General features: G+C 37.4%; 2 protein-coding genes, 1 non-coding gene and 1 pseudogene across 5 annotated transcripts; all 4 read right to left on the reverse strand.

Moving 5' to 3' along the window:
- Nucleotides 1-7325: 7325 nt before the first annotated feature.
- On the reverse strand, nucleotides 7326-240989 carry NLK (nemo like kinase). 3 transcript variants are annotated; one of them, XR_005212568.1, is made up of 12 exons: nucleotides 239397-240989; nucleotides 96501-96630; nucleotides 87689-87744; nucleotides 49362-49468; nucleotides 48118-48203; nucleotides 44587-44796; nucleotides 43610-43711; nucleotides 36661-36747; nucleotides 12211-12409; nucleotides 11217-11310; nucleotides 8984-9110; nucleotides 7326-7529 (listed from the first exon to the last, which is right to left on the reverse strand). XR_005212568.1 is itself a non-coding variant. In XM_037808135.1 (11 exons), exons 1-11 carry the CDS (start codon nucleotides 239849-239851, stop codon nucleotides 9056-9058), a joined length of 1581 nt encoding a protein of 526 aa, XP_037664063.1. In that variant the 5' UTR covers nucleotides 239852-240989; the 3' UTR covers nucleotides 7326-9055. The 3 variants fall into 3 exon arrangements, 1 of the variants encoding a protein (XP_037664063.1); XR_005212567.1 differs by having other exon boundaries at nucleotides 7326-7884; XM_037808135.1 differs by having other exon boundaries at nucleotides 7326-9110.
- LOC119513172 (ashwin-like) lies at nucleotides 21234-25132 on the reverse strand. Its single transcript, XM_037808136.1, is given in 1 exon segment — nucleotides 21234-25132. A coding segment is annotated over 1 exon segment (702 nt). The 5' UTR covers nucleotides 24998-25132; the 3' UTR covers nucleotides 21234-24295.
- On the reverse strand, nucleotides 202707-205019 carry LOC119513171 (annotated as a pseudogene).
- A 26196-nt stretch (nucleotides 240990-267185) lies between the features above and the next one.
- LOC119515084 lies at nucleotides 267186-267320 on the reverse strand. The gene has a single exon (XR_005212978.1). It is a non-coding gene; the product is annotated as a small nucleolar RNA SNORA70 (small nucleolar RNA).
- Nucleotides 267321-288358: the final 21038 nt, after the last annotated feature.

Genomic DNA, 288358 nt, shown 5'->3' on the forward strand with positions numbered 1-288358 from the left:
CCCAGTTCTGTGACCCAGACAGGGGTGTGGCACAGGCAGAGAGAGACCATTGAAATGCTAATGACCCCCCCAGGGAGTCTATCTTCTCTAAGAGGAAAGGGGTGGGGCCCAGCTCTACTACCTGCCTTTCATTCAGAACTTACACCAGTCAAGAATTATAGGCTAATCTTTGCATCAGGCAGAGAACGACCCTGCATGGCCTAGCGGCCCAGGGCTTCCCTTGAGGGACAATGTGCACTAGTGACGTAGCACAGCCTTCCCTCAGCAGAGGTCCTGGAAGATCACAGCTGAAAAGGGGTCCCACTCGGAAAACCCAGGGATGCTATGTCAATGCTGGTGGTTTGTGGGTCAGCAACAGAGAAAAGCTGGGGCAAAACTGAAATGAAAGCTTAGACTCTTGCAACAGCCTTGAATCTCCGGGAACAACTGGGAGGTCTGAATATTAAAGCGGCCCTGCCTCCCTGACCACCCAGAGACACGTACCACGTTCAGGGCGGATGGCTCCAACAACAAACCCAAACTGAGTTCACCAACTGAACCCCACAAAAGTCATTTCCCCACACACCACAGAGACAGAGTTGGGGAGAACTGACTTGAGGGGTATACGTGACTTGCAGATGCCATCTGCTGGTTAGCTGGAGAAAGTGTACGTCACCAACTTGTATTTCTGAAAAATTAGAATGGTATTTTTTTTTTTTTTACAACTTGAAAGAACCCTATAAAGCAAAGCAAATGCCAAGAGGCCAAAAAAAACAGAAAATCTTAATGCATATGATAAAACCAGATGATATGGAGAACCCGATCCCAAACACCCAATTTAAAATATCAGAAGAGACACAGTACTTGGCACAATTAATCAAACAATCACAACTGAGGAATGAAAACATGGCACAGGATATAAAAGACATGAAGAAGACCCTGGAGCAGGATAAAAGGGACATAAAGAAGACCCTAGAAGAGCATAAAGAATAAATTGCAAGATTAAATAAAAAAATAGAAGATTTTATGGAAATAAAAGAAATTGTTTGCCAAATTAAAAAGACTCTGGATACTCATAATACAAGATTAGAGGAAGCTGAACAATGACTCACTGTCCTAGAGGTCCACAGAACAGAAAATGGAAGAACAAAAGAAAGAATGGAGAAAAAATTCAAAAAAATCGAAAAGGATCTCAGGGATACAATAGATAAAATAAAACGTCCAAATTTAAGACTCATTGGTGTCCCAGAAGGGGAAGAGAAGGGTAAAGGTCTAGAAAGAGTATTCAAAGAAATTGTTGGGAAAAACTTCCCAAACCTTATACACAATATAAATACACAAAGCATAAATAGAACTCCAAATAGAATAAATCCAAATAAACCCACTCCAAGACATATTCTGATCAGACTGTCAAATACTAAAGGGAAGGAGCAAGTTCTGAAAGCAGCAAGAGAAAAGCAATTCACCACATACAAAGGAAACAACAAAAGACTAACTTGTGACTACTCAGTGGCCACCATGGAGGCGAGAAGGCAGTGGCATGACATATTTAAAACTCTGAGAGAGAAAAATTTCCAACCAAGAATACTTTATCCAGTAAAACTCTCCTTCAAATTTGAGGGAGAGCTTAAATTTTTCACAGACAAACAAATGCTGAGAGTTTGCCAATAAAAGACCTGCCCTACTTCAGATACTAAAGGGAGCCCTACCAACAGAGAAACAAAGAAAGGAGAAAGAGATATAGAGAATTTTAACAGACATATATAGAACCTTACATCCCAAATCACCAGGACACTCATTTTTCTCTAGTGATCATGGCTCTTTCTCCAGAATGGACCATATGCTGGAACATAAAACAAGCCTCAATAAATCAAACAAAACAAAACAGAACAAAACAACTGAACATATTCAAAGCATAATCTCTGACCACAATAGAATACAAATAGAAGTCAATAATTTTTGAATTGTAACTCCACTATTTACTTCCTACATGATATAAAATACACAAACTCTAATGACAAATCAGTGGTTTTGGACTCAATGTAAAATATGTAATTTTTGACAAGAACTATATAAAAGTGGGGGAATGGAGGAGTATAGGTACATAGTTTATGTATCCTATTGAAATTAAGTTGGTATCAAAGAAAAACAAGATTGTTACAGATTTGAGAGTTTAATTTTAAGCCCCACAGTAAACACAAAGAAATTATCAGAGAATGTGATCATAGAGATGAAAAGTAGAGTATGGGTTAAGAGAAATGGAGGAAGGGGCAATGGGGAGTTAAGAAATGAGTGTAGGGTTGCTGTCTGAGGTGAAGGGAAATTTCTAGTAATGGATGGTGGGAAGGTGATAGCATTGCAACATTCTAACGGTGATTAATCCCACTAATGGAATGCTAGGGAGGGGGTGGAATGGGAAGATTTAGGCTGTATATATGTTTCCACAATCGAGGAAAAAAAAAAAGACAGTCTAAATAGATGACAATTGAATGCCAAGATGACCCTGGATGGGATCTGAGGATGGAGGACAGGAGGCTCAAAGCAACACAGTTGAGACATAAGGGAAAGGAAATATAGAATGTAAGCTTTGTATCATTGTTGAATGTCTTGTACTTCTTAGCTGCGCTTAATGGGATTGCATAAAAGAATGTTCTTGTTCATGGGAATTGTATATGTGAATTATAGTGTTTCTTCAAGGATGTGTGCAGCTAGCTCTCGTATGTTCAGAAGACAGAGCAACAGATGATGGATGATAGACAGAGAGGGAAGAAGGGAGGGAAAGAAATAGCAGTGTGACAACATGTTAAAGTTAGTGGATCGGGGTATGGGGGGTTCAGGGAATGCTGGAGTTCTGTGTATGGGGTTTGTATTGTTTTTGCAACTGTTCCTATAACTTTGAATTTTTTTCAAAATAAAATGTAAAAAACAAACAAACAAACAAACAAAACTTATGGAACTCAGCAAAGGCAGTGCTCAGAAGGAAAATTATAGCCCTAAATGCTTATACTGAAAAGAGAGATCATGGATCAGAGACCTAGACTCATGTTTGGAGGAACTGGAAAAAGACTAGTGAACTAAACACAAAACAAACAGAAGGAAGGAAATAACAACAGAGCAGAAAGAAATGAAATAGAGAATAAAAACACAAAAGAACTAAACAAACCAAAAATTCGTTCTCTGATCAATAAAACTTACTAATAGAGAGGATGCAAATACCTAAAATCAGAAATGAAAGAGGAGGCTGTTATTACTGATGCTACAGAAACAAAAAGGATCATAAGAAGATACTATGAACAACTGTATGCCAACAAATTAGACAACCTAGACGCAATGGACAAGTTCCTAAAAACACACAAACAACCCATGCTGACTCAAGAAGAAATAAAAGATCTCAACAGACCAGTGACAAGTAAAGAGATTGAATCAGTAATAATAAACCTCCCAACTAAGAAAAGTCCAGGACCAGATGGCTTCACAGGGGAAATTCTACCAACCTTCCATGAAGAAATAACCCCAATCCTGCTCAAACTCTTCCCAAAAATAGAAAAGTCATTCTATGAGGCCAATACCAACCTCATACCAAAGCCAGATAAAGATTACCACAGGAAAATTATAGCCCAATACCTTTTATGAATATAGATGCAAAAATTCTCAACAAAATACTAGTAAACCAAATCTAAAAACATTAAAAGAATTATACAACACAATCAAGTAGAATTTATCTCAGGTATGCAAGGGTAGTGCAACATAAGAAAACCAGTTAATATAATATACCACATTAGCAGAATGAAGGAAAAAGACCAAATGAGCATCTCAATTGACACACAAAAAAAGGTATCTGAAAAAATCCAGCGCATTTCTTGATAAAAACTGATGCTACAGAAATAAAACTCAGAAAAGTAGGAATAGAAGGAAACTTCCTCAACATGATAAAGGACATATATGAAAAATCCACAACTGACATCATACTCAATGGTTAAATATTGAAAGCTGTCCCTCTCTAAGAACAGGAACAAGGCAAGGATGCCCACTGTCACCACTGTTATTCAACATTGTGCTGAAAGTGCTAGCAATTAGGCAAGAAAAAGAACTAAAAGACATGCAAATTGGAAAGGAACAAGTAAAACTTTCACTATCTGCAGGCAACATGATTTTATATATATAGAAAGACCCAAAAATCTACAAGAAAGTTGTTGAACTAATAAATTCAACAAAGTGGCAGGGTTCAAAATCAACATACAAAAATCAACAGTGGTTCTATACACTAGTAATGAACAATCTGAAGAGGAAATTAAGAAAAAAATACCATTTACAATAGCAACTAAAATAATCATATATTTAGGAGTAAATTTATCCAAGGATGTAAAGAACATGTATGCAGAAAACTAAAGAACATTGCTAAAGGAAATCAGAGCCCTAAATAGGACTCATAGAATGACTAAAAATTGTCAAAATCAATTCTATCCAAAGTGATAGGCAGATTCAATGCAATTCCAATCAAAATTCCAACAGCCTTCTTTGTAGAAATGGAAAAACCAATCATATTTATTTGGAAAGTTAAGAGACCCTGAGTACCCAAAACAATTTTAAAAAGAAGGAAGTTGGAAGACTCACACTTCCTGACTTTAAAACTTATTACAAAGCTATGATAGTCAGTACAGCATGGTACTAGCACCAAGACAGATATCTAGACCAATGGAATTGAATCAAGAGTTCAGAAACAGACCCTCATATCTATGACTGAATGATTTTTGACAAGGGTGCCAAGTTCACTCAATGGGGAAAGAGCAGTCTGTTTAACAATGGTGCTTAGAAAACTGGATATCAATATGCGTAAGAATGAAGGGGGACCCCTATTTCATACCATATATAAATGTAATTCAAAATGAATCAAAGTCCTAAATATAAGAACCAGAACTATATAACTCCTGGAAGAATATGTTCAGAAGCATCTTAAGGACCTTGTATTAGGCAATGGTTTCTTAGGCATTACACCAAAAGCACGAGCGATAAAAGTAAAAGCAGATGAGACCTCATCAAAATTACAAACTTTTGTGCATCAAAGGACTTCATCGTGAAAGTAAAAAGATAACCTATCAAATGGGATGAAAGATTGGAAACCATATATTTGATAAGGGTTTAATATCAGAATTTATAAAGAAATCCTATAACTCAAAAAGACAACCCAATCAAAAAATGAATTACTGTATGACCTAGCAATCGCACTTCTGTGTATGTACTCAAAAGAACTGAAAGGAAGGACTCAAATGATATTCGCACACCGGTGATCATAGTGGCATTATTCACAATTGCCCAAAGATGCAAGCAACCCCAGAGTCCATCAGTAGAAGAATGGATAAGCAAAATACACATACAATGGAGTATCAGCAGCTGTGAAAAGGAATGAAGTTCTGACACATATGACGACATGGATGCATCTGGAAGACATCATGATGAGTGAAATAAGACAGATGCAAAAGGACAAATAATGTATAATCTCACTGATATGAAATAGTTATAAGCAATTTCATAGTCAGAAACTAGACTACAGATTACCAGGGGCTGTGGAGGGTATAGGGAATGGGGAGTTAAAGCTTAATTGGCATGGAATTTCTGTTAGGGGTGATGGAAACAAGTTTTGGCAGTGAATGGTGGTGATAGTAGCATAACATTGTAAATGTAATTAACACAACTGAATTAATTTGAGTGGCTAAAGGGGGAAATTTTAGGTTGTATATATGTTACTGAAAGAAAAACTAAAAAAGATATAAAGTAAATACAATGCAAAAGTTGCATGAGTTGAAATTAAGTGGGAGTGAAGAAGATTCTGATTTCTGGCTTACATAACTGTGTGGATTGTAAAGCTGAGGCCCAGGATTTAAGGGGTGGGGAACAGATGGAGTATTGTAACCTGAGTCATTCTCTTCTGTTCCACCCACCAAAAAAAGAAAAACCTGGTGGTGTTTTCAAGAGTACCATCTTGGCATAGGTCCTAACTGAATGTGAACAAAGATGGCACTAGCTCACAACTCTCTGTCCCTCCCACGCCCTTCTCCCAGCACACTCACACTTGCCCCACTTCCACAGTTCCTTATGAAATCCTAAGGACAGCCTTGGCCACTTAATCCTCTACCATTCTGCTAGTTAAGTCTAGATGGGAAAGCGGGTGGGGTGGGACAGACAAAAGTAGGAATTGAGGAGAATCATTTAAAAATAAAGTTGGGGTAGGGAAAATACATTGATTTCATTGACATGTTTAAGATGCATATGAGATACCCCTGTGGAAATTTCTAGTTGGCACTTAGTAGAGAAATCTTGGTACAAAGATAAGAGATTTGGGGTCATTCTCTTATAGATATTAAGGCCATGGGGGTAGATGAGGTCACCTAAGAGAGTATACAACGATGGATCTCAATCTTAGCTGCATATTGGAATCAATTGGAGAACTTAAAAAACAAATGTATATTGAAGTCTGACTCTGTCTCCAGAGATTCTGATTTAACATATCTTCTCTAATATTAATCTGTGAAGAAATTTAGTTTCAAAGTGTTATATGTGCAATTCATAGTGCACTCCTGAAGGGGATGAAAACTGGTTTTCTTATTTAAGTACTTCCTTATTTAAGCAATTCTTTACTGACGTTAACTTGTACATAGTCGGTATTCAAATGTTTGTTGAATGAATAAGTGTATTATTAATCAACTTCCCCCATGCCAGGAAAAAAAATCCATCCATTTTGTTAAAACAAGAAAAGACAGGAAGAAGTACACATCACCTACAAACCCAAGAGTAAGGCTGCCTCACCCAGCTGCAGGGACAGTATTCTAAATTTAGGTAGTGTGGTTTCAGATCTTAGTTAAACCAACAACTAGCTGGAGCTTCTTTCTTAGCCAGAAATGCTTTTGGGCTGCTAGGGACAGGAGGCAGAAAGGAAGAGGAGGGAGGGGGTCAAGCCCATTCACAAGTCTGCTTCATCCAAAACAGTCCATTTTTATTTAATAAATTGGACTTCAGATTAAGACTTCATGTGAAAATAGGGTTCTTTCCTTCAAATAAAAAAAAAGTTTGAAAACCAATAGACTGGAGACTGTAAGACCTGGAAAGACCTCCAGCTTATATATAGTAAAATAAAAATGTCTTTGATATTGGTAGCTCAATAAATTTTTGGCAAACTAAAGTTTCTGGTAAGATTAAAAAAACAAAAACAAAAAACAAAAAACAAACAACTAATTTCCTTGAAGACCAAAATGGAAATATATGTAAAAAAAAGTCTCAAAACATTCCAAAGTCAGGATATAAAGCGTACTTTTGAAGAGAAAACAAAGGAAAGGAAAACAGACAACACATCTTTTTCAAATGTCACATTTAATGTTTTCACCACTGTACTTCAAATCTACATTGTACAAAGTGACCAGTAAGTGTGCCACGGTAATGGACCAACCTCTTGGATTGTACCTTTCACACCAGTGTCGTCTTGGGCTCTTTTGATACTAAACACGTTTCTCATTCAAGTGAATTGAAATGCTTCAGTTGGGTTGATTCTCAGGAGCCTCATAAAAAAAAAACAAAGATATTGCACCATCTTTGTTTAGTAATTCAATGTTTGTTTCTTTCATAGCAAATAATTACTTCATTGAAGTTAAAACTTCCAAACATAACTTATTAATAGTCTTCAAACTCAGCTCAGATCACTCAAGATGAAAATACTCTGCTAAATACAGATAACTTACAATAACTTTAACAGTTAATTGTCCATAACACACACCAAGGTTTTATCCTAGACCAATTTTAAGACGATCCATTAGTATTCCTTGTACAGGTGAAACGATCTTCAATTTTCTTGTCTTTTTTTTTTTTAATATAAAAATTGGAAGGGACATTCAAGTTTCAAGTCTCCACATTGAACTTAAAAAAAAAAAAATAATCATCATCAGTATGTGGAGGTAAACAAGCCAAGTTGTATAACTCCAGGAGGTAGAGGCCTTCAATTTGAATTCATATATACATATGCACAGAATTCAGTGTTCCAACAGAAAAAATTTGTCAAAAAGTAATAAGTTATTTACTACTGTGACATTTCAAGACTCCCACAGCTTTGCCTAAGGACACAAACACATTTGACATAATTCCCTATGTGCCTTTCTTTTTTTGACTTTAAAATTTTTTAAAATTTGTTTTGTCTTAATTTTTTTTTTAAACTGTCCAGTGCAGGAAAAGTCTCACAATTTCACAGAACTAAAATGTGCAAGCTAGTTTTCTCTCTATATACAGCAATGTTGGGATTCTTTTGAAATTAGCCCAGAAATGAATTATTTACACACATGAAAGATGCATGCTTGGGGGTTCTTTTATGTAAGAAAGAGCAGAAAAACTTCTAATAAAAATAGATTAAATATATATATATATTTATACGGGGTAAGGAAAACAAAAGTTTAGTCTCTCCTAGTCACAAACTCATTCTCTCTACCCACAACATGTGATTTTAGACAGCACACATCACCATCACGGCTCTAATGAGAAGCTAATTATAGGGCTTGATCATTAAGTGGCATGCCTCCCCCCACCCCCAGGTGCAGCCACGATCAGCTCACGTGGCTCCATGATTGGTCGCAGGCAAGGTCTCTAGATTCTGTAGTTTTAGAAAACTCCAAATCTTCAGGAATGGCTCAAATATAAAAACGTATGACTGTCCTTTTGTATGTGTGTGTGTGTGAACAATCTCACTTCATTTACAAAAAAGAAAAAAAAAAAATCAAAGAAACCCCAAATTCCCAAATTTGGTTCAATTCTCTTTTGTTCTGAGGTGAGCCATAACAGCTGCACTAAATTCATAAAACATGTGTAAAACATGTGCAACTCTGGGTAAAATATTTTTCTTCTAAAAGCACAACCACTTTACAAGATTAAAAGTCTAGTAACATTTCTAAATATTATTCATATCATACAAGTAGTGGTTGTTAATTTAAAACTTCATTAGTAAAATTACAGTACAAGCATGATTAACCTCCAGAATTGCAAATCCCAGACTCCAGTGGAAAGCTACATTACATCTTCAGTAGTACATTATCTTCCACCGTCACTCCCACACCAGAGGGGATGGGGGCATCTCAGACGGCTGAGCAACAGTGGAACTGGAAGAAAATGGAGAGACAGTGAAATTAATTGTAATGCCACTATGAGCAAAAGGGCAATTCACTACTGCCTGTTTTTCTCTCTTCTTTTAAAAAACATTGCAAGTCCACTTCTAGATTTCTGTTTCTTTTAACTTCTCTAAAGGGGAATTTGTTCCAAATTGTTAGTTTAAGGCTCTGTATCTATAGTGAGACTATACAGTATAAGGGCTTATAACTGGGCTTGAAAACCATGTCATTTACTAGTTGGCGACACAGAGCAAGTTTCTTAATCTTTAAACCTAATTTCCCTCACTTAAAAAGGGATAATGCAACCTAACTCATAGGATATTATGTTGAATAAATGAGACAACTGTATGATAAAAGTGTTTTGTACAGTGCCTACTAAAGAATATGATGTAAATAATAGCTATTAAAAATAACGTCTATAGTCAGGAAAATAACCTTAAGGGATGCAGAATTACCCATTTAAAATTAGCTCCTCAAAATATAGTAGACTAAGTGGGGACCTATTTTGAATGAACCTCATAAGCATTCTTCTCTCAAGTTCTGAGTAGTATGGATAATCATTTAGCATGTATTATCTACAGATCTGTATTATAAGTTACTTCTTGTGTTTGTCTAATGTTGCTAACCAGGTTATAAACTTCAGGGGGATGGTGTAACCCACTTTCCTTCCCCAGAGCTCACAATAATAAATGACTTGTGCCCCCAAGAGGTGGCTAAAAACACCTGTTTGGCTGGGTCACTGACTCTGAGGGGGAAAATATCAAAACAAAATAATTTAAAATCACAGGGAAGTAAAAATGCAACTTAATCCCTTGTTTCTACAGAAAAATACTTGGAAGAAATGAGTCATCAATTAAAATTCTACACAAAAATTCTTGATTTTTTACCATGTCCAAGGCTAAATTAAAAGGAAAGTGAGGGGACAGGAGAGAGAAGCAGGGAGAAGAGGGAAAACGGACAAGTAGAAAGGCAGAAGGGGAAGAAAGGAGGAAGGGCATAGCAGTTATCAACTTATTGGCTCTCAAATCCAAATCCATCCTCCTTTGCTCTGCTCTGTGATTCTGGAGCCAGACCCTGTACACATTTTTCCTTTGCTACCTGACTTGATGATTAGCATTTGTCAACACAGGGCGCTGGAAGGGCACTGCAAGGTAACAGCATCAGGAAGCAGATTTCCTTACTGGTTCAGGAGAGCCTCTTTTTTGCTGTGGAAGTTCCAGTAACGGGCCTTCTTCAAGGACTAGCTTTGGTTTGTTTACCTGTATCCTCTGGCAAGTTTCTCTGCAACCCAGAAGTACAGAGAAACTCACCAGTTTTGGCAATCTTCTTTACCACCCTCAGGCTGTGTGTTCCTGTGGCAGCCATGCCCTTTCCCAAGCGGTCTGAATCTTAGCGTTGACTGGGTGGGTATCTTTTAAATTCTTAATTTCAAGTTGTTTCCTCTCCAACTTGGAGGGAGTAGCTGCTTTCTGCATTTGCTACTTCAGGACCCCTCAGAATCCTCTTTTACCCCTCTTAGTAGTTAACCATCTTTTCCTAGTTAACAATTCTTGTTATTAAATTTTCCCTGTTTATATTTCTGTGTGGTTTCTTTCTCCCGGCTGGTTAGGGAAAAGGAGATCAAGAGAAGAAAGGACCAGGAGAGAAGAAGAGAATAAGGCCTGCTTGTTCCAAAGTAGGTTCACTGCTCTTTAACCAATAAACCTGTTGACTTCTAAACAGACCACACCAGCAGTCCATATGTAAAAAAAAAAAAATTCTTGCTTGCAGTTATTAAGGGGATAGGGATGATAGTGGAAACAAAGATTGCCACCTCTAACTCCAAAGCAGGTGGCTGGCTGCTCTACCCCTGCTATAAGAGGACCCCCATGTACATGACCAGGCAGCACAGTGGTCATCCAAAAAAAAAAAAAAATCACACCAACTACAAGTAAATTGGCACCAGTATGAAAACCGATGCTTAGATTTTAAAATACTTCCTGTTGGACATTTTTTCCATGCTATCTAATCTAAATAAAAACCAATTTGTTGAAATGAAATCACAATGGCATCCTTTTACTTCTAACAGGAATGTTAGAATTTCATACATTTAGTTACCTAATAAAGCTCTTAAAAGCAGCAGACTGAGGGTTGATGCAGAGAGGCACTCTGTTTCCTTTCTGCTGTTCCAAAATGAACTGATGAATAATTTCTGAGGAGAAAACAAACATACAATCCATGCTGATTTGCAGGCCTGGGAGCAGTGGAATCCAGCTAGCATCTTAACATTTCCAACTGGTTTAATTAAATAAAAAAGAAGTCATTTATTAGGCAGAATCCAGCTGAACTTTCCTGAAATGAACATGACAGCTGCTGCCAAACACAGGCAAAAAACCCAAATATGGCATTAAAAGATTGGAAACCCCATCAGTGGAAGGAGTAAATGGTCTATAAATTTGAGAGTGACTCCACAGTATTGGCATTATGGGTGAACTCTTCCAAACTGCTGATAATTATTGCCTTTTTGAAAATAACTTGTTTAAAAAAAATAACAAACCTTGGTATTTAGATATGGTTTTGGGTTAGTTGCTTTGGGAACTACCCTCTCTCCTAAAATGCCTTTCAGCAGATACTAAAATCATTCAGTATTTTGGCTGTCAGTACTTTTACCCCCAGCCCAATATGAGATTTGACAGGAAATTTTACATGAGTAAAATATCAGAAATTCCCTTCCCATCATTATCCAAGGAATGATACCCTTAAGTGGATTTTTATCCTTTTTAAAACTGCATATTAAAAAAAAAAACACCAACTCCATGTTTTAGTCAATGAAATCACAACGAGTAAATACATATTAAATATATTTTGAGTTCACACTAAAGTCAGCTTTGAAAACAAAACATTCATCCTTCTGCCTCACCATTCCCTAGATGTAGTATTAAACATGCATTTTTATAACATATATATGCCCTGGACAAATAGCTACATGCAACATTGTAAACTAAAAATCTGGAGGAGCTTTGGTCACCATCCAGATCTCAACTCTTCATGGCAACATAATGGAAATGCTACTGGTCATCCTGCCTGGCCAAAGGTTAATAAAGATTCTTACCTTTAACCTGTCGAACAGAACTGAGGTTCTTCTCAAAAGTGTCATCAAATTTGGGATTGGTGACCGGCTCAAAGTCACTGGTATAAACTCTTCCAGTAGAGGTGGAAAAGCAACATTTACACATACATGTGTGATATCGTAGTCGCCCTTCATCTAGGTAGGGGTGGGCTAAGGCATCCTTAGCAGATATTCTTTTGGACTGAAATCAAATTTAGAGACAAGCACGTCAACACTACAGAAAAACATGACTGTGCACAAAGAATCTTTCACAAGGCACAGTAGCTGCTTTACATACCGTATACTTAATTTACAGAACATCCTATATGAAGAGGGATAATTGAATTTAGAGGTGGGAGTATCTGATTTAGGATGGCAAACTACTGCTGTTATCTACTACTGTAAAGCCCTTAGAAGTGCCTTTCCACCAAAATTCTGAAATCTTCCTACCTTGAAATAGATATATGAAGGGTCAAAAATAACAAATATGATACTTAAAAACGTGATGCTTCAGGGACAAGTTTACATTTTACATAACAGGCTATATTTTCTAAATATATCCCAGCATTTAAAGAGATGTGATCATGGTGGCAATTTTAAAAAGCTGCTTGAAACTTTTATTCTTTTAGAATACCATACAGTGCAGAAGCATATCTAAAAGCTGCTTGAGTGTGTTAGGTAGCAGGTATTGATCTGAATGCCATTTATTGTGATGCAGCTCAGTCTGAATATCAAGAGTTTAGTCAGTGCCTGTGGTTTCCTGGCACTATAGAACAGAATTCAGTATTTTAGCTGTCAGTACTTCACCCTCAGCCCAATATGAGATGTCAGGAAATTTTATGTGAGTAAAATATCAGAAATTCATATTTACACAAACTATAACCTTTCTTGAATTCATTACTTCACTAAAAAAATAAAGAAAAAGATGTCCCACCTTTAGTTCAGTGGACATTTAATTACTACTAAGGGAAAGTGGATTTTAAAGGATTTAAGGATACACTCAGAAGACTGGAATAAAAACTGACACTTTGCCCTACTTTCAATATTAGCAAGCACTTCACATAATACCATGAAAAAAAAAAAGCACTCTTTGCAATCTTCAATATACCAGAAAAAGTGGGTCATCTTAACTGTTTCTAGTCCCCAAATAAAATAATGTTAAATATTTCTCATTAATCTAGATTCCTTAAAAATCATTTTATCTCTGGTTTTTGCTATGCTGACGTTAAAAAGCTTGTCATAACCTCTCAGGATACGATAATAAAGAAAGCTGATTTTATTCCATCATGAACAGATGAAGGTAAAACTTGATAGCCTTGTTTTTTATTTTTCCTTTCAACACTTGTTGTGATTTTTTTTTTAATTTTTTATTAACAAAGTAGTGGGTTTACAAAAAAATCATGCATAAAATACAGGGTTCCCCATAAACCACCCTATTATCCCCTAGCATTGGTTTGGTACATTTGTTACAATTGATGAAAGCATATTTTTATAATTGCACTATTAACTATAGTTGATGGTTTAACTTAGGGTTCACTGTGTTGTACAGTTCCATGGATTTTTTTAAAAAAATTTATTCTAGTAAAATATGTACAACCTAAAAATTCCCCTTTTAACCACATTCTAATGTATAACTCAGTGCTGTTAATTATGTTCACAATGTTGTGCTATCATCACCACCATACAGTACCAAAACTTTTTCATCAGTCCAAATAGAAACTCTGTACTTCTTAAGCATTAACTTCTTATTCCCTACATCCACTCCCTTCCCCTGGTAACCTATATTGTAGATTCTGACTCTGAGTTTGCTTATTCTAATTATTTTATGTTAGTGAGATCATACAATATTTGTGCTTTTGTTTCTAGCTTATTTCACTCAACATGATGTCTTCAAGGTTCATCCATGTTGTCGTATATATCAGAACATCATTTCTTTTTATGGAAGGAAAATATTCCATTTTATGGATATAACATTTTGTTTATCTGTTCATCTGTTGATGGACACTTGGGTTGCTTCTATCTTTTGGCAATTGTGAATAATGCTGTTAGGAACACTGGTGTGCAAATACCTGTTTGAGTCCCTGCTTTCAGTTCTTTTGGGTATATAACTAGAGGTGGGATTGCCAGGTCATATGGTAATTCTTTACTTAACTTTCTGAGGAGCTGCCAAACTGTCTTCCATAGCGGCTGCACCATTTTACATTCCCACCAGGAACGAGTGAGTGTTCCTATTTCTCTACATTCTCTCCAATAATGGCCAGTCTAGCGGGTGTGAAATGGTATCTCACTGAGGTTTTGATTTGCATTTCCCTAATGGCTAATGATATTGAGTATCTCTTCATGTGCTTTTAGGTCACTTGTATATTTTCTTTGGAGAAATGTCTATTGAAGTCTTTTGCCCATTTTTAAATTGGGTTGTTTGTCTTTTTTGTTGTTGAGTTGAAGGATTTCTTTTTATATTCTGGAGATTAAACTCTTGTTGGATATGTGGTTTCCAAATATTTTCTTCACTGTATAGGCTGTCATTTTACTTTCATGACAAAGTCCTTTGCTGCACATAAGTTATAGATTTTGATGGATCCCAGTTATTTATTTTTTCTTTTGTGGATTGTACTTTGAATGTAAAATCCAAAAAACCAATGCCTAACACAATGTCCTGAAGATGCTTCCCTACATTTTCCTCTAGGACTTTGACAGTTCTGGCTCTTATATTTAGGTCTTTGATCCATTTTGAATTGATTTTTGTATATGGTGTGAGGTACATTCTTTTGCATCTACATTCTTTTGCATACGGAGAGCCAGGTTTCCCAGCATCATTTGTTGAAGAGACTATTCTTTCCCAATTGAGTGGTCATTGCATCCTCGTCAAAAATCATTTGGCCATACATGTGAGGGTTTATTTCTGATCTCTCAGATTATGTTGGTTGATATGTCTGTCCCTGTGCCAGTACCATGCTTTTTTGATTATTATGGCCTTCTAACAAGTTTTAAGCTCAGGAAGTGTGAGTCCTCCAACTTCATTTTTCTTTTTCAAGATGGTTTTGGCTATTCGGGGTCCCTTACTCTTCCATATAACATTTGATGATTGGCCTTTCATTTCTTGCAAAGAAGGTTTTTGCAATTTTGATTGGCTTTGCGTTGAATCTGTAAATCACTTTAGGTAGGCAGAATTGACATCTTAGCAATATGTAGTCTCCCAATCCATGAACATGGAATGTCTTTCCATTTATTTAGGTCTTCTTTGATTTCTTTCAGCAAGACTTTGTGTTTTTTTTTTTTGTGTGTGTGTGTACAAGTACTTTACATCTTTGGTTAGATTTATTCCTAGATATTTGATTCTTTTAGTTGTTATTGTAAATGGAATTTTTTTTCTTGATTTCTTCTTTAGACTGTTCATTACCAGTATATAGAAACACTACTGTTTTTTGTGTGTTGATTTTATACCCTGCCACTTTATTGAATTCATTTAGTAGCTCTAGGAGCTTTTCTGTGGAATTTTCAGGATTTTCTGTATATAGGAACAATCATCTGCAAATACTTCCTTTCCAGTTTGGAAGCCTTTTATTTCTTTTTCTCTCCTAACTGCTCTATAAAACTTCCAGTAGAATACTGAATAACAGTAGTTGATAGTGGGTATCTTTGTCTTGTTCCTGATCTTAGAGGGAAAGCTTTCAATTTTTCACCATTAAATATGATGTTAGCTATGGGTTTTTCATATATGCCCTTTATCAGTGTTCCTGTTTGCTAATGCTGCCCTTATGCAAAACCCCAGAAATGAATTGGCTTTTTATAAAGGGGATTTATTAGGTTACAAATTTAAAGTTCTGTGGCCATAAAAGTGTACAAACTAAGGCATCAACAAGAGGATACTTTTGCTGAAGAAAGGCTGATGTCTTCCAGAACACCTCTGTTAGCTGGTTAGGCACATGGCTGGCATCTGCTGATCCTTTGCTTCTGGGTTCTGGTTTCAAAATGGCCTTCTCCCAAGATGTTTCTCTCTAAGCATCTGAGGGTGTTCCCTTAGCTTCTCCCAGGCAAACTCTGGGCTAGCATCTCCAAACATCTACTTTCAAAAGCCATCTCCAAAATGTCTCTTTCAGCTTCTCTTGGGGCATTTGCCCTCTCTGCTCTCTGTGTGAGCCCTCTTTAAAGGACTCCAGTGATCTAATTAAGACCCACCCTGAATGGGCGGGTTCCACATCTCCATGGCAATAATTTAATCAAATGTTTCCACTCTAATCAACAGACTAATCAGTCTGCCCCCACAAAATTGCATTAAATAATATGGCTTTTTGGAGAACACAATATATCTGGTCTAGCATAATCATGTTGAGGAAGTTTCCTTCTATTCCTACTTTTCTGAGTGCTTTTTTTTTTTAAATCAAGAAGGGTGCTGGATTTTGTCAAATGTCTTCTCTATATCAATTGAGATGATCATGTGGTTTTCCAGTTTCATTCTGTTAAAGTGGTGTATTACATTAATTGGTTTTCTTATATTGAACCACCCTTGCATACCTGGAATAAAACCCACTTGGTTATCGTGTATAATTCTTTTAATGTGCTGTTGGATTTGGTTTGCAAGTATTTTGCCAAGGATTTTTACATTTATATTCATAAGGGGTACTGGGCTATAATTTTCTTGTGGTATCTTTATCTGACTTTGGTATGAGGGTGATGCTGGCCTCAGGATAAGTTAGAACTTTTCCCTTCTCTTCAGAATTTAGGAAGAGTGTGGGCAGGATTGGTGTTAATTCTTCATTGGAGGTTTGGCAGATTCCCCCATGAAGTCATCTGGTATGGGCTTTTCTTTCTTGGGGAGGTTTCTGATTACTGATTCAGTCCCCTTACTAGTTATTAGTTTGTTGAGATCTTCAATCAGGGTAAGTAGTTTGTGTGTTTCTAAGAATTTGTCCATTTCATTTGGGTTATCTAATTTGGTGTACAGTGGTTCAGAGTAACCTCATAATTCTTTTTATTTCAGTGGGGATGGTAATAATGTTTCCCTTTTCATTTCTGATTTTAGTTGTGTCCCCTCTCTTTTTCCTTTGTCAGCTTAGTTAAAGGTTTGTCAATTTAACTGATCTTTTCAAAGAACCAACTTTTGATTTTGTTGACTCTATTGTTTTTTATTCTCTATTTCATTTATCGCTGCTCTAATCTTTACTTCCCTCCTCATTTTGAGTTTTTTTTTTGTTCTTTTTCTAATTCTTCCACTTCTGAGGTTAGGTCTCTATTTTGAAATCTTTCTTCTTTTTAATTTAAGCATTTAGAGCTATAAACTTGCCTTTCAGCCTGCCTTTGCTGCATCCCGTAAGTTTTGGCATGTTGTATTTTCATTTTCATTTTCCTCAAGATATTTCCTAATTTTTCCTGTGATTTTTTTTTCCTCTTCAACCCATTGGTTAAGAGTATGTTGTTTAATTTCTACTTTTCTTAGAGATATGGTGGGTTTGAACTGAACCCACCAGAATAAGGCAAATATCACAATAAAGAGAGGCACACACTTTTTTTGGTTTCTCAGTGCATATAAAAGTTATGTTTACACTATACTGTAGTCCATTAAGTGTGCAATAGCATTATGTCTATAAAAACAATATATATATCTTAATTAAAAATACTTTATTGTTGAAAAATGCTAACCATCATCTGAGCCTTCAGTGATTCATAATCTTTTTGCTGGTGGAAGGTCTTGCCTCAATGTTGATGGCTGCTGACTGATTGGAGTGGTTGTTGCTGGAGGTTGGGGTGGCTATGGCAATCTCTTCCTTTCACAAAAGATATCTCTGTAGAATGTGATGCTGTTTGATAGCATTTTACCCAAAGTAGAATTTTTTTCAAAACTAGAGTTAATCTACTCAAACTCTGCTACTGCTTTATCAATTAAGTTTATGTAATATTCCAAATCCCTTATCATCATTTCAACAATGTTCATAGCCATCTTCACCAGGAGTAGATTCCACCTCAAGAAACCATTTTCTTCGCTCATCCCTAAGGAGCAACTCCTCATTTGTTAAAGTTTTATCATGAGATTGCAGCAATTCAGTCACATCTTCAGGCTCCACTTCTAATTCTAGTTCTTTTGCTATTTTCACTGCATCTACAGTTATTTCCTCCACTGAAGTCTTAAACCCCTCAAAGTCATCCATGAGGGATGGGATCAACTTCTTCCAAACTCCTGTTAATGTTGATATTTTGTCCTCTTCCCATGAATCATGAATGTTCTTAATGGCATCTGGAATTGCGACTCTTCCAGAAGGTTTTCAATTTAACTTGCCCAGATCCATCATGCAAATCACTATCTATGGCAGCCATAACCTTAAGAAATATATTTCTTAAATAATAAGACTTGAAAGTAGAAATTACTCTTTGACTCACGGGCTGCAGAATCAAGGATGCGTTAGCAGGCATGAAAACAACATTAATCTTTCTGAATGTCTTCATCAGACCTCTTGAATAACCAGCTGCATTGTGACTGAGCAGCAATATTTTGAAAGGAATCTTTCTTTCTGAGCAGTAGGTCTCAACAGTGGGCTTAAAATATTCAGTAAACCATGTTGTAAACAGGTCTATTGTTATTCAGGCTTTGTTGTTCCATTTACAGAGCACAGGAAGAGTAGATTCACCATAATTCTTAAGGGCCCTCGGATTTTTGGAATGGTAAATGAGCACTGGATTCTACCTAAAGTCACCAGCTGCACTAGCCCTTAATAAGAGAGTCAGCCTGTCCATTGAAGCTGTGAGGCCAGGCATGACTTCTCCTCTCTAACTATGAAAGTCTTAGATGGCATCTTCTTCCAATATAAGGCTGTTTCATCTACACTGAAAATAAGTTGTTTAGTGTACCTACCTTTGTCAATTAACTTAGCTAGACCTTCTGGATAATTTGTTGCAGCTTCCACATCAGAACTTGCTGCTTCACCTTGCACTTTGATGTTATGGAGATGGTTTCTTTCCTTATACCTCATGAACCAACCTCTGCTAGCTTCAAACTTTTCTTCTGTAGCTTCCTCACCTCTCTCAGCCTTCACAGAATTGAAGTGAATAGGGCCTTGCTCTGGATTAGGTTTTGGCTTCACGGAATGTTGTGGCTGGTTTTGATCTTCTATGCAGACCATTAAAACTTTCCCCATATCAGAAATAAGGCTGTTTCACTTTCTATTCATTCGTATGTTCACTGGAGTATCTCTTTTAATTTTCTTCAAGAACTTTTCCCTTGCATTCACAACTTGGCTAACTATTTGATACAAGAGGCCTAGATTTTGGTCTATCTTGGCTTTCACTAAGCTTAATCATTTCTAGCTTTTGATTTAAAATGAGAGATGTGTGACTCTTCCTTTCTCTTGAACACTTAGAGGCCATTTAGGGTTATTAATTGGTCTAATTTCAACATTGTTGTATCACAGGGAATAGTGAAGCCTTAGAAGAGGGAGAAAGATGGGAGAACAGCTGGTTGGTGGAGCAGTCAGAACACTTGCAACATATATTGATTGTTTGCTGTTCTAAGAACCCAGTTCATGGTACCCCAATACAATTACAGTAGTAACATCAAAGATCACCAAAACAGATATAATAATAATGAACAAGTTAGAAATATTACAAGAATTACCAAATTGTGACACAGAGACACAAAATGAGCAAGTGCTGTTGGAAAAATGGTGCCAAAAGACTTGTTCCATGCAGGGTTGCCACAAACCTTCAACTTGCAACAAATGCAAGATCTGAGAATAAAATGAGGTATGCCTGTATCTGTGAATTTTCAATTTCTCCCTCTGCTTTTGACTTCCAGCTACATTCCTTTGTGGATGGAGAAGATACATTGTATGACTTCAACATTTTTGCATTTATTGAGACTTGTTTTGTAACCTAAGATACGGTCTACCTTGGAGAATGATCGATGTTCACTCAAGACTTATGTGTGTTTTGTAGCTGTTGGGTGATGTGTTCTATATATGCCTGTGAGGTCTAGTTGGTTTAGAGTATCATTAAGCCTTCTGTTTTCTTATTGATCTGTGTCTAGATGTTCTATCCATTATTGAAAGTGGTGTATTAAAGTCTCCTACTATTAATTTAGAACCTTCTATTTCTCCCTTCAAATCTGTCAGTATTTGCTTCATATATTTTGGGGCTCTGTTGTTAGTATGTATATATTTATAGTTGTAACATTTTCTTGTTGAATTGACCCCCTTATCAGTATATAATGACTGTCTTTTCCCCTCATAACAGTTTTTGCTTTAAAGTTTATTTTATCTGATATTAGTATAGCTATCCCAGCTGTCTTTTGTTTATTACTTGCATGGTATATTTTTTCCCCACATTTTCACTTTCAACCTACTTATGTCTTTGAATTTAAGGTGAGTCTCTAGTAAACAACATATAGTTGGGTCATTTTTTTTTTTTTAAATCCACTCTGCCATCTCTGCCTTTTTACTGGAGAGTTGAATCCATTCACATTTAAAGTAACTACTGATAATGTAGGATTTTCTTCTGCCATTTTGCTATTTAGTCTATACCCTTTTTGTCCCTCAATTCTTCAGTTAATGCCTACTACTTTCATATTCATATGATTTTTTATATTGTGCTGTATTGAATCCCTTCTCTTTTCTTGATATATTTTTTCATAAATTTTAACCCCATAGTAACCACAAGAAAAATACATCCTTAATATAATAATTGTATTTGATTTGATGTCAACTTGACTTCAACAGCATACATATATATACTGCTCCTATACCCCTCTGTCCCCCCACTTTAATACTTGTTACAAATTATATCTTTTTACATTTTATGTTGAAACCATAGATTTATCATTATGTTTATGTATTTGTATTTTAGCACCTGTAAAAAGCTGATTTACATACCAAAGAATCCAATAATTACTCATGTGGTTACCTTTACTGGAGGCCTTTATTTCTTTATGCCACTTTGAACCACTGTCTAGAATCCTTTCTTTTCAGTCTGAAGAAATCACTTTAGCATTGCTGTAGAGCACGTCTAGTGGAGATGAACTCCCTCACCTTTTTTTTTTTTTTTTCATTTTTATTTAGTTTATTTAAATAAGGATAAGGCTACTTAAAAGACTTTTTACATACAAAAAATGTACATTACAAGGTTAAACTTTTCTGTACGTAAGTACAAAACCTGCACAGGCATTGAATAAAAGAGCACACTTAAAAACATTTTGACCATTTTTTAGCCTCTAAAAATTACTGAAGTTCCACAGTAGTAAATAGAGGAAGCTCTTACATACATATGATTTAATCTATTGGCAGTTTTACTTAATGTAAGTTTTAAAAAGATCACTGCTACTGAACGAGTCTCTAGATCATTTTTAGAATCGTTCCCCAAACTTAAGTCAACCAAATATTATTTCAAATAATTACAATTCTGAAGAATTTTAAAACTAGCAAATACATTATGGTCTCATTATGGTATCGTGGTATTAGCTGCACCACCTTTCTTAAGTGCCTGGTAGCTCTCTAGATTAATAAAGCTATTTTGGAAAACTGTACTGCCTTTATAGCCATTGGGAAGCAATTTAGTGCTCTGGTGCTGCAGAGTCCTGAGACTTCCAGAATTCATGCAGCAGTCTATGATCCCCCAAACCTAAAAAATTAGGGGTCAGTCTGTCTTCATTCCTCAGTGAGTAGGACCAAGCAATATGACTCGCAAACCTAAGACTAAAGCTTAGTGTCTACAGAAAGGAGGAAGGAGACTGGAAGTAAAGAAATAAAAAATACGGGAAAGGAGGATAAGAAAAAGGAAAACAAGGAACAAAGAGGGAGAAAAAGAACGAAGACAACCTGCCAATGGCAGGAAGTAGTAAAGTGCCTGTCCCCAGAAGTCACCCCACTGGTTCTAATGCTATTAATTTGCCTATTCCAATAAGAATTATCTAGCTTTACTGGAACACAGAATGAGAGCAACAATAGTAACCACCTGTGTTAGGGGGTAAAGGGTATTCCAAAGTTATATGCCATTCAAATCAAGTCTTTCTAATCTTTTAACACAGTAAGGCAACATTTCAAAACATAAGATTTCCAACATTTCTGCCCCAGAATCCCATCATTCAGCATGCTTCCTTATGTGGAGAAAGACATTTCAAGACAAGATGCATCTATATACCTTCAGAAGGCACAGCTTCTATAAGATGATATGATATAATACATGGTACATGGTTTAGCACTTCTCCACATTTGAAACTCAAAATAGCCCCAAAATATGCTGCTATATGAGCACTGATCCTGAATATTCATAATATAAACTTCAATTTGAAGCAACAATGTTACACAGTTCAGCTGTTATTACCAACCTACTCTGTAAGTTAAATACACAAATTAAAAATTAATCTTATTGAGTAACTAAAAATAAGTTTCCACTGACTTAAAATTGTCAAATGGCTAACTCTCTCTTAACTAAGAGAGAAATGCAGGTGGAAGCAGAGGGGACAACTGAGTATAAAATGTATATTTGTCATTCTACCCTAAAATCTGCACTTTTACAAACTCCCTTAGTATCTATTTACGTATAGAAAAACAGTTGCCCATTAACGATATTACATGTATCAGCCCTGCAGATAACTATATATTTAAGATCAACAATTTATGCAACACTTAGGATGTGACAATTCTGTCTTATGTGTACAGATTTACAGTCTGGAATAAAGGCAGAATGGTTAAAAACTGTAGATTAAAGTTTTAGTACTTACCTGCAAGGCTGAATTAATTTTTTTAAGGCTGTTCAATAGCTGAACTCAAATGCCTGTTTTAACATCAGAAGAGGAATAAGACTCCTCTAAAAACTATTGAAAAAGGCAAACCCCAATCTGAAGATCAATCATGCAAAGGAAAAAGTATAAAGTATCCTTTGTTCTTGGATAGAAATATATAGCAGAAAAGTTCACACTAGAACTCATGAATATGAGATAAAGCCTATCTTCTCACAGACCTCCATTATACATTAAACCACTTTAACAACAACAACAACAAAAAAAAAAACCAAAAGGCTTTCACAGATAATCCTGTGTGTGACAGCCCTGTGGGAAGCCGTCTATATTAAACCCAGAGGGAACCCCATCTGGCAATGGGTATGTTTTTCCTATGCTGTACTCCGAAGTGATGTCCTGACTTTAGCATCTCCTCTACTGCCTACTACAGATCACAGCCATCAACACCCTCTGTAACTTCCTGGATTCTCCTAAGTCCTGGAATTCTACTCCTTTCTTCCTGTTCTCTAAACTTTCTGCCATCAGGTACCACCTCTAACATGATTACCTAGCCTGAAGATACTTAAATAACCTTAATTTTAAAAAGATGAGCTCCTAAGAGGGAGCGATACCTGAACACACAGTGAGATCACAGACTGCTCACGGAAGGAGTAGGTAGGACAACTGCATGACAAGAAAATTCAAAAAGATGGATCAAGTGTGAAACTGACCAAGCGATTCATAATGAATTTATTCTGCTACCAATGCAAGAGGAGGAGCAACAGCAAGCACTGAATTCCCTTTTGATTTTCTTGGGAAGAAGCAATGCAAGCACTTAAAGACTAGCAATTGATTTGTATATTCTGATTAGTTTTCCAGTGGCACTTAAAAAATGCTTTTCTTGGTGAATCCTTGAGGATGAGTTTGGCAATACTTATTAAAATATTGTGATGCACTGTTATATATGTTTGCTTGGGAAAAGAAATTAATTAAAATAGTGAATTGATACAGTTTGTTGTTTTTTTTTTAATCTCAAATTTCCCTAGACTCTGAAAGAAACTAACGAGAATAATTTCTAAAATTAACTGGATGTTCTATACCAGACTTGCAGCTAGTGATTTGACTAGGAACAATATAAAATGACTTATACTAAGTCATTAGTTCACAAAGAAATTCTTTCCTATTCAGGGAAGGAGAAGAAAGAATTTTCAAGAAAGAAAGGAAAAATGAAAGAAAGAAAAGGAAACAATATATTTTATGAACCTAATTTTAAACCTCTTAAGAAAATTCCACAATAATCAGGATCTCATTAAATACTGTCAATAAATGTGAACCTGTCTGAAAAACTACAGTTACAATTATATTTACATTTTTGGAAACTTTCCTTCATGGCCACGTAACATGTTGTATCTTCCTCTTTGCTTTTGGGGGCTTCAGATTATTCATGGTTTCTGCTTCTTCTTTAGGAGCAGCTCGCTTTAACTTCACGGGAGTAGTTCCAACAGGGGACAGTGGTGGTGACTTTACAGGGCCGGAAGGACTTTTCCTATGCGTTAAGTCATGGTTCTGTTTAGTGTCATTATTATTGTGTTCCATTTTATTATTCGCAAGCAAATTGGAAGACAAAATTAGGGGTGAAACATTTGAAAAGGAATTTTATAATTTTCGAAAGGCATTACTGGTAAAGCTTGCCTGGGGGGGGGGGGGCTTTAGTCGATCATTATCTCCATTTTCTGTCTTTTTCACTTTTATGCTTGTGCTTGTTGAACTGCCATCAAATACAATGAGAGGTCTTTTCCTTAACCCATCTACAGTGTTACTCCTTTTCATCTCATTTTTTATCTCATGTTGTTGTCTTTTCTTCTCCATCACTTTTCCCCATCTATTCTTTGGCAAATCCCTCTGAGGCAATGGTATCGCATGTTGAACATAAAGTTCAGTAAGATCATCTTTGTTTATTTTAACATCATTCTCAACAGCTATGTTCTTCTGCTCCAGAGTGAGAAGAAGGAACTCTTGGGACAGCAGCTCCGGGTGCAACAACAGCTCCGAATCAGGGCAGCTGCGACCGCCCACATCCCCCGCCATCGTCCTCGCCAGAAGACCCCGACTGGCCACCCACAAGGCTCCGCGAAAGAAGCGTCCCGGTCCCTCACCTTTTGATTATCTGGGAATGTCTTAATATCTTCCTCATTTTTGAAGGAAAGTCTTGCTAGATATAAAATTCTTGGTTGGCAATTGTTTTCTCTTAGCACTTCCTTCTTGCTTCCATGGTTTCTAATGAGAAATTGGCACTTAATCTAATTGAAACTTGCTTGTACATAACATGTTGCTTTTCTCTTGCAGTGTCCAGAACTCTCTCCTTGTCCTCTGCATTCAATAATTTGATCAGTATGTGATGGGGCATATTTATCTTCAAGTTTATCCTGTTTGATGTTCTCTGGGTTACTTGCATGTGCATGTTAATGTCTTTTGCTAAGTTTGGGAGGTTTTGTGTCATTATTTATTTGAATATTCCTTTTGTCCCTTTCTGTCAGTCTTCTCCTTCTGGAACTCCCATAATGCATGCTTTGGTATGCTTGATGGTGTTCCAGAGGTCACTTAGGCTATTTTTGCTTTTTAAAATTATTTTTTCTTTCTGATCCTCAGCCTCATTCATTTTAATTGTCTTGTCTTCAAGTTCTCTGATTCTTTATTCTGCCACCTCCAATCCCCTTCTGGGATTTTTTCATTTCAGTTATTGTGGTCATCAACCCCAGTAATTGTTTGGTTCCTTTTAAACATTTCTATCTCTTTACTGAGATTCTTATTGTTAATTCATTGTTTTCCTGATATCCTTCAGTTCTTTCTCTGTGTTTTCCTTCATCTCCTTGAGTGTCAGCAACCTATTGTGTTTTTCATTTGGTATTGTAGTCCTTTTGCAGCCTGACTTTCTCATATTCTTGGCAAGCAAACTTTTTCTTTCCTTTTCTAAATGAGCCTTGTCTTCCTTTGACAGTTATTTCTGGAGGTTCCACTGGGATAAAGTTCTACCATTAAGGCCAAAAGAAATGAATAGGATGACAGTGAACCCCTCTGAGTCCTCAGCTCCCCTTTCCATGGCTCCTCCAGTCAGTCTCATGTGTGGTGATTGAGTTCTTTGGCTTTTGCATACTAAATCTGATTCTTGGCCAAGTCTATTTCTGTTTCTGGTTGTGTATGGCTGATTGTGTCCACACTGGTGGCAGGAGTGATAGAATCTGGGTTTTAATTTTATCTCACCATTAAATCATTCTGTCAGGTGGGAAATGTCAGAAATTGGGTCCATGTCAGCTGGCACTTGCAGCTGAAATCTGGTTTCCCTGTTAGTCTGTTTTGATGGTGCTTCTGAGGATTCTGATATTTCCAGAAATTTGAGAATGCAGGGTTGGAAAGTTTTTGTTGTTTTCCCGACAACTGATAGCAGTATTTGTATGTTCTCTGTGTACCAATATGGGTTCCTTTAAAGTTCTTTAACTAGGGAAGCCTTTAAACAGAAAGTATACAAAATGCCTGGCAAGTAACTTATTTCTTTCATTCCTCTAAACAAATTAATGTCTCTTTAGAGTTTTTAAAGTAAGGCTAAAGAAAGGGCACTGTCATTTTAGAAGGGATGAGAACATTGAAAAAAAATGAAACTGTCCTGCCAAATTAAGAAAGGAATTAAACATTTCTCAGATTTTCAATAACAATGTTCTTTTTAAGAACTAAATGGTGCTTAATTTTATCTTACATATCTAATTACATACCATACATATGTTGTGTCTTTAACTGATCCACATTTGTAAGATATGGACACCTGTTCCTACCCTAGGTTTTGCTGCTTTATCAAAATCGGCACCACTAATTTTGAATAAGAATTGATAAAATTTTCCACTTTACATATCAAATATCTTTAAGTTAACAAGTTGATGTACTCTGTATACTTCTGGATGGAATTAAATATTATTAGAGATCTCTTAAAATCAAATGGTGGAGTCTGGATCTAGATGGTGGCATAGAGAGGAGTGGAAGGAAGTTAGTACCCCAAGAACAACTAATAAACAACCAGAAACAACTAGTAAATAATCTGGAATAACTGCAGGGGACAAACGTGACCATCCAGTCATCATACACCAACCTGAATTGGGAGGAATGCCCGAGATCACAGCATAAAATCTGTAAGTAAAAACTTCTGTTCCAAGCTGGGAGTCCCCTCCCCCCACGGCCCGAGCTGCAAAGCCTCATGGTGCTAGAGAGCAGCTATCTCCGAGCAAGTGAATACAGCTCAGTTGAGCTTCAACTGGGGTTTTAATTAACAAACGTGGACTGCTTGATACAAGCTACAAATCCCCAACAAGCAGACTGAAACTCTGGATGACGACTGGCCTTGGGGAGCTGAGGGGTAGCCGCGGACTAGCCCTGAAGGGGGCTTTCTGTCCCTGTTTTGGCACAGTGGAGAAAGTCTCAGCCATTTTCAATTCCCAGAGCTCTGATCCAGAGAAGGGTGGTGATAGCACAGGCAGAGAGAGACCATTCAAATGCTAATAACCTCTTCCCAGTGGGTCTATCTTCACTAAGAGGAAGGAGGGGGACCCAGCTCCACTATCTGCCTTCCATTCAGAAACACAACCCAGAGCCCGGGGGAAAACAGCCATGGGCCATACCTCCTGACACCAGTCTGACAGGCGCTACCAGCTGGGCAGAAAAGCACAGTGACCTGAGGCCTCACAGGGTTTACCAATTTTCTAAGACACCCTCAGGGAAACCAGATACTGAATAGTTCTTCCTTCTGGCACCAGAGCCCATTTTGCTCTGGGAAAACCTGATTGGGATAATCAAGGAAACCATGCCTAGACAACAGAAAACTACAACCTACACTAAGAAAAATGAAGTTATGGCCCAATCAAAGGAACAAACTTACACTTCAACAGAGATACAGTAATTTAAACAACTAATACTAAGTCAATTCAAAACATTTAGGGAAGATATGGCAAAAGAGATGAACTGTATAATGAAAACACTGGGCATACATAAGGTAGAAATTGAAAGTTCGAAAAACCAACTGGCAGAGTCTATGGAGGTGAAAGGCACAACACAAGATATGAAAGACACAATGGAAACATACAATAGCAGATCTCAAGAAGCAGAAGAAAACACTCAGGAACTGGAGAACAAAGCACCTGAAAGCCTACACACAAAAGAATAGATAGAGAAAAGAATGGAACAATACGAGCAACATCTCCAGGAACTTAGGGACAAAATGAAAAGCAGGAATGTACATGTCATTGGTGTCCCAGAAGAAGAAGAAAAGGGAAAAGGGGCAGAAACAATAATAGAGGAAATAATCAATGAAAATTTCACATCTCTTATAAAAAGACATAAAATTATGGACCCAAGTAGTGCAGTGTACCCCAAACAGAATAGATCTGAATAGGCCTACGCCAAGACATTTAATAATTAGATTATCAAATGTCAAAAACACAGAGAGAATCCTGAAAGCAGCAAGAGAAAAGTGATTCATCACATACAAAGGAAGCTTGATAAGACTATGTGTGGATTTCTGAATAGAAACCATAGAGGCAAGAAGGAAGTGGGGTGAAAAATTTAAGATACTGAAAGAGAAAAACCACCAACCAAGAATCCTGTATCTGGCAAAACTGTCCTTCAAATATGAGGGAGAGCTTAAAATATTCTCAGACAGAGAGACAATGACAGAGTTTGTGAACAAAATACCTGCTCTACAGGAAACACTAAAGGAAGCAGTGCAGACAGAAAGGAAAAGACAGGAGTGAGAGGTTTGGAAGACAATTTTGGGAGATAGTAGCACAGCAATATAAGTACACTGAACAAAGATACTGTGAGTATGGTTGAAAGAGGAAGGTTGGGACCATGTGGGACACCAGAACAAAAGACAAAGGATAAAGACTGGGACCATGTAACTCAGGGAAACCTAGGTTGCTCAACGATTGTAATAAAAGGTACACATATGTTTTTACATGAGGTAGAACAAATGAATGTCAACGTTGCAAGGTGTTAAAAATAAGGTGGGATTGGGGGGAAAATGCAATCAATGCAAACTAGAGACTATAATTAGCAGAAACATTTTATTATGCTTCCTTTAATATAGCAAGGGCAATACACCAAAGCTAAATGCATATGGGGGGGGCAAATAGGGGAAGGGTATGGGACCCCTGGCCTTGGTGATGTTGTCTGACTCTTTATTCCACTTTAGGTTAATGCTATCTTTTGTTTTGCTGCTTTCTAGCTGTCATGTTTTTTTTTTTTTTGTTTGTTTGTTTTTTTTTTTTGTCTCTCTGCCTTCTTTGACTCTTCTTTCTACTTTGTGGAAGAAATGCAGATGTCCTTATATAGATAGTGGCGATGGTGCTGAATACATAAATATGTGACTATACAGGGAACCAATGATTGTTTACTTAGGATGGAATGTATGGTGTGTGAACAAAACCATCTTAAAAAAAAGGGTTGGTGAAGAAAGCTTGAGGGCACTATATTGAGTGAAATAAGACAGACACATAAAGGCAAATATTGCAGGGTCTCACTGATATGAAGTAATTATAATATGTGAACTCATAGATATGAAATATAAGTTACCAGGATATAGAATGAGGCTAAAGAATGGGGAGCGGTTGCTTATTATGAGCAGAATGTTCAACTAGGGTGAACCTAAACATTTGAAAATGGACAGGGGTGATGGTAGCATGTTGTGAGAATAAGTAACAGGGCTGAAAGGTGTGTGAAGGTGGTGGAAAGGGTAATCTCAGAGTCACGTATATCACCAGAAGGAAAGTCGGAGGTTAAAAGATGGGAATGTACAAAACAGTGAATCTTGTGGTGGACAATGTCTGTGATTAACTATACAAATATTAGAAATCTCTCTCACAAACTAGAACAAGTGTATGACACTATAACTAGAAGTTAATAATAGAGAGGCATATAGGAAAAAAATATATACCCTCTGCAAACTATATACTACAGTTAGTAGTATTTTAACATTCTTTCATCAACAGTAACAAATGAACTATGCCAAAACTATGAATCAATAATGGGTGGTGGTGGTGGTGGTGGTTAGGGGTACGGGAGGATTTGAGTTTCTTTTTGTTTTTGTCTTTATTTCTTTTCTGGAGTAATGAAAATGTTCTAAAAATTGAAAAAAAAATTAATTGTGTTGATGGATGCACAGCTGTATGATGGTACCATGAGCAATTAACTGTACACTTTGGATCTTTGGATACTTGTATGGTATGTGAACAATCTCAATAAAAATATGTATATAAAAAAAATCAAATGGAACAAACTCCTATTCCAATTGGCTTTTAGAAACAATATTAATACATTAAAGACATGTAAAAAGAAATTCAAAGATTTAAAAAACATTACTCTTATTTATATAATAAATACACAGGCTCCTTAGAAATTTGTTCTGTAAAAGTTGTATCTAAAAGATTTAAAATAGCTTTAACTCTGAGTTACTTACAAGGTAAGTAAAATATCACTCAAACAAATTAAATATTTTTATATCTGGTATATATAATTGAAAAATAAAAGGTGGTCATGTGATTTTCCTATGCAAGATGACTTTTGGACAAATTAGTCTGACTTAGTAGTTGTGAATTTTAAAAAACATTTCCATGTCTTTTTCCTGATTTTATTGCCATGTAAAAATAATGCTAGCATGATATTCAGTTTATACGAGTTTTGGGTTTGTTTTCACACAAAAAGCCTAATTCTTCTTAATTTTTAAAATTTTTTCTACTGGTTTGTCTAAGATTATAAAATCGTAAATTATATTTCTAACTAAATTAGATAAGTGGTAATAGGTAGTGTGCTTCTAAAAAGAAATTAGTTTTTATAATGCTAGAAATCATAAGGACTTCTAATACTAATTTGAGTTAATAAACAGTCTTTGGACACTTGGACAATATACTTTTAATAGATGTAGGTTATGCATTAATATATTATATAAAGAGTGCCATTAATAACCAGTTAAAAAAGATGTTCAAATGCCTTCGGGTTATGAAAAGTACATACACATTTTTTTAAGAATATAAGAGAGTATGTGTGATAGTAGGAAGGTGTGTATGCAAGATAATGGATGCGTTTTTGTTTGCCAAGGGGAAAAAGTGAATTTTGTCTAAAAGTAAAACATTTGTGATTGTGCTAAAATATGAAAGAAGATAACTGAAACCAAATTTGAGGGTATACAATTAAGAGTAGAGGGTCAGAGGGAAGTGAGCTTTATTATACGTATAAATAATGAAATTGAAAGAAGCAACAATATGTGTTAAATTTTTCAAATTTAGCTCAACATTGATAGGTTTATTATTTAAAGGCTTATTAACCCTCTACCGCAAAATGTGACAGGGATGGTAGGAAAAAAAGTAAAGCTAGAATCTTAGTTTTCTTTCTAATAAAATGTCTAAGTTATTTTATGCCCAGATCAGAGAAGCCTCTTTTTAAAACCAAAATATTTTGTTAGCTCTATGGTTTCTGGCATGCTCAAATAAAAAATGAAAAGCTTTTGTTAAAATTCCTAACAACTGTTACTTATAGTTATGCTTTTAAAATATTGCCTTTTAACTATTTATTGCCTTTAAATACTTTTGACTTATATTCATATTTTATCTCCTCTGACAACTCTTTTTTGATATAGCCTTGTCCAAATTCAGAATAATTCAACTATGTTTGAGTTTCTTGGATGGCTACTATATAACAAAAAGCTTTATTCCTGGATCTTATAAAAGGAGAAATACTAAAAATAATTAGATGTTTGATATTCAGCATGTATTTGATTAGTTCAACAGTATAATGAGAGCTATCTTGTTTATTCTTGCTTATAAAAAAATTCAGACTTTCTAAGATATTTATAAATAAGGAAGATAGTATATTATCCAGGTTAAAAGAAAGAGACTCATGTTCAGGTTCACAGATTGCCACAAACTGTCAAAAAATTATAAAACATTCATTTCTAGGTTTAAATACAGTTGTCAATTGGTGACATTCATAGTTTTACAGGATAAATTAAGGGCTTTGGAGATTTGTTTAATGTGTTCACTGTTTCAAGGTAATAGTTGATTAAATCACTATAAATTATTATGCCTCATCCTTTCTAATATTTTTGATTATTATAATAAAAGAAAGAGAGCTCTTTATCTTATCATTCTCTGGTGGTTTCTGTTTTCTCCTTACATTTGCCTAAAGGATACTGCTACAAACTAAAGATCAGGAATTAATACTTCTGTAAGAAACATCACAACAACCCCAGTAAAGGACTGTATCTGGTTTTCCTGACTTGTCATTAGGGAATAAACTCATGGGTACAGTTGATAGCATAAGAGGGACTGAACCAAGTAAGTGACCTAAGATTTTCAGGAATTTTTAAGTTCAGAAGCAGATGACTTTGTAGCAGCAGAAGAGCAACAAAACAAGAACTAACTACCTCAGACTAAATGAACTAAGTAAATTGATTTAATTATGGTTACTGTTCTGTCTTTAATGAATATAAAAACATTCATTTATTTCTTCTTACTATAACGCCAATTCTCAATTTAACAGGCTAAAACCAGAACGAAACGCTTTTTTTTTTTTAATCTTCATTTTATTGAGATATATTCATATACCACGCAGTCATACAAAACAAATCGTACTTTCGATTGTTCACAGTACCATTACATAGTTGTACATTCATCACCCAAATCAATCCCTGACGCCTTCATTAGCACACACACAAGAATAACAAGAATAATAATTAGAGTGAAAAAGAGCAATTGAAGTAAAAAAGAACACTGGGTACCTTTGTCTGTTTGTTTCCTTCCCCTATTCTTCTACTCATCCATCCATAAACTAGACAAAGTGGAGTGTGGTCCTTATGGCTTTCCCAATCCCCTTGTCACCCCTCATAAGCTACATTTTTATACAACTGTCTTCGAGATTCATGGGTTCTGGGTTGTAGTTTGATAGTTTCAGGTATCCACCACCAGCTACCCCAATTCTTTAGAACCTAAAAAGGGTTGTCTAAAGTGTGCGTAAGAGTGCCCACCAGAGTGACCTCTCGGCTCCTTTTGGATTCTCTCTGCCACTGAAGCTTATTTCAATTCCTTTCACATCCCCCTTTTGGTCAAGAAGATGTTCTCCGTCCCACGATGCCAGGTCTACATTCCTCCCCGGGAGTCATATTCCACGTTGCCAGGGAGATTCACTACCCTGGGTGTCTGATCCCACGTAGAGGGGAGAGCAGTGATTTCACCTTTCAAGTTGGCTTAGCTAGAGAGACAGGGCCACATCTGAGCAACAAAGAGGCATTCGGGAGGAGGCTCTTAGGCACAACCATAGGGAGGCCTACCCTCTCCTTTGCAGCAACCGTCTTCCCAAGGGTAAAACCTGTGGTAGAGGGCCCAACCCATCAAACCACCAGTCCCCTATGTCTGTGGTCATGTTAGCAACCATGGAGGTGGGGTAGGCGAATACCCCTGCATTCTCCACAGGCTCCTCAAGGGGGCACTACATCTTTCTTTTTTTCCTTGTTTTTTTTTTTTTTTTAACTTTCCCTTCTTTTTTAAATCAACTGTATGAAAAAAAAGTTAAAAAGAAAACAAACATACAATAAAAGAACATTTCAAAGAGACCATAACAAGGGAGTAAGAAAAAGACAACTAACCTAAGATAACTGCTTAACTTCCAACATGTTCCTACTTTACCCCAAGAAAGTTACCTAATATAGCAACATTTCTGTGAACTCGCTCCTACTATATCCATCAGAAATTAACAGACCATAGTCATTCCTGGGCATCCCCAGAACGTTAAATAGCTTATCTGTTCTTCTTGGATTATTGTTCCCCCTTCCTTAATTGCTCTCTATTGCTAGTTCCCCTACATTCTACATTATAAGCCATTTGTTTTACATTTTTCAAAGTTCACATTAGTGGTAGCATATAATATTTCTCTTTTTGTGCCTGGCTTATTTCGCTCAGCATTATGTCCTCAAGGTTCATTCATGTTGTCATATGTTTCACGAGATCGTTCCTTCTTAGTGCCGCGTAGTATTCCATCGTGTGTATATACCACATTTTATTTATCCACTCATCTGTTGAAGGACATTTGGGTTGTTTCCATCTTTTGGCAATTGTGAATAATGCTGCTATGAACATTGGCGTGCAGATATCTGTTCGTGTCAATGCTTTCCAATCTTCCGGGTATATACCGAGAAGTGCAATCGCTGGATCGAATGGTAGCTCTATATCTAGTTTTCTAAGGAACTGCCAGACTGACTTCCAGAGTGGCTGAACCATTATACAGTCCCACCAACAGTGAATAAGAGTTCCAATTTCTCCACATCCCCTCCAGCATTTGTAGTTTCCTGTTTGTTTAATGGCAGCCATTCTAACCGGTGTTAGATGGTATCTCATTGTGGTCTTAATTTGCATCTCTCTAATAGCTAGTGAAGCTGAACATTTTTTCATGTGTTTCTTGGCCATTTGTATTTCCTCTTCAGAGAACTGTCTTTTCATATCTTTTGCCCATTTTATAATTGGGCCGACTGTACTACTGTCATTGAGTTGTAGGATTTCTTTATATATGCAAGATATCAGTCTTTTGTCAGATACATGGTTTCCAAAAATTTTTTCCCATTGAGTTGGCTGCCTCTTTACCTTTTTGAGAAATTCCTTTGAGGTGCAGAAACTTCTAAGCTTGAGGAGTTCCCATTTATCTATTTTCTCTTTTGTTGCTTGTGCTTTGGGTGTAAAGTCTAGGAAGTGGCCGCCTAATACAAGGTCTTGAAGATGCGAAACACTTTTAAAACGGTAAATTGTTCTAACTAAACCCTCAGAACTGGAACAGAAACCTTAATGTAGATCATAAACTAATAAAGCATCAGGCCAAATTAAAAATAATCTCAAAAAAAAAACATATATTGATAGGCCTTGTCTACAACAAAATGAGAAGGTTAAATATTATGTAAAGAACCTTTACTAAATTCCTGTATTATTACTACATACCTATTCACATAGGTTCAATAAGAATCTGCCTTCTTTCATTGAGCTAAATCTAATTTGGAACTACTGCCATACCTAAAATTTCATTTCATTAGGTAACCCCACTAATATGGAACAAGGATCATGTTTTACATGTAGAACTGATGTCTAAAAGGTCTGCCAGGAAAACATGCTTGGTACTTTCTTGTTCTCGGGCTTAAGAAATTTCAGCTTTAAAGGTAGTAAAGACTATGACTTCCTGGTAGGCCAGGAACATTAATAAACACGGGATCTCAGAGAATGAGGAAACTTTAGAGTTATAAAAGTGCTCCAGGAAAAACTTGGTAGAGATGAATTAGATAGTTCTTTATTCCTAATCTAAATAGAACTAATAAGAGAATAAAATATTTCTGACACATAAAAATAGAAAATCCTCTACAGGGAGAAAGAAATTAACTCTGAGGCCTGAATTTCATGTGGCTCTAGTTTTGTTGACTGTACCAAACAAGGTTTTTATTTATTATCATCTCCTGTTAGGTGTGTAAATACAATTTTCAAATAAAACAAAATATCAAACTAATGATAGATTTCAAATCACTAGTTTGCTAAGCAAGTTATATGGTCAACACTGCCCTTAATTAATGGCAGGAGCCTGACAATAAGGAGAGACTGTAGAAATAAGAACTGTTACTTTGTCTTGTTTCCAATATCACTAAGCACTTCACATACCACAGTAAAAACAAAAAAGAAAATAAAAAATAACCATCAAACAAACCAACCCACTTTGTGCCTTCAGCTAAAACAAAAATAACTCAGTCACTTTGATTGATTCTGGCTCCCCCAAAATAAAATCTTAACCATTTCTCATAAACCTGGATTTTCTAAAAAATCATTTTTGCTCCTAATCTTGGTCATACTGATCCTGAAAAATAGTTATGACCTTTGTGGATTTGATAATCATGTGAGTAAGTTATCTGGTCACCGTGAACAGACCAATGTAAACATAACTTGGCAATTTTCTGGGTTTTTTCTTCCTCTTAAATACCTGTTGTGTTTTTTGTTTTGTGAGCCAGCCTTTCTGAAGTCTGATGTCCTTGTACTTTTGGCAAGTAAAATTTTCTTTTCTTTTCTAAATGCTTCTAGGCTAGTGGCACAGACTTGAAAAATAAACATTCTTTGGAAGAATAAATAAATGAAATGAATTTAAGGTGAAATTTTTAGTATGTCCCAGAAGAGTCTAGTACAGAAATGACATTTGGAAAAGCTATTCTTTCTACAATCCAAAGCTTAAATATTTCCTTATGCAATATAATGAACACTTTTTTTTCAAATAATCTTACATTTTTTTCCCTTCTTAACACGGTGTCAAACTCCTTTCACAAATATCAAGATAAATAAGAAGAGTGGTACAGCTTCTTATCTCTCTCTACCAAGATTCTTATAACATCAAACTTCTGTGTGATGAATGAGCATGATACACATGTAGCTGGAGACTGAGGTTTATTTTTTGAAAACTCATTGTTTACACTGCCCGTCTATTCAAAACTAGGATGGTGCTTACAATACATAAGTTTTTTTCCTTTCATCTTTTCTTTTTATTAGAGAAGCTGTAGGTTTACAGAAAAATCATGCATACAATACAGAGTTCCCATATACCACCCTATTATTAACACCTTGCTTTAGTGTGGTACATTTGTTACAACTCAATTACATTATTTTTACTTCATTTTAAAAATTAAAAAAGAAACAAACACTACTTACTGGATCAAAGACCAACATCCTGCAAAGGAGATGAACAGCTTCATGTGTAGCCTGGCTAGACAGGGTATAAAGTACAGGAAGAGATGGCTATGGGAAAAAAAAAAAGAATGTCAAATATTTAACTGAGTCTTTGTGTAAGTAAATATGTAATACAGCCAAGTTAAGACAAGATAAGTACTCAGCTCAAAAGATGGATTTGTACACATAAGTCTAAACTCAAAATAAGTGGTTTTCCCCTCATTAACAAGTCTTAAAAGCAGCACCTGTCATTGACTTTTTCCACTAATGTTTTATATAGCTTGATTACCACTGGAGATCAACATTAAAAAGGCTCACAAAAATGAAAACTAATCCTGTAAATATGGTGCTTCTGTTACCCTTATACCTTAAATGCCTTTGGCAAAAAGGGAAGACCAAACGTGTATTTATGGGAGAAAAAAGATTTAAACACTTGGCCATGTTCAAAATAAGCACGTGAACAATGCCTTATGGCAACATTATCATAAAATTGCTAAAGTATCAAGCCGAAAGGAGACCACAATCATAGAACACTTCAGAAATTTAGTCTTCTAAGAAAGTCTGCTGCTGCTTTTGCTGGTTCCACCTGAATTGCCTTTAGCACTGATTTCTCAATAATTGTCCTTTGAAAGAGGCAGGCATATCCACATGGTCATATCCAACTCACTTGCACTGAGGCAGGGAGATGGCTTTGATACCTGAGACCTTATAAATCTTCTATTTCACTGGTTGAGGGTCAGGGAACAGAGCAGGTGGATAGCATTATTGCTCTGTCACACAACTATATTCTTTAACATAGGAAACAAAAGAGTAAGGAAGGTGACAAAAAATGTTTGGACACCGGCTTTCTTCTCATGGCTTTGGGAGTAAGGTTGATTCCCCAAGCTCAGAAAGTTCTAAATGTACAGCCAAATTATTTCTGGTTTGATTTTCATGACATTTTATTTTTAAAAAGAAATGAATCCCTTAACAGGGTAAATGATTTTCCCAATGGTTTTTAGAACTGGTTTCTACCCATAACCCTTCTGTGGGCATACTAGTTTGGTGGATAACAACTATGAAAAATCAGCTCAAAGTCAAAGCCTGGGTTTAAAGAAAATGACTTAACTTTAAGGGTACTGACATTTACGAGGCTCTTAAAGCATAGAGGCTGGCCACACACATTTTATCTGGGTCTAATCCCTTCCTATTAGTTCTAAATACTTCAGATGTCCTCTGCTTCCTCAGGGATTTCTTACAAAACTTCCAACTTTTAGGAAATAAATTCAGAGTAGAAAAGCATTTCACAGTTCTCTGGGACTTCCAGTTTGGTACTATTGCCCTAGCTGCTTTGTTATGATTATACTATAGCTCTAGGTTTGTTGGGGAAACTCACAAGAAGAGTTTTCAAAGCATATGTGAACATGGTGAGATCATTTTTACCTGGTCCTGAGCTCTTTTGTAGACAATACCCATCATATCATTTTAAAGTCGGGCATTTACATTTTGTTACTACATCAATATAGTCTATTAATGGGAGAGAAAAGTGTGGTGGTTTATGAGAAAAAGGGAGAGGGAGAGAGACTGATTCATGCTTGGGAGAATTTGACCGTTTGAACAAACACTGTTAAATCATTAATTCCGAAATAAAATTGGAGCAACCCTTATTTGGAAACTCATGTTTCTTGTGGGGACCTTGTATTTTTTAGGTTGCTAGTCTATGAAAATTCAAAATATCACAGAAAGAAAAGTTCCTGCTATATGAGCATTCAGAGGCCAGAAAGAGCAACACTACTGCAACACGAGCAGGTCTCATATTGGTGGGCTCTCAACGACATCTGAGACGAGAGAAGCAGAATACTGAAACTTCTCCTCATATCTCAGTCACAGTCTCAGAAACTTGCTATGACAAATAATAACATTAAGTATTTTATGTATCTGCCTCCTTCCAACAAAAGCCACATAGGAAAATCCAACAAAAACAATGAAAACAAAATACCTCAGAATCATCAGGAGGTAATTATTTACCATACAAAAGTTTTCTTTAAGATCAAGCAGTATAGAGTTAAGATTGGGGTACTAGTTTTTCCTTGCCACTAATTGGACAAATTAACATCTCTGGAGCTCAGTATCCTTAAGTATAAAATGAAGAGGTAGGAGACGGGAGGAGATTTATGGACAAGTCTTAATTCATAACTTAATTTACATGTATTTTCCCCCATAATTTTTTTTTATTGTGTAAGGTGAAATAACTTGATATTCTTGAAAGATTCTGATTCTTGGTTCAATTGTGAATTACTGTCCTCTTTCTCCCTGGCTTGTGCAGGTTGGCAGTCAAACTCTATCAAATGTCTCCCCATGAGCAATTCTTCCCTTTCAGCGCTCAAAATAAATCTATTCCTCGTCCTATTCTTATGTGGTGGTATATTATAGCTTAGAGAAGGGAATGCTGGTATTTGTATTAGAAGACTTGGGTTCAAACTCTAACACTGCCAATACTAGACTTGGGTAAGTTACTTGAACCTTGGCTTTTTCATGTATAAACAGCACCAATACTGACTTCCCTACCTACCATCATTAATAATCTTTTAACATCCACCAAATGTTAGGCCTTGGTCTAGGTGTTGGGCAAACAAAGATGAATAAGACCTGTCCAGTGGATAAGGAAGATATGTAAACAAGTATTTCCAGGGGACACTGAATGGAGGATAGAGAACAAATTAGTAGCCAAAACTTTTAAGACTTGAGGATGACTGGCCATGGGAGGGGGGCTTATGAAAATCAAATGAGTGGATATCAAGACTACTTGAGTTTTAAATATTTTTCTTTTTCCAAATTTCATCTTTCTTTATATAAGTGCACCTTAACACATGCACTAAAAATAAAGCTAGGTTTTATTTCAGCCTATAATGGTCATATTATATGTGTTCACTTTTTCTGCATTTATATGCATGAAAAAAAAATAGGCACAAAGAAAAAGAGGAGTCCATTCATTGAACCAATACCTCTTCGGAAAGGTAACCATTAATAATGTAGTTCCTAGTACTGGCTCCATAGGAAAGATGCAGTGCTAGAGATGCTGCATTTCTAATTCCATTTTCTTTCCCTCTAATTCACCAGTCATTATGGTTGAAACCAGTATGAGTCCAGGATATCCTGAACAGACAAGATGTTTATATTTCTCACCAAGTGCCATAAGATCAATGTACGAGAAAACGGGGATGCTTAGAAATATGACCTAATTATCTCATTTGGAAATAAGTTTTCACCTAATTCCCCCATCATTCACATACATTTCCCCTTTAAAATATACCAGTAATTTTCCATTTGTTCTGCAAGTCTAAGTCACTTAGCAATGTAGGAGTGAGTGGGTGCCAGTGCATTAAGTCAAAAAACAGGAAGGGTTATAAAGAATACTTCTATTAATGACTGTTCTGGTTTGCTAATGCTGCCATTATGCAAAATACCAGAAATGGATTGGCTTTTAGGTTGCAAAGTTGTAGTTCTAAGGCCATAAAAGTGTATAAACAAAGGCATCAACAATAGGCTATCTTCACTGAAGAACACTGATGGTGTCCTGAAAACCTCAGTTAGCTGGGAAGGCAAAGAAACATGGCTGGCATCTGCTCCAGGGTTCTGGCTCCAAGATGGCTTTCTCCCAGGACGTTTCTCTCTAGGCCTCTGGGGGTATTCTCTTAGTTTCTTCCAGGCAAACTCTGGACTAGCAAAAGTCTACTTTCAACGGCTGTCTCCAAAATGACTCTCGGCTGCAGCAGCACTGAGTTTCTTCTGTTTGTCAGCTCTTTTATATGGCGCCAGTGATTTAATTAAGACCCACCCTGAATGGGTGAGGTAACACCTCCATAGAAATTATCCAGTCACAACCAAGCACAATGGCTATGATTAATTTTAAACAAGGATGAGCTTCTGGACTTGGGAAAGAGGCTCTATATATGACATGACAGAGTGCTGGTCACCAGAGTCTACCAGGCCATGCAAGTGTCTTGAGCAGATGCTCCTGTTAGTTTTCATGTAGTGACATGAATATTACATCTTAGTTGGGGGTAAAGAAGTTGTGATCATCAGTCAGCAATATTAACTGGGTACGCACAATGTAAGTGTACTACAGTAAGCACTCTGGGGTGACATAAAAGAAATCCTCACCCCAAAATAAGTTTGGTCTGAATGAGCTCTCTAATACAGTTTTATTCTGTTACACATAAGATATGGTCTTTGTTTGCTAGAGAAGCTTCTGGGAAAGCTTTTGCTTCCCTAATAAAAATGACAGGCATTGCTAGTGTCCTCTCTTTCCTCCATTTTCTTGCTTTGAATGTGGATGTGATTTCTGGACAAGCTACAGCCATTGTGAAACCATGAGGTGATAAGTAAGAAGGCATGAGAGCAGACAAATAGAAAAACTTGGATCTTGAATAACATAATTCAGTTGCTTTACCACCTCCAGATTCCCTACCTCTGGGTTTCTTGATATGAGGACAAAAATGAATTTTTATTTCTTTAAACCAGTGTAAGCAAGATTTTCTATCACTTGTAAACCAAACACATTCCAAACGAATCAGAGATCCTCCAAATATTTGGGGGGGTTGCTGTTTGGGAAATCTCTTTCCAAAAAGATCACTATGCTAGTAGAATGTAGGCCTAGATTGCTGGTTCCAACTTTTCCAATACACAGGGAAACCCTGCCCCATGATGAAGACAACACACAGGAAAACAGAGAAGAGAAGGAAAATCAGATAATCTGGCCATACAATATCATTTGAATACCTGGATCCAGCAGGGCCTGAAGTGAGTTGTAGCTCAAGACTTTTCAGTTATATGAGCCAGTAAGTTCCTCTCTTTTGCTAAAGCCAGTCTGAACTGAGTTTCACTGGAAAGAGTTCTAATACACTACATGGAACTATGTGTACTAAGCAACCAGCCCAAGTAAATTAATTTAAGGCATAATCTGTGACTTTGAGAAGGTAGTAAATTAGGTTCTCCTTCTGAATGTGGATATTTGTATTTTTAAGAAAGTTCTAAATTTTCTTTTCTTCCTCCTTTGTTTTAGAAAGTAATGTAATATTTACTATTTTTAATTTAATTGAAAGTGCTAGGTGCTCACAACTAACACATTTTTAAAATTCAGTTTTATTGAGATATATTCACATACCATACAATCATCCATGGTGTACGATCATCTGTTCACAGTACCATTATATAGCTGTGCATTCATCACCCCAATCTATCTTTGAAAATTTTCCTTATACCAGAAAGAATAAGAATAAAAAATAAAAATAAAAAAGAACACCCAAATCATCATCCCACCCTATTTTTCATTTAGTTTTTGTCCCCACTTACCTACTCATCCATCCATACACTAGATAAAGGGAGTGTGATCCACAGGGTTTTCACAATCACACTGTCACCCCTTGTAATCTACATTGTTATACAATCATTTTCAAGAGTCAAGGCTACTGGACAACTAACACAATTTTAAATTTCTGGGAGAAAAAGGACTCACTTGTCAAGCATGCCCAGAGGAATGTACAGTGACTCTGGTGCAGTAAGTTACATTTTCGAGCAGTGCAGGCAACTCCTCAGGAAGTCTTACTCTTTAGGCCCCTGTTTAGCAACCCCTTGACGCAAAGTATTAATTAACTGGAAACCATTAGCAATAGTTAAAGTTCCTTTAGAGATGGAAGGGTAGCACCAGGGTGTTGGTCTTCATCACTTTTCGTTATTTGCTACCTTTATCCAGGCCAGATTTACTGACCTAAAAATTTTAAAAAAGGAAAATTTATTTTGCTATTTCCTAGAACACATTTTCCATGTGGTATTGTCAATGTTCCTGATGCTGGCATATTAATAGAACATAATAGATCCTGTTAGTTCCTTTTACCATATAAACCTTTCCCTAGGTTAAGACTTACTGAAATTATTTTACAGCTCAAAATTAAATGCAACAGAAAGATTTAACTGTCAGAGAACTATTTAAAATATAAGCATTTCCATCTCTAATTACTAGTTCTGGCTGGTTTCAGAATTTAACACATTTTACCTCATTGCCCTTTACACTCATGAAAACTGAAGCTCTGGAGTCACGTTAGAATTATAAGAGAGGGAACTGCAAGGGAACGCAAGACCTTACCCAAATGTTCTGGTTGGCAACTGGAGAGGAGGAGTGTTAAACTCAAGTCATTTGGGACCATCAATCATATCATTTAAATGCCCAATTTAAAAGGAACCAGGTAAACCCCGAGATAATTAGTTGCCAGGTCTTCCTGTAGAAGCCTTATCTGTTCTCTTAGCTGTTCAATTTGTTTTTAGGAAAATGAATCCCTTTACTTACTCTTCACATCAAGTTGTTTTGTCCATTGGAGATTAGGAAAGTGCTGGTAAGAAAATGCTGCTAAACCAACAGGGTGGAGACAAAAACATTTTGTCTTTCTCAGCAGTGACTGGGCTGGCTGCAAGTAATATTTATCAGTATAAAACTGGCAGTCTCTCTTCATACTTCCTTTACTAATAAGCACATCTGATTCTTTATTAGTGGCGAGAGTGCAATAGCAACAACTTTACATTGCTGACTGGAATAAGAGATACCACATATTTGGGAGGGATATTCTTGATGTACATGTACTAGGTTACAGCACGAAGGTCAAAGTTCCACTCCAGTAATTTTTTTCCATATACATCAGTAAAACAGGAGACACAGAGCCAGGAGTTACTCATTAGCAAAGGTTCTACAAAAATATGTACTTTCTCCTATGGCATTCCGAGTGACCACATTTTATTTGCTTTGATAAATACTTAACATTTTCTTAAGGCCATGACATAAAAAAATAAAACCTACAAGTAATGTTGTTGTTTAAAAATTTTCAATACATTATTCTCTTGGAAGGAAAATCCTATCCAAACAGGTGGTCACCAGATACAGATACCTCCCTTCCCTCACCTGTTTATGAGGACCCCTGAGTATGTGTGCCTTAGCGCCTTCACAAGCCGTCCTCATTGCTTCCAGTGATGGTGTGCCCAACAGATCTGTGATCAAATCCAACTACAAGGAAACACAAAATATAGATGGACGGTAGTCTAATGGTAACAATCTTTTATTACTTCTACATCACAGGCTTAGAGACAAGGACCAAATTTGGGGAAAAAAAAAAAAACAACCAAAAAAACAAAAAAACTTAGGGCAAGTTCCAGATTAACTGAAAGGAGCCCCTACTCTCACTTTCTGGCCTAAAGTTAAAAAAAAATAGAAATTCATATGATAGAAATATAGAAAATAGGTTTTAGCAAGCAGAGCATTTTAAGGCTAGAGTAATTTAGGTGTCTGTATCTGCCTGCCCTGTCTTGATACCACAGCTTCTACAACCCTTGCAGAGGTGAAATGCTCTTCTGCTGATAGCTAATGACTGTTCTTTACCAACAATGAACAGATTCTGTGAATAGATTCTGATGTTTCAAATGGATCCAGGCTCATAAAGAAGCTAATCCATAAATTAGGCAGCTGTGATTTAATAAATACTCAGAACATTAATACCTGAAATAAATTTATATTCTAAGCACAAAATGTAAGTACATTAAGTCACAAAACACATTTTCAAGCCAGAGCCATTGAATTAGACAGAATGTGGACCCTCTAAACAACTGAAGAGTATATCTATACAAACTTTTATAGCAGAATCTGCTGCTAAGTGTCAGTGCATGTAATAAGGCTAACGCTCCCTTTAATATGCTTGCAAGTTACAAAATGAATCTCTCTGTAATCTTCAACTTCATAACTTTCTGAATTTCAAGTGAACCTGAATTTACTAAAAGCAAATTGGGCATAATAATGAATAAGCCAAGGACAAGTGTGCAAAATAGGTTTTTCCCTCAAATACGTATTAGAATTGAAAGCTACTAAAGTCTAAAGTGACATCATACCTGCTGAATGGGACTCTGTGCCTGAAACAATATTCTTCGTCCCAGTAGCTCTGCAAAGATACAGCCGACAGACCAGATGTCAATAGCATTGCTGTAATGACGGCTGCCCATCAGGATTTCCGGAGCCCGATAATACTGAGTAACAACTTCCTGAGTCATGTGACGGGATTCATCTAGTTCTTCCACTCTGGCCAATCCAAAATCACAAATCTAAATAGAAAAGATTATCAAAATACTGTCAAACAGATAAATACATTTACTAATGCAGGAGTAAAGAAAAACAACCTTGACAGACTAAACTTTAAGAAGTTTTCAATCACACAGGTACAGTATATGGGTGTCAATATATGATCTGGTCTTATTTGGAGGAAAGGGAAGAAAAGTCTTCAAACTTCCACGTTTCAATATAAAATGCATATTAAAGGTATTCTTTTAACCTTTAATCTGTTTTCAATTGATAACTAAACCAAGAAACAGCTGGATGCATATTTCTAGGTTTAATGTAGAAACACCCAAGCTATGTGTTTTCAAGGCTACCTCATAGAGGAAAATGTAAGAGAGATATACCTTGGGCACCTCCTGAGCTCAGACTACGTCCATCATCTTTATGGAATATTTGTAGTAAAAGTTCTTAAAGCTGTGGGTTTCAAATTGAGTCCTGCAGAATCCATTTCTGAGGAGGTACTTTAGGGATTCCATAAACATTTTATTCAAACTTCACAGGTATGTATCTATTTAAAATACTAATTCACTCTCAGATGCGTTATATTAAAAATGTAGCACATTGTAGAATGCCTATGTTACTAGATTCATTAATTTCTCCACTTCATAAATATTTCATTGAGCACCTGTGAGTTTCAGACAGTATGCTAGAATCTGGAGACATTAGCAATAAATAAGACTGGTCAATTTCCATGCAGATCTAGGACTAAATCTTTTCTTGCTATTTCTGTTTAATTGAGAAGTATTCTGAGGTTACAAGGTGAGCTGTTAGTAAACACCACCACTACCACCACCAGCAACACTACTTATTATCTCCAGGAGTTAAGATTTTCCCGATAATGGAGAACTAAAACAAAACACAAAAACTGGGCATCCTGAGGATGAGACAAGAATGCTCATATAACCCCTAATTTCAAATTTCATTCATAAAAGCCCAAGTGTTCTCACTGACTAACTTTACAAGTCAATATTATAAATGATGAAGTACCACTTTTTATCTATTTTCTAACCTGAGGGCTCAGTGTAAGATTTTATTTGAAACAAGGGTTTTGGCAGCTTGAAGTTTGAAAACCACTGCTTTAAAGGAAACAAATTTAACCCTAATTTCTGGCAGCCCCCTATTTCTGTCTGAATCTACTTAAAAATGAAGGAAAAATTTATAGACCACACATACTCCCCCCACCCAAAGAAAACCAAAAACACAAACTGTTTACCAAATCCTCCCAAAGGCTGGTGTTCAAATACATAAAACTTAAAAAATTATATTAGTTGGCCATGACTTTTTAGGATGGCTTTTCAAACTAAACCAAACCAAAGGAAAGAACTTAAATTCACTCTCCTATCTCTTTTTTGTATTTATATTAAAGAATCAACCAACAACCCAAAAAACAATATTATAAAGTGAGTACCCTGTTAAACAGATTAGTCTGGCCTGGAGTCATTTTTGACAACATACCACCTGGAAGACAAGCTGAACCCACAATAAGAAGCTTATAGGATTAGATAATAAAAAGATACTGAGATTTCAAGCAAAATTATGCATCCTGTGCTTAATAGGAAAAAAATATTCACAATATGAAAGGACACTAATTTAAAAGAAATGTTTCATCACAATTATCTTTGATGAATCTGCATATTCAAGAAGAGAGAATTAGTGTCCGCAGCCTGGTGGTCAACTCTGGCTTTTTAAATGTAGGCTTGTAAGACAAGTCAAAGGAACAGAGCAAAATTTCAATTTGTTCTGATCTGTATGTTGTTTATTTATAAATGACATTTTTCTTTAGTCACCCATTATGTAGTCAGTGGTTACAATAATACCATAATAGGTTCTACTACAGAAAATCCTTTGTGAACTCTTCCAATCAAAAGCCAAAATAAATTAATTGGCTTAAACTGACATAAGATTGACTTGGTATGATTAAGACAAAGAATTTCTGACTATAAAGGTTCAATTTTTTTTTTTTAGTTTTTAAAAATTAAAATGGTTTATTGAGATAGGTTACAAGTTTTCTTTAAATGGTGAAAAGGCGGTAGGAGGATGAACCTTTAGTGGATCTTAGTGACAGTTTCTCTGTGGAAACAAAATCTGAACCATAACATCATTTGTTTTCCAGGAAACCTAAAAACAGGTTTTTATTTCTCTCGAGTTAAAAAAACAGGACCAGGGCTCTTCAAAGCCATAATGTAGGGAGAATTTTCATTCACAAGCAATACAACCCACCAGCTTTTAAAGAGACTTGGCTCATGGTTTAAAGAAAGCATTTAAAATAAAAAAGAAAATTCATTTATACACTTGACTTCAATGCTTGGTTTAACTGCCAACAAGCTAAGTAATAATGACAGTCTTGATTACTTTTAAAGTAGGCAACATTTATAAAATAGTTCTTTTCCTTTTCAAATATATCAGTTGAAATGTTAAGAATATTTACTGTAGACTGAAGCACAATATAATATTGAAGCCACTCATGAAGTGGAATTTTTAGTTGGTTACACAGAGATAACACAGGTCTAGGAAGACCTTATCTCTAATTTCTTTGGGGAAAAATATTATAAATATCTTTTAATTTAGAGCTTCAGCTAATACATACCTTTGTTGGAAAGAGGTGGGGAAATAGGACTTATGTGGACTTTGCTATTTATGAGCCATTTTTAACAAAAGACTAGATGGGGAGTGAAAGGGAAGAAGTAAAGTGGAAACTGATGACCTGAGATTTTGGGTCAGCTAATTATAATTAATCCTGTAGTAAGCTTCCATTTAGGGGAATAATTGAAGATTGGCTGCTATGTATTGTGAGGAAACACACTTCATAGGTGCTAACAGCCGTTTCTGGCTTATTTTTGATTATGTTTCAGCCTCCCTACTTTGCTATCTCATTGAAACAACAAAAAGAAATGTTGGCTGTACAAAAACACAGTGTTCCTAAAAACTGTAATTCATTCTCATATAAATAGAGCTTGCTGGTCTTGCAATATTTCTCCTGATACACACTTCCCTTAATAATGGAGCAATCTATAAAGAAGTCACCTTCTCTGTTCTTTCTAGTTACACTGTCATTCCAATCTCAATGTTTTTAAAACATATGCAAACTATCATGAAGAAACCAGGAGCCAAGAATACAAATTAGTTCCTATAGCCATGACCAGTGATATTTCTAAAGAAAACGAGGTTCTTTAATTTCATATAATGTCATGCAAATAAATTTAAATATTTCCTTCAAAAAACATGTTGTTCTTAAAACTTGCCTCGAATAATACTAAAAAAAGAAAATAAAAAATTTTTTCAGGTATTTAAATAAACTCAAAATCTACCTTTAGAACACAGTTGCTGTTCACAAGGAGATTCCCTGGCTTAATGTCTCGATGTAAAATGCCAGCTGAATGGAGATATTTCAAACCTGAAATAACAAACAGATTTAATTGCAGATATTCCTTTTTTACTCAACTAATTATTCAGGAAAAACTTTAGAAGGAAACAGAGTAGGTGTTTAAAATTGTTCCCTTATTAATTACATAATGACCATTATTAAAAGCTTGACTTGGTCCCGTCTCAAAAAAATATAATTTTGCTACAGTAAAACAAAATGTCATCAAAATTTTGCACACTCTATAGATAATATCTGTAATTCAAAAGATTATTTAGGTTTAAGTATAGAAACGTTTCTTAAGAGACTGGAGTTACCACTGACCGTACCAACATCTTTGAACTGCTCAACAGTGTAGCTATTGGAGGCCTGCTATTGATTCTCTCAACCCGTGAATCCAAACCTGCTCCAACAAAATAGTTCCCATCAACCAACAGGGAGTCTTTCCCAGGAGACATTTCTAATGACATGACAAAGTTCAGGAGCTTGTCCAGGTTTGTTCATTGTATTCTCCACCAACTGAGAATCAAGAGGGTAATTAATCACTATTTAAACATTTTTGACATCTTAAAAGACTGGGGGTTTTAACACTGCTAGATAAAGGTCACAGCCTCAAGGTTGAATCTTCTTGGAATAAAAAGTAGCAAATGACACTTTTCACAAGTTAGTATTCTTTAATGAGCCATTTTGGAGGATTATTTAGCTGGCCATTTCTATCAGTCTCCTCCAACTGCTTTGGTTTTAAGGGTCATTTTGTTCCTCTCAAGTTGGACTCGGGTATGCCAGCCAAATACTCTAAAAAAGCCCATTTACTGCTGGCTTGCAGGATAGATGTCATTCTATAGGAGATATAGCTATGTTTCAATTTAGCCACATGCTGCTACCCTTTCAAGAACTAGAGGCTGTTTAGTGAACCTTGGTGATAAACTAGCCTTGCTTATTTACCTCCCTAAATTAACCTACTCTACTGCCTAATAAATTAGACGGGGACTTTTCTTGCATCACTGCAAGTAAGAACTATTTGGCCACCCTTAAAAGCATTTAAAATCAAATTTAACAATTATTAAATATTTTGGTCAAAAGAAAAAAGTTTTTAGGGAAGAAAAAAGCCCTGGAAGGAGAGATTAAATCAAAGCAAAACATTTAATTTATACAGTGACACTGCCTTTTTCTTCATAAAGAAAATCTTACCTCGTAAAATCTGATAAAGAAAAACTTTGACATGATCTGAGCTGAGTGGTTGAGGAGAGACGATAATTTTATGTAGGTCACTCTGCATCAATTCTGTGACAACATATCTTAAGGTTTTATGTTAAGGAGAGTTCAGAGAATTTGGTCCCCAATTCCCTCAAAGTAGTTATCGAGTCTAAATAAGTTCTACTCTCAAGGCTGTAAAAGCTTAGGGAAAGAAAGCGTCTACACAGCATGGCAGAGGGTAAGAATTCCAGCTCTCACAAGATAAAACATCGCCAAAATTAAAAGTACTTACGTTTGAAAGTTAGCAGAATTAAACAACCAAATGACTTCCCCATAACAAGCATTATGAAAAACAGGGTAAACATTTTAAAACCGTCTATGAGGAACAGGGTCTCAAGGTCTACTAAGACATGTTACTGGAGTGTCCTTTGAATCCAAATAAGAGGCAGTTGGTGGTCTACCTTAGGCTACCACGGCACCAAGGAAAAGATAACAACCTACCCATGAACTGTGGCTTAAGTTCTTTTATAAATCATGATGTCCTAAAAACATGTAAAGCGGTCAATTCAAATCCAAGACTCTATAATCACAACAATTTAATTCTTTTATTTAACTTTTTATACTTTTATGATATCTGCCTTACTGAATTTCAAGAGTCCAGAAACGCTTTGTACTCTGATGTATCCTTAGGGTTTTGCTCAGTCAACATATGGCAGATGGTTAAAGACTGGGGTTTGGGGAGCCACAGAGATCTGGAATTCAGAATTCTTACATAGCACGAGTGTTAAAAGACATTAAGAAATAATCTTTTTCTGTAACTATAATAGCATAGATTCACATCTTACCCTGCTGCAGTTAGTAACTCAGTAAAAGTTTGAGTGAATTTTATGATTTACATATAGCCTTCCTTAAGACAAGGGAATGGGGATCTTGACTTTAGAAAATTCCTGCCTTAAAATTCTTTTGACACTTTGTAAGAGGTTAGCTTTACTTTCTAAGTAAAAGAAAAAGGGAATGCAGAGGAAGGCAAGACAAAAAATGGTAGAGCTTGTCACCTGGGCTGCAAACTTACTTTGCTTTCTTACATAGTTCCTCAGCTCTTAATTTTCTTCTTCCAGAGAGCTATTACGGAATCTTTTAAAAAGACATGCTGTATAACATGCTGTATAACACCTCTTGTGACAGTTTTGTTCCACAACTAGTCCTGGAAGAAAATAAGGCCATCTCAAGGGGTAACTACAGTCCTGAGAGGTTTAGAATTAAGAAGATTCTGGGACTCTTGTTTCAGCATTTATATGCTCATTTAAAGGGTATATGGTAGGCATACAGAAATAAAGATGAAAAGGAATTTGCCCTCAACTTACAATAAATTTTTAAAAAGTAGTGTTAGGTTTTTTTTTTTTGTATGTTTGTGTGATTTTGGTGTCTTTTTAAAAAATAGTTTTATTGAGATATATTCACATACCCTACAATCATCCATTGTTAGGTTTTGGACCTTACCTTTATAAGCTTTAAAAAGACTCTCACTTTACAGGAAGTGATGATTTTTTGGGGGAGAAGGGCTTTAAAAACACTTATGTTTTACTTGTCAAAAACAAGTGGGAAATGGGACAACTTGGCAGTAGAGAGGATAATTAATAGCATTTGACTCAAACGTTGAAAACTCCCTCCTTGAGACACATTTGTTTTCACATGGCTTCTAAGGCATCAAACTGTTGGCTTTGTTCTCCGTCACTGGCTGCTGCTTTTCAGTCTCCCTAGTTGGCTCTTCTCTATTCCTCTCCAACCACTTAATGTTGAAATGCCCCAAGATTTGGTCTTTGGTTCTCTTCTCAATCCTGCTCTTTCTCTTGGATAACCTCATCCAGTCTTCATCCATATCTTTAAGTAAACAGCTATGATGATGCCTCCCAAATTTATACATACAGTCAGTCTTTCTTCCTTAAGACCAGACTTGTATATCCATTTGTCTACTCATCATCTCTACTTGGATGTCTAAATGACTTCTCAAACAAACACGTCCAAAACTGAATTCTTGATCTTTCACCCACCAAACTCTTTCTAATCTGTCTCTATAAATGTGTTATTTTTAGATATTTCACATAAGTGAAATCATAGAGTATTTGTCCTAATGTGCCTCATTCATTTTACACAGCACAATGTTGTCAAAGTTCACTCATGTTGCAGCATGTCTCAGAACTTCATTCCTTCTTATGACAAAATAATATTGCATTGTATGTATGTGTTCCAGTTTGCTAAAGCTGCCAAAATGCAGAAACAGAAACGGGTTGGTTTTTATAAGGGGGGTTATTAGTTCAAAAAAAAAAACTAAGGCATCAACAAGAGGACACCTTTACTGAAGAAAGGCTGATGGTGTCCGGAAAACCTCTGACAACCTGGGAAGGCATGTGGTTGGCATCTGCTGGTCCTTTGCTCCTGGTTGCATTGTTTTCAGCTTCTGATTCTGGTGGTTTTCTCCTCAGGCATCTGTGGTTCTAACTTAGCTTCTCTGAGGCAAACTCTGGGCTTCATCTCTTAGCTTAGCATCTCCAAATGTCTAGGTCTGTGTTGGCTCTGAGCTTCTTTCTCTCTCTGAGTTCTCTTAAAGGACTCCAGTAAACTAATTACCACCCACCCTGAATGGGTGAGGCTACATCTCCATGGAAATAATCTAATCAAAAGGTCCCACCCACAAATGGGTGGGTCACATCTCCATGGAAACAACCTAATCAAAAGATCCTACCCTCAATGTGTCTGCGCCCGCAAGATTGGATTAAAATCACTTGGCTTTGCAGGGGTACATAATAGATTCAAACCAGCATAGTATGTATTTACTACATTTTGTTTATCTGTTGATGGACTGTTTTGGCTGTTGTGAATGATGCTGCTACGAACATTAGTGTATAATCATCTGTTTGAGTCCCAGTTTTCAATTTCTTTGAGTATATACCCAGAAGTGGAATAGCCAGGTCATATGGTAATTCTATATTTACCTTTTTGAGGAAGTACCAAACTGTTTTCCACAGCAGCTTCACCATTTTACATTCCCTCCAACAATGCATGAGTGTTCCAGTTTCTCCACATCCTCTCCAACAACTACTTCTTATCGAATACAGTTACCACCCTAGTCCAAGACTCCACCGTCTCTTGCTTAGATTTCTACAACATAATTATTTTACTGTTATATTTTTATTTTGTCTATATACTGACATTCACTTTGTTACACAGAAAATGTAAATTTTAAGGTTTTCACATTCTTAGATATGATTTTATCTTAGATTTTATTTTTCAGACTCTTTCCAAGGAAATATATTCTAATTTCATAATGAAAGATAGTGAGTAAATGAGATTTGGCAAATGGAATTTCCTTATAGGACAGTTTTCAGTGACATGTTGGAATTATTCTATAATGTGATACACATCAGTTAAATTATGGCCTTCAGGGTTATAATTTTTATTCTTAATGATTTTTAATTCAACTTTCTCTTATAAAAATTCTCAACACATAGAAAAACTGAAAGAATTAGACCATGACCACCCATATACCTATCACCTAGATTCTACCTGTAACATTTTACCATTATCTGCATTATCACATATCCATCTATCATCCTTTTTCCATCTTATCAATTCATCTTATTGCATGCATTTTACAAGTGATCTTTTAGAATAAAAGCCATGTTCAGAGAGATTCCAAAACGAGCCGAGAGATCACTCTGGTGGGCACTCTTACGCACACTTTAGACAACCTTTTTTAGGTTCTAAAGAATTGGGGTAGCTGGTGGTGGATACCTGAAACTATTAAACTACAACCCAGAACCCATGAATCTCGAAGACAGTTGTATAAAAATGTAGCTTATGAGGGGTGACAGTGGGATTGGGAATGCCATAAGGACCAAACTCCACTTTGTCTAGTTTATGGATCGATGTGTAGAAAAGTAGGGGAAGCAAACAAACAAAGGTACCTAGTGTTCTTTTTTACTTCAATTGCTCTTTTTCACTCTAATTATTATTCTTGTTATTTTTGTGTGTGTGCTAATGAAGGTGTCAGGGATTGATTTAGGTGATGAATGTACAACTATGTAATGGTACTGTAAACAATCGAAAGTACAATTTGTTTTGTATGACTGCGTGGTATGTGAATGTATCTCAATAAAATGATGATTAAAAAAAAAATGATGCAAGGACAAAAGATATCAAATTTCAAAACAATTCAAAAACCTAAAAAAAAATTAAAAAATAAATTTTGCGTAATACAAAACTTATGGAAGAATCTACTTCCTGAATACCTGGAGGTGAGCCAGGTGGAAGGTTACCTCCTTAGCATATTTTTAACATGAATGGAATCATTTGTTTTAGAAGCGGCTATTTTCTAAAAGTGTTATTTACTGTGGTTTTATTTTCAATTATATACTAAATGTCATTTATACTGTTTATTCTTCTTTAAAGTGATTAAAAGGACCCTTGATTTATAAAAAAAAAAAAAAAAAAAAATAAAAGCCATGTTATGTCACTTTTCTGCAAAGGCTTCATATTTCATTTAGAGTAAAAGCCAATGTCTTTAGAGGGCTGTAAATGATCTGGCATAGTCTCTACTGTGATCACCTCTCCTACCACTTTCTTTCTTGCTCACTTCCAGTTTTATGCTATTCTCTGAATATGCTAGACACACTCCCACCTTAAGTCTTTGCTCTAGCTGTTCCCTCTGCCTGGATTGTGCTTCCCCAGACACCTACTTAGCAAATTGCTCTCAACTTCCTTTGTGCTTCTGCTTGAATCTTATCTTTCCAATGAGACCCATCTGGACCACTTTAATACTGTATTCTGCACTGCTCCACTCAGTTGCTAACCTCCTCCCAGTTCTACTTCTTTTTTCCCTTAAGACTTACCATCCCACAGAATTTATGATGTTTTTTGTCTCTCTGCCATTCCAACCCTTTTCTATGACGGCAAGGTTTTTGTCTGTTTTGTTCACAAGTCTATCCCAAACTGCCAACAATGCCTATATATAATAGTTACCTATAAATATTTGTCAAATGAACGAACTCATCTATACTGAGCAACTACTAGGTACCAAACACTCTACTAAGTATTTAAAATATACCATCTCAAATAATTTTCATGGCAACCTAAAGGTAGGTGGTGGTATCCCCAATATATAGATGAGGAAGCTGAGACTAAGAGGGCAAGCAACCTACCTAAGGTTACATAGTAGTAAAGCTTGGATTTTACATTTAAAATTGCTTCAATGGCCCTACATGATTTTGGATTTTATCTTCTTTTCTTCTTCTTCCTCCTCCTCTTTTTTTTTTTTTGTTTAACATTTAAATTTTTTTAAAGAAAATACATTAAATGCTCACTGTGTTCATTATAAAAGAATTCAAGCTAATAAATGCAGAAACAATGACAGAATTGGGGTGGGGGGGCACTGTTTATAACTCCTATGAAATCATGAATTTAGACACCAATTATCAATGGCTGCCAGAATCACCTGAAAGGGATTAGACTGACACCACCTCAGTCCACCATTCAATCTTAGCATTACCAAAAGTATGACAACAAAATATTATATGCCATGTGATAGGCATACCATTGCTAGAAAGTATTAATGTCTAAAAAAATTTAACTTGAATATAACGAATCCTATAACTCTAATGACCAGTTTACTAGAAATATGCAAGAGAAAAAAACAAGTTAAAAGATACTATGAAAAAGCAATCAGCCAAACTCTCAATGTGGATCATTCTTCATGACAAATTTCTCCAGAAATCAGTATCAAAAAAGTGGGCGTGGTTGCGGAAGGCAGGAATGTTCAGGATTGAAAAAAGATTCAAGGGATATAATAACCAAATATGATGTGTGGATTTTGTTTAGATACTGATTGAAACAAATCTGATTCTGAGATATTCTTGACTCAATCAGGGAATAGATATTAAGGACTTAGCTAATTTTATTAGGTGTGAAAATGGCATGGTGGCTATTTTTAGTTTTTAAAGGTCCTTATAAATTAGAAATGCATACTTAAGTATTTACAGGTAAAATAATGTGATGTCTGGGATCTACTTTAAAATGGTCCAGTCTTCCCTTCCCTGCCCTCCAATAAAAAGGGATAGAGGGAACAGGATTGGCAAAATAATTACTAATTGTTGAAGCTGGGTACTGGGAATATGTACACACTCATACATATGTACACACAAATATACACACTATATATTATACTATAAAAATGCTTGTATATTTTTGAAAATTTCTGTAGTAGTTAAAGAAAACAGTATTGTAGAAAATTGGGGAAATACAAAGAAGCAAAACATAAAAACTACCCAGAATCTTCTTTAAATTAACCTATACCATTTTGATGAAAATGTTGGGCATGCATACATATGTGTATATTTAAAACAAAATTGGGATTATAATATACACATGGCTTTGTTGCCTGTTTTCTTTAAAAATTATCTACATTTCCCCACGTCATTATATATTCTAATGAAGCAAGATTTTTATGACTATATAGTGTTCTAATGTATAGATGTATTATAATTCATTTAATTATATTAAAAAAACCAAAGCTCCTTTTTTTATTATTTTTAAATAACACTGAGATAAACATCCTGTACATATAATTTTATGTGAATCTGATTATTTTGTAATGTAGATTCACTAAAGTGGAATTATGGTGTCAACGGATATGAGTATATTTAAAGTTTTGATACATCTTTTGGCTATATTGTAGAAACAACAAAAATAATGTATAGTTTTTGGAATCAGACACGGGTTTAATCTCAGCGTGGTCACTTATTGGCTGTGTTATCTTGAGCATTACTGAATTTTTCTGAGCCTCTGATCCATAAAAATAGATTTAATACCACCACCACCTACACCTCACAGGGTTATTGTGAGGAGTAAATGAGAAGGTATATAATGTCCCTAGCAGTGCTTAACACTGCTAATTAATACTAAAAGTGAGGTTCAACAAATTTTTCTAGTTCATTGAATTGCTGCAAGCGTCTTTATGAACTTTTTCCATTTTAAATAACTTTTAATTTTTTTCTTATTATAAAAGCCATCTATGATCACTGTAGGAAATTTAGAAAGTACAGATAAATAAAAAAGAAAAGTAAAACCATTCACAAACATATTATCCATTGTTAATCTGGCATATCTCTTCTAATCTTTTTCTCCATGTATTCACGAAATATACTCTTTTAAATATACAAGTGGATCATATTTTACATACTTTTTTTTCATTTACAGTATCTGTGGACAAATTTTCATGAATTATATATTATTTTATATCAATTTAAATGTTTAAATAGTATTGCATTTTATGTAATTTGTCATGATTTAAGCAATTTCCTATCATTTGATATTTAGGTTACTACTGTTTCACTACAATATAGCTTTGTGGGAATGCTTAGAGCTTTAAGGTAGGGTGCCCTAGAAGGTCTGTTAGATGAGGGAACCTCCATTAGGTATAAATGCTCTTTCTTGGGTTAATCCATTTTTCCAGAGAAAAGCACTCCAATCTTCTGTCTTGGAAGGTATAGGCCAGGTTGCCAGGGTTCTGGAGTGGGAGAGGTGGTCAGAAGGTATCAAAGCTCAGCATACAGTCTCCAGGGGATAAACTGTTGGCCTTCCTCATGGTAGGGGAAGAAGATATGGGCATCTTTCTACTTAGATCTGCAACTAATCCTGTGTTTAGGTCCACCAGCATCCCTATTTTCTGAGGAACATGATGCTTCTAATTCCTGGGCCTTTCTGATGTTCTGTAGCAAAAACCAACCTGTTTGAGGGTTCCCATTAGTGCCAGCTCAAGTTTCTGCTTCTTCTAGTTCTCATTTGTAACCTTTACTGACACTTTAGGGGATTGCAGGATGGAGTGGCAGTAAAGATTTTTATTCAGTCAATTGTGTTTTCAGGTTGAAAATTGTTTACATGTTTACTGGCCACACACATGTCTGAGGATGAGACAGAGAGAGAAAGAGAGAGAGAGAATATAAGAATTTTTACTGTTCTTTGCTCGATTTTCTTTTGGGATGATAATTATTAGTTGTAAGGGTTCTTCATATATTAAGGATGCTAAACCTCTCCTACACACCAAAAAAAATTTTCCCATTAGAAAATTTTAATCATAGGAAAGAGACAGGAAAAACTACTATCTGCACCATTGAGCTTCAATCAGAAGTCCCAACATTCTTGAACTGTGCTCGTTCCAGAAATTTTGAAGGAACAAATCACAGAGGAAAAAAAAAATCCAACAAAACAAAAACATAAAAACTTCACAGCATTCATCACTGTATTATGTGCTATAAACTTGAGGTTTTACTCAGGAGAAAAAAAACCCTAAAGAAAGGACACGAAGCACTTATCTGTATGGGATGTCAGTCATGTCTGCAGAGTTTACTGACAGTGTTTTGCTCCTGCCAGGATTTGAAAAGTTCTTGCATAGATATGAAGAGCAGGTTATATTCTATTCTGCTTCACATATCCACAAAATTGCCAGACAACTGTGATGCCAGAACCTTTATTGTTAGTAATGACGATATGTATGCAAGTAGCAGAGAGAAAACATCTTAATTTTCAAGTTATCAGGTTGAATTTATAGTGCTGACACTTAGAAAATTTTGCTTTGCCTCTTATAGGAACAAATTAATATAAAAGTCAAAAAAATTATGAAATAATGTCATAAGCTTTCTTTTAAAAGTGACTATATTTTCAAAGAAAGGGGAAAAGTAAAACATTGGCTGGAATGGGTACCATTCTGACCAGACATTTTATGATCAATTACTCATTTCAGAAAAAATTCTGCCATTTCATTTGGCATTACAAAACACTTATTTCCATAGGATGTTGTTCACCCTAAATCTGGTGGGATGCCACTGGAGCTGACAATATTGGACCATTTTTGACCAACAAAAATAATTTCATATGGTTTCAATCAAACACACAGAGCAATGCCTCACCAGGTATTTAAAAATAGAGAATCTGATCCACAAAGTAAGGCTTTCAAAATGAATATAAAGAATAATTTCAAATAGTGAGGCAGTTCCTCCATGTTAAGAATACATATGCATGTGTACAATTTCTCAAAAAAATATTAAATCAGAGTTAGGTACTACCTCTGCTAAACACAAATGACTAAATCAGTATATCACTGCCTTCAGGATCTGTGAAATTGAAACATATTTCATTCAACCTATTATAATATTTAAGAAAGAAGAGTTAAAGGAGTGTTACTTTCAAATCTGTGCTTCTTGAGATGCTGACAGGGTAGGCTGAAAAAGAATGGGGGAAGGTTTATAAACTCAAATTTAACAAGAAAGTTCAGCGCAAAGACACAGAGCTCCTGTTTCCCTTTACTATTTTCTGTGGTTGGGATACGTCTGTTACATTTTACCTTTGCTCAGAGATGCTTTCCCTTCCTCTTGATATATTTTAAAAATAAAAGGCTGAAAAAATTAGAAACAGCCACTTTGAAGAGAGTAAGTTTTGTTAAGCTTTAGTTTAGCAAAGTAAAATCTTGGAAGAAATACCTTTTTCACTCCAGAAATAAAGCAGTTTTTTTCTTCACAGAAAATAAGCCAACATCTGGGCCAACTTTTAAAAATTTTATTTCTTTGGAAGATACAGCTCCTGAATTTGAAGATTTAACAATATAGGGCAAAAATTTAGAAGCAACACACATCACTTTATAAGGTTTCTACTTTGCTCTAACTCAAATCTTCTTGAGTCTCAATCCCCAGCATAATGTCTCCCAGATGTCTCAACTAGTTGCTATGCCAACCAAAGCAGCTTAAATTAAATGAGGGCCTGAAAAGACACGTGCATCACTCCAGGTCTGTTGCGCCTTAAATAAAGCTCTCTTGACAGGGACTCAGAGGTGCCATTAACTTGAACAGCAGCTATCTGATCATTGTTTCTGAGTAATTTAATGAGGGTCTCCAAACAAGAGTAAAAACAGGACACTCTTCCCTCTTCTTGTCCTTCTAAATGAGACAGCCTCTTCAACAGCTGGTGCACCCACTGGGTCAATGATTTTGCCATGGCCTTTTAAGTTACCATTGGGCAAAGACAAAATATACCACCAAAGTTAAGGCATTCAGGAGAATATTAAAAGATCAACCATTTTCTCCTATTAAAACTTGTCATTAAAAACACACTGTGCACAGTATACCAACCTCCAAGTGATTTGAACAGCCCTGCTATAAAATAAATTGATGCTGATTGCAGCAATTAGTTAAGTAGCTCCAGGAAATATGGATTTGAAAATGTTCTGATTTGCTTCAGAAAGGTGAATGATTCAAATGAACAATTATAAATGCATAGAGGGGCACAGAGTTTCTGATGTCTTGGGTGCCCAAGAGAAGTAAGTGTCTCTGTGCTGTTTTTAAGAGTTAATCATCTTCTTCATTTTTAAAAAATATTAACATTTCAGGAGCTTCTTTACAAGAGAGTAGAAAATGGTCCTTTTTGCTGTTTTCTCAAATATTATTAGTCACTGGAGAATATTACTTAATAGAAAAAATACTCAGGGCTCAGAGAGATTATGTGATTTGCCCAAGGACACATTCTTAGTCAGCAAAAAGCCAGGGATAGCGGAGGTTTCCTGATTTGTACTTCAGTGCTCCCTCTGCCTCTCCAAGCTGCTTCCTATAAAATCTTCCCTTTACGAGTCTACTATTCCTGTTTCTTAACCAAATATCATAGTAGTACGGAGATTACTATGAAATTAAAAAAGGTGAATCACTTTTTATTATGAGCTATGAGGAGGAGAAGTGAGAAAGGGAACTAACTTTTTCTTGAGGCTCCTTGTGCCAGTTTGAATATATTGCATCCCCCAAACGCCATTATCTCTGATGTAATCTTGTGTGGGCAGACATTATCAGTGTTGATTAGATTGTAATTCTTTGAGTGTTTCTTTGGAATGCGCCCCACCCAGATGTGGGTGATGACTCTGATTGGATTATTTCCATGGAGGTGTTGTTCTGCCCGTTCAGGGTGGGTCTAAGTTGATCAGTGGAGCCATATAAATGAGCTGACATAACAGAAGGAACTCAGTGTAGCTGTGAGTGATGTTTTGAAGAGGAGTTACAGCCAAGAGGGACACTTTGAAGAAAGCACAGGAGCTGCAGATGACAGACAGTTTGAAGACAGCCATTGAAAGCAGACTCTTGCTCTGGAGAAGCTGAGAGAGGACAAATATCCCAAGTGGAACTAAGAGTGACATTTTTGAGGAACTGCAGCCTAGAGAGGAACGTCCTGGGAGAAAGCCATTTTGAAACCAGAACTTTGGAGCAGATGCCAGCCACATGCCTTCCCAGCTAACAGAGGTTTTCTAGACACCATTGGCCATCCTCCAGGGAAGGTACCCGATTGCTGATGTGTTACCTTGGACACTTTATGGCCTTAAGACTGTAACTGTGTAACCAAGTAAACCCCCTTTTATAAAAGCCAATCCATCTCTGGTGTTTTGCATTCTGGCAGCATTAACAAACTAGAACACTCCTATATTCCACTTTATATGTCACCTCATTTAATCCTCACAATATCTCATTTGTAACTATTGCTTTTTCAGAGATGAGAATACTTAGGCTCGGTGAGGTTAAACTACTTGACTCAGAGTTTGGATTCAAACCTAAGTTGTAAAGCTTCTAAAATCTGACCCTTTCCATGAAATCATGTTGCCTCACTTTGGATACTATTAAAAGAAAAAAAAAAACACAATTTATCAGACTGCCATTACTCACATTGCAAAAACCAGGTTTTGAGCAAAAATCAGAAATATAATGCTGCATTACATGATGTAGCTTTTAGAATCCCTCTCTAGTTATGTGGTTTCAAATGAATTCACTCTCTTTAATTCTTCCACCAACATTCTGAATACCAGTATGTATCAGCCACCATTCCAGGCACTGGAAATGCAATGGTTTACAAGATAGTCACTGCCCTCACCGAGTTTATAGCCTAACAAGGGAAGACAATTAAAGAAGCAATTACAAGATTCACTCAAAGATCAAACAACATTATGTCTGTTCATTTCATAAAGATCATTAGGAATTGAATATGTCCGACTTGCCAATAGAAATAAGAGAAACAAAGTAGCAAGCCAAGATATTTTTCTCTACAGAGATAAATTCTGAATTATTAGACTTGCTAAATTCCAATAACTGCAGAGATTTAAACCTTTAATTAAACATGTGAGATAACATTAAGAGAAAGGACTACTTCAGCTCCTTCTGAATTTCTAATTTGGATGCACACACTAATTGGCAATATATCTTGATCTGTAAAAACACTTATATACATACATTTGGTTTCCTAAAGTGATTCAATTTTTTTAAAAACTACGTTAGAAATAAGAAAAATAAACGCAGCTAACATTTGGGTGCTCATGATGTTCCAGGTAGTTTTCTAAGCACGGAATCTGAATAACCTCAATGAATCCTCACAATACAAGTGGCAGGCTATGCTACACAACTAATTTTTTTGCTTTTTGAGTTTATGTCTTTCCTTTAGGAATGGAAATGGCAAGGAACTGAATTCTGAGATATCTAAAGTATTTGCCAAATCCAGGCAGGTACTCTTACTCATTTCTTTTAGCTTCTGAATTTTAGCCTTACTTCTGTCACTGGTAGGCCACAACTTCAAAAAAGAGATAATCCAATAGTTTGCTGAGGGATTATTCTCAGTTTGTTGAAAAGTATTTATGAGCCTACTATGTGTCACTTTAACATAGGTCACCTTATTTAATCTTTATAACAACTTGTAACTATTCTCACAAAACAGAGATACTATATACCAGGGGTAAAGGAAAGTCAGGTTGACAGTCCAAATAATGATACTCCATTTTGTCAATAGTTAAAAAATAATATAAAGGTTAAAAAAATCATAAGAGGCCAGTTTTTCTACTGCACTATCTTTTCCTTTCTTTCCACATTGCCAGTATTCACTTCATTCAAGTCTTGTTCCTTTCTCTCTCTTTCAAATTACAAAATCCAATTTGACAATTCAATCAACATTTTCCCTGCATCTATGAATCATATATGCTTACTTTATTATTTGTCATGCTTCTTGAATAGCTTCATATTCTCTATTATTGTTTTAAATGGATTAGGGGAATTTTCTTTAAAAAAAACCAAACCCATATTTATTTGTATATTTATTAATAGGGATCTCCAGCTCATTTTTTTTGTGTGTATGGAAGACTTTTTGTCTACATAGTGGTCCTTGGCAGGACAATGAGGTCAAAGTTGAAAATACAAGTTTAATAATCATTCAACGTGGTAAAAAAGAAATAGTCTCTACTTTCTATTAAACAAAATCTGCCACAAATGAGTTATTAATTTTCCTTTTGTTTCAATCTTCTTTTTCTTTGCATAAAGAAGTTTCTATTTTTTCCATTCTTTTAAAAATCTGAATATTTAAATAATCAAGTGCCTCACCATTTCTGGGTTATAAATTCAAAACCTTAACTACATGATATTCTTTAGAATAATATACACCAATGCCAACGGCTGAGTTTTCAGTGCATAGTGCCCAAAATATAATAAGCTGGACATCTTGCTGGACTCTCACAGAAGTTACTGAGACAGAAAATGTTTTTGTGAAGGACAAAGTTTGAAACAGAGAAAATCGAGAAATAAGGAATCTGAGGATCAAGGAAAAGAGGTGGGGATATACTAGAGCTACCAGAAAGGCAGAAAAAAGAAAGAGGCATTTAGAACTGAAAACAAGTTTGTATAATTTTCTGTGATGCAAAAAGGATCATGGAAAAGAAGACTAGGCAACTTATCTAGAGCCTGGAAACTGACTACACCTCAATGGTTAGTCTCCCCTGACCTCTTGTTCTAATTAATACAAATCTGTAGTACGATCAATATTTGTTTAACCCACCTCTGTGATGCTGCTTCTATTTCAGGATATAATTTAAGAACTCAGGATAATTAGCCTCATGCTAGAAAGCCTGTCTACCCCAACTGTCAAGGTAATTCTGCAGAAAAAGCTACACAATCACCACAGAAACAAACGCTGACATCAAATTCTGACCTTTGATTATGAATAACATGATTGAGTCTTTTTCTGTTTTTAAGAAGTCATGATTACTCAAGCAGTCTCAGAGGCTGCAGGACTGGTGCCAACAGCATCTTTGTTTAACCATCATCATTAGCATCAATAAATACTGACTGGGTACCAAGTGGGTATAAAGAGCATGCTAACTCAATGACAAGGCAGAGAGAAAAGACAGATGAATGCAGGGTAACAGTCAAGAGGTTAGAAAAAGACTGAGACTGATATATAAAAGTCAAATAGGACAAGAAGGAAGCAAAAAGATTTTAACGTACATGGACAGAGAGGCTTGACTGAAAAAAAAAAAACAGAAACAGCTGATATTCATTTAAAGTTTTCTAATGTTAAACACCCAGCTTTAAATTTATTTTGTCTCATCTGCTCCCTATTACTCTAAGACATAAGTCCTATTGTGATTCCCATTTAACAAATGAGCTGAGAGGTTTGAAGAGATGAAGCAACTAGCCAAAGACTGCAGCTAGTATGAGGCAGAGCTGGAGCTAGATCCCAGACCTTGTTCTTAACCTGTAATCCAACCTCTAAAAGATGAAGTAAATCTCAGAGGTATATAAACACAGAAAGATTAAGAATGAAATAATTCTACTTTAGAAGGGAGAAGGCCAGAAAGCTGATTTTTAAAATGAAAGAGTTAAATGGATTTAGGCAGTGGGAGGCAGGGTGGCACAGGCTTTCGAATTGTACACTTAAAAGTGGTTAAAATGGGAGACTTTGAGTTGCATCTGTTACTAACAATAAAAATTAAAAAAACAACCGGAGTTAGAATCAAAATATTACTAGTTTGATAATATTAGGCCAGTGAAATAACTTCTCTGAGTTTGTTTCTGCGTTTATAAAATAGGTACAATGATACCTACTTTACAGGGTTGTTGCCAGGAGTTAGATAATGTACATGAATCACATATAAATGCCTGGCACACAGGAACAGGGAATACATGGTAGGTGTCATTAACATCATCATCATTGTTATGGGAGGGAGGAAAGGTACTGAGTTTATTAAACATCAATATGCTAGGCATGGCGACAAATGTCCTACGTACACTAATTAATGTATTCCTTGCAACAGCCCGGTGCGGAAGATATCTCCATTTTATGACTGAGGAAATTGACACTCAAGGAGTAGTATCAAATAATCTTTCCAAAGTTAAACAGCAAGTAAATGGGGAGAAAATATCAGGATTTCAACTCAGGATTGCCTGATATCAAAGTTCAAAATATCTGCCAAAATGTATGACTGTGCTCTGATTTATCCCCAACATTTTTCTGCCAACAGGAATCAAAAAATAAAATAAAACAGAAACAAAAAAAACAAGCAACCAATAAAAAAAGCTCCCTTAAACCACTGTGATCTTAAAAGGAAAGATCAGGCAATCTCAAAAAGGACCTCACCACTGAAGGAAGAACTGTTTTATTCACTTCTTATTGATGAGGTCTCTTGAGGTTTTTTGGCACCAAACCATGAAACAAAACAAAAACAGCATGTCCACAATAGTTACATTCCTTCAAATTTCATTGGTATGAGGACACAAGAAAAAGCCTTTTTTCTTAAATCAGGAAAAGTTTACTACAGGGCCAATTATTTTTAAGGAGACCTGGGGTTGGTTTTGGAAGAATGGATTCTCAAGGGAGCAATTAAAAGTGCTAATCTCTGTGAGACCTCTGGGAAATTCCATACAGGGAACTCCAGGTTTTGGTAAAGGGCTTCTAGTAGCCTGAAGGGTTTTTCGGTTTTGAGCTCACAGTGACAAAAATTAGCTATTACACCGGTATCCCAAAACTGATTAATATTCCAGAAACCTGCACATATCTAAAACACCACAAACAAAATTACTTTGCTTGGCTCATGCAAATCAAATTTCCTTTGGAAAAATGCCATTTTGACCTGCTCCTATTTCTACCATCTAATTCTCTTGCCACCTTTAAGTGATGTATTAACACTATGAAAAGACTGTCAGTTAAACACACAACTATTAAACTCATCTCCAATTGGACAATGTAGTGCTCTTGATTAAATATTTATAATGATATGAATATAGTATGCAGACAGAAAACTGATATATAAGTAGTACATAAATAAATTGTACTCTGGCTAAAATACAGATTTGTGCCAGTATGCTGTAAGTCTATTAAGTTCCCTGAGGTACTGCTCTCAAATAAATTGAGTTGGTAGCAGGAGACTCAGCTGGTCTATGAAGTGGCTAAAAGCCCCACTGCCTTTCCATATCCTCTAATTAAGGCAAGTCTGATACATTTACTGGCTTCTGAAACTCTAGGTCTCCACGTAACACACGCAACCTTAAAAAATATAAAGTCGCAACAGTGGGATATGACAAAAAGATCAAATATGAGTTTCCCTAAACTCTCATACCTGAATTAAGTATGTCAAGAGGCTAATAATCAGAAGGTTAACTAGAAGCTTAAGCAGTTTGGCAGAAGGATAATGGGGTTATGAGGCTTTTCAAAAGCTCAAATTAGGTGTGCTTTGTTGTTTCTCAATATTACTCTCTAACAGTTAGGAAGCCTGAGAACATTTCATTCCTACCAGCTGGGAAGTGTTAGAGATATATTTATTTTTTAATGGAGAGGTGAAAAGACTAGATTCAAGCTTTAGATATTTTTTTCCTTCACCTGGAATTGAGGTGTTTCAAAGAGCTGGCACGAATAAGTTGCCCCAACTCTAGTGACTCTTCAAAGAACAGGGAAAAAATCCAACAGTGTATTGGAACTTTATATGGTTCTTTAAAACCACCTCAGGATTTGCTGTACACCAAAGTGTAGGTAATCATTATGAGACCAGGAAGGGCTTTTAAAGAAAGAAAAAAGGTCAAATGACTACTGCGACAGGCATAGTAAGGAGAGTATAGGAAGGAGGGTAGTTCTTGGGATATCAGGTTGAAGAAGGGAGGAGGAAATTATTTCTTATCTTTCTAACTAATAAGAAACATTTGTTAAAGGCAATGGAAATAGCAACAGAAAAGAAAAAATGTGGATGTAGTCTGTATAGAAGACTTGTAGATGCTAGTGAGTTGTACCCTAAATATATATGGGAAGAAGAGGAGGAAAAAAGGTAAGAGAATATGAGGTATAGAAGTTAACAAACCATTCCTCATCACTAGTTCATATCTTATTTAAAAAAATCTTCTTTATAAACAAGTTAGGTTTGGTTCTGATAGACCATTATAAAACTTGGCACCAGAAAGTTCATAGGAGTTTCTACTTCCTTTAAACTTCATTTAAGTTCTATCTCCTCTATAAGGTATTCCTTTACTACTTTTATAGCACTTACCAAGTGCCAGGCACTGTTCTAAGTATGTTTGTATGTGAGTGTGTATCCATATAGTATCTCTACGAGGTGGGTACCATTATTATTCCCATTTCATTAACCAGGAAATTGAAGTAGAAAAAGGTTAAGTAACTTGCCCAAGATCACAACGGTAGCAAGAGGCAAAGCTGGGGTTCAAATTTAGGCAGTCTGGTTCCAGACTCCATGATCTTTACCACTACAGAGTGTTGGCTAGGTTGGCACCAAACCAATCATAAAGATTTCAGAACAAACAAAGGCTGAGGATCTTGTTCCTGATTCATACTGGTGATAAAAAGTCACTAAGCTCAAGACTGTTCCTGTCAGGCAAGCAGATCTAAGGGGTGATGAGAGTGTGGCAGACAAAAGGAATGGAGAAGGGGACTGACTTTAGAGAATGATGTTACTGAGGCTCCAATACCCAGAACATGTATGGGAGAGCCACCAAAGCTTTGTAGGTAGAAGAAAGGGAGGCACTTGCTTGAGAGTTTCCTGATATAAAATTCTCTGGGGATATAATATGAAGGTCAATTTTCCCTGCTCCCATGTTCAAGACTGCTAATCCAGTCTATAATTCAAACTTTTCCCACCTCTCAGACAAAAGAGAAAGAATAAAACCGATCCATTACATAACATTTAGAGCATCAATAAGAAAAACAGGGGTGGGGGGTTATAATAGTTATAAACTATTAGAAATAAATGCTTACTGTTAACAAGGTGCTGTGAAACTATGTTATAATATAGCAGTGCTGAATAAGCACTAGTAATGGAGATTCAACCATTCTGGACAGCCGTGTTGTGTGTATGTGTGAAAATTTGTAACATGATTTTTTTTTTTTTTTTTTAATTATCAATCAAGTTCAAAAACTCTCACCATCTATAGCTCAGAACTACAGCAGGCTGGCCTGTCTGCTCAACTCAGCTGCAGTCTAAGAACACATTCAGTATTCTATATGCAATGAGCTACTGATAATGTACAGAAAACTATTAATGGTGTGTTAAAAGCTTTCAGATAGCAAAATAAAGGTTTAACTAGTTTAGCTGGATTGGGGAAGAAACTGGAGAATGTGTTGTATCAAATTATTTCCTACAGAATGGACATGGACAAAAAGCTTTGAAAACCCAATTTTAACTCCCTAAACAGTGTACATCGATTTCAGATAATGGAAACTTGATTATTCTTTTGTTTAAATTTCATATTGAATAGAAACCAACAAGTAGACCCTAGTTCTTTCTCTTTCTCTCTTTCTCTCCCTTTTCTTTCTTTCTCTCTCTCTCTCTGTCTCTCTTTCTTTCTTTCTTTCTTGTCTTTATCTTTGTGTGATACATGTTGTAACATGAGAGTTAGGTCACTTTTCCATAGCGACAGAGTGAATCTGTAGTCTAATAAACTGAAATACACTGATACCTCAAGGCATGGATTCTCTTATATGAAAAGTCCAAAATGCCATTCAAAACATGTTTAAGTCCACCTTAAGCACTAATTCTGAAATTCTGCTATTACTGATTAAAAGAAGAAAATTCCACAACCATAAATATGTAAGACTTAATATACTTAACATACCTCTTTTCTCATAATTTTTTCCTTCCAAAATCAAATCCATAAAGGAAGGAAACTTAAACCTAGATCTCAAATATGTAACTGCCTGATCTGAAATAAAAATTAGAGCATTAAAAAGCATGAATAATGAAAATCCGGCTTATGGATATCACTGATTTCAAACAATGCTTTCCATGTGAAAGAAAAATAGGAGTGTATTGCAGAGAGAATTGCTTTCTCTTGTAACAAATGGTCAGCCCTAATCTCATCATCTTCTTTGTAACAAAAAACATGGGCACTTATGCAACTAGAAAAAAATCAGTATTGTGCTTCAGTTAGAATCACTGACCTTTTCTGAAGCATGGCTGCATGTCTCTATAGAAATCAATAGAATAAAAAGGTCACGTTGTCAAAATGTTTGAATACAACAGTCTTTTCCCAAGCAAAGGCAAATTCCTTTTCTTTTAAAAGTAACTAATTTGTGTATGGCTTGTCAAATATTAAAACCACCTCCAATTGCAATTTAAAACTGGCTAAAAAAAAAAAAAAAAAAAAAAATCAATTATGCCACCATGGAAAAAAGGAAAAAAAGCTGTAAAACTGCCATTCTATATACTGACATAGCCCAGAAGTTTCTGTTGGCCGAATCCTTGTCACTAAGCCTATAAACATGCATGTAATAAAACAGGAAAGGTATCTAGAGAAAATTATGTTATTTGAAGCTTCAGCTCTGTTCTTCCCAAAGTGCCCTGGAGAAGGTAGAGGCAAGCTCTGTGTCTGTGAAATGTAGATGGGAGAGCCTGGCTATTACTAATCTTTCACCATCCTAACCCTCCAAAGCAAACACATATATACATGAACTCAGAGTTTAGGAGCCAAAGAATAGAAGCTGAATGAAATGACTGAATAGTAACTACTTTTCTGAATATAAAAAAAGATATTTGAAAGAGAAGAGTCTCTAGCTAGATTAAGAACATTTTACTTCTCCAATTTTTTTTTGATTCATGAAGTAAGGGAGCAGATTCTTCAATCACTTCTTAATCCATTCAGAGGGTAAGGATACACAAATTATATAAACTGTATCACACTCCTTAATGCCAACGCAAGAAATTTTAACACTTTCTCCAAAAGATAAGGAGTCCTTAAATTAGACACCCCCCAATCTTCCTTAACTGGTGTGAAAACCTTACTTTTTCGACAAGGCAATCTGGTTTCAAAATGTCCTTCTGCCCAACAGAATTGAGAGCAATTTATTCCTCTCTGGTCTATTGTAAAACTTTCTACAAATGATGTCATTATAATCTCAATATCAGATTGCTATCAGGGTTTAAACAGCCACAACAGCATTCTGAAGGAAGAGCAAGCCTCTCAACATGCCAAACTACAGGTGCTTCCTACCTACCCAGTGTTATTCATCACACTGCTATACAGTGTAGTCTGTTTTTGGCTGGAGATTTTAAAAGATAAACTTATTAGAAGGAACAGATGTTCTAAGGGCAGAGAATATTCAGAAAACAAAAACTAGAGGAAGAACAGAGGAAAAGTACATCAGAGAAGTCTGTTACTGACTGCATGACAGTTGAGAAGAGATGAAGTAAAATGGTCCATTAAAGGGGATCTGACGCTGACCAGATAAAACATTATTCATTTGTTCACCGAATCTTTTTTTTCTTAACAATTATGTAATAAAGATTCTACTATGCACTTGGACACACTACCTATTAAAATTGTTTCATGTTGCCATTTAATTAGAACAGTTATGCAAAAAAGGTGGCATGGACACATGAAAAGAAATCAGATACGGCCTAAAACTTTATGAAAAGATATTACAAATGGAAATAATGAACATATACTCATCCTACTATCATACATTATCTCTCCTGTATGACTGATACAGGAAAGACAAGTGAAACTATTTAAGTTTCGGATAAGTCTTCCAAGTTCTTCTTTTGGTGGGGAGAAAAGGACAGGGAGGTTTTTCATACATAAGAAAATGTGGTTAATGTCTATTATAAAACTGATTAGTCTGTTACTGTAATTATTTGAAAATTGTCTTTCATTCCTATTAAACCATGAACCCCTTAAGGGTAATGGCAATGGCTGTTATACTCTTTACTTCTTACTGGTACATCTTCCAAGAAGGTAACGTTCTAAAGCTAGGCATAAAATGAACATTGAATATCACAAAAAATCACCTGGCAAAATGTCAAGCTGGAGACCAATATATCAAACTCTCATTAAATTCAACAGTATCACATTCTCTGGTATTGGAACAGATTGCTGTTTTCTTTGGTTGAACCCCACGTAAAACAGTTCGCTTTGTTAATGGGACATGCTATATAAAAACTCTCTCTCAGTGCCAGCATACACTCAGTTTAAGGAAATTCTCTCACTATGGGAAATCTATGGGAGCTGAAACCACCAGAGGGAATGGCAGATTCTTGTCTCCTATCTCCGGCTCACTCTGGAATATAAGCTAAATGAATGGAGTTGTATCTAAACTGTTTAAACTCTCTTTTTCTGATCATGCATATATTGCTGCATATACTTCAGCTAAATGCATGACTGATTCCACTATAAGGTAAAAAATTCATTTTTGAAAGAATGAATGAAGCAGAGAAACTGGGTGATTACCTCAAGGCTCCAAAGACACTTAAAGCCTTAAACTTATACCTCCCTTGAGTCCTACACTTTCCACTGTTGATCATGTGTCAGAATGAGAAAAATGTTGGAATTTTTGACCTAGAAAATTCTATATGCCAATTAAAAAAAACATTAGGCAGAAGACATATTAGGTCTTGAAGTTTTTAAACATTTGTAAATCAATAAATTTAGTCATCAAAAAGCATTTATGATGGCCTACATGAAGAACATGAACTAAGATTTCTGGGAAACATAGTCTCTATTTAAGCAGCTAGCAAGTGGAAGAGGCGTATGCTTCCTTCTCTCCCTACCCCTTCCAGGATATGGCTGGTACCACTACTATAGCTCAACAACCTTTCCTTTAAAAAAATAGGTATTAGATACTAATTTCACATTCTCTTCCTTGTCTTTTCTAGCAGACTTTACAACAATCCTGGATGACACAAACAGCTGGTATATATTTGCATATTTAAAGTCCCTTAGATGGGTGGCCTAAGGATATGAATGGAATGGTGAACTGTGATGTATGCATACAATAGAATATTGAGCAGCTGCAAGAAGGAAGGAAGCTGTGACAGGGAACTAGGTGAATGGATCTTGAGGACTGCCTTACTAATATGGACTAACTACAATGTGTAAACTCTGAGAATTGAATCTTAGAGCACACCTAATCAGGGGAAGGTTTACTGTAAAGGTTCCTAGATTGTAAGCTCTTACAACAGCCATATCTATTCCTGAGATGTAATGGTTATCCCCAAATTCTGAGATACTGAGCTCTCTGTGTATAACCTGGCCGGTATCTGGAACTTTGGGTATCTGTGTGACACCTGAAACTCAGAGCCAGAGCTCGGCAGCTATGAATGTCAGTAGTACCCCATACAGCAACTGTTGAAAGAGCTGAAAAAAGCTTCAGACTTCAATGAGAGACATGAATGAAGTGGATCTGGTTAGGACTAAGGCAAATCAGGCCAAAGGGTAAAGGATGATATTGACTGTGTTTTAAAACTTCAACTTTTGTGTGAGACCAAGGGAAGAGTGTTTATTTAGTGCAGGATCTATATTTTCTGTAGCACACTAAATAATTTAACTTGTATGGTCAGTTTATTCAAACACCATAATTACAAGGAACTTTGAATAAGAAGTGAGATCTAGTAGGTTTGTACAGGTTAGTGTGAAATACTGATACATCTCAAAGTAATTTGTGCAGAGAATAAAAATATATCTGCAGGGTTTCCCTGAGAACTGGGGAAAAATGTGGAAACACTGGACTTCTCCACCTGGGTTATTACTGATATTCTCACAAACACTGAGGACTAACAATTTAGTAAGCCGAGCCCTCTATCTTGGGGCTTGCCCTTATAAAGCCTGTTACTGCAAAAGGGAGGCTAAGTCTACCTGTAAGTGCATAAGAGTCTCCCCTAGGGGAACCTGTTTGCTGCTCAGATGTGGCCTCTCTAAGCCCACACGGCAGGTGAACTCACTGCTCTCCCCCTTACATGGGACAGGACTCCCAGGGGTGTAATTCTCCCTGGCAACGTGGGACATGACTCCTGGGGATGAGCCTGGACCCAGCATCGTGGGATTGAGAAAATCTTCTTGACCAAAAGGGGAAAGTGAAATGAAGCAAAGTTTCAGTGGTTGAGAAATTTCAAATGGAGTCAAAAAGGTCACTCTGGAGGGCATTCTTATGCACTACATAGGGATCCCTTTTTAGTTTTTAGTGTATTGGAATAGCAAGAAGGAAATACCTGAAACTGCTGAACCCAGTAGCCTTGATTCTTAAAGACGATTATGTAACTATGTAGCTCACATGGTGTGACTGTGTAATTGTGAAAACCTTGTGGCTCACACTCCCTTTATCCAGTGTATGGACAAATGAGTAGAAAACTGGGGACAAAAACCAAACGAAAAATGAGGTTGGATGGGGAGATGGAATGCTTTGGGTGTTCTTTTTCACTTTTATTCTTATTTTCGTTCTTTTTGGAGTAAGGAAAATGTTCAAAAATTGATTGGGGTGATGAATGCACAACTACATGACGGTACTGTGAACGCTGGTTGTGCACCGTGGATGAGTGTATGGTATGTAAATATATCTCAATAAAACTGAATTTACAAAGAGAAAAAAAAAGAACATCAAGCATTTGGAAGGCCTATGGTGAAACTGGTTTAGAATCCAAAGCTAGACAGTCTGAAAAGTGAAATACTGTACATGGATTACATTAAAAATGTGTCCGTGTTCAAAGATCACTGCCATTCTCAATGTAGAAACTGTGAAGATGAAACACTTTTTGTATAATTTAGAGTTAATAAAATGATAGTCTAAAACAGAATAAACACAATATTCAGACAAAAAAAAACCACAAAAAAGTCCCTCATGGTCACTGGGAACTCATCATTTATGCTGATAATCATTCCAATGCTTTAGCCCACTAGTTCCCAATGCTAAGGGCCACATTAAGATCACTTGGGGGAGCTTTTTTTTTTTTTTTTTTTTTTAAATCATCATTTTATTGAGATATATTCACATACCACGCAGTCATACAAAACAAATCGTACTTTCGATTGTTTACAGTACCATTACATAGTTGTACATTCATCACCTAAATCAATCCCTGACACCTTCATTAGCACACACACAAAAATAACAAGAATAATAATTAGAGTGAAAAAGAGCAATTGAAGTAAAAAAGAACACTGGGTACCTTTGTCTGTTTGTTTCCTTCCCCTACTTTTCTACACATCCATCCATAAACTAGACAAAGTGGAGTTTGGTCCTTATGGCTTTCCCAATCCCATTGTCACCCCTCATAAGCTACATTTTTATACAACTGTCTTCGAGATTCATGGGTTCTGGGTTGTAGTTTAATAGTTTCAGGTATCCACCACCAGCTACCCCAATTCTTTAGAACCTAAAAAGGGTTGTCTAAAGTGTGCTAAGAGTGCCCACCAGAGTGATCTCTCGGCTCGTTTTGGAATCTCTCTGCCACTGAAGCTTATTTCATTTCCTTTCACATCCCCCTTTTGGTCAAGAAGATGTTCTCCGTCCCACGATGCCGGGTCTACATTCCTCCCCGGGAGTCATATTCCACGTTCCCAGGGAGATTCACTCCCCTGGGTGTCTGATCCCACGTAGGGGGGAGGGCAGTGATTTCACCTTTCAAGTTGGCTTAGCCAGAGAGAGAGGGCCACATCTGAGCAACAAAGAGGCATTCAGGAGGAGACTCTTAGGCACAAATATAGGGAGGCCTAGCCTCTCCTTTGCAGCAATCATCTTCCCAAGGGTAAAACTTATGGTAGAGGGCTCAACCCATCAAACCACCAGTCCCCTATGTCTGTGGTCATGTTAGCAACCATGGAGGTGGGGTAGGTGAATACCCCTGCATTCTCCACAGGCTCCTCAAGGGGGCACTACATCTTTTTTTTTTTTTCCTTGTTTTTCTTTTTCTTTTTTTTTTTTTTTTAACTTTCCCTTCTTTTTTAAATCAACTGTATGAAAAAAAAAAGTTAAAAAGAAAACAAACATACAATAAAAGAACATTTCAAAGAGACCATAACAAAGGGGTAAGAAAAAGACAACTAACCTAAGATAACTGCTTAACTTCCAACATGTTCCTACTTTACCCCAAGAAAGTTACCTAATATAGCAACATTTCTGTGAACTTGTTCCTACTATATCCATCAGAAATTAACAGACCATAGTCATTTCTGGGCATCCCCAGAACGTTAGATAGCTTATCTGTTCTTCTTGGATTATTGTTCCCCCTTCCTTAATTGCTCTCTACTGCTAGTTCCCCTACATTCTACATTATAAACCATTTGTTTTACATTTTTCAAAGTTCACATTAGTGGTAGCATATAATATTTCTCTTTTTGTGCCTGGCGTATTTCGCTCAGCATTATGTCTTCAAGGTTCATCCATGTTGTCATGTTTCACCAGATCGTTCCTTCTTACTGCCGCGTAGTATTCCATCGTGTGTATATACCACATTTTATTTATCCACTCATCTGTTGAAGGACATTTGGGTTGTTTCCATCTCTTGGCAATTGTGAATAATGCTGCTATGAACATTGGCGTGCAGATATCTGTTCGTGTCACTGCTTTCTGATCTTCCGGGTATATACCGAGAAGCGCAATCGCTGGATCGAATGGTAGCTCTATATCTAGTTTTCTAAGGAACTGCCAGACTGACTTCCAGAGTGGCTGAACCATTATACAGTCCCACCAACAGTGAATAAGAGTTCCAATTTCTCCACATCCCCTCCAGCATTTGTAGTTTCCTGTTTGTTTAATGGCAGCCATTCTAACCGGTGTTAGATGGTATCTCATTGTGGTCTTAATTTGCATCTCTCTAATAGCTAGTGAAGCTGAACATTTTTTCATGTGTTTCTTGGCCATTTGTATTTCCTCTTCAGAGAACTGTCTTTTTTTTTTTAATCATCATTTTATTGAGATATATTCACATACCACGCAGTCATACAAAACAAATTGTACTTTCGATTGTTTACAGTACCATTACATAGTTGTACATTCATCACCTAAATCAATCCCTGACACCTTCATTAGCACACACACAAAAATAACAAGAATAATAATTAGAGTGAAAAAGAGCAATTGAAGTAAAAAAGAACACTGGGTACCTTTGTCTGTTTGTTTGCTTCCCCTACTTTTCTACACATCCATCCATAAACTAGACAAAGTGGAGTTTGGTCCTTATGGCATTCCCAATCCCACTGTCACCCCTCATAAGCTACATTTTATACAACTGTCTTTGAGATTCATGGGTTCTGGGTTGTAGTTTAATAGTTTCAGGTATCCACCACCAGCTACCCCAATTCTTTAGAACCTAAAAAAGGTTGTCTAAAGTGTGCGTAAGAGTGCCCACCAGAGTGATCTCTCGGCTCGTTTTGGAGTCTCTCTGCCACTGAAGCTTATTTCATTTCCTTTCACATCCCCCTTTTGGTCAAGAAGATGTTCTCCATCCCACGATGCCGGGTCTACATTCCTCCCCGGGAGTCATATTCCACGTTGCCAGGGAGATTCACTTCCCTGGGTGTCTGATCCCACGTAGGGGGGAGGGCAGTGATTTCACCTTTCAAGTTGGCTTAGCCAGAGAGAGAGGGCCACATCTGGGCAACAAAGAGGCATTCAGGAGGAGACTCTTAGGCACAAATACAGGGCGGCCTAGCCTCTCCTTTGCAGCAACCGTCTTCCCAAGGGTAAAACTTATGGTAGAGGGCTCAACCCATCAAACCACCAGTCCCCTATGTCTGTGGTCATGTTAGCAACCATGGAGGTGGGGTAGGCGAATACCCCTGCATTCTCCACAGGCTCCTCAAGGGGGCACTACATCTTTTTTTTTTTTTCCTTGTTTGTCTTCTTTTTTTTTTTTTTTTTAACTTTCCCTTCTTTTTTAAATCAACTGTATGAAAAAAAAAGTTAAAAAGAAAACAAACATACAATAAAAGAACATTTCAAAGAGACCATAACAAGGGAGTAAGAAAAAGACAACTAACCTAAGATAACTGCTTAACTTCCAACATGTTCCTACTTTACCCCAAGAAAGTTACATAATATAGCAACATTTCAGTGAACTTGTTCCTACTACATCCATCAGAAATTAACAGACCATAGTCATTTCTGGGCATCCCCAGAACGTTAAATAGCTTATCTGTTCTTCTTGGATTATTGTTCCCCCTTCCTTAATTGCTCTCTACTGCTAGTTCCCCTACATTCTACATTAGAAACCATTTGTTTTACATTTTTCAAAGTTCACATTAGTGGTAGCATATAATATTTCTCTTTTTGTGCCTGGCTTATTTCGCTCAGCATTATGTCTTCAAGGTTCATCCATGTTGTCATATGTTTCACCAGATCGTTCCTTCTTACTGCCGCGTAGTATTCCATCGTGTGTATATACCACATTTTATTTATCCACTCATCTGTTGAAGGACATTTGGGTTGTTTCCATCTCTTGGCAATTGTGAATAATGCTGCTATGAACATTGGCGTGCAGATATCTGTTCGTGTCACTGCTTTCTGATCTTCCGGGTATATACCGAGAAGTGCAATCGCTGGATCGAATGGTAGCTCTATATCTAGTTTTCTAAGGAACTGCCAGACTGACTTCCAGAGTGGCTGAACCATTATACAGTCCCACCAACAATGAATAAGAGTTCCAATTTCTCCACATCCCCTCCAGCATTTGTAGTTTCCTGTTTGTTTAATGGCAGCCATTCTAACCGGTGTTAGATGGTATCTCATTGTGGTCTTAATTTGCATCTCTCTAATAGCTAGTGAAGCTGAACATTTTTTCATGTGTTTCTTGGCCATTTGTATTTCCTCTTCAGAGAACTGTCTTTTCATATCTTTTGCCCATTTTATAATTGGGCTGTCTGTACTATTGTCATTGAGTTGTAGGATTTCTTTGTATATGCAAGATATCAGTCTTTTGTCAGATACATGGTTTCCAAAAATTTTTTCCCATTGAGTTGGCTGCCTCTTTACCTTTTTGAGAAATTCCTTTGAGGTGCAGAAACTTCTAAGCTTGAGGAGTTCCCATTTATCTATTTTCTCTTTTGTTGCTTGTGCTTTGGGTGTAAAGTCTAGGAAGTGGCCGCCTAATACAAGGTCTTGAAGATGTTTTCCTACATTATCTTCTAGGAGTTTTATGGTACTTTCTTTTATATTGAGATCTTTGGTCCATTTTGAGTTAATTTTTGTGTAGGGGGTGAGGTAGGGGTCCTCTTTCATTCTTTTGGATATGGATATCCAACTCTCCCAGCCCCATTTGTTGAAAAGACCATTATGGCTCAGTTCAGTGACTTTGGGGGCCTTATCAAAGATCAGTCGGCCATAGATCTGAGGGTCTATCTCTGAATTCTCAATTCGATTCCATTGATCTGTATGTCTATCTTTGTGCCAGTACCATGCTGTTTTGGCAACTGTGGCTTTATAATAAGCTTCAAAGTCAGGGAGTGTAAGTCCTCCCACTTCGTTTTTCTTTTTTAGAGTGTCTTTAGCAATTCGAGGCATCTTCCCTTTCCAAATAAATTTGATAACTAGCTTTTCCAAGTCTGCAAAGTAGGTTGTTGGAATTTTGATTGGGATTGCATTGAATCTGTAGATGAGTTTGGGTAGAATTGACATCTTAATGACATTTAGCCTTCCTATCCATGAACATGGAATATTTTTCCATCTTTTAAGGTCCCCTTCTATTTCTTTTAGTAGAGTTATGTAGTTTTCTTTGTATAGGTCTTTTACATCTTTGGTTAAGTTTATTCCTAGGTACTTGATTTTTTTAGTTGCTATTGAAAATGGTATCTTTTTCTTGAGTGTCTCTTCAGTTTGTTCATTTCTAGCATATAGAAACATTACTGACTTATGTGCATTAATCTTGTATCCCGCTACTTTGCTAAATTTGTTTATTAGCTCTAGTAGCTGTATCGTCGATTTCTCAGGGTTTTCTAGATATAAGATCATATCATCTGCAAACAATGACAGTTTTACTTCTTCTTTTCCAATTTGGATGCCTTTTATTTCTTTGTCTTGCCGGATTGCCCTGGCTAGCACTTCCAGCACAATGTTGAATAACAGTGGTGACAGTGGGCATCCTTGTCTTGTTCCTGATCTTAGAGGGAAGGCTTTCAGTCTCTCACCATTGAGTACTATGATGGCTGTGGGTTTTTCATATATGCTCTTTATCATGTTGAGGAAGTTTCCTTCAATTCCTACCTTTTGAAGTGTTTTTATCAAAAACGGATGTTGGATTTTGTCAAATGCTTTGTCAGCATCTATTGAGATGATCAATTGATTTTTCCCTTTCGAGTTTTTAATGTGTTGTAATACATTGATTGTTTTTCTTATGTTGAACCATCCTTGCATGCCTGGAATGAACCCCACTTGGTCATGGTGTATGATGTTTTTAATGTGTCTTTGGATTCGATTTGCAAGTATTTTGTTGAGGATTTTTGCATCTATATTCATTAGGGAGACTGGCCGGTAGTTTTCCTTTTTTGTAGCATCTTTGCCTGGTTTTGGTATTAGATTGATGTTAGCTTCATAAAATGAGTTAGGTAGTGTTCCATTTTCTTCAATGTTTTGAAAGAGTTTGAGTAAGATTGGTGTCAGTTCTTTCTGGAAAGTTTGGTAGAATTCCCCTGTGAAGCCATCTGGCCCTGGGCATTTATTTGTGGGAATATTTTTGATGACTGATTGGATCTCTTTGCTTGTGATGGGTTGGTTGAGGTCTTCTATTTCTTCTCTGGTCAGTCTAGGTTGTTCATATGTTTCCAGGAAATTGTCCATTTCTTCTACATTATCCAGTTTGTTGCCATACAGTTGTTCATAGTATCCTCTTATAATTTTGTTAATTTCTTCAGGATCTGCAGTTATGTCACCTTTTTCATTCATTATTTTGTTTATATGGGTCTTCTCTCTTTTTGATTTTGTCAGTCTAGCTAGGGGCTTGTCAATCTTGTTGATCTTCTGAAAGAACCAACTTTTGGTGATATTTATCCTCTCTATTGTTTTTTTGTTCTCTATGTCATTTATTTCTGCTTTAATCCTTGTTATTTCTTTTCTTTTACTTGGTTTAGGATTGGTTTGCTGTTCATTTTCTAGCTTCTTCAGTTGATCCATTAGTTCTTTGATTTTGGCTCTTTCTTCCTTTTTAATATATGCGTTTAGTGCTATAAATTTCCCCCTTAGCACTGCTTTTGCTGCATCCCATAGGTTTTGGTATGTTGTGTTCTCATTTTCATTCGTCTCTATATATTTAGCAATTTCTCTTGCTATTTCTTCTTTAACCCACTGATTGTTTAGGAGTGTGTTGTTTAACCTCCAGGTATTTGTGAATTTTCTAAGTCTCTGATGGTTACTGACTTCTAATTGTATTCCATTGTGGTCAGAGAATGTGCTTTGAATAATTTCAATCTTTTTAAATTTATTGAGGCTTGTTTTATGTCCCAGCATATGATCTATTCTGGAGAAAGTTCCATGAGCACTAGAAAAGTATGTGTATCCTGGTGATTTGGGATGTAATGTCCTGTATATGTCTGTTAAATCTAATTCATTTATCAGATTGTTCAGGTTTTCAGTTTCCTTATTGGTCTTCTGTCTGGTTGATCTATCTATAGGAGAGAGTGATGTGTTGAAGTCTCCCACAATTATTGTGGAAACATCAATTGCTTCCTTTAGTTTTGCCAGTGTTTCTCTCATGTATTTTGTGGCACCTTGATTGGGTGCATAGACATTTACGATTGTTATTTCTTCTTGCTGAATTGCCCCTTTTATTAGTATGTAGTGGCCTTCTTTGTCTCTCAAAACATCCCTGCATTTGAAGTCTATTTTATCTGAGATTAATATTGCTACACCTGCTTTCTTTTGGCTGTAGCTTGCATGAAATATTTTTTTCCATCCTTTCACTTTCAGTTTCTTTGTGTCCCTGTGTCTAAGATGAGTCCCTTGTATGCAACATATTGATGGTTCATTTTTTTTGATCCATTCTGCGAATCTATATCTTTTAATTGGGGAGTTTAATCCATTTACATTCAACGTTAAAACCGGGGGGGGGGGCTTTTTATAAATACTGATTGATGCTTAGGATCCAAATCAAGCCAATTAAATCAGAATCTCTGGGATGTAGGAGTTGGGCACCTATATTAAAAAAAAAGCTCCCCAGGTGATTTTAATGTGCTGGCAGGGTAGAAACTCCCCATCCCTCAGTTTTTCAACCACCTTAACTTGAAGGACTTTCATTGTTATCCCACTTTATCCACCCCAAAGCCTGGCTCTATTTTAGACCTTGAAGCTACTGTAACTTGCCCTAATGATAATTTTCCCTCCTGGAACAGAATCTCCGTATTCTAACCACACTACTACTCCTGCTGAACCTGATGGTTGCTTTCATTCTAACATTTCTGTCTTTTGATCTCACCTCTTCCTTTTCTCAAGAAAAAGAGTCCTCTTCTGATTTCAACTACTTTTCTCTCAGCATGGTCAGCCATTCTGGTAATGTTGCAGGTAATCCCTCTGATTTCATTTCCTTGTCCTGCTTCTGTAAATACCTGGCCAGTCATCAACATCAAACCTCATGTTTGTTGAGCACATGGCTAAAAAAGTCATATAACCATGTTTATTAAGTTTACTAAAAATTCATGCTATTTAATGTCAATTGGGTATATAATATTGCTTGGCAACTCTTATTCATTTTACTGACTACTCAACACACCATCCACAAAAATGATTACTTGCTACCATCTCCTCCCATTTCCACTAGCAAAGAAACCAGCAATTTATTTCTTCTGTCATATATATTAGAGAAGTTATGTGTTTATCTTCTGTGTTGTATTTTTAATCTTTCCCTTTCTACTGACTTCTGGGGCTGCCTTAAAATCAGCTCATAAGTACAACATATTTAAATAGTGGTTTGTGGTTGACAAAGTGTTTTTATAGTATCATCTCAGAGAATCACAACAATCCTGTAAATGAAATGAAACCAGTATTATTAGTACCAGTTGTACATGTAGACCCCAAGTTAAATGATTTGTCATGGTCTTATAGCTTTTAAACAGTAAAGCTGTGATTTAAATGTAGGTATCCTCATTACAAGTGTCTCCTAACCTAAAAACAAAGCAAAAACAAACAAGACTACTGTTCTTAAAAATGATCTCTATCTAATCTTTCTTCTTTCCTTTCAACACCAAACTTTTTGAAGTACCAGTTTTCATTTGCTATTTCCACTTTCACACTCATTCATTCAACGCATATTTATTGAATACCTATGATTTGTAAGACAAATGTTATGAGTATTTGGAAATGCAAAGATAAATAAGACTCTGCCTTCAAGAAAAACTTCTTAACCTGTTGTAGACTCACTTCTGAAGAAACCAACACTTTCATAAACTTTCAAAATCACCAATTTATTTCTAATTACCAAATTCAACAATGATTTCTCACTTCTCATTCACAGTTCTTTGTAGTTTCATCTACCTATCCCATTCACCCTTTTATTCAATAAATAATTATTGAGAATCTATTATGTGCCAGGAATTGTATCAAAGCTTGGGACTGATACAGTGGGGAATGAGACAGTTAAGATTTGTACAAGTGTGGAACACCAAATATTGCTGATCACCTAAATGTTCCTTTTTTTGTCCACAACTTCTATCTCAAATACTTTTGGGGGATCCTCATTGTCTTTGTCATTTTCTCCCCAGATCCGATTGATTGCCAAGTATTTTCTGTTCTCCTTTTACAACTGTCTATGCACTTTTCACTGCCTCTCAGCTTCCAGTTAGGACCTTGTTAATTTTTAAAATACACTTCTGATTCTGACATTTCTTTCAATAAAAATACTTCACTGGGGCCCCAATATCTACAGAATAAAGACCTATTTCCTTAGTTCAGCACTCAAGGCCTTCCATGACTTGGCCCCAACAAGCTTAATTTCTCATTATACATGCACGTTAGACTCCAGTTAACTAGATGATTTGCCATTCCCTTAAGATGCTCCTGATACTTACTCCCTCCATCTGGAATGCCCGTCCTCTTCAGTGCCACTGTTTAAATCCTTCTGATCCTTCAAGGGTCATCTGAATGTTTAATTCCACACTTCCCTTATTATGTTTTCTGCATGAAGCAATCACTCCCTCTTTCAAAGTCCCATGCCACCTGTTTTATATTTTGGGGGCACATTCTACCTTATATGATAGTTATTTCTATAAATCTTACCCCTCCAACACATTGTATTCTCCTTGAGGGAAAGGATTAAGAGGCAGAGGGGCACAGTAGGTTAAGAGCCCTCCTGGCCCACTGGACCAGAAAATCTTGGTTCAAATCCTAGCTACCATTTCTAACTAAGTGACCCTGGACAAGTTATATACCTCTCTGAACTACAGGTTCCTCATCTTAAAATGGAGATAAGAGTAAGTATTTAGAACAGCGCCTGGCATGTTCAATTTTTAAAAAAGTAATAAGTAAATGAATAATTCATCTTTTTAGCTACCACAGAGATTAGTACAATGCCAAATACATAGCTCAGCTACATGTTTGGATGAATGACCAGATATCAATTAAGTGGCTGAGGTCAGGAATTTAGCTGCTTCTGGACTGTTATGCCAACTATTCCTTGGTATTGCTTTTCTCTGCATTTCTGTCCTAGGCTTCTATGGTAAAGAGGGTTATTGAGCTGTTTCATATCATCAGGCAATCATGTATTGTGTATTCTTACTTCAAATTATAAAATGTTGGTATAAAATATAGTGTACAGACACTATCAATTAAAATACTGCTTCTGGGGATGCCAGAAACTACATTACTGCCTATCAAGGACTCAAATTGGCAAAACTAACATGTAGGTTACCCTACTGCCTTTATGACTAGAGATTCCTGTTTAATCATTTCCTGCACAAACCAACTGTCATCCAAACAGGGACACTTCTGAGAGTGAAAGGAGGCACTTAATAATTATATCAGGACATGAGGTAAAATCCAGTTCTGTCCCAGTGAACTGGCACATATGGTCACCTCATTAGACTTCTCTTTTCCAGTGGGTTTAGGTTTGTAATTGCTTCTAGCACAGAAAACTTGCACTTTATAAAATTCTTTTTTATAAAATGCTAAAATTATGCTTCAAGTTAAAAATAAATGTTTCCCAAAGCAAGCAAAATATTTATTTCCACTCTAACAGGCATCCAGGGCTTTCTGGGGAGTGGCCTGTTCTTGTGCAATGTGCAGAGTCCCAGAATCCTGACTGGAACATAATAAATACTATTTTCCAATCAAACAATTAGAACTGGTTTCTCTTGGACTAAAATTCAGTAGACTCAAAGTAATTAAGTGTCAAACTGTTTTCCTACAGATTTCCAAACAGAAACTCAAAGTGCAACATGAAAAATGCAATCTTTTAACATGTTAAACCTTCAGCTGAGAAAGGTACATAAAGCTTTTTTAAAATTATTAAAGAATATACTTTTCTAGGTTGATATATTAGATTAAAAAATATGAAAACACAAAAGCTAGATAGACGATATGAGGCCATGGTAGAATTTATTGCTCCCTGACTTGCCCTAAATCTACTGTATCCTGTAGGCAGATTTGTAAACATTAACTATAATCAAGACGTTGTATTTTTTCAGTTGCTTGAAGGAATTATCTAAAGATGCATGGTCTTTCAAAACCCAAGCTAAATTTCTGGTGGACACTGATATAATCATATTACAGTTTTAGTTTCTTCTGAGAAAAAACATAATTAATTGCATGATATTATATGCTGGTACTCTTCTTATACATTTGATTACATTAAACTGCTCATAGACAGATTTTCTAGAGGGATATTAACTATTCAGCTAGTTTTTAAGAATTCTTCTGACTTAAAATATTCACCTACTAAAACTTAATTATGCTATATAAGATCCCAATTTTCTAAACTTAGAAAAAAGTAATGATGTGGTACTATATGTACAATGGAGAATCATTTAAGATTATTTCTTTTCCTTTACAACAAACTGATCTCTTCATCAACAAAACAAAACATCTATTACATACACAGTAATATACTCAAAAACTTAACGTAAAACAACAGAGCACCCTAGGCCCCTAAGACCTCAAAACTGGTTTCTTCAAAGCACAATTCCATGATCATATATTTAAGACTCAAAATATTATCCAGTCTAAAATCAGCAAAGACACAACAATCCTCCAATTAAAAAAAAAATCATTCTCTAAAACCATGTGTAATGCATGTGCCATGTTTTCCAGGTACAGAGGAGCTGCTGAAAGTAGACAGACAGCAAATTATGGTGAATTCAAATAGTAACTTGAGATCCTATTAACCTTAAATGTTTTTGTGTTTTAGGTAATAAGCTTCATTTGCCGGAGAGGGAAACTGAAGAATAATGAAACTGAGGAAAATTTATTTTGCCTAGGCTACAACAGATTTATCTGTATTCAAGGCACAGGACAGAGAAAACATCCTATTAAGGATACTATTATGAATAAGCAAAGGCAGAGCATATATGCAATTAAAGCATTTCTTATATCTGTAGTCAACTTCTCATTGAAAAAACAACAGGTGTCAATTTTTTAATCTGAAGTTAAAAAATTAAATGATATGAGCCAATTAAGTAAATGGTGTACCAGAGGGTTCCACACGCCTATGTGACTGACCTCCAATAAAAATTGTGAACACCAAGGCTTGAGTGAGCGTCCCTGGTTGGCACCCTTAAGTGCTGTCCCTGCAACTCTACTAGGAAAGGACAACGGGAAACTCACATTTTTCCTAGACTCCACCTGGTGCACCCTTTTCTTTTACTGATTTCAATCTGTACTTGTTTGCTATGTATAACAGGTTTTCTGAGTTGTGTGAGTCCTTCTAGCTAATCACTGAACTTGAGGGTGATTATCAGCACAGCCTCTAACACAGTAAAATTCTTAGTTAATAAATGAGATTTCTTTCAATTTCAAAGTTTAGTGTTAGCAATTTCATTTCCAAAGAGGCAGCAATTACTAGTACTACTACTCACTCACAGGAATGCTATCTGATATGTGGAATTCCTTCAAACCAGCTAAAAGAATAAAGAGGGTAGCTCCTGACCAGGTGTAGGAAAGTACTTCCACTGAAAAAGACAAGTGCCACCCCCTTCCCACCAGCTCCCTCCTCTTCTTTAGGGAGGGAAGTCTGTGAAATGGAATCATCGATGCCTTCTCCTTAGTGGCCACTACTGACCCACAGTTAAGAAGAAAAGAACTTTCTCAATTCTCCTGTCCTTAAGTTAATTTTGTACTTTTTTTTAAAGGGTGTGTGTCAAGGGTCCCAAAGACCACCCTCGGGTTTAAAAATTCATTAGGACTCACAGGAGCCAGAAAACCTGTTCTTGGGAGGGCTGGCTATATACTCACAGTTATAGTTAATTTCAGCAAAAGGATACAGGTTAAAATCAGGAAAGGAAAACAGCACAGGAAGGAGTCTAGGAGAAACCAGGTGTGAACTTCCAGTTGTCCTCTCCCACTGTAGTCACATGGACGGCACTTCATTCTTCTAGCAATGATATGTGACATGTGCGAGTGTTGACAACCATAGAAACTTATCTGAGACTTGGTATCCAGGGTTTTTATTGGGGGTCAGTCACACAAGCATAGAGCGTGCCCAAATGACTAACCTTAGCTACTCAGTCTCCAGACCTTCGAGGTCAAACTGACATATAGTGTGGCCCCTGGCCACTCGCAAACAAAGACAGGCATTCACTGTAAATCATACTGTTACCGTAAACTCTCTGGCCTGGCCCAAGGTCTCATACAAAGACACTCTTATCAGCCAGAAGCAGGCCAAGGACCAGTCCTTTCTTTGGAATGTGCAAGGTTTCAGTAGCCCAAGTCTGAGTTAACTCTTTCTACTGCACAAAGGGTTTAATTCCATAAAAGATTTTTGGGTTAAATTATCACCAAGGATTATTGCAGTCAAGAGCTATTGTTATCAAATCAAAACATTCCAGCAGTGCTGGTCAGTGACATATTCATTATCTTATAAGGTCTTCCAATTCCCTGGACAACCTATTCTTTCTCTTTCCCTTTGGGAAACTCCTAATTCCTAGTTTCTAAGGGAATTAGCAGAGGTGATTGTCTAGTATGGAATTACCGATCACCATGTAGGAATGAGATTTTCATTTATCTCACGACTGAATCAGTAAAAGCATCCCTCTATTATATGGGCTTCCATTCTGAGTCACAGGCCTAAAGTGTTAATAAAAAGCCTCGAGTGAATAAATTGTACTATAATAAGCTCACCAAATTCAAAGACTTAGGATTTCCTGTCTTTCACTTAAAGCTTTACCAAGTTAAATGCAGAATGGTAAATGGTGACACTTTGCTTAAGAACGTCAGATGGTCAAACCTATGTCCCAATTTTTTTCATGCACAGTCTCAGGAGCTAGTATCAGGCATTATTTTACAGTTCTTTACTAAACACAATGCCTAACATACTATTTTTAGACATTAACAGAGTAACAGGAGCATGTTAAAGCCTCTACACTGAGAATCACATGGGTAGTGGTTGAAAGAAATATTATATAGTCAGACTGCCTGGAATTGAACCTCAGTCTCAACACTTACTGGCTCTGTGACACTGGGCAAGTTTCTTACCTTTGGTGTCTCAATTTCCTCTTCTGTAAAATGGGAATAATCACAACACCTTCCACAGAGGGTTGTTGTAGGGATTAAACAAACTCATATGCGTGAAGAACTTAGACTCACGCCTCACAAATGATAGAAACTATATAGGAGATGGTTATTATCATCACCACCACCACCACCATTATTCCAAGAAATACTTGGGACATTTAACTGAGGTTAGCTTACTAATTTTCATCTTACCCCAAGGAAGGGCAGTATTATCCTCTTAACTCACAGGCAGTTGTATAGTGGCATGAGCACTTCATCGGATTCTACTACAACATAGCTGCCTCATTGGTTTTCATCTGCAAAATGCAGATGATAATAACCTATCTCAAAAGCCTGCACAGGGATTAAAAAAAGATATCTGTTCAGAGGTCCTGTTTGTGGTATCACTACCCAGGACATATCAATAGTATCAAGCACTGCCAGAACACTTGGGATTTCAAAATTACCTGGCTTCAGTTATTCAACCACTGCTGCAAGGTTAGGATTTAATACGTTTCAAGGCATGAACCCCAAAAGGTGCTAGAAGAGAAATTAATTAAACAATTGTCCCCTTCTTTCACACTCCCTGGTTAGGATACATTTCTTCAAAATAGTCAATGTGTGGAGGTTGGAGTATGTCAAGGGCAGAGAGTACCTGAGAAAAGGAAAAAAAAGTCAAATTTAGAGAACTAAAAAGGAAACAAAATACATTATAAATGCAAGTAAATACTATTAACTCTTTAATGACTTCAGGCTTAGTGACAATTGCCTTCTGAGATTAACTACATTTATCAGTCAAGAAACTCACAGTTCTCAGCATGAAGATGGGTTTGTAAACTTACTATTTAAAATTCTACCTAACCCAAAATAAGAGTGGCAACTAGGTTACATATACCACATGATACCAGGATCCCTGCACAGGTCCTGGTAAATGCTGGAAAGAAATGTGCTGGAAAGAAATGCTCTGTTTTAAACAACCTGTGTTGCTATTAAAAAACAAAAAAAAATGAGGAGCCATACCTACTATTTATTTATTCCTCTGTTCAACAAATGTTTACTACGTACTTTCTACCTGGCAGGGATTTGGTAGGCTCTGCAGTTACAACGATGAAAAAAACAGATATCATCGCTGCTCTCATGTCTGGTGGAGAGGCAGTAAATAAACAAATAGTTACACAAATACATAATTATGGTATCTGTTATTATGAAAAGAAAAAGTAAAGAGGGGTGGGGAGAGAAAGCTTCTCTGAAGTAACACTACTTTAGGACTTGAAGGCTAAGTAGGAGTTGGTCAGGCAAGAAGCGAGCACTGTTAAGGCCCTGAGGTAAGAAAAGAACCAGGTAGATTCTAGAAACAGAAAAGCAAGTGCCTATAGAACATAGTGGGTGGGAAGTAAATAGCCTGGGATAAAATAGAAGAGGAAGGCAGGGGATATATCACACAAAATCCCTTTAAAGCATGTTAAGCTTTTTGGATTTTATTACAAGTACAAAAAAAGAAGTCAAAAGAATGGGAAAAAAAGACTTTAAGGCACCTGAAATTCAAGGCCTTTATAAAAAGCAGAATACTATCAACGCAACTTCTGCCATTAAAACATAATAGACCTACTCCCCTACCAAGTGTCTAGCTACTCTTTTAAGTCCCATCTATTATGTCACACCTAAGAATCTGAATCTATTGCTAATGAGAAATACCAGGCTCAAAGGAGATGGGAGAAGCTATAATAGGAAATAAACTGTATGGTACAAGTTCAAATTTTCTGATCTTTAGCCACTCACACCTTTTTCAGGATTTTTTTTTTTTTTAATGATGGAGAACTTCAAACATACAAGAGTGAGCAGAATAGTCTAAACAATACCCACACACTCAATACTTGGCTTTAGCAATTATCTACACATGGCCATTCTTGTCTCTTCTATACTATCCATTCTCCCTATATAATTTTAAAGCAAATATCAGACTTATTATTTCATCCATACATATTACAATAAGTATCTCTAAAAGATTAAAACTTAAAATATATATACAATTATCAAGTCTAAAAATTTAATGTAATCTTTAATGTCACCAAATATCCAGTGCTCAAATTTCCAATTTTTAAAAAAAGTTTGTTTGAATAAGGAATTAAAGATCCACAAATTGTGACTGATTCATGTCTTATAAGTTTTAACTATAGATTTCTCCTCCACCTCTCTCTAAGGTTATTCTTTTTTCAGTCAAGCATTTCTCACTTTAAATTTTAAATCAACCTAAAACCTCCTGTAATGAAAAAGGCTTCACTCACATTAAAACTGGTTAAACATAAAGATTTTTAAATAGATAAGACGTTTTATAAGAAATATCTATCTTTTCTTTCTGAATTAAAATGTTTATACTTAGAATTTTGGTATAAACAGAAAATAACAGACTTTCCAGATTATTCAAAGAATAATTTTTATCATATGAAAGATAAATTATTTCATTTCTACATTTTAAAAAAGCTGTAATTAGCCAGTGTCATGGATTTACATACATTCATTTCTCATTATAATGTAGAACAATTTTTAACATGAATATTTGATGCTTGAGGAAGGCAGCTAGAAATCAGTGTTTTACTTGACATCTTTTGGACTCTCGACTCTGTATTTGAACAACATACATCCTGTCTTGCAGGGGGAAACAGAATGCAGTGAGTGACAGCGTCCATTAGACAAAGCTCTTTTACACTTCAAATCTATTGGCTATAATTAGAGGTTATCTAGAGGAAAGTGACAACCATACATTTTAAACCTTGAGAGAGAAGAATGAGGCTTTCTTACTCCATATTTGATGAGGCTTTTTGTAGAAAAGCCATATAAAACAGGGTTAGACATCTGCACTACAGCATTTAGCTGTGATTGTTAGCTTCAAAGATAAAATATTTTAAAACTTTGCCTGGAATTTTTCTAATACCTGTCATTTTATACTCTTGCTTTATCCATTCCAAAATGTTTATCAGAGGATGGCATTCTACAGTGTTTCTAACTGGCAAAAACAGTATTCGGACCAGTAGGAACGATCTGGGAATCTTAGAAGTGATGGAACTGAGTGAGAGTAGCAGAATTTCAAACTTCAGACTTCATACCTGACTTTTCACTTAATAGCACAAGTCTCTCTATAACCCCATTATTATTTTGGGGAATAAAAGTATGTGAAATTAGCCTTATGATATAGAAGGATGACTGTAAAGACTTCTAAAGAGTCCAAGTATCCCAAGTATCACCAACTTTTCAAGGGATCCCAAATACAAAAAAATGTAAGCAGACTTGTCTAATTAAAATATGGCTAAAACTATGTCCTTAAATGATGGTCATTACCAAACAGTGTCTCAGCACATTTCTCACATCTTTTAATTGGACAAAAGCTCGTTATTGAAGCTGGTTTTGTTTTGTTTTGTTTTTTACAATTTTAACCTTTGTAATGTTAAAAGATTCATTATAAACAGTTACAAGATTACAAATGGTTTAGCTTCAGTTAGGTCTTTATCAACAAAACAGCTTACTACTGTGAATAATCTCAATCATAAATATAACAAGATATTCAAATGTTCATTTTACGGCTTTTCTACAAAAAGCTTCACATGTTAGTTCTATGAATGAGTTCAAATCCTAAAGACCAGATTCAAAGATAAGAATAAGGCACTTACAAGGAATCCAGTTAAGTTCCACTTTTAGCAAAGGAGCTAGCACCTACCCCTGCCCCCACCATTCTCTCACCCTCAATAGATTCTAAGTTCTTTAAGGTACAGATTATGTTATTACTATTATTTTTATAGAGTTGTAGCATAAAGTACACAAATCCTAAGTGTACCATTTGATTAATTTTTACATACACACAACACACACACATGTGTAACCACAACCCAGATCAAGAAACGGAACATTTACTATACCCCAGAAGGTCTTCTCAGAGCTACCTCTATTCTCACTTCTGTCACCATAGATTAGTTTTGCCTGTCCTGGAACTTCATACAAATCGAACCATAAGGCATGAAGTCTTTTGTGTATGACTTTTTTCATTTACTATAATGCCTGTGAGATTCACCCAGGTTGCTGTGTGGGCCAGCGGTTCATCCTTTTCGTTGATGTGTAGCATGCCATTATATGAATGGAATAAGACCACAATGTACCTATCCTGGGTACTGTTGGCAGACATTTGGGTTGTTCTCAATTTTAGCTATTACAACAAAACTGCTTTAAACATTCTTGTACATGTCTTTCGGTGGATATATGCATTCATTTCTCTTAAACGTATACCAATGAGTAGAACTGCTGGGTCATTAGATAGGTATATATTTGGCTTCAGTAGTAGACACTGCCAGTTATGCTCCAACCAGCAATGGATAAGTTTCAACTGCTCCATATCCTTGCCTACACTTGGTATTATCAGTATTTTAAATTTCAGACATTTTGGTGGGCATATAGTAGTATATTGTAGTTTTAATTTACAATATAATGACTAATGATTTTTAGCACTTTTTCATATGCTTATTAGCCACTTGTTTAACCTCTTTTGTGAAATTCTTGATTAAGTCTTTTCCTGATAGGTAGTCTTATTTAGTAGAAGTTCTTTATAGGATGTATAAGGTTTAGATACAGAATTCGCAGTCTAAAAATTTCAAGTAAAACACTGATTTCTAATTGTCTTCCTGAAATATCAAATACATATTTTAAAATTATTCTATCACATAATATATTCTGGAAACAAATTTTTTATGAATATATGTCTGAGGTCTGCCTTTTCACTCTCTTAATGGTATCTCTTGATGATAGAAGTTCTTAATGTTAATGGTGTCCAATTTAACAATTTTTTAATGATTAATGCTTTACTTGTCCAGTTAAGAAATCTTTGCTTATCTAAAAGTCATGAAGTTATTTTCCTTAGTTTTATTCTAGCAGCTTTATCATTCTACCTTTCACATTTAGGCCTATGATTCATTTTGAATTAATCTGTGGGCATCTAGGTAGAGGTTAAGATTCAGTTTTTTTTCATATGGATATGAAACTGTTTATTGAACGGCCATCCATTCTCCACTGAATTGCAGTGGTGCCTCTCTTGTAAATCAGGTGAACACATATGTATATGCCAGTTTATAGGCTCTCTAGGCTGTTCCATTGAATCTATTTTGCTGCCTTGATTACTGTAGCATCATATGTCAATACTTGGCGTGTGAATTTCCAACTTTGTTCAACTTTTTCAAGACTGTCTTAGCTATCTCAGGTCTTTTGCATTTCAATATAAATTTCAAAATAATTTTGTCAATTTTTACACTCACAAAAACACAAAACATGACTGGGAGGGATTTTGATTGGGATTACATTGAACCCCAATCAAGGAACAGCTTAAATTGGGGAGAAACAGGCATATTAACAATATAAAAGTTTTCTAATCCATAAACATGAAAACTCTTACTATTTTAAATACATCAAGAATCTGCCCAGTACTACAAACTTTAGGCACACAGCAAAACAAACAACAGCAAAAACCCCAAATCCACTGAAAAGTAACTTGCCTCTACAATATCCTTTGACATTAATATTAATGACGTCTGCAGCAGAATATTAAGTCTGCATTCAGAAAAAGGTCCTATTGCTGCCATAATGGTATGATTATCTACCTTGCTTCTCTAAAGAGGCTTCATTTGTGATAGGTCAGACTACAAAAATGAAAATGAATGATCCTTCTTTGCCTCCATTGCCATTGCACTGCCTCATTTTACCCCTCTTTTAGCATCCGAGAGCTAAAAAATTGGGAAAAAAGTAACATTTTTCATTTCAGACCCTGAGAATTCTTTTTTCTGTTACCTTTATTCATTCACTCACTCACTCTTCAAATAGACTGCCTACTTTGTGCTTATTGCTGTTGGCTAAATATAAGGAAAAAGCCCAAGATCTGTATTGCAGGCACTCTTAAGCAAGAATCCAAGGACACTAACAGGGTTTTGAATGGACTTTAGGGGATTACTGAAAGCCTAAAATGACACAGAAATTGTGTGTATGTACATTTTCCCAAGGCTTCCACCAGAATGTTAAAGGAATACACAATAAAAAAACCTCCATCATTGCTTTTTCATCCTGATCATATGACAGTTACGTGTACGCATGCATGCATGCACAAATGCACAGATGGGGGATGTAGACAGAGCAATATGCCAGATTTTACAATAACTCAGATTCTAACTAGATACTTGTGATAAACGACCTCAATCTTTAGACATTTAAACCCATTTCTGTTTCCTTAAGTTACTGCACCAAGGTGAACCTATCCATTAAGACGATGCAGTAGCTACTCAGATATATGTATCTGAAACCAGCAAGTTTGATAGAATGACTCTGAAGGTCCTGTTCAGAAGAAATGTCAAAGCCTCCCAGGGTTTTGTAGTTATTCTCTGATACATAAAAGCCATCCAAATTAAAATCCAACCTTCCTACAATGACCAGATTTCTAAATGCCATTTGTATGACATTCCTTTCTTCTCTCTATTCAGTCAACTCTTAATCTCAAAAGGCTCATCTTAGATTTTACCTTCTCCAAGTTAAGCAGTCTTGGGCTTCCAAGTCTACCACACTTTCTCTCTTTTCCTAAATATTATGGTACCTGGTCACCAGCAATCCCCTGAAAAGCTTAAAAAAAAAAAAAAAAGAAAAAAAAATACAAATGCCTTGGCCTCAGCCCCAGAGATTTCAAGTTAGTAGGTCTGGGGTGAGACCTATGAATCTGTGTTTTTAAGGCTCTCCCGGTTATTCAAACAGGCTTCTAGGTTTGATTGTCCTGCTCTTTCCTATACATACAACAAGACTGTCCTGAACCATAACAGTCAGTCCACCATTAGCACCTTTATCATACTATTTATCACACTGATAAAACCATTTAAGCTCCTCGAGGGAAGAGACCTCTGTAGAAGCTAGTGTAGTTTGTGCATCGGATGTGTGCAATAAATGTCTACTGAATTAATTAATATGGCTCTGGAGCCAGAGAGATTTAGGCTTCAATCTTGATCCACCTTGACCTTGGACAAGTTACTTAAAACTAAGCTCTGGTTTCCTCCTCTGTAAAATAGGGATAACAAGCTTTATCTGAGAAGATTTTTAAGGATTAAGTGAATTAATGTATGTAAAGCATCTAGGTTACTTCCTGACACATAGCAACAAATGTTACATACCTGGTTCACCTTCTCAAAAAGGACAATGTTTTAAATTTTTGCATCCTCCACATGACCATAGCACTGTGCTCTGTACAGAAAACATTTGCTGACAAACATTTGTTGCCTTAATTACACCCAATACCAGCTGCCTCTCAGACTGGCATTCCACACACACCAGATATGCTGGCCATGAAATGCTTTTGAAGATTGATCTCAGAACGTAGCAGAAATCCATTACTTATAAAATAGTGGAGCCTGTCATCTTCAGCTCCAACTATCTGCCTCCCACAAAGGTCACAGGTACTCTTTTATGAGAGAGTTCAGGAACTCCAAACAATGGTTGCTGTGTGTTGACTGGTATGATTTTCAAGAATTCAGTTTGTCTCTTTTGTTATACACACACTCTGACACTCTCTTTGTAACTTTATTAGTTACTCCATAGTAACGAGTCGTGAGCAAAGATACCAACATAGACAAACAGCAGTCTTTTACACGACCCTTCCTTTATATAAGAAGCCAAAATTGGCCTGATTATAATAAACTATTGAAGCCCTTAGTAAGTGAATTCCTCATGCCACCTTTGAAATAGTTCTTCACCACGAACACCTTTACTTGAGTCTCTGATAATGAATATGAGATTTGCATTCTTTGAAGTGGGGTCAGTACTCCAGCAAATTCAAGAAATAACTAGGCAAACACCAGGTAACATTCTAAATCACTTCCAAAATCTGAGGAATTAAGTCATAAAATAGCAACCTGGGTGGCATTCTGAAAGTTATTAAAACAAACACATTGCTAGGTAGTTCCATTTGACTAAAAGATACCGATATCTTTTTTAAAAAGTTCAAGAAAAGGGATCTCAAGAAGTAACCAGTAAAATGAAATATGTCAAATCAAGAAGCTTCAAGTGAAACATGTTATAACTTTGATATTCCTAGTTTTACCAAATAATTCAAACTTTTACGAATTTCTCTCAAAGTGATACCCAAACTTTGGCCAAAGTTCTAAAAGGCTCTCGTGTAAACAAGCAATCAGACTCACAGGAAATTGTTATTATTTTAAATAAAGTTTTATTAAAATAGCATAAGTTGGGTACTATGTTCAGGATTTAAGGCAGTTTTTCTTTTCACATTAAATTAAAAACTGAGAGCCCAAAGCTAACAACCATGGGAAAATTTTACACATATCAAACTTTTAATTCAGGATTAACTGAGGAGAAGCTATCTTTCAAACTACAATGAGTCTCTTCACTTATAAGACCTGACATCTCTAAACATAGTCATAAATAAGAGAACCTATATTACCCTTAAGGGCTGAACTGTTTTTTTTTTTTTTTTTTTTTTAAGGAGAAAGTATTTTCCCATATTTCTAACTTAACCTCTGATTTAAAATATTAAAGGAAAAAAAAAATGAGGCATTTAATATTAGGAGTCAATTACTCCCACTTAAACCACTCAAACTACATATTACACTCTATGTGTTGGATATTAATATAGTCTGTCAGATAAATATTAACATTTGCTTTGCATCAACCAATATTTACCTGTCAATCAATAAATCTTTGAATTAACTTAAATTCCCTCATTATTCAATCACAAAAAGGGTCTAATTTGCCTTGGGTTTCCAAATACCTTAATAACAACCTTGGTTATGGTTCCTTTCTAACTTACTTTCCTTACAAATGTATGTTCCTTTTTTAAAGGGCTTTAAAAATATTTAGTAGCTTATATTCTTAGAATTAAAGACATTCAGACTGACAAATGCAGAGCACACACCACAATTCAGAAGCCAATCTGAAACTTAATAGGTTCAATGTTTCCTAATTTGGAGGTTAGCCTTGTACAATTCATAGCTTAATTTTCAAACCTCCAAATAAAATTTTGATAAAATGGACCTCCTGGGTGATTCTAATATGCTGCCAGAATTGAAAACCACTGACCCCAAGAGTGAACATTTAAGACTGTCATAAAGACATAAAGGGTATATATAAAGGGGAAGAAAAGTACTGAGATAATACAGCTGAAAAAACTGTGTGCTTGTGTGCATGTTTCTTTCGATCAAAATGTGTGAACTGAAAGCCTATCAATAAGTATTCTCCTATAACCTCACTGGTGTGCTTACAACTTTTTATAGAGTAGCTGATTTCCAAATTTTACTTGCATGTAGCCCTTTAATCCTTTCTTGCTCTTTATTAATACAATTAAGTAGGTTTAGGAAGCAGTTTTCCCCAAACGTCAATTTCACTTACATTATCATGTTTAAAAAAACACAACATCTTCAATTCCCGGAAGACCCTTTTGCAAGAGACCAGATTCTGGAAGACGTTGGGCATCTTTTTGAGTGCTACTCTCTTTCCATCTCTTGGATCTGTTACTGACCTAAAGAAGCAATATTTGGGGGGAGAGGAAAGGAAAAAAAGACAGAAAAATCAATTCCAAATCCTGCTTCAATGTTTCAAATCACAACAAACATCTTTATCTTACAACACTCAATATTAAGTCCATTTAATAATGCCTAAGGTGTCAGCAAGAAAGAAGAAAAAAAATCAAAGAGAATATTTAGTCCAATTCATCTGCCATGACTTAAAAAAATTAGTCTAAATTTCTTTAAATGCTTTTTTTGAAAGTTCACTTTGCACTACACCTGAAGTAGGAAAGCAATTGGTGGTAAAGCCATTTTAAAGATGGGTATAAAAAGGAAGCACAGAACATTAAGTAACATGATCAAGCTCAAATTAGTTTTATGCTTTATTTTCAGAACCATATTCAAAATGGAAGAGACATTCAGAGGTTTGCACACTTAGTCAAACATAGAGAACACAATTTAAATATTTTGATTTCTTATATAAACGATCTTTTAGTAATATGAACTTCACTACCACCAGTAGCTGAATGGTGTCCCTTCCTCAGAAGTCTGGGTACTAGCTCCACAGAGATCCCTCTGGCTCCAAGGTTATGATAACCTCTTCCCCTTTGTTTCCCAGCCTTTGGTTTGGTTGCTACTTCTTGTAATTACTATCTCTTTAACAGCTCAGGGTCCCCTTTTATCTGTTTGATTCCTTGTATTACATTTCCCTTTGTTTGAAATATTAGTGTGTTTTCCATTTTCCTGACTGAATCTGATCATAAATATTAATCAAATAGTTAAAAGAAACAAATCAATACATTTGGTAAATATGCCAATTGGTGAACTGATTTTCCATGAATTAACCTCAAGCTTTTATTCTTCTACCCATCATACAAAGACGGATTGTCCTTATAGAATTTATTCCTGTCAGTTTATTTTGCTAGATTACTGCCTATCATTTCCAGCTGCCATTTTTATTCAGTTCCTGTTTTAGTCATTCAATGCTTTGGCTATTCCTCCCAGATTTGCGTCATTTATAAATTTGATACATGTGTCATTAATGCTTTCATCAGAATTGTTAAAGTTTTTAACAGAACTGAGAATACACCTCTGCAACAGATATAGCACCAGAAGCCACCTATGACACTGGTATGGTTATCTATTAATTACTCATTCAGTTAACTACAATCACTCAGGTTATTTTTTTCATCTCTTCCACAGGAAATCAGACACCCATCAAATTGCCTTCCTGAAAATAAAGCAGTCCTGTTATCTGCCCATCTGCCTGAGAACCAGACCAAAGTTCTTTATGAACACCAAGACTTCTTTGTGAATTCATTTCAGTGATCACCATACTTCCTTTTCTTAGTGTTCACAAAACTTTTAATGAAGCAGTCTAGTATTTTTAAATAGCATAAAGGACTTCACTTTCTTCCATTTATTGAAAACTTGGTAAAACAATTAAGGATTATCAATAGCTTGCAATAACTAGGCCAGAAGACCTAAAATTCTTGGTTGTTGCTTAAAACAAAACAAAACAAAACAAAAACCAAAATCCACAACACTGCATAAAATCCACAGAAATCAAGAAAGTAAAATGGGGGGGGAGGGAAATGTCTATAATATTATATTCATATTATTCAATTTAAAATATTTTTCTATTTAATTATGCCACTCTATACCCAGATACAAGAAGAGAAAAATGTCAATGAAATAGCAAGGAAGGAAATTTCCAAATCACACATTGTATTCAGTTGTCATGTCTCTTTAGTCTTCTATAATTGGGAACTGTTATTTAGCATTTCTTTGTCTTTCATGAAATTGTTATTTTTGAAGAGTATAGGGCAGTTATTTTGTAGAAGGTTCCTCAATTTGAGTTTGTCTGGTGCTTCCTCGTGATTAAATTCAGGTTATACATTTTGAGCAGGAAAAATACCACAGAAGTGATGTCTTCTCAGTGCATCATATTAGGAGGCAACATGATGTCAGTTTGTCCTATTACTGATGATAACAGTGATCACTTTGATGGGGTATGCCAGCTTTCTCTTCTGTAAAGGTACTATTTTTTTTTCCCTTTGTGGGATCCTTTGAGACTCCTTTTGTATTTATCCACTGACGATTTTTGCCGGAATCAACTATTACTGTGATGGCTGCCCAATGGTACTTTTAGTAATTCTTATATCTCTAACACCAGTCAGGCAAATATATATTACTTTTTAAAAAGTGAGTAAATTGATTAACACAATGCCCTCTCCAAAGGCTTCATATAGCAATACATCTTCCCTACTTCTGAACTCTTACTGGTCTTGACTATTGTGGTGAAGAAAGCTGCTCTAAGATTAACCTACTCTGGGAAATACTTGACACAGGCTCAAGGTTAGTACTGTGCCTTGTAATGCTTTAAGGTGAAATTCACAAAGCAGTGTTTTACTTTATTATTCATGCAAAAGCCAGTCATGCCTGTGGCTGTAACAATATACCTTTAATGAATGTGAATGGCACTGCAGTAATTTCACACCATGTTAAGTTGGGGTAGCTGATGTTTTACTTCAGCATAAACAGTACCTCAGAACAGATAAGTGTGGAAGCATGTTACACGGGAATGCTTTTATTTTCTTTGTGATTGAAAGATTTTCTGTGCTTAGTTTTCTACTGCTTGCAATACCCTGGTTATTCCAACTGCACTTGTGAATGGAGCTACCGCTGTAGAGATAATGAACAACACCCAGGGCAACTTTCCTTATTTCAAAAAAGCCACCTTCTTTTCACCTACTATTCACTTACTGGTCAGTTACTTTCCCTGCCATAAATACTAGATGCCGTATATAAAACAGTGCATCTGTCATTTTACCTGATTACTTTCATAAGCGATCAAGCTGTACTCACAAGTGTTTACTTCCTAAATTTTAAATTAATGTTTGATTCTGAAAATACCATGTTAAAAATCAAGTTTTAAGGGTTGTGAGAAAGAATCTTTTCACATCTGTCTGGAGTACATCAATCCTTCTCTGCACTTAGAACACAGGTTCAACTGTTTTTTAAAAAGCCAGAAGAACCCACAACCATTCTTCAGAGACAAATAGAGTCAGTCAAAAGAATACAATACCAAAAAAGGAAGCTTTTCGGATTTGGTGTGTCATTTTGTTGTAGTTGTCTTTATCCCAGGAAACTGTGACCATTGCCACAAATCTGTTTAATTACCTACTGACAAGCAGAAGAGTTGTAATGAAATATGAATGAAACTTCTTATTGGGGATACTTTCCCAGGAGCTAGAATGTCACACTAAACCATCTTAAAATTAGTTTAAAAAAAAAAAAAAAAAAAAAAGTATAACTATTCAGTAAGGAATCTCCAAGAAATCGAAGACACTTTTCCCCATAACATGTTTTAGTAATCCTAAAGTTAGTGGATCTGATACAGGTTTTTAGTTACTGAAAGCAAAAATACAATTTATAATGAGAATGCTTGATCTTAGATTAAGAAAATCAGGTTCTTTAAGTTCTATTCATGTAAAGTTGTAATCAGCAATCTTTTTTTTTTGCTATTCACACTACAATTACAATGTCAACTGTGCCAATACAGTAAACATCTCAATAATAGAATCTTTTAGGCTCTAATTTAGATTATTGCCTTCATATTCATTTTGGAAATCATTTCCTTAAAAGTTATTTTTACTCGTATTTAGGTAAAACTGCTTGAGAAACAATAGCAAACTATGAAGCAAAATTTTTATAACAAACAAGTCTAGGAAATGTATTCTATTTGTACTTTAGTCCTTGTATGTTCAAGGAAACTATAGGTTTGGGAATAAGGATTTTATTTCTATGTGTCTCAGGTCTTTCCAACCCAGAATTTTAACAGTTTGTACTTTGATTCATTATGTCATAATTTACAGAGCTATAGACTATTTAGAACAAACCTTCTGGGTCTCCCTGTGCCCTCACCCAAATACATAAATAAAAAAGGATTCTCAACTTTCATATTTGGATAATTTGGTTCTACCTGTTCAAGTTATTTTTGTTTGTTCTTTTATGTTTATCCAAATTTGGTATTTGCAGAGTTAGCTCTATACATAAGAAAGAGATCCTTTTTTTTTTCAAGATACTTAGAAAATGATCACCAAATTTGTTTAGCTGGTATTATTAAAAAAAAAAAACAAACAAAAAAAAAAACCTTGGACAACAGCTAAACCAAAGCAATGAAATATTTAATTCCTTTTCCTATCCTCCCAACATAACACCACTGATCAGAAGAAGCAAAACATCTATATTTACCTGAAAGAGTTAAGTATGAACTTAAATATCCTCTATCTCTGTGTTTAAATAAGTATAAATATTTAAAAAGTGAGAATACACAGTCTGGTCTGTGCACTGATGCAAAAAAGTGTATGGGTGCAAAAATCCCCACAGATGAGACAGCACTGGTCCATTCCAATCTGTAGTAAGAAACCCAGGGGTGCTGATAAGGGAGAAGGGAAAGGAACAGGCAATCATTCAATATCAAAAGACTTATTACCAGTAAGACCTAACTTTTAAGACCTACCCCACCCAATCCACCAATAATTATTAGATACTTAAAATAAAGCAGAAAAGTCATTTTATGCTAATTCCTGTGGTCCAGGGGATTGTTTGTTCTCTAGACCATGAATTAATTTGTTCCAACTTTACTGCTTTACTGCAGATGCCAGGGAGATATAGTGACTCTTCCTTTTCAGTCACGGTCACAAGAGTCGACCTGCCTGCAGGAAAGTTGCCAAGCTGCTTTTTCAATGGGAATTTTCTCATGTTAGAGGGTGAATATGACATAGCCCAGCCTGCCAGGTCTAGGAAGTTTTCATGGCTCACTAGCCAACGTCCTCTTCTAGAAGGACTCACGGATATTGCATGGGGAGGAAAACCAGTTGCAGTGAAGGAAAGATTTCTGTGCAAAGCAACAAAGAAGGATAATTCACAGCTACATCTGTCTTGCCTTTTAACAATTTAGACTAGGCAAGAAGAGGTTACAAAGGGTAACCAAGGTTAAAACTGTCACACAAAATTGCCCTTGATTTTAATCCCACTGATCACTTCCTGAAAGATACGTGTTCACTAATAGGAACACTGAGAAGTATAAAGATAAAAACAAAACAAACAAAATTAAAAATGGCAATTTTGTTGCCATTAAGTTTATAAAGATAAAAAACACCAAAGGAAAGAAATGGACAGTTTTATTCACATAGCAGGTATAAAACAGTATGGCTTGGCAGATGTCACAAATCTTAATGAATTTAGAAACAGAAAGTCCACATCAGAAAAAAACTAAATTTTTTTTCTTAATTTCCATATTGAATACTTTATTTAATATTTGGTGGCTAATCTAATATTCTAATAATTTCTAAATACAAAATGGAAGTTCCAATATGCTATCAGTTAAAAGTAAACTGAACATACCAACAGTAAACAGACATTTTTGAGACTGAATACGGCTTGGAATTGTGGCTATAAATAAAATGTCCATATTTAAAATATCTATATTTATTTAAAATATATATATATTAAGCATATATAGGTGAACAGACAAGTGATCAGAGACTTGTTTTAAAATGCCTTAGCAACAACAATATAAAAAGGATAGATGAAGCAAAACTTGTTAATTATTGAACCTGGGTGGTGGGTATAATGGGGTATTTTCTTCACGCTACTCAAAAGTAAAGAAAATAATGCATTTTTGAAAATTTTCAAAATAAAAAAATTAAACCAAAATTTATAAAAGATACTATTTACGATAATAACAAAAATATCCAACATTTAGGTCAAGTAACAAAAGCTGTGCAAGTCTTCTATAAAAAGACAAAAAAAAATTTTTTTTTGAGAAAGCTGAAAACTTAAATAAATGGAGAAATATTATATTCAAGGATTGGAAAACTCAATAGGTAAAATTTCAATTCTTCCCAAACAGATTTATAGATTCAGTGCAGTTTCAATCAAAATCCCAAAAGTTGTTCTTTTTGTGGAACTAGACAAACTAGTTCTATAATTTATATGGAAATACATACGTGCCAAGAACAGCTAAGACACTCTTGAAGAAGAACAAGTTGGGAGAAAGTGCTCTATTAGATATGAAAACTTCTTCTAAAGCTACAGTAATTAAGACAGTGTAATTCTGGGGCAAGGATAGACAAACCAGTGAAGTGGAAATGTGACCCAAAAATAGACCCTTGTGTATACATACTTTTGTTTTACCATGAAGGTGGCTCTGCAGGACAATGCAGATAAGAAGGTTGTGCCACTTATGAAGCCACTGTCTATCAGTTTCAAATCCATCCATCTATATGCTGCTCTGTGATGCTGGAGCTAGGACTCAGCAAATCCCATTTCAATTTGCCAGCTTGCTCCATGTTAGGCTCTGCAGTAGGGGAGGCTAGAGGAAGGCTGTACAGCTGGAGGATGAAGGGATCTGTTCTTTCCTCTGAGCTTTCTGTCTGTTTCTGTGTCACCCTAGCAACCCTTCTTCATTCCCAGCAGCAGTCGTAGGACCTTCCTACAGCAGTAGAATCCAGTTTACAGTTTTCCCAACTGCAGAATCAGCCTCACTGCACCCCCAGCCATGAAACTAACACCTGTGAGCCAGTACCTTCTCCTTAGAGGTCTAAATTTCAGCTGCATGGGTTCTAAGTTTCAATAATTTCAACCTCTTCCCTTTATTCCCCCAGACTTCGGAGTGGTAGCTGCTACTTCAGTGATACTTTTGTGTTCTCTTCCTGCCTTTTTAGTTACCTAGTAGAAAACTGTATACCTAATTCTTAATCTTTTCCATTTTAAACTCTGTTTAAATGATTGGTGTGATTTCTTTCTCCTGATTGGACCTTGAAAGATACAACAGTCTTTCCAAGGTATGCTACCGGGAAAAGCAAAATAAACCTTCACACCTACTTCACCACCATGTACAAATATAACTTCGAGGTGAACTGTAGATATAAATGTAAAAACCAAAATCATACAGTTTTTAGAAGATAACATAGGAAGTACCTTCATGATCTTGAGGTAAGAAATGATTTCTTAAATAGAACACAAAAAGCACTAATCACAATGAACAAGATGGATATATTTAACTACTTTAAAATCAAGAACTTCTTTTCATATCTTTACATTGCTAAGAGAGTAAAAATTTAAGTCACAGAGTACGAGAACTTGTATGCAACACATAGCAGAAATAAAAGGCTCTTATCCAGATGTATCCAGAACTCCAACAAATAATTTTTTTAAAAAAAGGCTTAAATAGGCACTTCATGAAAGAAGATAATCCAAATGGCCAAGAAATACATGAAAACACGTTCAACCTCATAAGTCATTTGGGAAATAAAAAGATTAAACTACAGACAGAAAACAGTAGTAGATAGATAGTAGTACTACATAATCAGCAGAATGGCTACTGTTTAAAAGTCTGATAATACCAAATGTTTTGTGAAGATGTAGTACAATGACAATTCCTACAGATTGATGGTAGGTGTGTAAATTGTAAAAATCACTTTGGAAAACAGGTCAGCATTTATCTTCTAATAGAAGATATGTATACCCCATGACCCAGCAATCTGACTCCTAGGTATATGTACCCCACAGGAATGTGCACACCTATACACTAAGACCCATATAATTATGTCCTAAACAGCAATATTTGTAATATCCCCCAAATTGAAAACAATCCAAATATCAATAGTTAAGATAAAATTATTGTATATTCATACTATGGAATACTTTACAGCAATTAAAATGAACTGCTATAATCAACGACATCAGTTAATCTTACAAACATACTTTTGAACAAAAGAAACCAGACACAAATGAATACATACTCCCTTCATTTCTATAATATTAAAAATATAAGGAAAGTCAAACTCTCCTTTTTAGGGCAGCACACTTAAGAGAAGGAAGTGGTTACCTTAAAAGTTAGGAGGGTGGTTATCTCTTTTGAGAAATAATGATGGGAGTGGAAATAGAAGAATTTGGATGCTGGCTACACAGGCTTGCACTGTGATAAATCACATTTTGTGTACGTTTCTACACTTGTGTTATATAATTAAAAAGGTTTTTAAAAAGGCAAACTGCTCAGTTTAATTTTCTAGCATAAAAAAGCATTTTAGCTCAAAATCTGTATAACGTATAATTTTTAAAGAGGATGATTCTTTCCATTATTTTTCACATAGATATACACTTACAATAGCCCAATACATTTTGTCATTTCTTTCCCTGTGCCACCGGTTCATTCTGTACAGAAGAGTGCACTATAACATCTTTGGCAGAATTCCAAAAGAATTTGCTTGCTTTAAAAAAAAAAATGTCTTTTTTCATCATTACATAAGAATATGCTATTAAGAAACATTCTATAGGAGAGAGATCTGTCAGCAGGATTTAGGACTACGGCCCTACCTGGAATTGAATCACTACGCCACATCTCCCAACTTCTTCCACTGTGAAGCAAAATGCTGAAACAGTTATAATACACAGAAGTGCTTCAGCCTTTTAGTTAGTTAGCTCTTTAAAAATAACCCAAACCAAAAATATTGCAAAAACAAAATAGGAGGCAAGATCTCCAGCTGTGGCAAACAGAAGAGGTCAGCAAACCCTCTCCTCGTAAAACAAGGATTGAACTGAACAAAACTAGCAAAATGACAAAAGTCAAACAACAAATTCAAAAGTGTTTATTTATGAAAAACTGCTGAACTTTGGGTAACAATAGTGGGAGTCAGCGGTATTATTTTGGGGCTTCTCCTTAACACCCCCCCCCCCCTCCCCAGGAGGCTCCAGCACAGTAGATGCAGTAGTTCCACCTGGTTAGGGCTGGCCATGAAAGCCAGCAGCTTCACTGACCTAGGAAGCTGAAGCGATTTGAAGTGGAGGGCAAAAACCCCACACCCAGTGGCAATGAGAGCAAGAACATCAAAGTCATCTGGAAAAGAACAGGGAGAGCCTGCAGCTCTGCTAGCCTGAACTAGGGAGAGGGGCAGACTAACAGGAATCGAGTAATTGAACAAGGAGATCCTGGAAATGAGGGAACCATTGATGGACTACATAAACTCTTCATACATCCCCGGCTGACTGGGGGCTATGTAAATCCTTAGGGGAGAATTGAGAAGGCCCAACAGAAAGTAAAAGCTGGGGCACACCCAAAATTAAGTGATTTCCCCAACACACACAAAGATTAATCAGCAGAGGCTAGAAGCCTTATTGGTTCAAAGTATTTGCACACCACACCTTTGAACAATCGTTGAATGATCACTAAGCTCTACAGACACAAGCTAAGAATGCTAGGCTAAAATTAAAATAACAATTATGAAAAAAACTGAGCAGAGACTTAGTGGCCCCAGACTACAGAAAACAAAGATTCTATACATTCAGTCTAGACAAGTTACTTAAAAACAAACAAACACAAAATAACTGCAACAACAATCCTCAGGGATGGGAGAAATCAGATCCAGAGCTGCTAGAATTTATAATCTATTATGGCTAGTTTTTAACAAAAAATTACAAGACATGTAAAGAAAAAAGAAATTGTGACCCACACTCTGGGAAAAAGGTCAACAGAAATTGTTTCTGAGTGAATGGACTCAGTTGTTGGATTCAAAGATTTCAAAAGCAGTTATTATTATATATGTTCATAGAATTAAGGAAACTATATTTACAGAATTAAATAAAAACAAGGTGACAATGACTCAAAATTTTCTCTTAATTTCTTTAAAAGAAATGAAACTGTATGAAGCAATAATTATAACAATATATTATTGGGTTAATAACAAAGGTAATACATTTGACAATAATAGCACAAGAAGGAGAAGTAATTGAGTTATAGAGCAAAGTTGCTATAATTTGACCAGAATTTATATTAACCTGAAATATTGTATTCCCTAGGGCAATCAATTAAAAAAATCTCAACACCAAAAAAGGACTAAAAATCAACAGCTGAGTTAAAATGATTAACAAAAGAAACATGAGACACAGAAAACAAACAGAAAAATGACATATGTAAATTCAATCATATCAATAATCACATTAAATATAAATGTACTAAAATAAACATTTGAATCAAAAGGCAAATATTGATTCAAAACAAGATTCAACTATATGTTATCTACAAAAAACACACTCTAGATTCAAAGTTAAGATTAGGTTGTAGTAAAAGTATGAGTTGTGGTGATGATTACACAACACTATAAATTTGCTAAAAATAACTGAATCACACACTTAGTGAATTTTAGGGTATGCAAGTTATGCCTTAATAAAACTGTTAAAACAAAAATGAATACAGAGTACTCCTTCACCACAGAACATAGAATAGCAACTGTTTATAATATTCTAGGTCCTATTCTGATTTTGTTTTGTTTAGTTTTGACACCTGATATTCTATATAATTTTTCCATTTATCTTCATAGGTCACATACTAATCACTCAAAATAGTACAGAAAAATTTTCACTTCTTTCTTGCTTTCTGTTTTTTCTTTAAATATCAGTGTTTTTACTCCAATTTGTTTGGAAATTCCTATAATGTATGGAATGAGGTGCTGATCTATATTTACTTTTCTTACCATTAATCAATACCCCTGTGTTTCAGTTTGCTAATGCTGCCATTATGCAAAATACCACAAATGGATTGGCTTTTATAAAGGGGGTTTATTTGGTTACAAAGTTACAGTCGGAGGCCATAAAAGTGTCCAAGCTAAGGTGACAACAGGGTACCTCCACAGAAGAATGGCCAATGGCATCCAGAACACCTCTGCTGTCCGGGAAGGCATGTGGCTGGTGTCTTCTTCCTTTGCTCCCAGGTTGCATTTCAAAATGGTGTTCTCCTAAATGTTGCTCTTGGGATGTTTTGTCCTCTCTTAGCTGCAGCTCCTCTTCAAAATGTCACTCTCAGGTGCTCTCCAAAATGTCACTCTTAGCTGCTCTGAGCTCCTTCTGTTTGTCAGCTCGTTTATATGGCTCCAGTGATTTCAGACCCGCCCTGAATGGGTGGGGTAACACCTTCACTGAAATTATCCAATCAAACGTTTCACTCACAGTTGACTGAGTCACATCTCCATGGATACACTCAATCAAAAGATTCCAATCTAATCAACACTAATATGTCTGCCTCCACAAGACTGCACCAAAGATAATGGCATTTGGGGGGCCATAATATATCCAAACCAGCACACCCCACAAGTATTTATTAAATAATAGACCATTATTTATTTCACCTAGTTTATAACAAGATAAACCATGATTCAATTTTTGGAACTACTTTTGTTCTTTGGTTTACTGGCTTGTTTTTCAACCAAATCTATTCTGACAATTATCATGTTATATGTCTTCTACGTTTACAATCTTTCTGTATACACTTTACTGACATTTTATCAAGTTCTTTAAAGAAGCAATTACCAAATTTAGTATATGAGAACCAATTGGTGGGCTTTAGAAATAGAAACACAAAAAGGGAAACAATGCTATTTCATTAAGTTTGCAACAGGGCCTAGGAATTTGTATTTTTAAGAGCTCCCATCCTTTCACTTTCAATCTACTTGTGTTTCTTGTAAGTAGCATAGGTTGGACTACACTTCTTATCCAACCTGCCAATGTCTTTTAATTGGTGAGTTTAATCCATCTACATAGAATGTTCTTACTGATAATGAAGTAATTATTACTTAATTACTTCTGTCGTGTTATTTGTTTTATATGTCATATCTTCTTGTTTCTCAATTCACCCAACACTGTGTTCGACTTTTTCTAGTTTTAACATTTTGATACCCACTTTGTTCTTCTTCCATAAATTCTTAGTTATTTTCTTATTGGTTTCTTAGCTGCTTCTATAAATTTCTTAGTTATTTTTTTGTTGGTTATCATGGGGATTACAGATAACATCCTAAATTTAAAACAATCGAGTTTGAATTGACACCAACTAAGCTTCAATAGCATTCATTATATACTATGTTCCAACCTAGCTTTGTTCAATGCTCTTAAAGTTTTCATGGTCACAAATTACATCTTTATGCATTATATGTCCATTAACAGATTTGTAATTATTGTTTTACATGCTTATCTTTAAAATCATATAAGAAACAAAGAGAATTTAGTTACCAAAAACACAGTAATGTGAGCTTTCATATTTACTTAGGTAGTTACCTTAATCAGTAACCTTTATTTCTTCATATGGCTCTAGTGTCCTTTCACTTCAGTGTAAAGAACTCTCTTTAGCATTTTTTTGTGGGGCAGGTCTACTAGTGATAGACTCCCTGGGACAGCTGGAGTACTGGGTCAGCTGAGGGAGTACCTGCCACAGGTGTAACCCCACATCAAGCCAGATTTTGGCAGGCAAAGTGAGGGCACAGGAATCCCAGTTTCAGCTCAGCTCACCTGTGTAGATGCAGCCTGTGCTCGGAGGCAAAGCAGGCTCTGAGGATGATTAAGTTACCAAACAGTGCTATCTGCTGGTCAGTCCAGGAAGTGCAAGGGAATAGAAATACTTTTTTTTTTTCTTAAAAAGATGCTCCAGACCCTTTATTAGGACCACAGGAGATGGTATACAGGCCCTGCACAAGAACCCAGCCCAGTTTTGGCTGTGAAATACAGATTAACCAACTGTCAAAGCAGGGCTCTAAAACAAACCCAGGTCTTGCAGACTGGTGGAAAACAGAGACCACTGGAAGCTAGCATATCTATGTTATCACATACAGTGAACTTGCTGGGGTGCCCACTGCCTACCTCCCATCCCTGTGGCAGGCTGAGGTGGCTGCCTGATTTGGGGGGACGACTCGGGGTCAGAGCCCATCTGACAACTGGCCAGCAAGAAATACAGAGATCAAAGAAAACCAACAAGAAAACCTGAGGCAAAAGAGAGAAACAACCTCCAGGATAAACTAATCAAGAAAATCAGATGCCTAGACAGCAAAAAAAACATGAGCCACACCAGGAAACTTGAAGCTATGGCCCGGTCAAAGGAGTAAACTAACACCTCAACTGAGATTCAAGAGTTGAAACAACTAATTAAAGATTTTCAAACAAATCTTCTAAATCAAAACAACAAGTTGAAGAAAATGTGACAAAAGAGATAAAGGATATAAAGAAGACAAGGATGACCAGAAGGAAGAATTCATAAACTTGAAAAACAAATGCCAGAACTTATGGCAATGAAAGGCACAATAGAAGAGATGAAAAACACAGTGGAGACATACAACAGCAGATCTGGAGAGGCAGAAGACAGGATTAGTGAACTACAGGACAGAACACCTGAAATCCTACACACAAAAGAACAGATAGGGAAAAGTATCGAAAAACATGAACAGGGGCTCAGGGAACTGAATGACAAAATGAAGTACACGAATATATGTGTTATAGGTGTCCCAGAAGGAGAAGAGAAGGGAAAAGGGACAGAAAGAATAGTGGAAATAAACAATGAAAATTTCCCAAGGGTACATCAACTGATGAACAGAATGGTGTACTGTGATGTATGCATACAACAGAATATTGAGCAGCTGCAAGAAGGAATGAATTTGTGAGACATGCAATTAGGTGAACGGACATTGAGGACAGACAATATGTTGAGTAAAATAAACCAGAAATGAAATGTCTTTTCATTACAATGCCTCACAAATACGGACTAACTATAATGTGTAAACTCTGAGAATTGAATCTTAGAGCACAGCTTATCAGGGGAAGGCTTATTGTAAAGGTTCCTAGATTGTAAGCTCTTACATCAGCTACAACTATTCCTGAGTTGTAATGGCTATTTCTAAATTCTGAGATGCTGAGCTCTTTGTGTATAAGCTGGTTGGTCCCTGGAACTCTGGGTATTTGTGTGGCACCTGAAACTCAGAGCCAGTGTCCGGCAGCTACGAATGTCAGCCTTACCCCATACTGCAGATGTTAAAGAGTCTGAAAAAGTAATCAGACTGTGCTGGTTTGTATATATTATGCTCCTCAGAAAAAGCCGTATTCTTTGGTGCAATCATGTGGGGGCAAACCTATTAGTGTTGATTAGGTTGTAATCTTTTGACTGAGTGTTTCCATGGAGATGTGACTCAACCAACCGTGGGTGAAAGGTTTGATTAAATTATTTCCATGGAGGTATGGACCCCACCCATGCAGGGTGGGTCTTGATTTAATCACTGGAGTCCTATAAAAGAGCTCACAATACCATGAGGGAGGCGGGGCAAGATGGCAGACTGGTGAGCTGTAAGTTTTAGCTACTCCTCCAGGAAAGTAGGTAAAAAACCAGGAACTGCGTGGACTGGACACCACAGAGCAATCTGACTTTGGGCATACTTCATACAACACTCATGAAAACGTGGAACTGCTGAGATCAGCGAAATCTGTAAGTTTTTGCAGCCAGGGGACCCGCGCGCCTCCCTGCCAGGCTCAGTCCCGGGGGAGGAGGGGCTGTCAGCTCCGGGAAGGAGAAGGGAGAATTGCAGTGCCTGCTCTTATCGGAAACTCATTCTACTGATTCAAACTCCAACCATAGATAGACTGAGACCAGACACCAGAGACTCTGAGAGCAGCCAGCCCAGCAGAGAGGAGACAGGCATAGAAAAAAAACAACACGAAAAACTCCAAAATAAAAGCGGAGGATTTTTGGAGTTCTGGTGAACGCAGAGGGGGGAAGGGCGGAGCTCAGGCCTTGAGGCGCATATGCAAATCCCGAAGCAAAGCTGATCTCTCTGCCCTGTGCACCTTTCCTTAATGGCCCTGGTTGCTTTGTCTATTAGCATTTCAATAACCCATTAGATCTCTGAGGAGGGCCGTTTTTTTTTTTTTTTTTTTTTTAAATCCTTTTTGCTTTTTCTAAAACAATTACTCTAAGAAGCTCAATACAGAAAGCTTCAAAGAATTGCAATTTGGGCACGGCAAGTCAAGAGCAGAACTAAGAGAGCTCTGAGACAAAAGGCAATAATCCAGTGGCTGAGAAAATTCACTAAACAACACAACTTCCCAAGAAAAGGGGGGTGTCCGCTCACAGCCACCATCCTGGTGGACAGGAAACACTCCTGCCCATCGCCAGCCCCATAGCCCAGAGCTGCCCCAGACAACCCAGTGAGACGGAAGTGCTTCAAATAACAGGCACACACCACAAAACTGGGCGTGGACATTAGCCTTCCCTGCAACCTCAGCTGAATGTCCCAGAGCTGGGAAGGGGGAGCAGTGTGAATTAACAGAGCCCCATTCAGCCATCATTTGAGCAGACTGGGAGCCTCCATACACAGCCCAGCAGCCCAGAACTGCCCTGGGGGGACGGCACTCACCTGTGACATAGCACAGTCATCCCTCAACAGAGGACCCGGGGTGCACGGCCTGGAAGAGGGGCTCACTTGCAAGTCTCAGGAGCCATACGCCAATACCAAAGACTTGTGGGTCAGTGGCAGAGACAAACTGTGGCAGGACTGAACTGAAGGATTAGACTATTGCAGCAGCTTTAAAACTCTAGGATCATCAGGGAGATTTGATTGTTAGGGCCACCCCCCCTCCCCGACTGCCCAGAAACACGCCCCACATACAGGGCAGGCAACACCAACTACACACGCAAGCTTGGGACACCAATTGGGCCCCACAAGACTCACTCCCCCACTCACCAAAAAGGCTAAGCAGGGGAGATCTGGCTTGTGGAGAACAGGTGGCTCGTGGACGCCACCTGCTGGTTAGTTAGAGAAAGTGTACTCCACGAAGCTCTAGATCTGATAAATTAGAGATAAGGACTTCAACTGGTCTACAAACCCTAAAAGAACCCTATCAAGTTCAGCAAATGCCACGAGGCCAAAAACAACAGAAAATTATAAAGCATATGAAAAAACCAGACGATATGGATAACCCAAGCCCAAGCACCCAAATCAAAAGACCAGAAGAGACACAGAACCTAGAGCAGCTACTCAAAGAACTAAAGATGAACAATGAGACCATAGTACGGGATATGAAGGAAATCAAGAAGACCCTAGAAGAGCATAAAGAAGACATTGCAAGACTAAATAAAAAAATGGATGATCTTATGGAAATTAAAGAAACTGTTGACCAAATTAAAAAGATTCTGGACACTCATAGTACAAGACTAGAGGAAGTTGAACAACGAATCAGTGACCTGGAAGATGACAGAATGGAAAATGAAAGCATAAAAGAAAGAATGGGGAAAAAAATTGAAAAACTCGAAATGGACCTCAGGGATATGATAGATAATATGAAACGTCCGAATATAAGACTCATTGGTGTCCCAGAAGGGGAAGAAAAGGGTAAAGGTCTAGGAAGAGTATTCAAAGAAATTGTTGGGGAAAACTTCCCAAATCTTCTAAACAACATAAATACACAAATCATAAATGCTCAGCAAACTCCAAATAGAATAAATCCAAAAAAACCCACTCCGAGACATATACTGATCACACTGTCAAACATAGAAGAGAAGGAGCAAGTTCTGAAAGCAGCAAGAGAAAAGCAATTCACCACATACAAAGGAAACAGCATAAGACTAAGTAGTGACTACTCAGCAGCCACCATGGAGGCGAGAAGGCAGTGGCACGATATATTTAAAATTCTGAGTGAGGGGAATTTCCAGCCAAGAATACTTTATCCAGCAAAGCTCTCCTTCAAATTTGAGGGAGAGCTTAAATTTTTCACAGACAAAGAAATGCTGAGAGAATTTGCTAACAAGAGACCTGCCCTACTGGAGATACTAAAGGGAGCCCTACAGACAGAGAAACAAAGACAGGACAGAGAGACTTGGAGAAAGGTTCAGTACTAAAGAGATTCGGTATGGGTACAATAAAGGATATTAATAGAGAGAGGGAAAAATATGGCAAACATAATCCAAAGGATAAGATGGCCGATTCAAGAAATGCCTTCACGGTTTTAACGTTGAATGTAAATGGATTAAACTCCCCAATTAAAAGATATAGATTCGCAGAATGGATCAAAAAAAATGAACCATCAATATGTTGCATACAAGAGACTCATCTTAGACACAGGGACACAAAGAAACTGAAAGTGAAAGGATGGAAAAAAATATTTCATGCAAGCTACAGCCAAAAGAAAGCAGGTGTAGCAATATTAATCTCAGATAAAATAGACTTCAAATGCAGGGATGTTTTGAGAGACAAAGAAGGCCACTACATACTAATAAAAGGGGCAATTCAGCAAGAAGAAATAACAATCGTAAATGTCTATGCACCCAATCAAGGTGCCACAAAATACATGAGAGAAACACTGGCAAAACTAAAGGAAGCAATTGATGTTTCCACAATAATTGTGGGAGACTTCAACACATCACTCTCTCCTATAGATAGATCAACCAGACAGAAGACCAATAAGGAAACTGAAAACCTAAACAATCTGATAAATGAATTAGATTTAACAGACATCTACAGGACATTACATCCCAAATCACCAGGATACACATACTTTTCTAGTGCTCACGGAACTTTCTCCAGAATAGATCATATGCTGGGACATAAAACAAGCCTCAATAAATTTAAAAAGATTGAAATTATTCAAAGCACATTCTCTGACCACAATGGAATACAATTAGAAGTCAATAACCATCAGAGACTTAGAAAATTCACAAATACCTGGAGGTTAAACAACACACTCCTAAACAATCAGTGGGTTAAAGAAGAAATAGCAAGAGAAATTGCTAAATATATAGAGACGAATGAAAATGAGAACACAACATACCAAAACCTATGGGATGCAGCAAAAGCAGTGCTAAGGGGGAAATTTATAGCACTAAACGCATATATTAAAAAGGAAGAAAGAGCCAAAATCAAAGAACTAATGGATCAACTGAAGAAGCTAGAAAATGAACAGCAAACCAATCCTAAACCAAGTAGAAGAAAAGAAATAACAAGGATTAAAGCAGAAATAAATGACATAGAGAACAAAAAAACAATAGAAAGGATAAATATCACCAAAAGTTGGTTCTTTGAGAAGATCAACAAGATTGACAAGCCCCTAGCTAGACTGACAAAATCAAAAAGAGAGAAGACCCATATAAACAAAATAATGAATGAAAAAGGTGACATAACTGCAGATCCTGAAGAAATTAAAAAAATTATAAGAGGATATTATGAACAACTGTATGGCAACAAACTGGATAATGTAGAAGAAATGGACAATTTCCTGGAAACATATGAACAACCTAGACTGACCAGAGAAGAAATAGAAGACCTCAACCAACCCATCACAAGCAAAGAGATCCAATCAGTCATCAAAAATCTTCCCACAAATAAATGCCCAGGGCCAGATGGCTTCACAGGGGAATTCTACCAAACTTTCCAGAAAGAACTGACACCAATCTTACTCAAACTCTTTCAAAACATTGAAAAAAATGGAACACTACCTAACTCATTTTATGAAGCTAACATCAATCTAATACCAAAACCAGGCAAAGATGCTACAAAAAAGGAAAACTACCGGCCAATCTCCCTAATGAATATAGATGCAAAAATCCTCAACAAAATACTTGCAAATCGAATCCAAAGACACATTAAAAAAATCATACGCCATGACCAAGTGGGGTTCATTCCAGGCATGCAAGGATGGTTCAACATAAGAAAAACAATCAGTGTATTACAACACATTAAAAACTCGAAAGGGAAAAATCAATTGATCATCTCAATCGATGCTGAAAAAGCATTTGACAAAATCCAACATCCCTTTTTGATAAAAACACTTCAAAAGGTAGGAATTGAAGGAAACTTCCTCAACATGATAAAGAGCATATATGAAAAACCCACAGCCAGCATAGTACTCAATGGTGAGAGACTGAAAGCCTTCCCTCTAAGATCAGGAACAAGACAAGGATGCCCGCTGTCACCACTGTTATTCAACATTGTGCTGGAAGTGCTAGCCAGGGCAATCCGGCAAGACAAAGAAATAAAAGGCATCCAAATTGGAAAAGAAGAAGTAAAACTGTCATTGTTTGCAGATGATATGATCTTATATCTAGAAAACCCTGAGAAATCAACGATACACCTACTAGAGCTAATAAACAAATTTAGCAAAGTAGCGGGATACAAGATTAATGCACATAAGTCAGTAATGTTTCTATATGCTAGAAATGAACAAACTGAAGAGACACTCAAGAAAAAGATACCATTTTCAATAGCAACTAAAAAAATCAAGTACCTAGGAATAAACTTAACCAAAGATGTAAAAGACCTATACAAAGAAAACTACATAACTCTACTAAAAGAAATAGAAGGGGACCTTAAAAGATGGAAAAATATTCCATGTTCATGGATAGAAGGCTAAATGTCATTAAGATGTCAATTCTACCCAAACTCATCTACAGATTCAATGCAATCCCAATCAAAATTCCAACAACCTACTTTGCAGACTTGGAAAAGCTAGTTATCAAATTTATTTGGAAAGGGAAGATGCCTCGAATTGCTAAAGACACTCTAAAAAAGAAAAACGAAGTGGGAGGACTTACACTCCCTGACTTTGAAGCTTATTATAAAGCCACAGTTGCCAAAACAGCATGGTACTGGCACAAAGATAGACATATAGATCAATGGAATCGAATTGAGAATTCAGAGATAGACCCTCAGATCTATGGCCGACTGATCTTTGATAAGGCCCCCAAAGTCACTGAACTGAGTCATAATGGTCTTTTCAACAAATGGGGCTGGGAGAGTTGGATATCCATATCCAAAAGAATGAAAGAGGACCCCTACCTCACCCCCTACACAAAAATTAACTCAAAATGGACCAAAGATCTCAATATAAAAGAAAGTACCATAAAACTCCTAGAAGATAATGTAGGAAAACATCTTCAAGACCTTGTATTAGGAGGCCACTTCCTAGACTTTACACCCAAAGCACAAGCAACAAAAGAGAAAATAGATAAATGGGAACTCCTCAAGCTTAGAAGTTTCTGCACCTCAAAGGAATTTCTCAAAAAGGTAAAGAGGCAGCCAACTCAATGGGAAAAAATTTTTGGAAACCATGTATCTGACAAAAGACTGATATCTTGCATATACAAAGAAATCCTACAACTCAATGACAATAGTACAGACAGCCCAATTATAAAATGGGCAAAAGATATGAAAAGACAGTTCTCTGAAGAGGAAATACAAATGGCCAAGAAACACATGAAAAAATGTTCAGCTTCACTAGCTATTAGAGAGATGCAAATTAAGACCACAATGAGATACCATCTAACACCGGTTAGAATGGCTGCCATTAAACAAACAGGAAACTACAAATGCTGGAGGGGATGTGGAGAAATTGGAACTCTTATTCATTGTTGGTGGGACTGTATAATGGTTCAGCCACTCTGGAAGTCAGTCTGGCAGTTCCTTAGAAAACTAGATATAGAGTTACCACTCGATCCAGCGATTGCACTTCTCGGCATATACCCGGAAGATCGGAAAGCAGTGACACGAACAGATATCTGCACGCCAATGTTCATAGCAGCATTATTCACAATTGCCAAGAGATGGAAACAACCCAAATGTCCTTCAACAGATGAGTGGATAAATAAAATGTGGTATATACACACGATGGAATACTACGCGGCAGTAAGAAGGAACGATCTGGTGAAACATATGACAACATGGATGAACCTTGAAGACATAATGCTGAGCGAAATAAGCCAGGCACAAAAAGAGAAATATTATATGCTACCACTAATGTGAACTTTGAAAAATGTAAAACAAATGGTTTATAATGTAGAATGTAGGGGAACTAGCAGTAGAGAGCAATTAAGGAAGGGGGAACAATAATCCAAGAAGAACAGATAAGCTATTTAACGTTCTGGGGATGCCCAGAAATGACTATGGTCTGTTAATTTCTGATGGATGTAGTAGGAACAAGTTCACTGAAATGTTGCTATATTATGTAACTTTCTTGGGGTAAAGTAGGAACATGTTGGAAGTTAAGCAGTTATCTTAGGTTAGTTGTCTTTTTCTTACTCCCTTGTTATGGTCTCATTGAAATGTCCTTTTATTGTATGTTTGTTTTCTTTTTAACTTTTTTTTTCATACAGTTGATTTAAAAAAGAAGGGAAAGTTAAAAAAAAAAAAAAAAGAAAAAAGACAAACAAGGAAAAAAAAGAAAAAAAAGATGTAGTGCCCCCTTGAGGAGCCTGTGGAGAATGCAGGGGTATTCGCCTACCCCACCTCCATGGTTGCTAACATGACCACAGACATAGGGGACTGGTGGTTTGATGGGTTGAGCCCTCTACCATAAGTTTTACCCTTGGGAAGACGGTTGCTGCAAAGGAGAGGCTAGGCCTCCCTGTATTTGTGCCTAAGAGTCTCCTCCTGAATGCCTCTTTGTTGCTCAGATGTGGCCCTGTCTCTCTGGCTAAGCCAACTTGAAAGGTGAAATCACTGCCCTCCCCCCTACGTGGGATCAGACACCCAGGGAAGTGAATCTCCCGGGCAACGTGGAATATGACTCCCGGGGAGGAATGTAGACCCGGCATCGTGGGATGGAGAACATCTTCTTGACCAAAAGGGGGATGTGAAAGGAAATGAAATAAGCTTCAGTGGCAGAGAGATTCCAAAACGAGCCGAGAGATCACTCTGGTGGGCACTCTTACGCACACTTTAGACAACCTTTTTTAGGTTCTAAAGAATTGGGGTAGCTGGTGGTGGATACCTGAAACTATTAAACTACAACCCAGAACCCATGAATCTCAAAGACAGTTGTATAAAAATGTAGCTTATGAGGGGTGACAGTGGGATTGGGAATGCCATAAGGACCAAACTCCACTTTGTCTAGTTTATGGATGGATGTGTAGAAAAGTAGGGGAAGCAAACAAACAGATAAAGGTACCCAGTGTTCTTTTTTACTTCAATTGCTCTTTTTCACTCTAATTATTATTCTTGTTATTTTTGTGTGTGTGCTAATGAAGGTGTCAGGGATTGATTTAGGTGATGAATGTACAACTATGTAATGGTACTGTAAACAATCAAAAGTACAATTTGTTTTGTATGACTGCGTGGTATGTGAATATATCTCAATAAAATGATGATTAAAAAAGAAAAAAAAAATAAAAGAGATTAATTCAAAAAAAAAAAAACCATAAAAAAAAAAAAAAAAAAAGAGCTCACAACAGAAGGAACAGAGAGAGCAGCTGAGAGAGACATTTTGGAGATGGCCGTTAAAAGCAGATGATCAAAGATGCTTGGAGTTGCAGAGAGAAGGATGCTTGGAGATACTAAGCTAAGGACACGCCAGAGATGAGAGAGGAGCTGAAACACAATAGGGACCAGCAGATTCCAGCCACATGCCTTCCCAGCTGACAGAGTTGCTCCAGATGCCATTGGCCATTCTTCAGTGAAAGTATCATCTTGCTGATGCCTTACTTTGGACACTTTTTATGGCCTTAGGACTGTAAACTTGTAACCAAATAAACCCCCTTTATAAAAGCCAATTCATTTCTGGTAGTTTGCATAACAGCAGCATTAGCAAACCAGAACAGACTTCAATTAGAGATACAAACAAAATGGACTTCGTTAGGACTAACACAAATCAGAATAAAGGGTAAAGGATGATACTGTGTTTTAAAATTTCAACTTCTGTGTGAGACCAAAGGAAGAGAGGTTTATTTGGTGCAAAATGTATATTTTTTGCAACACACTATATAATTTAACTTGTATGGTCAGTTTATTCAAACACCATAACTACATGGAACTTTGAATAGGGAGTGAAATCTTGTTGGCTTCTACAGGTTAGTGTGAAGCCCTGCTACAAACCAGAGTAATTTGGGCAGAGAATAAAAATGCAGCCGCAAAGCCCCTTTGAGGGACTGGGGGAAAATGTAGAAATATTAAACTTCCCCACCTCAGGAATTAACGATATTCTCAAAAGCATTGGGGACTACCAATTTAGAAGGTCAAGCCCTCAATCTTGGGACTTGCCCTCAAGCCTACTTAAAATTTTGCCTATGAGTCACCCCCAGAGAACCTTTTTTGTTGCTCAGATGTGGACTGTCTCTCTCTAAGCCAACTCAGCTGGTAGACTCACTGCCCTCTCCCCGATGTGGGACATGACTCCCAGGGGTGTAAATCTCCCTGGTCATGTGGGACATGACTCACAGGGATGAATTTGGTCCTGGCATCATAGGATTGAGAAAGGCTTCTTGGACCAAAAGGGCGAAGAGAAATGAAACAAAATAAAGATTCGGTGGCTGAGAGATTTCAAATGGAGTCAAGAGGTCATTCTGGAGGTTATTCTTATGCATTACACGGATATCCCTTTTTAGTGTTTAGTGTATTAGAATAGCTAGAACAAAACCGTAGAACTGCAACCCAGTAGCCTTGATTATTGAAAACGACTGTATAACTCTATAGCTTAGACTGTGTGACCACGTGATTGTGAAAACCTTGTGGCTCCCACTCCCTTTATCCAGTGTATGGACAGATGAGTAGAAAAATGGGGACAAAAATTAAATGAAAACTAGGGTGCAATGGGGGGAGGAGTATTTTAGATGTTCTTTTTTTACTTTTATTTTTATTTTTGGAGTAAAGAAAATATTCAAAAATTGATTTTTGTGACAAATGTACAACTATATGATGGTACTGTGAATAACTGTACACTGTGGATGTTTGTAGGGTATGTGGCTATATCTCAATAAAACTGTATTTTTAAAAAATGACATTATTCAGAATGTGATAAGACAACCTATAGAATGGAGAAAATAGTTGCAAATCATATCTGATAAGGGCCTAGTATACAAAATATATAAAGAACTCTTTATAATACAACAACAAAAAAGACAAATAACTGAATTTAAAAATGCAAAGGGCTTGAACATTTTTCCAAAGAGGATATACAAATGGCCAATAAGCATATGAAAAGATGCTTAATATCATTAGCCATTAGGGAAGTGCAAATCAAAACCACAATGAAATACCACTTCATACCCACAAGGATGAATTTTATAAACAAGCAAACAAAAACAGGAAATAGCAAGTATTTGAGAGGATGAAGGGAAATTTGAACTCAAGCGCATGGTTGGTGGGGATATAAAATGGTATAGCCACTGTGGAAAACAGTTTGGGGGAGGGTCCCTCAAAAAGTTAACCATAGAATTATCATGTGACTCAGTAATTCCACCCCTAAATATACACCCAAAAGAAATGAAAACACATATCTACATAGAAACTTGTACATGAATGTTTAAAGCAGCATTATGCCTAACAGCCAAAAGGAGGAAACAACTTAAGTGTCCATCAGCAGAAAAATGGATTAACAAAATGTGTTATATCCATACAATGGATTATTATTCTGCCATAAAAAAAGAAATATTCATTCATGATATAATGTGGATGAGTTTCAAAACACTATGCTAAGTGAAAAGTCAGACACAAAACCACATATTGTAGGATTCCTTGCACATGAAATATACAGAATAGGCAAAGCCATAGAGGTTACCAGGAGATAGGCGGAAAGGGAGTTTTTGCCTGGTAGGTGTAGAGTGTTTGTAAAAAAAAGATTAAAAAAAGATTAAAAAAAGATTGCAACTTTCCTAAATTCAATTATTGAATTTATATTGAATTCTTAGATTTTCTCAGTATTATAACTGCCATTTGCATTGTGATAGTTTTAATTTCTTTCCTGAATACATCTGAACCTGGTTAAGCTTTTTTTTTTTTAAACATTTCTACATTAGCTGATGTTTGTAACAGATGGCCTTGTTTTATTTATTTTTAATGGAAGATGCTTCTACGTTTCCATTAAGGCTAATGCTGACTTTTAGTTACAAATGTATAGGGAAAACCCTTATATTTCCTTTTTAACTCTTAGGGTTATTTAGGAATGGATGTCGGTTTTTATAAAATATTTTTAAAATATTTTCAAATATTTGGGTGACATCACGATTTTCAATAATTTTCTTTTTGATTTACTAGATTATAAATCATTGAGAGCAAAGACTCATATCCTATAGATGTCTTTGTATCCTCCCAGTTACTAGAAGAATATCTTCCTCATCTTAGGTCAATAAATGTTGACTGAATAGATTTTACTACTTCTCTTAGTATATTAGTTTTTCCTTACACTGAACCAAGCTTGAATTTCTAGACTAAATCCCACCTGATCATGGTGAACATGTTTTTTTAATGTGAAATACATTTTAATATGTATTCTGTCTACATAATTTGGAGTTTTTTCACCTATGTTCCTTCAGAAGATTGGCCTTCAATTTTATGTTCTGGCCTTATCAGGCATCAAATCTGTCTGCTTCACCAAACAAAGTGAGTAGCCTTCAACTGGCTTCCATGTTTGGTAGCTATTTATATGTTGAAAAATATTCCCCAGTTAACTCCAGCAAAGTTTCTCATGTTTCCTGTTGTAACTGGTTTATTTAAAGTATTTAAAGTAATTTTTGTAGTGCTTCTAAATTTTTGTAATCTAGTTTCCAACTTTTTATAAAAGTTATCCATTTCAATAGTTCTCATCTTAATTTTGTCTCATTTATCACTCTGTTCTTAGATCCTTTTGAGGTTAACCAGTCCCATATATACATTTCTTGATGAAATAGGCACGTAGAATTGAATAAAATTCTAAGTATACCTTTGGCAGCCCTATGATATGGATAAATAGTTAAGGGGTTTTCATGTCTTTCAAGTAGTATAGTTTTTTGTTACTATTTCGTTTTTTACCTGGTTGAAATCCTGTTATGTTTTTGTTATTCATTTCTAATCTTGTGCCATTATCTGAGGATGCTGTCTATAAAACTTATGCTGAATGTATTTACTGAAGTTGCATGTATTCAAATCTGTAAAGCACATATGCCTATGATTTCCATTTCATTCTCTCAAAAATTTACCTTATATTATGAGGGCAATCAATTTTTGGTTTATTTGAACTGAAATTCTGATAGATACTACCTACTACTAGAGTGTTCTGGTATATAGCCCTTGTGTTTATTAGTTTTCATTTCATGTTTTCCTGTTACGTTACCTGGAACACAGCTGCTGGAATGTAAGAAGCAGCACAGTGTGCACACATATCCCAATTTTACATAGGAAGTTTTGAGATAAATACTTTAATATTTTCACTACATATAAATTGAAAATTATTTTAGAATGGTAATATACAGGAAAACACTGTTTTGTTCATATAAATAAAGCACATATAATAGAATTTGGTTAAGGGTAATAAGTTCTGAATGTGCAAAAATATTCCAAAAACTTTAAAAAGTTTAAGAAATGAATCTTGTTTGATTTATGTTTCCAATGATATAGGTTTAGTGGAGTATATGAATCATTGTTTTATGTATTCCAAGCTAGGTTCTCCATCCAATGGATGCTTTAGATGCTGGATAAGTTTTGGGAAACATATTTCATAATAAAGCATCGGCAAATATTATAATTTACTCCTGATTTTTAATTTTTAAAACAGAGCAATAAAGGAAATTAAGTAAATCAACCACAATAGGAACATACAACCTGGCAACATTTTTTTTTTTTTTTTTTTTTTTTTAACATGTTGGTGTTCTGGCATGGGCTGAGGCTTTGGCTACAGGCACTAAACATGCGGGCATGACTCAGGGAGAAGACTGTCTCTAAATGAGCAGAGTGATAAAAACTAGCTAACAAACTCTACTCCTGACCCACCTGTGGAAATGGGGGTGGGCTCAAAAGCTGCTAGCAAGAGATAGCAAGGGCTTTCTTCTGTGGCCTATGCGTGAATCACCAAATGCTCTTTATGGCTCACTTAGAAGTGGTGTAGAGGATCTAGCTGCTGAAACACCTGGTAGGGTTTTATCTACTGAGACTTTACTTTTCTCCAAATCCATTCCTCACTAGCAAATGACACCTACAACCCTTTGAAGAGGAATGGATATTTTCTCCCATTTCTAAAGCCAGTTACCTAAAGGAAAGGAGATGAAAACACCCTTCTAGGTTTAGACCCAAAACATAACAGTCTTTTGATAAGACAATAATTTAAACAATTTATATTACCAGTTTAAAATACATATAGATTAATAAACTACAAACTATACAATCTGAGGTAAAGAGGAATACATTTGCTTCAGCCACAGCCCATTAACCACATTAGACAAGCCATCTGGTTTTACCACAGCTAGAATTTCAGGTGTTTATTACATGTTTGGAGGATTCTCAATCCTCCTTAGGGATATGAATTTGCAAGACTTTGTTAGATGAAATGAGATGCCTGTTTCTTTCCCTTTAGCTTTGAGAGAAACCATCAACAAAGGTAAAGATTGAAGGTAGCAATCAGAGACAGTCATGCATAATATAGGTGAATACAGGAGAATGGTCTGCTGCCTGGCATTTTAGAGAGGAACTGAATATTTAATGGAAAACTACCTGCAGAATGGAAAGTTTCTAAGTCAAGCGGAACTAAAGTGAGATTTAGTGGTACAATAGTTTTAATAGTGGGGGTTGGAGAGAAGATGGCCATAAGAAAACCATAAGACATATTCAGAACTAGAATATCATTGTTTTTTTTTTTAAATAGTTCCTTTCTTTTGCTACTTATATCCAAAATACCATCCCAGGGAAAAAGAAAGGCTCTCCTGAACCCACAGAGCTCCATAAGAGCTCACAAAACCTACTATTACCACCTACTACCAAATAACTGCAAATTACTTCCACAGGGATCCTGATCTGTGAGTCTCTCCTTGAGAGCCCTGCTCAGGAAGAAGAATGAAACTAATCATCAAAGTCATGAGGATAAGCAATGTCAAGTTTGCTTGCCAAAAAAAGTTACAGCATCCAATAAAGATAACTAAAGCTAGCCCCTACTTCCACTGGCTGGTCCTACTGTGATAAAGACAAAATGATTGTTTATATAAGGCAATTTGTTATCAAGTTACAAATCCCCAGGAGAAGCAAACCAGAGAATGAAAAATTGCCAAGGTCTAATTGAGAAAGAGGCTAGAAAAGATTTATTTACTTCTATTCCAAGACCTTACCTCAAAATCCCTGCTCTGTTCTTAGAGAATATAGTGGTTTAGGTGAATAATGTGATAAACTGAGCATCAGGCAGGAAACATATTCATCACCAGACAAAAGGTCAACAGAAGGTTTCTTTCAATGAGAATTCTGAAATGTTTTACTTCTTTAATAGCAACTACAAACACTAGAAATAGAGTGAGCATATGCAACAAAATGATAATTATATGAGTCAAAAAATTAGCAGGTAGAGTCACTTTCAAGTAAGTTCTTGAAAGATCTTATCAATCTTAAAACTATTTCCCTTGGAGCTGTAGTCTAAATGGTCTAAATGGGCAACATCTTTTACATTTTCAAATTAAAACCCTCAATCAGATTGCAAGCAATATAGATTAATGAGAGAGCACCTGCTAAGTTTAATGTTTTAGTTTTTTGCCTGTTTTCAAAAGTATTTATTCAGAACTTGGTTTTGAAAATTCATCACTGACATATTAATTTCCCACCACCGTGAGAACCAAATAAAATTTAAACTCTTAAGAATATTTACAAATCTAATATCACATCAGTAAATAAACAAATTAATTCCCTTAATTGGACCTTTAAGATTTTAAATATTTAGTGACTATCTGAAGCAGCTCTTAAATATTTTATTTGATATATGGCTGAATAAATTTTTGAACACAAATTTCCACATTGCAAAACTTCCCAAGTTCAGAAAAAAAGGGTGAAGCATAATCTTTAAGTAAGAAGTGAGAGTAAAAAGATATTAAATCCTGAGTTCTGGGAAGATGGCAGAAGAACAGGGAGTTGAAGGGCTCACTCCTCTTCCAAAAACAGCTAATGGACAGGCAGAAACTGTACTGAACAACTGTTCTGAGGTTCTGGAGACCAGGGGAGCACTGCACAGCAACCAGGGAAGACTGGGACAAAGAAACTGAGAAACTGCGGAGAAAAATTACAAATAAAGTGCTCAGGCGTGGCTCCTGATGCCCACTCCCCACCCTTGAGGCAAGCAGCTTCGGGTCTTCTGAGTCCCTGCCTGGTGGGCTGCTGTGGACTGGGAGGGCCACGGAAGTCCTCTTCTTCAAGAACAGAGGGAGACATGGCCCAGTACTGACCTAGCCATTTGCCAGCAAATTCAGACCACTGGGTCCCACTGCTTTAACCCATCCAAGATATTGTTTCCATCAGTCTCAGAAGCAGAGCTACCAGAGGGCTAAAAGTAACCTTTCTTCTTAGATCTTGGGGAATAGGTTGCCAAAAAATGCCACCTGCTGGGCAGGTCAGGGAAATACACTCTTGGGGAGCTGAAATAAAGGCTTTATATTTGGCACTTTTCCTGACCCCTCTCCTCAAGGATTTTTGGAACAGGTCTGCACCCCCAGTGTTAGTCCCTGGTCCTGTTTTGTTTGGGAAATACTGATGAACCAAGGGTCAGAGAAGAGCCTTAAAACAAATTCAATCAACAACAAAATCCTGGGCAAGAGAGAGAGAAACTGATCTTCAGAAAAATCTTGTCAAGATAAATCAGGGCGGGGAGGCGGGGCAAGATGGCAGACTGGTGAGCTGTATGTTTTAGTTACTCCTCCAGGAAAGTAGGTAAAAAGCCAGGAACTGCGTGGACTGGACACCACAGAGCAATCTGTCTTTGGGCATACTTCATACAGCACTCATGAAAGCGTGGAGCTGCTGAGATCAGCGAAGTCTGTGGGTTTTTGCGGCCGGGCGACCCGCGCCCCTCCCTGCCGGGCTCGGTCCCGGGGGAGGAGGGGCCGTCAGCTCCAGGAAGGAGAAGGGAGAATTGCAGTGGCTGCTCTTATCGGAAACTCATTCTACTGATTCAAACTCCAACCATAGATAGACTGAGACCAGACACCAGAGACTCTGAGAGCAGCCAGCCCAGCAGAGAGGAGACAGGCATAGAAAAAAAACAACACGAAAAACTCCAAAATAAAAGCAGAGGATTTTTGGAGTTCTGGTGAACACAGAAAGGGGAAGGGCGGAGATCAGGCCTTGAGGCGCATATGCAAATCCCGAAGCAAGGCTGATCTCTCTGCCCTGTGCACCTTTCCTTAATGGCCCTGGTTGCTTTGTCTATTAGCATTTCAATAACCCATTAGATCGCTGAGGAGGGCCGTTTTTTTTTTTTTTTTTTTTAAATCCTTTTTGCTTTTTCTAAAACAATTACTCTAAGAAGCTCAATACAGAAAGCTTCAAAGAATTGAAATTTGGGCACGTCAAGTCAAGAGCAGAACTAAGAGAGCTCTGAGACAAAAGGCAAAAATCCAGTGGCTGAGAAAATTCACTAAACAACACAACTTCCCAAGAAAAGGGGGGTGTCCGCTCACAGCCATCATCCTGGTGGACAGGAAACACTCCTGCCCATCGCCAGCCCCATAGCCCAGAGCTGCCCCAGACAACCCAGTGAGACGGAAGTGCTTCAAATAACAGGCACACACCACAAAACTGGGCGTGGACATTAGCCTTCCCTGCAACCTCAGCTGAATGTCCCAGAGCTGGGAAGGGGGAGCAGTGTGAATTAACAGAGCCCCATTCAGCCATCATTTGAGCAGACTGGGAGCCTCCCAACACAGCCCAGCAGCCCAGAACTGCCCTGGGGGGACGGCACTCACCTGTGACATAGCACAGTCATCCCTCAACAGAGGACCCGGGGTGCACAGCCTGGAAGAGGGGCCCACTTGCAAGTCTCAGGAGCCATACGCCAATACCAAAGACTTGTGGGTCAGTGGCAGAGACAAACTGTGGCAGGACTGAACTGAAGGATTAGACTATTGCAGTAGCTTTAAAACTCTAGGATCATCAGGGAGATTTGATTGTTAGGGCCACCCCCCCTCCCCGACTGCCCAGAAACACGCCCCACATACAGGGCAGGCAACACCAACTACACACGCAAGCTTGGGACACCAATTGGGCCCCACAAGACTCACTCCCCCACTCACCAAAAAGGCTAAGCAGGGGAGATCTGGCTTGTGGAGAACAGGTGGCTCGTGGACGCCACCTGCTGGTTAGTTAGAGAAAGTGTACTCCACGAAGCTGTAGATCTGATAAATTAGAGATAAGGACTTCAACTGGTCTACAAACCCTAAAAGAACCCTATCAAGGTCAGCAAATGCCACGAGGCCAAAAACAACAGAAAATTATAAAGCATATGAAAAAACCAGACGATATGGATAACCCAAGCCCAGGCACCCAAATCAAAAGACCAGAAGAGACGCAGCACCTAGAGCAGCTACTCAAAGAACTAAAGATGAACAATGAGACCATAGTACGGGATATGAAGGAAATCAAGAAGACCCTAGAAGAGCATAAAGAAGACATTGCAAGACTAAATAAAAAAATGGATGATCTTATGGAAATTAAAGAAACTGTTGACCAAATTAAAAAGATTCTGGACACTCATAGTACAAGACTAGAGGAAGTTGAACAACGAATCAGTGACCTGGAAGATGACAGAATGGAAAATGAAAGCATAAAAGAAAGAATGGGGAAAAAAAATTGAAAAACTCGAAATGGACCTCAGGGATATGATAGATAATATGAAACGTCCGAATATAAGACTCATTGGTGTCCCAGAAGGGGAAGAAAAGGGTAAAGGTCTAGGAAGAGTATTCAAAGAAATTGTTGGGGAAAACTTCCCAAATCTTCTAAACAACATAAATACACAAATCATAAATGCTCAGCGAACTCCAAATAGAATAAATCCAAAAAAACCCACTCCGAGACATATACTGATCACACTGTCAAACATAGAAGAGAAGGAGCAAGTTCTGAAAGCAGCAAGAGAAAAGCAATTCACCACATACAAAGGAAACAGCATAAGACTAAGTAGTGACTACTCAGCAGCCACCATGGAGGCGAGAAGGCAGTGGCATGATATATTTAAAATTCTGAGTGAGAGGAATTTCCAGCCAAGAATACTTTATCCAGCAAAGCTCTCCTTCAAATTTGAGGGAGAGCTTAAATTTTTCACAGACAAAGAAATGCTGAGAGAATTTGCTAACAAGAGACCTGCCCTACTGGAGATACTAAAGGGAGCCCTACAGACAGAGAAACAAAGACAGGACAGAGAGACTTGGAGAAAGGTTCAGTACTAAAGAGATTCGGTATGGGTACAATAAAGGATATTAATAGAGAGAGGGAAAAATATGGCAAACATAATCCAAAGGATAAGATGGCCGATTCAAGAAATGCCTTCACGGTTTTAACGTTGAATGTAAATGGATTAAACTCCCCAATTAAAAGATATAGATTCGCAGAATGGATCAAAAAAAATGAACCATCAATATGTTGCATACAAGAGACTCATCTTAGACACAGGGACACAAAGAAACTGAAAGTGAAAGGATGGAAAAAAATATTTCATGCAAGCTACAGCCAAAAGAAAGCAGGTGTAGCAATATTAATCTCAGATAAAATAGACTTCAAATGCAGGGATGTTTTGAGAGACAAAGAAGGCCACTACATACTAATAAAAGGGGCAATTCAGCAAGAAGAAATAACAATCGTAAATGTCTATGCACCCAATCAAGGTGCCACAAAATACATGAGAGAAACATTGGCAAAACTAAAGGAAGCAATTGATGTTTCCACAATAATTGTGGGAGACTTCAACACATCACTCTCTCCTATAGATAGATCAACCAGACAGAAGACCAATAAGGAAATTGAAAACCTAAACAATCTGATAAATGAATTAGATTTAACAGACATCTACAGGACATTACATCCCAAATCACCAGGATACACATACTTTTCTAGTGCTCACGGAACTTTCTCCAGAATAGATCATATGCTGGGACATAAAACAAGCCTCAATAAATTTAAAAAGATTGAAATTATTCAAAGCACATTCTCTGACCACAATGGAATACAATTAGAAGTCAATAACCATCAGAGACTTAGAAAATTCACAAATACCTGGAGGTTAAACAACACACTCCTAAACAATCAGTGGGTTAAAGAAGAAATAGCAAGAGAAATTGCTAAATATATAGAGACGAATGAAAATGAGAACACAACATACCAAAACCTATGGGATGCAGCAAAAGCAGTGCTAAGGGGGAAATTTATAGCACTAAACGCATATATTAAAAAGGAAGAAAGAGCCAAAATCAAAGAACTAATGGATCAACTGAAGAAGCTAGAAAATGAACAGCAAACCAATCCTAAACCAAGTACAAGAAAAGAAATAACAAGGATTAAAGCAGAAATAAATGACATAGAGAACAAAAAAACAATAGAAAGGATAAATATCACCAAAAGTTGGTTCTTTGAGAAGATCAACAAGATTAACAAGCCCCTAGCTAGACTGACAAAATCAAAAAGAGAGAAGACCCATATAAACAAAATAATGAATGAAAAAGGTGACATAACTGCAGATCCTGAAGAAATTAAAAAAATTATAAGAGGATATTATGAACAACTGTATGGTAACAAACTGGATAATGTAGAAGAAATGGACAATTTCCTGGAAACATATGAACAACCTAGACTGACCAGAGAAGAAATAGAAGACCTCAACCAACCCATCACAAGCAAAGAGATCCAATCAGTCATCAAAAATCTTCCCACAAATAAATGCCCAGGGCCAGATGGCTTCACAGGGGAATTCTACCAAACTTTCCAGAAAGAACTGACACCAATCTTACTCAAACTCTTTCAAAACATTGAAGAAAATGGAACACTACCTAACTCATTTTATGAAGCTAACATCAATCTAATACCAAAACCAGGCAAAGATGCTACAAAAAAGGAAAACTACCGGCCAATCTCCCTAATGAATATAGATGCAAAAATCCTCAACAAAATACTTGCAAATCGAATCCAAAGACACATTAAAAACATCATACACCATGACCAAGTGGGGTTCATTCCAGGCATGCAAGGATGGTTCAACATAAGAAAAACAATCAATGTAGTACAACACATTAAAAACTCGAAAGGGAAAAATCAATTGATCATCTCAATAGATGCTGAAAAAGCATTTGACAAAATCCAACATCCCTTTTTGATAAAAACACTTCAAAAGGTAGGAATTGAAGGAAACTTCCTCAACATGATAAAGAGCATATATGAAAAACCCACAGCCAGCATAGTACTCAATGGTGAGAGACTGAAAGCCTTCCCTCTAAGATCAGGAACAAGACAAGGATGCCCGCTGTCACCACTGTTATTCAACATTGTGCTGGAAGTGCTAGCCAGGGCAATCCGGCAAGACAAAGAAATAAAAGGCATCCAAATTGGAAAAGAAGAAGTAAAACTGTCATTGTTTGCAGATGATATGATCTTATATCTAGAAAACCCTGAGAAATCAACGATACACCTACTAGAGCTAATAAACAAATTTAGCAAAGTAGCGGGATACAAGATTAATGCACATAAGTCAGTAATGTTTCTATATGCTAGAAATGAACAAACTGAAGAGACACTCAAGAAAAAGATACCATTTTCAATAGCAACTAAAAAAATCAAGTACCTAGGAATAAACTTAACCAAAGATGTAAAAGACCTATACAAAGAAAACTACATAACTCTACTAAAAGAAATAGAAGGGGACCTTAAAAGATGGAAAAATATTCCATGTTCATGGATAGGAAGGCTAAATGTCATTAAGATGTCAATTCTACCCAAACTCATCTACAGATTCAATGCAATCCCAATCAAAATTCCAACAACCTACTTTGCAGACTTGGAAAAGCTAGTTATCAAATTTATTTGGAAAGGGAAGATGCCTCGAATTGCTAAAGACACTCTAAAAAAGAAAAACGAAGTGGGAGGACTTACACTCCCTGACTTTGAAGCTTATTATAAAGCCACAGTTGCCAAAACAGCATGGTACTGGCACAAAGATAGACATATAGATCAATGGAATCGAATTGAGAATTCAGAGATAGACCCTCAGATCTATGGCCGACTGATCTTTGATAAGGCCCCCAAAGTCACCGAACTGAGCCATAATGGTCTTTTCAACAAATGGGGCTGGGAGAGTTGGATATCCATATCCAAAAGAATGAAAGAGGACCCCTACCTCACCCCCTACACAAAAATTAACTCAAAATGGACCAAAGATCTCAATATAAAAGAAAGTACCATAAAACTCCTAGAAGATAATGTAGGAAAACATCTTCAAGACCTTGTATTAGGAGGCCACTTCCTAGACTTTACACCCAAAGCACAAGCAACAAAAGAGAAAATAGATAAATGGGAACTCCTCAAGCTTAGAAGTTTCTGCACCTCAAAGGAATTTCTCAAAAAGGTAAAGAGGCAGCCAACTCAATGGGAAAAAATTTTTGGAAACCATGTATCTGACAAAAGACTGATATCTTGCATATACAAAGAAATCCTACAACTCAATGACAATAGTACAGACAGCCCAATTATAAAATGGGCAAAAGATATGAAAAGACAGTTCTCTGAAGAGGAAATACAAATGGCCAAGAAACACATGAAAAAATGTTCAGCTTCACTAGCTATTAGAGAGATGCAAATTAAGACCACAATGAGATACCATCTAACACCGGTTAGAATGGCTGCCATTAAACAAACAGGAAACTACAAATGCTGGAGGGGATGTGGAGAAATTGGAACTCTTATTCATTGTTGGTGGGACTGTATAATGGTTCAGCCACTCTGGAAGTCAGTCTGGCAGTTCCTTAGAAAACTAGATATAGAGTTACCACTCGATCCAGCGATTGCACTTCTCGGCATATACCCGGAAGATCGGAAAGCAGTGACACGAACAGATATCTGCACGCCAATGTTCATAGCAGCATTATTCACAATTGCCAAGAGATGGAAACAACCCAAATGTCCTTCAACAGATGAGTGGATAAATAAAATGTGGTATATACACACGATGGAATACTATGCGGCAGTAAGAAGGAACGATCTGGTGAAACATATGACAACATGGATGAACCTTGAAGACATAATGCTGAGCGAAATAAGCCAGGCACAAAAAGAGAAATATTATATGCTACCACTAATGTGAACTTTGAAAAATGTAAAACAAATGGTTTCTAATGTAGAATGTAGGGGAAATAGCAGTAGAGAGCAATTAAGGAAGGGGGAACAATAATCCAAGAAGAACAGATAAGCTATTTAACGTTCTGGGGATGCCCAGAAATGACTATGGTCTGTTAATTTCTGATGGATGTAGTAGGAACAAGTTCACTGAAATGTTGCTATATTATGTAACTTTCTTGGGGTAAAGTAGGAACATGTTGGAAGTTAAGCAGTTATCTTAGGTTAGTTGTCTTTTTCTTACTCCCTTGCTATGGTCTCTTTGAAATGTTCTTTTATTGTATGTTTGTTTTCTTTTTAACTTTTTTTTTCATACAGTTGATTTGAAAAAAGAAGGGAAAGTTAAAAAAAAAAAGAAAGAAAGAAAAAAGACAAACAAGGAAAAAAAAAAAAAAGATGCAGTGCCCCCTTGAGGAGACTGTGGAGAATGCAGGGGTATTCGCCTACCCCACCTCCATGGTTGCTAACATGACCACAGACATAGGGGACTGGTGGTTTGATGGGTTGAGCCCTCTACCATAAGTTTTACCCTTGGGAAGACGGTTGCTGCAAAGGAGAGGCTAGGCCTCCCTGTATTTGTGCCTAAGAGTCTCCTCCTGAATGCCTCTTTGTTGCTCAGATGTGGCCCTCTCTCTCTGGCTAAGCCAACTTGAAAGGTGAAATCACTGCCCTCCCCCCTACGTGGGATCAGACACCCAGGGAAGTGAATCTCCCTGGCAACGTGGAATATGACTCCCGGGGAGGAATGTAGACCCGGCATCGTGGGATGGAGAACATCTTCTTGACCAAAAGGGGGATGTGAAAGGAAATGAAATAAGCTTCAGTGGCAGAGAGATTCCAAAACGAGCCGAGAGATCACTCTGGTGGGCACTCTTACGCACACTTTAGACAACCTTTTTTAGGTTCTAAAGAATTGGGGTAGCTGGTGGTGGATACCTGAAACTATTAAACTACAACCCAGAACCCATGAATCTCGAAGACAGTTGTATAAAAATGTAGCTTATGAGGGGTGACAGTGGGATTGGGAATGCCATAAGGACCAAACTCCACTTTGTCTAGTTTATGGATGGATGTGTAGAAAAGTAGGGGAAGCAAACAAACAGACAAAGGTACCTAGTGTTCTTTTTTACTTCAATTGCTCTTTTTCACTCTAATTATTATTCTTGTTATTTTTGTGTGTGTGCTAATGAAGGTGTCAGGGATTGAATTAGGTGATGAATGTACAACTATGTAATGGTACTGTAAACAATCGAAAGTACAATTTGTTTTGTATGACTGCGTGGTATGTGAATATATCTCAATAAAATGATGATTAAAAAAAAAAAAAAAAAAAGATAAATCAGATGCCAGGTATCAGCAAAAATTTAAAAGCCTCACTGAGAAACAGTAAGATATGGCATAGTCAAAGCAACAAATTAAAAAGATGGAGGAAATACTGAATTTGGAATAACTAATCAAAGATGTTCAAACAGAGTAAATAGCCAGGGACAACTAGTAAATAGTCTGGAACAACTGGTGGGGGACATCTGTGACCAGATACACATCATACACCAGTCTGGAATGGGTAGAACAGCTGAGATCGCAGCAGAGAACTGTAAGAGAAGCCCCCAAAATGGCAGAGCTGGCACCCCTACTCCACTGGCATGGCAGGCTGAGTTAGAACACCACCCTGTGGGAAAAAGAAGCAGTCTACTTGGAGTAAGGGAGAGTAACTCAACTAAGCTCTAACTGCGGTTTCAGTTGACAAATTTGAACTGCTGAACACAAGCTAGGAGCACAGATAAACCCAAAGTAAGTAGGAAAGGAACTGAGGTCTCTCCTAGCAGAGAGGAGGTGGAAATGACAGAAAAAAAAATAATAATAAATAAAACAGAGGCTTCTGGAGATGGCTAAGTTCAGAATACTGGAAAACGACTGTGTCCCAAGAAGAGGGGCACACAGAACCAGGTACCAACTCCAGCTGACCGGTGAAACTGGGGACTGGGCACTGGCTCTGAAAAGGGGATTTCTTTCTTTTTAATTTTTCTTCTCCCATCCTAAGTAGCTCATTAGAGAAAGCCTCAGGCATTTTCATTTGGCAGCACTGACCCAAGCAAGGGTGGAATTAAGAAAGTCAGAGAGACAAAGGGAAAAATCAAGTTTAGGAGATAATCCCCTAAAAGGTATATATCTTCCCTAAGAAAAGGGGGGATGAGGCCCAACACAAGTGGTGGCCCTCCCTCAGAGAATTCAGACCCCAGGGCCTGCAGGAAAAAACAAACAAACAAACAAACCAGAAACAACTTAAGCTTGGCGCCAATTCTGACTCCTCAGTGCCTGGGCAGGACAGGGTCTGAGAACTGGGACCATCTGGTCTGGGAAAATCTGATTAGGGTAATCAAGGAAACCAGAAGCCTAGACAACAAAAAATTATGAATCACACTAGGAAAAACAAAGATATGGCCCAGTCAAAGGAACAAACTTACACTTCAAATGAGATATAGGAGTTAAACAACTAATTAAAGATGTTCAAACAAATTTTCTAAATCAAATCAATGAGCTGAAGGAAATGTAGCAAAAGTGATGAAGAATATAAAGAAGACACAGGGTGACCCATAAAGAAGAATTCGTAAGCTTGAAAAAATGAATGGCAGAACTTATGGGAAAGAAAGGCACAAGAGAAGAGATGAAAAACACAATGGAGACATACAACAGCAGATTTGAAGAGGCAGAAAAAAGGATTCACAAACTGGAGGACAGCACATCTGAAATCCTACACACACAAGAACAGATAGGGAAAAGAATGGAAAAATATGAGCAGCATCTCAGGACACTGAATGACAACATGAAGGGCATGAATATATGCATCATGGGTCTCCCAGAAGAGGATGGAAAAGGGGCAGAAAATAATGGAGGAAATAATCACTGAAAATTTCCCAAGTCTTATGAAAGACATAAAATTACAGATCCAAGAAGGACAGTGTACCCCAAATAGAATAATCTTAATAATCAGATTATCAAATGTCAAGAGAATTCTGAAAACAGCAAGATAAAAGCGATCCATTGCATACAAGGGAAGCTTGATAGACTATGTGCAGATTTCTCAGTAGAAACCACAGAGGCAAGAAGACAGTGGTATGATATATTTAAGATACTGAAAGAGAAAAACTGCCAAGCAGGAATTCTATATCTGGCAAAACTGTCCTTTGAAAATGAGGGAGCGTTTAAAATATTTTCAGACAAACAGGCACTGAGAGAGATAGTGAACAAGATACCTGCTCTACAGGAAATACTAAAGGGAGCACTACAGGCAGACAGGAAAAGACAGGAGAGAGAGGTGGGGAGAAGAGTGTAAAAATGAAGATTATCATTTACCCTTATCAGTAAGGGTAAAAAGAAAGACAGAAAACATAAAATAAGATATGCTATATAAAATCCAAAAGACAAAATGGTAGACAGTAGACATCACATTGAGTGAAATTAGCCAGAAACAAAAGGACAAATACTGTATGGTCTCACTAATATGAACCAACATTAATGAGAAAACATTGAAAGTTAAAGTTGAGAACACAGGTTATCAGGAGACAGACAGAGGGCAGAAATCAGGCATTTGATGCTGAAGGACTACAGAATATTCAACAGGATTGACTGTATAGATCCAGAAATGGATAGCACAATATACCGTGATGGTAGCACGATATTGTAAGTACTCCGAACAAAGAGGAGTGTGAGTACAGGTAAAAGAGGAAGGCTAGGGGCATGTATGATACCAGAAAGAAAGATAGAGGACAAAGACTGGGACTGCAAAACTTAGTGAAACCTAGAGTGGTCAATGATAGTGATTAAGTGTCTAATATGAGAATCTTTTTACATGAGGGAGAATAAATGAATGTCAACATCACAAGGGGTTGAAAACTGGATGGTATGGGGAAAAATACAACCAATTGTAACAAAGGCAATATACCAAAAAATACAAACAATTGTAACAAAGGCAATATACCAAAGCTAAATATCTATAAGAGAGGGATACAAGGGAGGGGTATGAGATTCTTGCTGCTGTTGTTGTATGACCTTTTCATTGTATTTTATTTTTTTCTTCTGTCTTTTTTCTTCTTCATTTTTGTTTTCTCCTCTTCCTCTTTCATTGTGGAAGAAATGAAAATATGCTCATATAGATTGTGGTGGTAAATACGTAACTACGTGATTATACCAGGAATCACTGATTGTTTACTTATGATGGAATGTATGGTGTGTGAATAAAACTGTCCAAAAAAATAAATAAACAGAGGGATACAAGTGGTAGAGAAAATGTGGAGAGAGGGATGTATCTATTCACTATTGGTAGGGAAGTAGAATGGTGCAGCCCATCTGGAGGGCAGTGTGGTAGTTCCATAGGAAGCTAAGTATGGGGTTGCCACATGGTATTGCAATCCTGTTATTGGTTGTATACTTGGAGGAGCAGGGACACGAGTGAACATTTGTACACTCATGTTTGTGGCAGCAGTATTCAAGATTTGTAATGCATGTAGGGGGACTAAAAAAAGGTACATCGACTGATAAACTGAATGGTGAACTGTAGGGTACGCACAGAATGGAATATTGAGCAGCAGCAAGAAGGAATGAAGTTGTGAGGTATGCAACTAGGTGAACGGACCTTGAGGACCATAAGTTGAGTGAAATGAGCCAGAAATGAATAGACAAATATTATAATGCCTCACTAATATGGACTAACAATAATGTGCAAACTCTGAGGCATTACTTACTTCAACCATTTTATCCTTTGGCTTTTATATGTCAGATCTTGTTTTTGGCCCTCTTTTTACTCTTTTAGTTACCCTTACTGATAATCCTCATTTCTGCACTCTCCTCCAAGCCTCTGTCTCATCTTTTCTTTTCAGACTGGAGAACTCCTTTTAGTATTTCTTTTAGGCCAAGTCTCTTGTTAATGAACTCTCTCAGCTTCTGTTTATGTGTGAATATATGAATATCTCCCTTGTTTTTGAAGGACAGTTTTGCTGTCACACACAGTTCAGCACTGTTAATTATATTCCCAATAATGTGCTACCATCACCTCTATCCATTTCCAAACATTTAATTTCAACCTAGTTAAAAATTCTGCATATACTAAGCAAACATTCCCTATTCTCTGGACTCATTCTTTCTCCTGGTAACCTATATTCTAGATTCTATGGCTATGAGTTTACATATTATAATTAGTTCATATTAGCGCAATCACACAATATTTGTCCTTTTGTGTCTGATGTTTCACTCAACATAATGTCCTCAAAGTTCACACACGTTGTCACATGCTTCAGGACTTCACTCCTTCTTACTGTTGAATAATATTCCTTTGTATGTATATACCACATTTTGTTTATCCATTCATCAGTTGATGGACATTTGGGTTTTTTCCATCTGTTGGCAATTGTGAATAATGCAGCTGTGGTCATCCGTGTGCAAATGTCTCTTCGAGTCCCTGCTTTCTGTTCTTCTGGGTATATATGGAGTAGAGGGATTGCCGGATCATAGGGCAATGCTACACTTAGCTTTCTGAAAACCTGCCAAACTGTATTCCACAGCAGATGTACCATTTTACATTCCCACTAGCAGTGAGTAGGTGTTCCTATTCTCTACATCCTCTCCAACACTTGCAGTTTCCTGTTTGCTTGTAAGTGAACCTCTAACACATGTGCAATGATATCTCACTGTGGCTTCAATTTGCAGTTCTCTAATAGCTAGTGAAAATGATCATCTTTTCATGTGCTTTTTAACCATTTGTTATGTCCTCTTTGGAAAAATGTCTATTCTTGTCTTTTGCCCATTTTAAAAACTGGGTTGTTTGTCTTTTTATTGTTGAGTTGTAAGATTTCTTTGTATGTTCTGGATATCAAACCCTTATCAGATATGTGGTTTCCAAATATTTTCTCCCAATGAGTCAGCTGTTTTTCACCCTTCTAACAAAGTCCCTTGAAGCACAGAGGTATTCGATTTTGAGGAGATCCCATTTATCTCATTTTTATTTCATTGCTTGTGCTTTGGGTGTAAGGTCTAGGAAACTACTGCCTATCACTAGATCTTGAAGATGTTTCCCTACATTTTCTTCTAGGAGTTTTATGGTACTGTCTCTTATATTTAGGTCATTGATTGTTCTAGTTTGCTAATGATGCCAGAATGCAAAACACCAGTGATGGATTGGCTTTTATAAAAGGGGTTTATTTGGTTACACAGTTACAGTCTTAAGGCCATAAAGTGTCCAAGGTAACACATCAGCAATCGAGTACCTTCACTGGAGGATGGCCAATGGTGTCCGAAAACCTCTATTAGCTGGGAAGGCACTTGGCTGTCGTCTGCTCCAAAGTTCTGGTATCAAAATGGCTTTCTCCCAGGACATTCTTCTCTAGGCTGCAGTTCCTCAAAAATGTCACTCTTAGTTGCACTTGGGATATCTGTCCTCTCTCGGCTTCTCCGGAGCAAGAGTCTGCTTTCAATGGCCGTCTTCAAACTGTCTCTCATCTGCAGCTCCTGTGCTTTCTTCAAAGTGTCTCTCTTGGCTGTAGCTCCTCTTCAGAACGTCACTCACAGCTGCACTGCACTGCACTGTCTCTTCAAAGCAGGTTAGGCCTTTTCTATCAAGCTCCTCACAATTCTTCCAGAATCTTCCCTTTATCCATTTAAAAAGCCGTTCCAACATGTTTGGTATTTGCAAACTCAACAGCACCAGCACCCCACTCTCGGTACCATAATCTGTTCTAGTTTGTTAATGATGCCAGAATGCAAAACACCAGAGATGGATTGGCTTTTATAAAAGGGGGTTTACTTGGTTACACAGTTACAGTCTTAAGGCCATAAAGTGTCCAAGGTAACACATCAGCAATCGGGTACCTTCACTGGAGGATGGCCAATGATGTCCGGAAAACCTCTGTTAGCTGGGAAGGCATGTGGCTGTCGTCTGCTCCAAAGTTCTGGTATCAAAATGGCTTTCTCCCAGGACATTCTTCTCTAGGCTGCAGTTCCTCAAAAATGTCACTCTTAGTTGCACTTGGGATATTTGTCCTCTCTCGGCTTCTCCGGAGCAAGAGTCTGCTTTCAATGGCTGTCTTCAAACTGTCTCTCATCTGCAGCTCCTGTGCTTTCTTCAAAGTGTCTCTCTTGGCTGTAGCTCCTCTTCAGAACGTCACTCACAGCTGCACTGCACTGCACTGTCTCTTCAAAGCAGGTTAGGCCTTTTCTATCAAGCTCCTCACAATTCTTCCAGAATCTTCCCTTTATCCATTTAAAAAGCCGTTCCAACATGTTTGGTATTTGCAAACTCAACAGCACCAGCACCCCACTCTCGGTACCATAATCTGTTCTAGTTTGTTAATGATGCCAGAATGCAAAACACCAGAGATGGATTGGCTTTTATAAAAGGGGGTTTACTTGGTTACACAGTTACAGTCTTAAGGCCATAAAGTGTCCAAGGTAACACATCAGCAATCGGGTACCTTCACTGGAGGATGGCCAATGATGTCCGGAAAACCTCTGTTAGCTGGGAAGGCATGTGGCTGTCGTCTGCTCCAAAGTTCTGGTTTCAAAATGGCTTTCTCCCAGGATGTTCCTCTCTAGGCTGCAGTTCCTCAAAAATGTCACTCTTAGTTGCACTTGGGATATTTGTCTTCCCTCGGCTTCTCCAGAGCAAGAGTCTGCTTTCAATGGCTGTCTCCAAACTGTCTCTCATCTGTAGCTCCTGTGCTTTCTTCAAAGTCTCCCTCTTGGCTGTAACTCCTCTTCAAAATGTCACTCACAGCTGCAATGAATTCCCTCTGCCTGTCAGCTCATTTATATGGCTTCACTGATCAAGGCCCACTCTGAATGGGTGGGGCCACGTCTCCATGGAAATATCTCATCAGAGTTATCACCTACAGTTGGATGGGGCACATTTCCATGCAAATCTAATCAGCATCAAAACGTCTGCCTCACAAGACTGCATCAAAGAATATGGCTTTTTCTGGGGGACATAATACATTCAAACCAGCACACTGATCCCTTTTGAATTAATTTTTGTATAGGGAGTGAGACAGATGTCCTCCTTCATTCTTTTGGATATGAATATCCAGTTCTCAGTACCATTTATTGAAGAAACTGTTCTGTTCCATCCTTGGACTTGGCAGCTTTGTCAAAAACCAACTGATCATAGATCTGAGGGTCTATTTCTGAACTCTCAATTTGATTCCATTGATCAATATATCTATCTTTATGCCAGAACCATGCTGTACCACTGTGGCTTTATAGTATCCTTTAAAATCAGGAAGCATGAGTCTCCCACTTCATTCTTCTTTTCCAAGATGTTTTTGGCTATTTGAGGGTCTTTTCCCTCCAAAATAAATTTGATAATTAGCTTTTCCATTTCTGCAAATCGGCTGTTGGAATCTTGATTGGTACTGCATTGAAGCTGCAGATCAACTTGGGGAGAATTGACATCTTAATGACATTCAGCCTTCTAATTCATGAACAGAATGTCTTTCCATTTATTTTGGTCTTCTTTGATTTCTGTTAGTAATGTTTTGTAGTTTTACGTGTACAGGTCCTTTATATATCCTTGGTTAAGTTTATTCCTAGATATTTGATTCTTTTAGTTGCTATCAAACTAATTTTTGTAAATTAAATTTTTAAAGATAATTATAGAGTCACATGTAGTTGTTAAGAAATAATACAGAGATCCCATGTACTGTTTACCTATTTCTCCAAAGATATCATCTTGTAAAATTATAGTACAATATCATAACCAGGATATTGACACTGAGAGTATCAATGTTATATGGAACATTTCCATTACAACAAGAATCCTTCGTGTTGCCCTGTTATACCTACACCTACCTCCCTCAACTCCAAACTAACTTTTCAAAAGTCATTTTTCCCAATTTAGATAATGTCTTTGCTTAGATATTTTTAAGTTTCTGGGGTCTCTAGGTTCTTTGGACTCTTATTTTAATAGCTTTATAAAATTAAACCATAGAAAAGCAAGAGAGAGGTTTGCTATTCCCTTTTCACATGGCTATTCTTAAGCACAAAGCTTAAAAGTCACACAAAGAATAGAGTAAAGCACATAATCAAAGTGGAATAGATTTATAATTAAAAGAACAGTAAGATTCCACTACACACCCACTAGAATGGTTCAAGTTAAAAAAGACTGACAACAACAATTGCTAGTGAGGCTGTGGAGCAAACTGAATTCTCATTTTACCTATACTCTGAAAAGATATAAATACTTTGGAAAGCAGTATGTCAGTATCTTATAATAAACATAAACTTACCATGTGACCTAGTAATTCTACTTCTAGGTTTTTACCCAAGAGCAATGGAAATATATATCCACACAAAGACTTGTACACAAATATTCATAGCAGCATATTCTTAATAGCTAAAAACTGGTGAAACCCAAATATTCATCAATTGATGAATGGATAATAAGCAACTTTTAGTATATACATATTACAGAATATGACTCAATAATACAAAGTGAAATATTAATAAACACAACATGGATGAATCTCAAATATATTACGTTTAGTGAAAGAAGTAAAACATAATAGACTATGTACTATTTGATTCCCATCTACTAAAACTCTAGAATAAAGACCAAACAAGAGTTACAGAAAATACAACTATGATTGCTTGGGTTTACAGGTGAGGAGACGGGATAAACCGAAAAGAAGTACGGCAGAACTTTTTAGGGTGAGAGAACCGTTCTATGTCTTGATTGTGGTGGTTGCAAATTATATATAATTACCCAAATTCATCAAACTATACTCTTAAAATGGGTGAATTTCATTGTATCTAAATAAAACCTCAATTTTAAAAACACACAATCAGAAAACAAAAGAAAGTGTACCACCTCACTAATAAAAGAAGTAAAAAACATGAGCTGTTATTTTTTTCTCCAATAGACAAGGCAAAAATTACACTACTGATGAAAGGTTAGTACATTTCTGGAGAGCAATTTAGCATTGAATATCTAAATCCTTAAAAAATGAGTGGACTTTTTGATTCAACAATTCTATTTCCAGGAATTCACACTACAAAAATAATCAGACAACTTAAATAAGACTGTGTACAAGAATGGTATTGGAGAGCTTTACATAATACATTTATCCCTTCCACATTGCGACTCTCCCCATCAAGGTTTTGATATGCTGCTGGTTGGCACAAGAAATTAAAAGGGAACTTTTGAGTTTTACGGAAGCTTCAGACCATACACAAAGGCCAGCAGACAACACACAAAGGCTAGAAATATAGAGGTATCTTAAAAAGTTTGCTAACTCATAAATGCATAAAATGTATGTACTGTTAGGTATAACATTACCTGTATAGTATGTATTTTACTGTTTAATAACAAATGAACAGCTAGACAATTTTTTTTCCTTAAAATTAAATTTTTAGTAAAAGAACTGCAGTTCTGTGCACTGGTTTGGGGATCTAAGCATGTTTATGGCAATCTCTCATGTGACATCTCACAGTGATCTCCCAGTGATCTTTGCATTTCGAGTTTCTCCTATCTTGTGTCATTTAAACACTATAAACCCTATTGAAATCATGGGTCCCAAGTGTAGTGCTCCTAGTGGTTCAGAAAGTACTCCCAAGAAACAGAGGAAACTGATGAACTTGAAAGATAAAGCAGAATTCTTAGATATGCTTTGTTCAGACCAAACGGCTGCTGGGTTGCTGCAGTTGGCCGCCATTATGGCATTAATGAGTCAACTGTAAGGCGTATCAAAAAAACAAAGAGAAGGAAATCCCTGAAGCTGTCCCTGAAGCCACACCAACAACTGCAAAGTATTTGCATAAACCACAAGATCCACATCTCTCTCACACAGAAAGTGGAAAATCCTTTTGGGTGCAGGATCTTTATAAAAAAAGGCATTTCGGTAGACTCGAGCATCATAGGAGAAAAGGCTAAATCCTTTTTATGATTCCCTAAATGAAGGTAAAGGGTCTAACCCTATGGATTTGCTGGTTTGAAAATTTAAAAAAGGAGGGAGGGAGGTTTTAGCCTACGCAATGTAAAAGTAACTGGAGAGGCAGCATCTGTCCATGAAGAGGGAGTTAGGGAGTTTCCTGAAACCCTGAAAAAAAATTTTTTTACACAGATTTTCCAGATTGCAGGGGCACTGGGCCCTAACCTCCAAGACGTGGAAAGGATAACTGCAGTGAAAAATCATTGAAATAAAAGACCTCATATGTCCAATAATCCAACTGACTCTTATGTAGCCAACGATATACATATGTCCTTCCTGATGCATGATGCAGTACTGGATGATGGTTTCTTCTCCTTTCCTGAAGTCTATGCTGGTGCCTTTCACAAAAATGTTTACTGTCTGCAAGTGGAGTTGTGGTAAACATAAGTGACCACTAAGTTTATTAAGAGGCATATTCCTAATATTAAAAGAAAAATATTTCATCATTCCTACCCTCATTTACCCCACCTTGAGCATATGAGGTTATATTTCTGAATAATTCTTATGATGATTAATGAATGAAAGAACATCTGGACTTCACTCAATGTAATCACAACAGACCTGACCACTAGAAAACATGGGCAACTATTTCATTTCAAGAGATCTCTGACCCACAAAATGAATTAGTTATTTTAATAATTCACTTACAGTTTGCCCTGTGGTAGATAAAAGAGTCACAGAAGGTTATAGCATATGCTTTTTAAGTTGTATTATCTGGGCCTCAGTTCCTTATCTATAAAAGAAAAATGACTGGTTCAAGAACAGGTTATTTCTAGTTCTAAGGAAAATAAAAAATCTATTAAAAATCAATCAACACTTTAAAAATTAAACAACTGGTAAATGTCAAGTTGCAAGAAACAAACCACTGTTAACTAGTATAGTGCACCTTGCACACATTCACTTGAAAAAAATGGAATTTGAGATCCTGGCAAAATTAAACTTAGGAAACATTCACAGTAATATAAAATGGAAATTAAATCTGTCTCTAAGACTAACAAAAGCAGGAATCACAAATGAAAAAATGATACATCCTCACTGGTTTCCTACTTGCTAAATTTAAAGTTAATTATCTTACTTCAAAACAATGAAAATGTACAAGTATCTGCCATTATAACCATATCAGTTTCAGGTAAAATGCCTAATACTCCCACAACTATAAGTACTTTCAAACAGAAAAAAAGCAATATACTAGTAGTTATTCAAGGCAAATACATTAATTGTGCCTGCTTTAAAAAACATTTCCCAAGTCAACTATGTTCAGATATTCAGATCAAGCAAGGAAACAAACAAACAAAAAAATCAAGTAAAGATAATTCAATTATGAAACTGAAATACAGCTTGCATTTTACCTAACATATAGTACCATGTCTAACAAATTAGCCCTGCAAGTCAGTGCATCTTAATTCAAAGAGTAAATAACCTATGCAGAAGTTTGATTGTAGAGAGGAGAACTGAGTTTTACTTGTTTAATGCCAAATCAAAGAAATGAAGTTCAATGCACACATGAGAAAGAAAACACATTTATTAAACTTTTTTAACAAAGGAACAATTACATTTACAAGTTCTGAAAAAACATAAATGCGATTAGTATAATTTTAAAAGTTTTATAAACATGATATCTGAACATTTTTTGTGCAGTTGCCTTCAGAGGTTACCAATTAAAAAAACTTGTAATGCAGACCCTGAACCTTGGTGCTTCACTTTTAAGTTAAATCACATTCCAAACCAAAGTAAAATACAACTACAGGCTCAAGCAAAGTTCCATTAGATGGAAGAAGAATAAAACTATCATTAAGTCTGGCTGGAGATGGTGGTGATGGGGTTGTGGTGCTGCAACTTACATGACATAGCCAGACAAAACAAAACATGAAAAGCCTTTCCCATCCTATCATTCTTGAGACCTGACAATGTCTTACTTATGTATTCCACAAGGCAACTGCTGGGAGAAGAATGCACCTCTTATTTTCTAGCAGAAAAGGAAAAGATTCTTTATCTACCAATACTTAAGGGATTTCATAAACTGTTTCCCTGGCCATGAGTGACTTGCAAAAGCAGATTTTTATTAGGCCCTCATTTCTTTATCGGAGAAAATGAAGATTTATCAATATTCTCTTTTTCATTTCTCACTGCTGTTTGGAAGTACAGATGGGAATGGGGAAATAGATGTCTTCAAGATCTACATGGGCTTTTGACTGATTTATATCAATGGTCTATTGAAAGTTTCTCTTTTGATACCCAGATGTCAGGTTTCTAAAATTAAAGTTCCTAGAATCTTCTCAGTCCAAAAGCAAATGACTGACAAGAATCTTGTCCTTTTTCAATACTCTTTGATTACATCACCTTAGGTCTTGAGATCTAAGGCTATACTGAAGGAGAATTTAAAAAGAAATACAAGAGGAGAACCTAAGATGGCGGCTAGGTGAGACAGGGCAAGAGAACAGCTCCGTGAAAAATACTAGATAAAAACCAGAAAGTGACTGAGAACACCACTTTCACTGATGCACTAGCTGGACAAGGTCTGCTAAAACCACAGGGACCATGCACTTGGTGAAACTGGGAGTCTGCATTCTGAAACGAGTGTGTAAGCCGGCTGAAAGTCCTGTGGCCGTGCTGCGGTGTGGGGAAACTGTGGGTTGGCGCTTGGAGATGGACTAGTTCTTTTTGAAAAAAAAAAAAAAGACCCGGGAACGGCTACAGATGCAGCAGTGAGAACCACACAGTGAAGCACTGCAGGAGCGGGCTGTAGCTGACACCTCGGTGTCTGGCGTGGAGGACAGCCCTCCCCACACCTGCTGCTGACTGTCCTGGGGACAGATGGGAGACCCAGGGGGAGAGGGAAACCGCACCCCTTGCAGATGGCTTCCCGGTGGGCTGGCGACACTCCTGCCCAGGGACCACAGCCCAGAGCCATGCCAGGAAACCCAGTCTGACAGGGAGTGTATCCCGCAGCACTGCGCACACACCACATTATCAGCCGTGGACAGTGGCCTTGGGTGCACCCACAGCTGGCTGTCCTAGAGCTGGGAAGGCGGAGCTGTGCGAAAAGTGGGGGGGGGGGGGGGTTTGAGACGCCCCATTCAGCCATTTTTGCATCAGGCTGGGAGCGCCCCTGCGTGGCCTGGCAGCCCGGGGCTTCCCTTGAGGGAAGGCGCGCACTTGGGATGTAGCACAGCCTTCCCTCAGCAGAGGTCCTGGAAGATCACAGCTATCAAGCAAAGCAAATGCCAAGAGGCCAAAAACAACAGAAAATCTTAAAGAATTTGCTAAAACCAGACGATATGGAGAACCCAATCCCAAACACCTAAATCAAACAATCAGAAGAGACACAGTACTTGGCGCAATTAACCAAAGGACTACAATCAAAGAACGACAGCATGGCACAGGATATAGAGCACATGAAGAAGAACATGGCACAGGATATAAAGAACATAAAGAAGACCCTAGAAGAGCATAAAGAAGACATTGCAAGAGTAAATAAAAAAATAGAAGATCTTATGGAAATAAAAGAAACTGTTGGCCAAATTCAAAAGACTCTGGATACTCATAATACAAGATTAGAGGAAGCTGAACAACATCTCAGTATCCTAGAGGGCCACAGAACAGAAAATGAAAGAACAAAAGAAAGAATGGAGAAAAAAATCGAAAAGGATCTCAGGGATATGATAGATAAAATAAAACATTCAAATTTAAGACTCATTGGTGTCCCAGAAGGGGAAGAGAAGGGTGAAGGTCTAGAAAGAGTATTCAAAGAAATTATTGGAGAAAACTTCCCAAACCTTCTACACAATATAAATACACAAAGCATAAATGCCCAGCAAACTCCAAATAGAATAAATCCAAATAAACCCACTCCAAGACATATTCTGATCAGACTGTCAAATACTGAAGAGAAGAAGCAAGTTTTGAAAGCAGCAAGAGAAAAGCAATTCACCACATACAAAGGGAACAACATAAGACTAGTGACTACTCAGCGACTACCATGGAGGTGAGAAGGCAGTGGCATGACATATTTAAAATTCTCAGAGAAAAATTTCCAACCAAGAATACTTTATCCAGCAAAACTCTCCTTCCGATTTGAGAGAGAGCTTAAATTTTTCACAAACAAATGCTGAGAGATTTTGCCAATAAAAGACCTGCCTACTTCAGATACTAAAGGGAGCCCCACCAACAGAGAAACAGAGAAAGGAGAGAGAGATATAGAGAATTTTAACAGACATACATAGAACCTTACATCCCAAATCACCAGGACACTCATTTTTCTCTAGTGATCATGGATCTTTCTCCAGAATAGACCATATACTGGGACATAAAACAAGCCTCAATAAATGAAAAAAAAAAAAAAACAAAACAATTGAACATATTCAAAGCACATTCTCCGACCACAATGGAATACAAATAGAAGTAAAAAATTTTTGATTTGTAACTCCACTATTTACTTCCTACAGGATACAAAATACATAAACTCTAATGACAAATCAGTGGTTTTGGACTCAATGTAAAATATGTAATTTTTGACAAGAACTATATAAAGGCGGGGGAATGGAGGAGCATAGGAACATAGTTTGCAGGTCCTATTGAAGTTAAGTTGGTATCAAAGAAAACCAAGACTGTTATGGATTTAAGAGGTTAAATTTAAGGCCCACAGTAAACACAAAGAAATTATCAGAGAATATGACCATAGAAATGAAAAGTAGAGTATGGGTTATGAGAAGCGGGGGACCGGGCAATGGGGAGTTAAGAAATGAGTGTAGGGTTGCTGTTTGAGGTGAAGAGAAATTTCTAGTAATCGATGGTGGGAAGGTGGTAGCATTACAACATTCTAAATGTGATTAATACCACTAACGGAATGCTAGGGAGGGAGTGGAATGGAAAGATTTAGGCTGTATATATGTTTCCACAATTGGAAAAAAAAAAAAAAAAAGTCTAAATAGATGACAATTCAATGCCAAAGATGATCCTGGATGGGATCTGAGGATGGAGGACAGGAGGCTCAAAGGGACACAGTTGGGACATAAGAAAAAAAAAAAAAAAGGAAATACAGAATGTAAGCTTTGTATCAATGTTGAATTTCTTGAACTTAGCTGCGCTTAATGGGATTGCATAAAAGAATATTCTTGTTCATGGGAATTGTATATGTGAATTATAGTGTTTCTTCAAGAATGTGTGCAGCTTCTCTCATATGTTCAGAAGACAGAGCAATAGATGATGGATGATAGATAGGGAGGGAGGGAAAGAAAGAAATGGCAGTGTGACAGCATGTTCAAGTTGATGGATCGGGGTATCAGGGGAGGGGGGTCCAGGTATACTGTGTATGGGGTTTGTATTGTTTTTGCAACTGTTCCTGTAACTTTGAATTTATTTCAAAATAAAATTAAAAAAAAAAAAAAAAGAAATACAAAAAAAATTGTGGGAAGATGGCAGAGTAAGAAGCTCCAGGAATCAGTCCCTCCACTGAAAGATACTACTGAACTGGCAGGAACTGTCTGAATCATCTATTTTGGAACTCTGGAGTCTAGTTCACTGTGCAGCATCCAGGGAAGAGCAGGAGGAAAAGGCTGATAAATTACGGTAAATACCAGTGAATTTCACCCTCTCTGCAGTGGCTACCAAACCCCTCCCCATAATCTCATGGCAGGCAGAAGTAGGGACTACAGCATGTCCTCTGGTACAGTCTGCTTATGCCAGCGTGGGCTATAAAGACCTAGTCCTCCATAATCCAGAGGAGTGTAGCCTTATTGCTGATCATGGCTTTGGATCAACTACTTCAGATTGCTGGGGGGTCCAGCTCTGAGGGTGGCCAATGTTCCAAACCCCACAGGGAAAAGCTGCAGAAGAGTCTTAAAAAGCAGTAACTTTTTCTCCTTCTGACACTTTCCATTCCCTATTTGGGAGCAAAAATAGTTTGGAAAAGTCACAACTTGATGGCTCCAGCCAACAAGAACAAAACCTCTGCAATTCAAGAGCGGAGCGAGAGAACTAGATTTCCACAGTCACAACAGCATAATACTAAGAATGTCCAGTTATCAAAAAAAAAAAAAAATTACAAAAACTTTAAACCAACCATCTTAACTATGTTCAATGAGCTAAAGGAATCCACACACAAAGAACGAAAGAAAATTAGGAAACTGTTGACTGAACAAAATAAAGAGATTGAAGGTATTAAAAAAAAAGAACCAAACAGAAGCTTGACGAACTACAAGCATGACAGGCTCTAAGACGCAGTAGAGCAAATCTGTCAAAACCAGAAGACAAAGAGAAGATTTTGAAAACAGCAAGAGAGAAGCAACTTGTCACATACAAGAGATCCACAATAAGATTAACAGTGGATTTCTCATCAGAAAGTATGGAGGCCAGAAAACAGTGGAATGGTATAGTTAAGGATCTCAGAGAAGAAAAAATGTCAATCAAGATTTCTACAGCCAGCAAAATCTTCTTTCAAAAATGAAGGAGAGTATGACTGCATGGTATGTGAATATATCTCAATAAAATGAAGATAAAAAAAAATGAAGGAGAAATTAAGACAGTTATAGATAAACAAAAGCTCAAACAGTTCATTACCAGAAGACTTGCCCTACAAGAAATGCTGCTGAGCCCTGTAAGTTAAAATAAAAGAACATGAGACAGTAATTTGAAGTCATAAAAAGAAATAAAGAACATTGGTAAAGGCAACTACATAGGTACATATACAATCCTGTATTATTGTACTTTTGGTTTGTGACTGCTACCCTCCCCCCCATTTGATGTAACAGGCAAATGTGTAAAATAATATTATAAACCTATGTTAACAAGTAGACAATCTATAAAGATGTAATCTGAGACAATAACAATATAATGGGGAAGGGACAAAGATAATTAGGAGTTGAGAGTTTGTATAGTACTGAAAAGAGGTTGGTACTAGTCAAACTAGGTTGTTTTAGTTTAAGAAGTATTTGCAAAGGTAACCACTAAGAAAATAACTGAAAAATATATAGAAAAGGAAAGTAGAAAGGAATAAAAAAGGTATGCTATAAGAAAGCAACTAAATACACACGAAAAAGGCAGTAATGGAATAATTGAGGAACAAATAACATGCAAGACATACAGAAAACAAGGAGCTAAATGGCAAAAGTAAATTCTTTCTTCTCAGTTATTACCTTAAATATCAGTGGATGAAAGTCACCGATTAAAAGCCAGAGGTTGACAGATTGGATGAAAGAGCATGATCCATCCACATGCCACCTACAAAAGATTCACTTTAGGAACAAAGACACAAAAAGGTCAGAAAAAAAAAAGATGGAAAAAGATATGCCATGCAAACAGCAATCAAAAGAGAGTTGGAATGGCTATATTACTCTGAAACAAAATATAATTTAAGTCAAAGATTACAAGAGACAAAGAAGGATATTATACATTGATGAAAGGTTCAACCCAGCAAGAAGATATAACAAATATAAACATATATGCACCTAACAAAAGAGCCCCAAAATACATGAAGCAAAAATTGACAGAATGGAAGGGAGAAATAGACAGTTCCACCATAATAGTTGAAGACTTCCATATAGCACTTTCAATAACTGACAGAACATCCAAACAGAAGATTGATAAGAAAACAGAAAACCTGAACAACACTATTAGACCTATTATATATATACAGAATACTCCACCCAACAACAACAAAATACACATTCTTCCCTGGAGCACATGAAACATTTTCCACGATAGACCATACGCAGAAGCCAATTGGGTTTCTATACACTAGTAATAAACAATCTGAAAAGGAATGTAAATTCTATTTACAATAGCATCTAAAAGAATAAAATGCCTATGAATAAATTTAAGCAAGGAGCTGAAAGACTTGTTCACTGAAAACTACAAAACATCACTGAATGAAATTCAAGACAATGTAAATAAATAAAAAGATATCCCGTGTCCATCAATTGGAAGACTTAATATTATTAAGATGTCAATTCTGCCTAAAGTGATCTACAAATTTAATGCAATCCCTATCAAAATTCCAGCCATCTATTTGCAGAACTGGAAAAGCTGATCCTCAAATTCATATAGAATTGCAAGGGGCCCTGAAAACCAAAATTATCATGAAAAAGAACAAAGTTGGAGGAGTCACATTTCCTGATTTCAAAACTTACTACAAAGCTACAGCAATTAAAACAGTGTGGTACTGGCATAAGGATAGGCACACAGACCAGTGGAATAGTATTGAGTAACCATAGTTAAATCCACACATCTATGACCAGTTGATTTTTTTTTAATTCAGTTTTACTGAAATATATTCACATACCATACAATTATCCATGGTCTACAATCAACTGCTCACAATACAATCATATAGTTATGCATTCATCACCACAATCTATTTCTGAACATTTTCCTTACATCAGAAAGAATCAGAATCAGAATAAAAAATAAAAGTAAAAAAAGAACACCCAAACCATCCCCCCCTTCGCACTCTATTTGTCATTTAGTTTTTGTCCCCACTTTTCTAACCATTCATCCACACACCAGACAAAAGGAGTGTGATCCACAAGGCCTTCACAATCACACTGTCACCCCTTGTAATCTACATTATTATACAATTGTCTTCAGGAGTCCAGACTACTGGGTTGGAGTTTGGTAATTTCAGGTATTTACTTCTAGCTATTCCAATACATTAAAACCTAAGAGGTGTTATCTATATAGTGCATAAGAATGTCCACCAGAGTGACCTCTCGACTCCAATTGATATCTCTCAGCAGCTGAAAGTATTTCGTCTCATTTTGCATCCCCCGTTTTACGACCAGCTGATTTTTGATAAGGGTGCCAAGTCCACTTCAATGGGGAAAGAATAGTCTAAACAAATGGAGTTGGGACATAAGGAAATCAACATGCAAAAGAATAAATGTGGACACCTTCTTTCACCTGATACAAAAATTAAATTTAAAAGACTTAAATGTAAGAGCTAACAATATAAAATTCTGATAAGAAAACATAGGGAAAGATCTTCAGAACCTTGTAATAGGTAATGGATTTTTAGATTTTATACCAAAAGCACAAGCAACAAAAGAAAAAATATAAATGACACTTCATCAAAATTAAAAACTTTTGTGCATCAAAGGACCTTAGCGAGAAAGTGAAAAGATAACCTATAGAATGGGAGAAAATATTTGGAAATCATTTGTGCCAGTCTGGATGTATTATGTCCCCCAAAACACCACATTCTTTGACGCATTCTTGTGGGGGCAGACGTATTAGTGGTGATTAGATTGGAATCCTTTGACTGAGTGTTTCCATGGAGATGTGACTCAATCAACTGTGAGTGAAATGTTTGGATAATTTCTATGGAGGTGTCATTCCACCCATTCAGGGAGGGTGTTAATTGGATCACTGGAGTCGTATAAAGGAGTTCACAGACAGAAGGACTTCAGAGCAACTGAGAATGACATTTTGAAGAGGAGCTGCAGCTAAGAGAGGACAAAATGCCCCAAGAGCAACATTTTGGAGAACACCATTTTGAAAACACAACCTGGAAGCAAGCAGATGCCAGCCACATGCATTCTGAGCTAACAGAGGTTTTCTGGATGCCAATGGCCATCCTTCAGTGAAGGTAACCTACTGCTGATCCCTTACCTTGGACACTTCAAGGCTTTAAGACTGTAACAGTGTAACCAAATAAACCCCCTTTATAAAAGCCAATCCATTTCCAGTGTTTTGTATAATGGCAGTATTAGCAAACCGGAATACCATATATCTGAAAAGGGCTTAATATCCAAAATATATAATGAACTCTTACAACTCAACAACAAAAAGACAACACTCAATTAAAAAGTGGGCCAAGGTTTTGAACAGACATTTCTCCAAAGATGCTATTCAAACAGACAAAAAAATAAATGAAAAGATGCTCAATATCATTAGCCATTAAAGAAATACAAATGAAAACAACGAGATTACCATTTCATACCCACTAAAATGGCTGTTATTTTAAACATTGAAAATAATAGGTGCTGATGAGGATGCAGAGAAATAAGAACTCTTGTACATTGTTGGTGGGAATGTAAAATGCTGCAGTCACTGTAGAAAATGGTTTGGCACTTGCTCAGAAAATTAAACACAGAATTATCATGTGACTTGCAGTTCCACTCATAAGTATATCTAAAAGAACTGAAAGCAGGGACTTGAACAGACATTCGTACACCAATGTTCACCACAGCATTACTCACAACAGCCGAAAGGTGAAAGCAACCCAAGTGTCCATCAACAGATTAATGGATAACAAAATATGGTATTATACATACAATGGATTATTATTTAGCTGTAAAAAGAAGTGCTATACATGCTACAACATGGATGTACCCTGAAGACATCATGTTGAGTGAAATAAGCCAGTCACCAAAGAACAACTATTGTTGGTTTCTCTTAGATGAAATACTTAGAAGAAACAAATTCATAGACACACAAAGAACAGCAGTTACCAGGGGTGGCAAGAAGGGGGACTGGGGAACCGTTAATTGAGAATGAGCTTCCATTCTTGAGCAGTGGGTTGTGTTTCAGGAAGTGAGACTTGAGTGAAGAAAAGCATGGGAAGTTTTGTAATGGTTAAAATTCTCCATTCTGATTCTAGAATTTTAAGATAAAAAATTCAACTGTCAAAACATATATATTCAAGAGAAAAAGATAGGAACATATCTGGGAAAAGATGACTTTTCTATGTGAGCCAGTTATTTTAGAAAAATCCTAGAAATTACTTACAGTGATGTCAGAATGCCATCTGGCTATAACACTGGCTCAATGTATAAATGTAACTTTAAGGATTGATACAATTTTTTCTTTATAAAATCAGGCACATTAAAAGTTACAACAGAGCAAGGGTTACTGGAATCCTGGGGGTGGGGATGGTGGGTGCACAATGGAATAATCACTTCAACTATATTCATTGAAATAGCAGAAATCTTGATCAAAAAGTTAACTTTACTAATATCTTACTTTGTAATAACTCTCCTGGAGGTCACAATGTACAACTACACTTCCATCCTTAGCAGTAGGATCCTTGCCTCTACAAGTGAGACTTGGATAGAGACACATCTTTTCAAAAGAGCCCTAAATTTCTTCCACAATTTTGTGGGTTACAGTCTGAAAGTTAAAAAAAAAAAAAAAAAAAAAAAAAAGTAATATAATTCCATCATATGTGGAAGCTGTTAATCCAAGTTAAGAATGTAATGAATCTGATATACTGCCATGTAGAATTTTCAGCAAACTCTTCCCTAGGATCCAGGCCACTATCCAAGTTGCTATCCTCCCAGTTTGAGGCGTACTGCACTTCTCAGGAAAAGACATGGAGATAGAACTGGAAGACTAGGACAGGGAGGCAGCAACAATACCACGTCTGGTGTTAACATCTGACGGCACCATATATAACTCACAATCTCTTCTTCTCTGAAGATAGTCCTTTCCTAGCACCCACAGCATCAGCTTCTGATTGAGGCAGCTATCGTTAATGCATTCTCAGTGTTCCCTCCCATCTTACTTTGGTAAGCAGACTACATCCCTCACCACCCCAAGAGACTCGTTAGGAATTTTAAAAATTAGAGCTGGAGGAGGTTCCCCTTCCTCTTCTGTTAAAGAATAGCTATAAAGATATGGACTGAGAGGTGCTTCTACCATGTCCTCTGCCATATGGAGAAAATAATTCAAGAAAATAAAGATAATTGGCACAGAAACACAAGAGGTCTGAGAATATTCAAGTCTTGCATTTCAGATATATCTAGGCTAGTTCTACTTCCATCCATCTTGAAGTCTGGCTATGTGAGCCAACAAATCCTTTTAAAGTTACTTTGAGTTGAGCTTTTGTAATCTGATAGTCCCAACCGACACCCACCTTTACTTGATGCTTACTTTCACCTGAATAAAATATTAGCTATTGTCTATCCTTCCCCTCACCTCATAGATTTTAAACATGGTAATTTGCCCCTCTAGCAAAGCTCTAGGAGATGGCGCTGCTTAAAATAATCTTTTTCAGATATTTAATCTTTTGATGACGGACCTTACATTATATACCACGGATGCATCTCCCCTATCAAGAATTCTCCTCATCTCTCCCAATTCAACTTCCCTTTCTGACATGCAAGGCTTGGACTGAGTCAGCAGAAAACAAGTGGTTAGAGCCAGGTTAATAAAGTGCTACTGATAAATCTATCCATTAAAGTCTTTTCAAAGTTGCAAAAAGAGAAAGGCAGCCCTATTGAAATGTGTTCTTGCTTTTAGGTTCCTAGAACAGAAACAATCGACATCAGCTTTGAAACTACGTGGGTAGTTTGGTTTTGTTTTGGGAGTGTTTTTGCCCAAAAATTGAAGAGTCTAATCATTCCCTATATAGTAAATTCTAGGAATTTCTGAAAAATTATAGCCTTCTCAGAGCTTAATCTCACCTTACATAAACAAAAACAAATCATTTTATTTGTTCAGAACTTATCATCATCTGATTAGAATATAACTGCTACTGGCAAAACCTGGGAATCCATCATATTCTAGCAAAAATACCACAGCTTGTTTTTGCTACTCTTACTATTAAGGAAGAGCAATCTTTCTATCATTCTCTTTTTAGAGATGTTGGGTTGAAATTCTAATGTTATTTAATGCAGACCATACTTGGCTTAGGCAGTCTGAAAGCTGACTAAGGTCTGACACAATGTTTATCAATTATTAACACTAATAAAAACATTAATGTCCTGTACAATGACAAAATTAGATGCATGAATGGAATAAATGAATAGCGAGGGCCTTTGATGTGCAATTTTCATGGGCAGGATTGTTAGCTTCATTTTTTAAATAGGAAAACTGATACGCAGAGGTGTTAACAAACTTATCCTGGATCACAAAAAGTAAGTAAAAGTGGGACTGGATTCAAGTCTGTTGGACTCTATGATATGTATTCTTTTTACTTTACCCAAGCTGCCTGTTTCTGAACTCTGAAGTTCTATGAAGCAGCAAATAAAAAGCTTTCCCTCCATCCCTTCCAACAAGGGCTCCTGTGGTCACAATCATATTTCACAGAATTCTCCTTTTTATTAAAAATAGCTCATCTTGGTATGCCTATGGAGTAAGGGGAATATGCAGTAAGGACATGAAGGGAGAATTAATGGAGACAGCCCACCAAAGCTCTACTTTTGGAAATGCTATTTTATATAGGTCAGCCTACTTAGGAGTGCTCAATTTTGGTTTCATTAAGTATGAATGCATTTCAGAGCCAGAACTATGTTTAAGAAACCCACTGTACATTTTTCCAGCATCTGGTCACAAGAATATTTCAAAGAAACCAGAACCCTTTGTTTCATTAATATATGTCCCCTCATTCATCCAATCCTGCTCTTGGCCCAGTTATTCATTAGTTGGTAGAGAGCATTCCTCAGAAATCTGGTTTATGAAAACTTTAAAAACCATAATAAAAATAAACCATTAGCTGTTTCTTATGAGGGCACGATGCATACTCTGTTTTGTTTCACCATCTCCCCACTGCTTGTTACATAGGTTTTTCTGAATGGGAGGGGTTTATTAACATAACTTTGTTCACAAAAATTGAGTTTTTAAAAAATACAGTTCACTGAACTTTAGGATGGAAGAGACTTAAAAGGAGAAAGAGGAAAATATTGTTCCAAAATATTTACGTGGTTAGAACAAGAAAATTTCCCAAACTATGACTTCTTCCGAAGAGAAAAATATCACCTTATATGGAAGAATTACCACATATTGCATAAATGTTCTAGGTCCATGTTTGTTGTAAAGAAACATTGTATCCACAAGTTTTCTTGTGGAAGCTGCTAACATATTAAATGTTACATTTCAGTCATCTAAATTCTTTTTTGGAAGAGGAACAAATATGTTGACTAGCCTTACCCTCCCTTCCCCCCCTTTCCTTATTCATTCATTCATTCATTCTATGAGCAAAGTACCAACATTAATGCATCAAGACTTGGAAGCATGAGACCAGAGACAAGCAGGGTCTAGGTCCAGGCAGAGAGAAATTCAACTTCTTACCATTAGAAATGGGAAGAAAAAAACTGCTGTGCAGGTGCTACATGTCACCAATTCAAAGAGGATGTGCCCTTTGGCAGCACATTTAAGAAAAACTTGTACACGTTATAATGATTTCTATGTCTTTTTTGTTCAATGAGCGGAGGCCACCCTGCAACATTTCAAAATATGATAAAATGAAATTCTGGAGATAGAAGACAGAATGGTTGCCAAAAAAAGAAATCAAATGCCAGCATGATAAAGGCTTTTTATTTTGGGAGATATTTAACAAGTGTGTTACTAAAAAAAAAAATCGCTAAGAAGGGGACATTTCCCAGTATGATCAGTTTTGCCTGGATTAAATGCCATGAAATTTGCAATGTATCTTCTGGGATACCTCAAAGTGAAATTAACGAACTCTCCAAAAGAAAAGGGAATGATCCCACAGAACAGACAGACTTACTAAAGTTTCATTTTAAAGAGTAAAGAATTTTGGGCACTATATTTTAAGGAGAGTATTAGGAAACAAATTTTACACCTATGCGAATAACTTTTATTTGGTAAATATTAAAAATGCTACTGAAATGTAACTAACCATGTGGTTGAGATTTATGAGGGAGGAGTTGTTTTATATTTAATAAAAGGAAGCAGTAGAAGCTGTAAGAACTATATTGATGTTTTTTCAAATAAGTGATATATTTCAGACACATAAAAACATAGAAATTAGACCCTCACGTATGCACTGCCCAGATAAAATGTTTGTCACATGTGCTTCAGATATTTTATTAAATGTCAGAAATACATTTAAAGACTTCCTGTCTCTCAATCTCTCCTTCCCAGAAGTTAATCATTACTCTGACTTTGGTGTGAACTTCATATTCACACTTTACACTTTTGATACATTCAAAATCAACTTGCTTAAAACCTTAGACAGAGAACATCTTAAAAGCAGTTACAGAAAGAAAAGATATCACATACAAAGGAACAAAGACTAAGGATGAGTCCATATTTCTCATAAAACAACAACAATACAATCTAGAAGACAAGACAGCAACAACTTTAAAGTTCTTAAAAGAAAAAAACTGTCACCCTGGAATTCTATACATAGCAAAAATAACTCTCAAAAATTAAGATGAAATAAAGACTTTTTCAGATATATGAAAGCTGAAAGAATTAATCACCAACAGACTTGCACTGTAAGAATACAAAAAGAAGTCCTATAAACAGAAGGATAATGATACTAGCTGAAACCCCGGACCTACAAAAAGGAATAAAGAGCACAGGAAATTAAATATTAAAATTTTTCCTTTAAATCTTTAAAAGATAATCTGTTTAAAGTAAAGGAAAATGGCAATAACGTACTGTGGATTTTTAACATATGTAGAAGTAAAATGCATGACATTAATAGCACAATGGCTGGAGGGGGAGAAATGGATGTAAACTTTTGCAAAGATCTTAAACTGTACCAAAGTAGCATAATATCAACTGAAGATACACTGTGATAAGTTAAAAATAAAAACTGTAAACCCTAAAGTAACCCTTAAATAACGCAGCAAAGAGTTAATAGCTAAAAAGCCAACAAGAAAGATAAGATGGAATCAGAAAACATATTCATGGTCCACAGAAGAAAAAAATAGACAAGTTGGACTTAATCAAAATTAAGAACTTCTGTTCTTCGAAAGACGTTAAGACAATAAAAAGATAAGCTACAGACTGTGATAAATTATTTGTAATTTATCACAAAAAAAGAAATTGCATTCAGAATAAAAAACCTCTTAAAGCTCATTTAAAGAAAACGAACACACTAAAAAAACAGCAAAAGATTTGAACAGGTACTTCATCAAAGAAGACACACAGATAGCAAATAAGCACATGGAAAGATGCCTGATGTCATTAGCATATTTCTCATAAAAAGCAATACAATCTAGAAGACAAAAGAGCATCAACTTTAATGTACTTAAAAGAAAAAAGTGTCACCCTGGAATTTCATACACAGTGAAAATAACTTTAGTTATTTTTTAAAAATAACTGTGGCTATTATTTAAAAAAACAAAAAGGAAAATATAAAGTGTTGGTGAGAATGTGGAAAAATTGGAACACTTCTGCATTGTATGGGAATGTAAAACGGTGCAGCCACTTTGGAAAACAGTCCTGCAGTTCCTCACATATTAAACAGAGCTACCATATGACCTGGCGTTTCCACTCCAAGGCATATAACCAAAAGAACTGGAAATGGACTCAAACAAATACTTACATGCCAATGTTCACAGCAGCATTATTCATGATAGCCAAAAACTGGAAACAACCCAGGTGCCTATCAACAGATGAATGGATAAACAAAATGTGGTATATATGTATATATGTACAACCGAATTTTCAGGCATGAAAAGGAATGAAGTTCCTCCAACATGGATGAACCTAGAAAACATTATGCTAAATGAAAGAAGCCAGACATAAAAGGACAAAAATTGCACAGTTCCACTTTTACGAAATACCTAAAATAAGCAAATTCAGAGACAGAAAATAGATTAGAGGTTACCAGGCACTGGGAGAGGGAAATGGAGAGTTATTGCTTAATGGGCATCAAGTTTCTATTTGGAGGGACTAAAAAGAAAAACAAAAATAGTGTGGAAATGGATGGTGGTGGTGGTAGTACAATAATGTAAATGTAATTAATGCCATTGAATTGTACACTTAAAAATGGTTAAAATGGCAAACCTTATGTTTACATATGTTATCACAATTTTATAAAAAACAAGCACAGTTAAGTTACTACACACTTATTAAAATATCTAAAATTAAAAAGACTGCCCATAATAAGTATCAGTGAGGATACAGAGGAATTGGAACTCACATGCTACTGATGGGAATGTAAAATGGTAAAACTACTTTGGAAAACAGTTTTGTAATTTCTTTAAAAATTATACATACACTACCATAATATCCAGCCATTTTGTTCCTGGATATTTACCCAAGAGAAATGAAACCATATGTCTATGCAAAGATTTATATGTGAATGCCCAGAGCAGCTATATTTGTAAAAAAAAAAAAACAAAAACAAAACCTAGAAACAGCCCCAACGTCTGTCAAATAGGTGAATGAATGATATGAGATATGGTATGTCCCTACAAAAGATGATGTGCTGGTTTGGATGTATTATGTCCCCCAAAACACCATGTTCTTTAATGCAATCTTGTAGGGGCAGACGTATTACTGTTGATTAGGCTGGAGCCCTTTGATTGTTTCCATGGAGATGTGACTTAATCAACTGTGAGTGAAACATTTGATTGGATTATTCCTGTGGCGATATGGGCCCCATCCATACAGGGCAGGTCTTGATTTAATCACTGGAGTCCTATAAAAGAGCTCACTACAGAAGGACCTCAGAGAGCAGCTTGGAGAGACATTTTGGAGATGGCCGCTGAAAGCAGACTTTTGATGACACTTCAGGGATGCTAGCCCAGTGTTTGCTCCAGAGAAGCTACGAGAAGATAAAATGCCCCAAGAGAAACTTTTTGAAGAAAGCACAGGAGCTGAGAGAGGAGCTGGAACACAACCTGCAATCAGCAGATGCCAGCCACGTGCCTTCCCACCTAACAGAGGTTTTCTGGACATCATTGGCCTTCCTTCAGTGAAGGTATACTTGTGATGATGCCTTAATTTGGACATTTTTATGGCCTTCAGAATGTAAATTTGTAACCAAATAAACCCCCTTTATAAAAGCCAATCCATTTCTGGTATATTGCATTATGGCAACATTAGCATACCAGAACAGATGACTACTGAGCAATAAAAAGGAATGAACTGTTGATTCCTGACGCAACATGGATAAATCTCAAAATAATTATGCTAAGTGAAAGAAGCCAGATGAAAAAGAGTACATTTTGTATGATTCCATATATAAAAAATTCTAGAAAATGCAAACTAATCCATAGTGACAAAAAGCCTGAAGATGGGGGGGTAGGGCAATGAAGCATTAAAGTATGGAAGCAAAAGATTACAAGAGGGTCAGGGAATCTTTTTTGTGGTGATGAACATGGTTAATATCTTGACTGAAGTGACTGTTTCATGGGGTATACATACATATATCAAATGTATGAAATTGTATACTTTAAATATGTGCAGTTGGTTATACGTTAATTATACTTTAATAAAGCTGTTTAAATATAATCTTAACCTGTTTTCATTAATCACACGTTGGTGTTGGAACTCTTATTCTGAGTGCTGTGTATGCACTGTGGGATGAAAAAAATGAGTATTTATGTGACGTTCTATCATTCCTGATGCTACTGAAAACCAGGATTCTCAATGTGAGAAAGGAAATACAAGTGTAAGACCAGAGTTTAAATAATTAATCTGAATTCAAAGTATGAGTATAAACTCCTAGTGTCATTTAATATTAAAAAGATCTGTTCACTGGAAAAGTAAAGAAATAATGACCAAACGAAAAGCAACTGATGTACCTCTAATGCTTGGGGGCCTTGGAGAAATTGCTGTTTCCAGATCTGGGTCAGGAAATGTACAGGTTAAGCCTGGAACATTTTGTCACACAGAGACTACTAGACAACTAGTGTTCTGTCAAAAAGTACTCAGGAGCTCACTGGCCAAACATAGTATAATTTGCAGATCAATAAGTCAGTAAGTATAATGATATCAAATGTTTAAACCCATAAATTAGCAATAAATCCTGTTGGAGGATGCTAATGAAGCAACTTATTTTGAAAACAAAGGGAACAAATCATTCATTTATCCTGCCTTTCCTACTAACTGTACCTCCCTCCCACCAGGTAATCAAAAAGAAGATGAAGTAAAGTTTCACTTTACAGAAGTATTTCAACTAATAAACGAAGTGTGATCAAATTACAATATCACCATTTTGCAAACCTTAATGAATTAATGGATCTAGGCACTAATCATCAATATCTGCTAATATCACAAAAAGAGGGACAACCCAATATCATGTGCCTCCTTGATTAGGTATACACCATTACTTTAATGAGGTAGTCATGTCCCTCCACAAAAAAAAAAAAAAAAAAGAGAAAGAGATATATAGAGAGAAATCAAATACGAATATGATCAAGATCTAGATCCAACTACCAATCAACACAAGAGGGGATGGAATAACATGCTACAGCCACAGGAGGTGCAACCAGTAATATCCAGACTGTAGTAAACTCTAAAAAGCAAACTGTAAAAGAAAGAAAAAAGTATGATATGAGACAACTGGAAATTTGAATATGACTGGATATTTGACATTAAGGAATTATTCTTAGTTTTTAAGGTGTTATAATGATTGCAACCATGTTTTTAAAACAAATCCTTATATTTTAGAGAGCCATACTGAAATATTTACAGATGAAATGATTCACAGTCTAGGATTTGCTTCAAAAAAATACAAGAAGGATGGGGGGGAGTGGGAAAGATACTGCTGAAACAAGATTGGCCATGAGTTGGTATCTGCTGAAACCGAGTTATGGTACATGGGTGGGGAGTTCATTATTCTATTTCATTTTGCATATGTTAAAATTTTTCCACAATAAAAAGTTAAATAACATGAAAAGATGCTCAACTTCATTAGCCATCGGAGAAATGCAAATGAAAACCACAAAGAAAAATTACTTCACACAGGCTGGAACAGCTACATGACAATAATAAAAAATTCAGACAACAGGTGTTTGCAAGGATATGGAGAAATCAAACCCCACCCCACCCCCCCGCACCCCCCCCCCACGCTCCCGGTGGCAAGGTAAAATAGTGTAACCACTCTGGAAAACAGCTTGGCAGTTCATCAAAAGGTTACACAGAGTTATATTTGACCCAGCAATTCTACTCCTATCTGTATATCCAAGTGAAAACACATGTCCACAAAAAACTTGTATATAAATATTCACAGCATCATTATTCATAAAAGCCAAAGGGTGGAAACAACCCAAATGCCCACCAACTGATCAAGAGATAAAAAATGTGGTATATCCACGCAATGGAATATTATTCAGCAATAAAAAAGAATAAAAAGGAATGAAGTACTGATATATGCTACAACATGGATGAACTTTGAAAACATTATACTAAGTGAAAGAAGTCCGTCACAAAAGACCACATATTGCATGATTCCATTTATATGAAAGGTCCAGAATAGGCAATTCTATAGCGATGGAAAGTGGATTAGTGGTTACCTAGGGCTGGGGTAGGCTGGAGAAGGGAGAAATGGGTACAGGGTTATGAAAATGTTCTAAAATTAAATTGTGGAAATGGTTGCAAAACTTTGTAAACATATTTAAAACCACTGAACCGTACACTTTAAATGGTTGACTCTTACGGTATATCTCAAAGCTGATAAGAAGTTATAAAAATTCAGGTTGCTTAATTTCAACAAGCTCTTCACTACTACTTGGTAAATCCTTGATTCATCTTTTGCTAACTTTCTAAATCACCTAGGACTGAGTAGCTATATTAAACTTTTTAGAAGCTTTTATCCCAATCTCTATTGCTCTTCCCTCTCAAATAACCCTAGCTGCCTCAAACTGAGAAATGTGACGCCAGCCAACACTGCCGAGCTTCTTCAATTTCTCTTTTGAACTTCAAGAGTTTTTATCATCTTCACCTATTCTTTCCTACTTTCTTAAATATCTTCCACCAGTGCTTTTGCTTTCCTCTCTCCCAGCTTCTTTAAGCCCTGCATAGATTATCACCTTTCTTTCTACTTCGACATCTCCTTATGCTTCAAACTTCTTTTCAACTTTCAAACATGCTCAAATCACATGTTTTAGCTTGGATTCAACCAAAATAGCATCTAATAAATGTCTCTCAACAACTGTGAGATTGGATGTTCATCTTCATTAACAGAAAAAGAAACAGAGAGGTTAAGTGACTTGCCTAAGGTCACATAAATTAGTTGAGATGTGGACCCAGGTCATTTGACTATAAATCTCATGTCTTTATTTTTCTCAACTACACAACAGCAACCTCAGATGTAATAAATTGCTATTATGACACTTTATTATCACCCTCAAGTCTGGTAATAAGATGTTCACATACATTTTCTCACTTGACACTCATTTTATCAATTTTTTTTCTTCACCACACACATGCTGGTATACCTGGCTTTTCACCAGCCTTCTACACTGCTTTCTCCATAGGTCACTACATCCAATGGTCTCTCTCTCCTCAGTCATCAATTTCATTAACCGTGGTTTTATCTTGTTTTTTTCCCCCCTATCTCTCCGATCACTTTTTATCTATCCCACACGCTCTTACCTCATCTGTTTCCCTTCCGTAGCCCTATCTACCACCTCCATTAGCTGAAATATGCTCACTGATGGGATCATGAAAGATTTTCTTTTCTGATTTATATTCCTCTATACAACAAAAATAGTGAATGATTATCTATGGTATCTCTGATATTGGGGATAAGGTATAAAAAGCACCTATCTTTCCAAGTTCAATTCAAAGACCCCTTGTTAATGCCTAGATAGCTCTAATTCAGCTTTGACTTACATTTGCCAAACTATCTCTCATTTGGTCCATAGAGGCAGCCTATATAGAGGTTTAAAATTAATCATAACTTTTTAAAGTTATAAACTCTAAGTGTGCTAGGAATGGAGTAGTAACTTTCACATAACTATAAGGTGGTTAACTCTTCCGTCTCTGTGAAAACTCTCACTTATTCTGCCTACCTAAAAGCAAAAGACTCACCCATAATCCTTATAAAAATTATTTTGCTAGCAGTTTATTCAATCAAGTTAACTCTCACTTTTAAATGAGATATAACTGCAACCAGGTTCATTCTAACTTCATTAAAGGCACACTTTATGCTAGAGTCAGACTCTAAAGTTAAAGTATAAAGCAAAAGATTTTTAACTTATATAAATTCAGTTGTGCATGCTTGGTAAAAAGTAATGAAAATAGTGTAAAACTGTACTTGTTCCCTTTATTATATCCACACACACAAAACTCACATGAATAATTTACAATCTTTAAGTGGAGTTTAAACACTCATATATTTAACTCACTCAAATTAATCTACAGATGAAGTTAAAAAAAAAAAAGGAACAAACGGGGGGAAGCATAAGAATAACTAAGGAGTTGAGGTCTGCCCGATGTTATACTTAATGATCACATGCTCGAGTGCCTACAGGTGAATTCTAAATCTGTTTAGAAGAAGAAAATCTGTTTTTACTTTAGTCAGTCTCAGTATCTATAAGCCTCCCAGAGCAAGAGCATCTCACCATGCTTAATGTGATTCCAATGTTTGAAGATGCATTTCTTTTTAAACAACCCAACACTTAAATTCAAGTTGTCTATTCCATGTGGTGCTCAATAGAAGAAACAGCAAGCCCTAGTGAGGTGGTTTTCAAAATATTCCACAAATTTCTGATACTCCTCCCTTTGTATAATCCACCTTCTCTTGAGTGTATGTGGGCTAGATAAAATGATTTGCTTCTAATCAACAGAATAAAACAGAAGAAGCAGTGTGCAACTTCGGAAACTAGTTTATAAAAAACCACTATGGCTTCCATTTTGGTGTCTGTGTCTCTCTTCTGTTTCTTCATCTTTCTTTTAGATCATTAGTTTTTGTGTAAACCAGTTGTGAGCAGCTCTATGGAGCGGAATGATGACAAGGAACTGAAGGGTGTAGTTACAGCTAAAAGGTACAGGGTTTCTTTCTGGGGTGATGAAAATGTTCTAAAATTGATTGTGGTGATAGTTGCATAATTCTGTGAATATACTAAAAACTTTTCAACTGCATAATTTAAATGGGTGAACTCCATGGTATATGAATATATCTCAATAAAGTTGTTAGCCACCTCCCAGAAAAACCTATATAGGCGTACCATTTTTCATTTATCAAACTGGGAAAAATTTAGAAAAATTTAGAAGTGTGATAATATCATTCGGGAATGAATGGGAAAATGAGTACTCAAACATTATTGGTTAGTATAAATCAGAGCAACCTTAGACAAAGACTTCTAGTTGCCACTCAATAGCAGTTCTCCCCCTTTACCTCAGAAACAGAACTGCAATTTTTTTCAAAGCAGCAACGCATTCAGCTAGAAGACTATAGTTTCCTTCTCTTCCGCAGTTAGTGTGGCCATGCGATTTAATTTTGGCCAATGAAATATAAATACAATTGTTATGTGCAATTTCCAGGAAGGATTCTTAAAAGGGAACTAGTAACTTTTTTTTTTTTTTGCCTCTAAGAGTAATTGGGTGACTGGGGAAACAGATAACAGATGAAAGAAGAAATCTTTATAAGCCCTTCTGTATCTTCTAAATTTTGAACCAAGTAAGTGTCTGATTAAAAACAAACAAATGAACATTAAATTTTTAAAAGGCTATAGTGACTTTTTAAAACCATTACACATTTTGTAAAGAAAAAATGGCAATTTCAGAACATATAAAACCTCAGAAGAGATATCTGCTGTGGGTGACAGGTAAACTATCCCAACTATCCAATTAGTACAAACACCCCACAAGAAAGAAACAGTAATTGTTTTTAAGGCAACACAACACCCAGGTAAACACTCCATACTCTGCATCTTATATGCTGTAACACTATACTTGGAATTAGTGGATGAGTCCAGAACATGATATAAAACAAACTCATTTTTTCAGAACAAACCTAGCAAAAGGAAATATACACTTTCCTCCCTTGTGTAAGTTAAAATTTAATCACTTATTTGTGTATGCTGCTGTGAAAAATGTCATTCCAGGGAAAAAGTACTAGAAACTTCCTTTTTGCAGGTAGGGTAAACATATAGCCCTGTTGACAAGTCATACTCCAAACAATTCAGAAGCCTGGAAGTCTTTATCCCCATCACTGACTCTTTCTGGGTTGGCAGTTAGGAGGTTGCGTTTGTTCTATTCCTAGTCCTATCATTCACTAGCTTTCAGACTCTGGGCTAGACACTAACAAAACAGTATTTTCTAACTCAAGAAACATATTTTATCCTTATAAGCCAGAGAAGAGTCTACCAATAAGTGTGTACTACAATAGTTACTGACTTACTAAATATTAAACCTTTTCAAATACACTATCTCATTTAATCCTTATCATAACCATGTAAGGCATGTTCCTTTACTTGCATTTTACAGATGAAAAAACAATACTCAGAGGGGTATAAAGACGGTGTTATTAGTCACAACTACTAAATGCAGAACTTAGATGAGAAGACAGGTTGCTGACTCTGAATCCGGTGCTAAATCACTATACTTAACCCCAGCAGGCCTTCATTTTCTCAAATACTGTTGTCCTAACTACCTATATCATGATATGGTTCATTCCTTCCACATTTGTTATATGGTAGGCATTGCACTAGGGATATAAGCAGTTCTCTGAGAAGCTTGCTATCTAGTGAGGGAAAAATCTGGGGACCACTCAACATTTCTTAAACCTCCTTTCTGTGGCTACTTCTATACATATTCTCTTCTTATCTGTATATGCTAATTAAAATTCATACAAAGCATTTTCAAGGTTATATGAAAATCCTACCTCCAAAAGAAAGGTAAAACAATGTCGACTGAATGGCCAGTGAGATTTACGACAATGAATGTGCTCATTAACTTGTGGACATTTTGTTCAAAACCCCGAATATGTTAAAAATCCATGTTACACAAGGAAATGACTAATTGCTACAAAACTACCAAAAATGTACCCTCAAATAATAATACATATCAGAGTCATTGGTAGAGCGTTTTTAAACTGAATGTCTCTACTTCCAAAGATACAGATTTAGCAAACATGGTCTGGGAACTAGACATCTGATACACGCCCTTGGTAAGTAATAATTACAAAGGCTTAGACTTGAGATTTTAAATATATGTAATAATCTAGTATAAGCAGCCTTTTTCTTTCTGAATGTGAAACAAAGACAACTTCCTGTCAATATCACTTAAAATCATATTCATCTCTATTCCAAAAACATGTTCGGTTAAAAATTAATCAAAATTTTCACGTGAAAATTCATGTGTTATACAAAGGATAAATACATTAATTGATTAATTCAACAAATATTTACTAGTCACCAACAAGGTGCTATGTATTAGGCACTGTGGCATACACAAAGGGGATGGATACTCATTCTGCTATCAAGAAACTTTATATCTAGAAAGTAAAGTAAATAAATAAAACTAGATTCTAGAAATCAAGTCTCTTCGCTGAGGCACATACTTCTGAGAAAGAAATGGAATACTTAATACAAGACAATTTCCTACTTGTCCAAAGTGCAAGGAATGGTATAGTAATGATCGTGTAGGAAAAGGCAAATTTTAAATGACAACATAAGGATGTCCTTTTTCTCTGATTATTTCTAAACCACATGACTATTATGCCAAAGACAGTCCCCTGCATACACAGTTTTTATGATCTTAGGAAACTTCTTAGGAAGGACCATAATAGAAACCTTGGCATTAAACTATACAATATAACACATTTAATGGCTAAATATTTCCTCCTAAATGACTACTTAGGTATAGCTTTTAGGGTAAATGAGAAAATTCTAAGATGTGCACCTGCATATATTAAATTACTTAGTCATTACAAACATGTTCTTTCCTCAGTGTTTACATTTCAAGGCTTTCACAGCCAAAAGCACTCTACTCAATTAAAAAACTGATAGGTTTTAGTAATGACAAATAAACCCTTTTTGACCATCAACTTTGGAGGTCAACATTAAATTCTGCTCTTTGATTTCAGCTCACAATCCAGACTGATCCTGCAATAGGAAAAGCTGCAAGAAACACAGGGCTTTGTGCTTCCTTCTAAGCCACCTACCCTTTTTAACCAGCCTCCTACTGACAAAAGCTGGGAAGGATTCTGGTTGCATACAAAAGAAACTGACAAAAGTTGGATGAACATTAGTGAAAACTCATAATTAGGTATCTGGGACTTGCGAAGACGAATTTTATCAAATATTTCCTTACAATTTAGGTAACGCAAATGAATTTTATATGCTATGCTAGCATTTTTTTCCCCCTTCTTTTTAATAGCTAATAAAGTTTAAAGAAACAAGGTTACATAGAAAACCATTTTCTTTGGCAGGGCCTATCAGAAGAAGCCAGTCTTAATATGTTGCACATGCAACATTTCTATTAAAACAGTTACTTTAAAAAATGAATTTCAGGAGGAAAAAAGCTTCCTCTTGCTCAGTTGACAAGCTTTCAGGGATGAGGGGTATATGTCCCAACACATGCTCCCGAAGGACAAAGAATTTGCTTGGCTACATTGGTATCACATGCAACCCTGATAAAAAGTAACTTTCAAATTAACATAAAACCTGATTACATTGCCTCCCTTAATATACACATCATCCATCCATCTGAAAAGGCAGCAGAGGCTTAAGCTCAAAGATAAGCTTTATTCAATCATACACGCAGTGGAAGAGACTCTCCTCAAGTTCTTTTTGGTTTGTTTCTGTTACTGTTTTGGTGTGGGTTTGTCTTTTTTTGTTGTTGTTGGGGGGGGGGTGGACATTCTAATTAAAAAAAATTCATTTAATATTGTATTATACTTACCTCCCCAAGAAGGTATAACTATTATTACTTATTCTCTAAAACTCTGGTCTAAAAGCCAAATAGATTATATTTCAAGGAACCAAGCATAAAATTAAAACACTTAATTAAAAACATTACTTAAACCAGATAAACCTTTTAGAGACAGCTAGTCCCAACATTTTAGGTGTTTGGTTTTCTGTTTTCAACAAACTTCCAAACTGTTTTACAAGGCCGAGCACTATGCTGATCTGCCAACGTGGTCCATATTTGTCTGTTCCAACCTGGCAGACAAATCAAAGAATTAAAGTACCTGTAAATGCTATACAAAATACTGGTCCCATCCTGCTTTTCACCAAGGTTCTCCATCTCATTATAGGCATGCACTTACCTTTCAATCATAAGTGTCCTGTGTTCCAATAATAACCACAATGTTTGATAGCCAGGCTTAGTAATTAATTTAAATAATGATAAATTTAAAGGTCATAGTCCTAGAGGCGGGGCAAGATGGCAGACTGGTGAGCTGTATGTTTTAGTTACTCCTCCAGGAAAGTAGGTAGAAAGCCAGGAACTGCGTGGACTGGACACCACAGAGCAATCTGTCTTTGGGCATACTTCATACAACACTCATGAAAACGTGGAACTGCTGAGATCAGCGAAATCTGTAAGTTTTTGCGGCCAGGGGACCCGCGCCCCTCCCTGCCAGGCTCAGTCCCGTGGGAGGAGGGGCTGTCAGCTCCAGGAAGGAGAAGGGAGAACTGCAGTGGCAGCCCTTATCGGAAACTCATTCTGCTGATCCAAACTCCAACCATAGATAGACGGAGACAAGACACCAGAGAATCTGAGAGCAGCCAGCCCAGCAGGGAGGAGACAGGCATAGAAACAAAACAACACGAAAAACTCCAAAATAAAAGTGGAGGATTTTTGGAGTTCTGGTGAACATAGAAAGGGGAAGGGCAAAGCTCAGGCCCGAGCTCAGGCCCTGAGGCGCATATGCAAATCCCGAAGAAAAGCTGATCTCTCTGCCCTGTGGACCTTTCCTTAATGGCCCTGGTTGCTTTGTCTCTTAGCATTTCAACAACCCATTAGATCTCTGAGGAGGGCCCTTTTTTTTTTTTTTTTTATCCTTTTTTCTTTTTCTAAAACAATTACTCTAAGAAGCCCAATACAGAAAGCTTCAAAGACTTGCTATTTGGGCAGGTCAAGTCAAGAGCAGAACTAGGAGACCTCTGAGACAAAACGCAATAATCCAGTGGCTGAGAAAATTCACTAAACACCACAACTTCCCAAGAAAAGGGGGGTGTCCGCGCACAGCCATCATCCTGGTGGACAGAAACACTCCTGCCCATCGCCAGCCCCATAGCCCAGAACTGCCCCACACAACCCAGTGTGACGGAAGTGCTTCAAATAACAGGCACACACCACAAAACTGGGCATGGACATTAGCCTTCCCTGCAACCTCAGCTGATTGTCCCAGAGTTGGGAAGGTAGAGCAGTGTGAATTAACAAAGCCCCATTCAGCCATCATTTCAGCAGACTGGGAGCCTCTCTACACAGCCCAGCAGCCCAGAACTGCCCTGGGGGGACGGCACTCACCTGTGACATAGCACAGTCATCCCTCAACAGAGGACTCGGGGTGCACAGCCTGGAAGAGGGGCCCACTTGCAAGTCTCAGGAGCCATACGCCAATACCAAGGACTTGTGGGTCAGTGGCAGAGACAAACTGTGGCAGGACTGAACTGAAGGATTAGACTATTGCAGCAGCTTTAAAACTCTAGGATTACCAGGGAGATTTGATTCTTAGAGCCACCCCCCTCTCCCTGACTGCCCAGAAACACGCCCCATATACAGGGCAGGCAACACCAACTACACACGCAAGCTTGGTACACCAATTGGACCCCACAAGACTCACTCCCCCACTCACCAAAAAGGCTAAGCAGGGGAGAACTGGCTTGTGGAGAACAGGTGGCTCGTGGACGCCACCTGCTGGTTAGTTAGAGAAAGTGTACTCCATGAAGCTGTAGATCTGATAAATTAGAGATAAGGACTTCAATTGGTCTACAAATCCTAAAAGAACCCTATCAAGTTCAGCAAATGCCACGAGGCCAAAAACAACAGAAAATTATAAAGCATATGAAAAAACCAGACGATATGGATAACCCAAGCCCAAGCACCCAAATGAAAAGATCAGAAGAGACACAGCACCTAGAGCAGCTACTCAAAGAACTAAAGATGAACAATGAGACCATAGCACGGGAGACAAAGGAAATCAAGAAGACTCTAGAAGAGCATAAAGAAGACATTGCAAGACTAAATAAAAAAATGGATGATCTTATGGAAATTAAAGAAACTGTTGACCAAATTAAAAAGATTCTGGACACTCATAGTACAAGACTAGAGGAAGTTGAACAACGAATCAGTGACCTCGAAGATGACAGAATGGAAAATGAAAGCATAAAAGAAAGAATGGGGAAAAAAATTGAAAAAATCGAAATGGACCTCAGGGATATGATAGATAATATGAAACGTCCAAATATAAGACTCATTGGTGTCCCAGAAGGGGAAGAAAAGGGTAAAGGTCTAGGAAGAGTATTCAAAGAAATTGTTGGGGAAAACTTCCCAAATCTTCTAAACAACATAAATACACAAATCATAAATGCTCAGCGAACCCCAAATAGAATAAATCCAAATAAACCCACTCCGAGACATATACTGATCACACTATCAAACACAGAAGAGACGGAGCAAGTTCTGAAAGCAGCAAGAGAAAAGCAATTCACCACATACAAAGGAAACAGCATAAGACTAAGTAGTGACTACTCAGCAGCCACCATGGAGGCAAGAAGGCAGTGGCACGATATATTTAAAATTCTGAGTGAGAAAAATTTCCAGCCAAGAATACTTTATCCAGCAAAGCTCTCCTTCAAATTTGAGGGAGAGCTTAAATTTTTCACAGACAAACAGATGCTGAGAGAATTTGCTAACAAGAGACCTGCCCTACTGGAGATACTAAATGGGAGCCCTACAGACAGAGAAACAAAGAAAGGACAGAGAGACTTGGAGAAAGGTTCAGTACTAAAGAGATTCGGTATGGGTACAATAAAGGATATTAATAGACAGAAGGGAAAAATATGACAAACATAAACCAAAGGATAAGATGGCTGATTCAAGAAATGCCTTCACGGTTATAACGTTGAATGTAAATGGATTAAACTCCCCAATTAAAAGATATAGATTCGCAGAATGGATCAAAAAAAATGAACCATCAATATGTTGCATACAAGAGACTCATCTTAGACACAGAGACACAAAGAAACTGAAAGTGAAAGGATGGAAAAAAATATTTCATGCAAGCTACAGCCAAAAGAAAGCAGGTGTAGCAATATTAATCTCAGATAAAATAGACTTCAAATGCAGGGATGTTTTGAGAGACAAAGAAGGCCACTACATACTAATAAAAGGGGCAATTCAGCAAGAAGAAATAACAATCGTAAATGTCTATGCACCCAATCAAGGTGCCACAAAATACATGAGAGAAACACTGGCAAAACTACAGGAAGCAATTGATGTTTCCACAATAATTGTGGGAGACTTCAACACATCACTCCCTCCTATAGATAGATCAACCAGACAGAAGACCAATAAGGAAATTGAAAACCTAAACAATCTGATAAATGAATTAGATTTAACAGACACATACAGGACATTACATCCCAAATCACCAGGATACACATACTTTTCTAGTGCTCATGGAACTTTCTCCAGAATAGATCATATGCTGGGACATAAAACAAGCCTCAATAAATTTAAAAAGATTGAAATTATTCAAAGCACATTCTCTGACCACAATGGAATACAATTAGAAGTCAATAACCATCAGAGACTTAGAAAATTCACAAATACCTGGAGGTTAAACAACACACTCCTAAACAATCAGTGGGTTAAAGAAGAAATAGCAAGAGAAATTGCTAAATATATAGAGACGAATGAAAATGAGAACACAACATACCAAAACCTATGGGATGCAGCAAAAGCAGTGCTAAGGAGGAAATTTATAGCACTAAACGCATATATTAAAAAGGAAGAAAGAGCCAAAATCAAAGAACTAATGGATCAACTGAAGAAGCTAGAAAATGAACAGCAAACCAATCCTAAACCAAGTAGAAGAAAAGAAATAACAAGGATTAAAGCACAAATAAATGACATAGAGAACAAAAAAACAATAGAGAGGATAAATATCACCAAAAGTTGGTTCTTTGAGAAGATCAACAAGATTGACAAGCCCCTAGCTAGACTGACAAAATCAAAAAGAGAGAAGACCCATATAAACAAAATAATGAATGAAAAAGGTGACATAACTGCAGATCCTGAAGAAATTAAAAAAATTATAAGAGGATACTATGAACAACTGTATGGCAACAAACTGGATAATGTAGAGGAAATGGACAATTTCCTGGAAACATATGAACAACCTAGACTGACCAGAGAAGAAATAGAAGACCTCAACCAACCCATCACAAGCAAAGAGATCCAATCAGTCATCAAAAATCTTCCCACAAATAAATGCCCAGGGCCAGATGGCTTCACAGGGGAATTCTACCAAACTTTCCAGAAAGAACTGACACCAGTCTTACTCAAACTCTTTCAAAACACTGAAGAAAATGGAACACTACCTAACTCATTTTATGAAGCTAACATCAATCTAATACCAAAACCAGGCAAAGATGCTACAAAAAAGGAAAACTACCGGCCAATCTCCCTAATGAATATAGATGCAAAAATCCTCAACAAAATACTTGCAAATCAAATCCAAAGACACATTAAAAAAATCATACACCATGACCAAGTGGGATTTATTCCAGGCATGCAAGGATGGTTCAACATAAGAAAATCAATCAATGTATTACAACACATTAACAAGTCAAAAGGGAAGAATCAATTGATCATCTCAATAGATGCTGAAAAAGCATTTGACAAAATCCAACATCCGTTTTTGATAAAAACACTTCAAAAGGTAGGAATTGAAGGAAACTTCCTCAACATGATAAAGAGCATATATGAAAAACCCACAGCCAGCATAGTACTCAATGGTGAGAGACTGAAAGCCTTCCCTCTAAGATCAGGAACAAGACAAGGATGCCCGCTGTCACCACTGTTATTCAACATTGTGCTGGAAGCGCTAGCCAGGGCAATCCGGCAAGACAAAGAAATAAAAGGCATCCAAATTGGAAAAGAAGAAGTAAAACTGTCATTGTTTGCAGATGATATGATCTTATATCTAGAAAACTCTGAGAAATCGACGATACAGCTACTAGAGCTAATAAACAAATTTAGCAAAGTAGCGGGATACAAGGTTAATGCACATAAGTCAGTAATGTTTCTATATGCTAGAAATGAACAAACTGAAGAGACACTCAAGAAAAAGATACCATTTTCAATAGCAACTAAAAAAATCAAGTACCTAGGAATAAACTTAACCAAAGATGTAAAAGACCTATACAAAGAAAACTACATAACTCTACTAAAAGAAATAGAAGGGGACCTTAAAAGATGGAAAAATATTCCATGTTCATGGATAGGAAGACTAAATCTCATTAAGATGTCAATTCTACCCAAACTCAACTACAGATTCAATGCAATCCCAATCAAAATTCCAACAACCTACTTTGCAGATTTGGAAAAGCTAGTTATCAAATTTATTTGGAAAGGGAAGATGCCTCGAATTGCTAAAGACACTCTAAAAAAGAAAAACAAAGTGGGAGGACTTACACTCCCTGACTCTGAAGCTTATTATAAAGCCACAGTTGTCAAAACAGCATGGTACTGGCACAAAGATAGACATATAGATCAATGGAATCGAATTGAGAATTCGGAGATAGACCCTCAGATCTATGGCCGACTGATCTTTGATAAGGCCCCCCAAAGTCACTGAACTGAGTCATAATGGTCTTTTCAACAAATGGGGCTGGGAGAGTTGGATATCCATATCCAAAAGAATGAAAGAGGACCCCTACCTCACCCCCTACACAAAAATTAACTCAAAATGGACCAAAGATCTCAATATAAAAGAAAGTACCATAAAACTCCTAGAAGATAATGTAGGAAAACATCTTCAAGACCTTGTATTAGGCGGCCACTTCCTAGACTTTACACCCAAAGCACAAGCAACAAAAGAGAAAATAGATAAATGGGAACTCCTCAAGCTTAGAAGTTTCTGCACCTCCAAGGAATTTCTCAAAAAGGTAAAGAGGCAGCCAACTCAATGGGAAAAAATTTTTGGAAACCATGTATCTGACAAAAGACTGATATCTTGCATATATAAAGAAATCCTACAACTCAATGACAGTAGTACAGACAGCCCAATTATAAAATGGGCAAAAGATATGAAAAGACAGTTCTCTGAAGAGGAAATACAAATGGCCAAGAAACACATGAAAAAATGTTCAGCTTCACTAGCTATTAGAGAGATGCAAATTAAGACCACAATGAGATACCATCTAACACCGGTTAGAATGGCTGCCATTAAACAAACAGGAAACTACAAATGCTGGAGGGGATGTGGAGAAATTGGAACTCTTATTCATTGTTGGTGGGACTGTATAATGGTTCAGCCACTCTGGAAGTCAGTCTGGTAGTTCCTTAGAAAACTAGATATAGAGTTACCATTCGATCCAGAGATTGCACTTCTCGGTATATACCCGGAAGATCGGAAAGCAGTGACACGAACAGATATCTGCACGCCAATGTTCATAGCAGCATTATTCACAATTGCCAAGAGATGGAAACAACCCAAATGTCCTTCAACAGATAAGTGGGTAAATAAAATGTGGTATATACACACGATGGAATACTACGCGGCAGTAAGAAGGAATGATCTCGTGAAACATATGACAACATGGATGAACCTTGAAGACATAATGCTGAGCGAAATAAGCCAGGCACAAAAAGATAAATATTATATGCTACCACTAATGTGAACTTTGAAAAATGTAAAACAAATGGTTTCTAATGTAGAATGTAGGGGAACTAGCAATAGAGAGCAATTAAGGAAGGGGGAACAATAATCCAAGAAGAACAGATAAGCTATTTAATGTTCTGGGGATGCCCAGGAATGACTATGGTCTGTCAATTTCTGATGGATATAGTAGGAGCAAGTTCACAGAAATGTTGCTATATTAGGTAACTTTCTTGGGGTAAAGTAGGAACATGTTGGAAGTTAAGCAGTTATCTTAGGTTAGTTGTCTTTTTCTTACTCCCTTGTTATGGTCTCTTTGAAATGTTCTTTTATTGTATGTTTGTTTTCTTTTTAACTTTTTTTTCATACAGTTGATTTAAAAAAGAAGGGAAAGTTAAAAAAAAAAAAAGAAAGAAAGAAAAACAAGGAAAAAAAAAGATGTAGTGCCCCTTGAGGAGCCTGTGGAGAATGCAGGGGTATTCGACTACCCCACCTCCATGGTTGCTAACATGACCACAGACATAGGGGACTGGTGGTTTGATGGGTTGAGCCCTCTACCACAGGTTTTACCCTTGGGAAGACAGTTGCTGCAAAGGAGAGGCTAGGCCTCCCTATTGTTGTGCCTAAGAGCCTCCTCCCGAATGCCTCTTTGTTGCTCAGATGTGGCCCTGTCTCTCTACCTAAGCCAACTTGAAAGGTGAAATCACTGCCCTCCCCCCTACGTGGGATCAGACACCCAGGGGAGTGAATCTCCCTGGCAACGTGGAATATGACTCCTGGGGAGGAATGTAGACCTGGCATCGTGGGACGGAGAACATCTTCTTGACCAAAAGGGGGATGTGAAAGGAAATGAAATAAGCTTCAGTGGCAGAGAGATTCCAAAAGGAGCCGAGAGGTCACTCTGGTGGGCACTCTTACGCACGCTTTAGACAACCCTTTTTAGGTTCTAAAGAATTGGGGTACCTGGTGGTGGATACCTGAAACTATCAAACTACAACTCAGAACCCATGAATCTCGAAGACAGTTGTATAAAAATGTAGCTTATGAGGGGTGACAATGGGATTGGGAAAGCCATAAGGGCCACACTCCACTTTGTCTAGTTTATGGATGGATGAGTAGAAAAATAGGGGAAGGAAACAAACAGACAAAGGTACCCAGTGTTCTTTTTTACTTCAATTGCTCTTTTTCACTCTAATTATTATTCTTGTTATTTTTGTGTGTGTGCTAATGAAGGAGTCAGGGATTGATTTGGGTGATGAATGTACAACTATGTAACGGTACTGTAAACAATCGAAAGTACGATTTGTTTTGTATGACTGCGTGGTATGTGAACATATCTCAATAAAATGAAGATTAAAAAAAATAGATTGGGGTGATGAATGCACAACTGTATGAAGATACTGTGTGCAGTTGATTGTACACCATGGATGATTGTATGGTATGTGAATATATCTTAATAAAACTGAATTTAAAAAAATTTAAAAAGACAAAAAAAAATAAAGTGGGGGGATAGATTGAAATTACTACTTCGAATTCTTTAATAGTTATACTACTGTTAGAATATTCTAATTTTTCTTGAATCTGTTTAATAAGTTGTGGCTTTTTAATTGTTCATATTATCTGTGTTTTCATACACTATCAGCACAAAGTTGTTTATAATATTCTGTTAAGATTTTTTAAAATCTCTGACTATGTCTGTATCCCATTTGCATGTGTCTTACTACATCTCTCTTTCTCTTTTCTCTTTCTCTTTCTAGCAATCTACTTTTGTTGTTGTTGTTTAATTTTTATGTTAGAGACGTTGTGGGTTTACGAATAATCATGCATAAAATACAGGGTTCCCATATACCACCTTATTGTTAACACCTTGCATTGGTGTGGAACATTTGTTATAATTGATGAAAGCACACTTTTTTAATTGTACTATTAATGCCCAGGAGTTTATTTTATTAGTCTTTTCAGAGATTTAAGGTTGAATTTTATGGAGCCTCTACTATTTCTTGGTTCTCAGTTTCCTTGATTTTTGCTCTTTTTATCGTTTTCACCTTTTTACATTCTGAGTTCAGGTTTTTGCTTTTTCTGCTCTGGACTTGGACATTTGATACATTGATTTTTTCAGTATCTCTTCCTTTCCAAATAAGGATTTAGGACTAAGGAATTTTTTCTGTGGATTATTTAACTGCATCCCATAAGTTTCTATATATAGCATTTTCTTTATAATTATTTTAAATTTTTTCTCCTTTCCTCTATTATTTCTTAATGAGTTTTAAAGTGTGTTTTAAATTTCAGAATATATAGGGATTTGGGGTTATCTTTTGAAATTTGTAACAAACTTAATTACACTGTGTTATGTTATTGTGACATAGATTATTTGGTGTTTGTGGAGACTTTTGTAGACTAGAATGTAGACGGTTTCCGTATGTTCCAAGTGTCATTGAAAAGAATAGGTATTCTCTTGTTGAGTAGAGGATTCTCCATATGTTCAGCAGATCAAGTTTCTTAAACTTACTGGTGAATTATTTGTTTAAAAAAATAAATAAATAAAGGTCATAGTCCTATCCTTTTTGGGGGATCAGGGATCACTTTCACAATCTGATGAAAGCTAACAGGTCCTCTTCTTTTAAAAGTGAGAGTGAGACACACACAACCACACACAATATCACAAACAATTTCAGGGATTCACATATCCTTCAAAGCCACTGATCTGCTGGCTAAGAATCCATAATCATATTACAATGATTCTGGGAAGATAGGCTGAGGATGGTTTTTAGGTGTTCATCCTAGGGCTTTGGATGAACTTTACTAGCAAACAATTGAGAGCAGGTGGTAGAGAGGGTGCTATAAACCAAATATTTAATGGCTGCTCTGAATATGGCACTGTACAAGGCGCTTTACATGTACCATCTCATTTGGTCTTCCAGTAAGCCTACAAATGGATGCAAAATAAAATTGAGAGTGGGTGAGACTGGTGATGAGAACACTATAGTAGTCCTGCATAAAGAGATAGCAATGAAATAATTTACTAGTGCCACAACTGGAAATGACCCCTAAAAAACTCTTCCCAACAATTTCCTGGAGCAGGAAATCAGATTCAATTTTGTTACCAAGATAAGAATTTTGCAGGTCTTTGGTTTGTTGCACATAATTTCTTTTTTAAAATGCAACAAGCTATAAATTAACATATAAACCAGTTTAAAACACCAGAAGTGTCAAAATTTTTATTAAAAATGGTAACATGATCTGTTATATATGATAATCAGAGAAACTTGTACAATCATTCTTCTTTTGTTGCTTGAAAAAAAGGGATGTTATTTCAGGAACTTTTCTTATAACGATATTTTAATTTTCTTCTATTGGATATGCAATTATTTAAACTCCCATTCAGCTTGCCTTTACCAAAAATAATCACATATGCTTCCTGTGAGACAAAGATAATATACAGTACTTCCGGAATGGAATCAGTACACTACTTCATAATTTTAGTGATTGAAAGAATAGAAGCAATAATAAACTTCATTCAGAGCAATTTTCTTGGCTTATTCTCTTCAATGTTCAAATAACAAATATGTACTTTATGACAGAACATCCTTATAAAAACTCCGTTCCATAAAATCCAGCTACGAAATGCTTTGGAAAGAACTGGAACTTTCTGTGAATTTGTATTTATTAAAAATAATTAATCTTTTAAAATGATTAGAAGAGAGACCCATAATAGTAACATAAGGCAAGATGAAATTATAAAAAATGAAAATCTAGAGTTAGTTTATCATCGCCAATATTAGTGAATTATCTATAAAATATCACTGGCAAGAAGAAGCTAAAGTTTGCCAACATTTTCTTATTAATTCCCTCCATACATATATGTACAATTTAACATAACAGCATCCTCTGCATTAAACTGATCAAGGTGCCTAATTTTATCTCAGATTAATGGTTTAGATTAACTGATAGACTTAGAAATATAGATTAGTATAATTTTATTTATAACTCTGACTGAATACTTTCAATCTTACATGCTATATTACTTCTGCAAAGACAGAAGATAAAGGGAGAGCACACAATGTATGTTAATTACCACTTTGGACTCTATTTGGTTAGAGGACAGGTCTTTCAATAAAATATATGCAACAATGTAGCTAACTCTCTCCACCCCATTCTTTTCCTTCCACTGTTCTGTAACCACAGATTCTCTGCATTTTATTCACATTATTAACTTTCAACTTAAAACACACACAAACACACATGCACAAAATTTAGGTACTCTTCTACCTTCTTTATTCTCTGGAACAAATATACCAGCAGAAAAGCATTTTTTGTTAGAAAAGAATATTACTTCCTCACATTATTTCAGCTAATCAATAGTAACTAAGTTTGATTCATCCAAATTTTTAATCACCATTGACATTTTCTAAAAAAATCCAGTGCCTGTAAATTAGAAATAATTTGAAAGAGCTCACAATCCTTTTGGACTCCAAACACCAGAACCATCACAAACGTCAGCAAAACAAAATTTTTTCTTAGAACATCTCACCTCATTTAAGACACATGAAAAAAGAAAACAAAAATGGACATTTTCACTTCACCTGCTTTAATTTGCTGTTTCCACTACACAGGAAAACACCTTTTTAAAAATGGATTTTCTTTTGTTGATGTTTTTAACCATTGTACCCCATCCCATTCCAAAGCAGATGAGAGAAGAAACAAACAAACTGTATAAAATTAAAAAAAAAAAAAAAAAAAAAAAAAGGGGACTAGGGTCTGGGGAAGGGGAAAAAAAATGGGTATGAAAGTTATGATGAAGTGAATAGAGGGCTAGGGGACACTGTGTAGCCATTACCATAAGCTAAAGATTCCATGTTTTCTTAACTAAGGTAGGAGCACATTTAGCTCCAAGCTTTTGCAGCCAAATCAAAAGAGGAAAATTTAAGATGATTTCTGGTTGAGGCATTTTCACTCAAATGCCCAATTCTGTAAAACAAGACAGTAAACAAGTAAAACAATCAGTAAAACAAGTCAATCTGTGGGATCAATAGTTATGTTAAAATTCAAAATAGATTCAAGAATATAAAACAGATCAACATGGCAATGCAAACAGCTACTGAAAACTCCTCTCCAGAAGTAGAATGAAAAAAAGGATAATTCTGATTTGTCTGCAACTCTGGAAGGGGCACAGACTGCAGAAGGACCCTGGAGATGCCAAATTGAAGAAAGAGAAGAAATATCAGGTAGGAATCTTCTGTCCCAGACCAGACAGTTTTCTCCCATCCCCCTCACTCGGTCTCCCTGTGGGAAAGGCACAGAATCGGCAGACAGGACCCCACCCACCAGGAACACAGATTTTAAAATATCTCACAGCAGGGGACAGCAGGGACAGGGGAGGACATTTCAAGGCAGGTCAGTGAGGAGCAAATAGACAGACAAAACGTGTACAGAGACTGCATTTCCAGTCCTGAGCCTGATAACCCTTCCCCACCCTTGAGGGAAGCAGCAGCTGGTGGCCATCTCCTTGCTTGGGGAATGGCTGGAGTATTGGGTCAGGTGAGGGAGTACTCTGCCACAGGTGTAACCCCACATTGAACCAGATTTTGGTGGGCAAAATGAGGGCCTAGGAATCCCAGTTTCAGCTCACTTGCGTAGATGCAGCCTGTGCTCGGAGGCAAAGCAGCCTCTGAGGATGATTAAGTTACTGAACAGCACTATCTGCTGGACAGTCCAGAGAGTGTAAGAGAATAGAAATACTTAAAAAAAAAAATTACTCCAGACCTTTTATTAGGACAGCAGGAGATGGTCTACATGCTCTGCACAGAAACCCAGCTCTGTTTTGGCTAAGAAATATGGACAACCCAACTGTTAAAGCAGGGCCCTAAAACACATCAAGGACTTGCTAGTCGGCAGAAAAAAAGAGCACCACTGGAAGACAGCATATCTATATTACCACACACAGTAAACTTGCTGGGGTGCCCAGTGCCTACCTCCCATCCCTGTGACAGGCTATGGTAGGTGCCTGATTCAGGGGTAAAAGGGGGAAGAACCAATCTGACAACTGGCCAGTGAGAGAAACAAAGAAATATAGAGATCAAACAAAATCTCAGTAGAAACCATGGAAGCAAGAAGGCAGTGGTATGATATATTCAAGATACTGAAAGAGAAAAACTGCCAACCAAGAATCCTGTATCTGGCAAAACTGTCCTTCAAAAATGAAGGAGAGTTTAAAATATTTACAGATAAACAGACACTGAGAGAGTTCACGAACAGGAGACCTCCTCTATGAGAAATACTAAAGGGAGTGCTACAGATCGGAAAAGACCGGAGAGAGAGGTTTGGAGAACAGTGTAGAAGTGAAGATACCAGGAGATAGGAAGAGGGTAAAGTTTGGGCATTTGATGCTGAAGTAGTACAGAATGTTCAACAAGATTGACTGTATAGATGCAGAAACGGATAGCACAATACTGGGTGATGGCAGCATGATATTGTAAGTACAGTGAACAGAGATGACTGTGAGCACAGTTGAAAGAGGAAGGTTAGGGGCAGGTAGGGCACCAGAAGGGAAGACAGAAGATAAAGACTGGGACAGTATAATTTAGTGAAACCTAGAGTGGTCAATGATTATGACTGAATGTACAAATATAAGAATGTGTTCACACGAGGAAGAAGAAATGAATGTCAACTTTGCAAGGTGTTGAAAATGGGATGGTATTGGGGAAAAAACCACAATCAATGCAAACTAGAGTCTATGGTTAACAGTTAACAGTGTAATATGCTTCCATTAATTGTAACAAAGGCAATATAACAAAGCTAAATGTCTATAAGAGGGGGACATAGGGAGGTGTTTGGGATTCTTGGCATTGGTGGTGGTGTCTGACCTTTTCATTGTATTGTATTGTATTTTTTTTTTTTTTAGTTGTCAATTTTTTCTTACCTTTTTTTCGTTTTTTGCCTCTTCCTCTTTCTTTGTGGAACAAATGGAAATTTTCTCATATAGATAGTGGTGGTAAAGGCATAACTATGTGATTATACAGGGAACCATTGATTGTTTACTTAGGAGGGAATGTATGGTGTGAGAATAAAACTGTCTAAAAAATAAACAGAGGGATACAAGTGCTGGAGACAATGTGGAGAGAGGGATATACCTAGTCACCATTTGTGGGGAAGTAGAATTGTACAGCCCATCTGGAAGACAGTGTGGTGGTTCCACAGGAAGCTAAGTATGGGTTTGCCTTATGGTCCTGCAACCATGTTATTAGGTGTATACTTGGAAAAACTGAAAAGAGGGACACAAATGGACATTTGCATAGTGGGGTTTACGGTGGCAGTATTCATGATTCGCAGTGGATGGAATGGAATGGTAAACTGTGGTGTATATCTACAATGGAATATAGACCTGCTACAAGAAGGAATGAAGTTGTGAGGTACGCAACTAGATGAATGGACACTGAGGACAGCATGTTGAGTGAAATAAACCAGAAAGGAAAAGACAAACATTATAATGCCTCACTAATATGGACTAACTATAATGTGCAAACTCTGAGAACTGAATCTGAGAGCATGGGTTGTCAGGGAAAGGCTTATTGTAAAGGTTCCTAGATTGTAGTCTCTTACAGCAGTTACATCTATTCCTGAGTTGTAATGACTATGTTTAAATTCTGAGACGCTGAGCTCTTTGTGTATAACCTGGTTGGTCTCCAGAACCCTGGGTATCTGTGTGACACCAGAGATTCAGAGCCAGAGTCTGGCAGCTATGAACGTCAGCATTACCCCATACAGCAAATGTTAAAGATTCTGAAAATCAGATCAGACTTCAATCAGAGATGTGAACAAAATGGACTTACTTAGGACTAAGGTAAATCAGATTAAAGGGTAAAGGATGATATTGACGGTGTTTTAAAACTTGAATTGGAACAAAGGAAGAGAAGTTTAAATCTATATATTTTTTGTAGCACACTATATAATTTACCTTGTATGGTCAGTTTATTCAAACACCATTATGACATGGAACTTTGAATAGGGAGTAGAATGTGGTTGGTTTTTACAGGTTAGTGTGAAGTCCTGATACATCCCAGAGTAATCTGGGCAGAGAATAAAAATGTATTTGCAAAGCCCTCTTGAGGGACTGGGGGAAAATATGGAAATATTAAACTTCCTCACTTGGGGAATTAACGATATTCTCAAAAGCATTGGGGACTACCAATTTAGAAGACCAAGCCCTCAATCTTGGGGCTTGCCCTTATGAAGCTTGTCACTGCAAAGCAGAGGCTAAGCTACTTAAAATTGTGCCTATGAATCACCCAGAGAGCCTCTTTTGTTGCTCAGATGTGGCCTCTCTCTCTAAGCCAACTCGGCAGGTAAACTCACTGCCCTCACCCCTAAGTAGGACACGACTCCCAGGGCTGTAAATCTCCCTGGCAATGCAGGACATGACTCACAGGAATGATCTTGGCCCTGGCATCAAGGCTTCTGGATCAAAAAGGGGAAGACAAATGAAATAAAATAAAGTTTCAGTGGCTGAGAGATTTCAAATAGAGTCGAGAGGTCATTCTGGAGGTTACTCTTGCGCATTATATAGATATCCCTTTTTAGTTTTTGGTATATTGGAATAGCTAGAAGAAATACCTGAAACTGTTGAACTGCAGCCCAGTAGCCTTGATTTTTGAAAACAATCCTGTAACTGTGTGACCATGTGATTGTGAAAACCTTGTGGCTCCCATTCCCTTTATCCCGTGTATGGACAGATGAGTAGAAAAATGAGGACAGAAAGTAAATGAATAATAGGGAGTGATGGGGGGCATGGGATGTTTTGGATGTTTTTTACTGAAATTTTTATTCTTATTCTTTTTTTGCTTGGTAATGAAAATGTTCAAAAATTGATTGTGGTGATGAATGCACAACCAAAAAACGTTACTGTGAACAATTGATTATATACTGTGGATAACTATACGGTTTGTGAATACATCTCAATAAAACTGAATTAAAAGTCTGTGAAGGTCAAAAAAAAAAAAAGAATATAAAGCAGAGATAAACTTGAGGCACAAACTGTGCAGAGATATTTAAAGCAATACTAAGAAGCTGCCATACAAGTTGTTCTTACTTAATAACTAATACATCCTGCTGGAAATAGCCCTTTTACTCACGTGGTTGGGAAAGGTTATCTTCATTTCCACCTTGCATTTGTTCAGAATTTCTAGCAACTGCAAATACAGCCTGCTTACTGATGGAGCTTCACAAAAGTAGTTGCTAGTTTCACATAAATCACCTTAGAGATGGTAAGTTTCTATTGGAATAACATCAGTCAGCTGTCCAAATTAGTTTAATGGTAAGAGTCTGTTTCTGAATGTTTTAAAAAATTGATTTGTCTGCCACATTACATATAAATGAAATAACTAATGGAGGCTAATACAACCAATATTCCTTATGATCAATGTAAAATACCGTACTTCAGAAAATATAAGGTGCCAGCAATGATAAAAATGCCATTATTTTATATACCACCAAAAAAGAAAAACAAACTAACACTGATTATTAAACTATGGGATGCCACTGATTATTAGAGACATGCTGATTTTGTATATGTTAAGCTGTAGGGGTAAAACTGTGTATTAGAAAAATGTTTATAAGCAAAACATACTCTTCTGGGCACCATCAGCCAGCTTGCTGTCTACCCCCAACCTCTGGCATGGGCATCCTCTTGCCCTCTTTGACCTATGTCTATTCCACTGCTAGGTCATCCCGACCTCTGCGCTAGTTGGTCTTCTCACCCACCCGTCTTTGCTTTCTACCTGGAATTCTTCTCATCTCCTTTTTTCATCCTACTACTTAAATCTTTCCCCATCAATATATCTTCAAATATGTGAATGAATGCTAGACAGAAGGGCTACGGGTTTATAAAATCAGCTTCTCCAGTGGACATTCAGACCTCCTTAGATCTCTTTTTTCCTTCTTGTAGGACAAGTATGTAATAGCCACAAAATAACTATGCAATTCACCATAAAAAAAGGGACTTATTTAAGGCAATAGGAAATAATATCCCCTACACATACATACACATACACAATAATCAAGGTCAATTTGGGAAACTTCTCCCTCTTCTTATTTTTTAAAAATTGTGCTCCAAAGGCAAAAATTCCACTTGATGTTCTAGAAAAAAAGCTTCTGTTTCCAAGAAAATTCAACATATTCTATAATTTTAAAGTGAGTGAAGATTTAGAATTGGGATCTAAACCCCCATTTGCTCCAAAATTTTACCACCACAGTACCTCTGGAGATTGTAAGGCAAATAAATCTTTAATCAGACATTAATCTCCCCTTAAACATGACCAGCCCAAGCAATTTATCAAACACCAAATAAAATTGTTTTAATTTCAACATGTTGAATTAGCCTTTAAAATGCTTTAAAAACTATTTCTCCTTCTGAAAATTAACAACAAATTAAATTATAAGTCTTATCTAGAAGCTTAAAATTTCAAGTCACTACAAAGATTTTGAGAATTCAGTTCAACAAACTTTAGTGAATGCCTATTACATGCTAGGGACATAGAGATCAATAAAATCCAAGTCTCTAGCTTTGTGTCCTCTCCTTTAAGAAAAATATGTATAAAACAGTAAGGAAACATATTTTAGAGAGTAATTTATTCCGTCTGTCAGTACAGATGAGAGTGGTTGTTGAGTAAGAAAGGGAGAAAACAGAACATTTAAAGAGAAGCAGCAGCATCTGAACTGACTGGTGAATTGGAGGACAGGTTTACCACAGCTAAAATCAGGGAAGAACATTCCAAGCTTGGAGACAGGGCTGAATGTGGACATTTTTCCCCTTACAATATATCTTGCTACATTTCAAAAAGAATTAGAGGTAACTTCAAAGATACATTGTACATAGGATAAAAGTAAATTAGGTTGATAGATAGGGGAAGTTTAATCATATGTGTCACTAGAAGGAAAGCCAGAGGTTAAGGCATGGTACTGTATAACACAGTAAATCTTGTGGTGGACAATGACTGTGATTAACAGTACAAGTATAAAAAATTTCTTCCATGAACTAGAACAAAATTACGGCAAGGAGTTAATAATAGAGCGGTATATGGGAAAAAACACACCTATTGCGAACTATGGACTATAGTTAACAGTAGTAACTTAATATTCTTTCATCAACAGTAACAAATGTACCACACCAAGGCTAGGGGGTCAATGATGGGGGGATAAGGGATATAGGATGTTTTGGGTTTCCTCTTTTTTTTTTTTTGTAGTATTGAAAATGTTCTAAAATTGACTGTGATGATGAACACATAACCATGCAAGGATACTGTGAGTCAGTGATTGTATACTTTGGGTTGACTGTATGGTGGGTGAATGTATCTCAGAATAATTGCATTTTAAAAAAGGTAAATTAAGTTGAAAAATGTGCCTAAAACTGCTGGATAAAATATATTTTTTAAAATATGTTTTTAAATGCATGGTTAACCTTGAGGTGGATGCAAAGGAATTCCCAGAAGGTAGACACAAGAAGAAAACATAAATTCACAAAGTTTTCCCTGGGGTTATTGGCCAAGCCTAGGTTTAAATGAACTACTTGCAGAGATGACAGGAGGTCAACTAAACCTGAGGCCCTACCAGAGATAGGATTGGATTAACAGCGTAGATAGATAGATGATAGATAGATAGATAGATAGATAGATAGATAGATAGATAGATATACATATATATACCAAGATGCCCCAAAAGGCTGCATACTTACAGGGTGAAATACAATAAAACCCATTCTGCTGAGGGAATAATGGGGATAAGTGTCTTTACTGAATCTGGTTCTTACTGGAACAGTAAAACATAAACATGTCTTCCCTGCAAATTCTGAACCAGAAGTCTGCATCCCTGTGGGGCAATCATACAAACTAGGTGTGTAACCTGAAAAACTCAGGCAAAAAATTTACTTAAAAGTTGCTGGCATCCCTATACATGCAAATCTTTTATCTCTTAAGAAAAAAAAAATCTAATTCTCAGCCTCAAAAATTACAACAAATAAAGTTTCAAGACCATGAGCTCACATTTTAAAAAATCACCAGTATACAATCTTCTTCCCCTAAAAAGCAAAGAGTAGTAACATTAAAATATTTTGAAGATTTAAAAAACATATAGAGAAGAACTTTCAAAATGTGCATATTTTTTGGTCATCTGTTACTATTCTTGGAATGTATCCAAAGAATATAATCAGACAAAGTCATCAAGATTTTTGTGAATAGGTGCTCTCTGCAGCGTAATTTTTAGTGGTTCAAAAACTGGAAACCACTTAGACCGAGGATTTGTTGAATAAAATCAACCATAACTTGTGGGTCATATCCTGGTATTTATTATCATTTTATGAAAGGAAAATTTAATATTAACTATTGACAATATGAGATATTACTAAAGGATTTAAAATAGTGTTTTAAAAAATCACCCAAGAAACAGCACCTGTGAGTCAGAGCCATTGAACAGCAAACTACAGAATAAGACCAATAAAGACTGTAGGTAATAGAATTATCAGACAAAAAACAGAAAATAAGTATTTTTAATACACTTGAAGAAATAAAAGGGGGAGGGGAGTATGATGAAGGAGTAGGAGGCTAACAAAATTAACCAGGCAGATCCAAAACAAACAATAAATATAGGAATAAAAATATATAACAATTAAAATTAGAAACTCGTAGATTAAATAGCAGATCAAACATCAATGAAGAGAGCATTTGTGTATAAAAAGATAGAGCTAATAAATTACCCATTATGCAGCACAAGTGTGGAAAATATAGAAGAGCAGTTAAGAGTCAAAAAGAACAGAGGAAGAAGGTTTAATATACATTTAACTGGAGTTGCAGAAGGTGATAAGAGAAAATGAGGAAAGAGTCATAAATATCTGATGAGATAAGGGCTAAGATTTCCCAAACTGAGGAAGGACGCTTCAGCTTCAATAAACTCAATAAATTCCAAAACAGGAAAAATAAAAATAAATCTATATTTGAATACAACTGTAGAACATTAAAGACAAAGAGAATCTTAAAAGCCATGGGAGGCAGAGGGGAGATAATACAAAGGAATAAAAATTAAGTTGACAGTTAATTTCACAATAGCAATAATGGAAATCAGGAAACAAGTGCTATACTCATAGTGCTAGGAGAAAATACATATAAACCAGGGAAGCTATCTTTCGCTACAAAGGTAAAATAATGTTTCTATACAAAGAAATACACATTTCCTACCAATAGACCCTCACTAAGGGAACTCTTAAAGAATATATTTTAAGAAGTAAAGGATCCCTGTAGGAATGTCAGAGATGCAAAAGGAATAGTGAGCAAATAAAACTAATGACATAGGTAAGTCTAAACAGTGACTGTATGAAACAATAACAGTAATGTCTAATTTATACAGCTTTAAAAAATCAGGAAAGAATTCAATTCCTGAAGGAGGGATGAGTGAGGTTAAAGCATTTCAAACTCCTTATACTGTTTGGAAGGAGAATAAATATATTAATGAAGGACTTTAAAAGTTCTAGGGCAACTAAAAGAACAGAATTAAAATGTGAGACCTACCAACTATAGTAAGGGGTGGGGTATCTCAATCCAAACAAAGGCAAATAAAGAGAAAAAATATAAAAAGTAGGATATATGGTAAGTATAAAATAAAGTGGTAGTCATAAATTTAAAAAGTCATGACTAACGTAAGTGGATTAAGTGCTTCACTTAAAAGAAGATTGTCAGACTGGATAAAAAATTTAATTTCTGTATGTCTTGTTCACCAGAGACATATATAATATAAGGAAACAGAAATGTTGAAAGTAAAAGGATAATTAGAAAAGAAGTTTTAAAATATACCAAAACACTAAACAAAGAAAAGTGGTAGCAAGTTAATAATTTCTGGTTAAGATGCACAAAGGTACAAGAGACTTTTCCCTCCAGCTCTAACAAAGAAATGAAATTGGGTAAGCAACAAAATCAGTCTGTTGGTTATAAACAAGAAAGGTGAGAACTTAGAGAAATGTAAATGAACTAAATTCCAGAAAGGGACAGACTTTACAAGGAGAGAAAACACCCACTACCTCCCACCCCCTTTGATCCCTCAGACACAGTGAGAGGAAGAACAAACTGGTCACTGATAGGGGTGAGGGAAAACCAACAGAAACTTTAAGCCAATTTTTGTCAGCTGAACATGGGTTAGCTTGATTGATCAGAAACCTGAGGATCTCTTGGCCCAAAATGAATCTGCAATTATTCTACCAATTCTTTTCCATGGGGTCCTCACATAGGATACAGCAGCAAGACTACTGAGAGACATCCCCTCAAGTGGCAAGGGGCCTTAACTGAGTTTAAAGTTGGAGACAGGGCAGGAAGGCCTACATCTAGTCAACAACTGGAAAACGAAATTAAAAATAAAAATACTATTTTTATCCAATAGCATAAAAATATGAAAACTTTGGGGTATACTTAACCAAATGTGTGTAAACCTTTATAATGAAAAATTCCAAAATACACCAAGAGAAATTAAAGACACAAATAAGTGGAGAGATTTTATTAAAATGTCAATTCTCTTCGATTTGATCTATGGATTTAACACCATTCCAATGAAAAACCTAAGGTATCTTTTTGTATAAATTGACAAGCTAACTCCATAATGATATGGAATAGTCAAAACAATCTTGACTGAGAACAAAAAAGTTGGAGGATTTACTTCACTGAATTTCAAGAGCTACCTTAAAGCAGTGGTTCTTGACTGGGACAAATTTTTCTCCCAGTGGACACTTGGTATCGACTAGGTGATTCTTAGTTGTCACAACTGGGGGATGCTACAAGCATCCAGTGGGTAGAGGCCAGGGATGTTACTAAACACCCCACAATACACAGGACAGGGATGGTACTAAACACCCCACAATACACAAGACAGCTACCTCCACCCCCACCCCAACAAGAATGATCAGGCCCAAAAGTCAATAGTGCTGTAAGGCTATAATAATCAAGACAGCATGACATTAGCATAAGAACAGACAAAAAGAATAATGAAACAGGCTAGAAAGTCCAGAACAAGACTATATTTATATACTCAGTTTACATTCCACAATGGAAGAAGGTAATTCAATAAGTAAAAGGAAAGTCTTTTCAACAAAAAATGCAGTGAGAACAAGTTATCGGTACTAAAAACAAAAAACAAAAAAACACAAAATCCAATCCCTGTGTCACTCCACATACAAAAATTATTTTGGGATGGAAAACTGCCCTAAACATAAAATACTTTCATGACCTAGGGGTAGGAAAAGATTTCTTAAACTGGCATAAAAGGCACTATAAATAATGGAAAAAATATGATAAATTTAACTTCCTTTAAACAAAAAAGACATTAGTAAAATGAAAAGGCAAGTTATAGACTAAGAGAACATATTCATAATACAATTATTTGACAAAAGACTGATATTCAGAATAAATATAAATAAAACTCCTACCATGTAATAATAATAATAGACATCCCAGTTTTAAAAATGGGCAGAACACTTGAACAATTCAGAAAAAAAAGATATACTAGCAGCCAATAAACACATGAAACATGTGCCAAACATCATTAGTCATCAAAAAAATGAAAATTAAAACTAAAATGAGATAGTACTTCACACACACTAAAATGACTAAATTCAGTAAGACTTCACTATCAAATATTGCCAAGCCACGCAGTAATTGAACTGGTAGGAGTACAAAATGGTATAACCACTCTGGAAAACTGCAAAATGGTATAACCACTCTGCAAAATGGTATAACCACTCTGGAAAACTGTTTGGCAGCTTTAATAAAGTTAAATATATATCTACTCTATGACCCAGCAATTCCACACCTAGATATTTATCTTCAAGAAAAGAAAATATACATCCACAAAAAGACTTTTAGAAGAATAGCCCAAAACTGGAAACAACCCAAACGACCATCAACAAAAGGATGGATAAACAAACCGTGCTATATTCACAGACTAAAATACCATTCAATAATAAAATGAAGAAAAACACTGATACACATACCATGAATGAATTGCAAAAACATTATCTAGAGTAAAAGAAGCCAGGAACAAAAGAGTACATATTGTATGATACCATTTATACAAAATCTAAGAACAAGCAAATCTAATCAAAGATGAAAAGAATCATCTTGAATGGTTTTCTGAGGCTAGGGGAAGGGCACATGGTGGAATTCACAGGTGAACTTCCTGGGGTGATGAAAATGTTCTGTATTTTGACAAGTAATGATTACATGAGTATTGCACTACTGTCAAAACTCATCGAACTTTATACTTAAGATCTGTATATTCTGTTGCACATAAATGACAACCAAATTTCAAAAATCAATTTAAAAGAAACAAAAAGTGCAACAAAGAGCTGCATAATAAGAGAAAACAAGCATTATAGGAATAGTTTTAGAGCTAAGAAGAGTTATACAAATTTAGAACGCTCAATGTAATAGAAAAATATAAATCCTAAACTTGTATGTACCTAATAAGAGTTTCGTAATATATAAAACAAAAATTGAGAGAACTAAGAGGAGAAATAAGACAAATTCACCGTAGCAAGAGATTTAAACAATATATCTTGACATATGTAAAACATCACACCAAACAACTACAGAATAAATGTAATTTTCAAATACAACAGAATTATTTATAAATAATAATCATAATAATCAAATACTAGGCCACAGGTAAATCTCCATGAATCCCAAATTCCAGGCAGACCATGTATTCTATATTAGAATAGCATTATATTATGAGGCAGTAACTTGAAAATAATATTTTTGAAAATTAAAAATACATAGCCAAATAGTCTATAGGTTAAAGAAGAAATGAGACCCACATAAATATGGCCAATTGATTTTTCAAAAAGGTACAAAGATAAATCAATGGAGAAAGGATAGGCTTTTCAACAAATAGCACTGGAACGACTGGACATCCATATGTAAAGAAAAAAAAAATAGACACTTGACCTAAAGATCACACCTTACCCAAAAATCAATTCAAACATGGAATATACATCTAAATGTAAAGTGTTAAACTATACAACTTTTATAAGAAAAGGAGAAATCTTCATGACCTGGGACAGGCAAAAAGTTCCCATGACACCAAAAGCATGATCCACAAAAGAAAAAAATGGTAACTGGACTTCATCAAAATTAAAATTTCTGTTCTGTGAAAGACATTTAAGAGAATGTTTAAAAAGGAACAAAGGAGGATGGAAGAAGATGGCGGCATAGAGAGGAGTGGATGCTAGTTTGTCCCCCTGGAACAACTAATAAACAACCAGAAACAGCTAGTAAATAATCTGGAATAACTGCGGGGGGGACAAACCTGACTGTCCACTCATCATACACCAACGTGAATGGGGAGGAATGCCCAAGATCCCAGCATAAAATCTGTAAGTAAAAACTGCATATCCAAGCCAGGAGCCCCCTTCCCCCACAGCTCGAAATGCAAAGCCTTGTGGTGCTAGAGAGCAGCAATCTCCGAGCAAGCAAATATAGCTCAGCAGAGCCCCAACTGGGGTTTTAATTAACAAGTATGGACTCCTCAATACAAGCAACAAATCCCAAACAAGCAGACAGAGGCTTCTGGTGATGACTGACCTTGAAGAGCTGGAGGTGGCCACAGACTGACCCTGAAGGGGGCTTTCTGTCCCTTTTTTCAGCTCAGTGGAGAAAGCCTCAGCCATTTTCAGTTCCCAGTGCTATGACCCAGAAAAGAGTGGAGACAGCACAGGCAGAGTCTATTCAAATGCTAATAACCTTGGGGGGGCAGGGGGGAGTATCTTCCTTAAGAGGAAAGAGGTGGGGCCCAGCTCTACTATCCACCCTCCATTAAGAACAGGAAACCAGTGCCTGGGGGAAAACAGCCACAGGCCACACCTCCTTACACCAGTCTTGAGCTACAGGCTGACAGGTGACACCGGCTGGGAGGAAAAGCACACTGACTTGAGGCTTCACAGGGTGCACCAATCTTCGAAGACATTCTCAGGGAGACATGATACTACTGCCTTCTTCTACGACCTGAGCCGGTTCTGGTCTGGGAAAACCTGATTGGGGTAACCAAGGAAATCAGATGCCTAGACAACAGAAAACTACAACCTACACTAAGAAAAACAAAGTTATGGCCCAGTCAAAGGAACAAACTTACACTTCAACTGAGACACAGGAATTTAAACAACTAATACTAAATCAACTCAAAAAGCTTAAGGAAGATATGACGCGTATAACAAAAACACTAGGCGTACATAAAGTAGAAATCAAAAGTTCAAAAAAAAAACAACTGGCAGAATCTATGGAAACGAAAGGCAAAACACAAGAGATGAAAGACACAATGGAAACATACAACAACAGATCTCAAGAGGCAGAAGAAAACACTCAGGAACAGGAGAACAATGCACCTGAAAGCCTACACACAAAAGAACAGATAGAGAAAAGAACAGAAAAATATGAGCAATGCCTCCAGGAACTTAAGGACAAAACGAAATGCAGGAATGTATATGTCATTGTTGTCCCAGAAGGAGAAGAGAAGGGAAAAGGGGCAGAAGCAATAATAGAGGAAATAATCAATGAAAATTTCCCATCTTTTATGAAAGATATAAAATTACGGATCCAAGAAGAGCAGCATACCCCAAAGAGAATAGATCTGAATAGGCCTATGCCAAGACACTTAATAATCAGATTATCAAACATCAAAGATAAAGAGAGAATCCTGAAAGCAGCAAGAGAAAAGCGAACCATCACATACAAAGGGAGCTTGATATGACTATTTCAGGATTTCTCAATAGAAACCCTGGAGGCAAGAAGGAAGTGGGGTGACATATTTAAGATACCGAAAGAGAAAAATCACCAACCAAGTATCCTATAACCAGCAAAACTGCCTTCAAATATGAGGGAGAGATAAAATATTCTCTGACGAACAGACAATGAGAGAGTTTGTGAACAAGATACCTGCTCTAGAAAAACACTAAAGGAAGCACTGCAGACAGAAAGGAAAAGACAGGAGTGAGAGGTTTGGAAAACAATTTTGGAAGATAGTAGCACAGCAGTGTAAGTACACTGAACAAAGATGACTGTGAGTATGGTTGAAAGAGGAAGGTTAGGAGCATGTGGGACACCAGAACAAAAGATGAAAGATAAAGACTGGGACTGTGTAACTCAGTGAAACCTAGGGTGCTCAATGATTGAAATAAAAGGTACAAATATGTTCTTACATGAGATAGAACAAATGAATGTCAACATTGCTAGGTGATAAAAATAGGGTGGGAGGAAAAACTAAGATGGCGGCTAGGTGAGACAGGGCAAAAAAACACCTCTGTGAAAAACACTAGATAAAAACCAGAAAGTGACCCAGAATACTGGTTACAGTGATGCGTCAGCTGGACGGGGTCTGCTAGTTCCACAGGGGCTGTATACTTGGTGAAACCGGGAGTCTGCATTCTGAAACGAGTGAGTAAGCTGGCTGGAAGACCCACAGCCGTGCGGTGGTCTGGGGAAGCCAGGGTTCGGCATTTGGGGACCGACTGGCTCTTTTGAAAAAAAAAAAAAAAAAAGGGAAAAACCCAGGAGCGGCTGCAGCTGCGATAGTGGGAACCATGCAGTAAAACAAGCAAGAGGGAGCTGAGCCGGCCTCTCGGTGTCTGGCTGGGAAGATAGCCTGCTGCAGATACCCTTGGGGCTAGGGGAACGGAGGGGAGAGCCGGAAGCAGGAAGAAACCACGCAGCTTGCAGCTGGCTCCCCGAAAGGCTGGATAAATTCCTGCCCAGGGCCATGCCCACAGCCCAGAGCCCCGCCAGTTGTCCTGGAGCTGGGAAGGAGGAACTGTGCGAGGAGGCGGGGATTGAGATCCCCCATTCGGCCATCTTTGCATCAGGCTGAAAGTGCCCCGGCACAGCCCGGTGGCCCAGGGCTTCCCTTGAGGGACGGCGTGCACTGGTGATGTAGCACGGCATTCCCTTGGCAGAGGTCCTGGAGGATCACAGCTGGACGGGGGACCCGCTCAGAGAACCCAGGGACAGTACGCAAAGTCCAGTGGTTTGTGGGACAGCAAGAGAGAGGGTCTGGGGCTGAACTGAAATGAAGGCTTAGACTCTTGTGGCGGCCGTGAATCTCCGGGAACCTGGGGGATTTGAATATTAAAGCTTCCTCCCTGGCCACCCATACACACGCCCCACATTCAGGGCGGACGGCTCCGGCAACACACCCAAACTGAGTTCTCCAACTGAACCCCACAAGAATCATTTCCTCACACACCATGGGGACAAGGTGGAGAACTGACTTGAAGGGTATAGGTGACTCACAGACTCCATCTGCTGGTTAGTTAGAGAAAGTGTATGCTACCAAACTGTGTTTCTGAAAAATTAGATTGGTATCTTTTTTTTTACAACTTGAAAGAACCCTATCAAGCAAAGCAAATGCCAAGAGGCCAAAAACAACAGAAAATCTTAATGCATATGATAAAACCAGATGATATGGAGAATCCAACTCCAAACACACAAATCAAGATATTGGAAGAGACACAGTACCTCGCACAATTAATCAAAGAACTACAATCGAGGAAAGAAAACATGGCAAAGGATTTAAAGGCATCAAGAAGACCACGGCCCAGGATATAAGTGACATAAAGAAGACCCTAGAAGAGCATAAAGAAGACATTGCAAGAGTAAATTAAAAAAAATAGAAGATCTTATGGAAATAAAAGAAACTGTTGGCCAAATTAAAAAGACTCTGGATATTCACAATACAAGACTAGAGGAAGCTGAACAACATCTCAGTGTCCTAGAAGTCCACAGAACAGAAAATGAAAGAACGAAAGAAAGAATGGAGAAAAAAATCGAAAAAATCGAAATGGATCTCAGGGATACAACAGATAAAATAAAACATCCAAACTTAAGACTCATTGGTGTCCCAGAAGGGGAACAGAAAGGTAAAGGTCTAGAAAGAGAATTCAAAGAAATTGTTGGGGAAAACTTCCCCAACCTTCTACACAATATAAATACACAAAGTATAAATGCCCAGCGAACTCCAAATAGAATAAATCCAAATAAACCCACTCCGAGACATATTCTGATCAGACTCTCAAATACTGAAGAGAAAGAGCAAGTTCTGAAAGCAGCAAGAGAAAAGCAATTCACCACATACAAAGGAAACAACATAAGACTAAGTTGTGACTACTCAGCGGCCATCATGGAGGTGAGAAGGCAGTGGCATGATAGATTTAAAATACTGAGAGAGAAAAATTTCCAACCAACAATACTTTATCCAGCAAAACTCTCCTTCAAATTTGAGGAAGAGCTTAAATTTTTCACAGACAAACAAATGCTGAGAGACTTTGCCAATAAAAGACCTGCCCTACTTCAGATTCTAAAGGGAGCCCTACCAACAGAGAAAGAAAGGAGAAAGAGATATAGAGAATTTTAACAGACATATAGTACCTTACATCCCAAATCACCAGGACACTCATTTTTCTCTAGTGATCACAGATCTTTCTCCAGAAGGGACCATAAGCTGGGACATAAAACAAGCCTCAAGAAGTTAAAAAAAAAAAATTGAATATACTCAAAGCACATTCTCCAACCACAATGGAATACAAATAGAAGTCAACAATTTTTGAACTGTAACTCCACTATTTACTTCCTCCATGATATATAAAATACACAAACTCTAACGACAAATCAGTGGTTTTGAACTCAATGTAAAATATGTAATTTTAGACAACTATATAAAGGTGGGGGGATGAAGGAGTATAGGAACATAGTTTATGTGTCCTATTGAAGTGAAGATGGTATCAAAGAGAAACAAGATTGATATGAATCTAAGAAGTTAATTTGAAGCTCCACAGTAAACACAAAGAAATTATCAGAGAATATAACCATAGAGATGAAAAGTAGAGTTTGGGTTAAGAGAAATGGGGGAAGGGGCAATGGGGAGTTAAGAAATTGAGTGTAGAGTTGCTGTTTGAGGTGAAGGGAAATTTCTAGTAATGGATGGTGGGAAAGAGCATCACAACATTCTAAATGTGATTAATCCCACTAATGCAAGGCTAGGGAGGAGGTGGAATGGGAAGATTTAGGCTGTATATATGTTTCCACAACTGAAAAAAAAAAAAAAAAAGATAGTCTAAATAGATGACAATTGAATGCTAAGGATGAACTCGGATGGGATTGGAGGATAGAGGACAGGTGGCTCAAAGGGACACAGTTGAGACATAAGGAAAAGGAAATACAGAATGTAAGCTTTGTATCATTGTTGAATCTCTTGTACTTCTTAGCTGCGCTTAATGGGATTGCATAAAAGAATGTTCTTGTTCATGGAAAGTGTATACGTGAATTATAGTGTATCTTCAAGGATGTGTGCAGCTAGCTCTCATATGTTCAGGAGACAGCAATAGATGATGGATGATAGATAGGGAGGGAAAGAAATAGTGATGTGACAGCATGTTAAAGTTGGTGGATTGAGCTATCGGGGGAGGGGGGTCAGGGTATGATGGGGTTAGTATTGTTTTTTGCAACTGTTCCTATAACTTTGAATTTATTTCAAAATAAAAAAAATAGGGTGGGATTGGGGGGAAAATACAATCAATGCAAACTAGAGACTATAATTAACAGAAACATTGAATTATGCTTCCTTTAATATAACAAAGGCAATATACCAAAGCTAAATGCATATGGGGTGGGGGGACACGGGGGAAGGGTTTGGGACTCCTGGCATTGGTGATATTGTCTGACGCTGTATTCTACTTTAGTTTAATGTTATCTTTCTTTTTGTTGCTTTCTAGCTGTAATTTTTTTTCTCTCTCTTTCTTCTTTTTCTTCTGTCCCTCTACCTTCTTTGACTCTTCCTCCTTCTTCGTGGAAGAAATGGAGATGTCCTTATTTAGATAGTTGCAATGGTGCTGAATACATAAATACATGACTATACAGGGAACCAATGATTGTTTACTTAGGATGGAATGTATGGTGTGTGAACAAAACCGTCTTAAAAAAATGGGTTGATAAATAAACCCTGAGGGCACTATATTGAGTGAAATAAGACAGACACATAAGGACTAATATTGCAGGTTCTCACTGATATGAACTAATTATAATACGTAAACCCACAGACATGAAATGTAAGTTACCAGGGTATAGAATGAGGCTAAAGAATGGGGAGCAGTTGCTTATTATGAACAGAATGTTCAACAAGGATGAACTAAAATGTTTGGAAATGGACACAGGTGATGGTAGCATGTTGTGAGAATAACTAACAGTGCTGAATGGTTTGTCAAGGTGGTGGAAAGGGTAAGCTCAGAGTCATGTATGTCACCAGAGGAAAGTTGGAGGTTAACAGATGGGAATGTATAAAACAGTGAATCTTGTGGTGGACAATGTCCGTGATTTACTGTACAAATATTAGAAATCTCTCTCATGAATTAGAACACATGTATGACACTATAAGTAGAAGGTAATAATAGAGGGGCATATAGGAAAAAATATATATACCTCTTGCAAACTATATACTACAGTTAGTAGTATTTTAACATTCTTTCATCAACAGTAACAAATGTACTATACTAAAACTATGAATCAATAATGGAGGGAGAGTGGTTAGGGGTATGGGAGGATTGGAGTTTCCTTTTTTTGTCATTATTTCTTTTCTGGAGTAATGAAAATGTTCTAAAAATTGAAAAAAATATTAATTGTGGTGATGGATGCACAGTTATATGATGGTACCATGGGCAACTGATTGTACACTTTGGATCTTTGGATAGTTATATGGTACGTGAACAATTTCAATAAAAACTAAAGAGGGAAGGGGACTTGGGCAGAATTGTGGACACAGAAAATATGTCTTTCAAGATAGTTTTGTGAGCTAGATAGCTGGCTAAAATGGAAAGGATGGAATAGACCAAAAGTTGATGAGGATGTGGAGCTACCAGAATTCTCATACCTTGCTGATAGGAATAGTAGGAGTATCACTTCAGAAGATTATTTTGCAGTATTTATAAGATGGAACATATGTGTAGTAGGCTGAATGATGCCAATCCCCACCCCACCCCCAACCAAGATGTCCACCTGTTAATCCCCAGAACCTGGTGAATGTTACCTTATGTGGCAAAAGGGACCCAGCAGATATAATTAATTCGGGTATCTTGAGAAAATCGTCCTGGATTACCTGGATGGGCCAGATGTAATCACAAGTGTTCTTATAAGAGAAAAGGCAATGTAAAGATAGAAGCAGAGAGAGATTTAAAGATGCTATGCTGCCAACTTTGATGATGGAGGAAGGGTAATAAGCCAAAGAATGCAAAGAAAGCAGTTCTAGAAGCTGGAAAAGGCAAGGAAACAGATTCTCCCCTTAAGCCTCCAGAAAGAAAGAAAGAAAGAAAGAAAAAAACTAGACTATAAACTAAACTAGAAAATATTTGTGAATCACAAAAATGAAAGAGGATTTATAGCCAGGCTATGGAAAGAGCTCTCAAAATGCCACAGTAAGAAAACAATCCAATCAAAAACTGGAGAAAGGTTTGAACAAATTCTGCACCAAAAAGAATACAGACTTGGCAAAAAGCACATGAAAAGATGCTCAACATCATTAGTCATTAGGGAAATGTAAAACCTTAATGAGACAATACTACATACCTATTAAAATAGCTAACATTGAAGGGGGAAAAACCCCACAAAACCGATAATACCAAGCGCTGATGAGGAGGTGGAGCAAGTGCAATTCTCACGCACTGCTGGTGGGTACACAAAATGGTACAACTGCTTTGGAAACAATTTGGCAATTTCTTAAAGTTACCATTTGACCCAGCCATTCAACTCTTAGGTATTTATCCAAGAAAAATGAAAGCATATGTCCACACACAGATTTGTATATATGAATATTTATAGCAATTTTATTGGTAATAGCCAAAAAGTGGAAACTACCCAGCTGTCCATCAACAGATGAATGGATAAAAAAAAAGCTGTGGTATATTCATATAATGGACTACTACTTAGAAAAAAAGAACAAACTCTTGAAACACAACAGAAATCATGAGGACTGAAATGTGCCCACTGGATTTGGCACCCACCTGTTAATTATGGGTGCAGTGTGAGCTGTATGGTATGAGTAAAAAAAAGTGTACAGTGGTTTGGGAGTTAATGAGAGATGAAGAAGTAGAGACAGTGATTGAAGACTACTCTGTCAAGAATTTAGCTGTGGAGGGAAAGAGAGAATCTAGAGGGTGATGAGGGTTGACTTTAGGGGAAGGCTTGAGCCAAGATTATAGGCTCACCCCTAAAGGTACTACAGAGAGGCAGAGGTTGAAAAACAGAGAGAAGAAGATAATAAATAGAGCAAAGTCCCTGCAAAAACTGTAAGAGAATAGGATCCAAAAAGAAAAGTGAAGGAAAGATAAATATGGCGTTGACACGTAAGTCTGTCTCTGGGTGGAGGAGAAAGTTATACAGTTCCTGCATCCTTTGGCTTTATCTTCTCTCTGAAATAGGAGATGAAGTCATCTGTAGAAAATAAGAAAGAGGTGGAGTAGGAACTTGAAGAGACTGGTATAGGTTTGAATAGTTGTTGTGGGTAATGCAGAAAAGGAACTGAATGAGGACAAGTATACCAAAAGCTGTGGTATATTCATATAATGGAATACTACTTAGCACAAAAAAGAACAAACTCTTGAAACATACAACAGAAATCATGAGGACTGAAATGTGCCCACTGGATTTGGCATCTACATGCTAATTAATAATAGGTCATCAGTCATTATCTACAGGAGCAGTTCGAGCTATATAGTATGAATAAAAACAAGCATATAGTGGATTGGGAGTTAATGAGGGGTGAAGGACGTCAACTGGCCAGACAACACTGGAGTCCCAGTAAAGGTTATAAACCATGAACCATGTCAAATTCCCATAAAAGTTTCTAAAAGATCTAGGGATGAGCCTCCAGCAAGTTACAGGCTAAAAAGAAAGGTACTCATTTATCACTCCTAACCTGTAGTAACAAACAGTTTGTGTTCTACACTTGGAGGAGCATTGACCTAGAGTAGTACAGTTGTATTTTCCCAGCTTCCAAACCATTCTCCTCAATATTCCCTAAGCCACCTTTTAAAAATAAATCTGACCATTTTAATCATCTGTTTAACTCAATGAATGGCTTCCTAGATTCACACAAAATTCTGAAGGTATTAATATAGCAAACAAGGTCCTTCATAATCTCTTCTTTTAGTAATCACTCTCTCTCTTTCTATGGATTAGCTGTAATGAACTAATTCCAGGTCCCCCAAAGTACCAAGATCGTGCACATCCCCATGACTTTGACCATGAAATTCCCTCTATCTGACATGTCCTTCTCTCTCATCCTCTAACCCTTTCACCATCAAATTTGACTCACATGTTGTTCCTTTCATTTGGCCTACTACAAAAGTCTCAGTTAGGTCTTCCAAGAAATGTATTGTATAACTGCAGGGGTTACCATTTACAACATAATATTGTGAACTTGATCTCCTGGAATTGTGCACCATTGAGGACCCAGCTACCCCATCTATGTCTTCTGACAATAAGCCTCCTGTATATCACTAAGCACTGCTTAACAGTAATTTGTTTACAAAGATTCAAGTACAAGCTTCTTCAAGGTAGAGATTGTGTCAGAGAAGCTTCCCTGGCCTCACAAATTACATCAGATACCATGATCACCATGTTTTTCTCCATAAAACAAGAAGTAAGTGCTAACAGATAACAATAAAAAAGTTAATGTTTGTAAGTGTTTACTATGGAAAAGGCACTATACTAAGTTTTTTTATAAGTTCTTAATATTATTTTAATTATACTACTAAAAGTAAGCCCTTACAAAGATGTTTTATGATTTACAGCAATAAAGAGGATATGCTAAAACTAAGTGAATTTTTATAAGTAAATACATGTTTATTGATATTTTTCTTAAAACAGAAAGAGTTATGGTACAACTCCTGAAGTCAGGACATTCTGGCTCTGCCTGTTACCAACTGAAATTAAACTTTTTAAGATCATAATCTTGAAGGTCTTGTCTGTTTAACTTTTACATGGCTTTTGTTTTTCTTTTGGCTACTAGATTTTTCAGGAAAAATTCACCTACTTTCTATGAAGAACACTCCAGAGGGCCACTTACAGTATAATGAAAACCAAGTTCATTTCCTACTTTTTCTCAGTTTCTGAACTTTTCAGGAGTAATATATTCCTCAACCTTACAGTATGCTTTGTTGGTTGCCTATATTGTTCACAAGTCAAACAGTCTACAACTGCCTCAGGAACTGCTTTCACTGTTGCATATGTTGGCTCATCAATCTTGCCTAAACCCAACATTATATATGTTTTAGGAATAAGATCAGGCCGAACCTCCTTGGGATGTTCACTACACATAAACACTGGTCAAAATCAGGCCAGGGATCAGGAACTTTCCTCTGTAATTCTGGTACTGTTTCTACATTATGTAAGTACACATCTAATCCTGAGGCAGCAATTTTCCATATTGCTTTCAGATCTCCTTGGATATCAGGGATAAGGCAATCCAAAAGAATTTTTGGATTCCTTTCCTTTTGCAAAGTTCTCGGCTCCCCCAGCATTGGACATATCATCATGATACATGGACATCAGGACAACATAATCCAGATTCCACACTGCAACTGCCTCTGCAGTATTGTAGAGCTCAATGGCACCCAGTGGAGGTAGATACTTTTTTACAGAACAAAATCTTCAACCTCTTGTACATGTGTCACCCATGAACATGATTGTGGCATATTCTCTACCTCCCCAGCACTCTACAATATTGGGACATCAAGCTTCCTTACACACTGTATATGGAGATTAAAATTTTGCAATGTATTTTTCAGTTTACTGCAATTTTTCCTCATGGGAATCTCTGTCTTTAGCCATGGAGGTAGTCTTAACCTTTCTCTTTCTGGAGTTTTAAATTTCCTTTATATTCAGCCCAGGTGCTCTTGTCTGCAAGATCACCAGATACAAAATCTTGAAGGTATGATCCATTTGCAAAAATTCCTTTTTTTTCATCAGGCAAAGAGCTCACTGCACTGATCAGGCTGCATAAATATCCTGTAACTACCGGGGTCCCCATGTGCCGGAAGCACCTCTGCAGGGTAGAGACATCTCCTCTGTGAACCTAGCACGGTCAAGGGTCCGAGGAATCACTGAATCCTGGGGAAGGATGGATCAACAGACAGTCACTGAGTTTGCCAGGGCACTTCTGTACTAAGCATTTTACGTGCATTATCTCATTTAATTCTTTCAAGAACCCGAGATAGGTACCATTATAATCCCTATTTAAAATAGGAAACTGAGGGACAAAGAGGTAAAATAACTTGCCTAAAGTCAGACAGCCAATAGATACCTGACTGAATCCAAGACTACCTCGAGAGATTGTGCACTTAAAATAATTTGTTTAATGTCTGTCTTCTCTGCTTAACACCATATTAATTTTCTTCCCATTGTGCCCCCAGTCCTCAGAATGTGGTACACAGGATGGCTTCGATAAATATTTTTGCTAATTTCAAGATGACTAAATTCAGTCCTTTACCTTTAGCCCTATTAATTTCCACTTGCCAATTTCTGCCTATCATTCTTGTAGTATTCTCTCTGAATACCTGTTATCTAGTATGTTAGCCATCTTTCCTGGCTCCCATTGATCTGCAAATTTCCTAGGCCTTCTATGTTTTCATCTAAGTTATTAATAAAAATATTGCAGAGTCTTATATTTAGGTCAAGAAAATTATTCTTGACATCTTAAATCTGGACAGTCACCCAACTACTTAACCGAAATCAAAGCTGTTTAAACTACTTAAAGGGCTAAAGAATAGACCCATAACTTTGGTAAGGTTTTCCATAAAACATTATTTTACCTGAACTTTTCTTCAGGCTCTGCAGTTTTCAACAGGTAAATCAACATCTTTTTCCACTTCATCTACTGTAAGTATTTCTTAAGTTTTCAAATTCACTTCTCAGGAGTTCTCATTTTGTTTTGATTACTTCCCTGCTAACCCTCATATGCCATAAAATCTCCAGAGAAGACTGAATAATATGCTCTATATTACTACCTGAACTTTTATGGGAATGAGGGGATAAAAATTCCAGAAGTTGGATTCTACAAACAACATTTTTGGAGAAAAGATTTAGAAATTTTCTTTATATGACAAGCACAGACAAAATATTAAACGACACTGAGACTGTAAAATCATCTCCCCTCCAGGAGAGCATTTTAGTGAATACATTTTATGGAACAGAGTTCAAAACAAAAGATAGGATAAAATGAATTGTTCTTCATGACTCCAGGGGAGGAATGTAGACCCGGCATCGTGGGACGGAGAACATCTTCTTGACCAAAAGGGGGATGTGAAAGGAAATGAAATAAGCTTCAGTGGCAGAGAGATTCCAGAAGAAGCCGAGAGGTCACTCTGGTGGGCACTCTTACGCACAATTTAGACAACCCTTTTTAGGTTCTAATGAATTGGGGTAGCTGGTGGTGGATACCTGAAACTATCAAACTACAACCCAGAACCCATGAATCTTGAAGACAATTGTATAAAAATGTGGCTTATGAGGAGGGACACTGGAATTGGGGGGGGCCATGGGGATCACACTCCCCTTTGTCTAGTTTGTGGATGGATGAGTAGAAAGGTGGGGGAAGGAAACAAACAAACAAACAGACAAGGGCGCCCAGTGTTCTTTTTTACTTTAGTTGCTCTTTTTCACTTTAATTATTATTCTTGTTATTTTTGTGTGTGGTAATGAGGGTGTCGGGGATTGATTTTGGTGATGAATGTACAACTATGTAATGGTACTCTGAACAATCGAATGTACGATTTGTTTTGTATGACTGCATGGTATGTGAATATATCTCAATAAAATGAATATTAAAAAACAAAGAACTGTTCTTAAAATCAAATCCTACGAAATGAAATGAGAAAATTAGTGGACTTGAAGAATAATGGAGTACACGTATAAATCATCTTAAATTTTAAATTATTTTTCCTCTTGGACGCCAAACTTTATAACTGAAGTATGCGATCATCAGTTATTAATATTACTCACCCTTTATGTTTATTTTGGGGTAAATTGTTCTGACTGTGTCACCAAACTGAAAATCTAACAAATGGGTTTCAAGGGGCGATTTGATTATTGTCTTAAAAATAATAACAGGGGAGGCGGGGCAAGATGGCGGACTGGTGAGCTGTATGTTTTAGTTACTCCTCCAGGAAAGTAGGTAGAAAGCCAGGAACTGCGTGGACTGGACACCACAGAGCTATCTGACTTTGGGCATACTTCATACAACACTCATGAAAACGTGGAACTGCTGAGATCAGCGAAATCTGTAAGTTTTTGTGGCCAGGGGACACGCACCCCTCCCTGACAGGCTCAGTCCCGTGGGAGGAGGAGCTGTCAGCTCCGGGAAGGAGAAGGGAGAACTGCAGTGGCAGCCCTTATCGGAAACTCATTCTACTGATCCAAACTCCAACCACAGATAGACTGAGACCAGACACCAGAGAATCTGAGAGCAGCCAGCCCAGCAGAGAGGAGACAGGCATAGAAAAAAACAACACGAAAAACTACAAAATAAAAGTGGAGGATTTTTGGAGTTCTGGTGAACATAGAAAGGGGAAGGGCAGAGCTCAGGCCCTGAGGCTCATATGCAAATCCTGAAGAAAAGCTGATCTCTCTGCCCCGTGGACCTTTCCTTAATGGCCCTAATTGCTTTGTCTCTTAGCATTTCAATAACCCATTAAATCTCTGAGGAGGGCACTTTTTTTTTTTTTAATCTTTTTTCTTTTTCTAAAACAATTACTCTAAGAAGCCCACTACATAAAGCTTCAAAGACTTGCAATTTGGGCAGGTCAAGACAAGAGCACAACTAAGAGAGCTCTGAGACAAAAGGCAATAATCCAGTGGCTGAGAAAATTCACTCAAAACAACTTCCCAAGAAAACGGGGGTGTCCGCTCACAGCCATCTCCTGGTGGACAGCAAACACACCTGCCCATCACAGCCCCATAGCCCAGAGCTGCCCCAGACAACCCAGTGCTTCAAATAACAGGCACACACCACAAAACTGGGCGTGGACATTAGCCTTCCCTGCAACATCAGCTGATTGTCCCAGAGTTGGGAAGGTGGAGCAGTGTGAATTAACACAGCCCCATTCAGCCATCATTGCAGCAGACTCGGAGCCTCCCTACACAGCCCAGCAGCCCAGAACTGCCCTGGGGGGGGGAGGGCACTCACCTGTGACATAGCACAGTCATCCCTCAACAGAGGACCAGGGGGTGCACAGCCTGGAAGAGGAGCCCACTTGCAAGTCTCAGGAGCCATACACCAATACCAAGGACTTGTGGGTCAGTGGCAGAGACAAACTGTGGCAGGACTGAACTGAAGGATTAGACTATTGCAGCAGCTTTAAAACTCTAGGATCACCAGGGAGATTTGACTGTTAGAGCCACCCCTCCTCCCTGACTATCCAGAAACACGCCCCATATACAGGGCGGGCAACACCAACTACACACGCAAGCTTGGTACACCAATTGGACTCCACAAGACTCACTCCCCCACTCACCACAAAGGCTAAGCAGGGGAGAACTGGCTTGTGGAGAACAGGTGGCTCGTGGACGTCACCTGCTGGTTAGTTAGAGAAAGTGTACTCCACGAAGCTGTAGATCTGATAAATTAGAGATAAGGACTTCAATTGGTCTACAAATCCTAAAAGAACCCTATCAAGTTCAGCAAATGCCACGAGGCCAAAAACAACAGAAAATTATAAAGCATATGAAAAAACCAGACGATATGGATATCCCAAGCACAAGCACCCGAATCAAAAGAACAGAACAGACATAGCACATAGAGCAGCTACTCAAAGAACTAAAGATGAACAATGAGACCATAGTATGGGATACAAAGGATATCAAGAAGACCCTAGAAGAGCATAAAGAAGACATTGCAAGACTAAATAAAAAAATAGATGATCTTATGGAAATTAAAGAAGCTGTTGACCAAATTAAAAAGATTCTGGACACTCATAGTACAAGACTAGAGGAAGCTGAACAACGAATCAGTGACCTGGAAGATGACAGAATGGAAAATGAAAGCATAAAAGAAAGAATGGGGAAAAAAATTGAAAAAATCGAAACGGACCTCAGGGACATGATAGATAATATAAAACGTCCAAATATAAGACTCATTGGTGTTCCAGAAGGGGAAGAAAAGGGTAAAGGTCTAGGAAAACTATTCAAAGAAATTGTTGGGGGAAACTTCCCAAATCTTCTAAACAACATAAATACACAAATCATAAATGCTCAGCGAACTCCAAATAGAATAAATCCAAATAAACCCACTCCGAGACATATTCTGATCACACTGTAAAACACAGAAGAGAAGGAGCAAGTTCTGAAAGCAGCAAGAGAAAAGCAATTCACCACATACAAAGGAAACAGCATAAGACTAAGTAGTGACTACTCAGCAGCCACCATGGAGGCAAGAAGGCAGTGGCACAATATATTTAAAATTCTGAGTGAGAAAAATTTCCAACGAAGAATACTTTATCCAGCAAAGCTCTCCTTCAAATTTGAGGAAGAGCTTAAATTTTTCACAGACAAACAAATGCTGAGAGAATTTGCTAACAAGAGACCTGCCCTACTGGAGATACTAACGGGAGCCCTACAGACAGACAAACAAAGAAAGGACAGAGAGACTTGGAGAAAGGTTCAGTACTAAAGAGATTTGGTAAGGGTACAATAAAGGATATTAATAAAGAGAGGGGAAAAATATGACAAACATAAACCAAAGGATAAGATGGCTGATTCAAGAAATGCCTTCACGGTTATAACGTTGAATGTAAATGGATTAAACTCCCCAATTAAAAGATATAGATTCGCAGAATGGATCAAAAAAAATGAACCATCAATATGTTGCATACAAGAGACTCATCTTAGACACAGGGACACAAAGAAACTGAAAGTGAAAGGATGGAAAAAAATTATTTCATGCAAGCTACAGCCAAAAGAAAGCAGGTGTAGCAATATTAATCTCAGATAAAATAGACTTCAAATGCAGGGATGTTTTGAGAGACAAAGAAGGCCACTACATACTAATAAAAGGGGCAATTCAGCAAGAAGAAATAACAATCTTAAATGTCTATGAACCCAACCAAGGTGCCACAAAATACATGAGAGAAACACTGGCAAAACTAAAGGAAGCAATTGATGTTTCCACAATAATTGTGGGAGACTTCAACACATCACTCTCTCCTATAGATAGATCAACCAGACAGAAGACCAATAAGGAAATTGAAAACCTAAACAATCTGATAAATGAATTAGATTTTATACAGGACATTACATCCCAAATCACCAGGATACACACACTTTTCTAGTGCTCACGGAACATTCTCCAGAATAGATCATATGCTGGGACATAAAACAAGCCTCAATAAATTTAAAAAGATTGAAATTATTCAAACCACATTCTCTGACCACAATGGAATACAATTAGAAGTCAATAACCATCAGAGACTTAGAAAATTCACAAATACCTGGAGGTTAAACAACACACTCCTAAACAATCAGTGGGTTAAAGAAGAAATAGCAAGAGAAATTGCTAAATATATAGAGACGAATGAAAATGAGAACACAACATACCAAACCTATGGGATGCAGCAAAAGCAGTGCTAAGGGGGAAATTTATAGCACTAAATGCATATATTAAAAAGGAAGAAAGAGGCAAAATCAAAGAATTAATGGATAAACTGAAGAAGCTAGAAAATGAATAGCAAACCAATCCTAAACCAAGTAGAAGAAAAGAAATAACAAGGATTAAAGCAGAAATAAATGACATAGAGAACAAAAAAACAATAGAGAGGATAAATATCACCAAAAGTTGGTTCTTTGAGAAGATCAACAAGATTGACAAGCCCCTAGCTAGACTGACAAAATCAAAAAGAGAGAAGACCCATATAAACAAAATAATGAATGAAAAAGGTGACATAACTGCAGATCCTGAAGAAATTAAAAAAATTATAAGAGGATATTATGAACAACTGTATGGCAACAAACTGGATAATGTAGAAGAAATGGACAATTTCCTGGAAACATATGAACAACCTAGACTGACCAGGGAAGACATAGAAGACCTCAACCAACCCATCACAAGCAAAGAGATCCAATCAGTCATCAAAAATCTTCCCACAAATAAATGCCCAGGGCCAGATGGCTTCACAGGGGAATTCTACCAAACTTTCCAGAAAGAACTGACACCAATCTTACTCAAACTCTTTCAAAACATTGAAGAAAATGGAACACTACCTAACTCATTTTATGAAGTTAACATCAATCTAATACCAAAACCAGGCAAAGGTGCTACAAAAAAGGAAAACCACCGGCCAATCTCCCTAATGAATATAGATGCAAAAATCCTCAACAAAATACTTGCAAATCGAATCCAAAGACACATTAAAAAAATCATACACCATGACCAAGTGGGGTTCATTCCAGGCATGCAAGGATGGTTCAACATAAGAAAAACAATCAATGTATTACAACACATTAAAAACTCGAAAGGGAAAAATCAATTGATCATCTCAATAGATGCTGAAAAAGCATTTGACAAAATCCAACATCCCTTTTTGATAAAAACACTTCAAAAGGTAGGAATTGAAGGAAACTTCTTCAATATGATAAAGAGCATATATGAAAAACCCACAGCCAGCAGAGTACTCAATGGTGAGAGACTGAAAGCCTTCCCTCTAAGATCAGGAACAAGACAAGGATGCCCGCTGTCACCACTGTTATTCAACATTGTGCTGGAAGTGCTAGCCAGGGCAATCCAGCAAGACAAAGAAATAAAAGGCATCCAAATTGGAAAAGAAGAAGTAAAACTCTCATTGTTTGCAGATGATATGATCTTATATCCAGAAAACCCTGAGAAATCGACGATACAGCTACTAGAGCTAATAAACAAATTTAGCAAAGTAGCAGGATACAAGGTTAACGCACATAAGTCAGTAATGTTTCTATATGCTAGAAATGAACAAACTGAAGAGACACTCAAGAAAAAGATACCATTTTCAATAGCAACTAAAAAAATCAAGTACCTAGGAATAAACTTAACCAAAGATGTAAAAGACCTATACAAAGAAAACTACATAACTCTACTAAAAGAAATAGAAGGGGACCTTAAAAGATGGAAAAATATTCCATGTTCATGGACATGAAGGCTAAACGTCATCAACATGTCAATTCTACCCAAACTCATCTACAGATTCAATGCAATCTTGATCAAAATTCCAACAACCTACTTTGCAGACTTGGAAAAGCTAGTTATCAAATTTATTTGGAAAGGGAAGATGCCTCAAATTGCTAAAGACACTCTAAAAAAGAAAAACGAAGTGGGAGGACTTACACTCCCTGACTTTGAAGCTTATTATAAAGCCACAGATGCCAAAACAGCATGGTACTGGCACAAAGATAAACATGTAGATCAATGGAATCAAATTGAGAATTCAGAGATAGACCCTCAGCTCTACGGACAACTGATCTTTGATAAGGCCCCCAAAGTCACTGAACTGAGTCATAATGGTCTTTTCAACAAATGGGGCTGGGAGAGTTGGATATCCATATCCAAAAGAATGAAAGAGGACCCCTACCTCACCCCCTACACAAAAATTAACTCAAAATGGACCAAAGATCTCAATATAAAAGAAAGTACCATAAAACTCCTAGAAGATAATGTAGGAAAACATCTTCAAGACCTTGTATTAGGTGGCCACTTCCTAGACTTTACACCCAAAGCACAAGCAACAAAAGAAAAAATAGATAAATGGGAACTCCTCAAGCTTAGAAGTTTCTGCACCTCAAAGGAATTTCTCAAAAAGGTAAAGAGGCAGCCAACTCAATGGGAAAAAATTTTTGGAAACCATGTATCTGACAAAAGACTGATATCTTGCATATATAAAGAAATCCTACAACTCAATGACAATAGTACAGACAGCCCAATTATAAAATGGGCAAAAGATATGAAAAGACAGTTCCCTGAAGAGGAAATACAAATGGCCAAGAAACACATGAAAAAATGTTCAGCTTCACTAGCTATCAGAGAGGTGCAAATAAAGACCACAATGAGATACCATCTAACACCGATTAGAATGGCTACCATTAAACAAACAGGAAACTACAAATGCTGGAGGGGATGTGGAGAAATTGGAACTCTTATTCATTGTTGGTGGGACTGTATAATGGTCCAGCCACTCTGGAAGTCAGTCTGGCAGTTCCTTAGAAAACTAGATATAGAGTTACCACTCGATCCAGCGACTGCACTTCTCGGTATATACCCGGAAGGTCGGAAAGCAGTGACACGAACAGATATCTGCACGCCAATGTTCATAGCAGCATTATTCAAAATTGCCAAGAGATGAAAACAACCCAAATGTCCTTCAACAGATGAGTGGATAAAGAAAATGTGGCATATACACACGATGGAATACTACACGGCAGTAAGAAGGAACGATCTCGTGAAACATATGACAACATGGATGAACCTTGAAGACATAATGCTGAGCGAAATAAGCCAGGCACAAAAAGAGAAATATTATATGCTACCACTAATGTGAACTTTGAAAAATGTAAAACAAATGGTTTCTAATGTAGAATGTAGGGGAACTAGCAATAGAGAGCAATTAAGGAAGGGGGAACAATAATCCAAGAAGAACAGATAAGCTATTTAATGTTCTGGGGATGCCCAGGAATGACTATGGTCTGTTAATTTCTGATGGATATAGTAGGAATAAGTTCACAGAAATGTTGCTATATTATGTAACTTTCTTGGGGTAAAGTAGGAACAGGCTGGAAGTTAAGCAGTTATCTTAGGTTAGTTGTCTTTTCTTTACTCCCTTGTTACGGTCTCTTTGAAATGTTCTTTGATTGTATGTTGTTTTTTTTTTTAATTTTTTTTCATACGGTTGATTTAAAACAGAAAGGAAAGTTAAAAAAAAAAAAAAAAGAAAGAAAAACAAGGAAAAAAATATGTAGTGCCCCCTTGAGGAGCCTGTGGAGAATGCAGGGGTATTGGCCTACCCCACCTCGATGGTTGCTAACATGACCACAGACATAGAGGACTGGTGGTTTGATGGGTTGAGCCCTCTACCATAGGTTTTACTCTTGGGAAAACGGTTGCTGCAAAGGAGAGGCTAGGCCTCCCTATAATTGTGCCTAAGAGCCCCCTCCCGAATGCCTCTTTGTTGCTCAGATGTGGCCCTCTCTCTCTAGCTAAGCCAACTTGAAAGGTGAAATCACTGCCCTCCCCTCTACGTGGGATCAGACACCCAGGGGAGTGAATCTCCCTGGCAACGTGGAATATGACTCCCGGGGAGGAATGTAGACCTGGCATCGTGGGACGGAGAATATCTTCTTGACCAAACGGGGGATGTGAAAGGAAATGAAATAATCTTCAGTGGCAGAGAAATTCCAAAAGGAGCCAAGAGGTCACTCTGGTGGGCACTCTTACGCACACTTTAGACAACCCTTTTTAGGTTCTAAAGAATTGGGGTAGCTGGTGGTGGATACCTGAAACTATCAAACTACAACCCAGAACCCATGAATCTCGAACACAACTGTATAAAAATGTAGCTTATGACGGGTGACAATGGGATTGGGAAAGCCATAAGGACCACACTCCACTTTGTCTAGTTTATGGATGGATGAGTAGAAAAATAGGGGAAGGAAACAAACAGACAAAGGTACCCAGTGTTCTTTTTTACTTCAATTGCTCTTTTTCACTTTAATTATTATTGTTGTTATTTTTGTGTGTGTGCTAATGAAGGTGTCAGGGATTGATTTAGGTCATGAATGTATAACTATGTAATGGTACTGTGAACAATCAAATGTATGATTAGTTTTGTATGACTGCGTGGTATGTGAATATATCTCAATAAAATGAAGATAAAAAAATAAAATAAATAAAAATAAAACAGTTGTCAAACTCTCTTAAATTAAATCATTTTTGCAAATGGCATTTATCCCATGGTTTATTGTGTTAACTATACCACAATAAACATTACTTTAATATTAAATGTTTATCATTATCCAAAGACACCACAGTGCATCTCAGTAAATTTCAAAATGTTCACCTAAAATATTGTACAATTCCAGGTTTTGATTTTAAAAAGTAAGGATGTTTTAAAAACCTGTAAATTCACTAAGAATCCTTAGTCATCCTTAAAGACTTTCTAAGTGTTACAGGAAGCCCATTAACAGGGTTTACATTCACTGAAAGAGAATAAGCAAAAGGAAATAGGCAGAAAGTTAGTACTGACTATGAGGGAAATAAAACTTTGAATTAAGCCACTAATTAAGACTATGGAGTCACTATTCCAGGAAGTCTAAGAAAAAAGTCAACAATCTGCCGCCTCTCTAATTTCCTTCCCTTTCTTTTCTTTCCTTTCCTTCCTCATTCCTTCCCTTTCCTTTATCCCCCCTTTCCTTTCTCCCTCCCTCCTACCCTTCTTTCCTTCCTTCCTTCCTGGAATTTCAATATCCTATTCTTATTTAATAGGCATCAGTTTTAATAGGCATCATCTCCCAAACTGTCCTCACTAGATAACATGGCATCATTTTCCAAAAAAATAATTTTACAACACTTTGAGAAATTCAACATATCCACTGAAACTAAAAGAAGAAATCATTAATTGCTAGAGTATCAACTACTTGAAAACAAAGTAGTAGATAAAATTATCTCTTTCTATCTCTTCTACCTCAAAATAACCACAAAATAAAGCTTGTAAGGAAATAAGCTGCATTTCTAGTTGCAGAACAATGGATTCTCATTAAACACTCTTCATATCCAGTGATATTTAGTATATATGCAGATACCATGAAGTATGTCAAACCAAGACCAGCCACAAAAACCATGTGATAACTCATATTACTTTAAAAATAAAATTAGTAACTCAAATGATATTGAAATATCACACAAATGCTACTTTCATCATTATCACTGTTTAATCACAACTAAGAAAAAATCATCTCTGGATGCTTCAAGACAATTTTTTTTTTAATTTCTTAATTCAATTTTCTTTTAAGTATAAGATTATGGATTCCTTTTAAAAAACAGCTCATCGAATTACAGAATGGTAAAACACAAAAAATGGAAAAACTAGTATTTCAACCTCCAAGTCTCTACAACTTGAATCACTGGGGAAATCTATTAACTGTTCCTACCATCATCACTTACAGACCATGTTCTTACAGAATTTTGCTAAGGATCAGTTATCTAAGGATGCAGCTTTAGATGATAGCATATTCTCAGTAATGAAATTCAGGGGTTATTGAATCTAAAACAAGATTCCCAAAAACTAAGATTCAAACAACAATAGAATCATTATGGTTTAAGTAAAGAAAAACATAATTTGTTTCACTTTTAATGCAAAAAAATCATTTTTATTTGTAAGGTAAAAAAAGTGGTAAATCTTATGCAAATATCTTTGAAGCCATCATGAACACCATAAAAATTTAGGTAGAGAGAAATTCCAAAGGCATACCTTTATAGAAACATTTTTATATTTAACTTTGTTTGGCCTTCTCTCCAGTTTAAGGAGCTTCAATAAATGGGACAATTAAGGTCTAAAGTTTATAGATTCGGTATAAACTTTTATTAATCTGTTCCCTCAAAGATTGAAAGAGTAAAACAAACTCAATTCAATTCTTTATCATCTTTGTTAAATGAATCAGAACTTAACTTACTGCATTCTCTAAACACACTTTTCTCTAAGAAGCCCAAAGTACTTTCAAGTCCATTTAATCTTTTTTTTTTTCTTTTTAACTATCTGTATTTGTACTGCTGATCTGTGGGATATATGCCTTTAAACAACCCCTTTAAACACTATTTGCCTTCAATACAGCTCTGACACTTATAATCCCATTAACAATCAATCATCCCATTTAATCTTTATCATTTGTATAAAGACCCCAACTAAGCAAAACTAAACAATATATTGTTTAGGGTGATGGTTGCACAACTGCATCAATTTACTAAAACTTACCAAACTGTATACTTTTGGTGGGAAAATCTGACTGTATGTAAATTATGCCTCAATAAAACTATTTAAAAAATAAAGCAGGGAGGAGGATCCAAGATGGCGGCATAGAGAGGAATGGAAGCTAAGTAGTCCCCCTGGAACAACTAAAAAAACACCAGAAACAACTAGTAAGTAATCTGGAATAACTGCAGGGGGACAAACGTGACCATCCACCCATCATACACTAACCTGAATTGGGAGGATTGCCCAAGATCACAGCATAAAATCTGTAAGTAAGAACTGTGGACCCAAATCGGGAGACCCTTCCCCCACAGCCCAAGCTACAAAGCCTTGTGGTGCCAGAGAGAAGCTCTCTCCCCAGCAAGCGAATATAGCTCAGCTGAGCTCCAACTGGGGTTTTAATTAGCGAGTGTGAACTGCTCAATACGAGGTACGAATCCCCAACAAGAAGACAGAGGCTTTGGGTGATGACTGACCTTGGAGAGCCAGAGGGTCGCTTCGGACTAGCTCTGTTCCTTTTTTTGACTCAGTGGAGAAAGCCTCAGCCATTTTCAGTTCCCAGTTCTGTGACCCAGACAGGAGTGTGGCACAGGCAGAGAGAGACCACTGAAATGCTAATGACCTTCCCCTAAGGCGTCTATCTTCTCTAAGAGGAAAGGGGTGGGGCCCAGCTCTACTACCTGCTTTTCATTCAGAACTTACACCAGTCAAGAATTACAGGTTAATTTTTGCATCAGGCTGGGAGCGCCACTGCATGGTCCAGTGGCCCAGGACTTCCCTTGAGGGACAATGCACACTAGCGACACTGCACAGCCTCCCCTCAGCAGAGGTCCCAGAAGATCACAGCTGAGAAGGGGGGAGCCGCTCGGAAAACCCAGGGACGCTACATCAATGCCGGTGGTTTGTGGGTCAACGACAGAGAAAATCTGGGGCAAAACTGAAATGAAGGCTTAGACTCTTGCAACAGCCTTGAATCTCCGGGAACACCTAGGAGGTTTGAATATTAAAGCTGCCCTGCCTGCCTAACCACCCAGACACAGGCCCCACATTCAGGGCGGACAGCTCCAACAACAAACCCAAACTGACTTCACCAACTGAACCCCAGAAAAATCATTTCCCCACACACCACAGAGACAGAGTTGGGAAGAACTGACTTGAGGGGTATATCAATCTAATACCAAAACCAGGCAAAGGTGCTACAAAAAAGGAAAACTACCGGCCAATCTCCCTAATGAATATAGATGTAAAAATCCTCAACAAAATACTTGAAAATCGAATCCAAAGACACATTAAAAAACTCATACACCATGACCAAGTGGGGTTCATTCCAGGCATGCAAGGATGGTTCAACATAAGAAAATCAATCAATGTATTACAACACATTAACAAGTCAAAAGGGAAAAATCAATTGATCATCTCAATAGATGCTGAAAAAGCATTTGACAAAATCCAACATCCCTTTTTGATAAAAACACTTCAAAAGGTAGGAATTGAAGGAAACTTCCTCAACATGATAAAGAGCATATATGAAAAACCCACAGCCAGCATAGTACTCAATGGTGAGAGACTGAAAGCCTTCCCTCTAAGATCAGGAACAAGACAAGGATGCCCGCTGTCACCACTGTTATTCAACATTGTGCTGGAAGTGCTAGCCAGGGCAATCCGGCAAGACAAAGAAATAAAAGGCATCCAAATTGGAAAAGAAGAAGTAAAACTCTCATTGTTTGCAGATGATATGATCTTATATCTAGAAAACCCTGAGAAATCGACGATACAGCTACTAGAGCTAATAAAGAAATTTAGCAAAGTAGCAGGATACAAGATTAATGCACATAAGTCATTAATGTTTCTATATGCTAGAAATGAACAAACTGAAGAGACACTCAAGAAAAAGATACCATTTTCAATAGCAACTAAAAAAATCAAGTACCTAGGAATAAACTTAACCAAAGATGTAAAAGACCTATACAAAGAAAACTACATAACTCTACTAAAAGAAATAGAAGGGGACCTTAAAAGATGGAACAATATTCCATGTTCATGGACAGGAAGGCTAAATGTCATTAAGATGTCAATTCTGCCCAAACTCATCTACAGATTCAATGCAATCCCAATCAAAATTCCAACAACCTACTTTGCAGACTTGGAAAAGCTAGTTATCAAATTTATTTGGAAAGGGAAGATGCCTCGAATTGCTAAAGACACTCTAAAAAAAGAAAAACGAAGTGGGAGGACTTACACTCCCTGACTTTGAAGCTTATTATATAGCCACAGTTGCCAAAACAGCATGGTACTGGCACAAAGATAGACATATAGATCAATGGAATCGAATTGAGAATTCAGAGATAGACCCTCAGCTCTATGGCCGACTGATCTTTGATAAGGCCCCCAAAGTCACTGAACTGAGTCATAATGGTCTTTTCAACAAATGGGGCTGGGAGAGTTGGATATCCATATCCAAAAGAATGAAAGAGGACCCCTACCTCACCCCCTACACAAAAATTAACTCAAAATGGACCAAAGATCTCAATATAAAAGAAAGTACCATAAAACTCCTAGAAGATAATGTAGGAAAACATCTTCAAGACCTTGTATTTGGCGGCCACTTCCTAGACTTTACACCCAAAGCACAAGCAACAAAAGAGAAAATAGATAAATGGGAACTCCTGAAGCTTAGAAGTTTCTGCACCTCAAAGGAATTTCTCAAAAAGGTAAAGAGGCAGCCAACTCAATGGGAAAAAATTTTTGGAAACCATGTATCTGACAAAAGACTGATATCTTGCATATATAAAGAAATCCTACAACTCAATGACAGTAGTATAGACAGCCCAATTATAAAATGGGCAAAAGATATGAAAAGACAGTTCTCTGAAGAGGAAATACAAATGGCCAAGAAACACATGAAAAAATGTTCAGCTTCACTAGCTATTAGAGAGATGCAAATTAAGACCACAACGAGATACCATCTAACACCGGTTAGAATGGCTGCCATTAAACAAACAGGAAACTACAAATGCTGGAGGGGATGTGGAGAAATTGGAACTCTTATTCATTGTTGGTGGGACTGTATAATGGTTCAGCCACTCTGGAAGTCAGTCTGGCAGTTCCTTAGAAAACTAGATATAGAGTTACCACTCGATCCAGCGATTGCACTTCTCGGTATATACCCGGAAGGTCGGAAAGCAGTGACACGAACAGATATCTGCACGCCAATGTTCATAGCAGCATTATTCACAATTGCCAAGAGATGGAAACAACCCAAATGTCCTTCAACAGATGAGTGGATAAATAAATTGTGGTATATACACACGATGGAATACTACGTGGCAGTAAGAAGGAACGATCTCGTGAAACATATGACAACATGGATGAACCTTGAAGACATAATGCTGAGCGAAATAAGCCAGGCACAAAAAGAGAAATATTATATGCTACCACTAATGTGAACTTTGAAAAATGTAAAACAAATGGTTTATAATGTAGAATGTAGGGGAACTAGCAATAGAGAGCAATTAAGGAAGGGGGAACAATAATCCAAGAAGAACAGATAAGCTATTTAACATTCTGGGGATGCCCAGGAATGACTATGGTCTGTTAATTTCTGATGGATATAGTAGGAACAAGCTCACAGAAATGCTGCTATATTATGTAACTTTCTTGGGGTAAAGTAGGAACATGTTGGAAGTTAAGCACTTATCTTAGGTTAGTTGTCTTTTTCTTACTCCCTTGTTATGGTCTCTTTGAAATGTTCTTTTATTGTATGTTTGTTTTCTTTTTTTAACTTTTTTTTCATACAGTTGATTTAAAACAGAAGGGAAAGTTAAGGAAAAAAAAAAAGAAAAACAAGGAAAAAAAAAGATGTAGTGCCCCCTTGAGGAGCCTGTGGAGAATGCAGGGGTATTCGCCTACCCCACCTCCATGGTTGCTAACATGACCACAGACATAGGGGACTGGTGGTTTGATGGGTTGAGCCGTCTACCATAAGTTTTACCCTTGGGAAGACGGTTGCTGCAAAGGAGAGGCTAGGCCTCCCTATGGTTGTGCCTAAGAGCCTCCTCCCGAATGCCTCTTTGTTGCCCAGATGTGGCCCTCTCTCTCTGGCTAAGCCAACTTGAAAGGTGAAATCACTGCCCTCCCCCCTACGTGGGATCAGACACCCAGGGGAGTGAATCTCCCTGGCAATGTGGAATATGACTCCCGGGGAGGAATGTAGACCCGGCATCGTGGGACGGAGAACATCTTCTTGACCAAAAGGGGGATGTGAAAGGAAATGAAATAAACTTCAGTGGCAGAGAGATTCCAAAAGGAGCCAAGAGGTCACTCTGGTGCGCACTCTTACGCACACTTTAGACAACCCTTTTTAGGTTCCAAAGAATTGGGGTAGCTGGTGGTGGATACCTGAAACTATCAAACTACAACCCAGAACCCATGAATCTCGAAGACAGTTGTATAAAAATGTAGCTTATGAGGGGTGACAATGGGATTGGGGAAGCCATAAGGACCACACTCCACTTTGTCTAGTTTATGGATGGATGAGTAGAAAAATAGGGGAAGGAAACAAACAGACAAAGGTACCCAGTGTTCTTTTTTACTTCAATTGCTCTTTTTCACTCTAATTATTATTCTTGTTATTTTTGTGTGTGTGCTAATGAAGGTGTCAGGGATTGATTTAGGTGATGAATGTACAACTATGTAATGGTACTGTAAACAATCGAAAGTACGATTTGTTTTGTATGACTGCGTGGTATGTGAATATATCTCAATAAAATGAAGATAAAAAAAAAAAGATTACTTAATCTGCCCCCACAAGACTGCATCAAAGAGCATCCCTTTTTCTGGGGGATATAATATATACAAACCAGCACAGCATCAGACACAATAATAGAGGAAATTACCAATGAAAATTTCCCATCTCTTATGAACGACATGAAATTACAGATCCAAGAAGCACAGCATACCCAAAGCAGAATAGATCTGAATAAACCTATGCCAAGACACTTAAAAATCAGATTATCAAACATCAAAGACAAAGAGAGAATCCTGACAGCAGGAAGAGAAAAGCGGTCCGTCACATACAAAGGAAGCTTGGTAAGACTATGCATGAATTTCTCAGTAGAAACCATGGAGGCAAGAAGGGAAGTGGGGTCATATATTTAAGATACTGAAGGAGAAAAACCACCAACCAAGAATCCTATATCCGGCAAAACTGTCCTTCAAATATGAGGGAGAGATAAAATATTCTCTGACAAACAGACGATGGCAGAGTTTGTGAACAAGATACCTGCTCTACAGAAAATACTAAAGAGAGCACTGGAAACAGGAAAAGACAGGAGTGAGAGGTTTGGAACACAATTTTGGGTGATGGTAGCACAGAAATGTAAGTACACTGAACAAAGATTACTGTGAGTATGGCTGAAAGAGGAAGGTTAGGAGCATGTGGGACATCAGAAGGAAAGAGGAAAGATTGGGACTGCATAACTCAGTGAAACATAGAGTGCTCAACAATTGCAATAAAATATACAAATATGTTTTTTCATGAGGGAGAACAAATGAATGACAACCTTGCAAGATGTTAAAAATGGGGTGGTATTGAGGTAAAAAAAATACAATCAATGCAAACTAGAGACTATAGTTAACAGAAACATTGTATTATGCTTCCTTTAATGTTAACAAAGGCAATAGACAAAAGATAAATGCCTATAAGAGGGGGACAAAAGGAGGGATATGGGACTGCTGGCATTGGTGATGTAGTCTGACTCTTTTATTCTACTTTAGTTTAATTCTATCTTTCCTTTTGTTGCTTTTTAGCTATCACATTTTTTTCTTTCTTTTTCTTTTTTTGTCTCTCTACCTTCTTTGACTCTTCCTCCTTCTTTGTGGAAGACATAGAGATATCCTTATATAGATAGTGGTGATAGTGGTGAATGCATAAATACATGATTATACAGGGAACCACTGATTGTTTACTTAGGACGGAATGTACGGTGGGTGAACAAAGCCGTTTTAAAAAAAAACAGGTTGATGAAGAAACTTTAAGGGCACTACATTGAGTGAAATAAGTCAGACACATAAGGACAAATATTGCATGGTCTCACTGATATGAACTAATTATAATATGTAAACTCATAGACATGAAATATAAGTTACCAGAATATAGAATGAGGCTAAAGAATGGGGAGTCGTTGCTTATTATAAGCAGAATGCTTAACTATATTGAACTTAAGTGTTTGGAAATGGACAGAGGTGATGGTAGCACATTATTGTGAGAATAACTAACAGTGCTGAATGGTGTGTGAATGTTGTGGGAAGGGGAAGCTTAGAGTCACGTATGTCACCAGAAGGAAAGGTGGAGGTTAAAATATGGGAATGTATAAAACAGTGAATCTTGTGGTGGACAATGTCTGTAATAAACTGTACAAATATTAGAAATCTCTTTCATGAACTAGAACAAATGGATGACACTATAACTAGAAATTAATAATAGAGGGGTATATAGGGAAAAAATATACCTATTACAAACTATGTACTACAGTTAGTAGTATTTTAACGTTCTTTCATCAACAGTAACAAATGTACTATACCAATACTATGAGTCAATAATGGAGGGGGGTGGTTAGGGGTATGGGAGGATTTGAGTTTTCTTTTTGTCTTTATTTTCTGGAGTAATGAAAATGTTCTAAAATTTGGGAAAAAAATTAATTGTGGTGATGGATACACAACTGTATGGTGGTACCATGGGCAACTGATTGTGCACTTTGTATCTCTGGATGATTGTATGGTATGTGAACAATCACAATATAATTAAATTAAAAAAAATTACACTGAGTTACCACTTCACATACAGTAGGATGTCAGAATCAAAAATTCAGACAGTAACAAGTGTTCCCAAGGATGCAGAGATTTCAGAACCCTCATAAACTGCTAGTGGTAAGGTACAATGGTTCAGTCATTTTGGAAAATAGTCTGACAGTTTCTCATAAAGTTAAACATTGAGTTACAATCTGACCCACCAATTCTACTATGTATATATCCAAAATAAATGAAAACATATGTCCACACAAAAACTTGTACACAAATGTTCAAAGCATTATTCATAAAAGCCAAAAGGTGGAAACAACCCACATGTCCATCAACAGATGAATGGATAAGTAAAACATGGTATATGTCATTCAGCAATAAAAAGGAACAAAGTACTGATAAATGCTACATGAATGAACATTATACTAAGTGAAAAAAGCCAGTCACAAAAGATCCCATATTGTATGATTACAATTATATGAAATGCCCATAACAGGGAAATCTAGAGGCAGAAAGAAAACTGTGGTGCCAGGGTCTGGAAGAATTTGGGTCAGGTGATGGGGGCATGGGGAATAAGGAGTGACTGCTAATGAGTGTGGGGCTTCTTTCTGGGGTGATAAAAATGTTCTAAAATTGATTCACTCTGTTAATATACTAAAAATCATTGAATTACATACTTTAAATGGGTCTATTGTATGGTATGTGAATTATATCTCAAGAAAGCCATTTAAAAGAAAGGAAGTAATAAACTCAAAATTCAAGATGGTGTGCTGGTTTGAATGCATTATGGCCCCCAAAACGTCAAGTTCTCTGAGGCAATCTTGTGGGGGCAGACGTATTAGTGTTGATTAGATTGGAATCTTTGACTGTTTCCATGGAAATGTGACTCAATCAACTATGGGCAAGACCTTTGATTGGATAATTCCATGGAGGTGTTACTCCGCCCGTTCAGGGTGGGTATTAATTGGATCAATGAAGTCATATAAAGAAGCTCATACACAGAAGAACCTCAGAGCAACTGAGAGTGACATTTTTGAGAGAACTGCAGCTTACAGAGACATTTTGAAGACGGCCACTGAAAGCTGATGCTTTGGAGAACGCCATTTTGAAACACAACCTGGGTGTAAGCAGACACCAGCCGCGTGCCTTCCCAGCTAACAGAGGTTTTCCAGGTGCCAATGGCCTTTCTCCAGTGAAGGTACCCTATTGTTGATATCTTATGTTGGACACTTAATGGCCTTAAGATTGTAAGTTTGTAACCAAATAAACCCCCTTTATAAAAGCCAATCCATTTCGGGTGTTTTGCAAAACAGCAGTATTAGCAAACTGGAACAATATCTTTCAAAGATAACCACTTCATTATTCATGGACTTTAGGCTATTTCCAATCTGAAGGATTATAAACAACATTGCAATATCCATCTTTATAAATATATCTTTGCCATCTAGGTCCAGTAATTTCTTCAAAGGGTATGTGCATTCAAATTTTGAAAAACTGCTCTCCCAGAAAGGCTCCATCAATCTACAATATCATCAAAAGTTTATGTGCGTGTGTTTCACTACATCTGCAACAACTGGGGGAGTTTCCACATTTTTAAAATGTCAGTCTGGCAGGTTAAAAGTGGTATCTTGTTTCAGCATTTCTTTATTAATGAAAGTAAGAACCTTTTAATTTTTTTAACAATTTGTGTTTTTTCTCTTAACTTCCCATTCCCAAGCTTTTGCTCATTTTCTGTTGGGTTATTCACCTTTTAAAAAAAATTTTTGATTTTAAGAGCCCTTCAAATATTTAAAATATTAAACTTTTATCTTTCATACATGATGTCAACAATCCACATCCCCCACCCCCACCCCCAGTTTTTTACTTTTAGGTTTGTGTTATTTGACCAAACACAAGTTTTAAATTTCTAAATAGACAAATCTGACACTTTTCTTGCTTTGAAGTCAAGGTAATAAGATCTCTCCATGATCAAAAAAATTATATTTTCTTCTTTGGTTTTATTTTTTTACATTTAAATCTTTAATCCAAGTGGACTTTAATTATGTACATATTGAATATGGAGCTAACTTCATCCCTCACCACTACTAGCTTATTTTCCCAACAAACGTACAAAATAAACCAGTGTTTATTCATACTGGCTCATGAGGAACTGTTAAATTTTCTGTAATTTTGCGATCTGAATGTGAAATACAGCCATTGTTAAAAACTAAATTATATAAATTTACAATGAAATAGGCTATATTTAAAACAAAGGTAATAAATACTCTGACTCATTACTTCCTAATTATTATTATTTATGTTCTTCAGGTTATTTACAATTATTGTATCTGTACAGTGAAAATACCGTATAACAGAGTGCTACTGTGCACCTTTTTCCAATTTTGACTTTAGTGACCTTACATTGGTAACCTGAAATTGACCATGGTAGAGATACCTGCAGGAATATTGGCAAACTCTACAAATTAGGGCTTTTTCCCCAGAGAGCCTGTTGTCAAACATATAGCAGCACACCACTGGAATAAGCTATTCCCTTCCTCATTGATTTTAAAAGAGGATCTCTAAGCATATACTAAACTACCATTTATTTATAGGTTTATGAAACAAAATAGGGAGCTTAGAATTGAATTGGACATCTTTTTTTTCATGCCAGCATCACACACTGCTTTAGCATGTTTAGCATTAGCCAAGACTCTGAATTCAGTTTCTATCTACTAGATCCCTCACTGTTTATCTAACATGAAATCACATTACAGCATTGAGAATGTGTTTTTCTTAAATAACTCAAAAGCATTCTTAACGTTATATAGACTATAGCAGTAAAGCAGTAGCAAAATAAAGAAAGCAGTAGCAAAATAAAGACTATTCTAGAAATAGTTGATTACTGTGTATTACTCTTAGATTAGGGCTCTTACTCTTAAAAAAAGCAAACAAACACAAAAAACCAAAACCACTACCATGGGGTCATCATCTCTTTACCCCTCTAAGTGTTCCCTCATAAAAAATTCATCCATTGCATGAGGAAGTAAGGATCTTCAAATATATACTGGCAAAAGTCAGTGGTGGTACTCGTATTTGAGAGTCACTATCACATTCACACTCAGCATTAGAAAGTTTCGATTCAACAACAAACACTTAATAAGCACCTACCCTGGGAATGGAGTCATGTAAAATTCTGGAGGTACAAATGGGACCTGGCAGCAGCCTTTGAAGATCTCACAATTTTTAGTGGGTCAGTGGGTACAGAATGTGTCACAAGTGGTTATAAGAATTTATTTTTCATTAGGTTTGACAGACAGAAAAAGAGAGATTGGATTTGATTTGTCTTCTAAGGATGGGCATCTTAAGACGAGAGGAAAAAAACAGGTATAAAAAACCATTCATTTAAAGTTTGCCCACCTACAGGGACAAACTGATATGTACTGTTGACTAGATCTTCAAGCATCCACACCAGTTAAACATCATAATTTCCCTATTTCAATGTCTTTACTGCTGAGGTACTTTAAGAAGTGATTTATTTGCAGAGACTGATATCAACTACATCAAGTAAACCAGTATCTATCACTGATACAGTTCCTTGTCTGTCACAAGCCATTTGCACTTTAATTCCATCTTCCTCACTTTATATGTTTACATTACAAAACTGTAATGTAATGGCTGGGTAGACTCAGAACAATCCTTTTTGTCTTTATTACATGCATATTCAAGTACTTAGAACCTAAACCAAAAGGCCTCATTTTTAAAGACCTGCTTTCAGACTGTTGGGTTCTAATAAGCATAATATCTCATATTGTAGCCTAGGGAAGAAACACAGTAGCTGCCCTTTTCACCAACACAGTTGTGGCCTGATGTACAGAGAGTGAAGATTTCAACCATTTCCAGTCACTAATATCTTAGACTCTAAAGTCTAATTCTTAGGGTTTTGTGCTATACATAGAAATAATCATTACCCTTTGGGAAACAATGGCTCATTTACTGAAAATGAGTTTAACAAAGGAATTATTTGGTACTGAAAAATACAGAGCAGTGAATTGGGTGATACAAATCACAGCATCATCAGCTCATGTTTAGGGTAATTTATTAAAAAAAAAAAAAAACCAACAGTAACTTAAAATTTGGCTTCAACAATGTAATAGCCTCAAAGCATGTACTCTGTCACAGAATTGTGAAACCAGATCTTAGGCTTCTTGTTTTGAAAAAATGTCCCAACCTGAGATTAAAGCAAAAAAAAAAAGAAAGAAAAACTTTGCAGAATGGAATATTTCTGTTCTGCCTAAAGCCTAGTTTTGACTGGTACATGTTTGTTACACATTTGATTCACACTGAATTTTGTTTTAAGTATTAAGAGAATAAATAGCATTCCAAAATAGTCACAAGCTTGGAAACTTCCAGTTCCTTCTCTAGTTGGAGAACTTACAAGATCTGTTACATAGAACAGTGAGTTGATGCAATGACCATAAATTTCTTAACAATGTAAGTCTAAATTTAATTGAAACTTAATCTTAGCAAATTCTATAGAAACAGCCTCAAAGTAGATAAAGCAAAAGTCACAAAAACATTAACAACTATTGAATCTAAAAGAATGGTATATGGCTGTACAATTTATTCACTGTACAATTCTTTCAAATTTTCTGAGGTTTGAAAAATTTCAAAATAAAAAATTAAGGGGAAGGGGGGTACACAGTATCCTCAAAGTAGTTTCACAACACAGTTACATATAACTTGGAAAGTCTGAGTTGTTCTCCACCAAAACTTTGTAGCTTGTGACATCAAACTTTTACCAGAAACCCTTGAATGACTGGCACACACAGAACCAACAAAGTATTTAAGATGCATTTTTCCTAGTTTCATTTATAGAGATTTTGTTTTTTATTTGTTTTGTTTTGCTTTTATAAGAACACTTCTTCCATTTTCAATGGGCATTAAATTGAACAGGTATTACTGGTAAAGCAGCAAAAGAGCAAAAGGTTTTGGCTCAGCCTCTAGCCAGCTCTGTGACCTTGAACAAATCTCTTAGCTCTTCTGGGTCTCAATTTCCCCATTTTTAATTAGACTAGATGCATTTTAATGTATACTCCAGCTCTATAATTCCTTTCAGAGGTCTAGGCTTGTGAGAATGAAAAAAATTAACCCAACAAAATAAATGGCCAAAATCTATCTTTCTAATGTTAGGTAAATAAACAGGATACAAAATTGTAAATTACAGTTTGATCATGATCCCAACTCTAATAATATTACAAACACACATACATAGATAAAAGTCTGGGGGGAAAAATACACCAAAATGTTTTTTATGGCTATCTCTACATTGTCACAAATGACTTTTTTTTTCAGCTTTCTACATTTTCCAAGTTTCCTAAAATAAGCATATTATTACTTTGATAATGAGGTGGGAAGAATGAAAGAGAAAGGAAAAATCTTTTTATGTGTGAAAAACAAATTTTACATTTGAAAAGCATTCTAGAATTTGCTTTCTAGAATTTTTCAAAAAGTTGGAGTTAATCAGAAAAAATATCTCTAGTAAATAGTCACACACCTGTCAATAAAATAATCAAACAAAAGTTCTTGGTTCTTTTCCCTCAGATTAGTAAGTTTTAAGGAAGTACTATATTTTTTCACTTAATATCTAAAACTGGTAATAATAATTAAGATAGCTAATATCTACACAGTGCCAAGCACAGTTATAAGACTTTATGCACATATTAATTCATTTAATCCTCATAACCCCACCAGATAGATACACCCATACTATCCCCATTTTACACATGAAGACCATGAGGCAAACAGAGGTTAAACAACTTGATCCCAGCTAATGAGGGGCAGAGCTAGGAATTAAATCCAGGCAGGCTGCCATCCGAGTACAGGCTCTTCTTACCTACTAAACCATACTGTCTCTTTGTACTTAAATTTTGTCCTCCCCAAGTCATTCTTTAACTTTTTTTCCTCTAAAAGTTCTTCTAAACTACTTTTCTTTAAACTGAAGAAAAATGTAAGTTCTGGGATAAAAAGACTGGCCAAACTTTTAATTTACTAGCTTAAAATTGTGATTCATTTCCAAGTAATTACTTTAAAACTACAGGGAATATAAATTCCATCTTTATATATATCACTAAGTGGACATCATAATATCTGAGGAATTAAATAGAATTAATTACTAAGTTTAATATCGGAATTTTTCACTAATGATAGGTGATTTATTGATTGATGCTATTTGTCCTCATGAATCTTCTGGGAAAAGAGTCCCTGAAATAAACAGTTGTTCAGAATGAACCTTTCGGAAAATTCTATTTTATTCAAATAATGTTTTAAACTGTGTTGTAATTAATTTGTTTTGTTTTGCTTTTTTAAAAGAATGTACATCAGTATTTTTGAACACTGACTTTAGCACACAACCAGTTAATGTCACAATAACCCCATTACTATAACTCACAGAACCTGGGAACATGAACGCAGAAGAAGCCAACCAATTAAACATGGTTGATGGTTCTCATATATTCTCTTGGGCAATTCAAACCCAAACCAAGTATACACGTGCCCTGTTTTCTGCACAGTGCCCACATTACTTGCCAATTTTCATGGCTTCTGGATTACTTTTAATAAAGTTCAAATTTCCCCATATTTGTACTGCTAAATTCTTGGCCCAGTCAAAGCAAATATAGGAATCAACAGTTCCCTATTTTTAAAAATTAAAAAGAGGAGGTGAAGAGTAAAGTAGGGGGAGAAAACTTTGTAACAGGCCACCTGATAACTTAGATGTACAATGAGATAATCCCTAATAATTGCACCCTTTGGGTACTTCTATGATGGTAAAATAATAACAGTTAAATAAACTCACCTGGTTTATTTCAATTTACTTATAAAATTTGCAAATCTGTAGCTCTCTGCCATGGTACATTAAGAAAATTATCATGTAAGAAAAATCACCTGTTTACGTAAATCGGAGGTGATTTTTATCCATGCAGACAGAAAAAAAAAAACTGCAATCTGGTCAAATGACTAATCTTATCTATTCGTCCTAATGTCTCTCTTCACCTTTTCTCCCTAGCTCAGATCAAGAATTTTAGGTCAAGAAATGGATAAACAAAAGTTTGTGTTGCCCAAACCCCAGTATGGAGTTTGCTGCTTGACACTAAGCTCTTTACTTCTTAAATTGAAAACAAGACTGAGAACTTTATCTAGATAACAAAACCACAACACTGAGAGGAAAGAAAAGAAATCAATGGGGGATATCTGATCTAATTGGGAAGGAAAGCAAACATGGCAAGGATCAGGTACCAAATTTACCTTTTGCTACTTCAGGCAAACAAGGCTTTAGAAAAGAAAACGAAAATACCCCAAGTAACTGTCAGCAGACTCTACATTATTTCAGTTTGTTCTGTAGGTACATCCAGTCAAGTTCTTCTAAGTTTGACATAAGTTAGACGAATGTGTTATCTTGGTCATTAATGAATGCCTCCCCACCTGGCTCCACCCTCCTAAAGAAGCCAATTTTGTACTGGTATTTATCCCTCCCACTTATAACTTATATCTCCAGGTCCAAGGGTGGGCCTGACCACTCCAGAAGTAATCCTACCTCCACTGACAGTGTTGGTTCAGAAAAGCATTTACAACCCAATAAAGGTCAATTAGACTCTGGAACTGTGTTGTTTGATAAGGTAGTCAGTAGTAACATGTGGCTACTGACCACTTGAAATGTGGCTAGCCAAAGAGATGTGCTGTAAGCATACCATGTACAACAGATTTTGTAGACTTAGTATGGAAGGATGTAAAATATTTCATTAATTATTTTAGTGATTGATAGTTGAATGATAATATTTTGTATATATTGGATTAAATACATTACTAAAATTAATTTCACTGGTTTCTTTTTACATTTTTTAATGTGGCAACTAGAAAATTTAAAATCACATATGTGGTTACCTTGGAGAGTGCTGCTAAAGGTTTGCCCATGGCTTCTGGAAAAGCTGTCCCTTAATCTGGTATGGGAGCTCTATCTCTGAGCATTGTGTGCCTTAACCTGCTACAGCATTAATAAAGCTGTGTCATGGCTCAATTTCAAGGAAACCCATCTGCAAATTAGAAAGTCCCCAACTCAAACTTAGAATTTAAAAGAGGTTCCTGAAGAAAAAAAATATATATATGTATATTTAAAATCAAATTGCTATTAATGTAAGTACTACCCCCACTCATAGAAGACAAAACTTGATATTAGAATTTATTTAAACATTTAAATAATGCCTTACAAATATTAAGGCAATTTCATGATAAAATTTTATAACGGAATTTTATAATACTAGGAATCATAGTATTTTATAAATGAGGAACCCAAGGCTCAGAAGTTTAAATTACTTTACCAGGTAACAGGGTTGTTGACAGCAAGGCTGGGACCAGAACCTCATCTCCTAACAAGTTTTGTTTAGTACTCCATTAAAAAAAAAAAAAAAAAGCTTCCCAAGAAAATGACACCTTAAACATGATAAGCATCAAGTCCTATGGTTTATTAAGCTATACAGAAAAAATTGGGATTTGGGAGAATTTCCTTAATAATAAAACACTGTTTTGCTAATACTTAAAATGTTCTGTAGACTCAAATACACATACCAGAGGGGGAAAATCATAAACACAATCATTCTCTCAAATGCCATCAATGATCTTCTTGCTAAAATTCAATGGCTTGTTCTCCCCCTTCATTTTCTTTGACTTTTTATCGGCACCAAAGAACATTCCCATGTTGCCGATCACAATGAACACATTTTACTACCTGAATGCCCTTTGGTTCTGCTTTCAGTAACTTCTTCCAACTACAACTGAGAACATTTCCTAAGGTTCAGCCCTCAGTCACCTCTATTATTCTGTTTACATATCTAAAAAATATATAAATCTGATCATGTCACACTTGTACTTAAAAATTTTCAATGGCTGCCATTCAACCTTTTTTTTCATTATCACCCTCTCTAAGGAAATTTTTAGACATTTTTCCCCCTAATTATTCCCTGTTTCCATTCAATTTTAATGCCATAGATATGCTGTATATCTGTTTAGGTACTGTGTGTGTGTGTGTGTGTGTGTGTGTATGCTTCATACATAAAAAGAGTAAGATGTTTTTGTTCCCCTCCCCCCAAGGACCAATGTTACCTCGGTCAAGAATGCTCAGCTAACAGAATCTTTAGCATGACATCCCAACTTCTTCATGATCTAGCTCTAGCTTACCTCTTCACCCTTATCTCCTATCACCCCCTGCCTTGCACTTTATATTTGAGCAACTTCAGTCCTTGTGGTCTCCTGCATATTGTCCTCTTCACCTAGCAAGCCCTTCCCAATTGGCTGACTCTCATTGATCTGTAAAACTCAGGTGAAGTATCACCTCTTCTAGGGAGCCTCCACAACCTTCCACAGAAATCCCTCCTCTAAGTTCTTAACATATCCAGGCAATCTCTTCTCTATTGTTGCAGTGAATTATAACTAAATCTGTCTCCCCCACTGGATCATAATCTCCTTTAAATCCCTATCATCCAGCACAGTACCTAGCAAATAGTGAATATACAATAAATAGGAATTGTAAGAACAAATGAAAATAATATATTTTTATGTTTTTTTATTTAATGGTTTCAAATTCCATTTAAGTTCTCCATCAAGGCTGTGAATTCCCTGAGAGTAGAGATATATCATTTTACATACTGTTCAACTGATTGTAAACTCATTCAGGGCAAAATCATGACTTAAACATCTCTATAACCCTGTATTAAGCACAGTACATATAACAGAAGCTTGATAGTGATTCGCAAAATTACTTATAGAACTAAATACCTTACCTATGACAGTTTGGTCTGTAGCAGGTTGTCGATAAAAATATATTGACTAGTGAGGTCCAAAAGTGTCATTAGCTTTCCATCTGATAGTAGAAATGATGCTCAATTAGCCAAACTAATTCAAACTCAGATATGTAACTGCATTTAGGTAAAGAGCATCAGTTATCATTGATGGCAGTCATCCCCGTACATACTCCCTCTACTCACACCATTACAACTGTTAAAGATCAATCTCAACCTAGTTCCTTTAGAAGTCATTTTTTCATAATGCCAGAGTGCCAGATTTTTCCTAACATCTCTTGGCTAGGTACTTTAGAATTACGGGATTAGGTCTACCATAACTTGTCACATGCTCTTTGACAATATTACAACTGTTGCCTCAGGCACTCTCCATTTTACCCCCAAGCAACAATAGGATAAAAGTGACAGGCTATTTTGCTCTGAATCATTGTTGATCTGCATTAGATGCCCCAATCAACAAACAAGTCACTGGAGTAAAACGGATGCACAAGGAATCATAAGTGAAACCCAAATATAATGTTATAATCAAAGGGCTTCTACCCAGTGGCTTCTCTTTGCTGGACGAGAAATGGAAAAGCTTCTTCAGTCTTGACAATTTCCATCAAAAAAAATCAAATCAGCATATTAAGGAAACATACGGAATATAAACAGCTGATTCTTGAACTGCTAGGATGCAACAAATCAAATAAAAACCAAACAACAGCCATTCAAATCTACAATATAGAAGTCAGTGCAAACTCTGATGTTCCAAGTTGTGAAGATAATGAAACATTCCAGTACTCTATCAGAAGACAGCCTTTTAAATTAAGGAACATTTCTACAGCTGCCTATGTCTTGAGGGTAAAATCAAGAACCTATTTTGACTTGTTGAAAAGGCAATTCTTTCTGAAATATCTTTTTTGAATCAAAATATTTTTCTTCTTTTTTCTAAGCTGATATTTAATAATATACCATGTGATATCGTTCCCTAAATGAAACAAACTTCTTTTGTTGTATCATTTTGTTTTGTTTTGTTTTTTTAAACACAAATTGAATAATCTTGTCAGGAGTCTAAGTACAAAATTACTTCCAATGTTACATGCTATGGGATTTCAGTCTTCAAGAAACCACTGCAGTATCTTGGACTGTGTTGCTTTTATTCTCTGATTAACTCTCTTTGCTTTCTCTGCTTTATGACCTCGAACCTGCAGTTACTACAAGTAAGTTCATTTATAGTTAAAATTAACAATATAGATTTCCACATTTCTAGTTTCATACGGATGCTTTGTTATGTCTAGAAGAGCAACCGTTTCCTTTTTATGGTGCAGGCTCTCCTTCTTCAAAGCGCTTTTCACAAAGCAGACCCCCCAAAGAATCCAGCTGTGGCTGTTAATCTTGGCCGATAGAGAAACTTCTCAATACTACAGATTCTTAACCTGTAAAACACAGTTAACAATAAAATAGGCTTTAGTATACTACTCTTTCTGATGCAACAAATTCCAGGATTTCTCCCCAAACATTACCCATTTTTCTAAATTACAATTTGCTAATTGGGAAGTAAGAGGACCAGAGAAAACATCAGAAAAACACTATGCCTCTAATTTTCACAAGGTGAACAAGCTATACAATCTCTGCCATGCACAAGGGTTTAGACTTCATACTTTTTTCATTAAATTACACAAGTTTCCTGTACCTCACTGGGATCTTCTTTAGCAATTCACACTTTTACATCCAAACACAAGAAAAGCGAATTTCTATTAAAGCTGAACTTTGAAGATAAGGATTTCCCCCTCATTTGCTATACTCAGAAAAGAAAAAATTAATTTCTTTCCTAGTATACAAATCTATAATATTTTCTTAGAGCAATGCAGATGATTAACTAGAACACCTGCCAAGTCCATACAAACATGCATATTATAGATAATTTATTTGTTCTTTAATTGAGAACAGGACAGAATATTTTCCCCTTTGCCCTTTTAAATTCAAGCTTCCTCATCTCCCTGGTATATAGCACAACTGAGATGTCATGCTATAGTATTTAAAGTCATGCATCCAAAAAGAGTCTGTACCTTGATTTCGCCTTGTAAATCTGACAATATATGAAGACACTTCTGTGTAAATTAACAGTTTGATTTTTCTACCAACAATAACTATAATAAAAACAACTAATATTTATTGAGGGCTTCATATGTGCTAGACAGTAAACTAATTGATTTACAAGGATTACCTCATTAAATCCTCACACCAACCCTATGAGACAGGTACTATTATTATCACCAATTTATAGATAAGGAACTAAGGAAGAGAGAGGTTAAATAATTTATCAAGATCACACAGCTTATAAGTAACCAAGTATCACCACAGTGATGCTTATGTTTTGAAAGATTTAGATAAAAGTAACTTGCTTAAGGTATTAGAATAATAAAATTCAAAACTTTCCAACTTTACTTGGAGTACAAAGGCAACAGACCAAATGAATCCCAGGATCTTTGATCATTTAATCAGATAAACCAAAAACCAAAACACCAATTTTATAAAGCAGAACTTTCCCTAGACTCACGTGCATTAAGGTGGCAACAGGTGCCATTAATTCAATCTATGATTTTTTTAAGCTACCAATGTCAAAACTACTTTGGCAGCACTCCTCAAACCTCTCATGTGCTCAGCTTCCTATAACTCTGAGTCCCTGAAGCCTTACATTGTAATGATCTTTGTCCCAAAGTTGTTACATCTTTAAGCACAGCCTACTTAACTTTCCTCTAGCAAACATGAACTATAGACAAAAAGGCAAATTTGTATCATGCTCAGCAAACAACTGAGGTTTCTGTTTGCAGGTTGTTGTTGTGTGTGTATGTGTGTGTGTTTGCACTGCTACCCCACTATCATATTTATATTATCAGGTAAACTGGAACCCTTTGAGATAAAACACAGCAGACAGGTGTTCATGAAACCTTAGTTGAACTGTCAAAGCAACACCTTTAACAGCAAGCTAATGAGCAATTCACTACTTTTACACCACTGTCCAATACCAGTAAGTTATTCTACTAGTTGAGTTCAGCAGAAAGATAAATCCTGGTAGACTAAATTATTCAGTGACAAATCTGAGCCACAAAGTGCCACATCACTTCTACAAATATCTCTCCTTGTCCACATGAAGGAACAATATCCCTCAAAATTACATGCAGCTCTTTCTAGTCATCAACTAGTTACCACTGGATGCATGTCCAGGAAAAGGGCAGATGTGCTATGTCAGAAGAATATATGCAAAAAATGGCCCTACAAATGCAGTAACTGAATACAGGTTTGAATCTAAGTGACTCTTAGAATATCCAAGTAGTTATTTGGTGCTCTGAATCAAATGGTGTATCACTGGGAGAGTATTTTGTCCATTTAGAAAACAGTTATTTCAGACTCATTAAGTACTTTCTAAATAAAGAAAAATTCTGTTTCAGTTAGTTAAAAAAAAGTAAAAAAAAACCTAATATATTTAGCTTGGGTTTCAGAATACAAATGTAATTCACTCTGATTTGGTGTTCAAATCTCTAGTTTCAAGAATCTTATCAGGTCATACAGTTAAATTCCAAAGATAATAAGCAATTCACACAGCAAGTCACCAGTATGTAAATATAAAAATAGAAAAGTATTTGCATACTAAAGCACACACCTGAAACTCTTCCCTTTTTTCATGCCAAATTGTACTTCACCTGTAATAGCTGATGAAAAACACTCAGAGCAGCTAACTAGAAAAACTTAAAGGAAGGACCTGACTAAGAGATCAGTTAACCAAGCAACAAAGATACCACAGGATCATGCCAGGTGTGGGGAGTAAAAGTACTACAGAAGACACAGTTCTTACCCTCAAGGGGCTTACAAATGTGAATGAGACAATATAAACATGAAACAGTTGAAGTGCAATAGATGGTACATAGAAGGAGGTACTTCAAGTACCTGTATAAACTCCAAACGTGTTAGAAGGGTTCAAACAGGTCAGCCAAAGAGCTCTAAAACGGGTTCAAAGAAAACACACTCGGATTTTCATATATTAGTGATTCATAGTACCCACTACCAGAAGGTTTGCTGTGTGAGATGTTTCAGCACTCCAGTTTTCCCCCAACACTCATCTTGAAAAATATTTTCCCTTACCACCAACCTAAACTTCTACAAGTCATATCACTTTTTGATGGAAGTGTAGGTGAAAGCCATCGTTGGTCACTAACTTTGGAACCCATTTCCCTTTCAGTAACCCTAGTTCTTAGAATTGTATGCAAACTGCTAAAATGAAAGAGAACATCCAGATCTAAGAAAATCCAAGCAAATTCTCACAGTCAGTAAATCAATGACAAAGCTAAAAGGAACAATCTTTTTCTTGTCTTTTTTGTTTGTTTGTTTGTTTGTTTTTTTGTTCTCTCACCAAAGCTTTGAAATCCTTGAGGGTTAGGCAAGGAATGGAAGTTCACAGTGAAATCCCTGGGGACAGGATATGGAAGGGAAGAGAGAGAGGAAGGCAGAAACAGGCAAGTCCCTGAGCACAGCCACTGAAGAGGCACTGACACGGGCTACACTCCATTTCCCACTAGGAATCCGCATACCTTGGAGAAGGAAGCACTGCTGCAGCATACCTCCTTGGAGATCTTGAGGGTAAAATACTGGACTCCACTAGTTTCAAAAGACGGATCATATCAATTAGTAGCCTAAATTATAAAATCTGAACTATAAATAAGGATGGCTACATATAATGTGAAAATGATACTCAAATCAATTACAGTCTCAAAAATAATGATGAAAGGAGACATTTACAGGGCTAGTTCCAAAGAGTTCATTTTCCTGTGCTGATGGGAGCTTAACTAGACCTTAACAAGAATCTATTTTTGAATGCTCTAAAAACATCACTTCATCTATCCACACCAGACTACTTAATCCTTGAAAAAAACCCGGAATAGCACCCTACATTGATAAATACATTTTATTATAAACTTATCTTCCTTCCTAAAAATGACCAAAATGTTGCATTTAAGAAGCTCTTAGACTTTTAAAACTATCATAATACTAGTGAAAGTAGAACAGATTCATTTGTTTAAAAAGTATACTTCCTACTAGGCAACCCCAACAGACCAAAGGATAACAGCAATTTAAAAGACACTAAATGACATTAAAACATTACAGCGAATATGGGCCACTGCACAGCTACAGTCTACTGACCTCATTTGTGGTACTCATGTATAGTGCTATATTTAATGCATTCTTATCAAAAGGCTAAAGCTACATGCTTCCCAACTGTAGCTGTATGGTTTAAAATAAACCACTCAAGCAAGGATCCTAACTGGTTCAACTAGGAACTCGGCCTTCTCCTTCTGGGGTATCAAGATCACAAAATAAGAGTGAAAAGGCTGAAAGGATAATGAAAGTAATTATACAAAGAATATCCAAATGACAAGACTATTATAAGGAAAAGAGTTTAGGTCAGTTGTGATATTTGCTGCAATTGAGCAATGGCTCCAAACTAAAACAAATATATGAGAAAGGATGACAAAGGTCTTTAGAGGAATAAGTATTTCACACATTTCTCTATTGATCCTATACTTGGTGACTTGCTTTTGTTCTAAAGAGAAAAGTCTGGTAGACAGCAAACTTATGTGTGTTACTCATCAGTGGGTTCTTGACCAAAATCTGCCATGATTCAAAAGCCTGGATAGTCAACACATGAGGCCTCTTTTCCACATAAGTGAGGGTGGCTTCCTACAGTTGAGTTGAGAAGCTTGCTCCACTTTGGTCAACATGGAGAGAACCACGAGGGCTGATTTGCCCAATCACAACCATGAGAAGAAACGATGAGAAGGTCTGTTTCTTTTGATACTCACCAGACAACACCAAAGGCTCCATATCCAATAGGTCTATCCGGCTCAATATCCAGCTGCTGCTGTGGGTGATGCGAGTGCTGATGATGGTGCGCCTTAACTGTAGCAGCTGCGGCAGCCTGTACCTGAGCTGGGGCTGCTGCAGCTGGTCCAGGAGCCTGACCCGGTGCCGGTGATGGGAAATATGGCTGTTGTTGCCCAGGGTTTAACATGGCTGCAGCTGCGGCCGCTGCTGCGGCTGCCGCAGCTGCCGAAGAGGTATGCTGCTGTACAGGGTGTACAGCAGCAGCCGACCCCGGATGGAGATGGTGCTGAGGGTGGTGGTGGTGGTGAAGGTGAGGAGGAGGGAGGTGTGGAAGGTGGTGATGATGGTGGTGGTGACCTGCTGCTGCTGCAGATGTACCGCCATTATAAGCCGCCATCATTTTTGCGTTGGCTCTTGTGCCACAAAGAGACATTCAAAAAAATGCTCTTTGATTGGAAAGCAAACTGGGTCAAGCTGTCATTTGGCCATTTAAAAATGAAGAAAACCACTCACTCCACCTCAAAAAACATAGAGTGTAACTGGCTTTATGTCTTCATCAGTCAATCCAAACAACTTAGAGGATCTTGGTGTTTAATTTTTGGGTGTGTGTGGAAGGGTGTGAGTTGCCAAAAAAATAAAAGAAAAGAAAAAAGAAAAAGAAAAAGGAAAAAAGGACCCCTTCCCCCCAGGATTCCTGCCACAGGTGGGTACTAAAACTCCATTCTTAATTTTGGGGGGGGTTCCAATTTTGAATGTGGGAATAAAGGCCAAACCTCCCGACCCCCTGAATTCCACACACGAAAAGGATCAGGTAACACACCACCCCTGGAATCCTGTAAGAGGATTGACTCATCTACCCCTTCCATTCCCACATCCTTTTCTGAACACCTACCACCTCCTCAAAAACACAATTTAAAAAAATTCCAACCACCCCAAATTAAAAAGATGGGGGGAAATTTTCAGGGAAACCTGCTCCCCCCCCCAACCTCGAACTCTCAGGCCTTCCTACATCTCCCCATACTCCTAGTCAGGTTGACTTGATGCGGGGTCGGGGGAGGGTTCTAAACTTTCCTGGGCAGAATGAGCCAGGGAAGGAGGCAGGAGGAACAGAGTGAAGCGAGGAGCGACAGGGCAGGACACAGACAGGAGAAAGAGAATCCGGGCAAAGTGAGGGTCAGGAGGTGCAGGGAGGATGAAAGAGTCGAGATGGGCAGCACTCGGACGCCCAGACAGAGGGAACCGCCCCGGGATGAGCTTAGGGTCCCGGGGCCAAAGAAAAGGAACCCCGGGAGGCGGGCGGGGTACAGTCGGAAGCCGGCTGACTCCTGCCCCCGCCGCCGTCGGCTGCTACTGCTGAGGAGGGTTGGGGGGGAGAGCGGGTGGGTCCCCCCGCGCGACGGCCCCCGCAGGGCTCAAGACTGCTCCGTCTCCCCGTCTCCCCCCCCACCCGGCTTCCGTGCCCGCGGCCGCTTTCTCCGCAGCCGCCGCCGCCGCTTTCTCCTCAGCCGCCGCCTCCTCCTCAGCCGCCCGTGCCGCCGCGGCCGGACTCACCTCCCCTAGCAAAGCCGGATAGAGCCGAGACAGCAGCGGACACGCGCAACCAGCCGCCGAGGCCCCGCCCACGCCCCACACTGACCGGCTGCCTTAGCCAATCCACGCCCACCTGTCCGCGTCCGCCGCCAATCCTGGGCCAGGAGCTTCAGACAGGCTCACCGTTTGGCCAGTGGCAGCAAGGTGTGGGTCTCCTGGGGAAATCCCGCCCCTTTACCGGGATGGGCAGGTAGGAAGGCCAATCAAAAGGCAGAGTTTGATCTGACCGACAAGGCTGAAAGCAAATTGAAAACCAAAGATCTCTGTGACATTTTCTTTCGCCTCTCTCCTTTTTTCTTTTTCTTCTTTTATTTTTTTTGGCAGAAGCAGGAAACTGCGTGCTAATCCCGCCTGCAAAAGCTAGAAAAGAGGGGCGGAATGAAAGGACCAATCATGAGCAGGGGACAAAGAATAGAGCAACCAATCCTTGGGTTGAAGATAAAGTGGGTTGGGGCTGGGGGCAGATAGACACTTGATTTGACAAATGGAAAAAAAAATGTTGATTTCAGTCCCGCCCTTCTGATTTTCTATAGGGCAGGATTGTAGAGAATTCGCTGTCATCTCCGCGACGACCTCCTCAAGGGGCGGGGCCAAGTGAAGGGGTGTGGCCTAAAGATAAAGGGGCGGGACCGAGACGAAGAAGGCAGAGTTCAAATTACTGCTGGTCCATTGACTGGAGCCATCTACTACTCTCTTTTTAAAATGCAAGGGGTGGAGAAATAGGGAAAGAAGAAAAGGATGTTGAGCTTCAGAAACTCAAGGTTCAAATTGTTCAAGTTAACTCAACAAGACAGTTACAGAAGAAACTCAGTAGATTGATAGTTAATAGCCTATGGCTAGTCCTCCATGGCTAATCCTGATCTTGGCAAAAAAGTGGCGTTATCTCCAGCATTCAGAACTCTACTCTCCATAGACAATAAGGCTACTTATACAAATTTAACCAGAACAGAAAAATGAAACTTAACTAAAAAGATAGTAATTTCTCCCTCATATTTTCTAAGTCAAGTAAATTCCATTCATTGAACTCTTATTAAAATATCTTTCTTTTGCATAACCTTACTTACCTGAATCAACTCTTCTTTTTAAATGTGAAATAATAAGTTTACAGATGTTAGCCTTACTAAAACTGTGCACTCAGAAACCTGCAAGTCATCTTTGATTCTTCGCCTTTCTGCTCCTTTCCTTCCAATTTATCAAGTCTTAAACACTTCTACGTCCCCACTTCTCTTCAGTCCCCCTATCATTACCTAAGTTTACAACTCTAGCATCTTTAACTCATCTTCCTGCCTACAGACTATCTCTCCTCTAATCCGTTCTTCACTGGGGGTATAGAAATCTTTTAACAATGCAAGTCTAATCATGCCACTCTTCTGAATAAAACCCTTCAAAGACTTCCTGCTACTTTGAAGTAAGTCAATAAGTCTAACTGGTCCAGCCGATCTGGTTCCTGTCTACCACTATATCCTTCTCTCTCACTTCCCCCCTCTACACTTTACATTCTGAACTTCTTGTAGAACCTTCATGCATATCTTCAGCCCAGACACTTCTGGCCCACCCTCTACTCCCCCAACTTTCACTCATTCTTCAGGTCTCTTTTGCTTTTTTCTTGGAAGCTTTCCCAACCCTGTTCTAGAGTATGTGTCTCTGTCATATATATCCATGGTACTGCCTGCCTCATAGCACTGAGAACTCTATATTCAAATTACTTATTGAGGTTACTAAGGACAGAGAGCTTGTCTGTCCCACTTAATGTTGAATCCCCAGTTCCTAGAACAATGCTTGAGAAGAATGATAAAGCTTACTAAAGATATGTATGAGTTATTGAGTGAAGAAGGGGTATAAATCCCAGCTGTGCCATTTACCAGACAATTTAAGTAATCTTTCTGAATCTGTTTCCTCAAATGAAAATGAAGGTAGTAATATGTGCCTCTTCAAATTGAGGTGAGGATTAAATAAGATGATACATTTTTAAATGCTTGGCAAATAGTAAAAGTTCAATGTATATTAATTGCCTTTCTCTCCCCATCCTCATGTAATGATTGGGGTGCCTTTCCAATTCCTCCAGCCCTTTTGGGATCAGTGTTGTTCTAGTTTGCTAATGCTGCCGGAATGCAAAACACCAGAGATGGATTGGCTTTTATAAAAGGGGGTTTCTTTGGTTACACAGTTACAGTCTTAAGGCCAGAAAGTGGGGTACCTTCGCTGGAGGATGGCCAGTGGTGTCTGGAAAACTTCTGTTAGCTGGGATGTCACGTGGCTGGCATCTGCTCCAAAGTTCTGGTTTCAAAATGGCTTTCTCCCAGGACATTCCTCTCTAGGCTGCAGTTCCTCAAAAATGTCACTCTCAGTTGCTCTTGGAGTGTTTTTCCTCTCTTAGCTTCTCTGGAGCAAAAGTCTGCTTTCAATGGCCATCCTCAAACTGTCTCTCATCTGCAGCTCCCATGCATTCTTCAAAGCGTCTCTCTTGGCTGTGGCAAGCTCGCTCCTTCTGTCTGAGCTTATATACTGCTCCAGTAATCAAGACCCACCCTGAATAGGTGGGGCCACACCTCCATGGAAATTATCTCATCAGAGTTATCACCTGCAGATGGGTGGGTCACCGCTCCATGGAAATACTCAAAGGATTCCAATCTAATCAGCACTAAAACGTCTGCCCCACAAGATTGCATCAAAGTACATGGCTTTTTCTGGGGGTCATAATACCTTCAAACCGGCACAAGTGTCCTCCAAAGTTTAGCTTCCCAGAAGCTTGTTAAAAACGCAAATTCTCGGGTTCCACCCCAGATTTGCTCAATCAGAATCGCTAGAGTTGGGGCCCAGGTGATTCTTACTTGGGGCCCAGGTGATTCTTACAAAGTTTAAGAAGCACTGAGTCTTCTTAAACTTTGTTTTCTTTTTAGTACCTAGTATAGTACCTGGCACATAGAACGTGCTCAACACGTGAAATAAATTAATCTAATTCACCAGAAAACAGTTGCGCATTAAGAATTATTTATTCAGTTCACAAACATTTTTTTTGAGCACCAATTATATCTTGGCATGATGCTAGGTTCAGTGATTGGGGACGGGAGATACATGTGATAACAAAGTCTTCATTCTCCAGGAGCTCTAAGTCTAGTGCAAGAGTTTCCAAAATGGTGTGTGCACACTGCCGGTAGTCTACAGTGATCCATTAGGCTCCAGGAAGAATTGGTATTTCTATTTCTATTTATTTTTTATTTCATCTTTTAAAAATGTCTGTTTTGTTAGTATTTTATAATGTACCTAACATACAGAGTAGAGTAAATGTATATAATTTATAAATAAATAAAAATACATATATTGTGGAGTTGTGCTCAAAAAATTTTTATTAAAAATATTGGAAATCACTGGTCTAGTGACCATTTAATGTTCATGGCCTAGATCAGCATTGTCCAGTAGAAATTTAATGAGAGCAACATATGACATTTTAAATGTTCTAGTAGTCAAATAAAAAACCATAAAAAGAAACAGAATTATTTTTGATAATATATTTCATTTAACCCAATATATTTAAATATTGTCATTTCAACATGTAAACTTGTAAAAAAAAAAAAAGATAAGATATTTTAATCTTTTTTCCTCTCTTTTTGGGTACTAGGTCTTTGAAATTTGGTGTATATTTTGCCCCTTTCACTTCAATTCAATTAAAATTTCTGTTTTCTCAGTCCCACTAGCCACATTTCAAAGGCTCATTAGCCTCACGTGACCAGGAGCTACCATATTAGATGGCACAGATCTAGATCATGTGTTTGAATCCCTGCTCTTCTTCTCACCAACTGTGTGACCTTGGACAAGTTCCCTAAATTATTTTAGTCTGAATTTCCTCGTCTATAAAATGGAGAGAATCCCTGCCTTCTTTGGTTGTTGTGATGATTCAAAGAGACAATACATGGAAAGCACATAATACAGGGCCTGCCTGGCACCTCATCAGCAGCAGTAAGTGGAATGGTTATTATAAGTATTAAAATCCAAGGCAAAGTGTCCTAAGTGTCAGATGAAAAATATGCTTTGGGCAGTGCTCAGTTCATGTCCCCAGCATTCCATCCACGTGCGGCTGGAATGACTGCCACCCAATTCCCCTTAAGCACATCACCAGACGGTGCAATATCCGGCCCTTTCCATTCTGTTCCATTTTCAGGAGCTGAACATGATGAAGGAGAAGTCGGAAGTGAGTCAGCAAGATAGCACTTAGAGCCTAAAAAAGCAAGCAGGACATCAGAATGTATAAGTAGGAATATAATGTGCAGAAAGTGGGAGGTAATCTTCCCTTTCTTCCAAGAAATGGCTCACCCCATGAGTTGTCTGCAGAGACTTTGTGGAACTTGGGCCAAGACTGGGTTGATTAAAGGAATACAAAGGGAGCAACTCACATTCAACAATACTGGATGCCTTATATGTCATCTCACCTGATAAACCATCACTACATCCCATTTTGCAAATGAAGAAATAGACTCAGGAAGGCAAAATACCTTAAGGAACCTCACATAGCTAGTGAGTGACAGAACCGGGAGAGGCTGGTTCCACTGTGCACATTCGTCCCACTACACCATACAGCTGCACCACACACCACAAATGGCCAAAGAAGTGATGCTCTGGCGCACGGGGAAGAATAACCGAAAGTTCTTCCACTTTCAAGGCAGCCAAGGGCCTCCCTCACTGGGCCCATGATGCCTTTTCAACATTTTTTACCTAAAACCCTCAGTGGCGTGCAGGTAGCAGCACCACTGGCCTTTCAACACACACACCCTTTCTGTCAGACCCATCTCTGCAGGCCTGACTTGTCCTTCTATCTCTTGTCTATGTTCTACTCACTTTTCAAGCTTCTGGAACCTCAGATCTTTTCTAAAGCCTTCCTCTGATACCTCAGCCCCTCTAAAGCATTCCTTCTCCCAAAGAACTTAGACATCCAATGTCTCCAACATTTATTAGAAACATGTGGTGCTGTGAAAAACAGTGTGGGCTTTGTAATGAAATCAATTTTCTAGCTGTGTGGCCTTGGGCACTTGACATTTTTGAGTTTCTGTTTTCTTATCTGTGAAATGGAAGTAATAACACCTATTTTGAATAGAAAGTAATAATTATTTAGAAGGAATATTGAAAGAATTAAATAAGATCATGAATTAATATATAAAACACTGTATGTAAGTTGTTTCCTTCGTCTCGCCTATGTATTACTTACCTATTAACGTTGTTCTGGAAATGGACTCCATTCCAGTGCTCTTCTGTATGGGGAGTTGAGGAGTGGAGGTGGAGAATGAGGTGTAAATTGCACAATGTTGTTCCCTTCTCTCTCACCCATTTTTCCTGGACTTCATTGCCTCTTTCAGCCTGTGACAGGATATAAAGCCATACCAAAGTAAAGCCAGAGGTCTAATACCAAGAGAAAATGAGCAGAGCTGTAAACCCTGGAGGTCATGCCCAGAATCAGTGGCAGGGAGGCAATAACAAGAGGAGGCAGATAGGACAGTCTAGGGGGACAATCCAATGTCAGAAATCAATAGCAACTAAGCAACTAATAGCAACTAAGATACAGATGGGACATGGCAATAAGCTTTGGACTGGGCAAGGTCAAACAAATCAGTTCATATGTTACCCAGTCCTTCTTCCCCAGCAGCTGGGCCTCTGCCCAGCTGAACAACACAGACTCTGAGCCCCACAAGAGCTCCCTTTACATGCATTGGAGGACTTTGGCCTCATGTATTTTTAAACTTCTTTTTAAACTTTATGACAAAATGTGCATCACTGATTCATCTAGGAAGAGGGGAGAATGTTGGACATTGCCTGACCCACATGGCCAAGGAAGCAGGTCAGGGCTAAGGTTTGGTCCTGGGACTTGGAGTGGGGGTGATTATCCCACCCAGAGGCTGAAAGATGCTGAAAGATGTGCCGCTAATTGAACCCTAGTCATTTTGGCTGAAGTGTACTTGAATCTACTTGGGGGAGGTGGAAATGGGAGTACTTTTACTTCTACAGATGGTTGGCTGAGCCCCACCTCTGGGTGCCCACAACCCTTCTGCTTACTTCTGTCTTGGTACTTTTCCCACAACATTGCAGATGTTTACTTGTCTGTCTCCTTTGTGCTCTGGGAGCTCCCCAAGGGCACGGACTGTGTTCCTGGTTTTCTCTGCATCCCCAGTGCCCAGTGTTGGTTCTGAAACTGAACTAAACAGAGCTCTTCCATCACATTATAAAGTAATTTAAATGTATTTTTTTAAAACACAACTAATCCACAAATAGATTTCTTGTTTCAAAAATTCAAAGTTTGCTATTTAAACAAAAATCTCCCTCGGCCCTTTCATCCAGTTCTACTCTCCCCAAAGGTAATCACTGTTTTCAGTTCAATGTGCATCCCAACTAGACCATTTTATGTGAATTTGAACACACACATGCATGTACATTTAGAAATATTTGGTTTGGGTTTTTGTGTTTTTAAATACATTGTATTATACTACACACACATTTTTATAATCGTTTTTTTCACTTAATGTAGTTTGGTGATCTTTTCATAACAATCTATTTCTTGATCTGCTTTGTTCTTTCGAAATGCTGAATTCAAAAGGAGACCTTCAGACAAGGACTGAAGTGTAAGTACTTTATGTGGGAGCTGATCCCAGAAAATACCGGTTGGGGAATTAAGAAATTGAGACAAAAGGGAAGGAAGCCAATAAAGGGTGTTTTATCAAGCAAGTCATCACTGCAGGTAACCAGAGCTCAATTCCACAGGAGAGCTCTGGGAGCCAATGTACTACCCTTCTATCTAACGGGGAAGGGAGCTGGAATATTTATCCGACTCTTATCTGCCATTGGTTGAAGGTTGCTTGGAGAAGCATTAATTTTCTGGAAGGAGCTTGTCACGCACCTGGGCAGAGAAGGTGCCAGTAGCCAAAGAAAGCCTTTCCTCAATGAGGTGCAGCTGCTAGCAGTTGGAAGTCTGCCAGATACATAGACACGGTAAGCCCCAGGTTATATGGTCAGGGCACTGACTGGATGTGCCTTACATTATTAAATCATTTTCTATTAAAGTTGCTTACATATTTTAGGTTTTACAAACAAGACTTCAACAAACCCATCCATGCCTTCTTAAGCACATGTGCAAATACTTCTTTAGGACAGATGCCTGCAAGTGGAATTGCTGGGTTCATCCATTACGTGTTGTTTCTCTAATGTTATTCTCCCAGACTGGGAAGTGCCTTACTATGTTCCAGTTTGCTAATGCTGCTTTTTCACAAAACACCAGAAATGGACCGGCTTTTTTAAAGGGGTTTTATTTGGTTACAAAGTTACTGTCTTAAGGCCGTAAAGTGTCCAAGATAAGGCGTCAACAATCTGGGACCTTCACTGGAGGATGGCCAATGGAGTCTGGAAACCTCTGTTAGCTCAGAAGGCACATGGCTGGTGCCTGCTTGCTCCCAGGTTGAGTTTCAAAATGGCATTCTCCAAAATGTCTGCATCAGCTTCCAATGGCCGTCTTCAAAATGTCTGTCTCAGCTACTGAGCGTTCTTCACTATCCCTCTTGGCTGTAGCAAGCTCAATCCTTCTGTCTGAGCTTATGTAATGGTCTAGTAAACTAATCAAGGCCCACACTGAATGGGCAGGGCCACACCTCCACGGAAATTATCTAATCAGAGTTATCACCTACAGTTGGGTGGGTCGCATCTCCATAGAAACACTCAATCAAAGAATTACAATCTAATCAACACTAATATGTCTGCCCATGCAAGATTGCATCAAAGATAATGGCGTTTGAGGGGACATAATACATTCAAACTGGCATAATGACCCATCTGAACTCTAGCCTGCCCAATGGTGGACATCCTCTCTACTTTAATCCCTCAGTTTTGCCCTCTCAGGAAATATTCCAAAATTAAAGACATAAGATCGTCTAATGACTTTCCTACTGCCTTGTATGGGATTCCCATGGCCCTGACTTTTCTCTCTGCAGGCTATCCCGATAAACTTACCCTTGTCTTCTGCCTTCGAAATATGTTGCAGCTGGTACATTCACATTATAAGTAGTATTCTATTCATAAAACCCAAATTTTGAAGCAATGGAGTTATTTACTTGGTCAGATATTTTGCCTCTATTTACCTGCCAAGGCCAACATTTTCAAATAAAAAGCATACATTCACAACAACCTGAGACTGCATTTGTGTAATCTTTTTTATACAGTAGCTAATAAAAGGACACAACAAAGAATGTATAAAATTTTTAATCCATAATTTTTTAAAATTTTTAAATCAACTTTATCAAGCTGTAATCTACATCCAATAAATACTTTAAGTTCAACGAGTTTGGACAAATAAATATACCCATGTGATCACTAACCAATCCAAGATAGAGAACATTTCTATCCTTGTCCATTTCCAGTCAATCTCTTCTACCCTCAACCCCAAGAAACCACTTATCTGCTTTCTATCACAATAGATCAGTTTTGCCTATTCTAGAATTACACATAAATGGAATTACACAGTACATATTTTCATATAATATTTCTTTAATTCAAAATAATGTTTTTGAGATGCAACCATGTTGCCACATGTATCAATAGATCTTTTCTTTTTATTGCTGGGTAGTATTCCAGCGTATAGATAAATCACATTTTGTTTATCCATCCAGCACTTGACGGATGTTGGGTTGTTTCCAGTTTTTGATGATTATGAATAAAACAACTATAAACACGTACAGGTTTTTGTGTGTACGTATGTCTTCATTTCTTTTGAGTAAAGACCTAGGAATCATATTGCTGGACTGTAACATAAGTGTATGTTTAACTTAATAAGAGACAAACTAGTTTCCAAAGTGGTTGTATCATTTTACATTCCCACCTGCAAATTATGAGAGTTCCAGTTTTTCCACATCCTCACCAACTTTTGGTTCTGTGGTCTTCATATTAATTTTAGCCATTTTAGTAGGTGTGTAGTGGTATTGCTTTGAGGTTTTAATTTGTATTTCCCTGATGACTAATGATGGTAAACCAATGGCTGCTTTGCCTATTTTTAAAACTGAGTGTAGGTGTCCTTTATATATTCTGTATACAAGTCTTTTGTCAGACTGTAAATATTTTCTCCCAGGCTCTGGCTTGCCCTTTCATTTTGATAAATTCCAATTTTTTTCTTTTATAGCTAGTGATTTTGTGTCCTATCTGAGAAATCTTTGCCTTCCCCAAGGTCATGAGAATTTTTCTCTTATATTTTCTTCTAGAAGTGTTATAGTTTAGCTTTTATGTTTGGGTCTATAATTCGTTTTTGAGTTTATTTTTGGGTAAGATGTGAGGTAAGGGTCAAGATTCGTTTTCATTTCTATTTGGATATCTATCCAGTTGTACCAGCATCAGTTGTTGAAAAAATTATCTTTTCTCCATTGAGTTACCTTGGCCCCTGTGTTGAAAAGTCATTTGACCAAATATGTGTTAGTCTATTCTAGACACTCTATTCTGTAGCATTGATCTGTATGTCTGCCTTTATGCCAACAGAACATAATCTTGATTAATATAGCTTTATAGTATATCTTGAAATCAGATCATTCAAGTCCTCCAACTTTGTTCTCTTTTTTTCAAAATCATTTTTGTCTTTAGGACATTTGCATTTCCATACAGATTTTACAATCAGCTTGTTAATTACTAAAAAAAAATTTTTTTTTAAAGCCTTCTGGGATTTTGATTTGTATTTCACTGAATCTGTAGATCAATTTGAGGGGATTTCGGATATTAACAACATTGAGACTTCTGTCCCATGAACACAGTATTTCTCTCCATCTGTTTAGGTCTCCTTTACTTTTTCTCAGCATATTTTGTACTTTTCAGTGTGTAGATCTTGAACATATGATGTTAAATTTATCTGTAAGTATTTCAAGATTTCTAATGTTATTGTAAATGCTACTGTTTTTAAAATTTTGTTTTCTAAAGGATCATTGCTGGTATATAGATACAATTGATTTTTTTACATTGACTTTGTATTCTGCAGGCTTTCTAAATTCACTTATTAGTTCTAACAGCTCTTTTTCTAGATTTCTGAGGGTTCTTGAACCTTATTGATTAGCAAATAAAAATAGTTTTCTTTCTTTCTTTTCGATCTTTAGAGCCTTTTACTGATTTTTCTTTCCTTACAGCACTGGCTAGGACCTCCAATGAATTGTTGTGTAGAAGCGATGTGAGCAGATGTCCTTGCCTTGTTCCCATCAGGAAACAGTCTTGTATTTAGTCTTTCAGCATTAAGTGTGGTGTTATTGGTAGGTTTTTCATAGATGTACTTTATCAAGATTAAGAAGTTCTTTATTTTTTAACTCATAAGCATTTTTAGTTCAAATTATTTACATTTCACCATTCCAAAAAATTGGGGGACTCAATTCTAGGTCTTGGTTCTGTTTTCTCTACGATTTGGGAGTTAGAGAGACTTGAACTCTGCCACTTTCCAGCTATGTGAACTTGCTCAAGTTCCTTATCTTCCATGAATCTCAATTTCCTCACTTGCAAAATAAGGATAATATTTTATTGTGCATGGGATTGGGTTTGCTTGCATGTATTTGATACAAGGTAGATACTCAAAAAAATATCCCTTCTTCCCATCCCTTGTCTCCTCTTGCTAATATGCTTTTGACCTTATAATGATGTTTTATTATGTCTGCCCAGATGATTACAATAGGATTTCTTTAATGGATATTGGTCACATAGAAAGATCAAGATTTCATCAGTGGATGACAGCTTCTCCAAGGGTCACAATAATATGTGACACCCAGTCAGGTGCTTCCCTGGGATGACTGCAGATTCTTTATTCCCAGCTGAGGTTTTCTGGGATTAGCATGTTGTCCCAACCACTATAAAAAACAAATGTGCAGTTCCAAATGATGTCTAATTATATCACATTCACTGCTTTTAATAGTATATCCAGAAAGAATGATTCACAGTCTTGGCTCCAACTCAGATGTACAAAGAAACTTTATTATCAGTCCATACACTTGTCTTCTTAGGCCTGGAATTCTCAACCTCTGAACAGAGCAGGAGTCAAGGATACCAAGACAAACAGTGTAAAAGTGATGCTTTTACTCCCAAAGCAGAAATTCCAATGCCAGCCCACAGACCAGAGCAGGTGTCTGATGAAGAGTTTCATCCAGACTTCTGTAGAACAATAAATAAAAGAATGACTTGTGAGCTCTTCATAAAGCTAAATGCACTGCCCCTTATTCTGAAATTATATCTCATGTATCTTTTTGGTGTGACAAATTCCCTGTAGTAGTTATTTTATGGTTACTATTACTGAATGTCATTACTTGATAAAATAAAGTTAGAAAACTTATGTTAATCTACCACACTCTACCAATGGAAAAAAAAGTTGCTGGCCTGCAAAAAAGCAGCATGCCTAGATATGTGCCATGCTAACAGTCTATCACCATTATTACTCAGGGCAACTATGGGCCTGCTTGGAGTCACTTTAGGATTCTAGTTTCCATCCTACAATCAGGAGGTGTTGGCCCAAATGACAGAGAACTGTAAGGGACTGTGTGCATAGGGCCTGTGATGCTCTGATGGATTGGGGACCAGAAAAAAGTATAATTATCAATTTTGTAGCTCTAAACATGAGGATATATCGCAAGTTTGAAAGAAAATGGATATATAGACAATATAGAGATGGATATACCAAGGTAAAGGGCCCCATCAACATGTTGATGTGGGCGAAGGTTGGCGTGGGGCAGAGAGACAGAATCATAAGTGAGAAAAAGCTCAGCCAACTTAGCTGAGGCTTAATTTTATAAGCCTCTGTTTCCATAGCTGTTAAGTGGCAATGATCACCCTTCCTTGCCTCTCTTGAGCGTTTGCATGAGGGCTGAGTGATAATGGACATGACAGTGCTTTGCAGACTACAGCATCCCAGACATATTTAAGAAATGACTTCTCTTTTGCTTTGTTGATAATCAAGAAGGCAATATTTCTAGACACATGACAAAGCTCCGGGCAATTCCTTCAGTGAGGAGAGATAATGGAAATGTACATGGCCTGTAGGCTAAATACTGTCAGAACATGTTACTGTCAAATAAACCTGGACAGCCATATTTTTAATGTCATGTTCCCAAACCCAGAAACTAGGCAGAAAGACTTAACTCTGGTGAGATGCTGGATGCAAAGCAGGGTCAAAGGTTCACCAAAAGGATATCCAAGGGCTGTGTCAGCTTCTCATGCCTACGTATTCTGGATAGCCTTCCCAGACCATATTTGGGCTGCATGATATGCTGGTATAAATTCAGAAAGTTGTTCATCTGAAGACCCATCGTAACACAAGCAGATTTTTTGAAGCAGTAAGAAATTATTTTTAATTGTTCTAAGGTCCTTGTTGTCAGAATGTATTTAGATTAGTTATTCAATAATAACAATTACTTATTGAATGCTTCCTTTGCAGAGGAACTATTTTAAGTACTTTATATATATTATCTCATTTAAATCTCCCAACAACCCTTTGGGGAAGGCACTATCATCATCATCTTTTTTTTTAATGAGAAGTTGTAGATTTATAGAAATCATGAAGAAAAAGAGTTCCTTCTTATCCCTCCCGCCCCCCCCCCCCACAATTTTCCCTATTATTAACACTTTGCATTAGTGTGGTAACTTTGTTACAACTGACAAAAAAGTATTATTATAACTGTACTGTTAACTATTGTTCTGGTTAGCTAATACTGCCAGAATGCAAAACACCAGAGATGGATTGGCTTTTATAAAACGGGGTTTATTTGGTTACACCGTTACAGTCTTAAGGCCATAAAGTGTCCAAGGTAATGCATCAGCAATCGAGTACCTTCACTGGAGGATGGCCATTGGCATCTGGAAAACCCCTGTTAGCTGGGAAGGCACACAGCTGGTGTCTGCTCCAAAGTTCTGGTTTCAAAATGGCTTCCTCCCAGGACATCCCTCTCTAGGCTGCAGTTCCTCAAAAACGTCACTCTTAGTTGCACTTGGGGTTTTTGTCCTCTCTTAGCTTCTCTGGAACAAGAGTCTGCTTTCAACGGCCATCTTCAAAATGTCTCTCATCTGTAGCTCCTGTGCTTTCTTCAAAGTATCCCTCTTGGTTGTAGCAGCTTGCTCCTTCTGTCTGATCTTATATAGTGCTCCAGTGATTTAATTCAGACCCACCCTGAATGGGCAGGCCAACACCTCCATGGAAATTACCCAATCAGAGTCATCACCCACAGTTGGGTGGGGCATAGCTCCATGGAAACACTCAGAGAATTACAGTCTAATTAACACTGATAGGCCTGCCCACACAAGATTATATCAAAGATAATGGCATTTGGAGGGATATAATACATTCAAACTGGCACAACTATAATCCATAGTTTACATTTAATGTTTCACTGTTTGTGTAGTACAGCCCTATGGTTTTCTAGTAATATACATATAAAACCCTAAATTTCCCCTTTTAACCACATTCAATTATATAATCAATGGTGTTAATTACATTCATAATGTTGTGCTATCATCACCACTATCGATTACAAACTTTTCCATCATCCCAAAAAGAAATTCTGTACCGATTAAGCATTAACTTTCCATTCCCTACCTCTGCTTGAGCCCTTGGTAAACTATATTCTAGTTTCCTTAGTAGCTAATGATGTTGAGCATCTATTCAGGTGCTTTTCTTTGTTTATGTGTTTGTTTTGGAGGCCCTGCTGGGATATTCATGTGCTTTTCAGCCATTTGTATATCTTCTTTGGAGAAATGTCTGTTCAAGTCTTTCGCCTGTTTTTAAATGGGGTTGTCTTTTTGTTGTTGAGTTGCAGGATTTCTTTATATATCCTGGGTATTAAACCCTTATCAGACATGTAGTTTCCAAATATTTTTTCCCATTCTGTAGGTTGCCTTTTTACTTCCATGATGAATCCATTGATGCCGAAAAGTTATTAATTTTGATGAAGTCCTGTTTATTTATTTTTTCTTTTGTTGCTCATGCTTCTGGCATAAAGGCTAAGAAACCATTGCCTAACACAAGGTCCTGAAGAAGTTTCACGTATTTTCTTCTAGGAGTTTTATAGTTCTGGTTCTCATATTCAGGTCTTTGATCCATTTTGAGTTAATATTTGTATATGGTATGAGGTAAAGGTCCACCTTCATTCTTTTGCATGTGGATATCCAGTAGGCCCAGCACCATTAGATAAAGAGACTATATTGAGTGGATATGATAACCCTCCCCCCCAAAATCTATTGGCTGCAGATATGAGGGTTTATTTCTGAAGTCTCAATTCTGTTCTGTTGGTCTATATGTCTGTCCTTTGTCAGTACCATGCTGTTGTGATTACTGTGGCTTTGAAATAGTTTTTAAAATCAGGACATATGACTCCTCCAACTTCATCTTTTTTCAAGATGTTTTTGCTTCTTTGGAGCCCCTTACTCTTCCATATGAATTTGATGATTGGCTTTTCCATTTCTGCAAAGAAGGCTGTTGCAATTTTGATTGTAATTGCACTGAATCTATAAATCACTTGGGATAGCAATCTGGATTGCTAAAGATGCCAGAATGCAATATACCAGAAATGGGTTGACTTTTAACAGTGGGATTAATTGAGTTAGAAGTTACAATTCAAAAAGGCTGTGAAAATGTCTGAATTAAGGCATCAATAAGAGGATACCTTCTCTGAAGAAAGGCTACTGGCATCTGGGGTTCCTCTGTCAGACAGCAAGGCCGGCATCTGCTGGTTCTTTGCTTCTGGGTTTGGTTGCTTCAGCTTCTGATTCCAGTTGCTTTCTCTCTGAGCATCTGTGGGTTCTCTCTTAGCATCTCCTGGGTGTTCTCTCTCTCTAAACTCTCTCGGTGTTTCTGCCTTTTATCCTCTCTTAAAGGACTCTAGTAAAGGATTAAGACCCACCTTGAATGGGCTGGGTCACATGTCAATTGAAACAACCTAATCAAAGGGTCCCACCCACAGTAGGTCTGCCCCCACAAGAATGGATTAAAAGAAAATGGCCTTTTCTGGGGTACATAACAGCTCCAAACCACCACAGGTAGATTTGACATCTTAACAATATTTAGTTTTCCAATCCATGAGCATGGAATGTCCTTCCATTTATTTAGGTATTCTCTGATTTCTTTTAGCAATGTTTTGAAGTGTTCTGTGTACCATGTCCTTTACATCCTTGATTAGATTTAATCCTAGATATTTGATTCTTTTACTTGGTATTGTAAATGGAATTTTTTCTTGATTTCCTCTTCAGATTGTACATTACTAGTATATAGAAACACTACTTATTTTTTTGCATGTTGGTCTTGTACCCTGCCAGTTTGCTGAATTCATTTATTAGCCCAAATAACTTTGCTGTGGATTTTTCATGATTTTCTGTATATAGGATCATGTCATCCACAAATAGGAAAAGTTTTACTTCTTCTTTTACAACTTGGATGCCTTTACTTTCTTTCTTTCTTTCTTTTTCCTAGTTGCTGTGGTAGAACTTCTAGTACAATGATGTATAACAGTGGTGACAGTGTGCATCCTTCTCTTATTCCTCATCTTAGAGGGAAAACATTCAATCTTTCACCCTTGAATATGATGTTAGCAGGGGTTTAATCATTTTGAGGAACTTTGATACCAATTTAACTTCGATAGCATACACGTACACTGTTCCTATACCCTCTGTCCCTCTACATTTTTGTTGTACTTGTTACAATTTATATCTTTATACATTGTATATCCAAAACCATAGATTTATCATTACTTTAATGAATTTGCATTTTAGAGATTGTAAGGAGTAAAAACTGGAGTTACGTACCCCATCCCACCCCCAAAAACCCCAATACAATAGTGCTAGCATTTATAATTACCCATATGGTTACTTTTACCAGAGGTTTTCATTTCTCTATGCCACTTCAATCCAATGTCTATTGTTCTCTCCTTTCAGTCAGAAGGATTCCCTTTAGGGTTGTTTGTATGACAGGCATAGTGGTGATGAATTCCCATCTTTTGTTTATCTAGGAATGTCTTAATCTGTCCCACATTTTTGAAAGACTGTCTCACAGGATATGTAATTCTTGGTTGGCAAATGTTTCCTGTCAGCACTTTAAATATTTTGCCTTCATGCCTCCCTGGTTTCTGATGAGAAATCGACACTTAACCTAATTGGGACACCCTTGTATATAACACATTTCTTTTCTCTTGCAACTTTCAGAACACTCTCCTTGTCCTTGGCATTTGACAGTTTGACTGCTGTGTGTCTGGGCATGGGTCTCTTTGGATTTATTCTTTTTGTGGTTCATTGGATTCTTGAAAGTCCATATTCATGTCTTTTGTCACATTGGGGGAGTTTTCTGCCATTATTTATTTGAACATTCCTTTTACCCCTTTCTCTCTTTCTTCTCCTTTAGGGACTCCCATAATGCATATATTGGTAGACTTGATAGTGTCCCATATGTCTCTTTAGCTCTGTTGACATTTTAAAATTCTTTTTTCTTTTGACTCATCAGTCTGAATCATTTCAATTTTCTTGTGTTTGAGCTCATTGATTCTTACTTCTGCCAGCTCCAATGTGTTGTTGAATCCTCTAGGGAATTTTTCATTTCAGCTATTGTAGTCTTCAACTCCAGTATTTCTGTTTGATTACTGCACTGGTTTGGAGCTCTGTACCCCAGAATAACATGTTCTCAAACTTCATTCATCCCTGTGGGTGCAAACCCATTGTAAGTAGGACCTTTTGCTGAGACTACTTCATTTAAGGTGTGACCCAACTCAATCAGTATGGGTCTTAATCCTATTACTGGAGTCCTTTATAAGCAGAATGAAATCCAGATAAACAGGAAAAAGCCATAGGAAGCAAGAAGCTGAAAACTCAAGTGAACCCAAAAGAGAAGGTAGAGGCCAGGCGAGGCCACTATGTGCATTGCCATGTAACAGGAGGGCCAAGGATGAAGGATCACTTGCATCCATCCCCAGAATGCCAGTCTTTGGAAGAAAGTATCACATTGATGATGGCTTGATTTGGACTTCTCCTAGCCTCAAAACTGTGAGCCAATAAATTCCGTTGCATGTTATTTGCTTTAGCAACAAGAAATCTAAAACAGCTACTTAAAAATTTTTCTATCTTTTATTGAAATTCTCATATTGTTCATTCATTGTTTTTCTGATATTCTTTAGTTTTTTCTCTGTGTTTTCCTTTATCTCCTTCAGTATACTAAGGATCATTTTTTAAAAAGTCTTTGATATATCCAAAGTCTGGTCCTTTCTGTTGATGGTTTCTGGATTTTTATCTGGTTCCTTTGGATGGACCATCATTTCCTGTTTCTTTGTTTGTCTGTAATATTTTTTTTGCACACTGTATATTTTAATATTTTAAAATGTTAACTCTGGGATTTAGTCCCTGAGCTGTCTGTTCCTTCAGTTTGTTTCTAGATAGTGATATGACAGAGATTTCCTTGAATGCCAGGATCTGACAGAAATACACAAAGCAACTCAAATAAACACCTTTCCCTAAATTTTTGCATATTGGCTCTGTGTTAGCTGGTATTTGTCTTCAGAGTTTAGCCCTCCTATCAATAAGATCAGCCTGAGCAAATGTGAAGTGCAGGGTCTTCTCTCTCTTTTCTGAGCCTGCATCTTTTCCTGAGTTTGTGCTTGCTTGTGACCTTAGGAATTCCTCCATTCAAAGGAATTTAAATGCCCTCTCTACTCCCTATGAAATAAATAGATTTTCTCCCTCTCCCAGGTACTCTTCTGTATGACTTAAAGCAGGTAAACTTTTGACCCATGACTTTGACTTAATTGTTTCTTACACTGCTTTAGCTGCCTGCAAGCTGCTTTTGCCTGCAGGGCAAGTTCTGGGAGGGTAAGCCTGAGATAAGTTTCCTGGTTCTGTCTTTCAGGCTGCCACCTGATAGACTGGCACCAACATACAGGAATCCCAGCATCGTCATAGGGGTTATTGTCCTCCCTCCAGAACAGGGCCGGTGACCCACAGTGGCAGTGCAGAGTGGCTCCATGCTGTGCCAGGGAGGGGGTAGGTGAGGGACCACCAAGAGTGCCACAATCTTCTTCAAACATTTTTAAAGCTGCATTTTCTTGATTTAGTACATACCCAGTTACTGCAACCCTTTTTTAATTTTCTGGTGTTTTGAGGAAGATGGCTCTGCTAGTTTTTGCTAGTTGTTCAAAGATTCTGTAGGAGAATAGAACCTTGGAGTGTCTTACAGTGCCATCTTGGTTGACTTGATCATCTTTGTTCTTAAGTTGAGGAAACTAAGGAGTAAGAACTAAGTACCTTACCCAAGGTCACACTTTAATAAGTGACAGAGACTGGATTTGGACAAGGCAAGGTCACCCCGAGATTCATATAGACGACTCCTCTATTTTTATTAAACATGTATTCTGTTCCAGACACTGCACCAGTAGGCTACAGGATTTACTAAAATCAAATTTCTGATCCACTCAATCTAGTGTGGAGTGGGAAGGCACAGATGGATTATCATAATACATTGTAGTAAGTGCTGCAATAGACATAACTCCCCCCCCCACTCTGCTTTATTTTTCTACAAATCATCCCTTATTGCCATCTAGCAAAGGATATATTTACTTCATTATTTGTGTATTATCTGCCTCCTCTACTAAAACTATAAACTCCATGAGGGCAGGGTCTTTGTCTTGTTCACTGCTCTATCCCAGTACTAGAGCAGGACCTAATGTATTTAGAAACTGTATTTAGAAATGTATTTAGAAACTGCCTTCAAGGCATAGGAGTGGAAGTTAAATAAAAATCAACAAGAGATGTTACAAAACATCACATAATTCTCCCTCAGCAATGAGGACTGACAGATCTTTCTGGAATGGAGAAGGCTGAAAAGCTTCTGGGAGAAGAAAGTACATCAGCTAGAACTTAGGCTGGATCTTGATGAATAGGTAGAACTTAGGCACTGAAGTCACCCTTTAAATAGCCACAGTTATTTTATGTGTGTGTATATATACTCCAGACCCTCCCCCTCCACCCCCACCTGCTCCAGCCATATTGAGCAGGTTATTCTTTTCCACAAATTGGTATACCTTTGCAAATTCTTTTCCCTTTTCTAGAAGGCTCTCCTGCTGCACCCCTTCCTACCCTTACCTCCCTCTGCTTTACTTCCTCATTGAGACTTACCTCTGGGCTCCCAGAGTACCTTCTGCAATCATTCAGTCCTGGAATCACTGTTTTATCTTGTTTATCTCTGTCTGCCCTACACTGAGCCCTTGAGGGCAGAGTCCAGGTCTTACTCATCCTGTTTTTCTATGACCAAACAGGGTCCCTGGCATGAGAATGGCACTCATTAGATGCTTCTGAATGGCTGAATAGAAGAGTCAAGAATCAATCTCTCTCCCTCTCCCTCTCCACTCTCTCTCTCTCTCCCACCCCACTCCCCCCCCCACCTCTCTCTCTCTCACACACACACCCCTTACAGCAGGGCTGTGTCCTCTAATTCCAGTACCCCTTTCACTAAGCTTATGAAAGTCCTCCACACAGAAATTGTTCAATAAATTTTGAGTAAAAACAGCTATGAAAATATCAAGACTGATGCTATGATGAGTACTTGTAACCAGATAATAAAACATGTTACAGAGTTATGCGATGTAAAATAGTGAGCTAATTGTGCAAAAATAAATGGGCAAATCAATGAAACAATAAAAAGCCCATAACAAACAAAACGATGTGTGTTATTTCATAAGGTGGCATTTTCCAATCAATTAAGAAATCATGGATTGTTTGGAAAAATGCAGGGACAGATTGGTTAAAGATCTGAGGAAAAAATTTGAATCCCTTTGTCAGACTATATCTCAAAATAAAGATGAATTCAATAGCAATTCATATTATTGTTTACTATGTGCCAGATATTATGCCAGGCATTATCATAAGTGTTAACTAATTTGAGCTTCGTGACAAATCTATGAAGTTTGTACTATTAATTTATAGGTATAGATATAGATATAGATGACAGAATAGGGGGTATGAGACCTTTATGGGAGTTAGTGATTGGGAGTGAGCAACGATCAGGATGCATGGGGGTTCTTGTGGTACTATTAAATTTATCTCTATTTGCAGATGAGTAAACTGAGGCTCAAATTGTTTAAGTAAGTAGAGCAAGTTCTCACAGTTAATAAGTAGGAGGAGCTGATATTCAAACTCAGGGCCAACCAACCCCACAGCCCTCACGCTTTACCACTGCACTATAGTACCTCCCACTAAAGAAGTATAAACACTTGAAACCACAAAAGAATTACCATTAAAAGTAAATATATGATATAATCTTAGTGGGGGAAGACATTTCTAAAACAGAATGCAAAAAAGCAAAACTGTGAAGGAAAAGGATGATGGTCTTGAGTGCACAAATATTAAAAGTTATAAACAAATTAAAAGACAAATTTAACAATAAAAATATTTTTACCTATGTGATAGAGTTAAGTCTTAATCTATAAAGGCCTACAAAAAACACACACACACCTAAATAAAAAAATAAGCAAATAATGAAAATATTTGAATAACCAATAAAACTCAACCCAAAAGTTTAACCTTGCTAGTAATCAAAGAAATGCAAATTTGAACAATATTTACACACCTTCTTTCCTCATCAGATCAACAAATTGGAAAAGAACACTCAAATCAAGTGTTGATGAAAATGGGCCACTCATGATTTCTGCTGTTAGGACTGCAAATTCTTGCAGCCTTTTTGGAGTGTGAATTGCTATTATGTCTCAAAAGCATTAAAATACCTTTTGACCCCAAAATTCCACTTCTTGGAATATATCTTAATAAAACAGTCAGAAATATGTGCAAAGGTGAATGTTACTTGTAGTATTCTTTATAAAAATGAAGGTACGGAACAAACTAAATGACCAGAAGTAGGGGATTGGTTATATAAACTGTGGAATAACCCCGTACTGGAATATTATGCACTGGAGTATTATGTGATGTTATAGAAGAGTGGGTTTTAAACTCTGCTCCTGAGGATTCCAAAGAAATTCCCTGGGGCCCTATTGGGAGGTAGTAAAAGAGTGAATGTGCAGACAGAGCTGAATCTCCTACCCCTCTCCTTAGCCAGAACAACTCTTTTCCTATTTGTTCTGTATATTAGGGTTCTGAGTCGGAATCCAATAAAAAGTGGGGGCGAGTGGATGGTTAATTCCCTTAACATTGAAAAACTATTGTAGTAGAGAAATATGTGTGACGTCCTGGCAAAAACATTCATGATATAGTGCTATGTTAAAAAAAAAAGAAATCCAGGTTACAAAAGAACATGTATCTTTGTGATCCCATTTTTGTATTAAACCATTTATATATTTTATTTATATAACCCTAGAATGATACCAGAAAGACAAAGACTCAAATGTTAGCAATGGGTCTCTCTGGGAGGTGACAGGGTGGGTATTTTTTCTTTACTTTATTGTGATGTTTTTGTGTTACATTTTTTAAAATTGTGGTAACACATACACAGCATAAATTTTCCTATTTTAACCAGTTTCAAGTATACAATTCAGTGGTATTAATTATATTTACCATGCTATTATTTTTTTTGTAATTATGAAAAATAATGAATAAGTAAGTAACCTCACTGCCTGAGGCTCTTTCAGAAGTAGCATTGTGAGTAAGCCAAGGCAGTAGGACGATTTGGGAAGAGCAAAGAACTAGAAGTCTGGGGCCAAATTCTAGTTCTACTGGGGCCACTAACTGGCTTTTAAATAGGTTGCTCAATTTCCTTGGGTCCCAGTTCCAGAGTCTGCAAACATGAGGGAGTCAGCCAAGGTCATTTCCAAGAGAAAATTCTAAAAAATTTGAAACTCCAGGAATCAAAGTATCCAGTGACTGAGCTTGGATTCAAACCCATATATACTTCCCTCCCAAAGGTTTCTTCTTGGATGGCATTCCAGCAGCAAATTTCCTTCAGGGCTAGTGAGGAGACATGGACATCTATAGCTTGCAGACGTGCCTTTTATGGAATGAATCGACTGGGCAGGAAGGTCAGACTGAAATATCCAGTCAGAGGGACTGTGTGGGGAGGATGACAGGGCTGAAATGTGTCATCTCTGCATTGGCCCTAATCTCTGCCCTCTTTTCTATTCATAAACTTTTAATTTTAGAACAGTTTTAGATATACAGAAAAGTTGCAAAGATAGTACAGAGTTCCTGTGTACCCCCCATCCAGGTCTCCCTCTTGTTAACGTCATAAATTACTATGGTATTTTGTAATGGATGTAAGGAACCAACATCGGTAATCACTAATTAACTAAACTCCATACTTTATTGGATTTTGCCAGGTTTTTGTTATCTCCTTTTCCTGTTCCAGGATCCCATCCAGGACACCACATTACATTTAGTTCTCCTGTCTCCTTAGCCTCCTCTTGTCTGTGACAGTTTCTGAGACTTTCCTTGTCCTTGATGACCTTGATGGTTTTGAAGGGTACTGGTCAGTTGTTTTGTAAAATGTCCCTCCATTCGGGTTTGTCTGATGTTTTTCTCATGTCTGAATTGGGGTGATGGGTTTTTGGTGGGAAGGCCATAGAGGTAAAGTGTCATTCACATTACATCGTATCCTGGACACATGCTATCAAGATGACTTATTGCTGTTGATGTTGACCTTGATCATCTATCGGAGGTCGTGTTTGCCACATTTCTCCATTGTAAAGTTACTCCCTCCTTTCTTGTATTGTTTGGAGGCATATCACTAAATGCAGCCCACAGTCAGAGTTGGAGGGGATGGTCTGTTTCCTTTTGACTATAGCTTCTTGCCTTCCTTAAAGAGGAACCCTCATCCAAGAACAGCATCGGCTTTTGGAGTCTCCATCCTCTGAGACAGGTCACTGTATGTTGTCTGTTGGGATTTTTAAGGAGGGTGCTATTTAGAGTCTTTTACAAACCTTGCTCAGATGTAAAGGGCTTTGTGTGATACTAAAAAGTTTAATCTTGGGGCTTGGGCAGGGTAGGCCACCAATGGGCAGATTTCCAGGGCTTGTCTGATGACCCTCCCCATTCTGGATCCAGCTCTCCCTAAACTCCTGCAGAAGGGTTGTCCCTCAGGGTTGATGATTGCATTTTCATTGTCAGTTACACTTGGTGAACCATTCCAAAGAGTCAAAGATGGTCAACAGGCCTCAATTCATGAATAAATTTTAACTGAATGACAGAGACTACCTGGGTGGAGTTTTAGATTTTTAGAAGCCCAGGCTTAGGATAGGGAACTGTCAGACCAGGTGCAGTTAATGTCCATAATCATCTCCCTTCTTCTCCATGGATCTCTGAACAAATGATTTGTCACTCAACAGAAATACAATAGCCTCTTACCAACCACAGTAAATGATTTCTGTCCTTCCTTCTTTCCTCCCTTTCTCCCATTTCTCCTTTCCGCCTGTTCCAGTTTGCTAATGCTGCCAGAATGCAAAACACCAGAGATGGATTGGCTTTTATAAAAAGGGGTTTATTTGGTTACACAGTTACAGTCTTAAGGCCATAAAGTGTCCAAAATAACACATCAGCTATCAGGTTCCTTCACTGGAGGATGGCCAATGGTGTCCGGAAAACCTCTGTTAGCTGGGAAGGCACGTGGCTGGCATCTGCTCCAAAGTTCTGGTTTCAAAATGGCTTTCTTCCAGGATGTTCCTTTCTAGGCTGCAGATCCTCAAAATGTCACTCTCAGTTGCTCTTGGGGTGTTTGTCCTCTCTTAGCTTCTCTGGAGCAAGAGTCTGCTTTCAATGGCCGTCTTCAAAATTTCTCTCATCTGCAGCTCCTCTGCTTTCTTCAAAGTGTCCCTCTTGGCTGTAGCAGCTTGCTCCTTCTGTCTGATCTTATATAGTGCTCCAGTAATTTAATTCAGACCTACCCTGAATGGGCGGGTCAACACCTCCATGGAAATTATCCAATCAGAGTCATCACCCACAGTTGGGTGGGGCGCATCTCCACAGAAACACTCAAAGAATTACAATCTAATTAACACTGATAGGTCTGCCCACACAAGATTACATCAAAGATAATGGCATTTGGGGGGACATAATACATTCAAACTGGCACACCTGCCTCCTTTCATTTTTTGTTTTGTGGCTGCCTGGTTCCAGAAGAGCCCTGTTGAGAATTATAAACTTTTGGCAGATAAACCCATGTCTTCTATTTTGTGTTCTACCTCGACCAACACCTCTATGGTAGGGCTCAGTAGATGTTCATTGCCTAATGGACTTTTTAACTTGAAAGTGCTCATTTGCCCAATTACAAGATTCTCCAAAGCTTTATTTATGCTGGCACATACCAGAACCTTTTTTAAAAAAAATAACATTGATATATATTCACTTAAGTAAATCTATATTCCGATCTCAATTGTTCCATTTGGTCACATCAACAGGCTCTCATTCCAAACCATTTTACCCTAATACTTAAAAAATAAGACCATGCTGTAAGCTTTATACTGATATGTTTGTTGTGAGCATTAGAAAAGATGATGCATTGTAAAGCATTTAACACAGTGCCTGGTACATTGCACCCAATAAATATTAAATATTGTTATTGAGAAATAGCAGATTTTTGTTTTTATTATTTTCATTGGCATTTGTTAAGTTATGTCACTGTGCCAGAGATTGCATGGATGGAAAGGTACAGAGAGAAGAAGGAGATAGAGTAAGAGGTAATTCATGATTTATCAAATTATGAATATGAGAACCTCATTTGTTACAAAAAAAAGAGAAAAATTACTAGAAATACAGAAGTAAGTAGAAGAATATGCATCTGAAGATAGTGTTAAAAGCCAGGTATATAAGCTGGATCTGATCTTGCACGTTGATTGATTTGTTTAAAAATATTTAATGATAATCTACTATGTGCCCAGCATCATGTTAGGTGTTAGGCATACAACAGTGAACAAGACAGATCTGGTACCTGCTCTGATGGAATTTACTGTCTCTTGGGAGAGACAGCAGCCAGTCAAGAAACAACAAACAAATGAATATCTAATTAAGATTTGTGATTAAACCCTACCATGTCTAATGCAAAACTCAAACTCAACTTGTCCAAATGGAATTCTTTGCTTTTCCCTTGCACCTCATCCAGTGTTTTCAATTTCAGTAAATGGCACCATTATTCATCAGTTACTTAGGTCAAAAACCTTGAAATAATCCTTGTCTCGGCTCTTTCTCCTATCTCAGCCAATCCAGTCTTTTGGTTCTATCTTCAAAATGTATTCTGAATCTACCCTCTCCTTGCCATTATTATTAAAGCTACCACATAAGCCAAGCCACCATTGTGTCTTTCTTGAAATATCACAATAGCATTCCAATACATCTACCTTCTTTCTCCTGTAAGGTCAGTTCTGTACATAGTAGTAAGAATAGTCTCTTAAAAGGGAAGTCAAATTATGTCACCTTCTTTAGTAATTTAAGATGAGTTGAAAAGGTCCATGTTTGGGCCATGTAAGTTTCATGGGATACCAAATCATGATCAAAAGCCATTTACCATGCAAGACCACTGTTTCAGGGACCAGAAATATTAGCCAACACTTTCTCTGTAATAAAAAGAGGGTCAGAAGGTTATTTGGAGGATCAAGGAATCAACACCAGGGATATCAGATTGAAGGATGCCTCCTGACATCAACCTTGGGTGGATCAGGGCATCCTTCAGATAATAGAGATGGTTTTGCCAATGATCCATAATGCTACAGGTCTGATTGCTGAGGCTCCCTCAGGAATGGGCACTACCAACCTGACCTTCAGTGACTGTCTTTTGCCTATGGTCTCTCTCTCTCTCCCTCTCTCTTTCTCTCTCTCTCTCTCTCTCTTTATTTTTAAATAGCCAGGAAGTAGTTTGTTGGTGGGCACAAGTCAGGTGAGGGCAATGCTGGCAAAGCCTTCAGGAGTACAGGGTCTGCCACTGTCCAAGGGGCTACAATTGGGGATATATTTGACCCCACAAACAACCAGACTTCTCAGCCACCCTGTCTTTGAATTAAGCAGCATTAAACTGGGTAAAGCCCCACTTCTTGGAGATATGGATCTTCTGGGAGCTTGAATTTGGGCCTGTGTAGCACCTCAATCACATGCTCCTCGTTTTGAAGCTTGGTGTGGATGGACATGATGACTTGGCCAATGTGAACTTTGTCTACTAGGACCCTGTGGCTTTCCAAAGACACCTCACATATCTGTCTGAGCCTAATTTGGGGACAGCATGAGATCAGATATGAACATTAATAGGAAAGGGCTGTCTCCAAGGTCCCTTAGGGCAACCCATGTAAGCAATAGGCTGCATAGTCTACCAAGTAGGCTGCAGTCTGCAGCCATTGTGCACCAAGCCCCCTGGGGAAAGAAGTGTCTATGTTCTGTTGATCAACCAACCTTCCCTTTCCTTTGCACTATTCCTCCTGTTCGATTTTACACATTCTTTAGGCATGTTAATATTTCCAGTTAGGAACAGGAACCACCCCTATCTCCTTCAGGTGATAATACATATCTCTAATCCCATACATCATCTTGTTTAAGGTCCAAGTTGTATGTGTGTGTATGTCTTAATGGACCCTACATTTAGAGACTATGTAGACATAACAATCTCAAATTAGCCCAAGTGGCTGGGTAATTTTCAGTTCAACGTTTCTTAATTTAGAACTGAAAGTGAAGTAGTGAGGGAGTGAAAAGGGCAGTGAATAAAAAATCATTTAGGGAGCTGTGCTGGTTTGAATGTATTATGTCCCCCAGAAAAAGCCATATTCTTTGATGCAATCTTGTGGGGCAGACATATTTGTGGGGATTAATTTGTAACTTTTGGATTAGGTTGTTTGCATGGAAATGTACTCCACCCAACTGTAGGTGATAACTGATGAGATATTTCCATGGAGGCGTGGCCCCACCCATTCAGGGTGGGCCTTGATCAGTGGAGCCATATAAATGAGCTGACAAACAGAAGGAACTTGGTGCAGCTGAGAGTGACACTTTGAAGAGGAGCTACAGCCAAGAGGGACACTTTGAAAGCACAGGAGCTGCAGATGAGAGACAGTTTGAAGATGGCCATTGAAAGCAGACTCTTGCTCCGGAGAAGCTGAGAGGACAAATATCCCAAGTGTAACTAAGAGTGACATTTTTGAGGAACTGCAGCCTGGAGAGGAACATCCTGGGAGAAAGCCGTTTTGAAACCAGAACTTTGGAGCAGATGCCACTCACGTGCCTTCCCAGCTGACAGAGGTTTTCCGGACACCATTGGCCATCCTCCAGTGAAGGTACCCGATTGTTGATGCGTTACCTTGGACACTTTATGGCCTTAAGATGGTAACTGTGTAACCAGATAAACCTCCTTTATAAAAGCCAGTCCATTTCTGGTGTTTTGCATTCTGGCAGCCTTAGCAAACTAGAACAGGAGATTTCTGAACTCTATATGGTTTACATCCCACCCCACTGCCAATTCTCATAGACTAAGAGGGTTGAGGGGAGTCGGCAACCATGAGTATTTTGCATAATCTCTTCAGGCAGTTCTGAAATTCTTTCTTCCCTCCCCATCCCTGTAAGAACTATAATATATTTCATATAATATGATTGAGGTTGGGAATTTGATACACACAGATCCTTATCAAAGGAACTAGATCATTAATGGAATCTGGAGCTCAGTTGCTTTTGAAGAGATGGGAAGATCCCACAAGACTTACTTATACATCAAGGAGGCCTTTGACACTATTTTTGTTTCAGAACCACCCACCTAAGTTGAGGTTTTCTTTTTCAGGAAAGGCATTTACCTACCAGAGTTCTCACCCACCAGGCAGTGGGAAACAAGAGAGCTGGTAGAAATGGGAGTTGCAAAGCTAAAAGAGTATTTGTGCCCCCAATGACTTCTTTGTAATAGGAGAGACCGACTAAAGAGTTTTAGAAAAGGGGGAATGAGTTCACGATCACTTTTGTGGTGGTGAAGGGTGGACATGCAGATTGAATCTTCTTTACAACTGGTCAAATACTCCAACTCACTTTTCTTTTTCTTTTTTTTTTTTTTTGGCTTTTGAAAAATTAGCTTTATTTTAAATTAATTTTGAAGAGTCTAGCTCCTGGCCAATTTCCTATGTTTGATTTTACACATATAAGCCTTTAGTCTTCCCCACTAGAATATAAGCTCCATATAAACTATAGTCTTATTTCATTATATTCAATGTTTCCCCATGGCAGAAGTGTACCAGGGCATACATGGTAAACTATCAATAGATATCTCTTCAATGAATGAATGAATGAATGAATCCACTGAAAGTTTTATGAATCCAGTGAAAGAATACACAGGGAAACCATTTTAATAACCTCATATTTTATAACTATGAAACATTTGTGTTTCAAGAAATGTTATTTGAGAGGTGAATTAGCTGAGATTATCTTTTCTGTTATGTAAGTATATGCTGTGTTTCACAAATATAGTATCATGAACTTGCCCACTGTAGCATATGCTTTTTATGCATTTTTTTATTGTGAACTTTAACATATATATATATAACAATGATAACTTTCAAAGTACGATTTAACAATTAGTTAGAGAACAAATTTCAAAGAATATTGTGGGTTACAGTTCCACAATTTCAGTTATTTCCATTATTTTAAACATAACATATATACAGAAAGGTGTTAACTTTCAAAGTACAGCTCAACAAGCAGTTTTATAGGTTATTTCAAAAAATGTTATGGGTTATAGTTTCACAGTTTCAGTTCTTCCCTTATTGTGAAATATATAATATATACAGAAAGGTGATAACTTTCAAAGCACAATTCAACGAATAGCTATAGAGCAAATTTCAAAGAATGTTATAGGTTACAGTTCCACCATTTCAGTTATTTCCTTCTAGCTATTCTAATACCCTAGCATCTAAAAATTTAAATATATATATATGTATATATTTATATAAAGTTTCAGTATTTGTAATCCACTGTTAAATCCTATCTTGTCTGTTGCTACCCCTTCCTTTCGTTTAATCACTTTCTCAGTCTTCAGAGGTGTCTAGGCAGTGACCATCCTAACTTGTTCATTTTGAAAGGGGATGTTGACATTATGGGGAAGGGGGCTGCGTCTGATTGTTGTTCTTAAAGAGGCTGTTGCCTCTGGGTTTTAAGACTTGTCTGGCATAGGAACACTCTGGTGGATTTAAGTTTCTGAGAGATAAAACTTAATGAGTGAATCTTTTATAGAATCTCAAATAGGAACCTAGGTATTTCGGGACTTCTGTTGGTTACCGCGTGGCATACTGCGGCTGTTTGGGATATCTAGCTGGAGCTTGCGTAAGAAAAACCTTCAGGACAGCCTCTCAACTCTATTTGAGCTCTCTTAGCCACTGTAACCTTATTTTGTTACCTTTCTTTTCCCTGTTTTGTTCCAACTCATTTTTAATCTGAGTTGGCAGGATAATCAGAGTGTAACGCCAGCTTCAAATTATTCTAATTGCAGAAGATGGTGTTTGTCAATGGAGGTGATCCTTTCCAAGGGAGATTTGGAATACATACAAGGGGAAAAAGAAATGGTATTACTGTTGGAATTCTAGTGGCATTGATTTGGTCATTTGATTTGTTGCAACTAGGCAGCAGCAAGATATGAGTGGTTTTTAGCAGTGCAATTTTAAGTCTGTCAACATGTCAGTGAGATACTTTAGAACAATGTACTAGAATATGTTGAGTACTAATGAGGACTGTTGCAGGCCTTCTCCCTCAATTTCCCTCCCTAAAACCAAAGGCCATACTAAGGATTTCACCCTGACTGGTGGCCAAATCAACACAGCATAGGGTGACTACTGGCTTTAGGATTGTAGCTTCCAAAATAAAAAAGATCCCTTTGGCAGGCTCTACCTTGTGTGGCAACCCACTTTCAAACCGTCAAAATTCAGGAAGGGGTTGTTTTCTGTTGAGCTCAGGCTATAACAGAGTTTTCAGACAGGTAGCCCTCAGGCCAGCGGTGGCCTACAAAAATCTTTTGTTTGCCCACATGATTTTTTCTTTTATTTTAAATTTGAGCCCACATTTGAAAATCTTGATGTCTGGCTTTAAAAAAGCATTCAGAACTCTAGTAATATGGGGCCAGCCACAGCATGGAAAGATTGACTAGAACTGAGAACCTTCTTTTTAGATATTCCACCTTAGTCCCCAGCACTCACATAGCACATGGATGTGACTTTATACCCAATGTCATTTGAGCAGTCAGTAGTCAATGAGTGAGCAGTCAGCAGTTGGTGAGTTCCAAAGGTGGAAGCACCAGACCCCTTTTCAGAAGAGCTCAAAGAGAACCTCCAAGTACAAAGCTTCTCTAATAGTAAACACATGGGAAGTTTCCTGGAGATAAATTAGACCCCCCTGGAAGCTATACCAGCTGGTAGAGAATGTAGTGATCGTTCTGCAATAATGCAGAAGCAGTTGGCATTAATCCCTGAGGAAATAGTTATCTCATACCCCCAATAATTTAATTTCCAGTCTTACTGGATAGTCCTAATTCAGCGGTTCTCAACTGAGGTGAGTGTGTTGGGGTTGAGAAAGTGTCACTGGTGATTGACACATGCCACCGCTCCTTCTGATTAAAGGCCACTGTCCTAACCAGTCTCTAAGTGCTATGTGTTCACTTCCACAGGGACGGTAGTTCCTCCTTCAGAACCATGCCTTGGCTCTGATTTCCTGCTGATTGTTTTGCAACTAAAGACAGAAGGTGGAAGCCCGAGGCTTATTAAGGTTGCCCAAAGAAGTGTTTCTCAAATCTGTCTCTGCATGAGAATCTCCTGGAAAGCTTTAAAAATCCAGATTTCTGGCTCTACCTTAGACCTACTGAATTCAAATCTTTTGGAATGGGGCCCAGGTATTCTGTATTCCTAACATGGCCCCCAGGTGATTCTGATGCAATCTTCCCAGCACCAGCCTATGCTTCTAAGATGAACTTTTTAGAGGTACAGGACTACAGATGAGGGGGATGCCCCTGAACACTAATGATGGAACCAGTAACCATGTGCCCTGCACTCAATCCCTATTGTACCATCAGAGCATTTGCCCCTATTAGAGTCCCTGAAGCTGCAGATAGATAGCATAGTCTGGTGTTAAGACTGACCTGAGCTTGAATCTTGTCTCTGCCATTTGCAAACTAAGTAATCTTGAGTAAGTTATGATTCCTTCTGAGCCTCAGTTCCACATCTGTGAAATGGGAATAATAATACTTACTTTACAAGGTTGCTGTGAGTACTCATTAAAATTATACATGTAAAGCATCTGACTGAAACTTGGGTACATGTAGTTATGCAATAACTGAGAACGCTGAGGAAGTTGTAATTGGGTCTCTTCAGCCAGGCACCCTACTACCAGAGTGCTGATGTCAGCCCAGGGCCCAGGTGAGGAGACTGAAGACTCCAGTTTAAGTAGGCCTGAAGATAACATGTAGATTTTGACTTTTCAGCTTTATATACTCAAATTTTAAAAACTACTCTCTTGGTTAATGTATATGGTTCAGTTCAGTCCCCTTAAACAAAACAAAAATTATTCCTGTGGCAGAAATTACTGTTCTTCTCTAATGCCTGTCCATGCCTGTCTCCAAGGAAGAAGATAGAATTATTTAAGCTCCATTCTCTCAATGAAAGACTAGAAGACCAAGCCCCTTCCCCACCCCCCACCCTCCCACCAAATTTGCCCATAAGTTTCCTTGATAATTTGTGAAAAGCTGAAGCAGTGACACAAGTATTTCCCTAAGACATGGAAAACAAAGCCAAGAAGAATGCAACTATAAAATATGTTAATTTCAACCCAGTAAGGGCTCATTAAAAACTTTAAAAAGTTATACTGCTTGCTAAACAAAATTATGTCAGAATCAACCTCAATACATAACAATGGGTTGTTTCCTAAAAAGATGAAGATGGTGATGCAGTTTCAGAAGGTTTCTTATTTGAGCATTTTTTTTCTTTTAAATGTTGATTAATCTCATTTTAGAACCAGGTACCTTCTGGTATTACTAAACTCCAAACCTATGGATTCTGATGCCAGTGCTTGAAGCTGTGGCAAGAAAGAGAAAGACAGAGAAATCCTGATCCAACCGTAGCAGAGACCAGGTTCCTGAATTAGAGCAAGGGAGGCCTGCTGAAGGAGCTGTCCATGCCCTTGGTGCTGACACCCAGCAGCTTCCCACTGCGAAGCTATAGGCAGAAGCAATGTATGGGACAATCTAAGTCCTAAGAGACTCTTACCTAGTAAGACTCCAATAGAAAATATACCTAAATCAGGATGGAATGCTCCTAAATGAGATTAGGCCATCAAAGCCTGCTACCATTGCTTAGCACTGAAGCAGAAGAGGTCCCACAAACATCCCCAAGGACCTGTGGATAACATGCCCCAAGAATCCCACAAATGGGATGGGAAAGGGAACTGAGTACCTAATTTCCTTTATTAGGCTCTTTAATTCCAATACCTCATTTTAATCTTTAGAGACAGGTATCATTACCCTCATTTTCAGCTGGGGAAACCAGACTTAAAAAGTTTGAGTAAATTTACTCAGTGTTATACAGCTAGCAGGTGGTGTGTTCCCTTCCATGAACCTAAGCTTCTGCATCTGAAATTTGTCTAACTTCCAATCTCGTGTCCTTTCAACACATGAGATTTACCTGAGCTGAAGTCAAGACCTAGGAAGAACCATGACTAATGAATGGAAAGGCAGTTTGCCTGGGAAATCAAACTCAGAAAGCAGGTATTTCAGCTAGAATCTTGAGGCACCATGTTAACTCCATTGACTCTTTTCTGTCTGAGGGAGACATCTGGTCACCTTTTCCTCAACCAAGATCCCATCACTTATAGCTACTAAAAAGATGCCTTTCAGTGGGAAGAACTCTGCCGATAAAATGGAGATGATCTCAATTCTAGTAACCCTCCACCTGTAGGAAGAAGTGGGGGCACTGATAGCTCAACCTATAGGGAGCACTGGGGGCATTTAATATGTACCAAATTAACTCATTCCTCACCTCACCCTCCTTTTCCTCTTGTGTTCTCTGTATCAGCTGTCTCAGTGAACCAAGCTGTCAATCTGAGATTCATATTTGATGCTTTCCTCATTCTTTTTCTCCTAACCTCACCAATGATCTCTTGGTCAGTGTTGCCTCCTAAATATCTTTGCAACCCTTCCACTTCCCTCCTTCCCCATTGCAACTGCCCTAATCCAAGTTATCATCATCTCCTGCCTAGACTATTGCAGTGTTCTCCTCACTGGTCTCCTTACCTCCAATTTTGTTCCCCACAAATCTATCAAAGTAATCTAAAATGCAAAGCTGGCCACATTATTCCCCCTTTTTTAAGGTGATGAGCATACTGGTTAAGAGTGAGAGCTCAGAAGCCATATTGCCAGTGTTTGAATCCTAGCTCTGCCATTTACTGTGTATCTATGAGAAAGTTACTTAACTTTCCTATACTTTAGTTTCAGTGTCTGCAAAATGGGGATGATAATAATGGCATCTATCTCAAAAAAAGTTGTTTTTAAGATTAAATAAAATAGTATCATCCACTGCCTAATTTTTCTGTCCCCCCTTTACAGCAGAACTCCTTAAGTAATTCTCTATATTATCCCCAATTTCTCCCTTTCCTTTACCTTTCTTTTTATTTCTTACATTTTAAAAACCTTTTATTTTGAAATACTTTCAAGCTTACAGGATAGTTACAAAAATAATACAAACCCCCTATAGAAACTTTGTCATACCCCTATCCCCCCAGATACCCAGAGCCACCAATTTTAACATTTTGCTACATTTGCTATATCATCCTATCTATCCATCAATCTATCCATCCAGCTATCTATCTGCTTGTCTATGTATTTATCAATCCATTTTCTGAACACTCGAGTATATGTTTTATACATCATGCTCCTTGAACACTTAATATTGCCGTAAACATTTTCTAAAAACAAGGATATTCACTTATTTATCTACCTTAAGTGCAGCTAGCAAGTTCAAGAAATTTAACATGATATAAAGCTTATAGTCTATATTCCAATTTTCTCATATGTCCCAATAATGTCCTTTGAACCTTCTTTCCTCCCTTGTTAGATCTCATCCATGATCATGTATCACCTTTAATTGTAATTGTCTCTTTAGTTGCTCTTTATTTACTTATTTTAATTGTTGGGAGTATGTGTAGGATATAAATTTTCCCATCTCAACCACTTCCAAGCATACCATTCAATAGGATTAATCAGATTCACTATACGGCAGTACCTTCACCATTACTAAATGCATTTTGTCTTGGGCATGCACATGTGGCCTGGGAATTCTCCCATTTACATGGACGCAATTGTCCCCTCTTCCCTAGGAAACAGTTTCCTCACAGTCCTGGGCACTGAACTTTATGTCCTACAGCCAGCAATTTCTTGACCCAGGAGGTGACTTGACTGCTCTCTCACAGCATTCTGTAGGAGAGCTCAGTGAGCTGGCATCTACATTCAGGGCAAGTTCTGAGATGGCGAGTTGGATATACATGCTCCCAGTTTGTGCATGAGGGTTACTCTGCTCTCTCTGGAACCAGGACCAGGGATCCATACCAGGAATCTGGGCCAGCTCCATGCCCAGCCAGTGAAGGGTGGAGGAGGAGTCAGCCTGGGTGCCATAAGATCCTACTGCTTTTAGGTAACCTTTTTCTTAATTCAGGACTTGCCCTGTTACTGGAGTCCTTTAACTATTTTCTGGAGCTTTGAGAAAGATGTTTCTGCCAGTTCTTGCAAGTAGTTCAAAGCTTCTGTGGGGAGGAATGGAGCCCCAAAGCATCTCACTCCACCATCTTGATTGGGCTTTTTCTTTCTCTTTTTCAAAAAACTTTTTATTATGGAAAGTTTCAAAGATACACAAAAAGGGAGGTGGCATAATAAATTCCCATGCGACCATCCCTCAATTTTGATAATTATCAATTTATGACCAATCTTGTTTTATCCACTACCCATTCCTTGTTTGCTGCCCACTACTACTGGATTAATTTGAAGCAAATCCCAACCATATAATTTAACTGTAGATATTTCAATATGTACCTCTAAAAGACAGGAAATCTTCATTTTAAAAAAACCCACAATATCATATCACATTAAAAAAATAACAGTGATTCCTTAGTATAATCAAATATCTAGATTCAGACTTTCAATTATTTCAATTGTCACATTTTTTTAGTTTATTTATTTGAATCAAGAGCTAAAGGGGCATTCATTGTAATTTCTACGTTTACCTTTAAATCTCTTTTAAGCTATAGATTTCTCCCTCTATTTTTTTCTCATTTTTGTAATTTTTTGTTGAAGGAACCAGACTGTGATGGTTAGGTTCATGTGTCACCTTGGCCAGGTGATGGTACACAGGTATCTGGTCAAGTAAGCACTGGCCTAACCCTTACTGCAAGGATGTTTGTGGCTGCTTAATAAATCAGAAGGCTGGTTTGTTAAATCATCAGTCAGTTGGCTACAGCTGTGACTGATGACATCAAGGAAGGGCATGTCTTCCACAATGAGAGAATGCAGTCAGCTGGATTTAATCCAATCAGTTGAAGACTTCTAAGGGAGACAGATGGAGGACCTTCACTTCTTCTTCGGCTGACCAGCGAAGCATTTCCTGAGGAGTTCGTTGAAGTTGCCAGTTCGTTTCCTGAGAAGTTCATCGAACATCTTCACTGGAGTTGCCAGTTTGCTGTCTGCCCTACAGAATTTGGACTCGTGCATACACACAGCTGTGTGAGACACTTTATAAATCTTATATTTACACATATATCTCGTTGATTCTGTTTCCCTAGAGAACCCTAACTAATACACAGACTATTTTTTCCTGTAGAGTTTTTCTTGATTGCATCCCTGTGGTGTTGTTAAATGGGTTCCTCTTTCTTCATGGCTTTTGTAAATTGATAGATCTGGAGGCTTAATCAGATTCAGATTCCTTTTTATTCAGGAGTACATGATGTCTCTTCTTGTGATGTTGTAGCCACTGAGGAGCATTGTCAAAAGGATCTGCATTTGCTTGAACAGTATCCCCATGCTCCAGGAATGTAACATTAAATAACAAACAAAAAATACTGTGACAGGTGGAGAGAGAGACTACATTAAAAAGTTAAAAAACTTTTTCCTTCCTTTGAACAAGAGGCCCCATGTTTTCATTTTGCATTGGGCCCTGAAAATTATGTAACCAGCCCTGTAGTGCTCAAAAAATATTTGTAGAAGGAATGAATGAATAATATATGTAAAGTCCTTAGAGGTATCTTGCATGTGGTAAGCAGCCTGTGGAAGTCAGCTATTATCATTCGTTAATGACCATTTCTTGCTTCAAGTTTAACACTTACACTATACTCAACCATAGTTCTCTACCTGCTTCATGATGTTTCCAGTACATATGCCCTTGCTCATTGTATTCTCTGCCTGGAGTTACCATCCCCATTCCTCTCTTTCACTTTCACTTACATGGCTACCACTCAATTCAGTCATTGCATCCTCCAAGGTAGCCTTCTCTGACTCCTTGGTCTGGGTGAGACTTCCCTGCTCTCTCTTCTCCCTTAACACCTTTCATTTTCTTTCTCTGTCAGGCTCGGTTCTTCCAAAGTGGGTGTTTGGAGTTTCATCTAAGGCCCAGGGCCTCATCTGGTGAGGTTAGGAATGTGGTTGTATCAACAACTGGTTTTGGCACTTCATTTGCCAGGAGCGCCGCCCCCCCCCCCCACCCCCCTACCCCGCCACCCCGCCAGCCCTATGGCTACTGAGTTGAACAGCTGCTCTTCCTCTGCTTTATAACTTATCCGGAACAAAGTTGGTTGTGCTGCATTAGTCCCAGGATACAACTAGGACAGGGGCTTGCCCAACCACAGCCTGCTATTGTCCTAGTTGTGCAAATGGGCAGTTCTTCTGCAACCATAATGCAGTTTCATTAGCATTGGAGCCTTGTGCAGTTTCTTTTTTTGCGTGTGCTTATTAATCTCTCTGAGCTTTAGCATCTTCATCTATGAACTGGAGATAAGAATGTCTACCTGGTAGGGTTGTTGAGAAGTTTGAATAAAGAATGCCAGCTCACAGTAGGCGCACAGAAAATGTGTGCACCCCCTTTTGCCTGACATATTATTAGCTATTGGCATGTGCTCTTTCCATTGTCATGGACCTCCTGGTTACCACGTTGCTGTGAACACCCTTAAGCTGCCCCAGCTCCATCCTATGTGTCATAATGGTTCTGCCTCAATGAGAGGGACTATCTCTCTAGTAGGTCCTCCTGGCCTCTGAGGGAGAGAAAAATCATTGTTTTGGTTCAAGTGTGATAAACAGTGATTGACAGGCCTGAAAAAGAAGCTGTTGAATAACAGGGAAAAAGCCTCTAATTATTCCCCTTAACCTGTCTGTTATCCTGTCTGTTCAATTCATACTTTGACAACTGCCTTTCCCCCTGCTTTAACTGTTTAGGAATAAATTATTTTGAAGAAATGTGTTTTCAAATAAATTTGTTAAGGCTGAAATGTTGACATTTGGAAAATTCTCTATATTCTGAATCTGAGTCTCTGCCGACACACACACCAAGGGTGTTGGGGGTTAGTTCTCACACTGAGGGCCCTGGGCCAAGAGGGAGAGACCATCTGCCAGTCCTGAATCCTTCCTAAGTAGCTGAGCCACCTTAGGCAATCCCTTACCCTCTTGAGACACAGCTTCTCCATCTGTAAAATGGGCATACCTTCATACTGCTTGGAATAATGGAGGCAATCACACACACAGAATTGGAGTTGCTCTCTCCCTTGTCCCTTCTATCTTCCCTTCTCTTCTTTACTTCTCTACCTCCACTCATTCCCCTCTCCCTTCCTTCCATCCTGATCCTGGCTTTCTCTGAGATCTCCATATTTTCCCCTCTCTATTTATGACAGGTAATTTCTAAATGCAATGTGTATCTTGGATTGGTCCCTGGAATAGAAAAAGGACATTAGTGGGAAAACTGGTGAAATCTGAATAAAGTCTGTAGATTAGTTAAGAGTACTGTACCAGTGTTAATTTCCCAGTTTTGACAATGTACCATGTACGATGTTAATGCTAGGGGATACCGGGTGGAGGCTATGCAGGAACTCTCTGGACTATTTTTGCAACTTTTCTGTAAATACAAAATTATTCCAAAATAAGAAGTTTTTTTTTTTTAAACTTCCCTTCTCCTGTGATATCTCAGCACCACCTCTCATCAAAGTAGTTTCCCAGCAAAAACAATTCTCTCCCTAATAGGATTTCTGGTGCCAGCTGTTGTGATAATATGGTTTTCTCTGTCTTGTTTCAAGTGTACATTATTGCATATAATCTGCACAATAATCCATGTGGTAGGTTTTATTGCTCCTATTTTACAGGTTTGGAAATTGAGGCAAATGATAGTCAAGCGTTGTGGTAGGGTAAACGGCAGAGACTCTACCAGTTCAAATCCAGTTTTCTTTGATTTCAAAACCCATGCTCTCAATCACACTGTTAGCCTTCTTTCCTTTTCTTTTGAGGAGTTGTACCTCTTACAAAAGCATTTAACTTTCTTAGTTCACAAGTCAAGGTACCCTGACGATCATGGTAAGGAAACTCATCCCACCCATGCAACCATTAATTCAACAAACATTTATTGAGCACCACGCTGTGTTCTGGTTCCTGTGCCAAATGCTGGGGTTCTAGAAATAAATAAGACATAATTCCTGCCCTCAGAGGGGCTTCTGTCCGGTAGAGGAGACAGACAGGAAAATAAATAATTTCAGTGCAATTAGACAAGTCCAGCTATAAAAAGATGGAAGGAAGCGGCAATGGGGGTTATGAAGAAACAGATCACTGATGCCTGAGGCTTCGGGAAAAGTTTTGGGGAGGAAGAATGGCTTTAATTGCATATGTAAGGACAAAGAAGTGTTTTTCAGGGGAATCAGAAGTAGGTGCAGGGCACTGGCAGCCCAGGAAACAGCAGGAGCAAAGGCATAGCAGTGTGAAAGAACAGCAGGAGGTGTCAATTCTGTGGTCTGCCTGGACTCTGGGTGTCTGTGTCATGGGACGTGAAGCCACAGTAGCACAGGGGCCAGGTCATGGGGGCTCTGGGAGCCAGCTAGGGAGATTCAACTTTATCCCGTAGGTGATGGAGGAGAGGCAGGGACAGAATTGTAAGGGAGTGACATGGTCGTGTTTGTGGATTGTGAGAGGAGGGATTAAAGGTTCAGGAAATTTGTCAGGATGCTACAGCAAACCAGGTGAGATGGTGCGGAAGCCTCAGCTAGGACATAGGAGAGGGAATGAGAGGAGGATGGATACGAGAGACGTTCAGAACAGCAACTCCATTCTGGCCCGAACTTTGGAATCACCCTTATTCCTCACTTTCTCTGACTGCCCTCATCCAATCCAACAGGAAATCCTGTAGGTTCCACCTTCAAAATATATTTATAATCTGGCCACTCCTCACCACCTGTCTCCTTGCCACCCTAGTCCGAGCCACCATCACCTCTCATTTGGATTATTGCAGTGACCTCCTAACTTGTTTCTCTATTTCCTCCTTGCTCCACATGGCAGCCAGGGGGTCCTTTAAATCTAACCCACATCTTTGTTGCTCCCCTGTTCAAAACCTTCCTATGCCTTCCATCTCATGCAAAGGATTATCCAAAATTCTTACAATGGTCTCCAAGGCCCTACATGATCTGGCCCCTGGCTACCTCTCAGGCCTCATTTCCTACCACTCTCCCCTCATTCATCAAGTTCAAGCCACACTGGCCTCACTGCAGTTTTGCCAACACATCAAGCTTGTTTCCATTTTAGGGCTCTTAAACGTATTCCTCGCTCTGCCTGAAATGCTCTTTCTCCAGATACCTACCTGCACGGCTCCCTCCTTTACTTCATTCAAGTCTTTGCTCAAATGTCACTTCATCAGTGAATCCTTCCTTAACTGCTCTATATGAAAAAAGCACCCTCCTCACTCACTATCCTTTTACTTTTTTCTTTTTCTTCATAGATCTAGCCATCTGACATACTAAAAATTTATTTATTTGTTAATGGCCTCTCTTCTAGGGTCCCCACCAGAATATAAGCTCCACTTGAGCAGGTACTTTATCTGTATCCCCAGTACCTAGAGCAGTGTATGGTGCATAGTGGGTGCTCAAAAAATATTTGTTGAAATCTTTGTTGAAAATTAGAATTGCCAGGATTTGGTCATTGTTTGATATAGAAAATGAGGAATAGGAAGGTGTGAGGGGTTGAGAATTTCTTAAACAGGGCTTGATAGAATTAGTTTATGTGGTTATTACCAAGAGTTTCTTGTCCTCTGACCCAGCTTCTCTTGGGCACCTTTAGGTGCCAACATGTTTTGCTCCATTAAAGCCTCATCAATGCAAAAATACTAAACCTCCTGAGGAGCCAACTATGACACCGGATCTGTGACTGGGCTAGGTAGGAGAACTGCACCTGAAGAGGACACTTTGCTTCCTTATCTACTGATAATCACTCATGCTGGGCAGAGGGACCATTTGGGTCTGTACCCACGCCATGGACACTGGTCTGAGGACTGCCTTTGTGACAGACTTCTTGGAGCAGAGCTGGCAAGGCACAAAAAGGGGCAGAAGCCACAGTTGCATACATGGGGTTCAAGGTGGAGAGGACCACAGCAGGGGCTGGATCGACTGCCGGGCCTTGCCCACTGAGGTGAGACAAAGAGAGGAGAAAAGAGAAAGGAGAGGCAGGGGACAGTGCACAGATGTAGAGGGAGGAGAGTACATAAAAGAAGGAAAGTGAAAGGAGGAAAGGAAGAGCAAGTGGAAAGAGGCCTCGGTGCAAAGAGGAGGCGAACAGACACGACTTCAAAAGGGAGAGGAGCGAATGGACCCAAGCATCCTCCACATGCTGGGTGGGCAGCTGTCAGAGTCTGCTCCAGAACTGCGGTGGGACTTCAGCTGCTTTTGCAAACACTCCGGGTACTTTGCTTCCCACTCCTTTTATGAGAAGCTCCCCATAGATGGGGGATGATGGCAGAGCAGAATCCTACATTCTTGGGTCTCTGACTACAATGCCCATGGACCATACCACCATGACAAACAAGAGCCCTCTCTCTGTTCTCAGTGCTCATCTAGGCCCTTTGCCTGATCCCCCTTTGACTGATGAAAACATCTCTTGAGTTTCTGACCAGTTGGATTTTCTCTCTTGTTTTCAGTCTTTTTCTCTTTATTGGGATGGATAGACGTCCGCATACTTGCTTTGACCTTTAGTGTCTCAAGGGCAGGCTTGCATCTCTAGTCATTCTTCTTTGTATAACACCCTACCCAGATGGAACCTCATTATCCTCAGGTCTTTCCTAACCCCCTTCCCACCTTCTCACCAAGGAAGCACTGGACAGCTTTCCTACTCTTCCTCTTTCCTCTCCCCTGATTTATTAGGGTTGGGGTGAAGACCTGGCATCTGAATTTTAATGAGTAACTTAGGTGATTCTGGTGCAGGTGGTCTATGGATCATGCATTCAGAAACAATGCTTCACAGTTTACATGAACCTCTTCTTCCATTACCTCCATTACTTGTACAAGGACCCTTTTTTTCTTTAGCCATGACCTCTTAGGAGCCTGCAGAGGAATGAATTTAGCTGACAGGGACTTGGAAAATCTACTATCCTCTTGAAGCCAAGAGGCCACACAGAAGCAAGTGGTGTGACATCTCAAATTCATTGAAGAGGACACTGTACAAAGATATTATAGATAAGATTTTGCCACTGTTATCTCTTCTAGCTCTTCTCTATTTTGTCTCCTCTGTCCCATCAAAATCCCTATCCCATGATGAAGAATTGGAGGAAAGGCATCCAAACGTAGCCTTTCTGGAGCTTATGTTCTTTTGGATTCCCCATAATGGATAGCACCACTAATCTTGTCCTCAATTCCAGAGGTTTTCGCCATCCTTAATTGTACCACCATGTTTAAAGACCTACATTTTATATATCAGACAGGACAACTTGGTCTTCTATCGGGGGCCATTAAACACTTTAGATGAAGAAAAGTTAGGATGTAGTAGACATAGACTGAAACAAAAGAGATAAGAAAAGCCACCACATAAACACCAGTTACTTCAGGGCCATTCCATTTTGAGGAAGGAAGGTGAAATCCTTGGTTCAGACACAGAAAGGAGGGAGAATGGTAGTTTTCTCCCTTTAACAAGGTTTAGTCCACTTCTATTTGATGATCAGGGCCTACAGGTGATTAAGATTCTGTAGCATTATGTCTCTGTGACCTTATGACTTGACACTCATCTACCTTGTTTGATCCTCACAACCTTTGTTGTAATATAATGTGATACAATTAATTAATTACTTCAGCAAATATTCATTAAGCTCTCACTGTGCACCAAGTGCTCTGTTAGGTCTCTGAGATATACAGAGGTAAATTAGGCAGGATCCTTGTCTCCATGGAGTCTACAGTCTAAGGGCTAATTCCTCAAAGGCAAACCAAGGATCAGAGAAGCCAAGTGACCTTCCTGAAGTTGCAAAACAAATAGTGGCTGAGTCATGATTGAAGCCAGGAACCCATTCTTTCTTCTCCATGGGACCTGGTTACTGAGATCATGCTCTCTTATTCTTGACATCTCAAGATGCAAATTCTAACCAAAGGCTCTAGGTGACTTTTTCCCGCAGTTGAGCCACCAGGTCCTGACCACCCTCCAACCACCAGCCCTTCTGAATTAGAATCACTGATGCTTTCTATGTGCAGTCCCAGTTCCTCCAAATTTCCAAGCCAATCCTTTCAGGCAAGGGTTTCGTACATCTATATGGCTTCCTGCTACTCTAAGCACTCACTTATCAAGTTTCCCAATAATGTCTCCCCTTACCCTCGTTATGGGTTGTGTCCCCAATAAAGTTAAGTTGAAGTCCTTATCCTTAGTACCTCAGCATGTGACCTAATTTGGAAATAGAGTTATTATAGATGGAATTAGTCAAGTTAAAATGAGGTCATGCTGGAGTATGACCGGTGTCCTTATAAGAAGAGGAAAGAAGACATAGACAGATAGACACTGGAAAGAAGGCAATGTGACCACTGAGGCAGAGATTGGAGTGATGCTGTCACAAGCCAAGGGTTGCTGATTGATGGCAGGCCACCAGAGTCTAGGAAAAGGCAAGGGAGGATCCTCCCCAATAGGTTTCTGAGGAAACATGGCCCTGCTGACACCTTGATTTTGAACTTCTAGACTCCATAACTGTGAGGATATAAATTTCTGCTGTTTTAAGCCACCCATTTGTGATACTTTGTCACGGCAGCCCTAGGACACAAAGACACTCCTTCACAAGCAGGTTGAGAATATCCCTAAGGTGAAACATATTTCCCTTTTGCCTAGAGCATCCTCCACCCCTCCCATATCAGTCACTGCAAAGTGGGTCCAGCAGAGACAAAACCAAGAGGTGTGCAGGGACAGTTGTGATAGAGGGAATGAGGTTCTGAAGTCAGATGGTTTGGGATTGAATCATGCCTCTGCTCTTCATGACCTGTGTAATCTTGGGCAAGTTACTTCACCTCTCTAAGCCTCCCTTTCTGCATCTTGCAAGATTTGTAAGGTGTCTGACCTAATATTTGGAAAACGCAAGTAGCTACAAATGACAGCAGTCAACTATTACACTGTCCTGTTGGTAGGGGACTCCAAAAGCTGAGCAGAGGAGATGGAAAAGCCATTGCTTAGAGAAGGAATCAATCTTCAGGAAGAGGGAAACAAAGCCAGTATGTATGTTTTTTGAGGGGTGGGGATGGTGGTAAAGAACCTCCTAGTTCTGTCTGGTGGCATATGTGGTAGCCTACCAAGGTGGCCCTCAGTGATCCCAAGCTCCTGGCATTTTTGCCCTTATGTAATCCTAACCCCTTAAGTGGCTAGTGACTCTCTTCTAGCAAATGGAATACAGCAGAAGTTATGGATGGCACTTTTATGTTAGGTTACAGAAAGGCTGTGGCTTGCACCTTGAGTGTGCTCTCTCTTGCTCCACCTGATCAGATCACTCATGCTGGGGGAAGAAACAGGCTACCATGTCGTGAACAGCCCAATGGAGAGGTCCATGTGGCATGGAAAGGAACTAAAGTTCTCATTCACAACAGCTTGTGAGGAACTGAAGCTGGTCAACAGCCACGTGAGTGAGTCTGGAATTGGATCCTTCAGTTCTAGTCGAGCATTCAGATGAGACTGCAGCCCTGAACGACAGCTTGGCTGCAACCTCATTAGAGAACTTGAGCCAGAGGCACACAGCTAAGCCACATCCAAATTCCTGACCCATAGAAACTGTGAAATAATAAATACTTCTGTTTTAAGCAGGTAGGCTTCAATGTAATTTGGTTTGCAGCAATAGATACAAAAGCATTTTTGCTGTTGGGGCCTTTTGTTTTATAAAGTCCACTCCTGTCTTGGGGCTTCTCCAGGAGCCCACGTAGCCTGATAGCAATTAAAACTGGGGAACCGGAGTGTGCTGAGGGCAATGGAGCTGTAGGAGAGTGCCCAGTATAGCAGAAAGTAATTCTATGATGACCTCATCCCTCAGAGAACAGCTATGGAGGATCACAGGAGTGGAGAATAAAGCCTCTCTGTGGTACAAGCCCAGCTGGGCTGGACAAGGCCTAATGGCAAATCTTGGGCCAAAAGTGTTAAAGGCTGTGGACTTCCCCTTGGCAAGGATGGGGCTCCCAGCAGGTCACAAGGGATGGATGAAAAGTCAGAGGAAATTGGGTCAACACTGCAGAGATTAGAAGCATTTTTGTGTTAGCGTCCAAAGACCAGGCTCTGATATTTACTAGCTGTGTGACCTTCAAGCAGTTGTTTAACCTCTCTGAACAGAACCTTTAAATGGGTATTATAATAATATCCACTTTGAAGTGTTATTTTGAGGATTAAATGGGATAACATAGGTAAAGTTTTAAACAAAAAGCAGGTTAACAGTTGATGTTGCTATTATTCCTGGAAAGGATAGGAATCCAAGTTTGAGGTTTGGCCTCAATCATCTCTGCTGGGGTCCGAGTGGGTAAAAGAGGCCAGCAGGCCTCTCCAAAGGAGGGTTGGGAGGGAAGTTTGGTGAGCTGCTCTCTCAGAAACAAATGCATGTAATTTCTTTATTTTGCTCTTCAGCTTGAAAAATTGTGCACACTTGCTCCTTTGATAAGTTCTTATTAGGGAATAGATGAAGTCATTCTCCTAGGATCCCAAATGAAGGAGAGCTGGGATTAGATCCCACCACTGTCATCTGTCTCTGGTCTGACTGCCCATCCCCTGGCCAAGAGTCACCAGGCCATGCCCTCAACTTGCTGGTGGACGTAACTCTTTGTTCACTGTTTGAGGGGAGACAGGGAACTTCACCCAGTAAAAGACTCATAAACCAAGGAGAGTATTATCTCATTTCATAATATTATTTGAAGTAGAAAATAAAAGGGGCTTTGTTCAAAAAATAAAATAAATACACAGGTAAAAGGCCAATAGAGCTACCAAGGATAACCTAAAAGAGAACTGGAACATTAGAGAATTCATATGAAAAAGTCCTGTAGCTTATCAAACATGGGGAAAACCTTCAGATATAGTTCAACCCTTAACCTGAGGAAACTTTTACAGGCAGCTTAGTCCAAGAAGTCAGTGAGCAAAAATGGACAAAGATTCTGACCCCAAAGTCATGACTCATGTTTCTCCAGGGAATTTGTATAGGAGCAACACCCAGGAGGCTGAATCCACACCTCATTAATCTCAGCTACTTCACACTGAGATGAAAGTATCAGTCTAATGAACCGGCAAACCAGATAATATTAGAAGAGAAGTGCTGTTCCAGAAATCATAGCAAAGTTTTTGTAGAAAAGATTACAGAAGATACATGATTATAAAGGATAGATACGATTATCACAGTCGGGTGTAGGGATTTAAAACAACTAATAAATTGAATGCTAAGAACATAGTTGGCCAGTTCCCAAGATTTGCAAGGATTATATTTCTGAGTCTGCAATATTTTGAAAATTACACGTGTTGAAGTTGCATATGTGAATCTAACAATTCCAAAGATTAAATATTGTATACAAGGCCCTATAGAGTGCATGGCATGATGGGATTGCCTGCTTGTGATTAGGCTTTAAAATTTTTGAAACCTTAGTGGGTATGTTAGTTTCCTAACTGCTAAAAAAAATACCAGGCAATGGGCTAGCTTAACAAAGGAATTTATTGGCTCCTGGATTCAGAGGCTAGAAGACTTGCTTCTTTTCGGGTTAGGTATCTTCTGGTTGGATGGCAATCTTTGGGTTTCCTTGGCTTTTCTGTCACATAGCAATGCACGTGGCAGCATCTTCTCCTTTCTCCTCTGGGTTCCATTTACTTCCAGCTTCTCGTTGTTCCCTGTAGTTTCTCTTTCTATGTCCAATTTCCTTTGCTTATAAGGACTTCAGCCATAATGGATTAACACTCACCCTCATTCAGTTTGGTCAAATCTTAACTAATAACAGCTTCAACGTTCCTATTTACAAATGGGTTCACACCCACAGGACCAGGGGTTGAGATCTGACATGCCTTTTGTGAGGGACATGATTCAACCCAACAGTGGGTAAAAGCAAGAAAATACTCTCATTTAAAGTTTTCAGATAATTTTATGTATCCAGATTTAGAGACCTCAATTCATGTTTGAGGACAATTGCTGCTTTAAGAAAAATATCAGAATGACCTTTAATTGTCCAGATGTAAAACATGTGTTCACTCATCTCATTTTTTCTTGACGGAAATAGTGACATCATTGTTAAACTGTCTGTAGATATTGATAATGTAAATTATGACTCTATAAATCTACCATTTATTGAGCATTTACCATGAGGTCATAAGAACCATTTGGGCTACTCATTAAACATACAGATTCTGAGCCCTTCCCTGGGCATTCTGATTCACTAGGCCTGGGATAAAGCCCTGGAATCCCTAGGTTTAACAGGTTCCTATGATGGGGCAAGTTTAGGAAATAGTGCTTTATGGGATTTATATCACTTAATTGTTACAATTGCCTTCTGAGGCAGGTACATTATTACCTCTATTTTACAGATGAGGAAACCAGCTCAGAGTGTAAGATATTGTACAGCCAAGTCAAGTAGCTCCACCCAGGTCTCTGTCCCCAAAGTCAGACACACAGCCATTATACTGCACTGCCTGGCAGGTATGGTTGAGCCAGGGCTGCAGCTCCCAGCTGGCTGGATATTTCCACATACAACCCCACCAGGTTGGGTGATGGGCCATTGCTTGCAGGGGTTGGGACAAGAGTGAGAGAATGGAAGGCAGGAAGATCTTTTTGGTGAGATACTTAAAGAGACTGCGCTCAGGCAGTGCTGCTTTGGGGCCCAGGGGATAAAATGTGATTCACAGCTGGAGTTCTGGGTCCTGGGCAATGCTGATGTACACTCAGCAGGTGACTTGGCTTACAGTAATAAATAAATCAGGTCTGGGAGCTTTCCAGGCTATGAGCAAACTCTGGACTGTGGTCAA

This window comes from Choloepus didactylus, chromosome 18 (assembly GCF_015220235.1).
Source record: "Choloepus didactylus isolate mChoDid1 chromosome 18, mChoDid1.pri, whole genome shotgun sequence".
NCBI classification, from domain to species: Eukaryota; Metazoa; Chordata; class Mammalia; order Pilosa; family Megalonychidae; genus Choloepus; species Choloepus didactylus.

What these genes read in the sequence shown, in the direction of transcription:
- NLK (XM_037808135.1), bottom strand. Translation starts at nt 239,851, where the DNA reads ATGTCTCTTTGTGGCACAAGAGCCAACGCAAAAATGATGGCGGCTTAT. An exon ending in ACAGCAACTGTGTTCTAAAG is followed by an intron (nt 44,797 to 48,117) that starts GTAGATTTTGAG and finishes TTTTCTATTTAG; the next exon opens with ATTTGTGATTTTGGATTGGC. An exon ending in GGATGTTGGTCTTTGATCCA is followed by an intron (nt 12,410 to 36,660) that starts GTAAGTAGTGTT and finishes ATTTGATTTCAG; the next exon opens with TCCAAAAGAATATCTGCTAA.